Source organism: Morchella importuna (genome assembly GCF_003444635.1).
Source record: "Morchella importuna strain M04M26 chromosome Unknown Morimp01GS022, whole genome shotgun sequence".
In the NCBI taxonomy this organism is placed as follows: Eukaryota; Fungi; Ascomycota; class Pezizomycetes; order Pezizales; family Morchellaceae; genus Morchella; species Morchella importuna.
The window spans coordinates 537220-800569 of record NW_025763419.1 but is presented as its reverse complement, the minus strand read 5'-3'; the positions used below and the strand labels follow the sequence as shown (position 1 = coordinate 800569).

The window sequence follows — 263350 nt, the reverse complement described above, 5'->3', positions numbered from 1 at the left end:
TCTTTCGGAGCGTGATAGCGGTGGACAACTTATGAAAGTTTATCATGCTAAATAACCATAACTCCCAGTAAGATTCCTCGAATGCATGCTGATCGCCAACGAACATACGCTCGAAAGATTGTCGTACAGTTAGTTTTGGTGGGACCGGCTAAGAGTTTCATCGGGCCGGCCACTGCCTCGAGGTATTTCAGATCCTGAAAGAGCGAGTGCAGTGTGGGAATTCTTGTCGTTGGCCCCTTCGGATATTCTCGTATATCGCGTCCTTGCCACCATTGTGAGGTACATCGCACAAACGAGTGAGAACGTCCCGGTCGACATCGGAGATGGCAGGGGCACGTAATTCCATCGTGTCCGCCAACTCGCGATCGACCAGTAGGTGATTGGCACCGGCCAATTCACCCAAGCTACAGACACCCAATCGAGATAACGGGCTACTTCCTGGCATAAGAGACGAATTAGATAACGCAAGACATATGGCCGGATAGAATAAAAATCCCGAGAACCCACCTCGTCACATTTCAGCGGGAGGAGTTTGTGCAAAGCACCAAGCTGCACCGCAGGCCACAACCCAGGTATGTCCAGCAGTTTGTCGAAGCCGACACGGAATCTCGCACTGCGCAAAAGCTGTTTTAAGTCCCGGGATTTCGAGCGACTAAGCCTTGACCACCAGAATTGTTGTTTAAATAGATCGTTTTCTCCTGGAACTCAAACGTATATTTCGAAATATCTCCCCATCAGTGATATTGGCCGAATTGGCATATTGGTGCTGTAGATAGTATAAATCTTCGTCCGAAGCAAACTCTGCGCGCGGTTAGACTATGGGCTAAGGGTGGTCTGCGCGTTCAATTTTTCACTACCTTCAATATAGATGTCAACTCCCCACAACGATCCATTTGTGGGATGATGTCTTTGGCGGCCATCAGGCGATGATGACCATGAAGATACTGGGACCGACCCCTTGGGCATGGGGAGTTGATGATACGGAGGATCGCCGTTAATGTCATCCTTCCCAATGCCCGCTTTCTCGAGTGCAGATGTCAAAGCCGTTGCAGTGAGTAAGATGGGGATACGATTGAGAGGGTTTTCCCTAGAAAGTACACCATCTGTTCGAAAGATCGTCTTTAATCTCTCGATATTTTTAATGCTTAATTCCCGTGCCAAATATTTTGGAGAAGCTGCAAACGATTCAAACCGAAGCCGTACGACACCCGCGTAGAAGGATTTCCCGCCTTGTTGGGCAGCCTCGTGCGCCGAAAACCTATGTGCCATTGTCGTTGTGGTGTCTGAATGTGTAGGTAGATGATAATCCCCTGGGGGCTATTTAACCGTAGGGGGCAGAGCGTTTAGTCATTATTTCGGCAATCTTCAATTGTCTCGGCAACCAAGCTAACCGGCCAAGCACGCTTTCATCACCTGGTCCCGGGTTCCTGGTTCCTGGTTTCCTGGTTTCCTGGGTTCCTGGTTCCTGGTTCCTGGTTCCTGGGTTAAGCGAGTCAGGATCCTTGCTAATCGGAACCGGGCCCACACACGCTAGTGGATACCGCGCCTATAATTAAAACGGTGGTGTTCTCTCTCCTCAACACAGATAACCAAACTCATCATGGCGTGTGACCATCACTCGTGGTTTGATCTTTCGGCAGGCCCGCATAACACACACACCCTCATCCATTCACATCGCATCACAGACCTCATAAATACGAAACAATTACCACACCCTAACAACATTCAGTTACCAGACATGATCATCTTTGTTGGAGGCGTTGCTAAAGAACGCCTCCTGCGAGGTATCGTCGGGAAATCATTCAAACCCCGAAGGACTGAGTTGTCATCCATGTGCAAGCTACATGCTGACCCCCGCACAGCCGGAGACCCACATCCGTTACTAATAGCCGATTGTATTGTACCTGGGAAATATTATCCGGGCGCGGTTAATGCGACTGCCTCTAAGTGTCATGAAACCACCATCATGACTATGATATCTCACGAAGAGATTGGAAGACTTAGAACAAGCCTATTTGCGCGCGTATTGGGACCATTCTCCAGTATCCTATGCGTTTTCTCGGCCGACTTCGGCGGGCTCACCGGGGTGTGCCGGTTTATTGAGTCCTGGATGCTTGCAGCAAACAAATCATCAACTCACTCAGATATATGCAGGCCAAGGTTACTTATTATAGAGCAAAGAGATGAGAGAGGATTTTTAAAGCCTCGATGGGATCAATCAGCGGTGCAACGCCTCCGCCAAGGTCTGTCACTCGATAGTTGTAGCTTGGAGTCAATGTTTTTGTCTATCAACATTCTATGTATACCTTTCGCATACAGTCAAGTCTCTATCCTCCAATATATTAGCCCCCTGTTGCAAGAGACTAGGAAAATACGGGAGGTCGGTCGTTGCCAGTTTAGTTTGCTCCATTTAGACGCTTACCTGAACGCCGCGTGCCGGCATTGGGTTCATCACCGAGACATTCCCTTTAACTTTGTCAAGGCAACACATCACATGAACCCTGTCTCGGTTCACCCCTCCGAACATCTCGAGAGGTTCCTGATATCTTCGGGCGATCAAGGTGGTGGTGTTGATGTTGTAACCGTCGCAGCTACATGGCCCGACAGTTGGTCCCTACACCTCTTCACCAACTATACGAGATCTCATCCCAGTCACTTAGCGGGTGGTTCAGATACCGGGATGAGGGAAGCGTATGTCTTCCCCCGCCTTCCAAACTCGAACTCGAACGGCAAGCGTTGCATTATTTGGGGCCCTGTGCGTGACAACCACCCCAACGTCAGTCTTCCCCCCCCCCCCCACGCTAATCTAATCTAATTCATTGAACCTAGATCAGTTACATGGCCACTTATGTGTACGATCGCCTGAGAGCTCCAACTTGGGCGATAATTATCGCCTAAGGATATGCCGCAGGTAGGCGAACATCATTTCGTGCGATATCGCTGTGTCGATAGTACCCACACTAATAAAAATCATAGAGACAATAACAGATAGTGTTTCGACCGGGGGGAACTAGGGACGACGGCGATCGATTCGGCCTGGTTCATAACGGAGGACAAAACACCTGCGACGAGATCAGGGCACGTGTTGTGGGCATGAAGCGAAGAACATGGCGGTTTGGAAGTCACAAGAGTAAGATATCAATGTAGGCTGGCATAACGAATATTTATTTCATAGCCTGATTGCAAATATAAATCGAAATTGTTGCTATTAAACGAGTGATGGTCAAAAACACAAGGCAAGAGAGATAGAGACAGTAGGACAAACAGAAAACTGATGAAGAATACAGGAAGAGACTGGTAAAGATAAGTGACATAGCAATGGGACACTAAACAATATGGAAAGCAACGACAGTTAATGAACGTGAAGATAAAAAAATACAGATTTGATGAATGACGGCCATGCGCGGCAAATGTTAACATAAGAAACTATGATTCCAATATGCCCGGCGGGAAATGTGACGAACGCACAACCGTGGATTTCACATGGCGCCTTCTTCCTCAAGTTGGATATCACTGAGGACGAACAAACCAGAATATCAGTACTATAAATATAAGGCAAAGTAATTTACATACCATTGAGAAAAATTCTGCAAAACGGCGTCGAGATCTGCAGGGGTTGCCACCGCATGACGGAGGTGGGTGGGCTCATGGGCCGTAGCGGAAGGAGTGTGGGGTCTGCTACAGGTAGGCGTAGAATGGGGGACATTGGAGCCCATTTCGTCGCGGTGCGAACTGTAATAATTAGGAAAGAACAAATAGACAGATGTTTTGAGGAACCAACGAGATATTCACGGCATTCACCGGGTTGACAGACGTGGGTGCCCCATTGGCATTTGGCGGAGCCTTGTGAGCAACCATATCCTTGATCAAGAGCATTTGGGTTTCCCTATGTTCACCTAAGATGAATAAATGTGCAAAACGGTGAACTTGAAGAGGCTTACAATGAGAATAGACGATCAGACATCGCGATACAGGTGGTAGCCAACGAGTGCATGTTATCATGGAACTCGCCTCCAGGGCACGGAGACAGACCACCGAGAGAAACGGTGGGACTTTGCGTGGCTTGGGGCTTTGCTTGTTGGGCTTCAAGCGCCGCAGTGCTGTTACAAGAACATATATAGTATTAGCTATATATCTAGGATTAAATCGAACATCTCATGGAGGACGTGACTTACAGGGCATCAATGCGACCAGAGAATCGATCAAGAGAGGTCGTCAAAAGGGCAGTAATTCGCAGAATGCCTGTGTGTGTTTCTGCTGGCGGCGCAACACGATACTCCAACGATTCAAAAGCAACAGGTTCTCTAACATGATCACGACATTCTGCCGCAATCATCCGACTCAGCTTTGCTTCATCGTGGCTGGCAGGGACGTTAGTTAACGATATCTTTATAAAAATATTAAAGAAGGTAAACTAACGTTTTTTGAAGGGTTGCGTCGTGTTCCGCGAGTTCAGACTTCAAATCAGTAGTACGTTTGAGAATGTCGCCGATGAGGACTGAGTTCCCAATGATGGCGTCATTTGTTGCTTTGAATGTTGAAAGCAAACCATTGACATCGGCGGAGACAGACTGAAGAAGGTTGAAGGTGGTTTCGGTGTTTGCTAAAACTGACGTGTTTTCCGAGTTATGTGGGACATCCATTTGGTCGGCAACGGATATGTGGTTATGATGGCTAAACATTTTGTCTATTAGCGATGCGAGCCGTGTTATAAGTGCCACAAGAAAGAGAGAGAAACATACAAGTCAGGACTTTGTTGGTTGAGGGAGACAGCGTATTCCTGAAGACAAGAGATAATTCTTTCAGTGTTCATACGAGCAACCAGAATGTCGTCTTTATAGGTTTGGTCCAAGAGTGTGTCCCCACAACAGCTGCCCTTGCTTTCGGCTAGACATCTCTCCTTGTAGTCGGTGAAAAACTCCGCCCTATCACCGGTTAATGCCGCCTTCGCTGAAATGTGATAAGACATACATACAAGTCGAAATTTTGCTTCAATGCTTGGTCCGAGGTTTCCTTATACTTCCTGAGTTGGGGTCCCAAATGTTCCTTGAGAAGCTCAATCATTTCTTCAATACCGATATATGTGTTGGGTGCGGGTTGGCTAAACATGCTGTTGGAGAAAGACATCAGTGCAATATAAATGGAGATGTGTAAAGGGTACTAATATGAATATACTTTGAAGGCGAATGTCGTAGCCAGAAAGCTGGATAACGGGTTCTTTGTAAAGGCTTATATGACATCTCGATAGTCAAATCACAACACATTGAAGCCTCAGCATAATCGTGCTCACTGGGTCTCTCAATGTGGAGTGTGTAATATCACCAACAGCCAGGCTCATGACGCATGACACAAGGCGCAAGGCGCATGAAGAACCGCTTCCCGTGCCGTGCTGACGGACGATCCATCCCCTTTCGAGCGCATGATACAGGTTTCCAGGCGCATGAAGAGACGGCCTGATGTTACGCCGTGCCGTGTTGTCCGTCGAAAGTGTAATGGCGCATGACACAAGACGCAAGGCGCATGAAGAACCGCTTCCCGTGCCGTGCTGACGGACGATCGACCCCTTTCGAGCGCATGATACAGATGCCCAGGCGCATGAAGAGACGGCTTGATGTTACGCCGTGCCGTGTTGTCCGTCGAAAGCGTAATAGCGCATGACACAGGACGCAAGGCGCATGAAGAACCGCTCCCCCGTGCCGTGCTGACGGACGATCGACCTCTTTCGAGCGCATGATACAGATGCCCAGGCGCATGAGAGACGGCCTGATGTTACGCCGTGCCGTGTTGTCCGTCGAAAGCGTAATAGCGCATGACACAGGACGCAAGGCGCATGAAGAACCGCTTCCCGTGCCGTGCTGACGGACGATCGATCCCCTTTCGAGCGCATGATACAGATGCCCAGGCGCATGAAGAGGCGGCCTAATGTTACGCCGTGCCGTGTTGTCCGTCGAAAGTGTAATGGCGCATGACACAGGATGCAAGGCGCATGAAGTACACCAATCATGGCAAAGCACTCGATCCACTCCCACGCCACGTTTTAATTTTTTTCTTTTGGAGAGACTGGGCTTCCGCAATCTAATTTTCTTTAGTGTCATAATTCTGCTGGTAGGGTCGGTAGCCAGGAACGACGTAATTAGAAAACTTTCGACCAATCATCATCTATCACTCGGGATGTATCGTCTAGCGCCCACTCGCCCGCCGTACCCAACCCCGGGTCGGGCGTTATTCTCTATGCGTTCTATATCGAGTAAACATAGTGTTAACATTTCAATTCATTATTTTGTATTGCATGTTAAGTCAAAATTCAGATGCCAAGGTACGCGCCAAGTTTATCCTGTTCAAGCAAGTTGCAAGGGTGACATGGATTTGCCACGACATACTTTACTCTACATGCTAGCTAGCTGCCTTCGACAGGGTTTGTTTTTAAGGATTTGAATCTCACGATTGTTGATGTATCCTTTTTCCTGGTGTTTTTTTTTTTTTTTTTTTCCCTTTCTTTTTTCCCGACCGTTCCGTTCCTAACTTCCTACGTACGTCAGAACCCGAAGTTTGTTTTTTCTGGCGCCGTTTGTTTCACTTATCCTGAGACAGCTGTAAAGCCACTATAGAGCCGAAGAGCCTCCTCCTGTTCCTCCTTAAGGCCTCCTCATCCACGTCCTCCTCCTTCAGATCCTCCTCTTCAGGCTCTTCCTCATCCTCCCTTCCTCGGCTTGGCTGCCACATACTCCTAGCGCATCCATAGACAAGTTACACATTGCACTTAGATATCACTATCGTGAACGGACAGGTAACAGCACTTATGAACACACCCGCTACAAGACACTCTTCCGCTTCTGCCCTTCTCCCTTCTCCCGCCGGCTGTTGTGTTCAAGACCTGCCAATCCAGCCCCGCTATGGACACCACCACACCCACCCATGGGCCATCAATCCATCCCCCCCCCCCCCCCACCCCCGCCATTCCCTGCTTTCTGACCGCATGTATCCACTCTTAGTTATGAGATACATACCTACATGCTTTTGTACATAACTTGAACACACCACCCCTGGTTCATACAGAGAGGGGCTGTGGGTATCATTAATGCTAGGGAGGGGTAGACCCAACATGGAAATCATCATCATTATAAACGTGGTTGAAGTTATCGCCGTGCAGATGGAGTCAGCATAGAAAGCTTCTTAGACATAGAATAAATAACTTCAATTCCCCCCACCCCTGGGCCGCCTCTTTCCTTTTCTCTAGTAATCGTATCCCTTGGTTGCAGTTCTCCATCGTTTCTCCTCTTTGGTCCTAGAGCTCCCTTCCTCGTACTCTATCCTTTAAACTTCAACCTCCACAAGCTTCAGGTCCCATCAGACCAGGCATCCCAGCTCAGATAAGCTGCATAGTCGCTAGTTAACATTCCCTGACTCTCATCATCCAAACAGCCACAATGCCCCCAAAAGCAACTGCCAAAATCAACGGAAAGGTCATCGCCGAGTCGGACGAATACGAGACTGTCGAGGGAAATATCTACGTAAGAGACCTCCTACAGCTTCCTAGGGCTGTCACTTCTCTTATTTCCAAAATATCTTCTTATAGCTAACAATGGTTTGAAATTTACAGTTCCCGCCATCGTAAGTGAAGCTACATTCACTGCAATTCTATGAGCATTGCGGTCGAGGATTTACTGACCAATACCACAGTGCTATCACCCGGAGCTTTCTCACTCCTTCAGACACCCAAACCACCTGTAAATGGAAGGGAACTGCCTCATATTACAATGTAGAAGTTGATGGTACGCATCTTGCCTCCTCCTCCTCTCATCTAGGCTTCTATTGCCACCGTTCGTTTCTTAATTGTGTCTGCTATGAATAGGTGTATACATTAAGGACGCCGCGTGGTATTATCCGGACCCCCAAGACAAGTTCAAGCCGTTCAGGAATTATGTGGCGTTCTGTATGTATGCCCCGCTGATGCTCCACCTGAAGAGGGTCCCCTTTCGTTTGCGTTAGTATCCTCCTCCGTCACTTTTTTTCTTTCTTTTGTTTCCTATTCTCCCTTCTGTCATCCTAATTTTGGTTTCACAACGAATCTCCGCTCCTGTCGAGCGGGGGACTTCTCGAAGAGAGGTTTCTTCCTCCCCACTATATACACCTCATTTACTCCTTTCATGGTCGCGTTAGTTGACTTTTACCCGCCGCGCACTTTGATGCTTGGGGTGACCTATTACAGGAGCTGATAAATCGCACTGGGGCCTGGGGAGGACAGATAAAACCAAGGCTGTCATCGAGTCGATACCGGAGTAATCCGAGGGCAACAACGCCCCATGATTCCTTGCGTTTGGAGTAATGTTTCCGAAAGCGTCCAGGATAGAATTAAGGGGGTTCGGCGGAAAAATAAAAATAAAAATGGATTGTTTGGGAAATAGTAACGGATGGGAAAAGAAAGCTCGGTCGATGTTTTCATGGCGATAACCAGTGACAGCTGGTATCAGGGGTTATGTATTTTTCCTATTGGGTTTGGGTTTCATGGCTGGGGTTAATTCTTGTTTTGCTTCCGCAACTACTCCTTGTTTAGGGCGGTTTTGTTTGGCTATATTATTTCTCGTTGAGCTTTGTGATACCGGCTGATGATCTCAAGCTCTAAAAAATTTGAAAGGAATCGTTTCGAATAAGTCTTAACACTGGTACTGAAGTTCCGTGATTTTATGTTCATGGCGTCATTGACAGCAACCTCGCACAAGAGATGAGTGCATAGTGGTAAGACATGCAGTGCACAATGCCAGCTGAATTCTCTGTAGTACTCTTCTAGAAAGCTTGAAACGGGGGTAGAAACTACCCCGGTGTGGTGTGAATCATGCTGTGTAGCGGCCTAGGCGGGAAGCTTATGCAGTGTATGTACTCGCGACCAGCAACAAGAACCCGAATATGCAGCTGCAAGTCTTTGGTGTATTTTTGACTTCTACTCCAATGGAAATTGCAGATTAGGACGTGCATTTTCGGGTTCTTGTTGCTGGTCGCGAGTATGTATGCCCGGCCAAGAACAGCTGTTATTAGTTACCACGCACCTTGGCATCCACACCCTAGGACAAGTTCGGTATCAGTATTAGTTGATTATTAGGACACGGATAACTCGAAACCGAATTTAGAGCCTAACACGCGTGCACCATGCTACTAGATTATGAACAACGGACAAACGTATGACTCTGTTAAAGCAATACGTTTTGGGGAAAAACACAAGAGATCCTCAGATATAAGATTAATACCTGCATACTCACAGAGGTTGCTACACAGCATAGCATGAACCAGAACCCCTACGAAAATAGAATGCGTGCGAATGGCTAATTATAATTAATAAGGATTCGGTTGAGATCTAAATCCTGCCCTCAAGGAAATAGATAACGTTGATACAATATTTGATAGCATTGAAGATAGGCTTAGAAGACAATAGGATCAGATAGCAAAAGACTATCGATCACTGTCCCCATAGCTATCCCGGGGTCAAAGATAACATGGAGGAATCTGGCGAAATTATAAATTATGTTTATAAAGTTAATTTTGAGCCAAATAATTCACAATAAGATTCAACGGTGCATTCAGGGAGAGGTTATTCCGATGAGATATGACTTTCTAATCCCACACCTTTAAAGTCTTGTTATATTTGTTGGGGGAATAAGATTTGAAGTCCACGTTGTGTTACACCTGTTGTTAAATCTAGGAACCGCACAAAAGCTTAATTACTCTCGTAATAAGTGCAAAAGGCACTAATATAGAAGCTTAATATACGTGACACGAGACACAATTGCAAACAATGTACATTTATGTACTGGAATCTAGGACAAAATTAGTAGACTGGGGCCTGGAGCTAGGGGAATTGTCGTGACTTGTGAGCGAGCAACCCTTGTCCCGTTATACTTTAATTAGATTTATCAAACATATAATAGTCTTTGTGCAACCACCCTATTTAATATTGCTAAAGTACTCTTTCAGGATAAATACCTGATCGCTTTGTCATTAGGAATATTGCCATAGTCATATGAAATCTGCCAAGGCCGAGTGACATCTCATGAGTAAGCATCTACTCATGACACGTCCCATCAAAGTAGGATCTTGGACAACAGAAAGACATAATAAAAAAGTTATAATTATAGGATTTTGCGGAATTGTCCTATATATTGTCTTTGTTTTCGTCTTCGTTCTTGCAATAAATATATGTGGACATACATGCGCCGAAACCTCCAAAACACTGTCCTCGCTCTCTAAAGTCTAGTGACATATAAAGGCTACGCAATAGACTTTTCTAGTCTTCTTGAACGTATAGCTATCATATAGCTTAATATTCACCGTCACTCTGATCATCTTCATCCTTGAAGAATCCGCCCCTAACGATAAACTTCTCAAAATCCCTCCACCCTGGCTCATCGTCTTCTTCTGATCTCTCTTTCACCCTAGATCTTCTCTCATCGAAGTAGACAAAATCGCTCAGCTCAAATCCGTCCATCTCATCCTCGAAAATCTCGGCCATACATTTTAGAAGATCATTATCTAGGCGACTTCCAAGTTGGTCCTCCGCTAATACTGGAAATAATGCAAGGTACAATACCGTATCCTGCCATTTACCGTGTGCATCTAGTGGATGTGCTTGTGAGATGGGATGTTCCAAGGTTCCTTCGTATACCTTTCGGAATAACCCGTTGAAAAACCACAATATGAGGAGAAAGTTGAGGCCACTAAAGGGAACAGGACCAGTGAGATCAGACTCGAGGTCTTTCTTAATTGCAGAGAGAAACGAAGTGTTTGTTTCGCGAAGGTGCCGTTTTCCCTTATATCCTGACACCAACTGTTGCTGGGCAATGAGGGCTGGGAATTTTGTACGGTCTACTTTATCGGGTATCCAGTCTGCATCCCCGAGTAAAGCGAGCTTAGATAATTCGTCAAAAGTACGGACATGGCGGCGCCACATGCTGGTTTCAACACCATCATTGACCACGCCCCCGCCCTTACGGAGACGCTTTGTCGATGGAGGAGCGAAGTATTGGGCTTTCACGCCAGAGGCGGCGTTCCAGTACTTAAAGAAGTTGTTACGAGGGCGACGACCGCCGCGAAAGACCTGATTACTGAAGATCTCAAGAAGACCCTCGAATAAAGGCATAGGTTCTTTGAGGTGTTTATTTGCTAGGAGGATGTTATAGAAGTGGAACATTGCTAATGAGATACCTGAATTATCCCATAGGATTCTACCCCAATCAAAAACAACATTGAGTGCCTGCGCAAGACCTACCCCACAAATCCATGGACAATACACCCATAACCCATTCCTATTTGTGTCAAGGAACCGGGATTGAAATGCACGGTGGGTCAATCGAGAGAGAAGAGAATCGCCAAGGACAATCCCAATCTCAGAAACCAATGGAGGCACATTCCTAATCGGGAATTCCCAACGTTCTGGGTCGGTTTTCTTGAATTCTTTCATGAGCAACTCAGATCCGGGGATGAAGTCCTCTTTAAAAGCCTCCATATCCTCCATGTGCCGACCTAGCTCGAATGGAACATCAGGGCCAAAAATGGTACGCTGTGATGCGATCGAAGAGGGGAGGTGGAAGTGCCACTGTTTGAAAGTCGTCATGGAGTCCATCATTACCTGAACTTGGAAGACCATATGTGGCTGGATCTCCTCGATGAGAGGGCTATGTTTAAGTGACATTGCTAACTGCGTCACCTCTCCTGAGAATTCGCTGGGACCAAACAAAACTCGCCGGCCAAACTTTGCAGATTTCCAATCCACTGTTTCAAGTGGTTGCACTTGTTTATCTGCTGTCAACCGCGAAGATGCAAACTGGTTCACCATGTCGTAGAGCCACATGATAGCGAAATCGGATCTCCATTTTCTTCGTTCATCATCAGTGCATTGATGAAGATCTAAGTTGGGGTCCCACTTGAGAGCAGCAATAGGTGGTGTTGGTTTGCAATTGCGACCTTTACGATAGTCGATGATGAACGTGACAAGATCTCGATACGCATTTATCAGGCAACCTTCAGTGATATCAAGGCCGTTGAAGGCCGGCATATGCTTTGCAGTCCCACCACCAGCCTTGTTCGTTTTATCACCATTTGCCCGTGTTTCCTCTGAACAGCCGGCCGCAGTCTTGCCGGTCAGAGACTTATACTCTGCATTCCCAGGAATGAGTAAATCAATGATGGACTGGAAATTTTTACACTGTGGGAAGTCTGCAGCGATATCAAACTGCAGCTGTTTGACCATCCCTGCTGCCAGGTTGCTGAGAGCACCTGCAACGGCAGTGTTCAATGTATCATTGGCAACTTCCTGCCATACACCGGCAATGTAGCTGTTTGTATCAGTCTACAGGCCAATATCAACCATGATGTTAGATTACGATTTGATTCGCATCCAAGATCATTTCATCACAGTCACAGAGATCACACACCTCCGAAGATCAAAAAGGTCCTTCATAAAACAAAACGCAGCGAACAAAGCCTCAGAATCACTCTTAATCTTGTAATTCTCCAACCTCCGAGCCTGCGAATCCGCAGCCTTCTGTGCAGAAGACTTCCGAGCCTTTGATGCGCCTTTCTTCTGACCATTGTTCTGCTTCGGGACAATGTTCTTAAGCCACTCATTCTGGTTCCCCCCGGGATCCTCGTTTTCGCCGCCAGAAGTTATGTCGTCGATCTCGAGGCCGCCGAACATGTTATCCAGCTCGAGCTCCTTTGATTTCGGTACGGGGCCTATCTTGTTAGTTGCGGTTTCCTTGAGCTTCTGCTCCCGCTCGGCGTTGCATTTGAGCTTCCATTCTAGCCCGCCGAGGGTTTCGAATGCCGCCTGGAGCGCATCGATAAATGCTTTATGGCCCTTGTTAGAGTTCTGGGTTTCTTTAGACGGATTTGCAAAGTCTATATCAAGCCAGAAATTATATGCGTCGGTTCTAGACCGAATGACAGATTCAAAAAGGCTGTAAACTGTCGATGGCACAGCTTTCATAGACGAGGAAGAAATAAATTTCGATAGAGATACAAGCTTGTTCGCAGTGATTTCTGGACTCGCACTAGAAGTGAGGTCATCGGTGACCGTGGGGGAAGGAGACTGAGGCTGAGATTTTCTTCTGTGTTTGCCCTTTCCATTATTTCCATTGACTCTTTTTGTAGCTACTGGAGAAACTGGAGGAGTAGGTGGAAGAGTAGGATCTACAACTACTGAGGATGAATCTAGTCCGAGATTCTTTGAAACATTAGTTGCTGTCGTGACGACCCAGCAGATAAGCCTAGCGGTGTTTCGCTTGTATTCAAGATATGTGTTTCGATTTGGAGGACCCATGCCGGCAGATTATACTTCTCGTAAAGAGTATGAGATGTTCAATTAGAGTAGATAGTATGAAGCTTTTCTAAAAGAAGATAAAGATGATTCGCAAACAAAGAAAGCTGCTTGAGGTTTCCTAGATGAGGAGCTAGATGAGTTGTATTAGGCTTGGTGCAAATCTAGATTCACGTGCACGAGGGTCAATGTTCTTTTTCTGGCTTGGCAGGAATTCTGGTTGCTGATCAAGGATGAAGCTTCGAAACCTCTACATACCCAATTCATTAAAACCCAATTTTTCACAAAACCCACAAACAACGCGTCTCATAAACTCCACACAATCCATCACAATCAAGAAGATGGCACCCCAGCAAGCTTCACAAACAAACACCGTCCTCGACGCTCTCGACGTAATCACCTCGCACCCCCGTCCCTTCAAGTCTCCCTCCTGGAAGCCCGCTGCCCGCCGTACCAAGACCCTCAAGCAGATCCTCACCGACGCGACACGCTCTCAAACGGCTACGCAGAATAACTCCGGGACCTCCACGCCTTTGCCGCCCGCTGCGATGCCCCAGCCTATCGGGGCTACTTACTCCAACATTGAGAGTGCGCCGTCGCTCCATCCGGCCCACACAAAGAAGTGGTGCGACATTACGGGGCTCCCGGCCAATTACACGGATCCGAAGACGAAGCTGAGGTACACGAATAAGGAGGTCTACTCGGCGATCAGGCAGCTGCCGCCCGGCGCCGCGGATCGCTATTTGGAGCTGAGAGGTGCGAATGTCGTGCTGAAGTAAGGGTTCGGGTGAGAGAGTGGATGGGGGCGTTATGGGTTAGCGTTGATTTACTTTGCTTGTAAGATAGGGCGGGAGGAGTGGAAGCCCGTGTATAATATGTATCGCCTTCTAGAGGATTTCTGGCTTTGGACGGATACAATTGAAGGTTCTTAATGAACATTCTTAAACTGCATTTTACTCTAGCTCTACTGCAAACATGATACCTAAAGTTACTTGCTAAGTGACCGTTCTGTGAATATATCCTATACTATATCATTAAACTATTCATATACTCAGGGTATTCCTAATTTCTATGCAGAAATAGAGTAAATTGACTGGGTAATTGTCTGAATTGTAAGCCCATTGACCGACAGGTTGGTGGTGGTGGTGGTGGTGGCGCGAAGTAACGTCCCTGACTAACAACCAATTCATCCAACAGCTCATCACATCATGAACTTCTTTCCTGATGCTTCTAATATTCAAATATTTCTTATAGAAAATACCACGTATCTAGGGTTTCTTTGGACAGTGAATCGAATATCAACAAATGGTTAAATCAGAGTGCGCATAAAAGGACTCAAAGGCACCCAAGCTTGTTTCTGGAATTTAAGCGTGGGGGTTTAGCGCCAAGCGATCTAATCAATCTTAACAGGGTCTAGATACCAAACAAACCACCTCTATCAACACCACCAGAACCAGAGATACCACCACAATACAATATGGAGAGTCCTCACGAGCATCAGCAAGGTGTGCGGCTCATCCAGAAGCTCCATATAGTACTGGCTAACTAGACCGTTCTTATATAGGCCTTTTGTTGTCCCGTATCATCACCAATGTCGTGAGCTGTCCCCCTGCAATGGAGGTTTGACATGGGCCATTGACGTTCGGATTTCTATGTAGGAGAAACTAAACGAGGCCGTTATGGTCTTGAACACAGCTCTTCATGTAGGGTCAGGCTTGTAGCGCGGAGATTGAGAACTGTGGGTTAACTTGTAGTCTAGGAAATCAACACCAAAAACATGAATACTGAGCTCGTTGCTCAGATGTGGAAGAATTATCAGTCGAACGTGCTCTTCCATCTTGAAGGTATTGTTTATTGGGCTTTGCCAGTTTTGGGCCCTTACTAACTTAACAACAATGCTAGCGACGGATAGTCTTAAGGAGCCTGTTTAAGGGAAATGATTTTAGAGGAAGCTGTAGATCACAGGTAGCAGGTAAAATGATACAATTGTTTGTCTACCTATACCCGTAGAATTCAACTTCACTTCGTCAAATATCATCAAGTCTATACAATTATTTTACTATCATCAGTATGAGTGAGCTACCTATCATATTCATGCATGCTGTTGGCAGGGGTTGCCCGTTGTGGGTATGAGGCGACTCGTGATGTTTTGAGGCTCCCGGAATTCAGATTCACCACCCTCAGAGCCAGCAATCAAGCATCCACGCAACCACTATTCGCCCAATCCCTTTCATAACCCCCATCGCCTCTCCTCTCCGCCTCCTCCAAAAAAAAGCCCATGAGATAGGCCCACCAACTCTGCACAATGCCCACCACCGCCTCCTCCTCGCGTCTCCCATCCCCCAAGCCTCCCCCGAAGCTCTACACAGTCCGCGATACACCCTCGTACACCCCCGGTGCCAGCTCCACAGCAGCCTTCGACCAGAACCACAAGCACAATGGCGAGATCGCAATCGTAATAGACAACGGTACGCGCCCCCAGCCCCATCCCGCCACTTCCCCGAGCCCCAAACCCCAAACCCACTTCCGCTAACGACCTCCCCAGGCTCATGGCAGACCCGCGCCGGCTTCTCGCACGACCCCTCGCCGCGAATTTTATGCCCGCCCCTCGTGTCGCGGTACCGCGACCGTAAAGCTCTCAAGACGTACACCGTCTGCGGGTACGATGTGTTTGCGGACCCGAACTCGCGCGCGCAGGCAAAGACGCCGTTTGATGCGAATGTAGTGAGCAATTTCGACCAGATGGAGACGCTGCTGGATTACTGCTTCATCAAGCTTGGGATTGAGGGTGGCGCTTCAGGCGGTATAGGGCATCCGCTGGTCATGACGGAGGCGGTTTGTAATCCGGGGTATAATAGGAGGAGTAAGATTTGCCCCCTTCTTTGTTGTGGGGGACGGTGGTTAACGCGTGCGTGCGATATATAGTGATGACAGAGCTGGTGTTTGAGTGCTATAACGCGCCCTCTCTAGTCTATGGGATTGATTCCCTCTTCTCCTACTCCTATAATGGCGGCCAGAACGGATTGGTGGTGTCCTCGTCGAATACTGCGACCCATCTCATACCGGTTCTCAACGGCAAGGGTATTGTATCTATGGCCACAAGGCTTAATTGGGGAGGTTCCCAGTCCGCGGATTATATGCAGAAACTGCTGCAGTTGAAATACCCAACTTTTCCGGCGAAGCTCCAGACATGGCAGGCAGAGAGCTTGATGATGGAGCATTGTTACATCAGCGGTGGCTACAAGGAAGAAGTGAGGACCTATCTAGATCCAGAAGTATTGGAGGAGAAAGACAGGGTCATCCAATTCCCATTTGTAGAGACAATCAAGATAGAGAAGAGCCAGGAAGAACTAGACAGGATCGCAGAGAGGAGAAAAGAAAGTGGGCGGAAACTACAAGAACAAGCTGCAAAGGCGAGGTTGGAAAAGGTAATTTATTCTTGATCACAGAATCATACTCGGCCCCATTTGCTAACAGAACTTTCTCTAGCTCATCAAAAAGGAGCAAGAACTTGAATACTACAAAACCATCCAAGCCCGGGCAAACACAGACACAAAACGGGACTTCAAACGCCTTCTGGAATCTAATGACTTCCCCTCAGAAGCCCACCTTGCCAAGAAGATTAAAGAACTTGATCTGACTATCCGCCGCGCCCGGAAACAAGATATCGGTCCCGAGGAAGAGGAGGAAGGCCCGAAAGAATTTCCCCTCCTCGAAGTTCCAGATGAAGACCTCGATGAAGAAGGCCGTAAGCAAAAACGGCACCAAAAACTCATGAAGTCCAACCACGATGCCCGCCAGCGTGCTAAAGCCGAGAAGGAGGCCGAGAAGGCCCGGATCGCGGAGGAAGCCCAGAAAGATGTAGAAAGCCGAGAAAGAGATTTAGAAGCATGGGTTGGCCAGCGCCGAGCAGCCCGTGAGGCCCTTCTTGCCAAAGTCAAGGACCGCCAACGTCTCAAGGCAGAGCTGTCAGACCGCAAATCACTCGCCTCCCAGATGCGGATGAAGTCAATCGCCAACCTCGCATCCGACACCCCCGCCTCTAAGAAACGCCGTCGTGGTGTACCACCACCTACGGGCGAGGGTGGGGACGACGATTTCGGCCGTAACGACGACGACTGGGCTGTTTACCGCAATATTGGTACTGGTGGTGACGAAGAGGACGAGGAAGAGGAGGAGCTCAATACCGCTCTCAAGAGCATTGAAGCTCAGTTACTCCAATTCGATCCCGAATTCGACGAGAATGATACCCAAGATGCTCAATCCGACTGGAGCAAGAGCATGCTCCACGCATTCTTGCGGGGAACTCGCCCATTCGACGTCGATAACCAGGCAGAGGCCAATCAGTTCCATCTTAATATCGAGAGGATCCGAGTTCCGGAGGTTGTATTCCAGCCCGCAATGGCAGGAGTGGACCAGGCAGGTATCATCGAGATTGCGAGCGATATATTACTGCACCGGATATCAAATCCCGAAGACAGAGACAAGGCGCTAAAGGATATCTTCCTGACCGGCGGTAACTGCATGTTCCAAGGCTTCCAAGAGCGCCTTGAGAAGGAATTAATGGCCGTCCTACCCTACGATTGTGGGTTAGGGGTGCGAAAAGCCAAGGACCCGATCGGGGATGCCTGGCGGGGCGCGGCACAGTGGTGCAGCAAGACCGAGAAAGACGCTGAGTGGAAGAAGGCTATCGTCACGAGGGAGGAATACCTGGAGAAAGGTGTGGAATATCTCAAGGTCAGTTCATTATCATTCCTCCACGTGCTCTAGATTAAACTGTTGCACTACAGTGGTTGATGTTATTAATATCCCTGTCGCTTTCCTCGGAAGAATATCATATTGAAAGTGTGCTTTTGCTGACTGTATCATGACTGTGTTTTGTAGGAGCACCGGCTCGGGAATGCATTTGCGTAGAGCAATCCCCCGCCCCCCAAAGACCTTCGAACCGGCTCTCGATGTATTCCACCAATCCATTCACATAATCTAATGGGACCGATGGTCTTTTGGGGAATGAAAAAAAGACCAAAAGTAGAGAGAGGTTGCATGTATTGATCATCAATGGGCAGGAGGTTTGGATTTGTAATGTGTACTATTAGTTGTTTTTTTCTTTTTTTCTAACCTTTTCTTTCCTTTTTTAAATTATGATACTTTACGGTAGGTATGCAGGTTATGGAAAAGTGGGAAGTGGGGAGGTGGAGGATATGGGGGGTGATAAATGGTGGGATTCAGGGTCTCCAGTATGCAATTTATGGTCCACTCATTTACTATCCGGGCGCTCGCGCGCGCGCAACGGAGACTCGATTCCCGGATTCCGGGGGGGCGGAGGATCATGATTTGCCCGCCCGTAAGCGAAAGCGAGAGAAGGAATGCTTGCCTTCTGTCTGTTCCAGAAATACTTCATCAAACGCATGCTGTATCATCTGTTCACAGTGTTTCTAGTGCCCAATGTTATATATGCTTACTCATCCTATTGCATATCCCTCAATTAGTTTGAGCCTAGGCATGTAGATAGAGTACCTACAAGTGATAAGTGTAGATATAATTATATAAGTGTAGATAGGTAGAGTAGCTATGCAGAGTATAGTTAATACTATCATCCTCATTCCAGCCATCACTCATTCCAGCTCATCATCACTACATGTACTACAAGTGCTACATGTACTCATCCCTCTAGCCTTAGCCCTGCATGACTCAGTAGCCATACCTCAGTCACACATGATGTAATCCTAACTCACTTTACCCACTGACCGCCTTCTTCCGCACCTTATGTAAGTAATGTAACAATTCAAACCACAACCACATCACGAGCCCTCACTCGCCCCGATCCCAGCCCCCCAGCGCCCCCAACCTCCCAAAAAAAACCTAACTATGATCACCGCGCTCTCGTTTTAATTTATTTCCATACTGCCACCCACGTACCCACGCGCACCCACACACTCACACCCTAGGGGACTTACCCCCCGCGATCCTGAGGCACCTTGGCGAGATCGAATGATTCAGATGGCAGCAGATCTGGGGACTGGGTCTTTCCTCCCGAGGTGTTGTTACGTAACCGTGTTTTTCCGGGGGGGGGGGGGTGTGTGTGTGTGTGTGCTGTGTGTGTGTGCGTGTGTTGAACTCAGCTCAAACACCGCTCAGTTTAGGAGTAGATAGCCTTGGGGTGGGTGCCAGTAGTGGTGGTGAATGGAGGAGGGGCCACAAGAGTGTAACTACATATCTGGGCGGCGAAAGGGCAATATTTCTATCTATGTGTACGTACATGCAGAACTCTACGAGCTGGATGAAGCCTTCTTTCTGTCAAAGGAAAATAGCGACTGCACGACTGACAGGAGATATAAATAGCTCGGAAAAGAAAGAAAAAACAAAAAACAAATGGGACGATAAGGTTCCAAAACGGTAACGGACCGTCTCCATCTATCGCAATTGTTGGTTCGTTCGTTAAATGACAGATGTAGTTTGGAGAGAAAGATCAGAACACAAAAAGATAAAAAACAAAAACCAGAAAGCAGGAAAACAAAAAACAAAAAAACAAAAAGCTGTTCAATTTACTCAGCGCCGAATAACCCCCCCAAAAGAAATTATGGATAGGAAAAAAAAAAAAAAAAAAGGAAAAGGAAAAAAAAAAAGTCAGGTTTCCTCTAAGGAAGGAAAGACTAACTAAAGGTCGTCCTCACTATGTATATATATTGATCCCCAGGATGATTTTCCTCCATAAACATAAACGTTCCTTAAGACTCGTTTCTTTCATCAATATATTCATCGATTGATACGCGCGGATGAAGTCTCCCGCTCCTATGGTGGAACTACCTCATCTAGCCTGTGCTCGACTATGAAAAGATGAGAGCCGAGTTAAGGGACGAGTAATTAGGGTGTAAAGACCAAGAAAGAAAGGAAAAATGCTATAAAATACGGAAAACGTTTCGTACACTACTGCCCTTAACACTCCATTTCTGAACAAGCAAAAAAGTGCAGAAGCACTGCAGGTCCTCAGCTTTGTTTTTCGCTCGGTTCTCTATCTCGAGAAACTTAGTTGGCATTCCCATTAGTAGTTGGCTTCGGAGCTTCCTCCTGAACAACGCCCTCCATCCCACCATTAATGTTTTTCGCCCTCTTCGCCTGTACCGGGCTTGCGTTTCCCGCTTGCTGTTGTTGCTGCTGTTGGTTGAAAAGGCCACTGCCCTGTACTTGTACAGCAACATTCTGCAGGAACGCATTGTTAGGGTCTTCATCGTGTTGCCTCTTCCCGTTCATATTGTTCAAGTCCGGGACACCCGCAACACCCCCCATATTCGCTGTTGGTGCACCCGCTGCTGCCTGTGGTGGCGCATCATGGTTCAAATAAAGTGCCAAAGATGGCGACATTTGAAGCAACTGTATAGGTGGCGGGGGACAGCCTCCTCGCCTTGAGATTCGATAAGGCGCGATTGAAGGTTGATAATGTAATCGCGAAGCTGGTAGTTCTCAGACTGAATCAACTTGTAGGATTCCTGCATTTGGTTTGCTTCGCGGACCTGCTCCTCGAGCTTTTTGATGTAACCCTCTTTACGTTGGCGGAATGCGCGCTGCGGATTAAGCAAAAAAAAGAAGGGAAAATTGCGGGTTAGTCAAATGTTCAAGGTGGATTATTCACATTAAGGTTATTTTGACAGTGAATAGTGGGATGGGTAGCGGCATACCTGTGCAGCGCGATTCTGTGCAGCGCGCTTGGAGGTTGAAAGTTCCCTTTTCCCACCGCGTTTCTGTCCGGAGCCTTCCGCGCCCGCTTCTTCTGCGCCGCTCTGTTGATCTCCGCCGCTGCATACACCAGGAGAGGTTCCGGCGTTGTTATTCAATGGTGGACTCTGTGACTGCACCATCATTTGCTGCTGTTGCTGCTGCTGCTGCTGTTGTTGCTGCTGCTGTTGCTGTTGTTGTTGCGCTTGCGGAGCGCCCACCCCCGAGATTGCCGGGTCAATGTTCATGTCGTGAGAAGCCATCTCGTGAGGACTCGAACTACCGGGAGCGTTAGATTCTGGAAGAAGTGTGAGGATCGAAGGTTGTTCTGACTGTTGCCGCGGGGGCGGGACCTCTTCTCCCAAAAGGAGATGGGCTCGTAAAGCTGCCACAGATCGCTTGGTTAGCACTTTGTCGTGGATGCAGGACAGGTTGTACAGGGAGAGCTATTTCTTGAGCTCTTTGATTGTGGGGGTGCAATTGTATTCAAGGGATACCAACTCTGCTCGGTTGTCACTTCCTGGTGGGGTGTCAGCAACGATAACGAAGCGGGTCCACGAGATGGTTGTGCGGGTTACGTGTAGACACGGTGGTTGGTGTGGAGGAAGGAAAAGGGAAGAGAGAGGGGGGTGGGGGTGTAACTGTACCTGCGCAGTAGGAGACTGGAGATTGTTAGAATGATGCGGGGCTGGGGCGAGTGTCTGTGGCTGCGGTTGCATGATTTGGTTCCTCTGTAATATTTACGAATGAACTGGTCGGTCGGTGTGATATTTCTTTACACTTTCCCTTCCTGTTGTGATAGTGGATGCTGTTTGGTGAGCCTTCCTTCTTGTCTTCAATTCACTTTCCAACTACTACGGCCCTTCTTTCGTGAACCCAAGGGCGAATTACTTTTAAACTTTGCGATTATTTTGTACCTTTTATTTTTATTTGTTGCTGTAGGAATACGCGACTCGAAGAAGGCGGACGTCGACGTTATCTGGTGATCGATAGATTATAAGCAGATGGATGACTAGATGGGTGGGTTAGGTAGGTGTGTGGGTGAGATGGGATAGGATGGAAAGACAGGATCTTTTGAGTACCTAGATGGAATGGGTCCGCGTATGGATCTATCGAGTCAAACGGTGCAAGACTGATTCGCCAGGCAAGTTCCGGTTGGGGGTGGGCCGGGGTGGCTGCTCGTTTAGAGGTGTCTTGTTGACTAAGTAGAGATTTAGTGTAAGCAAGAGTAGTAGTTGAACAGGTACCAGTAATAAGTACATAAATAGCAGTGATAGCGACAGGAGTATCAGCAATAAGATATACTTTTTTAAAGAGTGGGTATTTTGTTTAGGAGAGAGTATAGGCGAGGTTTCTAAGAGAAAAATAGTGGTATCTAACGAAGAAGAATAGAAGAAAGAGATGTAGATGGACGTATGGTAGAGCCTTGACTAAGTAGCGACGTCGTGGGAATAGATGAGGAAGGGAAAGGGAAAGAGATAGTCTACGTAACCATAGCGCAATATAGAGAAGGAGATGTAGCTAATATGAATAGGTATGATGCAATAAATGCGGGCATATTAGAAAAGTTTAGGAGGAGGGGAATTACCCACCTAGAAACGGTTTCTAATAATTTCTGCTGACTATTGTTTTCGACTGAAACTGGAATTCTGATTAGCCTTACTCTTTTTTTCCTTCTAGCTAGAAAGAAAAAAAATAAAGCGATGAGAAAGCGTTGTGAGATGAGTATGAAGGGATTCTGGGTTGGAAGGATGATGTAGGGAAAAGAGATATTTTAGGGGAGCCTAGGTAAGGCTGGATGGGCTGAGATGTTTGGTTTGGTTCGCCTCTTGTTTCGCTCTGTGCCTGTACTTTATGTCTGAGTCTGATCTTCCCTAAGCCTTCGCTCTTTTTTCTATAAGTGGATCTTCTCTCTGCTTAGTTACCAACGATTCCCTCATTCTTGGTTACTGGTAGGTACATACATACGGTCTGTTGTTGTTGCTGGCAGGCAGTAGGAAGGATGATGTGGTAAGTTGTGAGTAAGACGGCTTCGATGCTGGATAATGTAAGACGAGAAGGAATGACCCGACAACCCCAAAGAAAAAAAAAAAAAAAAAGTGAGATGGTGTGGAAGCGAAGGGAAGGGGGCCCCGTTTTTCTGATTGGCCCGGTGCTGTGATTTTTTTAGCCGGATTGGGCAATCCACTGTTTAGTCAATTACGCGTCATTTGTCAGCAGTTTCGGGTAACAAAGCCTCGGCGGCCAAGCCACCACCAAAGGCTCCCTGCACTGGCAGCCTGTTCACTCAATCTTGATGCCTGACCTCCAAATATGTGCAGTTGCAGTCTTTGAATCAAGAGTGGTGTGGGTCTGTACATAGCTGCCACCGGAAGAAAATTACCCAGTAATCCTTGAAGGACAGCTAAGAAGGAACCTGTCATGTACCTACAGGCTTAAAACTACTCACAAATTGCAAAGCTTGAGGGATACGGAACAGCCAATTCCCATAAGATATTTTGACGACCTTGCCAGGCTGTTATTACGATAATAATATGAGCTCTCTAGCTATTCTTCTTCGAAAGCCAGATACCCTGTGGTTCTATCAAAGCTCGACGTATAATTATTGATATCAGTACTCTACTTGTAACTATTAATTCAACGTAATAGATTTGAGGAAATTACCAAATCGAGTATCTGCTCAGCAAATTCCAGGCTCCCGGTGGCTTCATAACCTGGTATCGGTCTCAATATGCCATAGATTTTCGCAGACTGTTCTCCAGCCACTGCAGCTGTCCATGTTAAGAGGTTAGATAGACGTATTTTTCTGACTCGACTCAAGAGAAAGACAGTTCATTCTGACGATGGGTACGTGCGCGATGTGTTGTTGTGCATACTACTACTAGCGATCCTACCTGAAACATCGCTCTCGAGTCACATAAGGTACACAGGTCGATAGTAGAATCGAAGCTTTCCCCATCCTTCACTACGCCACGTGGAATATTCCAGGTAAAATTGCTAGTACATATAGGTACATGTAGTCAATATGTTTACAGTATACATCCGAGCGCCTTATAAGTATCCAAATTCATCACATAAGCCAGAATTATAAATTTAGCCGTACATGACCAAGCATGGATCAATTAGGTTCGTCATCATCCGCCATCACTCGGCTACGCTCAAAGCAACTTGATATTAACTACATGCAACTAAATCAGGGTTAATACAGAGTTTTTCTTTTCTTTTCTTTCTTTCACCGAATGAGTAATTTGAAGCAGTCTTACTCAGCTGTCGCACCAAGCTTACACACATATATGCAAGCAGCTCACCCTGGGGCATGAGAATAATCAAAAGGCAAATTTCATCATTATGAACTCTAGTAGGAAGTACCACCTATCTCTCATATTATTACCTAATCCTGTAACCGGACTAGTACTTCTATGATCTGGGACTAGACACTCAAATCACTCACTTCAGGTCAAACACTGTTCAAGAGATAGACCAGATATCTATGGACCAATTATTATGGCTTATTCAGGACTGACACACTGGATATATTGGGCTTCTTGCACAATGTATTATGATGATGACTTTCTAAAAGTATAATATATATGGCCGACTTCAAATTAATTCTCAGCAATTGTAAGTCCCTAAGGATCTCATGCGTACGGTGAAGTGACTTTGTGGTGAACAGAACCCTACGGTACAATGCTTTTGGTGTAAACGGGATAGGTTATCACCCGTGGGGAGGATAAACAGGGATCAGGACTTCCTCTTTGCCAGTGGGACGCAAAAGATAAGTTACAGCCATATCTGGATATTGTATACCATATGGGGGTTATTTAGGCCCCGATCAAGTGGTCTAGCTCAATGCTGTTTATATTCGAAATTATATATCCTGTCTAGCAGGATAAAGTCAGATCATGATACTGAACTTCATCATGAGGTTTCTCCTCCCCACCGAATTATCCCTAAATTCATCAACCAGCATCCAATTCCAGCAACAGCGTGTTCAAATCATCTCCTTCATTGATGGGCCTGTAATAGTTAGGAAATACATTTGTTCAAAGAATAACATGCACATGAGTCTGGCGAAAGCGGGCATGGGTGACCTATACCACGCCCATACCTGCCTCCATATGACATGATACATCGAGAGTGGTGATGATATGTTGATGATATTGATGATGAAGCTTACTATAGGCAGAGGTCCGGGACTTAGAGGTTTTCTTCCTGCCGCCTGTGTCACGCAGGTATGCCTACATACTAGTGCTGCTGTCACGGTGTGCCTACTAGTACTAATGCTGCTGTCACGCAGGTACGTGTGCCTACTACATGGCCTGTCTCCTTACTACATGGTCTGTCACACAGGTGTGCCGTACCTCTTTCCCGCTAGCAGATATCTTTCCTCAGTGATTAGGGTCCAGTTACCCCGGTTCTGAGGATAACACCTCCTTTCTCAGAGGATACGGTAATATGGCAGGTGATATCCCTCTCTCGTGGTAAGTTATCTTTTTAAAATTGTACCATAGGGAGAATATAATACGCGCGCCGAATCTTCACACTGACCTTCAAGATTCTACAGAAAGAGATGTGGTGTCAAGTTTGATTAGGAAGTGTTTTGCAACCAAGTGGTTAACGCTTGGATATTGGGAGGTTAATTCGATTCGATATAGCAAGGCAGGGTGAGAAATCGCATATACCATGCAAACCATAAGCTCACCGCATTTACAAACCGAGATATTATAATATTTTTACGCGGGGACATCTGGTTGCAATACGATTTTGAAGACTTTAGTCAGCCGAATTTGGAAATCTGCGATATTGGGGGACCTGACAATACAATGTATGTCCGAAATGTTGCCTCAAAACCTAGACACTTACAACGCTCGATTGAATATCGTGAGATTTGGTCGTATAAGCATGTTAACATACATAATATATCCGGAATAGAACACCATGCGAAGGATGTATTCTGAGGGTGTCAATGATTATTCTGCCGAAATATTTGATTGCCCCAACGATAAGCCTACATCACCACCCTTACGTTGCAACTCATATGCATCGCCATACCCATTCAATTTTGCAAGTCGAAGCGAAAATTGAATGACAGAACCACACGCATTCTCTATTAACGGCACTATTTTCTAGCTTATGCAAGTAGCATTCAACAAACATTATTTGACGCCACCTGTGGGGCTTGGCGTAGTACACATGGCAGATAGTATACCGCCAAGGCATAATAATGGCACACATAGTATTCTAGGCAGGGACTCCCCCCGGCAACTGAGGTCAATCATCTTGCATGGCGGATTCGCTTGACTCCTTCATCAGCATACCCTGGCATTATTCATCCATATGAAGATAATTTTCAGGTTAGTGGCCTAATGGTAGGCAGCTTATATCACTAAAGCTTACCGTAAACCTGAATTATCTAGATTGATTCGTGAGGCCTTTTGGAAACTCGGGATTTGAGGGTAAATTCTTACCATCTCATAGTAGCCTCGGTATAAAAAGTTACATTTCTAGAACTCATATAGCATACATACTTCGTCCTATCATACTAGCACAATGGGTTCGAGCGAATTGTGCTTCAATTGTGTCGAGTGATATCTCTATGAAGCAGAAATTAATTAAGTCTTTTTCATTCCGAACTAGTGTATATACATGCAATTCAAGTATATTTTAAAAGGGCACGGTATTCTTGATGCGCAGCCGCGGCTACCCTGGGAATCTTCAATATTAATGCCGATAGTCTTTTATAATACTTCGATGCACTTATACGTCAATATAAATGTTTATGCAGTTATAATTTATCACGTAAGTAACGTTATACAATAGATCGGATCTATTCATGTATGTACATTTAGTAGTTTTCAAACCCGATACGATAGCTATAGGAAATACATGTACATGTAGTTTAGGTACAAGTAATTGTTAATTATAAGCTTGAATGATCATAAGATCAGGTACTCTAACTCAGATTTTAGTTTTCAAGGATACACTGAGCTAAGGGAAGCCATATTAAATATCTTATTTTATTTGAGATAACTTGATTTCAAGCTGCTTACTGCAGTTGTCTCGGGCCGGGTCGGCTTATGGTTGTGATCACTAGTGCATCCCGATATGTGGACACATCGGATACGACTAGCCCCGTGGACGTCAATTGCCGGACCAGAGCTGCCCTGGCCGGGCGTCGCCCTGGCCAGTTAGTTGTTCAATAGAAATCATATTACCCCATCCCAGCAGCTTCAATCCGCGGATCTGTCAGGACAAGTACACTGGTCAACAAACCAAAAATCTTTTCCAATGCCATCACTAATATTTAATGTACATTTGCTTTGCATTTTCAAATACCGGTTTGGCTCTTATAATCATACAATGATCGTCGCCTTCGTCGCCGCCACCGCTGTAATACGATTCATTCCATGCTAAGAATCATGTGTGGATCTAGATCCATGACTCATGGGGTTATCGTCTTTCCTCCTGACTGCTGAAAACGGGCAGCTCAAATAATTTCAAGCTCATCAGTAGAAATTAATACGAACAGGATATCTCCACCAAATCTCAATCAACATCTGTCATGAAGGGGGGGTGGAATAGTGTCCGGAATTACAAGCAAGGAGTGCTCGAGGTCCCCATGAATCCCATCTGAAAGGGACGAGATAATATATATGACGATTGGATATTCTCGGGTAATTCAATTTACCCCAATTGCTGAACTAAGAAGCTTCGTGGACGAGACTGGTGCACTTCGGTAAAGAGGGTATGGTAAGTTGACCAATTGGTTAGTAGCGCTGCCAACCTTTATTCTCCCACCGTGCGCTCCACAAACTTATTTCAAACTAATATTTTCTATTCGAGGTCTTTCATTTCTCATCTTTGGGATAGTTTCTTGACGGGACCTGCTGTTCACTTACTCATAGATTATCACTCGTACAAAGTTTTTAAGGCCAGAGAAAATATACAGGATTGATTAATCTGATTGATCTTTATCTGTGTACTTGCAACCCCTCCAACTTTCAAACCGCTAGTACTATGATTATGAGAGAGGTTACCGGAGGGTGTATGAGATTTTGAGGGCAAGGCTCCTAGCCCTGCAATCACCTGCCTCAATCCTACTAGCCAGCTTTCCATATTGATTGTCACCACATGTAGGTACATGTAGGTCGATATTAGCTGGAACGAATTTGAATGATTACTTACATATGTTTACGTATAGTGACGGGGCTAAACACGGTTGACCTGCCTTATTACAATTGGCATTCGCTGCACACGCGCGTGTGCAACACTCGAACAAATGCAAAATCAATGCAAGAACTTCGTCACTCAACGATCGATGAGTACAGCAGATTGCATAATGATAATATCAAAAGACATGGGGGTCCCGGCTCCGTGGTATCATTTTATCACCCCTCGCGTGGGCTTTTCCTAGCTGCTGCACTGGTCCGGCCAAGATTCTCCGGTCACTTTTCACAAATTTGATAATCTTATGCTGTGCTATTGGGCCCGTAGGTGCGGTTGCTGCCAAAGAAAGCTGTCAAAACAACAAGATATCATGCAAGACACACAAATGAGCCTTTGAATTTCAAAAATTCTCACAAGTCACAGATTATGAAACCAGCCCGCGCACAATCGAGATTGAAATGTTGAACCTTTGCCAAGCGTTTAGTCAACAGGGCAGAGACGTTTACAGAAGTAATGCCCATCGGCTCGTTATTACCTATCTAGAGATATCAGAGAGCGATTTTTTTGACGCTTAGTCGGGTTTAAGGAGCCATAATAATAAGTGATTAACGGGAACAAGACCCGATCCCCTAAGAACCGGATTCCGAGGTCATAGGATGAAATAACAGCTAAAGTGCGTATCAGAAGCATTAGCGATAAAAATCCTCTAATTATTTAGATAAATGGATCCAAGCAGACTTTTTGAGTACTAAAACTGACGGGCATAAAATGTTCGACCTGTCTGGTAAGAACCATTGTGATAGTATTATGATGTATGCCACGAATCCTACATTTGTTCGCTGGATGCAGAGGATTTATATTAACTGCAATAATGTTTTTCGAAAGTCATATCACAGGCGATTTTGGAATGCTCGTCCAATGATGCATGCAATCGAGTGATCTTTTATGATTAAGTAGTAATTTAGGCATGCAGCACGAGTATAGCAATGACACAAACACATAATGCAGGAGAGCTATTCACGCACGTTTACTTAGGCTTCTGATCTAAGAAGTCAAGACTTCGGAAATGAGCTGTATATGCCACCGTATCATCTCTCATAACTCAGCGTCCTGAGACATCACTCGAACGCGCTGGGGAAGTTTCAAACCATAAATTTAACTTAATACTGGGCATCTATTTGCTGAGGACGGTACGCCGAGGTTTCCGCCTTGCTCCTCGGCCATATCTTGGCGCTGTTACTAGCTGCTTTTTATTGGCTACTTATAGTTGACTTTATTCAAAGCTTACGTTATTGCATTGGAATTTATACGGTTTCAGGGAGTTCACAGGCATATTGATCAAACTTAATCTAATCATACAATGGTACAATCACTCCCTCCTTATAGCTCGCGGTCCGTTAGGTCTTCAATCTCGGAGAACAGCCCTCCCCACAGTAACTACTGATAGTTATATGAAAATAAACAAATGTATTGGTCTTCATTCATATGCATTTCCTTATATCATGCATCGATACAATGCGTGATTGGACTCGTTTATTTAAGGGCTTGTAGGGGCCAGTCCAGGGCGTACCATTTCCAATGAGGAAGATGGTATTATTAATGGAATACCTATTGTTCTCGCGCGCGTGGGGCGCAAGGCATACAAGCCGCCCAAACTAGTGGTTAACGGTGGTAATGATTGAAGCCCACCAGATCTTCAGGGTGGGGGTTTAAAAGTCTGGGAATATTCGAATGAATAAGCAAGCTGCATGGTGAAACCTATCGTAAACGCATTTAGAGATCCCACGGTAGTTCTGCTAAAATTGCAGAAGATGATAGGATAAAATTTGTTTCAGAGAACCAAATGACTACTTTATTAGCACAACTCTGATATGCCTAAAAAAAAAACACCTGCAGTAAAGTGAAGGTATTAGGGATGCAATTTACGTAGAGCATATGATGCATAGGAATGGGCGAGATAGACAACCCTGCAGCATGGAATTTTCGAAAACAGATTGTGGAACCACGATGTACCGACGCTGCAGAGAAGGATACAGTGATTAGTTCATCATACCAAGAATAGCCAAAGGCAGTGGCAGTCCCCGCTTCTCTTCTTCATCATCGCGCGGCAGTTGGTCACGCCCGATCCCGAGTATCCGGAACGTTTTATGTAGCCTTGATATAAATCAGAAGCGAGATCAGCGTGTTTCAAGTGGTATATCAAACATGTCTCGAGACCCGACAGCAGCCCGAGCCTTAGGACGGCTTGAAATCTACACCAACTCCGAACTCAGGCGGGAATTCGGAGCCTGACTCTGAATACTGCACACATGTATTCACACATGTAACTTGCAATTTGTTTGTACCTTCGATAAACTAGAGACCACGCAGAGCCGCCTGTTTTCAAATCTGATATATCAACTTCTTGTCCCGTGGTGCTATATTTGGGGTCAATAGTTCATATGAGCGGGATTTCGGAATTTCAAAAGCCCACTGCCCTGAAACGACAACTAGGTGTTTGTTGCATATAAAGAATCGCGCTAAGACTTTGAAATAAATCATTGGCGTACGATCACTCGATATTGAGGAGTCAAGTAGGCTGGGTGCCTGTTTTAAATACAACTTCCCCAGATATTTGGATTTTATTTTGCCAAGGGGCCTGGACCAAACCCCAAGGAAAATCGCCAACAGGGCTGATTGACGTAAGGCCACTCTAGAATTTTCTTAGACTTTGGTCTGATACACAATATTTATTTCAACGTCTTAGCGTGGCTTTCTTGCATACAAGTCAGAATGCGTTGCTTTGCGGAGTGGCCTCCGTCCATTTATTTTTTCAAGATAGGATGAATCACGAAGTAATGCAGAAGTATCGATCGTGGCGAAAAGATCTCGATAAAACTTTATCCGGATCCATCATTTCCATTCTTGTTCAGCACAAGACAACGCCCAAGAGATCTTCTTGGCAGTCAGGCTGTCGGCTTAATCGGTTTCCTCATTGCCCATTCAGCCTTGTAGCTATGGCGATTTAGCATCGCTTTGATCGGTAATCGACCAATAGGAATAGAGGCAGGATTGTCGTAAGCTTCTATGGTCAAGATAAGATAGATGGTGATGGATGGTCTGTTGCGAATCGATAAACTTTACCGCCAAGAGTGTGGAAACACCCTTTAAACCCCATTGTCTCTTGAGCGTGGCCAGTGAAAGATATGGTAACAACATCCTTCTTTTGTTGAATCTCATCTGAAAGAAGACGCTAATAGATCATTTCCGCGTGAAATTTCCCACCACCTTCCCGGAACTCTTTCTTGTGCCAGTTCCTCACAACCCTATGCGCTTCCGCCGCGTCTCTACACCTAACTATCCACTTTGCTTCCGCCCCATTTTCTGATCCGTCAAATCTGTCGACGACCACCGTCCCATCCGGCAAAACTCTCTCAAAGAGTACTCTTTCTAAACCTGCGTCACCCTGTGTTTCGTCTCCCCTGCAGAATTTTACGTTGTCGTTTTCGAGCAATTCCCTCATTTCCGCAGTTCTGGGAAGTTTTCCCCTTTCACGAGTATTCCCGCCAATGTCGGAGAGTGTAAGAAGTACACATCCCAACCGGTCCTGACCAACCCTCCCACGAGAAAGAACACTAGAAAGGAGCCGGTAGTCGTCGAATATCTTCTTGGTGTTTAGGGAGGGTAAAGTTATAGTAGGTGTCTGTCCTGGAGGTATTGTAGACTTTGGCCCAAATAACCAGAAGTCGCCCTGAGCGTAAACAAAATCTCTCGCAGCTTCGGGAGACTCAAATAATAGGTTGTAAAAAGGTTTACGTGCGAGACTTTTCGGGAATCGATAGGGTACCACTGTTTCATGTAAGAAAATGCCAGAGTACGTGTGGGAAATTAGATGAGTTTACCGCTGAAGCCTTCTGATGGGCCTTGGAATTCGGGAATGTGCGCTTTCGTAGGCGCCATTCGCCGAATATCGCTCTCGAGTAGTGTACTACCGACTCCGCTTAATATCACGATTCTTCCGAACGCTGATAAGAAAAAGAAAATATTAGCCGCAATCAAAATAAAAACGGCAGTTGAACGTGAATATGCTGGCTAAGTATTCATGTGCTATATCAATTGCAAATAAAGAGAGTAGATTTGAACAACTTCAGTTATAACAGAAACAACAAATGAGCTGCCATTTTGATTTCCGGGAGTTTGGGAAAACAATTGTAGGGAGAAGGTGGGAGAGAAAAAGCAAACTCATACTAGAAGGTCCGTGTTTTGTCGTCTTGTTTGAATTCATGCGCTGGGCATTCTCGCGGCGGTCCTTGCTTGTGGTTATGCCGCTATTTTCAGCTGGTTCCTGTGGCGTGTACGTGGTTTCATCGGTGATATCAAGTCTACCAATTGGCCTCCTGGTGTTGTTACTGCCATTTTTACCAGTTCCGCCTTCTGCGGGATTATTTCCAGCTAAAGAGTTAGGAGAGTTGGTATATGAGCGAGATTGTGAGATTGTGTATAATTTAGGGAAATTGGAGGAGTAAGAGTATGAGGAGTAGGAGTGGGGGGAGGAAGAAGGAGTGGATGAGCAAGATCGTAAAGGTAAAGTTTGTAGGCAACGAAAAAGCCGTCGAGAAGGAGAGCATGGGGCAGGTGAGCGGAAGAGCTGCATCATGTGGTTGTGGTGGGTGGTGGATGGTGAATGACGTGCTCGCCGATCTATAGATATTGATGAGAACCAGGGGAAAGTGAGGCGGATAGATGGATGGCTTGATCGATGGGATGGGGGGTGGTGAATGGTGATTGTGGTTCAGCAGTCGCAGCTACATGGATGGTTGGTTGTGGGGAGGGTTCAATTAAGAAATTTTACCCCTAACCCTGTCCCGAATACCTACAACCAACTTGGGAAAACACCCAGCTTTTTTTTACATGTGTGTGCGGCTCTGCGAAAGTGTGCTGTCTCAGCATGCCTTCCATACATGCTCCTGCTTCCGATCCGCCGATTGACTTCCGCGCCCGCCAACCGAAGCTACGGCCGCGGCTCCAGCCGACGCAAGTCGACCAATAAACTACTAGTCGACTTGACAGGCCAGAACCCAAACCCGTAACCAGACAACCACCACCACAACCACCACAACCAACAAAGTCCCAGGCAATCCAACCCCAAGACTGACTTGAGTCCCTGGCTGCCTTGTTCCTATTGCTAAGTTCCTTACTGGAAATGGTTAGGTGACCGTTACTTGAAACACTCTACTAAACTCAAAGAATTGATTCTGCCTGCTTCTCTGCCCTGACCTGACACTATTCTGCCTGTCACTCGTCACTTGTCACTAGAACTTGTCACCTGTCATGTCACTGATGTTCGTTCTTCTGCCCTCACTCGGCCCTGTATCCTACTGTAGAATGTAGAGTGAGTGGGAAAGGAAGGAATGGGAAGAAGAAAAAAAAAAAACTCAACCCCCTCCATGCCAGGCCCTAATTCCCACTATGCCGTTTCTACTAGACACTTTTTCTCACTTATCACTTTTCTCGTGCGCTTTACTCCCTGACAACGCACATTCTTCCATCACCCTTCTTGGTTTGTGGACCTGCACAAATATCGAATGGAACGTAGAGAAATATATGGATAAGAATTGAATGAAAAAAAATTGGATGGAGCAAGGAACGGGGGCAAAGAACTTGCAGATCTGCCGTACCCGAGACTCTGGGTGTACCGCAGGTAATCCTGTCACTTTTTCCAGCGCTTACCTCCCTCTCGTTACTGCGATGTATGTACAGCAAGATAAACCAATAGAATAAAAACAAACAGAAATACCTGAGGAATTTCTAATATAAAAACTCCCCTGTTCCTCTTTCTCTCTCTTCATTATCCTCATCATTCCTCAACAGCATGGGCGTTGGTGATAGTCTCTGATAACTCTCTCTAGCTGGAACGCTCCATTTCTTACGACTTGGACTCGGGGGCATTTGTCTGTCACGTAAGATGGGATCGAAGGGTAGGCAACTGCTCATTCGATGCCATCTTCACGTGAAGACAACAGCCTGCCGTATTGATTCCTTCAGAAGGCATATTCTGCAAATGCTAGAGAGATTGAGATTAGCATTGAATATAAGTGGTATGTTATCTTCAACTATTGGCCGTTGTGGACACCAATATCCCATTAACCTGAAAGCTTCAAGATCCTCACTTGAAGAGTTTTAATTTTGCTAAAGAAGTGAACAGGAAACTGCAGTTCACAGCATACATAAACTAACAATTTCTAGCAAGTATACTATCAGTATACGTATAGGGATATATCCATTAATTAGCGTTTATTTTAGCTTCACATGGTCATTTTGACGTGACGGGTATTTTGAGCCGATTTAAGATCGACTTCCACCTTTAGACAAGGTCCGGGCCTTCCTTCACCGCCAGCTTGGCAACTGTCTTCTTATTTGTCCCCGGGCTTTAGTTCCCCGTTGGTTTCCTGATTTTCGAATCTATCACCCCTGCTATTCGTCCAGCTGTTGTTGCAGGGTTTCAGTGGCGCAGGTGCATTAACGGTTAAGCCTCGAATTCTGTTGGTTGCTAGCACATCTACCTGTTCAACTCCAAAACTATCTCGAACCTGAAGATACCACTTGCTTTAGGATATCTTCTAGAAGTCATAATATCATGCGGGTATACGTGTGGCTCCAGGAACTCATTATTAGTTTGAAGGGGGCTTTTATTTCTTTAGCTACCAAATTACAAACGGTTAGTAAGTACCGTACCGTACATATTCCGAAACGTCTGAAGGCTGATATTCGGAATTCGAAACTTGGGGGATACGTGGAGGATATTTGAACTTAGCTAGATACATCTATATGTAGTATATCTAGAAATATTATAATATCCAATTCCAAGATTTGTAAAAAGCATTTAAGATACTTAGTTGATAAAAGGCTTGCCCGTATAAACATGTACCTTTTGGTACTAGCTAGGACTTTGGTTTTCAAAACCCGGAGGTGTTATATGCGATGCCTAGGACCAACCTATCGGCTTCTGCCCCACACAAAAGATCGGGTAGATTCTCGGTTGTTCAAGAATTTGAATACGGACTGCAGATGGAACAGCCTCGGGTCATCAACCGAACCAGGACCCTCAAAGTTGCCACATTTAGGTACATACTGTAACATAGGTGAAGCCATTTTGCCCCTGATCAGAATTCAGACTAGCAAATGTAAACAATTTTTTTTCTTTTCTTTCTAGCTCCTCGTAATATGAGCTCCCCTGACACGTACCTTGTTGATTTTATAATGGATATGTACTCCTCTAATCATCATATATTCTCGGGTTAATTGACCCACAAAGCCCTCTCGCCATTGTGATATATGCCTCTTTGGTAGTAGTGATATATATTTGGAGATTCTCAAATGTCTGTATATTCAACGGTAGTGGTGCTTGTGGTAGTTGTCGGCTCCTAACAAATTGGCCCTCTCAATGCACGCGTGGCGTCATATCCTCACATATATGTGCAGCACATCATATATTCCACCCCATGATGTGCTGTCTTCGCCTTCCCGCACTTGCATTGTAATGCAGATTATCGGCAAAACGATGAATCTTGGTATCCTGGTATATCGCTCGGTTGGTCCCGGAGAACCCGCAAATGTGCATTCCCGCTCTTGCACCGGAAGCTACCAATGTGTTGGTAGATGAAAAAGTACCGGCGGTGTGTCTCTGTGTATATCATAGCCACTGCGGTACCTGCGCTTCCGCAATTACATCTGCGGGCACTCCCGCCGCAGGCGACCCAGAAATTCAAAATCGACAGCGAAGAAATCTGAATGGACGTTAGAGTAGAACTTAACATCTATAAGAGTGCTTTGTTTCTTGAATGGTGTGGTCACGCATTATAATATAAACGCTTACATAAGAGTGGTTGCCAACCGTATGAATGATCCCCTTTAAGCCTTTTTATTTTAATTTCGGGCCATGGGACCGCCATGATATCTCTCGTTGCTTTCTAGTACTAGATTTTTTCTAAATTAGCTAGAGCTTCAACATGAGAAAAACCGTAGGACCGAGTTAGAAAATAATATGACGCAGTGGCGGCTGCAGTTGTAACGAATTCCGGCCGCCGCGGCAAAGAACCTCACCTGGTACGAACGATGTACACCCTTGCGGCCGATTCTGCGACCCCCCCCACTGAGATTCTATGCAGATATTTTGGATTTTGCTGTATCTATCATCTTTAGATAACTGCTAATAGTATCACCGCATTCTGAGAGCCAAGGGACGGTAAGGCTGGTGCCGAGTGATCGGGTGTGATTCTACCTCTCTACAGCAGACCTCCCAAGGATGACCCTTATCTAGGCCAGAAAAAGTGATATAGGCTCAACAAGTGTCCGTTCATGTCTTCAATAGAGATTTGGATGTCTGTCTCAGATTTGCCGCTAACCGTAAAGCCAATTCGAATTGATGTTTAGGACTAACGTCATATGGTCATATATGGTTAATCCCTTGTTGATCCACGGAAAGAATAAGGGACTAACTAGTTACTGAGACCATCGTGAATCAGTCGTGTTCGTGCATAGAAACATGGCGTCCCCGTAGCTGACCCCCCGTAGTAAGGAGAACTGAGAAAAGGACAAGGAAGAGATCTAGAAGGCTACTCTTGGATAATTATATAAGAAAGAAAAGTGAGTTAGAATATGTGTTACACAGTTTGCGGGTTACTTTACTAGTGCCAACGAGACGTTGGCTTTATTTCCCCTACTTTACTCAACTGTATCTAGCCTCCGTAAATATACCCTGATCAAAGCATATATCAGTATCGTAGTTTTTTGTACTATTCCATCAAGAACTACATGTAGCTTGCCGCCTTTGCATGAACCACAAGAAAAAAGAAGTGCGTGTGTGCAGCATATTGATCGGGGTTAGGGTTAGATATTGATCAATTACTGGGATTTCGGCTTCCTCTTTACCCAAATTCTAGTTCAGAAATGTTGCCATTACTATCGAATGACTACATGTAGAATGATCAATAATTAAAAAAATACGTGTGCTCTCTCTCTTTCTCAATACTCACTTCATAATGTAATATATTAGGTTTGAATATGTACTCACTTATAATCGTGATAACTATGAGTCTGCAGCAGCTTAGTAAATGAGGGGGGTAGCCAGTTGTTAATCGAGATCATGAGAAGAATATTAAGAGACTTCGGCTATAGGTAATGTAGATTGTGTGGTGTATATGACCAGCTATCCCTTTATCGGGACATAAAAATTGTCTCATGCGAGGTACGTATCCCAAAGCGGCTTTCCCGGTTAGAATGCAGCCGGGAGCAGCAGAGCCACGATAATGGATCGATGCTTGGGTGAGGAGCCCAGGCTTACTTTGAGGCCTCCACTGTTGCCACACGTTCCAATTGGACAAAGTTCGTTGCCTTTTTTCTGCCAGGGTCTTGGAAACTTTTCGGTCATCTTATCTCTGCGCGAAAATCGATTGACAGTTTTCACCGTGGGAAACCTAGCTAGTACTCGTCAGTTTACTAATGAGCTGAGCTGAAGGAATCTTCACGCACAAGTCAATGATTGTTTGTGTCATCTCTAACCACATTCCTTACTGATATAGCTATCTTCAATTGCCAAAGTAGATGAAGATACCAACAATTCCCTAGCCGCCGACTGTGGAAAAAGAAATGCCACCTGGAGGGCAGTTGGCAAATCATGCCAGTGTGTGCATGTGCGCATATGTGTGTATGTGTATGTGCGTGAATAGGGTTCTCCCAGCTTAGCCCGTGAATCACGACATATCCTCAATAGCCTATATCAGCCATTGTTATAGGTTATTATTCTTTAGAATTTGCAAATATGGCTTAAATTCGCGAAGCTTCTGACACAGTGATTGGTGAGATACATGATTAAGATATTTTGGCACATTACCGCGGAGGAGAACCCCCGTTGCCGACTTTTGATAGGTTTAGACTTTCTTCTAATAACCGCATACTTATTCTACAATGCACTATAAATGCATAACATACACATAGAACGGTGAGTCATGAGAACTAATAAAGATACGCATCATCAGTCTACAATGTGACGTGGAGAAGGTCAGAGTTGAAACGCCAAACCCCTTCAACGACGCTTACATAAAACAGATTTGAATCTTACAAGTCTGGGGGGTAAATATTGGAGTTTACAAGCAGTTCTAAATCCAACTATTTGATACATACGTATCGATATGCTGTTTGCTAATTGTTTTGCCCTTCATGTGCAAAGGAATCACCAAGAGACTTGACTAACGTACTCAGGACGCATGGCCCGCAGATCGATTATAACTATTCGACTAGTTAGCGTATTCCCCAAGAGCCGATTTTAAAACTCTATCGTTCTAAAGAATTCTGAGTTCCTAATGGCTTGATTTTCGCTCTAAGTACCAAGGATAGCCCGCATAGGCTCTAAAAAACCTTACAGGAACATATATAGGGCGGCAAGAGTTAACCTAAATTGTCCATTAACAGTTTCTAATTTTAATTCTCTTCAAGCCATTGGTCACTTACATCCAACTTACCGTCATTGAGGAGGTTTGTATCGTTGCAATCGGAGGCTCCGTCTCGATAATAGACCACTCCCTGCCCTTAATTAACAAAGTTGAAGAGTTTATGATGCAAGGAAGTGCGTTTCAATTGCAGCACGAACAACTATGCCTCCATCTGGTGCGGAATAGCTGGGCGCTGCACTTGATATTGGATAATAATGTTATGCACCCAGATACATTTATCGATGCAAAGTTCTCCCAATGTTTAATGAGCCCTTATTCATGAAGCACTAGATCTGCCGTGACTGCTACTTGGGCCCCGCATTGGAACAGCTGCAGGTGTTCCCGTTTCCAGTTAGCATTTTATTAAAAAATTTAAGAGATCTTCCTACTCTGAGTTTGAAAAGACGGGGAACTTTCCAAATCTGGGATGTAAATTATCGTTGGAAGGACTGGTAACACATACGTATACACTAGGTAACAGAACAACCCTCTCAACGCCTTTATAGCCTACAAATCCATTAGTTCCATAAGGACGACAGTCTATCCGAAGCATGAGATATGGGCCTAAAATGAAGATGCAGCAATAATCATTGGCCTTTTTCCAGGCCAAGATAGCTCCAATGTAAGTAGATCGAGAACGGGGATCGTACATTCATAGATAGCCACATATCTCCTCCCATGATTATGATTCTCCTTTCCTGTTGCTATGGGTGGCTCCGGAAATCAACCCGTCCGACCACCGGCCAGCACACGTGGTTCAAGCCATGTGAACACGGCGTGGGTACGAGGATACCAGCTATTCCTTAATTTTCGCCGACTGCATATTGCTAGAATCATGGTAAGCTAGAGCTGTTCCAGTAACTGGTATTCGTACTGGCCTTTGACCGACAATAACACTGTGAACCTCCTTCCACTCCACGTAGTCCGTGAGCTACCTCCTGGTGAGAAAAAACGCGCTCCTTTCAGGAGAACTTTGTCGGTAACTTCTTCCCATGAGCTACAACACCCCCGAACTCACTCCCTCCGACGGACGATCAAACTTACTTCAGAATACACACCGGCTAGAGAGCCATGGCGTCCACAACGCCTACGACACTCATCAATAGCTGCCGAGAACCACGGATCGAAGAACAGTACTTGGAAGAGCAACGTGTAAAGGGAGAACTGGGTCTACTGTGCATATTTTCGGTCACGGAGAAAGCTTCGCTTGTGAGGCCGGCTTTGGCAGAACTTGAGTTGACCCCCTCCCTCCCCTAGCGCAGCCCCATCCCCCCCGTTTCCCCTCTCCTCTTTCCCCCTCTCTTACTGCAGCACCAGCACAGAGCGACCCACAACGGAGTAAGAAACCTTCAACCCGACATGATTTGTATCGATGTGCTAATGTAGGGTCCGCCGTCTCGTCTCGTCCGTCGCATACTCGCTGATCACCTATTGGCCCTTCTCTCAACTACAGCTTTGTTGTTGACTTTGAGACTGATGGAGAGATATTCAGTGTCAAACTCACTAAGAACTGACGGTCAACTTACAAAATTCAGGCGATAGAGCTAATCCTTTAGGAACAGTTTGTTTGTGTTCCTCCCGCTTCATACGATCTCACTCGATCTTTGCGGCACTTTACCCGTTTTCGTCCGGACAAGAAAAATACAAGCAAACAAGGATTCTCAAAGCACATACGCCTAAAATCTATCATTTCATCTCAACTTCGGTTCAATTCACACCAAGAAGTTATTTTCGATCCTCATTTTCAACCATTTTGCCGTGAATCTTCGTTTTCCCCTCTAGTCCTGCGTCTGTATAAGGATGTAGAAATCTAATAGACCTAAGCAAAAGACTAAGATTAGCCTTAGATAAATTAAAATATGTCTACCATTGGAATTAATTATTATATGAAGATTTGTTCCATACCTATAGCTAAGCGCAAAACCATAGTGCATGTAGGTTTATAGTACGCCCAATAAAAATGTTACTCGGCATTAATGTTATTTAGTTTTGAATTAAGATGAAAGATTGAAGCTCGCACAGCGCTCGAAATTATGGTGGTTCTTGATATAGTAGTACCTCCTGGGACAAGACCATCCCGTGGACTACTATCAATGGATGTTGCGACCCAATTGCAAGATGTGCCCAATAAAGATCACCTCATCTCCCTCTAAGATTTCTCTCAATCTGGAACAGGCTGACAGATCAGAACAAATGATGGTTCTCACCTTCCCTTTCCCGAAGTGAAAAGGCGGTCCAGCTGTAGCTGTGAGTTTCGACCAAACACCACTTAGGCGTTAACGCCCAGTAAAATGTAGTGAAAGCCGCCCCGTTGCAACGCCTGTTTCCACGACCTTTTACTAAACGCCTAAGGATCATCTCCTTTTATAATAATCTTTATCAAAAAAAAGCCCATCCAACCCCGTATTAGAAACATGGTTTCTCCAAATTTCACTTGGCCATTGGCCAGAGTATTATTCGAATTTTCCGTTTGGGAGGACACCGTCTTGTGTGCAGATTAATATATACCACTGTATATACGAAACCAGCCATTGTATGGCGGATGATAATTGGAACGGCACGTTTGTCGCATGCTAAGGTGGCGAGTCTCTAGTGCTGTTTGGTTTTATTGATAGCGGGGCTGGTTCTCCCTGTAATTTGTGGCAGCAAGTTGTTAAAGAGAGTACCATTCATCTGTAATCCGCCATAGACACTATCCTGGCCATTCAGGGATGGAGGTAGAATGTTTAGGAACCAGTCTGAAGCCTCATGTATGGTAAGCTGAGAATTCTAATTGAAGGACAGTTGTTATGGAAAATCCCCTCTTACTCGCTTAGTCACTTATTATGGCGTTGTTATGTGAGTCTCGAGGCCAACAGTCTCAAATGCCGCTATTGCTGTAACTATATCGCCAGGATGCAATGAGATCTTTATGATGCCCATGAGATTTGATGGTAGTATCGCCAGCTGGATTTGTAAGAATTTCTAGCTAATCTTTCGCGGATTAAAGTAATGGGGTAAGGGACAAAGAGCGGGGTTTTACTTTGTGATTCGCGGGACAGAGGTTTATGGGTCCAGCCATTCGTTCTCTATTAATTAGAGAGTTATATATATCCTTGCGTAATTGGTGGAAGCGCCCCAAGCGCGTAAAGAACACAACTAGATCATGCAACTATCCATACATATAATATCACTCGCCGTGTCATGTGACAGCGCGGATACGCGGGTCTGAGAAAACTTGACTTATGGTCGGCGAAGGGGCCGGGACGCAACACAACAACCAGTGAAAAGGAAACCTAACAAACATCAAATGTAGTGAATCGAATTTTTTAGTATTCGCTAACAACGACCGGTATATAGTTAAAAAGAGTAAACACCCTTCCATCAAGCCATCAAGGACTAGTACTAACTTGAATAACTAGAAAATCTTTGATTCTTTATGAAAACCTACACTGAGAGGTACGCACACGTGTCATCGCTACACCCCAAGGGAAGATCTTGAGATTTTTTAAGCTAGGTTATTTTGATATAACTTTTTTGGTATATGTTCATTAAATCCTTCTTTCTAGAACTTCATATAATTTAGCGTACAGTGTTGGAATTTTACGCTGTTTAAGATCTAGATCTAATAAAACCATAGTCTTTGCAAAGTTTCGATTCCTTACAGAGCTTCCGCCTTATCCACAGCCCAAGTCGAGGATATCATTCCAGGCCTGGCTGGGATCGATAGTTCTAGCTACAGTGTGACTATAGATAGGATACAGTTATCCCGGTTATTACACCAGCCTATGCCCCCTCCTCCTGTTCCCGGAGAAACTCGAAATAGTGTACTCTCACAAGGCCCCCACTTTTACTCGTCTCGAGTAGCCCCATAGACCACCACACGGCTACGGGGTACGCTGAGTACACCAAACTCATTTTTGACCACATGCAACAAGTCTAAGCATGGAAATTCCCGAGCGTAACGCGTGTGTTTATCATGCATGGAGATTCGGCGTACAAATATACATAAGTCTCGATTTCTCTTATATCCTGAGTCAAGATGAGTAAAATCCTCCTATAACAAAGCAACGCCTTGTTGTGGTGATAAGAGTCACGATGGCTCGAGTTGACATACGGATTAAACCATTTAAACTAGTCTAAGTCGATTTGGGTCTGATTTGGGTCCGATTTGGGTCCGATTTGGGAGTTTTGATCTAGCTACCTTTGCAAGAATACCGGGAAACTTCTTCTGTATTCTGAATCTCATACAGGGACTATGCTAGCAAGATGCGTGGTATCTCTCGACCCCTGGCTTCCGTGTATAGGCGAAGGAGCGCAGCAGTCAAAACCTCAAATCGGGAAGCATTTATTTGGTATGAGCCTTCAATCCCTAGAGACTCTCTATATATAGGCCTTCAATGTCGTCGTCTAGCGGGATTATATTCTCATATAAACGTAAATACATACAGGAATTGGCCCAGGAGCAAATTAATGAAGTACATGTAGTCAATCAATCAAAAAGTAAAATTCTGAATTAAACAAAAAGAAAGGAGCAAAATTTTCAGACGAGTGATAGCTTGTGATTAAAATTGTTAAGTGGCGTAGTACCATTTCCAAACAGACCAATGGTGGTGATCTAAATAATTCCACAGGAATTTAATGCTGGTGATGTCCCATGACTCTAGGCGTTCGTCCATAATCTTGGAAATGGGTCTAGAAGGGTAGGCCGAAGCTTAGTGGCTCTGGTAGTTAATTTCCAATTGTTTTCCATAGGGGCGGCAGAGGTGGCTATATGATTTATGCCTCCGTCTAGACAAATAGGCCGTGGATAAATTTATTTGGCTGAACGTATTTGCTGTGGGGAGGTACATTAGACGCCTACTAATCTTCGCAGCATCTAAACTAGAATAAATGAGATACCAGTTTAAATTTAATATCACAGTAAGTGGGCCTCCCATGTATCAGTATTGTATCCAATATAAGCTGTGCAGGGAAACAAATGGCCAATACAAATTCGAAGTCTGAATATTGACATGGCCCACGGAATTGGTCAACCAAAAACCGGCAGTCTTCAATTTTTGGGGACCGTTTTAGCCTCCTGCCTCCTAAGGTTGCTGTGATAAAATATGAGTGAACATAAGAGCTGCTAAAGCTTGAGTACCAGGCCAGGATAATCTATCCGAGTATGAATAGGGGCATCCAATATGGAAACCACATCTCAAACACCAACATAATCACACCTAGGATGTCATACTTATCGCAAAGCATGGTCAATTACAGAAAAGCAGGAACGGGGAAAAACTGGCATGAATTGAATCGCCGCTCATGCACTAGGAGAGCTACACCAAACCAAACCCGATTCTAAATCGGCAAACAAAAAGAAACTTCTTTTGCTCCTTTCACTCCAGCACCAAATCTACAGGCCCCCATGTCTAAGGGATACATCGCCTATTCTTCCTGAACATAGCGGTGTCGGATGTCCTTCCATTGTCTACCCTTGTTCATGTTGTCCCACAATTTGTCGGTGGCCTGGTCGAAGAGACTATAGAGCGAGAATATGTCAGTAAAATCTCCCTAAGGTCCTATCCGCCTGTATCGTTTCTTCACCCTAGAAGGATATCACAGAACAGCGGGTGGGGCAGTCGTTCAGCTAACGCCCACATAGGCAGAACGCAGGCATGGCAGACAGTAGATACAGGGGCGGAAAACGGAGGAGTCGGAGAGCTTACATCTCAAAAGCAAAAGCGCCGGCGAAAACACTTCCGACAAAGACGTAGTTTCGTCGGAAGAGGGCGTTGTAGATGGAGGTTGAGATCTGTCTCCCAGCTGTCAGTCCCAGATCGCAAAGCCAAATTCTACCCCCGGCCGGTAAAATCCCGACCAAGGGTGCAATCTCTGCCCGTCGGAGCGTTAAAGAGGGGAGTTGGTGGGAATACGTACAGGCATCGTGTGATTTCGAAGTGGAATGTACAGTTTGCGGATGGAGGTTGGTGTTTGTGAATTGTTTGGTGGGGGTTGATGGCTTGTTACCCGGGAAGGTTGTGCAAATGTTCACGATTCGGGTAGTGGTGTTTAGTCAGCGGCCACTGTGATTGGTTGGTAGACACCGAGTTTTCCCGCTTCCCCGAGTGTGAAGCTGTGATGCAAACTGAAATATATAATAATATTGGCAATCATATAAAAGAAAAGGATCTAGGAATTTTTTTTATATGATATCTCTCGTCCATGAGCTAGAATAATACAAGAAAGAAAGATAACAACCATACCAAATTGAACCATTGAACCTCCCATCACTAGTAACTTTTAAGAAGAAAGGAAGCCCGCCTGATACCAGACACAGATCCGGGCAAAAAAATAATCCCAATCACTCAACAAATTCAACAAGTTCATCTTTTACTCCTCCAGACCAACCCCAGCTCCAATCCCGACCGAACAAAAGAGAAACAATAAAGTATTACCCTCCAGTATCCTCGTACCTCGCAAACCGGGAAAAAAACAAAATCTATATATTAAGAAAAATAAAGAGCTCTGGCTCTCAAGCCTTCTTGCTGCCTCTAGTTACTCTGCCTTTTGGCTTTGGGGCTTCTTCAACCTCTTCAGCCTCTTCATCTTCTATTTGATCGCTCCCGGTTGCTGCTGAGCTATCTTCCTCGGACAATTCAAGCTCGGGCTCCGGCTCGGGCTCTGGCGACGCTTTCTTTGTCCTGCTCCTGGTTGATCTGACACTAACGCTCTCGCTGGGTGTAGGACTCGATGACTTGCTAATCCTTGATCCCCTAACCCCGAGACCATGGATCATGTCCATTTCTTCTTCGTCCCCTTTCCTGCTTAAAGGACGGCTTGGCGGCTTCCCGTTCATCATCCCGCATCTAGCACACCCCCATCCCTCCACGTCTTCCAGGCTTTTTGTTCCAGGAGGTGCTAGTCCATTGACCATCCTGCAGTTCTTGCAGATCAGCGCGAAGCGATTCTTCGCGCTAGTCTCGTCTTCTCCTACGAGAACGTCAAGGACGCGGTCATACCAACGTGGAGAATGTATCTCCTCCGGTGCAATTTGACGAGCTGGTGTCTGTACCGTAGTTTGTGGGAAACTGAGAACGGGGATGGGGGATGGCCGGTTGAATTTTTTGACTGGGTTTGGATTATTAACTCCGGAAGGAGGCGCCAGATGCTGTTGTCCTCGTTCCTGTTGTTGCTGCTGTAGCTGCTGTTGAACAAATTGTTGTTGTATTTGCTGGGGTGAAGGTGGAACCGAGCCGGATGTTCCACTAGGCTGTCCCTGGGAACGCTGTCTAAGCTGTTGATTGTTATTCGGATGTCCGGGTGGACCTTGCTGCTGTGCATGTTGCATCTTGTTCCTCTCAATCTCAGAGATTGAGGGTGAGATGGGCCCACCACCATATTTTTCAATGATAGATTGTGTGGTTGAGAACTTTGTGGCTGCCTTCAACTTTTCGACGGTATCCCTTTGTTTGGTCTGGAGATCCTCCAGCTTCGTCTCAGTGGTTGAGATCCTGCCGTTATAGTAGAGCACCAACAAACTCCTTACGCCCCAGATTCTGTTCGCGAAACAAAAGCCATCAGCATATGGCCTTCGAAAGTTATAGTACAGAGGAATCATACCCAATAGGTCCACCGACCAAGCCCGCTATCTGTGGGGGACCCACTTCCTTCCATCCTACGACAAGGAATATGACGAGTACGTAGAAGATGTAGGCAAATGAGGTGTAGATAGTCCATAGCCCCTTGTAACGGCGGAGCTGTAGACGAAGGAGAGCAAGTTTCGAAGTCTCTGCTTGGATCTGCGATGCGAGCTTTGAAAGAATGCGCTCGAAGGAGTCTGGTGAGTTATCGTCGCCCTGTCATATTGCTTCCCGTTAGCTTTCCTGCATCAAAGGGGAGGTGTCCAGTAGGACAAAACACAGGGAACCATAAGAGGCGGGATGGGTTGGGATAGGATAGGCATATTAACTTACTTTGAAGGGCCAGAAGGAAACCATTTTGTGTGTGTGTGTGTGTGTGTCTCTTTCTACCAGCGATGAGAAGGGGATGAAGTATTTGGTGGACAAGACTAGCACGACCTTTGGCAGATGGAAGCTACCAGGGCCTGCTGAGAAGAGAGATGAGTTCAATAAATACAACAAAAGGGAAAAAAAGAGAATGTGGCGGTGAAGTCTGGGGGTTGCGCGCTGAACCTGTCAAGGCGAGAAGGTTGAGAGAAGGCCACGGCGGCAATCCGCACGTGTGTCATTACGCATTTTGAGGTCACGTGTTAAGGAGCCAGTCCCCTGCAGCCCATCAGTCAGGCTTTCAATTTGTTGGTCAATCAAGTTGTCACTAAGTTGTCACTATGTACCTTTTCTTGTCTTATCAGTTGGGATCCGACATACGATGAGCATCTCTATGCGAATGAGTGAGAGCAACCACCATCCTCACTCTAATTTTCTTTCCTCTCTCTCCGCTACAATCGAGTAGCTACACAAATCAATCAAGCACATGTACAGCAACGTATTAGGGAAAGAGCAATTCATCTCACACACCCGCGGCTACTATTTCTGGCATCTTATTGCAGTCCCCTATTTCTTCGACTTTTGCGCGCATGGTCCACACTCCTGCACTCCCTGACCCAAAAGGTTATCCAGAACGTTACCTCCCGTTTCGTCTGCGGGGGCCCGTTCCACTTTTCCCGTGTCAACATCTCCAAGTTCTGCTCCCCTCTCATCACAGAACTTGGCCATCTCAATATCCTTGTGCGAGAGGCCTAGTGGGTTGTGTGTGGTCCAGCGAATTACTACTTTATTGTAGACCTGTTTAAACCCATAACGAGGGGGATCAGTGCCATGTTCCCCGGAAGAATATATACTGCCTTTTGCCAACGATGTTACGCAATAAAGGGAAAAAGAGCCTAAGTACGCACGTTCGCCCATTCAGGATGATGTCGCGCAACTTTACACTGGTCCGCAACTTGGTTGATGAATACCTACACCGTACCACACCCCATGTTAAATAGCCCTGTCATACCCAGCATCTGCTAAGAACAGCCATCATCTCAAGAAAAGCACAAACCATAGTAGTTTTGAACGTCTTGAACTCAAACTTCCTTTCGAGGCCCATCCGCGTCGCGCTCAACGCCCATCTTCCATCTCCCAGAAGCTTCCTAGCTTCCTCCTTCTGGCCCTCCTCAATCCCAGCTGACCACAGCGGTTCCACGGGCGTTGAAGACATATTAACGCTTCTTATTCCTCTTGCAGCGAACAAGGACCTGGATATCGGGCTGGAACAAAGACGCCGGTGGAGAAGTGCCATTTACGTTTCTTTGTTTCTTTGCTTTTAGAGCTCTGGGATCCTGCTCAAGGGTGTGAGATTTCAAGGGTTGCGGCTCAACGGTTTGTATGACGTTGGATGCTGCAGATCGGGTGCCCTGTGCCCTGAACCCTGGTGACACTAATGTTTTTTGTTTATCAACGGTTTTTTTTTTTCTTTTCCTTCTTCTCGGAAATCCAACCACTCACGCACGACACCAGTATCATCAACAACAACAGCAGCGCCAAATTCAGCATCTCAGCATTTCAGAATACTTAGGAGCTATTGAACATATACACAATTGTCTCCAGCTCCAATGAACTAATTTCCAACCTTACAATCCCTCCATTCCCCATCACGCTCACGCTTGCTGGTCTACTTTGATCTCCCCTGCCAGCAAAGGGAGGGCAGGTTCTAAAGGAAAAGCAGCAAGTCCCGTTGCCTTACCAACAGTCTCTCCGTCAGGAAGAGACTGTAACTGTGTTATTCCCCACCATAATAACTCGGTACCCGGTCAGGCACAGAACAATTGGCTCCCCCTCTGGGGGGAGCCCCGGGAGACGAGGATTAGTCCCCTTGTTCTCCATGGAAGATCGCTATTAAGCCGGAGTCCCATTTGCCAGAACAGTGGTTGGGATTTGACTATGATGGTCTTACACTTATATTTTTTTGCTAGTTTAGGATTTGGGAAGTGAATATATATTTATATGGAGAATGCGGTGTGGAAAGAAGAAAAAAAAACGTATCTGTGGATGGTGTCTTTCAATTGTGCCCCACGCATGTGTGACTCTCGTGACATGCCGCCAGAAACAGTTGATGGGCGGCATAAAACAATCGACACAAGGATTCCGACATCATGTAATCATACAGCTACCTACAGGCTACAGCAGCGCCGAGATAAGCAGGCTATCAGTAGTAGGTACATGGACCAGCATCAATAACATTGCATTCGTATAGCTTCTAATACATCTCCCAAACCTCGTAAAACTGACATGGTAGTCATAAAACGTCGATTAGAAGGATATATATACCTATATCAAATCCCCCAGACACATCATATAAGAAGAAAAGGAAACACATAAAGCATAACTATAACGTACAACAAGAAAAATAAAAGAGAAAAACACAAGACGCACGTAACAAGAACAGAGCACTCTAACCCCCACGGTAAAATCGCAAAGGTAGTGGCAGGAAAACATAGTACAGATGCATACACTGAGAAGATCTTGAAAGATGGGGTAATGACAGCTGTAGTAAGGGAGAGACTAAGAGAAGGAAAGGGTAAACATTTCGCCCCTATCCCTCCCCATTACGAAGAAACGAGAATTTCCTTTAAAAAAAAAAACCAGTGTAACCAACGCAAAAAAAACAAGACCGACCAGACTCAAACATAAAGACAGAACGTAAAAGAGACGGAAACCCCCCCCCCCCCCCCCCCGTGAGGAACGCTCGATCTTCTCCATAACCTCTACGTAGTCCAATCGATCGATCCAGCCTTCGGGTGTATTTAGTCTACTTCCTCTAGACGTTGCAAGTACAATTTGACCCCCGAAAATAGTTTGCGCTTTGTGTTAGATTATTTTAACAGCACTTTCCGCCCATTCCGCCGTTGTTCTCCCTCCCTGGATCCACGGTATTACCCGCACCACCCGCCCTCTCTTCCGCGCGTGTAGTGTCCATGATGCGCTTTTTGATATCGGCAGCTAGCTCAAAGAAAGCCTTCTCGACGTTGATGTTGCTTTTTGCCGACACTTCCATGAATGGTATTCCGAGCTCGTCGGCTAATTGCTGGCCGCGCTCGGTAGAAACCACACGCTTCTCTTCCCAGTCACATTTGTTGCCAATGAGGATCTTGTTGACGCCTTCGGTCGCGTGCTGCTCGACGTTTGAAAACCAAGTTCGGATGTCTTTGCGAAAGGTTAGTTAAAAGGATACAATGCGATACGGAACATCACAAAGAGTGTTTTTGGATAAGGGAAACAAACTATCGAAAGATCTCTCGTCGGTAACGTCATAAACTAGCAGGATCCCCATAGCCCCACGATAGTAAGCCGTAGTGATTGTCCGGAATCGTTCCTGGCCTGTAGATTAGGGTAAGACCCCACGTCAGCAACAGCCCATCCAACACCCGCGTGAAACACCCCTGTAACATGCGCCAAACAACTATGTAACGGGGAAACAAAAGTAAGGGGACCTTCGGCCGGACCATACACATACCAGCAGTATCCCAGATTTGCAGCTTGACTCTCTTTCCATCTAGCTCGATCGTTCGGATCTTAAAGTCAATACCGATGGTGGTGATGAAACTCGGGGTGAATGAGTCCTCGCTGAATCTCAAGAGACAGCACGATTTGCCGACGCCTGAGTCGCCAATCAAGAGGAGCTTTATCTATACGTGAGAGATACCCATGTCAGAGGCCCAGTTCAAGTTTTTTTTTATACCGGGGCGAAGAGGGGGTGTGTGTATATATGTGTGAGGGGGGAGGGGGGGTTGGAGGTTATTGAGGGGATATGGGAAGCTTACCAGAAAGTCATAGTTTCTAGAGCCAGCCATAGTTTATGATTTCGGTGGTAATAACGGTGAGAGGTGTAAGAGGGATGGAGCAGAGGTGAGGAGGAGGGAGTGAGTTAGTAGGAGTAGGAAGGATAAGGGAAGGTCAGGGTTTGTAAGGTATAGCTTTAGATGATGGGTGAAAGGCTATTTGATGGTAGGGGTTGTTGTGGAGAGGTGGGTTGGGTTGTGAGTGACAGTAGACGGGTGGGTCTCTAAGTTTGTGAGGTTGCACGTCGTGTCTTTGGTCTTTCTTTGGGGTTGTCTCTGTGATGGCAGGAAGAAGGAAACCGTGGAAAGTTTCGGACCCGGGCAAAGGTGAAGGGGGACGCAACTTGTGGCTGATAGTGAACCAGAGGGTCACAAAGGTCTACTATGTTACCCGGCTGGCGCATAGAAGCGGGTCATGGTGCTATCTGGTCAAAGACCAACGTGCGATTCCCATTCACTGTTGGGGGTGTCAAAAAAAAAAGTATGTAGCCAGCGGACCAGCCAGCAAACCAGTCCTGTACCTAGCCAATGCCCCATGCTTTTCAACGCAGGTGGTGCTTTCCCTGTCTACTTCATGGACACAGTACACTACTCTACTCTACCTGTGTCCAGTACTGTAGAATAGACTCAATGTAGGTCTGGTAGAAATATTGGACTCAAGCATCAAACTCACTCATATATGCTGTTGTGTCTTGATTACATATGAGATCTAGCAGACTTCAACCCTTTGCCAGCTTATTGATGGCGGCGCTAGAACCCAAAAAGCTCCACACTCCGCGCGGCCACTTGTACGAGCTAGCTAACTAACGACCTCTTCGGCTATTTTTGGTGACCTAAGCAAACACCACACGGTCCACACACCCCCCAACAGTTCATTTGTTGTCACTCGTTCTGGAGAAATAACGCACATCACCAGGCTAGTGGGGTCAGGCAGGGCCTGGGTGGGGTCAAGGGCGAGCAAATTTAAAGGGATTCACGAAAAATCTAGATTTTCAAAAATGACGTTTCTTTGAACAGGGCACGTTGATGTGCTGTGCTTCTACTAGCTACTAAGCTCGAAACAAGATAGACCAGTTGACGGCTACTTGGGTAGCACGGCGCTTCGTTCTTGGCATTCGAGTGATATAGCATGAGGGGCCCTGCGCGCCATGTCGTACGATTAGGTAGAAAGCAGATAGGGATATATAATATTCTCTCAGCGACTATAGTAGCTCCATACATTCCTACCGCATCTTCAATGCGATATCTGCCGCTTGCCTAATGTCGGAGCACTTTTGAACGTGATGTACCCATCTCACTTGTTACAATGGCTCTTCTAAAGCCCTACAATTTAGCAATAAGGCCTACTCCTATTGTAGAGATAGCAAGAACTCCTCCCACACCCCTAATATAAACGTTTCGGAAAGATACAACCTTCTATTTCCAGTTATTTCCCCACAGAAGAGGCCGTACCACCTCGGGTACATGTCAATGATCAGCACGTACCACCCTCACCTCACCCATATACACGCAACCAGCATAATACATGCCTACCCCCGAGCCCACATCGACCCCGAGCCCACACCCCTCCAAGGCAGGCCGGCCACGCAACCCAGCGAGTGACAGACCGTGAATACACCACCGAAAACGCGACCCCCAAGGCTAAGGTCCTCTCACCGGGAAATGGCGAATGCGCTCTCCAAGGCCAATGATACCGAGCGCATCATATTTGCGTGGAGGTTAGGAACAGTACTATCATCATGCACCGCCAACATTTCCCGCCCACATAGGGCTCTCATACAATACAGGCACCGCGTCAACATCAACACGCACATCCAACGAAAGTCTATTTCGAATGCACGCTTGGGACTAGAATTTGGCATCTCTATCGATATCTTATGACCCGTCGACCCCCCCCCCCCGCCCAAACCCCGGGTAGAGGCCGAAAGACTAGCCAGCCATAACATCGGAACCAGGTTTTACTATAGCCTTTGGCCCCCCCCCCACGGGAGAAGGGACCATATGGTAGGGAGATCTATTACAGAGACACTAATACCAGTTGTGAAAACCTAGGGCAAAGTGGTACTCTTATAGAGAGACTGCCCTGTATGATAGCAAGCTTTCGCTATAATCATACCCATCGATGCCACGACATGCAATCAAGCTCGAACTCGCGCATACTCTCGTCCTCTTGGCCACCATCGGCAAATACAACAACGCATATTAGATATATGTATCATTTAAGGCAGCACGGTCACGATATCGAACAGTAAAGGACCCGCTGTCGAATAGCAAAGCACCCGCGGGCAAGAGAAACGGTGCCCTTCCCGGGCTCCTATAAAATAGCTTAGATTACATGTAGCTTTAGACATCGACACCCATTGGACAACTTTTAAGACCCGCCCTACCTTCAACAACGCAGCCCCCTTAATGAACGCAGCCACTAACCACGCGAGTGACAGCCCATGACACAAACCAACCACATCATTTCACCAACCACCCCAACCACCCCTCAACACCAGCTATTCACAATTGATCTTCAGGTCAATGGGTTTATAGCTATTTATTTTCATGTTTGTTTCTAATTTACAAATGGGGTATTGGGACAGAAATTCCACCGCTAAAACTGGGCTATGGCCTCTATATTCAAGGCGATTGCATTGCATACAAGCCCTCAGTATCCTACGGCATCTGGGCCTGTCTATTTGATCCATTTTGCGTACGCCCTACAACAACCAGTCAGTCAAGTCAATCAACCACCACTCCCAAAAACACCACCCAAAAACACCACCCAAAACCACAAAATGAAAAAGAAGAAACTCACCACCTAACCCTCTCCACAACCCTCAACTGTCCCCTCACCCCCCGCCTCACATCCACCATCTCCTCCACATCCTCCACAAACTCCGCCCTCACGCCCCGCGGCAACACTCCCCGCGCAAACTCCCTCAGCACATGCACCTCACACAGCAGCAGCCCATGCTCCTTATACGACAGCATCCCGCCATTCTCCCCGCGCACCCCCCGACTCCCGCCCAATATGCGATCCACGTTCCTCAAAACCCTCACCATCTCGCCCGCCCGCGCCCACGACCTCCTCCCGCGCCGCCCGCCCATCGCCCCGCGAACCCACTGCACAACCCCCACGCACACCAGCACCCCCGGCGTGACCCCCACCATCCCAAACACCAGCTCCTGGCTCTTCAGCAGCCGGTCAATCCCGCTGATGGCAACCTCGACGTCCACCTTTGTCTTCTGCACCTGGATCAGCAGCGCACGCACCAGCTCCCCGCCCAGCGCGCCGCGCAACGGCCGCCGCATGTCGCGCTCGTACGCGCGCAGCACGGGCGTGAGATCGCCCTCCTTGACGCGGGCGCGGAGCGCATCGAGCACGGCGTCGGACAGCGGCGCGTCCGGAGAGGCCATGGCAGGGTTGTCGATGGCAAAGTCGACGACCATGCGCTCGAGGCTGTGCATGTCTGCGGCGAGGGAGTCGCGCGACATGAGTGCGACCTCTGAGTCGGCGCTGTGGCGGATTGTGCCGATGAGGCTGCGGAGAGGGTCGATGACCCAGTTGTTCCAGAAGTCGATTGTTGTTGCGCCGAGGTCGCGCAGCCAGGTTTTGAGCGCGGCGCGGCGGGCGGAGAGGAAGCGGAGGAGGGTGGTGGAGGAGAGGAGCAGCGCCGTGGCGGGGATCCAGTAGCGGGTGAGCAGGGAGGGCGGCCGTGGGTGCTGATTAGGGCGCGGGACTTGGCGGTCTGCGCGGGGAGGTGGACGTTGAGGATGTCGATGAGCTGTTTTGCGAGCGCCGCTGTGGGGCGCGGGGCGCCGGCGCCGGCGGCGGTGGGCGCGAGGGAGGAGATGGAGGACGAGGGCTTGTCCAGCGCAAAGACCGTCTCCTCGAACTCGTCGAGCGTGGTGTCCACGCTGCTCACATTGCACACCACATTCTCCATCAGCGTCACCGCGCGCTCCACAATCCCCTTCCACTCATCGCCATCCTCGCCCTCGCCGCTCGCAGCAGCGGCGTCCTCAAACCCGAACGACAGCCCCTCCCCGATCAGCACCCCCAGCGCGGAAGCCTTCATCTCCCGCAGCCTCCGCACCGCCGCTCTCTTCCGGCCAATCTCGTGCCGCGCCAGCGCCAGCGGCGACACGGCACCCACGCGCCACGACCGCTCATGCAGCGCGTTGCGCACGAGCGCATAGAACTTTCGTGCCGTCAGCGACAGCGAGTCGCCCGCCGACGGCGCCTCCAGCAGCCACTCGGGCTGCGGCAGCTCGAGGCTGCTGCTGCCGTCGTCGTCCTGGTCGATGGTGTAGGGGCCCGGCAGCACGGGGATGCGCTCCATGTCGCGCAGCTCCTGCAGGCGGCGCATGGCGTCGGAGAGGATCTCGGCGGTGAAGGCTGTGAAGCGGGCGGGCGCCGTCTGCAGCGTGTAGAGGGCCGTGTGGAAGGGCGAGGAGACGACAGAGTCCCAGTAGAACATGTCCTGCGTGAGCGGGAGGGTCTGGGCGAGGAGGGAGTTGAGCACGATGCCGTAGGTCTGGATGGTGGCTTTGCTGAGCAGGACCCATTCGAGCTCGAGGTCGTGCGGGGTGTGGTCGCTTGCTGTGAGGGCGGTGGAGGGGTCGAGGGAGGCGGATTGGAGGAGGGTGACGATGCGGTGGGGGGTTAGGAGTGGGCGGTTGGGGAGGGCGCTGAGTGATTTGATGAGCTTTTGGAGGTGCTGGGCGTGGGTGCTGGGGTGAGGGCGGCGTGGGAGTGGGAGTGGGAGTGGTGTGAGAAGGTTCTGGTGAAGGGGGAGGTGAGGTCGTGATCGTGGTCGTGGTCGGCGGCGGGGAGACGGTCGAGTTGCAGACGGTCGAGTTGGGCGTCGAGGTGGACGAGTTGGCTGGTGGGGTGGGTATGATGTCAGTGGCTGGTACAGACAGTGGCAGAGGGAGAGACTTACTCGGTGATGAAGGTCATCCTGGGCACCGCTCCAACGGGGAGTCTGTTGTGTTTTTAGAGAGCCAGATCTATCTCACGAGGGTTCGTAAAAGTTCGTGATGATGGGTTTGGTGGAGTGGAGGGGTTGGGCGTGGGCGTGGTGGGGGGGGGGGGGATTTCTTGTGGTGGGGCTCTGTTCTCGGGGGGGGGGGGGTCTGCAAGGTGCATACTCTACTCTCTACCCCCCGTACCATACCATAGCATCACGAGTGCGAGTGCGGGGCGAGAGACCCTTGCTTCTGTTTACATATAGTAGGCTCTGTAGAATATCGCCTGGCGCTCTAGACGCAGTGCTGTGGATGTGGGATTTTTGTGCAGTGTAGCGCGGGTGTGAGGCGACATCTCACGGGTCAGTACAGTACTAGAGGGAAGCAGACAGACATGGGAAAGATGAGATGAGGGTCTCCCCTTTGTGTACTACAGACGCGTTGGGGTCACTTCACTCAGAGGGGGAACAGTGTCGGGCCCACAACGTGTATTTTCATTACTCTAGTCTAGCCTACGCAACAGTGACAAGAGATTCTTTTCCTCTCCATCTCGGACGCGCCCAGATGGAAATGAAAACCGCCTCTCTCTACGGCCAGCTCTCGCCAGCACCAGCACCCACAAACCCCACAAGAAAAACAACACTCTTTCGTCCAGGCCTCGGCAGCGCCCAAGCAGCCGAACGAAAGAGTCCACATAAAGCGGTTATGTTTGAAAGCAAAAATTAAACAACCCAGGAGGCCCGAAGACCTCTGGCAAAGTCCCTACCCTCGACGTGCAATGAGGGTCTGGAAGGCTTTGAGGAACTGGTCTTTGTGAGCACCAATCTCTGTCGCTAGGTAAGTATGAGGAGGGGAAGAAGGTGTGGAGGAGGGGGGATTATATAGTGGTTGCCAAGGGGGGGGTTTGGCCGCTGGGGGGTGGGAGGGGGGGGAGGTGAGGGTTTGGGGTTTGGGATGGAGGAGGGACTGTGCTGGGGACTGTGCTGGGGACTGTGCTGGGGACTGTGCTGGGGACTGGCTGGGGACTGGGCGTTGGACTGGGGAGGACTTGGCGGTGGTGTTTGACTGTGCAGTGAGGACAGAGTGTGCTGGGGGTGCGGCTGTGCTACATAGAAATACCACCGATACCCACGAAGCTATCCCCCCCCATATCTCCACTCCCAATCCCATCCCATCCCATCCCGACTACACCCATAGACGATAGTAAAGACGCATAAGTCCCCGAGATTACCCCCGACCGGGCTGTCCATTTCCGCCTGGACGCGACTCCCAAGAAAGGCTCCGGCTTGCCGAGACGAGTGATGCTTTGTGATTCCCGCAGCTACAGTTACATGTAGGGAATGTGTAGATGTAGAGAACAACCTTTCCAGAGACGTGAAGACTCGTCGCAGACACACACAGTAAGCAGAGCTGCGAAAGACTACCTACACTCCACTCTCGCATCGTCAATACCCCGAGCATCGATGGTCCTGTCTGTAAAAGAAACAAGAAAAAGAACAAACAAGCTCTCAACGTGCATACCTCCCATTCGCAGTCCTGCCTAGGTACGCCTGCGCATGGAAAACAAACATCAACACTGGCAATGAACATCGACGATTCGAATCACATCACAATTCATGCGCCGCATCGGAACACGTGTCTGTTTGGGTCGGCGGGTAAAAATAGCTACATGTCACTGCATCTGAGTGAAGGAAGGGGAATGAATGAATCCTTTCTTTCTACCCCACAGATTGTGATTGATTCAGAGTGTGGAGAAAGAGAGACACCGCCGAGTGATATCCAATGACCAGCCCAGCAGAAGGGCAGCCTGACTCTTCCGTGAAGTGAATCCCTGCCCCCCCCCCGTACACTACCCCATACCTCCCCCCATCCCCAAACACCTTTCTCTCTCTCTCTCTCTCTCTTCCCCCCCCCCCCCTCTCACACAAAACAACCGAAACACAAACACAAACCCCCAAAAATGTTCTCCCGACTAAAAGGCGTCCTCGAATCCCACATCGGCGAGATCGACTCGCAGCTCGCCGCCGAATCGCGCTCCCGCAGCACCCCCTCCCACTCCCCCGCCCCCTCCTCCTCCTCCTCCTCCCGCCGCCCAGCGTCCACCACCCGTGGCCCGCGCGCCGCGTCCGTGTCTGCCCCCGCCGACTTTGAGAGCGACGGCGCGACGCCGCCGCGCGCGGGGACGCCCGTGGGGGAGGTTGTGGGTGAGGATCCGCTTGGTGCCCTCGGCGGTGGTGGGGAGAAGAGTACCGGTGGGGGGAGTGGCAGGGCGACGCCGCGGCTGGAGAGGAATGGGCTGGGTACGGGGGAAAGCAGGCCGGGGACGCCGAGTAATGGTGCTGGAGGCGGTGGTGGTAATAGCGGTGGCGGAGGAGGAGGAGGAGGTGGAGGCAGCAGCATAGCAAACGCCGATCTCCCCACCGACGTGCGCGTAAAGCTGCGGAAGCTGGAAAAGATTGAAGCAAAGCACAACGGTCTCTCCCCTCCCCCCCCCCCCAAAATTCCCCTCTCCCCCATTCTAGCAACATACTAACGCGGAAAGTGTGAAACAGAGCTCCTCCGCTCCTACAAGATCGTCCACGCGCGCAACGCCCTCATCGAGCCCTTCGAGAAGGCGCTGCGCGAAAACACGCCCTTCGAGGGCCTCGCCGACGGAAAGGCGCTCATCGACTGGATCGGCAGCTTCAGTCTGCGCGCAGACCTAGCGCGCGAGGAGCTCATCCGCGTGTGCAAGGAGCGGGACGAGCAGAAGGCGCTCGTCACAAAACTACAGGACGCCGCCAAAACCACACCTCCACCAGAGGAGAAGAAGGAGACAGACGACATTTTCAATTTCGACGACGAGCACGCGCAGCTGACGGGGCAGGTTGCGGCGCAGGCGGCGGAGATTGCGGCGCTGAAGACGCGGCTGGAGGAGGTGGGGGGTGCGGGGGAGGCGCTGGAGGGGATGAGGAGGGGGTGGAGGAGGCGCAGGGGCTGCTGGAGGGGGCGAGGGAGGAGGCGGCGGCGAAGGGGAGGGAGCTCGAGGAGGTCAAGGCGAAGGAGGAGGCGCTGGCGAAGGAGATGGCGGAGCTGCGCAAGAGCGTTGAGGACAAGACGAAGGCGGCGGAGGAACAGACCAAAGCCGCCGAAGAAAAGACCAAGGCCGCCGAAGAGAAAACCAAAGCCGCCGAAGAAAAGACCAAGGCCGCCGAAGAAAAGACCAAGGCCGCCGAAACGCAACTCAAGACGGCCACCGAAAAGCTCGCGGCCGCCACCGCCTCCGAAAAATCCGCGACGCAAAAACTCGCCTCCGCATCCGCCGCCGCCGCCTCCGTCGACACGCGCACCGCCGAGCTGACCAGCAAGCTGCAGCAGCTCTCCACGCTCACGGCAAGCCTCAACGCCAAGTCCGAGCAACTCGCCGCAACAGAGAAGGCCGCACAGGGCGGCAACGCGCGCGTCGAGCAGATCCAGCGCGACCTCGCGCACAAGCAGACGTACATCGAGGGGCTAGAGCGCAAGCTCGCGGAGCACGCCGAGAAGATGCGCAACATGGTGACGTACAGCAAGGACGTGCGGGAGCTGCGCGAGGCCAAGACGGCGCTGGAGCGCACGGTGGGGGTGCTGGAGGGGCGGCTGGAGGAGGCGCTGCGGAAGCAGGTGGTGCCGGCGGCGGAGGAGGCGATGCCCGAGACGCCGACGACGCCTGTGCCCGGGGCAGCAGCAGGGGCGGCGGGGGCGGCGGGGAAGAAGAAGAATAAGAAGAGGAAGAAGGGCAAGGGCGCGGGGGCGGCGTCGGTCGAGGGCTCGGTGAAGGGCGAGGAGTCCGTCAAGGAGAGTGAGATGGTCGAGGACGAGCCTGAGCCTGCCGCTACCGCCGCGGCGGGCAGCACGTATACTGCCGGCGCCATCATCGAGGGCCTCCAGAAGGAGGTCGCGGCGCTGGAGAAGAAGCTGCACGAGACCGAGTCCCGGGCTGATGCACTCCAGGCGCAAGCAGCAGACACCACCGAACTCGCATCGCTGCGCGCGGAGGTGGCAGAGGCGAAGCAGAAGCTGTCCGAGACGGAGGAGAAGCTGTCAGAGAAGGAGACGGCGCTGTCAGCGACGAGCGAGAAGCTCTCCGAGAAAGAGGCCGACCTCGAGAAACGCGACACCTACATCGAACAGCTCAAGAAGAAGTCCGCCGCCGCCGACGAAATGCGCGAGGAGCTCGAGAGCCTGCGCGACGACCTGGTCAATCTCGGCGGCGACCTGACGGACGCCAAAGACGCGCTCAAGGAGAAGAGTCTTGCGCTGCAGGCCGCCCAGAAGCTCGTCGACGAGCTCGAGCCCAAGGTCTCGAGCCTCGAGGCGGAGATCACGGCGCTGAAAGAGGCCTCCGCCAGCACCTCTGCGGGCCTCGAGGCCGCACACAAGGCCCTCCAGACCGCGCACGAAGCGCTACAGGCCGAGACCGAGTCTCTCCGGGCCGCCGCAGAAACACTCACCGCGGACCTCACCGCCGCGCAGCAGCTCGCCGCCACGCGCGCCACAGAGCTCACCGACGCCCGCAGCGCGCTCGAGAAGGCGCAGTCAGAGCTCATCCCACTGCGCACCGAGGTCGCAACACTCAGCGCGGCCAAAAACGAGGCGAACCAAAAACTCGTCGAGCTGCGGCGCCTCGAGCGCGTCGAGCGCGACCTCAAGTCCGAGGTGGCAACACTCACAAAGAAGCTCACCGAGAAAGACGGCGAGCTCGAGAAGCAGCGGCAGAAGGTGCGCGAGGAGGCTTCGCGGCGCGTCACGGCCGAGGAGGCCACGCGGGCCGTGCAAAAGTCGCTCCGCGGCGCCGAGGACGAGCGGACGAAGGCGCAGGCGGCCATAGAGAAGGGCGGGAAGGAGCTGCGGGGCGTGCAGGAGGAGCTGGGCGCGGCGAGGGCGCGGCTGGCGGCGCTGGACGGGGATGTGAAGGTGCTGCGGGACGAGCGTGCGGCGCTGCGGGAGGAGCTGGAGGCGAAGAATTCGCAGTATGCCGGTGCGCAGGAGATGGTTAGTGCGCTGCGGAGCCAGACGGGGGAGCTGGCGCAGCAGATGCGGGAGGCGGCGGAGAAGTGTGAGGGTGTTGAGGAGGAGCTTGTGGAGACGCAGAGGCTGCTGGGCGAGCGGACGAGGGAGGCAGAGACGATGCGGAGGCTGCTGGGCGATGTGGAGGCGCGGCATGAGGCGCGGGCGAGAGAGATGAAGGAGCGGCTTGAGGCGGCGGTGGAGGAGCGGGATCGCGCGGAGGAGGAGGCGGCGACGGTGGGGAGGCGCAGGGGGAGGGAGGTGGAGGAGCTGCGGGAGAGGGTAAGGGAGGCCGAGAGGGCGGGGAGGGGGGCGGAGGAGGCGCGGGAGGGGTGGAGAGGGAGTTGACGGGCATGAGGGAGGCGAGGACGAAGGTGGAGGCGGAGCTGGAGAGGGTCACTAGGGAGTATGGCGAGACGAAGTCGGCGCTGGACAGCATGAGAGACACACTCGACCAGACAGACGGACAGGTCCGCGAGATTGAGCGCCAGAAGGCGGAGACGCGCAAGGAGCTCGAGGAGCTACAGAGCAAGTACGACAAGCTATTAAAGACACACAAGGTCCTTCCCCCTCTCCCTCTCCCCCACCGTCACCAACAACATACTAACACCCCCCCGCAGGCCCTCCAAGACGACCACCGCACCACGCGCAGCAAGGGCATCACCAGCCCAGCGTCGCCCCCGCCGCCATCGACGCGGGGGCAGCAGAACCGCACCTCGGTGGACTCGTCGCGGTCGTCGCTGGCGGGCGACCAGGCGGTCAACACGGACTATCTGAAGAACGTGTTTCTGCAGCTGCTGGAGCAGAAGGAGAAGCGCACGCAGATGCAGCTGGTGCCGGTGCTGGGCATGCTGCTGAAGTTTGATCGCAGGGATGAGCAGAAGTGGACGGCGGCGGTGGCGGCGCTGAGGAATTCGTAGTGCCCATGGGGGATGAGGGATGGGGGATGGGGGATTTTGTGTGGTTTTGTGATTGTTTGCTCTTGCGTGGAAAAGGTTTTTTTTTTTTGCTGGTGTTTTTAACTTGTTTTTGTGTTTTTGTCTTTCCTTTTCTTCTGTTTTTCCTTCTTCTCCTCTGTTCTCCTCTCCTCTGCTCTGTTAATTCACGCGGCCAGTCGGTCAGGGATCGAACTGGGTCCCGTAATAATGTAGAGTACAATACTTTTTTTATTGACTAGCTCTTACTCTTAAATTATAGTTAGTTAGTGCTTGAGATCTAGAGAGCTTCCCTTAAGCTTGCTTCGTTACAGCAGGAGAAGGGGCGAGAGCTGTAACTAACGGATAGGGGCGTAATTATATATGTGTTGCTTGCGGTTGTTCGATCATTGGCTTTTTGGATAGGTAGGCGTAGTATCACTGTGGGTTAGGGTTCACCAGTTTCATACGATAGATGAGCCCGGGCTCACCTATTGAATCCGAGCTCTCTGATTGGTTGCTTTACGTTTCTCCACTGTTATTCGCCCTATATTTTTGGTTTAGGCCCAGGCCCACCGGCCTATCGAGTCTTTACGGTATTTATTCACTCGAGCTATGTGGCCAGCGCGCAGGAGTGTATATGTATCTATGGATGGGCCTTAATGGTTGTAGCAGTTAGTGGCATGGGGCAGAGAATATACAAGTAGCTCTCCTGTCACTTTTTGGCTTTTAAAAGGGCTGCTGTGTTGCGTTAAGTGGTGCTGTGGGGCCTCGGGATAACTAGCTGGGTTCAAACAGTAATCGCCAGGTACCATACTGTGCATCTCTGGGGTAATGTGTAGATGGCGGGGTCCCTGGTTTGGTTGTGTTCTTCACTAGGGATTTGCTGGGTGGTAGATCACAGGAAGGCTCTATGGAGGGCTTGAGAGGATACTTAATTGGCGCCTCTGGACCCTACATATTGTAGAACTGGTCACATATACACCGTGTACGTTTAATTGTCGCTGCCGGCTTCCTCGAAATCTAGTTAAATTTAGTGACGGTGCTTGTCGATACTGTCATTCGCGGCCAGGATCTCATTGAGCTCACAAATCTCAATGGCTTGAATGGGCTGCTTGGGACCAATTCTCTCCAAAAATTCCCGCGTTGTGCAATTAACGTATTTTCACAGCAACTATTATGTTGGCAGTTTAATAGCCAAGTCAACCATCCTGCATATCTACGGCGGAATATGCACGGAATAGTCTCTATGCATGCAGTCACCAAACCCATACCAGGCGCGCGTTTATGTGAAGTGGAGTGTACTTCTACCACGGGTGTTTTTATGGCAGCCCTTCTCACGCTTGTAATATAGGTCGTGTGGCAGTAGTTTGGAGCACATGTGTGTATTCCAGTCCCAAGCTTCCAGTCTAGGCTGCAGAAGCCACACATGCACTCCTTTGCGTTCCGGTTATAGGTTACACTGCACTCGTGCAATTGTCTTAGCTGGTCCACGATTGGCATTGTCGATAATTCTGGAGATCTGGCCAGAGTTACGATAGTGGATCCCCATTGCATGCATGTACGCCTTGAGTGCTTAGGCTTGAAGGAGCTTTACGATTCCTCTGGAACTAAGATATAATTCACTGAGTGTGAACTAAGCATGCAAGTATTTAACCTGTGGTTCAGTACACGTCTAACTATAGCCGGCGAACCTAAACGTCAAGTGTATATCCACAGTCACACAGAGAAGGAAGCTGAAACTTCACACCGGGAATTGCTCGATCTGGATCGTATGGGTTCCAAAAGCTCCTAAACCCGGTCCAGAGACTGACGTTAATAGCAACCCAAAGCCTTAAGTAAAGAGACCAGGGTTAGGTTCTGGAAAACGATCTCTTGATATCCGCCGGGATATATATGTATACACGCGCGTTAATTAAGTCCTGAGAAATTTTGTGAGGTCGTTGCTAACAAGAATTCTCTGGACTTAATTAACATGTGAGTATATGTACAGCACCGTATGTATAAGGTTACTAGTACTTTGAACGGCCGCCCAGCAATGACGAACCAGGTTGAGTTCCAGATCCAAGGCAAATTAACCATTTTTAAGGTACGGGAGAGCTGCAGTATTTCCTTCCAGATACGTACCGGGGGGGGGGGCCTAATGCGGGACTTGCCGCCATATGTAATGGCTGCAGAGCGAATTTACCCCGTTTTGTTTCTGCAACCCCCAACTACCGAGGCTGTTAATCATGAACGTCACGTCTCCGATCTTGACATCTCACGATCTCAGGATCTGAAAATCATGCTGGGGGAGCGGTTTTTGGAATTATACCCCCGAGTGAGAATCCATGATCGACAATCGGGCGATAACAAACAAGGGTCTGTTATCCTTTTGAGGGTTTAGGGATGACGCATGTTGAAGCGCTTCTGTGTTAGCTTGCAGAGTCATCAAGATGTCTAATTTCCTCACATCGTGAGAGAAAATATGATGTGAGGTTTCCCCGCGGTTGTAAAACTGCAGATTAAACCTCAACTCAACTCGTGATATCCAATCAAGCTGGTTAGTTTGTTTGCTTTCCGGACCAAGGCCGGAGACGAGACCCGTTTCCCTATGTAACTCCACGCGGGGTCTTCTATTTTCTTGATATCTTTTGAGACCTTGGGTTTGTTTTCATGGTTCTTCGTGTAACCCACCCATTCCTCACATGATTTAGCTCCTCGAATCCTCTAGAAGCCCGAATTTGCTGAGGCTGGGTTTCAAGAACAGTAGGTTGCAGGGATCCTCAAGCCACAAGCACCAGCCTGAGCAGCTGTATCAGGTGTTTCAGCGCTGCTCGATGATGCAATCGAGCTTTTGCTTGTAGTCATATAACCGGCTTGGCAGGGCATTCTTAAGTGAGCATGACAAGCGAAGCCTCAAATCCCAAGAATCCGAACATCAGGCGCGATATTAATAACATTCCCCCATGTTCTGGGATCGATATGTTTATATTCGAAAAGCCTGCTTACTTCTTTCCTCCATGGACCCCGCCGCCTAAACTACATAGGAGGATGTAGGTAGGTAGATAGGTAAAATGTCATTTCTGATTTCCGAATAGTAGGGCCCAGGGCGGCTATTGGAAGCCCGTGATTCAACGATTGGAGGAAGGATGAGGAGAAAGGGAAGAGGCGAAGGAGAGGGGTTTTTCCTTTTGTTTCTGGGTCCGTGATGCGCCGTGTGTGGTGATGGGGACCTTTATTCGATACCTAGTTCGACTCTTCTTGCTGAGGGGTTGCATGCGTCTTCATATGTAGAGATTCCCCCTCTCTCTTGACCGGGTCACCTTGTGGGTTTATGTATGTGCAAGCGCTTTCAAAGTTCCATGGGTACAGAGACGAATAGAACAACCCAGGCCCCAGGGCAGTTAGTTAATCGCCCCACCAGGTTGCCGGTGCGCGTTGCATGATAAACTCTATCGTGCCCTTTTTTGCTATCATGTATATTGTATCTGCCTTCGTTGAGAAAAATGCTTAAAACAACATGTATGTGATCTCCATAGGCGCTGTGCCACTTATGCGGTGAGATGTGAATATTAACATTAACACTGCGGTTAATATGCCCCCCTTTAAACGACTGAGGTTTCTCGCATATCGTGCATCCGCAAAGTGTGGCCAACCCTGAGTCTTCGATTGATAGGAGGGTTTTGAGGTAAAAAAAAAAAAAACCCCCATACCAAACCAGACTGCTCGTTCGCTGTACAACCGACCATTTTTTTGTTTGTCGAATTATAATATTTATATTTGGCCCCCTTCAGTGAGAATTCTCCTTTTTTCACTTCTTTTCAGGTGCGAAAGGGTTCCTCTGATCTTAACCTTGTGTTTCCAACTCTGGCTGAGCACCTATCTACCAGCGATTTGCCTCTGCCGAATTCGGAAGAGATAGACGCAGTGTCCAACGATCGACGACAGTCTTGGTGGGAACGAGTAAGCGGGAGACGACAACGGAACATACGAGGGGAAGAGTGTCCGCCGAAGAGGCAGCGCAGAGGAGGGGGGTACAAGAGTAACCCGCCCAAACTCCAGACGATTGAAGAGAGCGAGAGCGTTTAAAAAAAAGGGGGGGCGTCCAAAAAATAAAATAAAAAAATTAAAATCAAGAAGGACGCTGTTGGAAGAGATATGAAAAACCTGCTCTGCTGTTGGTCCAGTAGATATTAATGCATGGTAGTCTAGAAAGAACTCACAGGCGTTCTTGTAGGTAGACCTCTTGTCTTGTCTTGTCAACAACAACATCCGTCCATTCATCCATCATCCATCCTTCTCTCTCTCTCTGCTTTTTCCCCCATCCCTCCTACCTTAGCTATCCGTTCTGGCTGTTGTTTGTACCCCCCCTTCTATCATCCCCAATCAACCAAGTCTCAGACCTGCTTGTGGGCGTTCAACTATTCTTCCTTTTTTCTACGAACCTGTTGCTTCCCAGAATACCTAATACGTTGTGTTCTTGCTCTGGTGCCTCCTTCGCCTGCAAGATACATAACTCGCATCCGCGCATTCACGCATCCACACAATCCGAAATACATTTTTCATACATTCGTACATTCAGTTAATCCTCTCACCTGCTGCTGCTGTTGCTGTAGTTCAGCAACACAGGCATAGAACAGCATATCGTCCATTTACCTACACTAGCTCCATATCGCCAAGGTCCATTTCTCGCCTTGCCCCGTTCCCACAACCACGCTTTCCAACCCCCACCTCTAAAACCCCTCGCAACCACTCAACTCGATTAACCATACCACGGTCTCCCTTCCAAGAAAGATATCCTTCGGCCATCCTCCGAGAAAGATCCTCGAGAAAAGGAATAAAAATTTAAAAAAAGAACTTATCCACCCTCATCTGTTCCCCAGGGATTAAAAAGTAAAAAAGAAAAAGAAAAAAAAGGTCGAAAAAATCGCATTAACAAAGTTGACAGCATGAACGGCGACGTCGGTGTTAAGAAGGCGGCTATGAACAAGGTCAAGCAAGTCGCGACGGCGGCGGCGACAGCAGCTGCAACAAACCCCATTACGAACGGAAACAAGAAACGGAGAAAGGGGCAAGATTTGAAGCCCATAATGACTGGCGAGAAGGAGAATGGCAGTACAAATGGTAGCGCGCCGCAAACACCCGCAACCACCGATGCTGCAGCGGGCCAGAAATCTGCACAAAGGTATTTTTGATCATCCCCCCTCCCAATTTTCTTGAATCAAAAGTCTTTCCCCCACCACCATCTTTACCACAAAACCCCCCCTCCAAGCTCATCTGATTCCCCCGCCCTTGTTCCCCCTCCATCTCTCCCTATCCGTCATCACACTCTATAAACACATTTCCTTTGACCACTTTCCCGCTACTTGCGACTCTTTGCGTGCAACAGCTCGCACAACATAATTTATGGTTCTTCCCGCTTTCCTCATGCACATCACTGACAAAGCTTCTGCCTTCTCGGCACCTTTTTTCTATACTAGTGATGTAACAGCCTCACTATCGCACCAAAAATCCACACCACCTGCGTATACCGTACCACCTTCCGGAAATTCTGCCAGCTCGCGGGTGTCATCAGGGTCGCGAACAGGCGACGAGGACGAGGGAAACACCGCCGACGAGGAAGACTATGAGGACTACTGTAAGGGCGGCTACCACCCAGTCGAGGTTGGCGAAATCTTCAAGGAGGGACGTTATGAAGTAATCAGGAAGCTTGGCTGGGGTCACTTTTCAACTGTGTGGCTTTCACGGGATAACGAGACTGGTCAACATGTGGCGCTGAAGGTCGTCCGCAGCGCTTCGCATTACACCGAGACCGCGCTGGACGAGATCAAGTTGTTGCAGCGAATAGTCGCGGCGAACCCAAATCACCCGGGAAAGGCACATGTCGTTCAACTGCTGGATTCATTTGAACACAAGGGACCTAACGGACTGCATGTTTGCATGGTTTTCGAGGTTCTCGGAGAGAATCTGTTGGGCTTGATCAAGAGGTATAACCACCGAGGAATCCCCATGGCCCTCGTCAAGCAGATCACGAAGCAGGTGTTGTTGGGTCTGGACTACCTCCACCGGGAATGCGGAATCATCCACACCGACTTGAAACCAGAAAACGTCCTGATCGAGATTGGTGATGTTGAGCAAATCGTTAGGACCTACGTCAACGGAGAGGAAGGGAAAAAGCTTGGAGTAAATGGGGACAAGGGAGATAGGAATGGGCGGAGGCGAAGAAGGACGCTCATCACTGGGAGTCAACCCTTACCTAGTCCGATCAGCACTACATTTGCGCATAGACATGACGATCACCCGCACGGTGCAGGTGCCTCGAAACTGAGTAACCAGAGCTCCCTGAGCAAGCTAGTTGCAAGCTCAACGACAACATCCAATGGCAGCTCCGAGTCTTCATTTAATGGAAATAACGGCATGGACATGGATGACCCTGCATACAAGGTTCGGGAGAAGACAGCGTAAGCAACCGTTTCCCCTGTAGTTCACAAAATCAAGAAGCTAATTTGCTTGGTATCGCAGCGACGTCATAACTAGAGAGGTTTCTGGTATATCACTCAACAAGCCGCCAACTGTAAATTTTGATTTGGACAAGAATGAGGTCATTCCTGGATTGGAGAAGATTTCTGTAAAGATTGCGGATCTTGGGAATGCCTGCTGGGTAAATCATCATTTCACAAACGATATCCAAACCAGACAGTACAGGTCACCAGAGGTTATTTTGGGAGCCAAGTGGGGAGCTAGCACAGATATTTGGAGCATGGCTTGCATGGTACGTTTTCCTTGAAAATTTATAGAGCACAGACGCTATCAGTCTTGCATTTACTGATTTTATGTTCACCAGGTTTTTGAGCTCATCACTGGCGACTACCTCTTCGACCCCCAATCCGGCACTAAATATGGCAAGGATGATGATCACATCGCGCAGATAATCGAGCTTCTTGGCAATTTCCCGCGCCATCTCTGCATGACAGGAAAGTGGTCCATGGAGATCTTTAATCGCAAGGGCGAGCTTCGCAATATCCATCGTCTGCGACACTGGGCACTTCCCGATGTCTTACGGGAGAAATACCATTTCTCTGACGAAGAGGCCAACCAAATTAGCGAAATATTAACACCGATGCTGGAGTTGAACCCCGAGAAGCGAGCTAATGCCGGCGGAATGAGCGGACACGATTTCGTCAAAGACACATTAGGCATGGAAGGCGTAGGGGTCGACGTGCCGGTAGGAAGTCGGGGTGGCATTGAAGGATGGGCCTGTGAGGTGAAGAAAAAATAGATGTTTAGTGTTTTGCATTCATATCGCATTTCGGTGTTGTTTGTTTTTCCATCTGTTGGGGTTCCTTCCTCCTAGTCTTTTCTTTAGTGTGGTGGGAGAAGGTTGGATCTGATTTTCCCTTTGTTCGGGGGCTATGGAGATTTCTTTCTTTCTTTTAACTATTCTCATTCCTCCATTCCATCCAGTTTTGACTTCTCTCTCTCTGACTCCTGGAAATCTAATTTTCTTATTCATATTTCATTTCTTTTTCTTACCAGGTTTTATGTGTTAAGCAAGGCTATGCTGGTAAGATTTGGTAGTTGGTTGATTGGATTAAGGAATGTATTGATGTCGAGTGACATATGAAAATGAAGAGAAGGAGATGGGCGGATGGTTTGTGATATTTGATTAGTGGAGTAGGTTATTAGGCTACAAGAGCTACTGCTATCAATGCTGTTACTATTATTACTGTTGTATGTTGGTGTTGGGGCTGGGTTGGTATGGAGGGCGTGCTTTCTACGTACGGGTGGTCTATCTAGAGGTAGAGATCAAAAAAAATCTTCTTATTGGTTTATGTTTTAGCATTCAGTACCTGGACTGAAATATACATAAACGTGTGTCGATTTTATGTGCAGGATTTCTCGGGATATAGTTGGATAACGGCAGATGTTGCTTGGTAGTAATATCAAAAAATTGAAAGCGGTAAGTGGGGGGCGCTTGAAAGCGGATGACTGCATCTACTAACACATTTAACGCAAACACAGTTAACTCAAAACGCGGTTTACCTCATTTGATAATTTAAGGCTTTGCGTCTTGGAAGAAAGAACGAATTATAAGGTTGTGCAAAACGGAGTGAAAAATCTTAAACTACCGCTTGGGTTTGAATTTGAACTCCCGGATCAGGTACTGCACATAGAGTACGAGTATACAAATGATAGAGCGGTTATGTAAAAGACATCGAGTTTTAAAGGCTTCTAGAAATAGAAGTCACTTGAGCAGGTACGTGCAGTTAAAGATTTGTCCAAGAGACCGCCATGGTGGGTTGGTAAAAGAGGCACTGTATGTATCCATAAAAAGCAAAGTCTAGGCATTAAACCGTTAGAGTTTTTCCGCAGTAAAAAAAAGCGAAAAAGCAAAAAACACGAAGAAAGGTCGAATTTGCTGCAAATGGATCCAAATGCGGTATTGATCTTGAGACGAGACATTGAAAAAAGACAGCCTTAATTCTAGACGACCATCGTCAGTCAGATCTGAGTTCACGATGGTTACTCACGACACTCCTTTGCCTCCTCCTCACGCACAATGCAGGGAGCACCTGCTGGTACCTATTGAATCCCAACAATACTGCGATATTGACTCTCCCTTTGTCCTATATCTTCCATGCGAGTCGCAACGGCTTACTTTTATCGGCGGGCAGCGGGCCAGAGCGACGACTAGGAGTATCGAATTATGCATATTTTTACCTCACGACACCACTATTTTCCCACCTAGACTGGTAGCAATGCTACTAGCACTTTGTCAACACCTTCGTAGAAGCATTGTGCTTCCACCAAGAACGGGTGCATGGCAAAAATTAATCTCAGGGACTATCCACGATGCAGCTGCAGGGTTCAAACCGGGTGTGCGTGCTCCAGGATACAGAATGTCGGTGCTTGAGTACATAGGCCAGCACGCTCGTGATAAGGAACGACCCCAAAGGAGGATTATATCTGGAAGATAAGCTGTCAGAAGACGACATACGTGTATGGTAGCATTTGATATGTCGTGAAAAGAAAGGAGAAGACATTTGGGGGCGAAAGGGGAGGTTGGAAGGGTGAAAGGTTGTTGATATATCCGATTCTACTGACTCCTTAAAGCTGGTATATTCCCATCACAAGCTATCTACGAGCTCGAGAGTACAATCATAATAATAATAATTCCGAGAAAGAAAGTAAATAAGGAAAACCTGAGCTTCCTTTCTTGTCTTCCATTCTACCGATTAGCCCCAGGGCCGAGCAGTACCGCATTACCGGCTTCCCTTTATCGCAAACTGGGACTGCTATCGCTGGAGTCATCACGTCCGCTAGCACTACGCCGTCGCCTCCGTACAATTAAAGTTTACTCTTGCATTCCACTTCTATTTCCCCTCATCCTCCCCTCCTTTCCCTCCTTCCTCTCCATCGTCCCCTCTTCTTCTCCTTATCATCTTTCTCATATATCTCCTAAGTTCGTGGCAAATTTCTCACCGCTTTATTCGCCAGTTTTTTACTGGTTGAGTGGTTTTCCTCTTTGAGCCTTAACCCGATAGTGTCCGCATCGTTGTGACGTTCAGGGACGTTACCATCTCGCATCTCATCGCGCCCTGACTGGTTTGTCTCTCTGCCTCGGCTACTCGCGGCCTGTCGCAGGCAGTATTTGTTACATCACTGACAGCTTTTAGAATTGCCTGTTCTTACTGTTTTCTTGCTTTAAAGCAACTCAGTAAATCTGTAATTTCTGGGTTCTTATCTCTATATCCACAGCCTTTTCAAAAAAGCATAAGAAAAATTCTGCATCGAGGTTTGTGGTGGCTTTTTTTTCTGCTTTCTTAGCCCTTATCCAAATAATCTCCCAATCGAGCTTAAGCTTATTTCTTTATCGTAGGTCGTCTCACGATAAGAAAACCAACACACAAAAAAAATTTCTCCCAATTGACCGCATTTGAAGACAACAACAGCAACAATGTCTTCGTCGGCAATGCGTCGTTTGGTGGTCTCAAGGAGACTGTTCTCTTCGCCTACTTTGGCCAGAGTTCCAAGCGCAAAATCTCATTTTCGCCCTGCTTCAATCCCCCATACCCGTTTTGTCGCCACTGCTGCCCTTACAATTCCCAAAACTCAAAAGCGTACTTACTCTAGTACAACTATTACTGAGACCGAAAGGCCAGTCAATGTTTCGATATTTGAGCCACTCGATACCTTCCAGAGGCGCCACATTGGTCCCAATGTAGCAGAAACAAACAAAATGCTTGCAGCGCTTGGATATGATTCTCTGGATGCATTCGTTAGGGATGTAGTCCCTGATAATATCCTTTCTGAAAGAGCACTTAAGGTCGAGCCCGAGAATGGGTTGAGTGAAAGTCAGCTTTTGGAGAGGCTGCGAGGAATTGCGAATAAGAACAAGATGAGGAGGACGTACATTGGTTGTGGTTATTATGGGGCTAAGACCCCAGCAGTTATTCAGAGAAATGTGTTGGAAAGCCCAGAGTGGTACACTAGTTATACCCCATACCAACCCGAGATTTCCCAAGGTAAGCTTCATCCAATTCTAAGGATCCTTAGTTTCGAAATGCTTGGCAGGGGAACAGCTTGCTGACTCATTCTATTTTTGAAGGACGTCTTGAATCTCTCATCAATTTCCAGACTGTCGTAACTGATCTCACCGGTCTTGCAATTGCCAATGCCTCCGTTCTCGATGAGGCCACAGCCGCTTCTGAGGCTATGACCATGTCTTTGGGTCTTCTTCCACTCTCCCGCCAAAAGCGCCCCAACAAGACTTTCTTTGTTGATAGCAAAGTACACCCACAAACTATTACGGCCCTGTACTCTCGTGCTGAGGGCTTTGGGATTAATGTTCAAGTTGGCGATGCCCTCGACCTTGCCGCTGTGGAAACCGTCGGCGAAGATCTCATTGGTGTTCTTGTTCAATACCCGGCAACTGATGGGTCAATCAATGACTACTCAAAAGTTGCTGATACTGCGCACAAGTTCGGGGCTACCTTGTCAGCAGCCACAGATTTGCTTGCTTTGACTATGTTGAAACCCCCTGGCGAATTCGGCGCTGACATTGCATTTGGAAATGCTCAGAGGTTTGGTGTTCCTCTTGGTTACGGCGGTCCTCATGCTGCGTTTTTCGCAACTTCAGACAAGGGAAAGCGAAAGATGCCAGGTAGATTGATTGGTGTCTCGAGGGACCGTTTGGGCGACCCAGCGTACCGTCTTTCACTGCAAACCAGAGAACAACACATTCGTCGTGAAAAGGCCACCAGCAATATCTGTACTGCGCAAGCCTTATTGGCAAACATGAGTGCCATGTATGCTGTGTATCACGGGCCGGCAGGATTGAAGGCTATTGCAGAGAGAGTGTATGGAATGGCTAGGATTTTGGAGGAGGGTCTTTCAAGGTTGGGATTTGAGGTCAATGGTGGATCAAAAGCCGAGGGTGGCTACTTTGATACCGTTGTTGTAAAGGTCAAGGATGCTGCCGATACTGTGGCCAAAATTGAGGAGTGGTATGGTATCAACTTGAGAATACTGGACAAAGAGAAGGTCGCGATCTCTATGGACGAGACCGTCTCATCTCAGGACCTTGAGGATATCTTTGCTGCCATGTCTGCTTTTGCAGAGAGAATCCCTGGAAGACTCAAGTGGAACGAGATGTTAACTGAGATTGCTGAGGACCTGGAGATCGTACCTGGTGCCCCCACTGCTGTCCCGGAGGCATTTGCCAGAACCTCCAAGTACCTTCAACATCCGGTCTTCAACAGCCATCACTCGGAGACCGAGATGTTGAGATACCTCCACCACCTTCAATCCAAGGATTTGTCGTTGGCCAACTCCATGATTCCTCTCGGGTCTTGCACAATGAAATTGAACGCAACAACAGAAATGATCCCAATTTCATGGCCCGAATTTAACTCTCTTCATCCTTTCGCCCCTGTAGAGCAGGCCCAAGGCTACAAGCAGATGCTTGATGAACTTGAGACAGACTTGGCTGATATTACTGGTTTCGATGCGGTTTCTCTACAGCCCAACTCGGGAGCCCAGGGTGAATTCGCTGGTCTCCGTGTTATCCGTGAGTACCTCAAGTCAACTGGTCAGGCACATCGTGATATTTGCATCATCCCGCAATCTGCCCATGGAACCAACCCTGCTTCAGCGTCTATGGCTGGAATGAAGGTTGTTACTGTCAAGTGTGACCCCAAAACCGGTAACTTGGATATGGAGGATCTTGAGGCCAAGTCTGAGAAATACAAGGACTCTCTTGGTGCATTCATGGTCACATACCCTAGCACTTACGGTGTATTTGAGCCTGGTGTCAAGAAGGCATGTGAGATTATCCACTCCCATGGCGGACAGGTTTACATGGACGGAGCAAACATGAACGCTCAGGTTGGTCTCTGCAGTCCTGGAGAGATTGGTGCGGACGTTTGCCATTTGAACCTGCACAAAACATTCTGCATTCCTCACGGAGGTGGAGGACCTGGTGTCGGACCAATTGGTGTCAAGTCTCACCTTGCACCATTTTTGCCAGGGCATCCACTTATCAAAACCGGTGGAGAGAAGGCCATTGCTCCAATTTCAGCGGCGCCTTGGGGATCTGCGAGCATTTTGCCCATTACTTGGTCATACATCAAGATGATGGGAGCTCGTGGTCTCACTCACGCTACTAAAATTACTATGCTCAACGCTAACTACATGGCTGCCCGCCTCGCCCCCCACTACAAAATTCTCTACACAAACTCTAAGGACAGATGCGCCCATGAGTTCATTCTTGACGTTCGTAACTTCAAAGATACCTGTGGAATTGAAGTCATCGATATCGCCAAGCGCCTTCAGGATTATGGTTTCCACGCACCGACCATGTCATGGCCAGTATCTGGGACCCTTATGATCGAGCCCACCGAGTCTGAGAATCTTCAGGAACTTGACAGATTCTGTGATGCATTGATCAAAATCAGGGGAGAGATTTCTGCTGTTGAGAAGGGCGAGATGCCTAAGGAGGGTAATGTTCTCAAGAACTCTCCTCACACACAGAGGGATCTGTTGGTGAGTGAGTGGGACAGGCCTTACACCAGGGAGATGGCAGCATACCCGTTGCCATACTTGAAGGATAGAAAGTTCTGGGCCACCGTTACTCGAGTGGATGATTGTAAGTTTCTTTAACCCCTGGGGCTGTTTTTTTCTCTTTTTCTCTCTTCGTGAATGCTGACCAATGACCTAGCATACGGTGATCTCAACTTGTTCTGTTCATGTGTTCCCGTCGAGGAGCATGAATAAGCAAGATAATACAAAAGTTAGAATGTTGGCAAAGGTGATACTCAGCATTCGGATTTGTTTGCTTGTAATAATGGTTAGATGCATGGATTAGATTTCTACACATCCTGTTTTATTGTTTTTCTTCTTTTTTCTCTTTTGTTTTAGACCCACTCGGTATTCATCTATTCGGTGTTCGGTCTTTTTTTGCAGGGATTTTACTTTTTACACGCGTATGGGGGTCTGTGGGTTTTATATTGTATACCTAGGTTTGGGATGTTTGGGTGGCATTTGGACGGTTTCTGGGTTCGGGGATGAAAGGAGTACGGACTTTCAACATAGTCTGGTTTTGTTATTAGGGTTGCTATAAAATACCGCAGTTTAGCTAGAGCTTTTATATTCTGAATTCAGGAATGAAATTGGACATTGATAATTAACTAGATGTGTTTGTGAGATCGTTGATCTGATACCTCAAAGGCTTGGCCACTCCACAAAAGTGTTTATAACTTGGAATACAAATTCTAGACCTTTGATATCTAGATTATCATGCATAGATCTTATTTTGATGGTGTCATCCTGTCAAATTAGTTGGTTGCATATAATGTAGATACTGCACGAGGCCAGCCGCGGCCGGGCATTCGCCGTTTCTATTGGTAATGATCAACAATGCTAGTTTTTGCAATATCAGGAAGAAGACTTCCAAACCTAAGAATTAACTATCCAGATCGAGTGTTATTAAGAGAAATGGTGATGTGTTGCTCATGGTGACCGATAGGCCTCTTGGTAGGTTTTGTTCGGTGTGGAACTTAAGTTGGCCTCGGAAATAGGGTTAGGTCTGTGTATTGAGGTGTATATGTATGAATCAGGACATCACTTTGTTTTTTTTGATCAGACCCGACCCAATCCCGACAAGCTTGTCTAAAATGATGGGGAATTTTAGAGCGGAGAACTTCTTTATCTATCTCAACTCCGTTAAAATAGACCAATGGAAAGGCTTTCTGATGACGACGAGGAAAACTATGCTATCTCGATACTGTTTCGCTCACTGAACCCCAGCTATGCCGGATCTATGACACTTGGCCAAAGCACTGCTTATCTAGGAGGCACGCAAGTGTTTTACTTCAGAGAACTACTCATTGTTTTTTCTAAAACATATTCCTAGTAGTTTTGGACGGCTCCTCCCCTTATCCATCGGGGCAAGCATTAGGTGACCACTAAATTACTAAGAGTTTTGCGAAGTACCTTTTTATCGTAAGATAATATGAGTTGGGCTACTTTGTTCTTCAAGGTAAGGCGCAAAATAATTCGACCTCTTAAATCACACTGACAGACAGAAGAATTTCGTGTAAATACGACCACGACAAGGCCCGTATCACTGAACAAGGGATTGCGCTCCTACTCAGAGCGGTTATCGAAATCTTTGATGAGGAATATTACTTATCACGGCCTCAAAGCCTGTATTACCTACATGAATGAATGCCCCCAAAGTATTTAGGAGATTGATATGTATTTAAGATATATCTATATTCCAAACCTTTCGTCATCTTATTCTCTTCTATTCGATCGGTTAGGCTATCTACTGAGCTACATTACTCTGGTTTTGCACCTATATTCTTAAACCGGTTTATACTGATATATGGCCATATATCAGAGACTCGACTCCATAACTGGTATTGAACATATACCAACGAAGCCCTCGGAGCGGAAAGAGTCCCATATAAGAGAATGACCCCAGTATATGCTAATATATGCGTCGGCTCAACAAAAATAACAAAGCTGAAAAGCCAAGTTTAAATGGGCTGAGTTTTGTTGGGAGGTAGAACAAAATAATCATTTGAACCGGGGGTTTGAAGACTTTGAGTGGTTGGGTGATCACCACTGGTACATCTATGTACCTGGTAGGGATTTCTTATCAGTGGCAACTGCAAGATCTAAGGGGTAAAAGTACTAATCACGAAAGCAAAAGCACGTACCAACCGAAGTATTGGATAAGAAAAAAAGTTATATTAAGACTTTATATTGATTCTGTTTGGAAAATATTTTTGAGGGCCGAGTGACTCCAAACGAACACGGGCCCTTTTTTTTTTTGTTATCATCATGGATTATCACTCGCACATAGTATTGGCTGTTTTCTGGTCGCTAAATTATAAACCACGTTCATGTTTCCACGGCATTATTCTCCGCGGCCATGAAGGCAGGGACCATGCTCGAAAGAGGCTGATGTCAAGCTGTCAGAAGAAAATCCCCAGGAGCATCCATGCCTGGAATGTTACAACGTACTTTTCAGGGTTGCTTAGTTGGACAAAGCACTAGTATCTTGCGTCTGAAACATTGGGGGCCAAAACAGGCCCAGTAGATCATCTCTACTCCATGAAGACCGAGAACCCTTAGCTCGTCATATTCATATCGCCAGAGCATTAGTATAGGTATTTGCATGAGATATCACTCAACTCCAAAACATCTGGGCGTGTTATCAGGAAGGCGACAGGAGAATGCGTATCAACTTCCTAACAAACTCTCGGGACTCACTCTATCAGAGCTTTTTATCTTCAATTCCAATCTCTTTCGGAGGTGCTTTTATGATTCAAGGGCTTAGCAGCTCGTGTAGGCGAAATTTCCGGCTCATTCCAAAATCTCGTGAGATAATGTCCACGAGGTTGGAGACTCGGAACTCCTGTGCGACACGCACACGATGTCTAAGTCACTTCTTCCCGTAATTCGGTAGTTACTTACCGGCGCACTGGAGAAGCACTGCCTTTAGCTTAATGTCAGGGGGAAATAAACAAAGAAAAAGAAAAAACTTCGTGTGGGGTTTATTCATGGTTTAGTGCTTGGTACTAGCTGGTACCCATCGATTTCAAGTGTGCTGGTCGATTTCCCCGCGCCGCATCACCCCAAGACTTGCGAAGAAAAACCCCCAAAGCATCGGCCGGGCGACGGGTATCTAGCGCACGATGAGCTTAAATTTTATCGATAAAGAAGCGCGGGCGCCTAGTGGGAGCGCCGTCTCACGTTAAGTGTGTGCCCCCACGTGTCTGTCACCCCCACGAAACGTCAATGCTTCTTGCTGCCGTGTGTGTTAGTTGGAGCAGCTTCGATCATTTCCCACTCCTCCTCCAGCTCCTCCTCCATTGAAGACTCTCCACACTCGCTCCAGGTTTGGGGTTCATTTCCGGCTACGCAAAGCCTCAATTGATCTGTTAAAAGTATCAAAGCTGCAATACATACCCCGCATCGAAGGATCATGCGAGCGGACACGGCCGGTAGGCCATTCGCATAATGAAAACACTTAGCTGTGAGTAGGAAGTGCCTGTATGCAGCACGATATGCTACGTGTATTGTTTGTGTGCTTTTGCTCCTGTCTCATGAGGAAAAAAGGACTAATTGGGTTTTGTGTATGTTATAGCTATTGCCATAAAGAAATATCTGAACCCAATACTTGGGATTTCACCATTCGTCCCCAACAATAAATTAAAGTATTGGGCGGAGCAGTGTGATACAGCCGATTATCAAAGACCCACGAGCACGAGGGCACGATTGTCTGAAGGAAAGAAGAAAAATCATCACCGGGGTACATAGGACAAATCGTAAGCAACGGGTACCGAGTCCCAGGATACCGATTTGCTTTATTAGCTTTGGCCTATGTTTCTCCCTTCCGCCGACAGCCGTTTTGCTTGCTATTTATCGCTTCTTGCGGGATTTGGAGACATAAATTCGGGTTTCACCTAGATTTTTTTTTCACCTTCCTTTCCTTTCTTTTATTTCTGGGCGCGGGGTGCACATATTGCTATGCATACGACCTTATATGAACGTGTACACGGCTAGAGGGTACTCTACTTTCGATTCAGCCGAATCAAGCGTCCTTACATATGTAACATGTGAGAAGTTGCTTCTTTCCAGTCGAAATCCGGGTTGCCGGAAGAAAAACAAAACTGTCCCTGTCCTTGCCCGGCCGGTTGATCCCCAAGAAAGAATATTTTCCCAAGGAGAGCTGTACCTGAGAAGTAGCCAGGACTTGAGTGAGGTATCATGAACTTGCCTGACTAATGAATTATTTGAGGTCCTTGCGGCCTTAGACTGGTTTACGCGTTCCTTCAGAACTAGAATATATGTGGATTAGGTAAGTAGGCCAGCGCAGGAAACTAATCTTGGATCGACCAATTAATTAATGTAGATCAGGATTCTAAATGATATGTGGTTGTGCCAATGCTGAGGGCCGGAGAGAAAGCCATGTATGAGATGTATGTACGAGAACTCTGTTCATTTGAGTCTCCACTTGAGGTACTTCTTAGGTACTTGGATTGTACTCTGGGTATGGATGTACAAAGGAACTACTACGAGTATTTATTAATTGCAAACATATCCAGTTAGACATGTGCTTACTGTAGGCTCTCCAGCAGTAGCGAATTCCTTAGCATCCGCATCCTCGTTCGTTGTTGTCGACGTCCCCGTTCTGGGCTGACTGAGAATACTCTACTCGTAGCTTTATAGCGTTTCCGAACACGACCAATATTGCATGACATACGAAAAAGCGCCAAATCCACCTTTTTGTATGTCATGCAATATTGGTCGTGTTCGGAAACGCTATAAAGCTACGAGTACCTACATCTACCTGCAGAGTAAAGTACTGCATACAGTACATATAGGGGAGACTCGCACAAACCCGATCCGTCGGGTAGCGCTCTCGATATAGAACGCTAACAAGCTAGACATTCCGGATAATTATTAGTGATTTTTATTTGGCAAGTTGATCACTCTGCCCAACCCCCCCGGCCCGAAAGAGGGTCGAAAAAGATAACAGGACCCGAAGGCGTGGTTTGCGGTTTAGTGCAGGGTCCCTCCCTGCGAATGGGAAGGGTCTGTGATTCAGTGACGGCGGGCCCCCCACAGCTTTCTTTGAAAAAGGTTCGCCATCGATGAGATGCATCGATATGTAGGCTGCTCATCATGTCAGTGTTCTTCTCCAGAGTTACTGTGGTGTCACAGGGTTCCGTAAGAGGAAGCAAAAGCAAACGCCATTGCCGCGAGTGCAAATTCAACAGAAAAACAACAACGAACGCCTCATGAAAAAATCTGTCCACGGATAGTGCGATTCTCAACTATGTATGTATGGGCGGGACACGATTGCACCGCTGGATAGAAGCCAAAACATAAATTAGAGAGTAAATTTCCGAGAGGGTTCTGGTTATATAGCTCAGGGATTTTCCGTTAAGGATTTATTGAGCAAGCACTGGTAAAGTGCGTGGAGGGGTTCTTCTTCGTATTGAAAGGTGAACTAGAGTAACTAGATATGCGTTAAGTTTTCCATTTAGGCTGGTACACCTCATCCCATATGGCTACTAGAACAGTACCCATAATTGCTCATTTAGGTACCCGTCTAAGCGCTTTGTAGAGCTAGTTTATATAGCTGGGTACCGGTACCGATGTTTTCTACTGGAGAATACCGGAACATCATTAACAGGGGAAAGATTAGATTTGGTGCTTAGCTTGCTGGGTAGGGTTTGGTATGCCTGTTTATACTTACTACTGCTAGGGTCAAGTAAAGCAGTAGCCAGCTGGGTACAAAATTATCCCTCAAACTGGGCCGAACGAGCGAAGGAAGGAACGGAAAAAAGTTGATCGGCTGGGGTTGTGGAGATTGATTGGGTACTTCGTGGGGGGTCGCATCGAACCCCCCCTACCGTAGAACGACTATCACATGAAGAGGGAAGGCGGCTCGTTGTGGTGGAACAGCCAACGGTAACCACCACTCCAGAGATGAAAACTCTAGGCAGCAAGCCACAGCATCCTATCGTTGACCCTAGATACCGTCCAATTCTCTTTGTTTGTACTACACTGACTCGACGGTCATCCTCGCATCTCGTTTACCAACTCGGGGCCGAGTCCGTTTGGTAGATATGCGGCGGCGGCGAGGGAACGCTAGGAATTGAGCGATATCTATGTGGGATGAAGAAGGTGGCTCTTTGTCTTGTCCCTTCGTTTCTGTTTCTTTTCTTATCGCGATGATGATGAATCTTAAGCGAGAGAATGGGGAAGAGAATCGAATGATAGAAGGGAAAAGCATGGCGCACTAGAGAATTAGTATGTAGCCCATCCCATTAACCATGAACACCCCTCCTTCTCGGTTGGTTGTTCCTGGGAACATGCGTAGCTCGCGTGGCATGATGCTCTAATTTTGATAGACGTGATTTGATAGGTTGTGAGTAACTGGCATAGCTACACCCTTTTTCATGCCTTCCAATTTCGATATCAGAGATGATGGTGTATGTATGACATATATCTATAGGTTACAGATATCCTATCAATTACATGTAGGTATCCCAGATATCAATCTATCTTGGAGCGCGCGAGAAACAGCCCCATGATATTTTAGAAGTACGACATTTACCAGATTATCAGTTCCTATTCTTCCTTACATCCTCTCAGAGAGGCCAAGCAAGCTATGGCATCAAGACACGCGACAAGGTTGCCGACGGCAAAGGTTACTCATGTCATCGGAGCAAGGCTTGGAAGCAAGCCCTAGTCTCAAGGCTAGATTTGTTACTCTTACCATTTCTTTCAAACTGCCTGCCCGCCTGCCACCAACCCCCCCCCCCCCCCTTCACCCCCGGCACAACGTTCTTACTGCATGTACGTACTTTCAACCTCCATTGGGACAACCTCGGGCCACTGGGGGAGGCTATTCTTTTCGGGGACCTAAAATGTTTCACGGGCCCCACATGTGGTCACTTTCCCAAGCGCAAAAAAATCCCACACTTTTCCTAGCCTGGTGGCAACTAAACCGATCCCCATAGCGTCCCTAGTGATCATTGCAAACTACTCTAGAGAGAGCAGAGAATCATCTTTAGTATAAGGTCCGCCCTGCACCGCTCCTCCCATGGCTGCCCTCACGATGGCCGACCCAGCAAGAGCAGACTTTTTCCACAGCATGTACGGATACGGAGGCCACGGCGCTAGCCTTCCACCACCAGTAGTCCTCACCTCGACCTGGTGGGATGAGCAGAAGATTGAGGAAACCGTCTGCCCCAGATACATACGAGAACGCATCACCGACAGTGCGCTGAGGCGTAAGCTAGAGGAACCTTTGAAGTTTGGAGAAGGCCTCACAGAGGCAACCTATTCTGAGTGGATTGTGGAGCACACACGCAAGTTTTTCCTGATATTGTGTGATCTGGGATGCCCAGAGTATATTTTCAACATCATTGATGGATCGTGGGACGACGAGGATCTGCCGCTGTCGATGGCAACGATTGAGAGGTTGGAGCTTCCGGCAGTGTCACAGGATAAGAAGTTTGCAAAGAAGCAGTATGCGTATCTGGTTAGGGAGCTAGCGGAGGGACAGCATACGGACTTTGAGGATGAGGAGTTGGTACCATTGGAGGTTATGTCGAGACGGACGCAACCTGGGTCGGCGAAGCAGACAGTGGAGAAGGTTTACTTCCCAAGATCACGGGAAGTGTATTATTCTCGAAGACGGGTGCCATTAGGATACGGAAGCCATCAGTTACCAGTCGAATCCTTCCTTGAAGAGCTCGAAACCCTTAACTCAATCACACACGACCATATAGTGAAGCTGCATCTTTCATACACACATGAGAATGTGGGATTTCTTGTTTTGTCGCCGGCACTCGAACTCAATATCAAGTCTTTTATTCAGTACCCACCCACAACATGGAAGTCGAATACCAAAGAAGAACGGCGACGGATAATCTTCAATTGGGTGCTCTGTCTCAGCGATGCTCTAGCATACCTGTATGACAGAGGAATTGCACATGGCGATATAAAGCCATCCTCAATTATAATCGAGCAAAAAACAAACCGAATCTTCCTCTCGGACATTAGCAACTCGAAACGCCTAGATCCTACCCAAAACATCCCGCAATCACCCAACTGTGGTGGAATCCAGGACATGGAGGCCTACGAATACGGCGCCCCAGAGCTCTGGCAGCGAACGCTCGTATCCCAAGAATCCTCCAGCCCCCCTACAAACACTATATTCTCCGGACGCACCTACCGCAAATCATCAACCCATTCGGAGGACAGTATCTCAATCACCAACAGCACCCAAATCGGGCAATGGACAGCCTTCGCTTCCAACCCTTCCAAATCCGACGTCTTCTCACTCGCATGTATCTTCCTGGAGATCTTCACCTTCCACGCAAAACGCAAGACTACCGCATTTGCCTCGCACCGATCCCATAAGAACCGTCGCTCCCGTGAATCCGCACCCCCGGATTCATCTTTCCACTCAAATCTCGGCCAGGTCGAGACGTGGATCACCGATAGCCTCATGAAAGATGCAAGGAAGAAGATGGACATTCCATTCTCTGATGGACTCGGCCTGTGTCGAGAGATGCTGCAGCGAGATCCAGAGAACCGGCCGGACCCGCGCGGCGTTGTTGGGCGGCTGTACCATACGGTTGTGGCGCCGGCGGTAGCACCAGAGTTGCCGCATTGTGGGTCCAGCGAAGTAGATGTACCGATGGGCTTATTTACGGGATGGAAGGACGAGAGCGGACGATCGCTATCAACGGCGAGTAGTCTAGGGAGGGCATCAAAGAGGTCGACGATCTCGACGATTAATAGTTCGGACAAGAGGTGGATGGCGATCTAGAGTTTAGAGGTCTCGCTGGCCTGGCGTTTATGTTTTGGGAAACATTTTGTTTTTGTTTTTGGGAGGTTTATTTTTGATCTTGTGGTATCGATATAGGGTATGGTGCGGGTGTTTGTGGTTTCTTTTGGGAGGCAGCAAATTTTTTTGTATATTTTTTTATGTTTTAGATGGGCCGGATTTTTGATATAAATATTTTGTTGATTCTGGTCGGGCTTACTTTCCTATTTCTCTTGTGTTAGCCTTAGCTCTGTCTTTGCTCTAGTCTTCGTACTACCTTGTTTTTTCTTTGTATTATTATCATTGCAACCTTCTGGGTACATATTCTTTTATTTTTAACGATAGTCACTGGAATGTCAATCATTCTTCATACAACTCGTCTTTTCTTTTGTTGTAAGTAGTTGATTAGAATCAATTAGATTCAACCACAGCTCCATCAGTTCGTACTTTCATGTGTGGAGTCGTTATTTCTCTGTCCAATTATGCTTTAGGCCCGCTTCGAAGTTACATGTAGATTTGCACGGCATCAACATCGGAAACCGGGACCGCACCCACACCAAAATCTCTATCTGTGGAACCGAGAGGCTTATTTAGTTAAACTTTCTCGATCACGAACGACGACTCGCCCGCCCATGACGTGGAAAGACACGGCTGAGAGTGTGAGATCCCGCCTGTAGCGTGAGGGAATATTATACGACACCTTTCCTCTTCTGTCTTCGTTTATTAACACGGGGAGGGACTGCAGGATTATTAGGAAGTACGTTTGGGGTTAGACGCGGTAGACCTACTATTTGACGACATCCTATTGTTTGGTGGGTTTTATGGTGATATTCGACGGTTTTTGATGTAATTAGGGGTTTTGAGAGATGAATTTTGACGGGTCGTTTAAACTGGGGCACAGAGAGGTCCCTGCATCGCTCAAGTTAAAGAGTTATTGCTTTTCCTGATTGCTACTGCCTCGTGGTGATTTGCAATGTGGTGTTGAGGCGAAAGGCTTGTGGTTGATCGAGTGGTGATGTTAGAAACCTATGACGGTAATGTAAATTCATTCAGGAATACATATCCCCCCTCCCCGCTGCCACCTTCAGCAAGAAACACAAGGAACGCTTGACCCGACTTTCCCTAATCCTAGATCTAAGCAGTCCACCAAATAAATCTATAACATTTCTCTCCGCCTCAATTGAAAAGATCTAATGGCAAAGACAAAAGGCTAAATTCGACAGAGCGGTGAACATAGGCGGGAGCTAAGCTAAGACCAAAGATCGGACCAATAGTCAAATCATAGTAGCTACCCACCGCATTTGGATTCTGTTATTTATGTTCGTTCTCGTGGGCTGTACAAAGGCGGGAGCAACATGTGGGTACTTCGTTGAAGACGAATCTACAGGCAGTATCAACTCGAGACGATTGAGATACAAAAAGGGCCTGAAAACTATATGCATGATGACTTGCTGTTGATTTAACCCACCTTCTCTAGCTACCCACTTGGATCGCCCATAGGTGCTTCATGGTATAGCTACTTTTCATGTAGCATCATTTGCGTTCTTTGGTTCTCAAGCATAAGTGAAACTTGTTCACGATGCAATGCTGCTAAAAATCCATGTATTTACTGTGTAGTTCCTGATGTGACCTCGTAGCAGTCAACTCAGCGAGTGGGTACATGTGTTCATCAATGCTGCCTACATGTAGGCTTGCCTTTCCCTTCCACCCCGCCAGGTACTGCTACTCTCTATCACACTAGCCTACACCAACACTTGCCTGTTGGGTCAGACCCAAGCCCAACGCACTCGCTCGTCGTCTCTTCTGTTGTCACTTCACTTCATTACCTCCATTCTCCTCCCTTCCACCTCCTCTTCCCTTACCATCCTCACTCATTCCCATCATCCATCCTTTGGATTCTTTCATCAGTACTTTCTTCAATTCATCCTCTCTTTTTGCTACTCAAATCTTTCATTCAAATTAAGCCAAACACAATCACTGAATTCCCATTGCACAGGATTCAACCCGGTGTTGGATCTTGTCACAACACCAACCTAGTTATCTAGCCCCACATTCGCGGTGTATGTTTTCTCTCCATTTTGTGCTTGATAAGAAATTACGCCTAACTTTTCTCTGGATATTTCTACCTAGCCTATTTTTTTTCCTTTCCTTTTTTCCCCCATCTCTACCTACCATTAACTGGGATTGTCCACATTTGTTTCGGTCATCACTCATCACTCACAATTCGTTTGGATTCCAAACTTTCCCAACCGGTAATTTCCTACACGTTTTAATTTAAATATCGCCATGGCTGCGGATCTAAATACAATCACTCTTTTCCTCCTCCCCGAGAGGATCACTCAGGCACAATTTTTTGCCTCCCTTACCGCGTTCACACTTGGCAACTGGTACCCCAATCCCGCCATCAAATCACCATGGGTCCCCAGTGCCATCCATCCAGCCTTCGATCCCATGGATGCTGGCCTGGGTTTCGATCTTCAGAGTCTCTACATTGCCGTTCTTTCCATGGGCGGTTTTGAATCCGTCGATCAATCCCAAAGGTGGGTTCTCGTGGCCATCAACATGGGCCTTTGGCCCGAACAATTCCACCAGCCCCGCCACTTTTATGTTCGCTATCTCTATCAATATGAGATGTATGCCCGTAGAGTGCGCCGTCTCTTCACGGCCCGTAAGCGTCGTGGTAGGGAGCCCAGAGAGTACTCGCAGCAAAAATACATCCTTGGGTTGGAGGACAACGACCGTGAGGATTACCATGTTGCCTGTAGGCCATGGAGCTCAGTCGATATCCGCCTTGAGATCAAGAGGCAGGGCGTCCTTGATGGTAAGTTGGTCTTAACTGACTACTACACAATATCACCGGCAATTCAGTTATATGTCACACAGAAGACGTATCTCGAGGCGACAGAGATTTTTGAGAATTATGCTCACGTTGGCTTGGTACATTTCCCACGTCCAGAGTCAATTGGCCCGCTTTCATCCATCTCTAAGGACGAGGAACAGCACGCTCCGAATCCCAGGAGCGACAGCCACCTCTCCAGTGAATGCAAAAAAATAAAATTCGACATTATTAGTCGCAACCGTACCCACATCTTTGAGACACATGTTAAAAACGCCCAAGAACCGCTACCAATCGTAACATCCGAAGAACTTGCACCATTTATGTGTGACGATGTTGATTCCGATGCTAGTGATAATGATGAGGACTCAGACTGCGGTGAAGAAGCACTTTTCATGAATGGCATGGACTGTGACCAAGTCCAATTGGTTGAAAAGTTTGGGTTTGGTAGTCGTCCACAAAGAAGGAGGAGAAGGAAGACCAAGGCTAAGAAACAGAGGAAACCCACCAAGATTGAAACCGAAGTTACTGATGGGCTGACCTTGGCAGAATGCCTTGATCGTAACCCTTTGGCCACCCCAGTTGAAAATCCGGCCTGGAAAACCGAGCTCGTGGTAAAGTTCGGCTTCAAGCAACATGCCCAGGACTCGGAATCACCCAACGCGGTCGTTACAAAAGGCAAAAACTATGAAGAATATATGCACAAAAACGATCATAACTCACCTGAAATCAAACGCTTCTTCGATGAGAGACTCAAGCTTGAAGGCGGATTCTGGCAAATGGAACTCGATAGACTAGAGGCCTTGGAAAGTAGGGTCCGAGGTGATGAGGAGCGCAAACGCCAAAGGTATTCTAATACTCCTTCCCAGCCATGGGACCAAGTCAGTACCGGTTCCAGAGTAACTCCCGAAAACTGCCACTCCGGCGAGACGTACAACAGCTCCGACAGCGAACCAGAACTTTTCCGGGTCATTGCTCCTCCACCGGGCTTCGGAGATATGCCGATGTCGATGCATGCGTATGCTCAAAGAGTTGCTAAGCACGAACAAATGACCATGGTCAAAAAGTCGAACCATTTCCTTCCCCAAAATAAGCCTTGCGAGGAGACTTCAATCTACAGAGAGCTTGAAGAAAAAGATGAGATCAAGTTGTCTATGCTGCCGCCTTCTCACCAGGAACAAAGACAACAGCTGGAGTCTTACTCAAGTGGTGAATTCGCGCGTCTCCGTGAGGAGTATGTCCAGCACGAGAAAGCCGTTTCAGATCTTTTAGGCTCGGATACCTACGATGAACCCTACCCTTCTGCTGATAACCGCTCCTATCGCCGCTCTGGTCCAGGATTACGCAAAAAGGCGAGTGATTCCCGGAAGATCCTCAGTCTCCCCAATGGCCAGAGACTTGACATCACCAAGGTCAACCCGCAGAACCCACCTTCCTACAATTACGCACAGCAGTGGCTCCAGGAGCGTGCCACTCCCGAAGATGATTCATACATCGGGATTCCGCGGATGAACCAGATGAACCTGCAGCATCACGAGAATACTGCAATCAACCACGGGACTCAGCAGATAGTTGGCAAGTATCATTCCGGCGAGGCTCTCGGTACCCCAAAGCGTTCCAACGTCTACCCGACACGCAGCCCCGGGACCCCGGTGTCCTATACCGCCCAGGGCCAACGTAGTGGCTACAGCTCTCCTGCAGTCAACCAACAATATACTGGCGTTGGGGCCAGGGACAATAGTCCCACTGCAGTCAACCAGCAGTACATTGGCACCAGGAGCATGAACTCCAACCCCACCGTTAACCAACAGTACGGCATTAGGTCCAGAAATACCAGCCCCCCTGAATTCAACCAGCAGTATACTCGCTCCATGAACATGAATACCAACCCCACTGTCGTTATTCAGCAGTTTACCGGTATTGGAAACATGAACACCAAGGATACCAAGCTCAAGCTCACTCCTTCTGAGGATCTGCTCCTCTCGAATGCCTTCTACAAGTACCAAGTTGAAGTCGACGATGATGGTTTGAGGGATTACTAAAGTTTTCATTTAGTAATCCGGGACCGGAAACGACGATAGTCTTCACAGTGGTAGGGAAGGAGAATTTGAAGACATGGGGTATTTTTTTCAAATCTTTTTCTTTCTCTTCTAAATTTCGCTCGTTTGGGGAAATAACTGGCCCGACTATTTTCCGCACGATTCTTTTTTCATGGTGTAATTTGATACGAGAGTAGCTAATTCATTAATTTAAATTCAATTCTTGCTGGCTATAAAAAACAAGTACTTTAAAGCTTAAAAAGATTTCTCAGTATTAGAAACCGTAGTAAGCAACGAGATACACTTTTTAGGCTATAGTGGTAGTGCTTGTGAAATTTAGCGCCCTAACGCTTACCACATACAAAAACTATTGACTTTTCAGTCATTTCCACTTCTAATCCATGACCATGTAGTTAGCTCGCTGCGCCACAAATGAGGCTACATAGGCAAAAATAAACTCCATAGGGCTGATATTTTCTTTAAGCAGCAAGCATTCCAACCCTGGAGATCCTCCCGTTTAGAGCAAAATTAAAAGCCACATTCCCATTCCGACAACACACAACAGCCGTCCTGGACCTGTTGCGGCAAGAGCTCTTGTGCCGTAGCTATGAATATGTATGTAGCTGATACGATGTTGATATATTTGGCCATGGCGAGCATGGTTAATTGTTCTCAATTACCTGGCAGCCAGTCGTCTAGCCAAGTGTTCCAGCTTCAAGCTTCCGGACCTCCCTCTTGAATAGGGAAAACTAAGTCAACTATCCCCTCAGTTTTGAAGCTGAGAGAACAAGCTGCATGCTTGATGAAATAAGCGTTTTAGAAATCGGCTCACAGCCTTAAAACCGCAGGGATGGGTGCGGGGCGGCGCGGGCAGTGGGTCAGCACTAACGCTATTTTAAGAGGGACCCGATTCGGAGGAGGTGCTTTCTGTGGCTTCAACCCATCACAATTGGGTAAAAGTGTGTCCCTCAGCCTTTCAACGTGGTCGAGCTTTGAAGGGTTTCTGTTTCTCGCAAAGCTTACATGCATTGGCTTGATGTCTCAGTTCACAATCAGCCCCAGCCAGCTGCTACTGCAGACATGATAACCCACGATCTGGACAGACAATGGGATTTATATAAACTGTGAGTTGTGCGCGTCCTGCCCGCATTCTTTTTTTTTGCCTTGCTTTAGGGTTTTTGGATCAAACCCCCCTCCTCCCCCCGGTTTCTGGTAGCTAGTTTGTTTATTCTCACGAGCTCCGCTATTGAGTGTGTGAATTCAGACAGCAGAGATATTATCGTCTTTCCACCTATTCTCCACATCCCATATAATAATATTAATCACGGATTGGCATCGAGAACAAGATGGCTTCAGGTGGCTTCCGAGACATCTCAACCCTCTCCACGGGTCGACGGCCGAGGAGCCAGACGATGAGCACTGATGAAGGAGACCTACGAGATGTTGAGGGGTCTGGTCTTCTCGACGGTATTTACACCCCCGCATTCTATAATTGCAAATAGCTAACCCCCCAACCAGAAGAAGGTGGTTACTTCGATGAAGAAGATAACGACGATAACGACGACAACGACAACGACAACGACAACGACAACGAGAGCACCCTTAAAAAGACCGAAAAGGGTTACACAGGCGTGAACAGCCGCTCGCCCTCCCCCCCGCCAATCGAAGTACGGCCTCTCACTGGCGTAAAGACAATCAAGCTCCTCTCCAAGGCTACTCAGCCGCCACGCAAGTCGATCCTCAAGACCTTCAAGACCGACCGTGCAAAGCTGCTTTCGCGACCGCGGGTGGTGTTGCGTATGTTTTCGCTGGTGACGGCAGGCGCGGTGCTAGGGTCGGCGGGGCACATATTGTTCCATTATGTCGATACAAAGGATAAAGAGAACAGTGAGGGGGGCCCGTTGTGGAATTCGGAGCTGTCATTGACACCGACAATATTGTTGCTGAGCATTAGTTCTTATATATTTTTACTTGATGCGATATTTTTGGTAGTGAGCTTTTGGCCGAATGTTTGTAGTCCCCTCTCCTGGTTGTGTGGATTTGGCGCGGACGCAGGGCTGACGGGGAGTGATGCTGTAGGGGAGGTATTTGACGAATAGGCTCCTTGCTTCTGGGGCATTGCTGCATTCGATGATTAGTTTTATCTGCGGGCTGGTGGCTCTGACTCTATCGGAGGAGAAGAGGAATCCAAAGTCGATGTACGTGCCAATTGCTCCTGTTAAATCCTCCTGGTGGTTGTAGTTCACCGCTGACTGTCCCCCAAAGGTTCTGGGTTTGCAACACCGGCTTTCAAAAGAAGGAAGACATCGAAATCATGGACTTTGCCGAACATTGTAGCGAACAGGTAAATTAAAGCCATCCTGCCATTCATCCATCTACCCCGAGATTACTCCACTAACACTGCACACAGAGAGGAGCTTGGGTAGCTGCCTGTATGTGCACAATTGCACACGGCCTAATAATCCCCACCATAGTCCTCGGCTTCTGGAACGGCCGAACAAAGCGGCAAAAGTTCCAAGACGCAGTAATAGTACGGGATCCCGGATACTCAAAGGGCAATGTCTTTCAGCGACTGGGTAACTTTAAGGATAAATTTACATTTAATAAGTGAAAAAAAGACATAAAGTCGATTATATGAAATAGGCGTTTATGGTAGATTCTCTATTTTCTTTTTTTTTCTTTTTTTTGTAGTTACGCATGTGGTTGGCTGTATATATTACCCCGCTTTTTTCTTTTTCTTTTTGTTATGATGATAAGAGGTTCGAAAGACACAAGGCAAGCCAGTGCGCAACAATGCATGGTGTTTAGGGTTTTTGGTTGATTGGCTTGGAGGTATTGTGGTCGATGGTGTACTTTTACCTTCAGCGAACTGCGTGATGATTACCCCACCAGCTCCGATCAAGCCGAGTGACCTCCGATGACGGAAACTAAAATCCAAAATTTCCCAAAGAACGTTCGAGCACGGTCGCAACAAAAGAGGTAATAAAAAATCGCAATACCTAAGTACCCAACCTTTAAGTTTTTATTTATGTAATACATAGCTGTCACCAAGCTATCGCGCATCAGTATCTCAAATAACAACATTCAGCTGCTACAATATATTGGCGCTAACCGCTTAAGAGATCGGTCAACCAGTGCACGCATGCGGCGATCAGATCTACAATCTCCACCAATTGAATCCCCAGGATCTAGTCCGGAGTTCGTGTCCAGGTGGAGAGACAATGATTCGCTGGGATGAGGATTCACCAGACTCAAGTTCCACATGAGCCCTTTTGGTGATATATGCTTGTATGTAAAATGGCTTCTTTACGCGCGCGACAATAGGTTATTATGTTTAAGCAGTTATATTGATATTGTTTTAATCTACAGGGACTGTCTTACTTACATATCCTGCCCCGGACTCTAGATCTCGGGCTATGGGAAAGTGTGCGATTCGATCCAAAATCCTTCTTGCACTTTGCACTTTACGCTTTTCTACTGCGGCTGCAGCAGTCATGACAAATAGAAAACAAGAAATCTTTTGATCCCAAAAGTGCAGGTAGAGGTGTATTATTCTACGGTCACTGCCTCGTAATCGGTGCTGAAATCTGCTGCTGGATTTCTAACCAACATCATATTATCATTAGCACGGCCGGATGAAAGCCGCGACGTCGACGTATACGGACTGATGAGATGGTTATTTTACTCGGGGAAAAGAAAAAAGGGCAAGAATAGCCTCCGCTTTGATTTTTGTGCTTGCTCTAGAGTAGAATAGGGCTCCTTCCTGATCATGAGGCTAACATGGTGCAATTGAGACCACCACCGGATACGGAAATTGTCTATCTTCATGCCATGGTCACCGGCTGAAGATTCGTACGGGTGTTCAGTTACGCCCGAAAAGAGCATCATTCAAAACCTACACAACTCTCTCCCTCTAGATCTCTCCAGGGGGATACGAAGCGAAAAACAACACCGATTCTAGAAAAGTAGCAAGCGATTCGGAGTTGGAAATATCTATCCAATCCCTGGGAAATAATTTACAGCTGTCACTGTCACTGTCACTGTCACTCCATTGCCACTGAATCCTTAATTCTCTCGCTCGGTTAACACTAGCTCAGTAGCTGGTGGACATTCCACCACGTAAGTAGAGCATATATAGGTGAGCTATATATAGCGCTTGAATTGCGGCCATCGGACGAAACTGGAACTGTCGGCCTCGAATTGTGTACCTGCACAACGGGAAGCGACATAGTGCTGCACTCTACTCTAGGCGGGGGAGAAAGGAGGAGCTGAAGATTCAATTTTCTGATCCGAGAGGAACATCGATGTAGAGTAGGAGTATAGAGACCATTGGAATGAAGTGGATGTCGGCATGATCAATTGCAATTGACATGATTCGCCCAGGTCGAAGTAACAGCTATTACTCTACAATACTTCGAGGCCATGCATCGCGATCGGTCAGGGGCAGTAATTTAAAGCAAAAGAAAAAAACAGCATCATTTCCGACGTCCATCTCCCCTCCTACAGTTCAGTTCAGGGCGGGAAATGCCATCAATTTGCGCCAGAGAGTAAGTATGTAGGTAATTGTCTGAGTACGCTAGACACGTAGAATACGTACATCCATTGCGCGACAGAAACAAGCTTTCCGCCGAACCAACCACACAGCACAATCAACAGGAGGCAACAAGCAAGGGACACACACACACACGCACACGCACACTCACACACAGAGCCCGGTATGCAGGTACAGCACCTACTGTCGCAACCTCCCCTTACATACGAGAAAAGACAAGACGAGACGAGACGAGACGAGAGACAACATGCACACTGATAGAAGTAGGTACACTCGCAGATCACAGATTATCACTCATCATACCCGTGGTATACTAAGGGTTAGGGTTCATGCAATGCCACCTAACAGTTTTGTCCCTCGGACGGAGCTAGTTTCATGATGTTCCTAATTCCGGTGACTCTGCTTGCAACTGTGCGACTCTAACGGTCAATTACTCCTCCCTTGACGGGATGGGGTTCTATATACCGATTCTCGAAAGTTCGCAGCTCTTGGGTTTGGCTGTGCGGAACAATTGGTAATCCAGATTCATGGCCGAGATATCCAGCTTCCCTGAAAATGTCGGACATGGACTATCAGATCAGACCGACTTTCTCGGTCGAGAAAGAGGGAAGCTATGCAGAGTCGGGGATAACGATGCCGAAAGCTTAAATCCCTATCCGACATCCCCGACGTCACTGTCGCCCCCCCTCCCCGCATCTATATAAAAAGCTTGTATCATACCTACATACAGGTCTTTTCAGCAATTACCCACATCAACAAGTTATTCAGAAAAGAAAAAGCAAAATGTCCACTACCAACTTCCCATACCAGACCATCCTGCTGCTCGGCGCCACCAGCGGCATCGGCTACGCCATGGCAGAGAGGTTCCTCGCCGAAGGCAGGACGGTGATCCTGGTGGGGCGGAGGCAGGCTCGATTGGAGCAGATTGCGCAGAAGTATAGCGACAAGTGCAAGGAGGGGAAGCTGTTTTGGTATACGTTCGACATCACGAAGCTGGATGAGATTGCAAGCTGGGCTGCAAAGTATGCACCCCACCTCCCCGCGTTTTGTTTGCTTGTTTGCCCCCAACCAACTCACCACTAACACCCCCCGGGACAGGATCACCGCCTCACACCCAACCCTCGACACCCTCTTCCTCAACTCCGGCATCCAGCGCGGCTTCAACTTCTCCAAGCCCGCCGGCGTCGACCTCGCCATGCTACAGACGGAGCTCACAACAAACTACACGGCGCACATCCACCTCACGCACGCCTTCCTCCCCTTCCTCCTCGCAAAGTCGTCGGAGCAGCAGAAGACGGCGCTGATATATGTCACCTCGGGCCTGGCGCTCGTGCCGCTGTCGCGCTGCCCAAACTACTGCGCGTCAAAGGCCGCGCTGCACCATTTTGCGGTGGCGCTGAGAGTCCACTTGGAGGGGACGGGGGTGCAGGTGCTGGAGGTGATGCCGCCGGCGGTGCAGACCGAGTTGCATGATAAGGAGTTTCAGCCGGGTATGTTTTGCGTAGTTCTTTCTATTGTGTTTTTCTGTTTGTTCGGGGTTTGCTAATGCTGGTGATGATAGATATTGAGAACGGAAGTGAGATAGGAATGCCGTTGGCGGACTTTGTGGATGAGACTTGGGCCGGGCTGGTGCAGGGAAGTGAGGATGGGGAGTTCCCGATTGGGATGGCGAAGGCGTGGCATCAGGCCATAGAGCCAGCGAGGAGGAATCTTATGAAGAAGCTCCCGCAGGCACCAGCAGCGGTGTAAGCTGACTACCTAAGTAGTTACGGCCAGATGGAGTTTGTCATTCCTGTTGCTTGATCATTGGCATGCTGGGATCACGGGATGGGCAGAGTGTAATTATTAGTCTATCGGAAACTCTAGCTAGAGTTTCGATCGAACAAGAATCTAACTACCCAAGACTCTACTCTACTCTATTTACCTAGCTTCCATTCCATTGAAATCCGAGTTTCCGATGTTTGTAAAAACCGCCCGCCAACTGCAGAAAGCTTATGCATACATACACATTCTTGATCGTGATCACCAACACAAAAAATAAAGAGACAAAGCCAAGTACCTACGTGGGCTGCGCTGCGCCAAAAGATTCAGGATGATGATGATGGATTTTCTCAGTAAGCTTTAAGCGTCTTGGTTGTCTTCTACCAAGAGAGTAAGAAGGTGTGAGAGATATGTAGTCATCATGTGGGTTGGCGGATGGCTGAAATTCAATAGCTACTCTAGCTAGAGTACATAGTGCCCAGAGTAGAAAAGTCGCGAATGTAGTTCCAAACCCAAATATGCACGTACTCTACTCTATCTAGCGAACCATGCTGTACGTCATCTAATTCGCCGCCAGTCTGCTGGCTGCAGGACGCCGGCCGGGACAGTTGAAACGTGAGGACTCTCAACCCAAAAGAGATCAGTAGGTTGTGTATATTTAGATACATCCACATCGATACCCTGCTCTATGTACTCGTAGCTTTATAGCGTTTCCGAACACGACCAATATTGCATGACATACAAAAAGGTTGATTTGGCGCTTTTTCGTATGTCATGCAATATTGGTCGTGTTCGGAAACGCTATAAAGCTACGAGTACTCACCAGTGATGCCTTATTCTAAAAAATTGCCTTACAGGACGGGAAGCTCAAGGAAACATTCCTATCCACGTTCCCAATTGTAAGAAAAAAGAGGCCAGTCGCAAGACACAAACAAAGGCCCAAGAGGAAAATGGCGAATCTTGTCTGGCGTGATCTGATCCAATCTTTAGTCAAAACCCCAGGTCATGATCAGGCTACGATTCTGTCATTGTAATTAATCCAATATAATTCCCCAGATAGCTATCCTACCCCCCCCCCCCCCCCCCACAAGCGAGCTCCGACCTCCTTTCATCGCGGAATGCATGCCTTTTTCTTATGTTAGTAAGCTGGTCAGCACTTATCTACGTCCTACCCTATCGTGCTCTGAATTCACGAAAGATACTTATGCATGTGAGATCAATCGTGTCAAGTAAGATCGACCAGTATATTTCCCTCCCGAGCTAGTTAAAGACGAAGCAGTTGCTTGCTTCTGTTGCTGCATACCATAGGAGGAAGGAGTTAGGCTGGCAACAACCACCATCTAACTAACCTACCTACTAAACATACGAGAATCACCAGTTGAATACGGGCACCCGCGGAAAACACCGGTATCGGCACTTTAGTGTCGCGCCGAAATACACTCTTTTTGCTTTTCAACGCCCCGGAACCTCTTTCCCAAAGCTCCCTTTTTTAAAGGGGTCGAGCTACTCTCTTACTTCGATACGTGATCTCCAAGTCGAGTAGGTAGAAGTAAGTCATGTGTATTTTGGTATGGGCGTTCGGTGATCAATGAGGTGCCCTTTCCGCTCTGCAACATCAACAACGCACATGTTCCAGGTCGCCGAAATAAGCTATGAGTACCTGTTGTGTGTGCTTATTACGCGATTGGAGGGTGTGACGGCTGCAGTCACGCTCATGTCACGTTATGGACGTTAACCAAAGGCTAGAGCTATATTTTAAGCGCTCGATGATCCATTGCACGGTCCTTCGACTGCTGATGTTTCAAAGGACTGGGATTGGATGGATGGATCTGGTGTGAATCGGTCCCATTCCCAAGCCAAGATACATACATAAACGTATGTATGTAACGGCGTGCACACGTAAGCCTCGAGCTCCCAAGGAAAACAGGCAATTGCATATGCTGATGTGTGTGGATAGGGAAACTCGGGATAATTGCACTTGGAGTGGTAATCGTCATTTTGCGATTGCAGATTTGTTTATCCAAGCCACCACCGTGCTCTTTCTATAAATCCCTTTTTCTTTCGTTTTTTTAAACTCAGCTTTCGGATGCGGGTTGCCTGCATTTGTGCTTTTCTCTTTTCCCACTTCCCGCCCCAAATTTGGGATGAAAGCCCCGAAAGGAAAGAATCTTGAATTTCTCCTGACTTGTGTACCCATCCGTCAATATGGGAGCGAAGGTACCAGCCAGCCATATTAACATGTCATATTAATACCGAAGTTCCTATTGGTGACGACATGGAAAAGTACCAGTAAGGAAGTCGGTTGATGCCGTTACTTGGCAGAGGAAGATCTTTCAAGGTGGTTGGTGGTTGGTGAATTTGATGTTTATAACCAAGTGTTCCAGACTGTTCAGGATTAGTAACCGGTGGTGTCGGTTGAGTTGGTTAGTTTTCCCGGGTACCTTGCCATAAGAAGGCCGATCAACAATAGGAGTGGAGTACATGTAGGTAGGTACCTACATGGTCACAACGGTATCCAGGGTGCTTGAAGAAAGTTGTGGGCTAGGAACGTCACTCGGCAAGCCAGCACGGATGACACCGAGGAGAAGAGTAAAGTACAATATAGGTGCTTACCCCGGGGGTTATTCCATGTCACCGCGGTGGCTCCGTCCGATGTCCTCTACTCTAGATTAGGTATCTGTAGCTCCCTACGTTGTGCATGTTGTACAACAGTTTTTGAATTGAAGTTTAAAAAGATTAAGGGATATGGACAGGTAGAAAGGGGGTCACCAGTACCACGGTACCCACGTAGGTAGACATACTCTAAAACAGAGTATAAATAACAAAGAGCAATGATTGTCCATCAATTGGTGGGGTTGTACTCTACCTACTCTACACATGGAGAGAATTCCGTCCGCTCTGTGCCACTCGATCGGGGTGCATGTACAGATTTGTGCTTGCAGAATTAAAACCTTATCATCACTTGTTATAAATGCCTCTTGGCGCGAATAGTAGTTTCAGTGAATACATCATGTTCCTGGCAGGTTAATTTGACATCGATTTTCCCGGGTTGCAGTAAAGCACTCTGGTTAGAGTAGAAGGTCGATGCCAAGCCCTAGGTAATGTCAGTAAACATCTCGCCAAGACCCTTATTTTTTTTTAGTACCAGTACGTGGAGACGACTTTTATACCGGATTATGAACAACTCACTCAACGTAAGCTAGAGTCTAGAATATGGGTGCTTTCTCATCCACACATCTTTTATAACTTATGGAAATTATTCAAGTGGGTATCCACTTTAATTTTCATCTTTTAGTCGGCTCTTCTGTGTCAGGCCTCCTATGGTATTACAAACCTCGATAGCTGGAGATCTGTACTAAAGTCTTGGAAGGTATATAATTATCTTACCTACATTCTTTTTTCCCCTTACGCATAGAACAGGGAACAAGTTAGTTCAGTAGCAAATCAGGTACCAGGGCTTAGAAAATGCCAAGCGGATGATTACAGCACCTGGAATTCTAGACAAGTGCATACCTCATACATCCTATCAATCGATGTTTTCGGTTCAGGCCATGGCCGCTAGAATAATCTGTAGTAAAAAAAACATCTCAGAAGTAAGCCCATAAGCCTGGGCTGTATTAATCCCGCCTAAGCTGAGAAATGCATTTGCACTCATTAGTTGACTCAATCTAAGAAAGTAATTCTGTACACACGAGTCAGTAGAGTATGGCCCACCTGCTGGCGGGAAGTACCAACCTACGCTAGGTGCACTGAACCCCACTGGACCAGAACTAGTCTCCCCATTGTCTCACTCACCCAACCAGGTGCAAGGTGAATTAAGGTAACAAGATATATAAACCCACGGCTCACCTCTCCTCTGCTCCCCACCTTTCTTGCTTCACAGCAGTTTGATTTTGCACATCAATTCACAATGAAGCATTCGATCATTACCTACACCTTGCTCAATGCGCTGCTTGCCCATGCGGCTTGCCCCTTCATGGACGGCGGGGCAGACTTGAAGAAGCGCGACTATGAAGGAGATCGTCTTCCAGGTGACGATGGCTTCCTCGATCAATTCGTGGTCGACGATACGGATGTCTACACCACCACCGATTTTGGTACTCCCGTTTCGGACCGACGCTCATTGAAGGCCGGCGAGAGAGGGCCGACTCTCTTGGAAGATTTTGTTCTAAGGACCAAGATCACAAGATTCGACCATGAGCGTGTGCCTGAGCGTGCAGGTAATGACGATCTAGCCTACTGATCATTCAATCCCTTATTTTTAGTTGTCTTACTCACACTATGGTTTAGTCCACGCTCGTGGTGCTGCTGCACACGGATACTTCGAGTCCTATGCGGACTGGTCCAACATCACTGCCGCGTCGTTCTTAGGAAAAGAGGGAAAGCAAACCCCGGTTTTCTTGAGGTTTTCAACAGTTGCCGGATCTCGCGGTAGTGCGGACACTGTTAGAGGTATGTGTAATCATGGCGTCTTGGCCTCCTTGCGTCCAGATACTAATTGTACAAACAGATGTCCATGGATTTGCGCTGCGTTTCTACACTGACGCAGGGAATTATGGTTTGTACCCCATGTGTTCCCTTACCTTCCCTCCTTGAACCCTATCCATCAAAGATTGTTTTTCCTGGGTGATCGCCAGTAACTAATGTATATCCCTCCCAGATATTGTCGGCAACAATATCCCTGTCTTCTTCCTTCAGGATGCCATGCAATTCCCCGATCTTATCCACGCTGTGAAGCCGCAGCCCAACAACGAGATTCCACAGGCAGCTACAGCTCACGACACTGCATGGGATTTCTTCAGTCAGAATCCGTCCACTATGCATACTCTCATGTGGTAAGTTTACTCGAAAAATCTATTATGTCTCATCGGGTGACTAACAATTTGTTATTCAGGGCACTCTCCGGCCACGGTATCCCGCGCTCCTTCCGCCATATGGATGGGTTCGGAATTCACACCTTCCGTTTCGTCAATGATGACGGTGAATCCAAGCTCGTCAAATACCACTTCAAGACCAAGCAAGGTCTCGCATCCCTAGTGTGGTCGGAAGCTTTAGTTCTTAACGGCCAGAACCCCGACTATCACCGTGAAGATCTCTTCAAGGCCATTGAGTCCGGGAACTTCCCGGAATGGGAAGTTGGTGTGCAGATCATGGATGAGAGCGACGCTTTGAGATGGGGTTTTGATTTATTGGATCCGACTAAGATCGTGCCAGTCGAGCTGGTGCCGATTACGCCAATTGGAAAGTTTGTCTTGAACAGGAACACAATGAACTACTTTGCGGAGACTGAACAGGCTATGGTAAACTTTCCGCCCTTCTATTCTCTCTTGAAGAGTTAACAGCTAACCGGTATCAGTTCTGTCCTGGTCATGTCGTCCGTGGTATTGATTTCAGCGATGACCCACTCCTTCAAGGACGTCTCTTCTCGTATGTTGATACTCAAATCAACCGCCACGGCGGTCCCAACTTTGAGCAGCTCCCGATTGTAAGTACTTAAATTACTGTTATTGGTGGAGATTAGTACTAACTTTCAACCTACAGAACCGCCCCCATGTCCCTGTCCACAACAACAACCGCGACGGCGCCGGGCAGATGATGATCCCCTTCAACAAGATTGCATACAGCGTAAACAGCCTTAACAACGGCTCCCCCAAGGAGGCCAACCAGACCCACGGTAACGGCTTTTTCTCCGCCCCCGCTCGCCGCATTGTTGATGCCGCCTATGTCCGTGACATCTCCCCCACCTTCCTTGACTACTGGACCCAGCCCCGTCTCCTCTTTAACTCCCTTTTGCCCGCCGAGCAGCAGCAAGTTGTCAACGCCGCCCGATTTGAGCTCTCAAAGATCTCATCCGTGGCAGTCCGTGAAGCTTCAATTGCTCAATTTAACAAGATTTCAAACGACCTCGCCAAGCGTGTCGCCATGGCCATTGGAGTTGCTGCTCCGGAGCCCGACTCAAAGTACTACCACGACAACACGACATCCGGCGTCTCTGTATTCTCTGAGCCCCTTCCTACCATTGCTACCCTTGTAGTCGGTATCCTTGTTAGCACATCCAGCTCTAGCTCGATCGCTCAAGCTGAGGCTATCGCTGCGGCATTCAAGGAGAAGGGCGCAAACCCGGTTATCATCGGAGAGGTCATTCAGGAGGGCATCGACCAGACTTACTCGGCATCTGATGCTGTACTCTTCGATGGTATCATTGTCGTTGATGGAACCCAAAATCTATTTGCACCTTCCTCCAAGGCGTCAAGTTTATACCCGGCACAGCGCCCAGCTTCCATCGTCCGTGATGCGTTCCTGTACGGAAAACCGGTTGGTGTGATTGGTACTGCTATCGAGGCCTTTGATGTGAATTCGATTGAGGAGCAGGATGGTGTATATGTGAGAGATGCGAACACCTCTGCGCAGGATATTGCAGATGAGTTCGAGGAGGGTCTCAAGACTTTCAAGTTCTTGGGAAGGTTCGCTATGGACTAAGTTCCAGTGTAGGCCGAATTTTCTTTTCTTGTAATCATAATGTTTTTTTTGTGCATGAGTAGATGATGGATTTCGCTCCTTTTCTTTTCTTGTTCTGTAGAATAATTAATTCTTAACGATAACTTATCTAATTTATTCATACATGTACTCGATGAATAAAATCAATTATCAATCAATCAGCCGAATTTGTCACCAGAAGGTTGCATGCATAGAATGAACAAACTAGAAATAAACCATCAATCAATCAATCAATCAAATTTGTTCATGAATGATCACTCGATTTAGAATTGTACAGCTTGGAGCCAAGCCCTGTCAGGGTGGCCACGGATAACAAAGTGTGGCTAAACCTGGCCCGTCATGCAGGGATTCAATTCATTCCGGAACTACGAAATGGAATCAACACCAGTGGGGAGTAAGAAACAACTTAAATTCGAACGGGCCCTACCTCTGAGATTCACCCTTCAATGCGGTTATTCTCTGATACATGCAGCCATGTTGTGTCAATGTCTCGACTTGCGGTAGTAGCCCACATATCAGGAACAGCGAACTCAATTCCAGAAAATGCCCCTAGGTCGATTCTGCTGCTTTGGGGGGGGGGGGGGGGGCAAGTCTATATTCTATTCAAGAATTGAGAATATGGATGAATTAGACTGTGTATCTGGGGCGCCCCGTTGAATCTCTAGCTCATCTATAAGGATGTCGATAGACGCTGAAACATGCCTTAGTCAACAGTCTCATGCTCAATCAACCTGCTACACATCTTACACCGAAAGTAAACAGGCGGGCATGGGGACGTACGGGCCGGTCCATTTTCACGATGGCGAGATGCCTGGAGGCTCTGCTGCTGCTGTCAGAATACCTTTGTTTGATAGATGATGGGTTTTCATCCTCTCGATGCTGAGAGTCGACGTCGTGATGGATGGATTCACGTACCAAATCAGCATCAAGCTCGAGGTGGAATATAAAACATAATTTGGTTGGTGTAGGAGAACGAGGCTGAAACTGTTCTAGAGCAGGTACATGTAGATGCCACCGGGGGAGTGTCGTTTCGATTCAGACTACGTACTCCAGGCATCCTTTTGTGAACTCTAGCCTGGCCACCTCTCTTTTCCGCTAGCGCCGTTCTTGGGCCATAACATTTCCGGTACGGAAAGAAGAGCAATTCACGACAAAGGTAGCACAGGTGGAAGGCAGCCATGGACACTTTTCATTCTTGGCCGTTTATTACGGCGACTGAGAAGCTACAATTCTATGGTGTTATGAACGCATTTCGCACTGAGTGAGCAGATACATGTATGCATATATCCCTTTTTGTAGAATATGATCAGGCTACATATATACAACATGCTACAATAGACAGTCTTGAATCTGTGAATTAGATGTCACCCCACCATATACAATCAAGGGTCTCACAAAGTGGGATGTGTGCGTTATTTTGGTAGCCTGATGAAGCTATCCACGGGTACGCTATTAATGATCCGGTTTTGATCTACAGAATACCAAAGCTTCTAGTGATGCCGAATGCACCCGAGGTCGGAGTTTTAGAGTGGTCCCGTCCATGGTAAAGAAGCTAGAATTGCATAGAAATCTTTTCACTTTCATCCCGGGCGTCATATCATCATGCAATCCTTTGAATCTGGGTTTCTTGCTCGGAAGGAAGGTTTAGATAGAGGCTGAATACCATGGTTACCCGCTGCTGCAATTCTACCGTTATATCGGGTTTTTAGGGACGCACGCAGAAAGATGAAGCTGCGTAAATAAAACCCGGGCCCATGCCAGGTCCCATTGGAAACAAAATACCTACATATTTTAACCGCTGCCAGGAAACCGTTGCGTTTCGGAAGGGGGGAGGGGGAAAGACGGAGTTGGGGTATGTGAAACAAGACTGACAGACATGACAGCGAGATGATGGAAGCTAGAATTTAGATGATATAATGTAATGAGCTTTGATGTCATAGCATGAAATTGTTTCCAGATCTAGATATATTTGTTGCGTTGAAGTAGAGAAAGAGATAGAGAGAAAGAGAGAGCTAGATTGAGGTTAGGTGAAGCATGTAGCCACGCGACGCGGCTCTCTTCCCTCATTTTTTTGCTTGACTTGACCACCTCACTTGAGTTCCAACGGTGCAGGGGGGTTTCTGGTTTTCACCACCTCATCTCTATCAGCTTCACCCGTTTCGTTGAATAACGCGTACGTAGAAGCAGAGAAAAAAAAGAGAGAAGCAGCAGCAAAATAATCTGCAGCATCTATCACCCCTATCCCTTATTCTTATTTGATCAACCTCTTCTTCTTCCACCGTTCGAAGTTGAACCGCATACCTACATACCAACCAGATACCAAGTAACTGTAAGTCTTTCAGACTGAAATCCTTGCACACAGCAGACAACTCACTGCAAAGAAATCAAGAAGAACACGCAGCCTTAGCAGAGCATAGCAAACGCTGCAGGAACCACTTTTTTTTTTTTTCATCTCCAGCTCCCCGAGATTTCCCTACTGGGCTTTATAAGAAAAGAAAAAAAACCCTTCCACAAACTCAACCCTTGGCCACACGCTATTGTTACTTGAAATTACTTACATACACACCACCCCTCCATTATTTCTTCCTCTACACACAACAACCCCACAACCAAACACTTACTTCACTTCTATCCTATCCCCAGTCCTCCACTCTTAAAGCACCACACATTTCTGTTTACCTGTCTGTACTGTACTGTCTTCCCGCGTACGTACATACTTACATACACTCACATATACTCCCCACGTAACATACATCATCTCTTCCCATAAGATCTTTCTTTCTACGATCGATCGATCTTAATACGTCCACCCCCTCATAGCATAAAAATGTCTTCAAACCCCATCTCCGCTCATACTTCCCCTGCACCTACCCCTGCCCCAACCTACCGTTCAAAGAAGAAGCTCCGCATGGAGTCTCATTACTTCAACACTACCCTCCTCCATAAGAAATCATCCTCCACTCCCGCCACTGATAGAAAAACCACTATCACACCTGCTATTACTACTTCCATCGAGGAAGATGAAATTAAGTATCCTACAACCAAATACAAAACAAACAGCAAGAACTGGTTCGTTTATGCCTTCGGTATCGGGTCTGATACCGGCCCCTCTCAACTTTCTGATGGTGGCCGTCCAGCCCATTATGGCATCACTTCATCCATCACTTCCGAATCGGAGGTGCCTAGGACTTGGCAAGGTCTTTTAGATATTTCCAGCCATTATCATAACGATAATAAAGTCTCGCATCAGGCCAGATCAGGCTTGATTTATGCACCTGCTCCTGAACCGCAAAATATCGCTTTATCAATCTCAAAAAAGAGATTAATCCCCGATGATTTCGTCACCGATTACGACCAGCGCCGTGAAAAGGCCCGGGCCCGTATCGACGCTGACTGGGAGTTTGGAAGAGCTGTGGCTAGAAAACAGCTTATTCCAAAGTCAAAAAACAAGCCTGCCATTCCGAAAAAGGTCGTGGAGACCAGGAAGAGCGGGAGAATTATGGGAAGAGCGGAGTCGACTGCCACTACTACTACTACAACTACAACAACTTCAAAGCCTTCCGGAAAGGAAATGTTTGGATCCACTGGAATGGTCATCTTGAGGATGAACGTTGTCACTGTCGGAGAGGCTAGCGACTCGGATTGATTCACCCTGAATTTCGGAATATTTCCTTCTTATTCAAATAATAGGTGCAGGAGTGGTGTATAGATATATACGTCCATTTGCTGAGTACACCTAGGTTTTACTTCTTTTTTCAAAAGTACCACAAGCTAAGAACCCTTGTTTATAAGGTGATTCTAGTTTTGTATCCTACCTTCTTTTTTATATTACACGATTTTGGAAATCTGCATCTTTAAGGCACTTTGTAATCCTTTTTTCTTCTTTTAACTTTTCCGCTTTTCCTATATTATTGGTTTTTTCTTTATCAATTGGGTTTCTTTTTCTTTTTCTTTAGTTTTTCTTTTCATTATTTTCATTGATTGCATGCATGGCTACTACCATCTACCTCCCCTCATAGCTGGGGTTTCTTAGGGTTTCCTACTACTCTTGTCACGCTATCTGGGGGCATAAATTTCACAACTAGAAGGGGAGCACAACAACATCGGGGTCGGAAGGCCGGGGGTATCTATAAAAGGAGTTTTGTTTTTATTCGTTATCGATTGGGAGAAGGAACGGGTTAGGAGTTATTGTTTTTCTTTTCTTTTCCTTTTCGTTTTCTTTTGAGAATCGAGATGGTATATTTTTATTGGAGTGAAATTAAGGTCTATCCTCAAAGTTATTAGAAGTACGAGTGGACGATTTTCGTATAACCATCCTACTGAACTGCTGAATCTCCAAATACAGGTGGGGGAATGTAGTGTAGTCGCCGTCACAACTACCTAATTACTCACTTAGCTGGCCTAGGTAATCAATATTTTTTTTCGAGACAAGACGTCACCAATGTGAGGATCCAGATAGGGCAAATTATAACGCCCATCACGATGAATCATCACATGGCAGGAGTCTATGGTAGGCCTTGTTACTAAGCTGCCTGGACATGAGCATGCAAAAAGGCCACCACTGAGGTGATCCAACCACGATGCAAGAACCACGATCCGCCCCAATCCGTCATAGCTTCGCACTAAGCAAGGCTAACTACACTACCGCAACATGGAGGCCCTAACCCAATCACCGATCACCCCTTGCATGCGCTAGTTAGGAGGGAAAAAAGGCGCGGCCGGCCTCGGGATGTTCCGCAGCATGGCGGCTCGTTCGGCGGGGACTCATGGGGTGTCACTCGATGGGAATGGTACTAACAAGTTTTTCTGTCGAGGTATATGTACTTGAGGGCGGGGAGAGGGGGGGTTATATATGCTTTTGAGTCTTGATGGGAGTGAAGTTGATGTGGAAGTAGGAGTGGAAGAGGAAGTGGAAGAGGAAGTGCAGATGTTCGGTGACCTCTGGATGAGAGGTGCAGGCGTGAATATATAACAGAAAGCTACACACTTACGGCGGCCCAGCGAAGCCAGCTGCGTTGCTGCACATCATACTTACTTCTTGGCCAGATGGATGGCGCAACAGTGGTGGTGGTGGCATTCTAGAACACAACACCCATTGATCTCCCTCCGTACTGTCAGGGGTACTGGGGATCCGGCACAAGGTTGTCCGCGTATCCGGGCTAAGGCCGAAAATCTCTGTTCCAAAGCGACCACTCATCCTCACTTCTCCTTGAAAAATAAACTATCGCGTTCCTCACCGCCGAATTAAAGTATATCTATTGGCGGCCGACAAGGCAGCAGCAGCAGCGAGAGAGGGGTATTATAAATATTTTTTTGCTATTGGAGGGGGTTCTTGCTCGATTACGTGTTTATGCCCCGCAAGCTGTGGAGCTTTTGGTCATGCATGCGCGCCCAATAACGTGCGAAGTGTAAAATATCGAGGGGGACGACGATGATACTAAATACGACGGTAGTTGGTTTTTGCGTTTCGATGGTATTGACTTGGATCCGGGAGTTGCTAGTAGTCGGGCAAATAGGTCGTGAGAAGGCGTCGAGGACTCGGAGTAAAAAAGTGTTCAGGGAATTCGATCTAAACCTCATCTGTTTATGCCCTATAAATAAACACGACAGTTTTCTTGCACAATAGTGGTACGATTGAGAACACAAAGAATCACTCGGATTTTTTGCAAAATATACCTTGTAGTTGTGATGGATTGTGTTTTTTTCAGCCGGGTTAGCTACCTAGCTAGCTAGAAGAGGGTTCGTTTGTGTCTCGTATTTTAAGACTCCTCGTATCGATTCGATAAGTGCATATTGCAGAGGAATTTGAGGGTGTAGGAATGCTACATATATGTACAGCAACCCTTACACGCATGAGGCATTATTAGCTACTGGCTATGTTTATAAACTTTTTCTTGTCAGATAGCCCAAATAAGGCGTGAAATAGTAGATTTCAGGCTTGTAATAATCTGTCGATGCGATGTTTTTAGATCTGGAGAGACAGACCATGTAATGTAGCTAGCATTCCATGTAACCATGGCAGAGCAAGCTACTCACTCTACAACGACGTCCCAGAGATAAGGAAACAAACTTAGTGATCACTCATCAAATGCCCTTTAATCCTTGGCATTTTCAACCACACAGGCCATGACGGAACCTACCGCGGTCATTGGCCCCGAATTACTAAACCTAATCGACAACAGACATCACATCAATCATATTGGATATCAGATCTTCACCACAGTAAGCATTAATCATGCCTGCCTCTGCTGCACCCCTCTTTTCCCTTTTCCTTTCTTTTTCTCCAGAGAGGAAGAGAAAAGTTTAAAAGGCAAGCTTCATAGCTACCTGGGATACTAAGAGATCCAAGCATTTCGAAAAACTGAACCAGACAAGACAAAGTCAAAGCAAAGCCCAAGCAACGTCCAAGCAAAGACCAAGTAAAAACACCAAGCAATATGACACCTCCAAGCGCTACCGTTCCCACAGAGACACAATTACCAGCAGGAGTGCCAGCGACCGCGTCTGTGCCTCCTGCCGGACCGCTCACGGTGCTCGTCATCGGCGCTGGAATCGGCGGACTGTCGGCTGCTATCGCATTGAGGAAGGCGGGGCATATTGTCCATGTACGATTGATTGAACTTACTCTTTTTCCGGGATTCATACGTAGCGGCCTGAAAGCTAATTTAGTTGGGTTGAATAGTTGTATGAGAAGTCGGCATTTGCGAACGAGGTCGGCGCGGCGATCCATGTGGGGCCGAATGCATCTAGAGTTCTAGGGTCGTTTGGATACTCGGAGGAAAGGATGAGTGGGGTGGAGTGCTCGTTTGTATGGAGTCTCGAGACCTGACTTTCATTGATGAATTAAAGCTGATATGAGGGCATCGTAGTCGGTGATGCTTGACGGAACCGGGAAAACAGTATTCACGACCGACAACACCGATGCGAAGAAAAACCATGGATCTGTGAGAAGCCCTTCCTCAATAAAATCACTATAACTAAATGTATGCTATCGAATATTTACTGATACTATCTCTATAGCCATGGTATCTGTCCCACCGTGTGGACCTGCACAGCGAGCTGAAGCACCTTGCGCTCTCCCCCGACACCTCCCCGCACCCGCCCTGCATCCTGCATCTCTCCACCCTCGTCACCGGCGTCGATGCCGAAGCCGGCACAATCACCCACACCGGCCCCTCCACCATCCCGTCCAAAGGAGACCTTATTGTTGGCGCCGACGGAATCAACGTACTGCCCCCCTCATCCTCACCTACCATTTAGATAACTAATGTCTTGTAGTCCAAAATCCGCCAACTAGCCTTCCCCGACACCACCCCCGCAGTGCCAACCGGCTTCTCCGCCTTCCGCTTCGTGATCCCAACCGCGAAGCTCCGGACCGACCCGGAAACAGCACAATTCGGTACGCCCGATCGTGACGGCGGGAAGTTGTGGGCGATGAAGATTGCGTTCGAGAAGGAACGCAGGATCGTCATGTACCCGTGCCGTAATGGGGAGCTGATGAACTTTGTGTGCATCCACCCCGACGAGTTCAGGGAGGGAGGAAAGGCGGATCAGGCGGAGGGATGTGAGTGGCTTCTTTTATCCCGCTTACTTGCTTTATTGTCATACTGAAGCGCATGTATTGACTGACTGGCCGTGGTAGACTGGAACACCCCCACTAACATCCTCTCACTTACGTCCGTCTACACGGACTATGCAAAGTGCTTCCAGCGCATTTTCACCCACCTCTCAGAGGGTGACGTGACACTGTGGCAGCTCCGAACACTCCCGCCGCTGCAAGCATGGGTTAAGGGCCGTCTCGCGCTGCTCGGCGACGCATGCCACCCCATGATGCCGCATCTCGGCCAGGGAGGTGGGCAGTCTATTGAGGATGGCGCAGCCCTCGGTGTCTTGTTCCCGCTTGGGGCCAGGCCGGAGAGCGTCGAGGCGAGGTTAAAGGTCTATCAGCATGTTAGGAAGGAGAGGGCGGAGACGGTACAGGACTTTTCGAGGAAGTTGGGGATGGCAAAGAAAGGAATGGGGTATTCTGGTAAGTCTCCCGAGCTTTTGGGTTGCTGTCCGTGTGGGTCGGGACTGATTGTGAGGATGCAGCGGCGGAGGTGCACCAGTATATCTTCTCCCATAGGGTGGAGGAGTATGCGAAGCAGAGCATGTCAGCGATCTTTATCCCGCCGAATGGCGCGGCGGATTTCGGCGTTTTGTAGGTTTTGCATTAGTGGAAATGGGAATGGGAATGGGAATGGGTAGGGTGTTTAGGTGCTGGTTATATGGGATTTTTGTGTGGACTGGGACTATCTTTTTTGAACGGGGTTTTTTATGTTGATTATTGTTTTTCGAAAGGAATGTTTATTATGACCCATTATCAATGATTTAAAAGGATCTAGAGGATTGGGGGGTTGCCGCGAGGTGGTTCGTTGTGACCAAAGTAGTACTGGTGATATATATTATTTCCAGCTCTATAATATGAGGACATGGTTCTTTTCACTATGTTTCACAAAGATCTTCGAAAACAACCAAGAACGTAGGGAATGCATTGATGAACTGATACGTAGAAATAAGAAGAAGAGAAAGAGAGAGTAAAGACCCTCTCTTTATAGTTATAGTTTAGAGGCCAAACCACCTCCAGTGCAAAAGTACAGATACATGTAGTTTGGAACAACGTACCCGCTCAAACTAGATAATAAAACATTAACGTTTAACAATGCAACTGTTAGCAACATCTACTGTCGCAATGGTTTCCCACGACTGACAATACATGTACTTAGCTCCAGTATCGCTTCCATCTTTCTTTTCGTAGGTCATTGCCATCTCTGATAGATGTCCCTAGTAGGCCCTAGGACGAATTGCATCCTACTTCCCCAACTACGAAAGAGAACAAGTGACCCCAACATCATATCCTGGGTTTGGCAGCCTTCACGATCACTAGAGGACCTGTGGGCCTTCCATAGAGCTTTTATTTAACTGTCTGAGCTTATGACTAATTCAGAGTAAAGCTGCGTAAGAAGCTGTCCATCGAGGTGGGAATCTATAACTCTCTAAGGCCACCATAGACCGTTACGCTCTCGACCCTGACGTCTTGGGGCGCACTGGCTGGACATACGTGGTGGACTTTCTAATGCGGGTAAATGGAAGATGAGAGACTCTTGATGCTTCAGCCCAACGGAAACAATCAACTGTCTTTGCTCTGCTCTGCTCATGAGTCGGGAAAAGCTCCCACGCTGACCCAAGGTTACTAATATCACCCAGACCAAAAGGTTTTCCTTAATGGATAGCTTTCCGTAAGAGACCAAAAACCACCAAAATCCTCTCAATAAATCTAGAGGGAACTCTCGCCCTAGCCGGCGCACCATAGTAGACCATCTAGTTGGCCACTGTCAGATCATCAGAAAACCGTTTATCCTGCTATTTCTCACTGTTTCTATCTCGTGGAAGGGCTTCACATAAATACCCATAACCAAGAACTCCCTAACGAAGGTATACCAAACTCAAGAAACGCTGATATAAACTAACCACGTGTAACAGAGGACAACATACAGCCACAATCTCATAAAGCTTACTTGGTGATCGATCCAGATCTGCAACACATGCACAACAATCACTACATTTACGTATCCCTAACCCTCACATGCAAGATCGATATCCTGCAGCACAGTTGTTTCTCGCAGCGTCGTTTCCCATTGGCGCGGACAATTCTGGCGGGGTTGCAGAAACGTTTTTTTTTTGCGTTGCGCAGGACCGGAGAGGGCTTTTTTTGGTACCCGGTAAATAGAAAAAAAATAAAAAATGCCATGCGGTATGAGATATGCCAAGCTGGCTGGCCAAGACTAAGGAAGGGGGGGAGATTGTCAGATTGATCATTGACACCTAACACCCCATTACCGGATCCGGATGGTCTTTTTTGCAACCCCGTGACGAAATATATTTATTTGGTATATATACTTGGAATGGGGAGGGTTAAGGTATGTACATATCCCTCTATGGCTTGGTTTGGAGGCCACACTATAGAGCAAAACTATCGGTACGCATGGACTTGACCCTCTTTACTTTCGTGCACGTGGGGATGTGAATCAAAAAGCACGGTACATGTACAAACCCTCGATCGTAGGGGGGTATGTTATTTAATGGTACTTTCGGTCGGGTCCCTCATTTATCTACACTGCTAATTGGGTGATATAGGTACCCTGAAACAAACGTGATCGATACGAATCATGATTATATTCAAAAAAAAAAAAAAAAAAAAGACCAAAGGGGTGGCACAAAACACAATCCCAAAAGCCAAATCTATGTGGGGAATATCGAGCTCCCCTTCTATGGGGAGCTCGAGCCACGTACTCACCCGGACAACCGGCGGCTGGGTAGCTTTTTGTACCCCGTGTAATTTGACAGTTTGAGCTTGGCAGGGTTAGGGGTGTGTTGCGAGGTGAGGTTAAAAGGTTGTAGGGCTATGGGGGTTGCAAGATCTTGATAAGGAGGACTACATGTATATTTGTGATTGATGGCTCTAAAATTCGAGTGCTGTCGGATTCAAGGGTCAAAGCTATCACTTCATCTACATATGGATGTGTTTTTTTATCATACATGTATTTCTCTATTGATACAACTTGGACATTACAAGTATTTGTACATACGTACATATATCCGTACGTACACATCTCCTGCTTCGTTCCCTAGCTCTAGCATAAAAGGTCTACCTAACCACTACTACATGTATATACGTACATGTAGCTAGGTTCATCTCAGACCCCCCAAGCCATATTTGGAGCATGAGGGATCACTCGCATTTTCGTCACCCGTCATCACCCGTCACCTGCATAGCAACAAGCACCAAAGACTGCAGCTAGCGGATTTAGTGCAGTAGCTGAGAAATATCTAGCTGGCTCTACAAATTAACTACATAAGCCACTCGGTAGGTATTGATATTAATATCAACCGTGCCCCCCCTCCCCCCCCGGACTCCCCCCCCGACTCCCCCTTCCATTCCGTGTGAATAAGCAAACAGGCCTAGCTATAAAGACACCCATCTACATATATAGCTAGCTCGCTACATAGTGTAATAACCGCAGCTGGCACCAACCGTAAGACTGTAGTGTAGTGTAAACCCCCTAAAAACACATAAAAAAAACGAAACCCTTAAAAACACCCTATAACACACCAGAAAGCAAGAAAACCCATTATAAGCTAAAAAAAAAACACACAAAAAAACACCCCACTATCTACCCCCCCTTCCCCTCCCCCCTCTGCCCTCTCTCCCTCCAATCCCACCCCCAAGCTCCCCCCTCAACCGCCTCCGCACCCCCGCAACCTTCAACGCACCAACCTTCCCAGCAACAACCTCCACCCCCCACCCCCTCTCCACAGCCCCGCCCTCATCCTCCATCCGCTGCACAAATCGCCGCACCGCGGCAACCTCGCGTCCCGTCAGCACGAGCGCCCGCTCACCGCCGTCCAGCGTCACAATGTTGAGCGCGGGATCGCAAAGCACTGCCTCGCCGAGAAGCGATGGGTCGTCGATTGACACGTGGTAGGTTAGTCGTGCGATGTCGGGTGTGAGGGGCGTGTGGGAGTGTAGGTAGCGCTCGAGGAGCTTCCAGTGGCGCTTTTCCCAGGTGGGGGCGAGGGCGGGTGGGGGAGGTGCGGTGGTGGTGGTAGTGGTGGTGGTACGGCTGGGACGGTGGATTCGGCGGGGTGGGGGCGCGGGGGCGGTAGGGGCAGGGGCAGGGACGGTGGTGACGGGGACGGTCTCCTGCGCGCTGTTGAACGAAGTAGATGCCGACGCGCGCTGACTCCGTGCTGCAGACTCCCTATTGTTGCTGTTGTTGTTATTGAACGACGCACCCGCCGACACCGACGCCGACGCCGAGTTCCTCCCACGGCGCGCCGCAGGCTCATGTGCAGTATTAAACGACGCCGACGCCGACGCCGACGCAGATGTAGACGCCGACTCCCTCGCACCACCACCACCACCACCGCCGCCGCCGTTGCCGAAAGACGCACCCCCCCACCTCCGCCTCACAACGCTCACAGGCTCCACCGGCGTGATATACGCCTTCCTCTCCGGGGGCACCACCGGCACCACCGCAGCCTCCTCGGCGGGCGCCGCCGCCGGCACGACCATGGGCGGCGCAAGTTTCTGGAAATTGTCGAATATGGCGTTTGGCGGTGGGGGGTCGGGGGTGGCGCTGAATGAGGTTGGGGGGGTTAGTTGCTCTCTGTTGCTGCCGACGGCTTGTGTCTGCACTTCTGGCACTGGCACTGGCACTGGCACTGGTTCTGGTTCTGGTTCTGGGACTGGTTCCAGCGCAGGTGCAGGTACAGGCACAGGTACAGGCACAACCTGCCCCGCTGGCGTCTGCCCTCGCCTCCCGGGCGTCTTCGGCCCCCCACCCCCCGCAGCGGCAGCAGCAGCCTTCCTAGCCCTAATCCTCGCCAGCCGCGCATTCGCCTTCTCAACCCTCGATTTCGCCGGCGACGCCACCATCTTCCGCGGCGACGGCGCCTTTTTCGGCGACGGCGGGTTCTCTGCTGCTACCCTTGGTGTCGCCTCCCTCGTGCCCCGGCGGCGCAAAGGCGTCGGCGCCATCTTCACTGGCGACGCCTTCCTCGGCGACGGCGGGTTCTCCCCGCCCCCGCCCCCGCCCCCCACCACCACCCGCGGCGTCGCCTCCCGGGTGCCCCGGCGCAAAGGCGTCGGCACCATCTTCACCGGCGACGCCTTCTTTGGCGACGGCGGGTTCTCGGCGAGGACTTGTGGGGTGGCTGCGCGCGTGGGCTGCCGCCGCCGCCGCCGCTGCGTTGGTGTAGGGAGGGGCTTCGTGGGGGAGACTTTCTTGGGCGATGGCGGGTTCTCGGTTGTTATGCGGGGGGTCGCGGTGGTTGTGGGTCGTGTGGTTTTTGGGGTGGTTGTTTGTGTTGCTCGCGGGGTGCTCCGCCGTAGTGGGGCGGGCTTCGTGGGGGAGGCCTTTTTCGGCGACGGCGGGTTCTCGGTCAGTATTTTTGGTGTTGCTGCGAGCGCGCGCCGCGGTGTGGCGTCACGGATGGGTCTGGGTGTTGCGGACGCCTCGCGGGTGGTGCGGCGGAGGCGGTCTTTCATTGGCGGTGTTTGCATGCCTCCTTCTTCAGCCCCTTCTTCTTCCTCTTCATATTCCTCTTCGTCCTCCTCTTCCTGCTCGTCCTCGTCCTCGTCCTCGGAATCAGCAGCAGCGGCAAACACATCCCCCCCCTCCCCTTCTCCCCCCATCTCCCGCTGCCGCCGCACCATCGACGCCTCAAACGCACTCGTACTCATCCCCACCGGCGTCCCCCCCACTGGCTCCGCACCGAACCCCGCCACAACAATCGTATCACCTTCCTCCTCCTCCTCTTCTTCCCCATCATCCCCCTCTTCCTCCTCTTCCTCCTCCTCCTCCTCCTCCTCAGGCGTCCGCTCAACCACCCGCCCCCCCCTCCTCACCACCGGCGTCGCCTCGCTCCGCGGCCCCGCCTCCACCTCCCACATATCCCGCACGATCCGCTCCGCCTCCAGCGTGTCCTCCTCAATCTCATCCGACGCAATCGTGACCCGCGCCGCGCCCGCGCCCGCCGCAGCCGCAATCACGCCTGCGCGCTGCGCGGCCCACGTCCGCTGTAGCGCGGGCGGCGTCAGCTCGAGCGGCGGCGCGTCGGACCATGCTGGTTCGACGTCGGGGTGGGCGGGGTAGTTGGCGTCTTCCTCGTCTTCGTCGTCGTCGTCGTCGTCCATGATATCCTCCTCCTCGGTGGCGTCCGGATCGTCGTCGGAGCTCAGCGCCATCATCTCTTCCAGCTTCGCGCGGTCCAGCGCCTCTTGCGCGTCCTGATCGAGGGGTTGTGCGGTGTGGCGCTTCCGTGGCGTGGTGGACGCGGCGCGGCGCCGCTTGAGTGATAGGACTGCTACTGCTGGCGGGGAGCTGCGGAAGATTTGGCTTTGTGGGTGGGATTGGGATTGGCCGCGGAGGTGGTCGGCGCCGTAGAAGCTCTCGGCGCCGACGGGGTCGTCTTCCCACATCCCCTCTGGCGCCTCTTCCGCTGCGGCATCGTCGTCGTTGTCGTCTTCGGCGAAGGTGAAATCTGGTAGCTCTTCTTCTGTGTCTGAGGAGGAGGCGAGCATGTTGCCCACGTGCACCTCCTCTTCCTCCTCTTCCTCCTCGTCGTCGTCGTCGTCCTCCTCGGCGTCCTCAGCAATGGCAGCGGGAATCTTGGACGACGCAAAGTCCGGCAACAAGCTGTTCGTGTCAATGATGCTAAACCCCTCCATGTCATCATCGTTGCTCGTCGGCGTGCTGTTCCACAGCTGCAGCGGGCGTACCTTCCTTGGCGACGGCGACGGCGAGGAGTGTACTTTCTTTCTCGGCGAGGGCGTTTTGCGCGGGGAGCGCGGCGTCTCGAGGGTTTGTGGTCCGCGCGGGGGGGATTGCGGTGTGGCTTTCGGCCCATTGCCCCACGCGGTGGTGGTGGTGGCGGTGGTGGTGGGCCGCGCAGCAGCAGCGGGCGTCAAAGTGCGTCGCCGGCGCGCGGGCGTGGGCCGCCGCTTCTTCAGTGATGGTGTCTGCGTGTGTGCGTCGCGGGGCGTGGAGTGCGGGAGCGGCAGCTCGCTGGGGCTGCTGAGGCCGCGGAGGGGGATCTTTGTTGTCTTTGTCGTTGTGCTGAGCGCCATTTGTGCTGGGTGTTGTAGTAGTAGTGGTGGTTTAATCTGTGGCTTGATGTCCCTCTCTTCTTCTTCTTCTTCTACTTCGAATTCTGCGTCGTCGTCGTCGTCGTCGGGGGTGGAGGCGCGTGAGGCTTCGACGACGACCTTGATGCGCCACGGGGAGCGTGATGGGGAGCTTGTGTGTGTGTGGGTGGTGGTTGTGTGCGTGTGGTGGGTGAGTGTCTTGCGCAGCGGGGTGCTGGGTTTGGGCTTGTGCTTGTGTGTTCTGCTGTGGTGGGAGTGCGAGTGCGGGTGCGGGTGGGGGTGCACGGGGAAGGTGTAGATGCTGGGGCCGTCGAGGGACTGCAGGGGGTCGGGGGAGGAGGTTGTGGTTGTTGTGAGCGGTGGTGGTGGTGGTGGAGGTGGAGGAGGTGCGGTGAGGGGCGGTGGCATTGAAAGGTCGTGATGCAGGTCGTGGTGTTGAGACTTGTGGTTTGTGGTTGCTAGGGCGGCAATGGTTAGAGACGGACGGGGGCGTCAGGGTGCAGTGGGAGAGGTGTTGTTTTGTTGGGCCGGGTAGCTGCGTTGCTGTGGTGATGGCAATATCCCCCCAGACAAAGATTAGATTAGATCCGTCTACATACTCTACCAAACCTTATCCCAAGACCGGTTGCGAGCGAGTGCAGCACAGGATATCACTCGTTTTGCACATCCACAATCTTGGGGTGTCGAACCCTACAAGTGAAATTGTCACTGTGGATATCTGTCATTGCCATGTCGACACTGTTGTTTCTTTTAATTCGACTGTATCAAGATAAGGAACGGGTTTAGTTGTCGGCTCTTAACGAAAATGTGTTATATACGATCTCTTTAGTCTTATAAACTGCGCTCTCAATAAAAGACACCTGCGATCCCCCCCACAGAGCCTCCGTGTGACATCGATTCCAGGCTGCACTGTCAACCACGGCATATGATTAGGGCGCCGATATTTCCCCGGTACTTACCTTAGCACCTCTGAATAACTATTACCTGCTTACCAACCATCAACCACCGACCACCAACCACCAAATAATCACCCAAGCACCCAACTTCAACCCAAGACATAGTTCTCTCGCACGAGAGATACCTCCAACCGGGAGGTTCCGTATATAAATATACTACAGGGTCATCCGAGTAAAACAACATCGGATTACTAATACCAAACCCGGAACTCCGTCGTCTTTATTATCAAGCGTCGCGCATCGATCGCATCGCATATTGGAGCTGGAAGATGAGCTCGGGTGAATTCTGGCCTATTGAAATGTCCCGAGGGTTGGTTAATTAGTTGGATGATGATGATGACGGTGGCGGTAGTTGTGGTGAGGGTGAGGATGAGGGTGAAGGTGAGAGTGGTACGAAGGTAGTGGTGGCTACATATATAAACTCCACAAGCACAGCTGTTTAATTATCAGAACTCCACAAATTACTCAAACCACCACCCTCTCCACCCCGCCAACCAACCAAACCGAAAGAAAAAAAAAAGTCAAAATGGCCGCCCACAACAAGCAATTCACGCTCTACAGCGTCACCGCGGGCCCCAACCCGTGGAAAGTCAACATAATCCTCGAAGAGCTCAACCTCCCCTACGAGACCGTCTACATCAGCATGTTCTCCGGCACGCTCCCCTCTCTCCTATACTCTTTTCTCCAATACTAACCACATCTTCCCACTACAGGCGAACATAAAAAGGCGCCCTACCTCGCCATCAATCCCAACGGGCGCATGCCGGCACTGGTCGACCACTCCAACAACGACTTTACCGTCTGGGAGTCCGGCGCCATCATCCTCTACCTCGTGAAGAAATACGACACCGCGCACACCATCTCGTTCCCCGACCTTGAGAGCGACGCCCTCGCCACACAATGGCTGATGTTCCAGATGTCCGGTTCGTGCCCCCCTCCCCCCCTCTCTCCCACAACACTAACACCACCCCAACACACAGGTCAAGGCCCCTACTTCGGCCAATACGTCCACTTCGCACACAACCACGCCGAAAAGATCCCGAGCGCCATCGCGCGCTACCGCGCCGAGATCGACCGCATCCTCGGTGTTCTCGAGGGCGTTCTGCAGGGGAAGGAGTATCTGGTTGGCGACAAGTACAGCTATGCCGATCTGGCGTTTGTGCCGTGGCACTGGGTGCTCGAGTATTTTGAGGAGCTGCGGGGGTGGAGGGAGGGCTTTCCGGCGGTGGCGGCGTGGCAGGGACGCATTGCGGAGAGGGCGGCGGTGGTGACGGCGAGGGAGACGAGGGAGGGGGTGTTGGAGAGGAAGAAGTAGATGTAGATGTGGATGTAGAGGTAAATACCGTCAATTCTCGAATAATCCACTATCCCCGTATATATTTGTATGTGTCAAGTCCGAACCAAGGCGAAATTGGCGTATCAAACTTCACGGATTTCGTGCAGATACATACTTTTCCTCACCCAGAATTAAGATAAATTTAGCGAAGCGGGGATAAGTGGGTTTCTCGAGAATTAACGGTAGAGAGTTGTCAATGGAAATATGGATGAGAGTTGCGATTTCGATGCTGTTGAGACGAGTACTATGTGCGATGGGATTGACGTTGGGCCGAGTGACGGGCGTATGGTTCTTCCGTGCCGAGTGATATTTTGTGATTAGTAGCCCGGCCCCCCCCCCCCCCCCATGACCTCATGCTCACCGCACCAAAAATATTAATACACGGAGATCTATAGAATTAACTCAAAAAAAAACACCGCCTACAATCAATTCGTCCCATCCCATGCTCACCGCGCGCGCGCGCCGATCAGCAAGATTCCGTGCTCGCCCTCGCAACTGACGTCGTATGATTACAAATCATCCGCTTTTTTTTTCTTTTTTTTTTTTTTTTTTTCATGTTATGGGTGCGCCCACCCACTCTTGAAGGTTGGCCAAAAGTGGGGCGGAAAGTCAATCGCTGATATGTAACTTTATAGATATCAAAAATGGAACCCATAAAGTTATATCAGCGATTGAAAATGGCTGTTTTTGTATGTATGTATGTATGTATGTATGTATGTATGTATGCAAAAAGCGCCAAGCTTAAGTGGAACAGTATTATACCCCCCCCCCCCCCGGAATTCAAGCAAACCTGATCGATTGAGTTGTGGCATTGGTGCAGGAAAAATAGCTAGAAATGAGCCCCTCTGGTTGGCCGCCTATGAGTCCATATCTATTGCAGCCACATCTAGAGTATTTGCCGTCGTGTTACTTTTAAGAGTGCGCGCACCATACTAATACACACCCAACCCTAACCCACCGTCAAAATCCTAGCTAGCTAGTTAGTGCTTAACTCCGGATTCCAATCTGCAGGCTGTCACAAGAATTACTCTGTGCTCCCCGGTCATGCAAGAAAGAAAGCTTAGCAGCGGGGTGACGGGGTGATACATCTGCCCGGCGGGATGATTTAGGTAAAACGGGTACCGTTAATTCTCGAGAAAACCCATTATCCCCGCTTCGCTAAATATCTTAATTCCGGGTAAGGAAAATTAAAAGTATGTACCTACAAGGCTCTGGCAGTTAAGTGAGTGAACTAAAATTTTTTTTTTTTTTTTTTGGGGGGGGGGGGGGGGTGTTGACTGGTGAGGATATTCCGTTCACTCACTCACTAAATCCCAGAGCACGAAATCCGTGACGTTTTGATACGCCAATTTCGCCCCTTGGGTTCGATCGGACTTAGCACCATACAAAATACGGGGATAGGAGAATTAACGGTGAGAGTAGCTAGGAAGGGGCAGGGCGGAGAACTGAGGGACGTTGGGTTGGCGGATTGATTGATTAGTAAACAGGGCTCGAGCTCGGATTGCGTAATTTGGGTGGTGATTTCTAATTGAATTGCGTGCTGGTGCATGGGGGAAGAAGCTTCGAGGAATGGGCTGAGATATCATGGATCAGGTGTGAATTGGGATGCGATTAGAGTACTACGTATGAAGGAGGGAGGGAGTGGGTGGGTATATAGAGAGCTGTGGGAGTCGCCGTTGGGAGGTATCGATTCCAGCTATATAGCTTGTAAGGCAGTATTTGGGTATCTATATCTACTACTACTATTTGCACTACGATTTTCACAACAATTAGCAACTTTACTACTACAAAAGCAAAAACAAGATGAGCACTGTAACCCAAACCCAAACCTCCACCTCCACCTCTACGCCTACCCCTACTGTCGCAACAGAACCCACCTACCCTCCCTACGGCGACGTCCCCGCAGCCCTCAACTACCAGGGCCCCATCACCACCGACGGCGCGCCCCCCTTCTTATTCGTCGAACCCCGCGCCACCGGCCCCCAAAAAAACTACATCGACATCCCACACACCGTCACCATCCACGACCTCCGCGGCCTCGAGGCCGACTTCAACCTCGACAAGCAGGCCTTCCAGCCCGTCCTTGACGTCCCCTCCACCGAAAAGGAGTTCACCGATGACGCCAAGATCGAGCGCGAGTACTACCCAGAGATCAAGGACATCCTGAAGAAGCATGTCCCCGGCCTCGAGGAGGTCGTCATCTTCGACCACACCATCCGGCGCAAGGGGCCCACGGCCACGCGGCCGCCCGTCATGAGGGTCCACATTGACCAGAGCGTGCCCGCGTCGTACCAGCGCATCCGGCAGCATCTGCCCGCCGAGCGCGCAGAGGAGATCATTTCCGCGGGCACCCGCGTGCGCATCATCAATGTGTGGCGCCCGATTGGCGGGCCGGTCGTCGATACGCCGCTTGCGTTTGCCGACAGCAGGAGCGTGGAGGAGGAGGATGTGGTGCCGGTGAGACACATCCTTCCAAACCGCGAGGGCAGCACGCTGGGGGTGAAGTTCAGGGAGGGGCAGAAGTGGTGGTATTGGAGCGGCATGAGGGATGAGGAGGTGGTGCTGCTCAAGTGTTTTGATACCGATACGGTTGTGGGTGGCGGGGTGGAGGGGCGGAGGGGCAGGACGCCGCATACGGCGTTTGTGCATCCGGGGACGCCGGTGGAGAAGAAGGGGACTAGAGAGAGCATTGAGGTGAGATGTTTGGTGATTGGATAGAGTGGCCGGCGGTGGGTTTGTTGGTGTAGAGGGGGATTTTATTATGAGTAGTTTCCGAGTAGATCATGGGTAGATCTATAGATCGAGAGGTGTGTCGATGGTTGTGTTTGTAGTTTGTGGTCTGTATTTGTGTTTGTGCTTGATTTTGCTCGACAGCATCTGTATCTTTACCATAGCTACTGTTCCTTTTGTTATCAATCATTATACCTACATGTATACTTGCTATCGGACTAGCGTGCTTTTGTGACCACGAGTGATATCTCATGTTCCAACCCATCCCGTCCACGCCGCCTTGGCTGCGGACCCATAATGCCATATATCCCCTCGGCGGTCAGGAATTATTTTTGAGTACTTATTAGGGGTAAATACATGCCTTATAATTATAAGGATATTTATAAATTATCATAGAAAAAAACCAGTATCCAGCCTCCACATCATGTGGTATTAATAGTAAGCTCAAAGGAACAGGCAAAAAACCTTCCTGTTAGCTTGAGTCTCCACCTGTAAGTGTGACTAAGCCAACGTTAATTGTAAACGTCATCCATTCCGTGCTATCCGCCGTGCATACATCTTCCTCTTAAACAAATCCACAATCTTCTCCCCAATACCTCAGCAAAAAACAAAGTACATATTCCCCGCATCTCTTTATCATAATCCATCTACAATGCTGCCCCTATATACGTCCTGTTCGGCTTTTGGCAGTGGTCATGTAGCAGCAATCTATTGTCATAGTGGGCAGACGCATATTTTCGTATTTCCTTTTTTGTGCTGTCTTTGTTGGCGGGTATCTTCTTCATCCATCAATAACGCACTTTGCTCTTAATTTTGGTTCTGGAAAAATGACACAAATGTACTGACATACATGTATAGACTACTACAGCCAGCTATGAACGAAAAATGAGTGCTCTTTCCGGAACTCCTTCCTTGTGCCACTTAGGAGCTGTGACTAGCACATCTCATTCAGTCGGACGAGGCTAAACCTTTGGTACGATACCAGGAGCGTGTTGACCTGCGTTGACGACTGACCGAGCATAGGGCCGGCAGCCTGGGTAGCTAAATTTAAATGTAACGTTAACTGCTTGGTAGTGGACCTGAAAGTTACGTATTTGTGAACTTTACACGGGCTCACGATGTGGCAAACATATTCGGGACGATATGGGCCAACGTTAGCTATAGGAGGAAAGACGGTGTCGTATATGGAATTAAAAGATCCCCAAATTCAAGAGGAGGCTGGCTAAATGCGCACGATAATATGAATCTCATGGTTTTATTTTTTCATATGTACGATCGAGCTAATTACGTGCATAGGTGATAGAAGAATAAACTACTGGTATTGTTGCGGTTAGACAAAGGCAGGCCACCACCCAATAAACTACTTACAATATATAGTTGGGAGAAGGCTCGGATGAGATAACCCCCACAAAAACAAAGGAAAAAGAAAAAAAAGAGAAAGAAGGAAAGAGGGGAAAGAAACGAAAACACCGCAGCACAGGACCGGGGAATCCTCCCAGTCCTCCTCACAATCGTCCGTCGTAGGACCAAAGAATCCTCCGTCTTCCAAAAGCGGCGCCAGCCGGAGATAATACAGTCTCGGCAGATACTATTTATGAAAAAAGGATGTTAGAAAAGTAACCATGAAATAGTATTAGAGGATCAGAGGGATAACATACCCTTGCTGCGGTTTCCTCTAGTTGAGGGTGGAACCGGAGACAAGGGGTTGGGATATCCCACCAGGCCATTCTCGAGGGGCCAAGGCCAGGCAGGAAGGAAAGGATACCCAACCAAACCCTTCTCTTGCTGTCAGAGAAGGGCTGCGAGGATACCCAACCAAACCCTCCTTTTGCAAGAAGCTATTAAAAAGAATGATGTTAGCAAAAGATCACGGTAGGAGGGTATTAGTAAGTCACTTACAACTCTGGAGGTAGCGACAGATATACGCATGAGGCGTGGCTGGCAGTCCTTCTGGAGGGAGAAACTATCACCAAGAAAGATACAAAGTTAGCACAATCAACTAAGAAAGAGAGAGAGAGATAGAAGAGATACGAACCTGGAAACTCCCAATAAGCGACAACTGGGGTTCGGATTTACCCCAGTTGATGTCGAGCCTCACCCCAGAACCCGGAGGATCAAGTCTCATAGGAGTAGCTGATGGCTGGCAGCCATCAGCTACTCCGGGTGAGGGGAGGGAGGGGGGAGTGGTTGAGGAGAAGAAGAGGGAGAGGAGGGAGAGGAGGAGAAGGAGGAAGAGGGAGAAGAGAGGCTCCCAAGGCAAGAAACCAAGGGAAAAACGAGGCTTGAATCCCGAGAGCCTTAGGATTTTGAGGTTCCTCCAGGAAGCGGAGATGAACCCCTCAATTCCCCCAGAGATACTGGATGATGACAATGAAGAAGAAGGAGAGAGGTAGGGAAAAGGGCTTATATAGAAATCCAGATTTTAGCCAAGGCTGCTGTCGGCGAACTTGTGCATTCGGCCTTGGCTATTACGACCGAGGCGGCCAAATAGAGTGCATACATCGGATGGCCGTTTAGAATCAACCTAGTTGTTCATTATGGTATCCGAAAAGAGCTCGTGGGGACGGGGTTTTACCTTATGGAGGTGGTCTGAGAATACACGTAATACCATGCTCTTCTACGGCAACAAACAGCCCGGCCAAAACAATATAAAAGAATACCCAAGGAAAGATCGATAGCAAAACGCGGAGATCATTACAAAACAGCGGATAACTTTTGTATCCCAGTCACAAATACTCACAGAAACCGATATCACATGTACGCATTACATGTATATAGATGGATGTAATTTGGTATCAAGCTGCGTGTAGTGTTCGGTCGACCGACTCATAGACACGCAAGCGGCAAAGATACATGTAGTTTTAGTACAGGAACCCTAATGGAAATAAGACTGCTAGCTCAGAAATCCTACTGTAGCTATCGGCAGCAACAATCGGGTGGAACAAGTGATTTTCATCGGTAACCCCTAATGCCATTACTCGGGCTGCTGAGAGCTAAGGCGAGATCAGGATCTTTAAAAAGTTCCAAATTTCATTACAGATGCAGCATAAAAATGACATGGACCGCAGTAAGCCAATGAAAAATCATTTTCTGCGCTTTACAGAGTCTTGGTTTGCTCACTAACTGGATTCTAAACGGTCACTTAGGTTTGTTTATTGGCGATCCTATCAGAAATTTTGTTTTGGAGACGAGCGGCAAAAAAAAATTCAAAATTCGGGGGTACCGCTGAAGATTTGACAAAACCAAGTGTAGAGCTCAAACCCCCCGAAGGCGGAAGGGTGTAGGTTCACAGCTCATCACTCGTCAACCGAAATATCGTATTCTTTAGATTTCTGAATAACTGGGAGAGTAAGATTATACTGAGATCATGCATAGGTTTGACTTTGAGGGATATGCTGTAACACCCGGCCAGGTGCGGTAAGTGCTAAAACCCTGCCAAGGATATGGCTAGCACTGGGCGACCACCCTTCCTTCAATGCATAGCCTACCAGCCATCAATCCTCATGGCCCTTATTCACAGTTTATATCAAATCCCCAACGAATAAATATTTTCACCCTTTACAGAATAGGCATTCTACTTTTTTACAGGGCTATTCTTGGTTTTTGGCCAACGCACCATTTAGGAATCTCATTCGATAATCGAAGCGGTTACTCACGACTGTCCCCCTCGAAGATTTCATCTACGGCTAGGTTGAATCAAATAACAGAGGGGGGGGGGGGGTATTTTAGCAATGGCGAGTGGTAGCAAGGGGGCTGAATGGACAGTACTGATATAGGGTGTAAACCTAGGTCTGATGATATTTCTTTAACTAAGGCCAAGGAGTTCCTTATAGCCTCATTGACGCCTCAATTCCATTAACATTATGTGTAAACTTTGGGTCGAGTTGAGTTGGTTTCATGGTGAGGAATCACAAATCTATCTTAAACCGGGATTAATAATGCTAACTATGAGTAGTAACCAGATCACATACAGAGTTTTGGATTTGGCCTTCCAAGGAGGGGACGATCATCCAGAGTGGAGGAGATATATTTATTGGAGTAGAGAGGCACCCAGGTGGAGCTCAAAGAACTCACTAGAATCAAGCTTTCCTAGACTTGTCGGGCCTTTAGTTTGAAAATTGAAGCTGGCCCATGACTGTTATAACGGACCATTTCTCCGAGATAAAATACCAGAGGCAGTGATGAATGGTAACGAGTCGGATAACATAGTTTGATAACTTTTGGCTTAACTGACATTATTCTCTCGTTTTTATGCATCAACAAAGCTCCACCTGAGGTTATGGACGAAAGATCAATCTGGCTCATTGTTCCTTTGACACTGCGATGTTTGATAATTGAGATCAAATCGGGCCCCCGAAAGAATTTGAAATAATTGTTAGGTAACTACGAATCAATTCTAGAAATAGTGGTAGCTACATAATTGATCAGGTCAGGTATGCGGTCATCCCTGCGGTTTTTGGACCAAGGAGCTGAACTCTGAGGTATTCAGCTTGTTGTTAAAGGAATTGATCGATCAATTCTATTCTGTTACTATTCTTCCTTCTTTTTTAATAATGGGCTGACTCGTGTCATTAAATCTATAAATCCTCCTGGAACGGCGAAGGGGGATCATGGTAATTAGAAAAAGTACAAAACTTTTTAGTAAGCATATAATTTTCTTCCTTTAAAGTTTACAAAAAGAAACCTCTATGTATTTTATCGGTGGTTATACTATAGGTTTCGTATCCATTACATTTCCATCGGTTACACCCCTCGGCTGGTCGAACACCACTCCAACTTCAGCATGTACCAAATCCCACACCCGACTTTTTGTCCTCTCTTCCACTGCCTTTTTTGCCGCCCTCGTATCTATTCTTTTTGGTTTAAGTGGCATTTCATCCCACAGCGAAAACACTATCCTCTCAGGTTCTCCCAACCATTCTACAATCCTCGTCACCATCTCCGCTGAAGACCCTTCAAAAGGCCTACCATCTAAATTGCCCCTCCCTGCAACCCCAAGTATAACTACGTCTGGCTTTGGACACATACTCTTCACCACACCCTCATACGCCCCCAAATGCCCAGACCACAGCAGTACCCCCTGATATGGTATGACAAAATTATACATAATTTGGCCACCGTCAAAATACGAGAATCGATTCGCTTCCCGATCCTTCAACCACTCTCGGAACACCTTGAATTCCTCGGGTGCGTTGGCGAATGCTTCGTCGGGCGCGCTACAGATGTGAGTGAACCCCTTCGTCATACCCCTTGTTACGTCAAGTGTGCACCCGTCTTGACCACCAAGATACACCGTCGCTGTATCCAGCGTCTCTGGCATACTCAAATGATCTCCAGGAGGCATAAGGCAATGGAGGGAAGGGTATGCATGAGCGACAACACCTGAGGTACCCAACGGGATACGCTCACCTCCGGCGATTGCGAGAAGCTGCGAAGGGGGCACGCCGGCAGCACGCATAACATTTATGACCTCTCCGTTCCCGACGATTGTAGCACCCGTGCGGAGGGCAATCTTGTCGGCTCCGGGGAGGTGGTCGAAGTGTGCGTGCGAGATGAAGATATAGTCACATTCCGTAACATCGGACGTAGATAGGTACTGTGGTAAAGTGGAGGGGCGGTCAAGCCATGTATCGAGGAAGATTGTAAGGCCTCTTGTTTTTAGGCGGTAGGTTGTTGCGCCTGTCGGGAAGGGGGAGATTAGTTATTGATGGTAGGTGAGTGAGAATCTGTGAATGAGTGGATTACTAACCAAACCACTCGATAATTGTCTGTTCAGATCCTGTCATAGTTGCGTATCTAGAGTATATAGCGGGTAAATGTAGAAAATAATTCTACTACTACTACTACTACTACTAGCCGTATACAAAGAACATATTTATATGGGCGAACGGAGGGTCTAAAACCATTGGGACTTGTCAAGATGTCGGTGTGTCGGCGTTTCGCTTTCCCCGTGCGCCGATACCCTGTTTCCCGCCTCTCGCACCCATGCAAGCCACACAGGCAGTAGTAGTACCAGGTGCTCGTCCACCTATCACCTATCGTCTATGCTCTAGTGTGTTCAGACAGCCATGATCTAGACTACAGGACTACCTGCATAACCACAGGGATCCGGAATACCTTACCTGCTCTACGGTACAGTGCCTACCCCCAGAAACTGGTTGGCGGTACCAAGCAAACACCAAGCAAACACCACAGACAACAATTCCACGCGTCCCAATATATCCATCCCGAAAAATGCCCTTTAAGGTGCTAATAATCGGCTCCGGCCTCTCCGGCAGTCTCCTTGCCAACGGCCTCAAGAAGTACAACATTTCCTACACACTCTACGAACGCTCCCCCGACCCCTCTTCCTCCTCCTCCCCCCAACGCACCGGTTACCAGATCCGCCTCGGCACGCCAGCGCTCGACGCCTTCCGCCGCTGCCTCACACCCAATGTCAAGGCCACTATCTGTGCCCGGTTCGGGCGTGGTAATGCGAGCGCCCCGATATTATATAGCAAGGGCATGGACGTGTTCGTCGACCTGACGAGACTACCGACATATCCGAAGAGTGCGCCCGTGAATAGGGTTGTTCTGAGAGATGCGCTGGCAGAGGAAGTGGATGTTGTATATGGGAAGGCGTTTATAAGGTATGAGGTTGTGAGCGGGGAGAACGGAGGAAAGAGGATTAAGGTTTTCTTTGAGGACGGAACGGAGGATGTGGGAGATTTGTTGGTGGCGGCGGATGGTAGTGGGTCTAAGGTGGGTTTTGTTGATCTTGTTGTTACCGTTTCCTGCGTTTGGTATTAGCACTGTTGGTGGTACGTGGTGGTAATGATCGTGCTACTACTAATTTTACTACTACTAATAATTCCTACTACTACTACTACTACTACTACTACTACTACTAATTAATACCCACGAATACTTATTATTATTTACTACAGTCTATCGCTGCCTAATCTAGCTTGATACTACTGCAAATTACAATTGAACCCTCACTAACGCTCGATTAACAGATCAACGTTCAAGCCGGGCTCTGTAATATAATAACCCTCACCAAGATCCAAAGCTTCCTGATCAAAGGCCCTCTCACACCCGAAACTTTCGCCCTTCTACCGCCTGAGATCAAGCGCGCCCCCGTCGCCGTCCCCTCCGGCCGCAACCTTCTTTTCGCCTCCTGCTACCTCCCCACCCCAGCCACCAATACCACCACCTCCCATAAATACGACCCTACCCTGGCCTCCCTAATGCTCTCCTACGTCACACCCACCTCCAACCTCCCCACCAACTTCGATACCCTCACCACAGCCGAGATCTCCACCTTCCTGAAAACCCTCTATGCCGACGCCGACCCCCGCCTCAACACCATCATCTCCGCAATCCCACACACCGACATCTACACCTTCAATCCACGGACATCACGGAAGCCACCTGCTAGCTGGCGTCACGATGTGGCAACACCCGACGCCCCGGAGCGTGGGCATCCGCGCGTGTGGTTTCTGGGTGATGCGGTGCATCCAATGTTACCTGGGCGCGGCATGGGCGGGAACCAGGCCATGCATGATGCGGGAAAGATGTTAGAGGTATTAGTGGCTATGCTAGAAGGGGGAGAGGAGATAGATGATGAGGCGGTGAGGACCGCTGGGGAGAGGTATGAGAAGGAGATGATGAAGAGGGCGTTTGGCTGGGTGAAGGCGAGCGGGCATGGATTGGGGAGGATGGGGAGCTTGGAGAGTTAGGGTTTAACGGGTGGGGCGGGTGGATGTTGAAGTGGATTATTTGGGGGGTTGTCAACGTTATGACGGGTGCGGGGTGGGTGTTGGTATTGGTAGGATGGAAGATTGGGGAGGTTTTAGAGGAGTTTGAGTAGATAGATGGTTTGGGTATTTATCTAGTTTATCTAGTCTATGTAGTTTATTCGGCTTCTTAACGATGTGATATTGGACTCAGGTAGTGATGGCCACGGGTTCTTTTGTCAAGCAAGGCGAGACCTAGGGGCTGATACATGGGACGAGACAAAACCAGGTCTGGAGGATGTCTCGAGGCCTCTTGACTTTCCTTTCCCATCTAAATATATCCAGCGAAAGTAAAAAAAGAAAGCGGGGAAAAGAATGTAGCCTCATCCGGCCGGGGGTCGAGTCCGGATCACTCGCCGTCGTACTCGGTTTCTATACGAGGGCATTACCGTTGTGCTAATGAGACCTGAAAGGAAAATTACCGAGTGAGACCTTTAATATACTCTTAAGCTTCAATTCAAAAAGATAATATATCATCAGACCTTTCCCAGCTCGAAGCGCCTCACATGGCGGAAAGTCTCGAGAATTTTGACGGGGCTAGACCATTATCTCGACTCGCTTTTATGGGTATATACAAGACGAGAAGAAGGTTTCTCAAGTCTCGTCTCCTTGTGTCGCGCGCGCCCATCGCTATGGATATATTCCGTAAACCCTCGAGGCCGAGTACAAGCTCACCATCATGAACTCTGACTCGGGACTATTTGTAGCTAGGGTCTGCTAAAAGACTTCTAAAGTAGCTCTCCGGTGTGGTTCTAATTTATTAGTGTCGAGAATTGACGAACGCAACCACACTGACCAACCGACGTGGGACCGAGTGAGAGGAAGTGAACCATCTCATTACAACACCACCAAAACCCTACAAGCTAACCACCAAGCAAGTAGCAGTCCACTCCACGACCAATTAAACACTTAGAATACGCCAACCCACCCAGTTGAACTCGGGTGATTGCCCATGATCCACCCAACGTAATAAATCCCCGTGATCCAAACACTCACAGTACAGGTAGCTGGAGACTGAGCATAAACTTTTTACCCCCAGGTATTTCTAGCAGAAGTCTGTATATAATTAATGAGTTAAAAGAAAAAATCGCCTCCCGGGTGAGTGCAATATAGGGTTAGGTGTATGGTTTAGGGTTAGGGCTAGTCATGGATTATGCTTGTGAATTCATCAATGACATGGGTGCGAATTCTTGAGGTATTGGGCCGAAAGGGGCCTATAGATTCTCCGTAAAATAAACGTGGAAAGGCTTCCTGATGACAAGCAGGAGGTTTCTACACATACTACTCAGAAGTAGCTGAATATATCTTATGAGTATTGATGACCGATGCTGTACGCTTCGATATGTTTTTACCCTCGAGCTTTCAGAAGTCCGCGGTAATTGCGATTTATAAAGCAGAGACCCGGTTTAGCAGTGGCGAAGCTCTGGATTCTGACGTGGATTTATTTTGGGGTGAGATCCGATATACGTGGATATATGCAATAGATAATATACATAGTTCTACACGATTACGAATAATGATGATAATGACGACAACAAATTGGCTACATTTAGTCACATACAGTGCTTTGCAGCAAATGTATTCCTAACTTGTACGTGTTGAAATTAAATACACGATATCTCACAGACCGATGATAGAGGGAAAAGAAGCTTCACAACGAACGAGAAACCATTTTTATTTTATTTATCTATATAAATCGAACTACCTACTATCCATGTTGGAACAACCACATAGAAGTGGTTCAATCCCTATTAATCACTACCAGCAGCCCACGCCCACGTCCCTAAGCCCAGAGGAACCAAAATCCTCTACACCAGGTCTAAGGCCAGTAGAAAATAAAATAAAAAACCCTCCCATCTCACTCCAACCACCAGCCTATGGCGATACAAAACTGAAGATAAGCATGCACACGAAGCTCTAGGCACACCCCGGCGGTTACATCATGGGCATACAAGAGGGAATACCTGGGTGCGGGTAGTTAGAGAGAAGATGAGAGATGGTGATGGTGATGAGTTAATAGGAAGAAGAGAGGGGGGGGGATGGATCAGATTCTTTATAAACTACGTGGTCTGAAGCCGAGCATTGGCACGCTAGATTTTCGCCGACGGCCTGGAATCGTACGTTTATTTTGGCCGCTCGTCTTGGAGGGTGTTACGTACAGGTACATATATATGTATTTTGGTCGCTTGCTTGGGGGGGGGGGGGGGGGGGGAGAGAGATGGCATGGCGTACGTACGTATGTGTGACATTCTGTACATGAGTGCGCATTTCTGTCATCACAGACACCCTGTCATGTTCGTGCGGTAAGTTTAATCTTTGTGACTTTCTTTAGGCTCTCCATATGACCTTTATAAAATTAAAACCAATAAACGAAACTTCTGAATTTGAGAGCGCATCATTATGATGCCTAGACCAATAAATTTGGTGATACGGATATATCATTACAGACAAGCATAAGCCATGTCATAACTACATGTACATGTAGTGCAAACACCAAGGTACTCACAAAAATATTTTTCAGAAAATGTGCTGCTCGACGAGGAGTTATAACGTTCACCCCGGCGATATTGGCGAACTTTGTTTCTGTCCCAGGTATATATATAATACGGTCATATATCCGACAAACCTCCTAGTAAAGATTTTTTTCGCAGAGTTTTTTTTCTCCCACTAGTTGTGATAACATATATCAGACGTCATACCTGTACAGAAAGTTTGTGTTCCCAAAAATAGTCTGCGTCATGACATCTCACCAGCAGAATTTCTTGGCGCTAATCCTGATTGGGAATCCATATTAACCTTCGAAACGACTAGTCAACCTTCCGTGAATAATTTTTCAAGACATCATCATTGGTAGCATAAGTGTCTAACTGATTTTCTAGGTTTTATGTGACTACATTTATACTGGCGGCGGGAAGATAGACCCATTATAATCCCCCGGCACGCAAATGATACCGCTGTATGGCATATCAAGACGTCATGCGTAAATTATAGATCAGCCACAGATCCTCAAAATACGGTCTGTGGAATTAATGAGTCACAGCTATTTCTCGCCGCTAGCAAGAATCAAATAAATAGAAGCCCCTGCCCACCGCCGAATCGCCCATTTCGCACGAAAAAAGGTGAATCTCGCTTCACACCCAAACCCACCGTGCACCATGAAGTTCGGAACCATTCCGATCGCAGCTCCGCTGCTCCTCTTCTTAACATCTAAAACCCTTGTAGAAGCGTCGCACATTATCGGAAGCTACCCCATCTCAGAGCCAGCTCCCGCTGCCTCTACTGCTACTGCTGATAATATTGGCAATGGAGGTAACAAGACTGATATCTCCATTCATTTTCCGCGTCGTTTAATTTCGCGTGCGTACCCCCCTCCCCTCGAGGATCTTCTCCTCCCCCCAATTTCCCCTTCCCGCACCACCCCGCTCTCCGTCTCGGAGGCGTCGGTGATCTGCCAGAATCAGTTCTTCGGCCTCAACCCCGAGAACTGGATCATGTCTGGTGCGACCGATTTCCTCGAGACATACACTGCAGCCACGAAAGGTGATTTCCTCAGGCAGTCGCATGGTCTCTTGGGCTCTATGGCGTATCGTTATCTCGGTGAAGAGGGCTGGAGTTGCAGCGTCGAAAACACTCAGGGCTGTACGGTCTCTTGCAAGGAGATCGTTATGGCGATCGAGGACATTGAGGAGGCGAGGAACGTCTATTTTGTCCTCAGCTCTGTCGCTCATTTCACTGCTGTTACTGATCTTATCCATGTAAGTTAAATATCCCTAACCCACCGACGGTCATTCCGGGTGTTTTAATTTTCCTGCAAGCCCGATCATTTCCAATTTCTTGGCAACTCCCCCAAAATAAAAGATCGATACTGACAAAATTTGCCTCGTTACCAGTCCGGACTTTCTCACGCCCAGAGCAATGTCGGCATGATGGCTCCCAAAATGGCCTTCGACTTCTTCTGGGCCAAGCGTCACACCCACGCCGATGACGTGAAGCTGATGCTCCACCTCGTCATCACCGGCATGGGCCAGCTCATGGAGCTTCTCACGCCCTTCGTGCCCTTCGTGCAAGTGATCGAGAACCTGCACAAGCAGCTCGAGAACTTCGACACCGACATGGCGCGCCGCGTCGAGATGGAACACATCTCGTGGCTCTTCCTCCGCACGGCCGTCATGTTCGATACCATCTACGCCCACGAGTGGCCCGGGAGCCTTAAGGGGGTGCTCGAAGCGCAGCAGCAGATTGGGTTCTATGCCCACATAACCGGCATGCGCGGGAGCCGCGAGAATGAGTATTTCGGGCGGAAATACAATTGGGATGATACTTATTGGTGGCTGTATAAAGGTAAGGAGCGCGAGACGGAGAGGCAGCCTGATGGGAGTGCCTGGAAGGGTGGTTATAATAACATCTTCGACCGCTTGACCCGCTGTGGATGGAAGCGCCGTGAAGGGGAGTTGTGTGAAAGGGAGGGTGGACCGGCCCACCCTCCATCTCATAATGAGTACACATGGAAGGGTATCTATCAAGAGGAGAATGATAGGATCAAGGCAATGAGGGAGTTTAAGGAAGAGGCGGGTAAGAAGATGTGGAAGATGAAGAATGACGCGAAGAGGATTGGTATCAAGGCTTTTGTAGGATGGCTGCCGACTGTCCTGCTCGAAATTAACGATTGGCTGGCCGCCGAAGATGAAGCCCCGAGACAGGATATAAATTTGGCATGGTTGTCCCTTAAGATTCAGGAGAGCACAAGACAAGCGAGGACTCACTTGAGGAGGGCGCACGATGAAATGATGGATCCTGCTGAGTGTGGTTCTTCAGGTTGGTTTTCCATGAATAGCGGCCTTGGTGATGTGTTGATAAGGTGTACGTGTGCTAATAACAGCGTAATATTAACAGGTGAAACAATGCTTTCGCTCGTCCTCTCAACCGGACTTTACTTGCCGTCCAACAGCCATATGCTGAAGGAATTCACCCACCACGACATTGAAAAGTAAGTTTCTCCCCCTTCCTAATACACGTTTCTCCCCCTTCCTAATACACGTTTCTCGCACTAACAACCTCCAGTAAAATCACCAAGAACATTTTCCACAAAGCCTTGAACTCCGCATTGAAGGCTCAAAAGGTCTATATCACCTGTACCGCCGACCTCCAAAGCCGCAAGAAGCCACACCACAACTCCGGAGATTCCACTAGTAGCTGCAGCAAAGACAATACAGGTCCCGCAGACCTCAAGTCCTGCATTACTCTAACCTCAGAGCAGAGCCGTGCCCGAGGACTTGGAGATGAACCCGTAGAGCTTGTTTGCTACATGTACAAATGGGCCACCCGTGGTGACAAGACCAGACACTACAATGAGAGGCCTGCCGGAAGTGATAACTGGGAAGATGATTGGGGCGTCATGCCCAAGGTAGGCTTTTCCACCTCCTCTCTATTTATATCGCACTAGCACTAACCCTACAAACCTTCAGGACGTCATAACCTCCTCAGTTCTCAGCCACCTCGGCCAACTAGACGACTCCTCCATTCTCGTCAGCGTCGACAAGCGCCCCTCCGCCGAGACCATCGCAGACCCCTCCGCCTCTGGCGTGTTCACCATCCCCGTTTGCATCTCGCGCCACAACTGGAACAACGGCCTCCGTGACTTTGGTCACTTTGACAAACTCAGCTCGCACACATCCAAAAAGAACCTCCCCTGCTCCTGTGGCTTTTGGGGTGACGAGACGGAGCAGGTTTGGCGCTCCATGGGTATTTGGGACACACATCGGTCGTACTATCGCACGGATCTCTGCGCGAACCAGAGGAAGAAGCACATGCGTGATCCGCTGGAGATCTATGTCAATGACTGCCACCTTGAATGCAAAAAGGGTGCCTTCAAGCCCAAGCTCGGAAAAGACGGACTATGTGACGTCGTCTTGAATGTCCTTGATGAGCTCCGCAAGAGGGGCTATGAGGAGGACTTGGACCCCGAGATCAGGGATTTCATTTATTGTCGTATCAACAACGACAAGAAGTGCAAGAAGCTGAGGCTGAAGCTCAACGAGCCGTTTGATACCATATTTGACCAGCTCAGCGATAAACCCTATGCCAAGGAGACTCCGGTGCCGGACTCAGTCGTGCATGCTGATGAGGCAGTGAACATCGCCGATGGTCTCTACGGGATGAGTTTGAAGCTGGCATTGACGGCTGAGCATGAGGATAGAATGGTGAAATACAATAAGGGAACAGACGAGAAGAACGAAGCAGTCGCAGAAAAGACTTTTGTACATGGGGCAACAAGGAAAATATAATCACGTTCAACCCTCAATGCTGGTTGGGTTTGTTTATTTTCTCCCGTGTTGTCTTTTGGCGTTAGGTGTTAGTAAATCGCGATAAAAACATTGGATCGATTAAAGACCATCTGGAGATGATTTAGATTGGTATGATGTATCATTTAATATAATTATATAATACAAAAATGAATTGAACCAACTTATTGGATGGCAACTGGTATCTTGATCAATTGCGGCTACCATACGAGTGAGATGAGAGTGAAATACATGTATACACATATTCCATAGTCTCTGGCGGGCCAAATGACCAGGTTACACCTCGGGTATAGTACATGGAAGTAAACCTTTTACCTAACCCTGATGTCTACTTGTCCTCAAACCTACTGTGATAGATCTGTATCTTTATTAGAATCTGATGGTAAAAATGGTGTAAATAGCATGGCGGCTAGAATACCAGCATGCATATATTGGCATTAAAAGGCATAGGATCAAACACCCAAGGCCAAGTGGGGTGAAGAATTTAAAACACCTGGTTTTAATTTGTGCTCACCAGCTTAAGTAAGTGGAAGACCCGCGTGGCCTCTCATACACGGTCGAAGACTAGGCCGTAACCACGAGGTTCCATGAGCAATCCTCCAGTTAATACGAAACTAGGAGGTGCAATTATTCAATTATACCCATATCCACATGTACGTGCAAGTGCTTACTAGATATACAAATGATATTACTCCAAAGGTTTCCCACAACCTCAACCTCAACCTGCTGTTTTGGTACTTGTAATATATCGCTGACACTAGCTGGATGGATAACGAATAGGAGACTTTCGCTCAGTAATTGAAAAATCTAGCTACCCTATTCGGAAATATATTCCAGGAGCTAAATCAGGCTATGTAATGCTCTGGGGTGTGAGAGGGTCTGCAATTATGTAGCTCCATGCGTATCTGGTATTCCTTTTGCTTTCACCATTCTCAGAAACTCTCAATAGTTTCACGGGAGAAACTTTGTACCATGACTTTCAATTGATTATATCACAGTAATACTATCTCTTTCATGGCTACACATCGTTTTATAATTTAGTCTCACTATAATTCACCATCTCAAGAGAGGAGCAAGCATATATTTCTTCACTTGGTCAAACCTCGATCTAACATACCGTATATCCCAGTAATATAATCCTCAGAACCTAGACACCATATACCTAGGTGCTTATATATTGGCGACACCGGAAGTCTCTGGGCCCCTGCAGCTGGTTTGTCTTTCGTGGGAGAATTTAATATATACTTTATATAATTTACGCCATTATTAAGCCATAAATATAGATTAATAGGAGGCTCGGGGATTTCTCGGAGATAAGATACATGTATATACATGTACGTACGTACATGAAATACATGTAGTACCATGGGTATTACATACTACTAGCTGTCAGCAAGATGCGTGGCCGCAAATCAGCTCAGAGCCCAGTACTAGTATACAGCGACACCTCGCTATAAGAAACGCCAAGGTGGCGGCGGATTTTGTTTCTTATAGCAAAATATTTCTTATAGCAAATTAAATAAATTAAATGGCCCGCCAAGCCTGTGGTTTTGGCTCCGCTGTCATCACCCATGATCACTCACTTTTGCGCTTATATTAACACATCTAGCAGGACAGAACTTGCACCCTGAGGGGACTGGACAGCGCCATATTGATGGAGGCAGCCACTCCAGAATCCAACAATATGATGTAGGTAGCTAGTCTGTAAGTGGGTGCTGAGCGTGGAGGCAGCAAAGTTCATATTTTGCATGATTGTCAGACCAGCCTGTTGCCGAACCATATTTTTTTGATTTCCTGGGGCTGTAACTTGTTAAGAGTAATGTCTGATGAGCATATAAAAAAAAGGGGGGGATTTCTTATAGCAAAATATTTTATTATAGGGACAGGGGTTACATGCCGGTCACTTTTCATTCACTACACTAAAGCTATTTATATCGGGGTAGTTTTCACCCAATTTTGGTGGGAACCGAAAGTTGCGGAAGAAAGCCCTTTCTTACAGCAAAAATTTCTTTCAACGAGGTTTCCTATAGCGAGGTGTCGCTGTAGTGCACTTCGGGTTTTAGTTAACTCCATATCCTCTTCCCCCACAATTAACTACATCTACTTAGATTCTATCGTATTTGATTAATTAATAGAGCATCTAATCATGATCAAATAAAACAAGCTTCTATGTAGGTACATACAAGGTTGCGGCTACAAATCGATCTTGCTTAATTAGGGTAGGCCCTATGTGGTGCTGCGGCGAGTGCCGATGTATCTGTACCTGGGCTACTATACTTTGGATTAGATATCCACTCATATCGATACCTATCGCAATCCGAATCCTGCCTGCTGTTTCAAACTGTAGCTGAGCATGTTGTAATCAGTCTGAGCCTCAATATCCGACAGCCTTTCATTGATTGTATACTATCCACGTGATGAGCAGGATTCTCTATCGGCCGAATTCGAAGAGCAGGGATATGCATCGATTTGTCAACCAACAGAGTTACAGCGCTTATGTGGTACTGTTCGATTCTTCACGATTCTTTACGGATGGTTCTGACAAAGCTTTGGAAATGCAACCTCTGTCTCACTGACTGTTTCCCCTCTCCGCTAATGCGGGCCGTCTAACTGTTTCTCGTAGGCCAAAACAACCTCGCAGAGGTGTGCGGGGAACCTTGGCACAGTAGCTGGAAAAGGATCTACATGTAGCTCTTATCAATGGAATTATATAGATACATCCAAGTTAATGGGAAAAGGTATATAAAGTCTTGCCTCCGCTGTACTTGATTGCGAGTATCCAGAATATCACACTCATCAATTCATCAATCCATCAATCCATCAATCCATCAATCCATCAATCCATCAATCCATCAATCCATCAATCCATCAATCCATCTCCACTTCTTGACTTAATCCTAAAATCATCATGCCTGCCGACCACGGAAAACAATTCACCCTCTACTGTCACGGCGGCCCCAACCCATGGAAGGTTGCCATTGTACTAGAGGCGTTATGTCTCCCTTACAAGCTCATCAACGTCGATTCTAGCACCCGTAATTACCACCATCCCTAGGCCTGGTCTTCCCCATTAACAATTGACTAACGCATTTTCAGAGGAACATAAGAAGAAACCATACACCGACCTGAATCCCAATGGACGCATGCCTACTCTCATAGATCATTCTAACAACGACTTTGTGATCTGGGAGTCCGGTGCTATCATACTATACCTCGTTGGCAAGTATGATAAGGAACATAAGATTTCATTTGAAGAATTTGAGCAGACTTCGACTGCAAACCAGTACTTGATGTTTCAGATGTCCGGTTCGTCCCCACCATTTCCATGCAACGTATATCGTAGGTGTTGACATAATATTCCAGGTCAGGGCCCATACTTCGGGCAAGCAGTGTGGTTCAACAGATACCACGGTGAGAAGATCCCCAGCGCTATCGACAGATATAACAACGAGGTACTGCGAGTTCTTAGTGTCCTAGAGGACATTCTCAAAGACAAGGAATGGCTCGTGGGCGGCAAATGTTCCTATGCTGATATCTCGTTCCTTCCATGGAACGGGTTGCTGGGATGGATGTCAGGATTTGACGGATGGCAGGAGAAGTTCCCCAAGGTTGCCGCTTGGGATGCGAGGATGAATGAATTAGATAGTGTGAAGAAGATGAAGGCGGCCAAGGAAGCACTTGCAAATCACTAGAGAAATTATAGGTCGAATTTAGCACGCCAAAAAGGCTTAGAAAATATACAAATTTACAACATATCATTCTGAATATTGCCAATTGGTGTGTGCAACGGTGATAGTGATATTGTTACGTTTGTGTGCATCTTATCGTCTGGATCCAACCAACTGAGAGTCATCTCTGCCAAAGTCTCTGATGAGCGCTTTCTAGTTGATTCACCGCTGAAGATTTCTTTTTTTTTTCTCTCTTTTTTTTTACCCCCAAACAGGTTGCGCCAAATCCCCACCAGCTCTTGGAGCTAGATCTAGAAGTGTTAACCCAAATCATTCCCGGTTTAGGTGTTAGTTTCATTTGACAGCTAGCCTCCCCGCCCTCAACGTCCTAAGGCCCATTCAACACCTAATTGATATTTTCTTAACTACTTTGTACAACTATGAGAGGAGCTGATATTGCGAGTGACATACCATGACATTAAGTCTATGTGGTACAATCAACCCCTGCCAAATATTTATCCGGGGCTAATCCTGAACCAATCGTTATAGATATATGACTCAAGCCTCGAATTCATTGGAGCTAGGTAGTTGAGAGCAACGGGCGTGCATTTAAATTCCAATCCCTTTTGTTTTTATTTTCGCCGACCCGAGGTTGCGAGAGTGATTACTTTAGAAACCACTTGAGAGCTCGTGATTATAATATGACCCTAATAAAATTCGTAACTCAAAGATCTGTTGTGACTACGGGTATCAGTGGTGACTAACAGTAATCTAATATTATGCATATTCTTTGAAAAGTTTATTAGTATTAAGTTCAATATAGTAATCAAGGCTTTCGGCTTTAGAGCTGTCAAGCTATTACTCTCCGGGGACTTGAATTCCAGGCCGGTGTATGAGATATTCGGAATATTAACCCAACCCTGCTATGTCTGACGCATGTTAACAATGTCGAGCTTGAGTGCAATAAGTTCTTCCGCTGCTGCTGCACAGTTATATGTAAATTGACAATACTCGGACCACTAAACTGCAGTTTCCCGCGAATCAGTATGTTCAAAAAAAAATTGATGTTGCTAATGTGCCTTCTCTGATATTACGCTCGTAACCATGTTGCAGATCCCCTTGATCAACTGAGCTTGATCGTTGCATGAGGGGCCAAATTGAGCATAGCACGAGCTAACCTTTGACAGCAAGAACCAAAGCACCACAGCTACCAGGGGCCGGGATTTCAAATGTTGATGCCAAATCATAAACTCTGCGGTGTAAAAGTTCCGCCGCTGCCAATATCGGGGGTTAATGCTTTGTAATACATAAGCGGAGGAACCTGCCCCGTGTTCCGAATCACGTGGTGACTATCCTTGCGCAACTGCACTCGCCCGAGACGAACCACGATTGTAAATCGGCATAGCTGGTTATTTTGGGGAATGTAAAAGAAGATGAAAGCCGGTGTAGACGATGAATATAAGAACTGTTCTACGCCAGAGCTGAGAAAAAAGTTATACTCAGTCGACACACAACGAAGCATCAATATCAATCCTAAAGATCTATATTTCATCAGTGCAGCTAGCATCCTCCAGAAATCAACTATCAAAATGTCATCCTCAACAACTAGCCACGGAAAGCAATTCACCCTCTATGTCTCCGCGGGTCCTAACCCATGGAAAGTTGTCATTATTCTCGAAGAACTCTGTCTCGCATATAAAACGGTTGTTGTCGATGTGAATAATGGTATATATACTTGTACCTACTTGGAAGTTTAGTTTTTTTTATTAACTCATCGAATCGGACTTTTAGGTGAGAACAAGGCGCCAGAATTCACCAAACTCAACCCCAACGGCCGTCTCCCCGCCCTTGTGGACCATTCCAACAATGACTTCACCATCTGGGAGTCCGGCGCCATTATGCTCTATCTAGTTGGTAAATACGATACAGAACACAAGATCTCGTTCCCAGATTTCGACTCGACCGCTACCGCAAATCAGTACTTGATGTTTCAGATGTCCGGTTAGTCTTTTAATCCAAATCCCTTCCTATATGCCAATACACCTTGTTAGGTTTAACTGACCCACGGAATTCACAGGCCAGGGACCGTATATGGGCCAGCTAGGATGGTTCCTGAGATACCACCATGAGAAGATTCCTAGTGCAATCGAACGTTACCGTGCCGAAACCATGCGTATCATGGGTGTCCTTGAGAAAGTCCTTGAAGGGAAGCACTATATGGTAAACGACAAGCCATCGTATGCAGACCTTGCATTTGTGCCTTATCAATGGGCCGCCGATTGGATCAAGCCAGAGCTCGATGGTTGGAGAGATGAGTTCCCAACCGTTGCGGCCTGGAGCGACAGGCTGGAGGCGAGAGATAGCGTTAAAAAATGCAAGGCAGTCAGGGCAGAATGTGGATTTTAGATTTGGATCTTTTTGATCTACTAGAGTTATTGTCGTTTGAGCTGGAAGGCCGGTAGAGGTAATTTTTTGAACTGAATAGTTGGTTAGCTTTAGCCCTCTTGTATTTTGGTTTCGCAATTTCATTAGTTGAAATTCATATGTCTCCTGTTATCTATTTAAAAAAAAAAGGAGAGATTTTACCCGTACCGAGCAAGAATTACATGTCGTTTTTTCCACGTAGCGAACTCTTCGTTCTCCTTACCTTATGGATGAGAAGGACACTAGATATGTGGCCATTTGAGAGCTTTAAACACGATGTGTGGTGAGTGAAGAGATGCTGTGCACGGGAGTTAAATTTTATATATACGCACATATTTCGTTATTAACGCACATTATGGCGTTATATGGCGTACTATGACAAATTTCGTACTGAGCTAGGCTTAGTCTCTAGGCATAGGTACATGTGGGAGTATACGTACACGCTTACCAGCGTAAGAACCAGTTGCTCAGGGCAAGGATAGTTTGTATGGAGAGGCGTCGTTTTCTCATACAAATAATCCCTGTTTCCGTTACTTGGTAAGCTGTACATCGAACCGGACACTACATGTAGGTACATGTATTAACTGTATGGTCGCGTACCCACCCCCTACGAGCAGCTCGCTGCTCTACAGAACTCGGGTATCATAGATGGTATCCTTAGAGCATACATGTAGGTACATGTATGGTTCCCCCAGTCTTAAAGGTAACATGAGAAAAACGCTAAGTCTCGAATAACTTTTCAACCACGATTGATATTAAAAATCTGGAAAGACAAACTCTTCTTCATCATGGTATCCAGCTTTTCTCTTTCCAGATTTTTAATATCAATCGTGGTTGAAAAGTTATTCGAGACTTGGCGTTTTTCTCATGTTACCTTTAAGACTGGGGGAACCATATTTGTAATAAGTACATGCATACTACCGTAAATCTACATCAACCAATTGATCGACACACGGTAGCTATGAAACATACAGCAATCCGAGGGAAAACAAAGCAAAACAAGGTTAACATGATTAAGAGTATTATATATTAACGTCGTCTACATACCAAAAGAACCAGAAAATGCAAGTGACGGAAACAGGGATTATTTGTATGAGAAAACGGCGCCACTCCATACAAACTACATGTATCCTTGCCCTGAGCAACTGGTTCTTTTGCTGGTAAGCAAGTACTCTATTCCATTTGATTATATCGAATTAGTGATTAGTTGTTCATGATCAATTGAGACACGCCTTGTCATTGTATGAAGACGGTGGAAGATCATTGCCATCAATATATGTGTGTGTGCATGACATATATGTATATTCAATAAAACATCACGCGCAGTACATGTTTAATTCTTACATGTAAGTTTAGGTGAAGTGTACTTCGGTATCAAGGGTAAGTGAGTAGAACGTGGCAGCGTGGCTAAAGCTGTAGTTTTCCTGTTTTGCTCACGAATATGGACCGCCGCGTTCTACTCACTTACCCCTGATACCGAAGTACTATGCATGCGCACCTAATAATCTTTTTTGAGGCATGGAGAACATTGATCGAACATGACATGAATGTGGTGTGGACGATGAACCCTGTCTAAAGATGAACTATTGATTGCTTCTCAAACTTGTAGAGCATTGATCGTACACTACAAATGGTCCGAACTGCACGTATGTACTGTATGTGGCTCACGTGCAATAAACCTAGAAGAGGGTCATGTGTCGAAGAGTCGACGGATCGCCCTTCACGTTAAAAACATCAACCACCCTTACATATAAGTGCATGTAGCCTCTAATAATACATGTATGTAAACATTCATGTACATCTGCTCTCCGCGTCTACTTTAAAATACCCCGCTCCCTCCTCATTCTTTCTACCTCTCCTTCCCTCCATCCATTCCTCGTTTTGCATCAACCCTCAAACATATACATACGTACTTCTCTAAACCAAGTCTTCTTTTAAAACACCTATCATGCCCAAAGTCTATTTTGATATTTCATACACACCGCCCTCAGGTCCACGTAAGCACCTATTCTTTTCTTATTCTCAACATAATTCATCCACGATCACAGATCAGGCGTGTCTTAAATGAGAAGTCATATATTAGACTATCATAATAGCTGTTATAAAAACCTCAGAAAGACGTCCATTCTTCAATTGATAGTTTGGAGCCATCATGTTTTTGCTTGAGTGCTTGCCTCAACTCTTGATAAGAAAAATTGACTAACTTTAATCCTAGAGGAGAATTGGGGCAGGATTGTGTTCGATCTCTATGATAATGTCGTTTCCGTCACCGCCAGGAACTTCCGCACCGGCGAGCATGGATACGGCTACAAAGGATCCAAATTCCACCGTGTGATCGCCGGCTTCATGGCTCAAGGTGGTGACTTTACCCGAGGAAATGTGAAAACACTTTCTTCCCCCATATGATGTAGCAGGTACTCATCAATATTTGTGCATAGGGTACTGGTGGAAAGTCCATCTATGGCGAGAAGTTCAATGACGAGAACTTCGTAAAAAAGCATGACAAGCCATACCTCCTCTCTATGGCCAATGCAGGAAAAAATACGAACGGTAAATCCCTTTGCTACCCTTTATGAGTCTTAGGATCGGCGCTAACAAAATAATAGGATCCCAATTTTTCATCACCTTTGAGGAAACACCTCATCTCGACGGCATGCATGTTGTTTTTGGTGAAGTTGTGTCAGGGGTAGAATGCATTAAAAAGATGGAGGAGAAGTCTCTTGACGACGATGGTAGAACTGACGGCACTATCACAATCTCTGATTGTGGCTAGGCCGTCCGATGACTTAATACCCACCGCTGTACATATGTCAACTTTAGATATCCACTCACGTCTTTATTGTATCCACGCTATGTACCATCTTAGTGACACGTACACCGCTTTAATATTTGGTATTAATGAAGTAATCAATCAAATTAATCTTCGGTCATACAATATCACTCGCATGGTTCATGAGAAGTGGGCAGTCGTCTCCGACGAGATGAACATGAGTTCTATAAAGGGAGTCTAAAGTAGCCCTTGACTATAAGGATATACGCCCTATCAGGATAGGATCGCTCGGCCCCATCAATCTTTTTACCAATTACTCCTTAGCCTTAGGATTGTCCCTCGGACATTCGTTTGGGATCTTAGGCTGCAGGCCCCCAGTAGGGAAATATGTAGAAGATCCACTAGATGCCTTCCGCCTGTTAACGACTAAAACGATAGCCCAGTTGCACCATGTTTTGCTCGGGGATTACTCCTTAGTGCTCAGCGTCAGAAAGAGAAAGAAGCTAAGGCCAACCTAAAGACTATCTTCAAGGGAGAGTCTAGCAACGCCGGAAATGGCGGGAACAAAATCAAGAAGACCAAGGCTAAATCTAAGGCTACTGCTGCTAAGGGGGCTAAAGGGCCTAAGAACGCGGGCCCTGCTAACTTAAAGGATTGATTATGGTATGTGCTCCTGTTTCCTTTTATGTTTCTTTTTCTTTATGGTCCTTTACTAAGCTGTATGATTTCTACCCAGACATTGAATCAATTAATCATGATAGAACGCCTAGTCGAATTAAGGATGGAGTTAAAGGATCTCTGGGCAAAATATGAGTCGTGGCCGTGTGCAAAACTTCTTTTCGTCTGTTCTATTGGCTTGTGGTGTGCATCATTCATGTTCTCTTGGGGTTTCTTTCTGCTTTCTTTCTTTTTTTCTTTTAGAGATAACGGGGTTGTATTGTACGTACGGCTGTACAAGTCATCTCTTATCTGGATTTTCCCTTCTCACCCTCTCTTCTTTCTTCGTTGGAAAACCTTGACAAATAAACACTCTGCCCGCACGCTTATGGGATCAAACCTTTTGCCCCGACCCTTGTGTAGATGACTTGAAATCGCGTGATCGTAGTTGCCCATATCCATGGATATAACCATCGTATCATCCCCCAGAATGAACGTAAAAAGGCTCGCATAACACAATATACTCACTCCACACCGTCCTTTATGTTATTTCCACTCAATCTCATCCTGTTCATTGATATACAATCAATGAATTATCCCTATCTATCCTGTTTATCAATAGCTCGCCATCTTGGCTCCCGAGTGATATATCATGTCGCCGAGTAAACTCCTGCAACTGCTCTCCTCTTCTTAAAACTTTTCCCGGGAAAATCACCACATCCGTGGGCACATCCCCACCACGAAAAGCTTCAAATATTATTTAACTACTTTTTGCTTAGCCAAACACCAACGTTCCCCGATCCCACTAAGGTCACCATTGTGGCGGCTTAGCGCCTCAATGTTCATAACACTTACATAATATCAAAGACGATAAAACAGTCGATACCTTTGGGCCCGGGCTTGGGATATTTGCTAGTACGTTACTCTTCCATTGGTGCAACGGTGCTGGGAATCCAGGTCTAATGACCGCCAAAGACTAAGAAGGATACTCGGTGCTCTATGTGACATCAAACTTACTGTATACTATTTCGTCTATTCTTGTTAGAAAGGCCACATGCTCTCATCATAATCAGATTAGCAGGCCCTAATCCATAATACTCAATCTCTGAACACGTCCTCCTAGCTGTTAAATATGTATGAACACCTAAGTCTTCTTGGATAGACTTCAAAATGGTGGATCCGAGCTAAACGACGGGTACTCAACGCTGTTGTGAGGCTTTATACTTCTTTTTCTTTCCTCCAAGCAGTTTCATGGCGTACCTTTCGTTGTTGTTGTACTTACTTCATTAATTGTATGCAAACGGCGTAATTTTTCATATATTCATGTGGATTATATCATGATACTAAATTCGGCTTTCACGTGTGTGCTAAAAACTTCGTCGGGCTAGATTTCTATTCGCAGGAGAAATTAAATGTGCGCGTAAAGATGGAATGGTAGACATCCATATATATAATCTGGGAATGGTCTCTCAAAAGTCGGTCGTGACAGAGTAGGATCCCATATGGTCAATCGCCTTCTCCTCTTGGTAGCATTTATATATTCAAATAAGGGTAAATTTTAAGGCAAAAAATAAGTCTCCAGGCCTTCGAAAGCGAGAAAAGAAACTCGCGATCGAGATACCTACAAGTAGTCAGCCGAGATCCTTACACGCTTATAGGTTTATGGCTGTCTGGTTTCCTCTTGCTGCAAAGCGAGAGGTTACGGGTTCGAATCGAACCGTGTCCTTCACCCCCGATATATATATACCCATCCTACCGGTCGGGCTGGGTTTTGAAGGGTTTCCCCAGTCACTTGCTCCAATGAGGACAGCGGTAATCCCTTGAACGTCGCGGTTGCATGCGATTATGAGAGATTGTTATACATGTAGTCATTACACATTTACAAGTTGATATGATCGATCTAGATCTAGAAGTCTTAACCTCATTCATATACATCTAGTATCTCCAGAAATTAGCTTTCAATACACGCCAGTGATCTGTCTCCTCATGAGCTCACCATACTGCATACATGTACATATATACAGATATAATAGATACTATACCAATGTGGAATTGTGCAAAACTCCCGGATTAAATCGGAATCCTAATTATTATACCGTAGCAATACCGTAGCCTTGCAGTATTCTGCTAGGTGTGGTACTAGATCCACCCGCTTTTTTTGTACTGTACTTATCGATATCTAATCCGAAGACTCGTACACAAGATCTACGCTTTTTGTTGTTTTGATATATGTACAGTACGATGCCAGTCGTGAGCGTCAGGCGCGCCGACCGAACCATCACGGGTACCAGCACAGCAACCACAATTGATCCTTTGGAGAGCTGAATTTTTGTTTAGTTGTTAAATAGTAGATAAATAACAATAATTTGACATTTAATATCTTGTGTACCAACCCGCCGTGAAAAGGTTGTTGCGCGCGCTCACGACTGGCATCGTACTGTACGTACATGTACAGCAGTGGGTAATAAGTGATCAGACAGAACGCCACCAAAATACGCGTTTGCAGGCTAGGCCGTCCGATGACTTAATACCCACCGCTGTACATGTAGCTATAGTGTATATTGTAGATTACATTCTGAAATTTACCATCATGCATCCGAACTCTATAACCAGGAAGCTGCATTTACATATAAATGTGCTTGATGACCAAGACAATCAATCAAATCAGCCATTACAACCCCCCACTTGCATATTTGGATTTTACTCACAAACCATCACTCGCCGTATGTCTTGGCATGCATGTATGGGAAACATATTCTCATCAGTATGCATGTGGGTTTACACAACCCGGACAAGTATATTCGATATACCCAACGTGTCACAGATATTTCTTGGCTCTTATAACCATAGCACAAGTTAAACAGATCGTTCATATTGGTAAAGCCAGCTCAGCTGCGCGCGGCAAGGCTATAGCTAGCGTGTCCTTCTTTTTTAAACTTTATTATATACATTTCTCCAATTCGGGTCTTCTCATTCGGTTCACATCGGCCAAATGTATCAGGAAACATGTAACAATTCCAGTACAGCCGATAAATTTGTTCCTGGGCTAGGCCTGGTAACATTCATTCAAGTCTGCAGCTCACGAGTATGAACTGACATCATTGCTGTTTAGTTTGCAACTGAATGGTCATTTTCTGGAAAATCTATCGATACTCCTGCAACATCCCTTGATCACATCGATATCACCTCCATAGCAAAGAAAGTGCATATCAATAATGATTTTTTGTTTTGTTTTTTTCTACCACGTATTATCCTGTCATGGGTTGTCGAAGTTTCTTCTGGTCTTTTTCATCAATGTAACCTACAGAAATGCAGGGAAATTTCTGCTCACTAGTACGTACGTAAGTAATCGTTTTTGAATCTTCAAAAAACTCCTATGAACGCAGACTGCAGGCACTGATACCAAGTGTAGAAAGGTGAGGATTATTATGCATAAAACACTTACTTTATCGAATAGAGCTGGTAACTGCGCTGTACGCCAAAGAATTACGCTCAAAACTCACCCGACTGGCTTATGCATGTTTCCTATTAGTCGGAATACTATATAAAAGATACATACCTTTGAGCTTATCATCCAGGCATTTTGCAGACTATCTATTATACTGGGCTGCTTGTGCATTCTGATAAGAGGGCAGGTTGGAGGTCAATCCAAGACCCGAGGATTGTGCCGTTACGCATGCCACCAGTTTAAAATCTGGTTATAAGCATGGCCAATGATCTAAGGGCAACAAAAGTACTCAAGAAACAAGCAATTGCCCGACAGGACACGAGACCCTTCACGCCAGACTCCGACCGAGAAGTTTGGAAAGTAAATTAGTTCTGGATCCTCTAAGCGTGACTTCCAATAGGACTAGAATGAATGTATCACCGGAAAATTAATGGTTTCATCAACCTCATAAAGAAACATGACTATGAAGTGCAAAAATGTAGGGCCGGGTTGCTGGGAGGCTGATAATCAAGTATTGATTGAAGCCCATAAACACCTATTTAGATTTCTATGTCGATAATAAAATTCTTGGATTGAATATATATCTACTTGCATTTGGCACGCTAAGACCCATGGATAGATGAATGAATCTCTGCAGCTCGGAAACAGAGGAATAAAGTTCAGCCGCGGCGGTTACCAACAGATAATAGATTAATGATATGACATAAGAAGCTGGAATGGAGGTACTACGAGAAACTGCATATGGAACGATCTGCGGGGAGAACCCTCCCTAGGATGATGATTAATCCCGGGATACCCTCTCTATCATCAATTGTCAACCGACAGATCTCCAGTATTCGGCCGATCCGCGGACCATGCGAATAGCCCCGGGAATCGAGATTTTTTCAAGTGCAATGATATCCTCAGATAGCTTTCCTGGGCATCCTTCATTAACAATCAATTCAAAGTCCATACTTGCGTGGAGAGAGAAATCGTGCAGGATTCTGGTCATTGTCACAAGACCAGTCTCGGGCTTTCAATGTCCATAAGTACATGCATACATGGCTCGTTAATTATTTGTATGTGGCTGAAGATGCACGCACGGACACACAACATTTACCAACGCGACCTACATCTGCGTCTGCATATTAAGGGGGTATTGATATATATAAGCATTGATTTTTGAGACATCCAGTCAAATAAATATGCAAGATCTGTTTAACTCCGAATCTTACTCAACACGTTTCCTGGAGATGCTCTCAATTGGCTCTGTTAAACTGAGTCACGAAGTATCTTTGTAGGCCAATATATACTAATTATCAAAATATGTGTACTGCATCGTTCACAACATCCGGGATAGTTGCCAAGTCATACAGCAGTCTAGATTGTTCATTTACAGGCCAGAACCACCCATGAGAGGACTGAATGAGTAGAAGTAACTCTACATCAGCCCAGCCCGATCTGGACACAAAATTCATATCGAGTGATATATCATGATCGAAGTCTTTTACTTCCAGGGACCAACTTCCAGGGCTATAAAAATCTCTCGTACACGTCCTTCTCGGGTTTTATATCTACCTAAGGAGTGTTGGAATGTACACAGAGTTTTTTTAATTTTCTGTCCCCACCCGGAGCTCGAGATGCCTTGAGGAATCTGCGACTGCATTTCAAACGCATCACTGTACTCTAGCTCTCAAATGAATATATATTATTATATTATATTACATGTGAATATTAGTATCAAACTCTGCCATCAAGGTTCTTGCAGCAAGACGGTGAACGGAGTCGCTGCCCCGAGTGTGCGGGCTCGTTGTCTTTAATATTATATGGTTGCTGGGCCTTAATTCGAGGAGCCACAACTAAGAGAAACTGTAGATCACGATCTGCAACTAGGCTGGCGCACTAGAATTAATGGAACCAAAGGTAATTTCTGGTTGGATAATTTCCTTGAGTCATGAGTCGTCACTCATTTACTAACTACCCAAGAGTGGCGAGCTTAGCCATTGGTATCGATGGCATAACTTTCATTATAAAATAAGCACTAGATTCGAATTAATTAATTTCTCGTTCCGGTAGGAAGTTCTCGCAACTTCGTGCATAAGACCAACGCCATGGAGTGGAAGAAGCTTCGAAGGCTTACAGGGTACGGTACAAAGATTCTTTAGGTGGTGCAGAGAAGAGGTTTCAATATATGTTCGGTTGGCTACCATGCGATTTGCTGTTCCTCCAACCGCCTATTCTTGCGATTTAGATCGACTTCTGATCAAGCAGCTGCAGCAAGGTTTTTGATAGGGCCACCGCTCTAAGATAAGTACCCGAGAGACCTTAGAGAGGGAGGGCACTCAAGGGTTCAGAGTGGCGCTATTTCCTTCCCACCTAGGAGCCTGGAAATGCCCTCCACACCCCTACTAGTGTCTTGTCCAGCCTAGAATCTCCATCAAAGCTGTCGAGATACGACGATGCCATATCTCCAACACTTGCTGCTCAGGTCTGCAATTGGACGTCCACACGACACTCGTGCTTAATATGCAGATGGATCGGTCCGAATAGCGAGATCGAAATTTCCTCGCTCGGCGTGGCGGCCTTGAACAACAACGGGGATCGTGCAACCGTTGACTTTTTTTTCTTTTCACTTTTACTTTTACTTTCCTATGAAACGCCAGTCTAAGCGGCCAACGAGCTGCAGACACCCACCCACCCACCCATACATACATACATACATGTACATACATCTCCATCACCCCCCTTTCCCCCTCCTCCCCAAATGCAAACTGGGAGGGATCTCACTTTTTTCAGCTCCAAGAGCAACACATCTCTCTATAATATGCATGATGGGCAGCTTGAGTAAAAGAAACGTGGTTTATGTATGGAGATACATTCTAGCTAGGCAAGGGGAGAGAGGGGGAGTAGAAAATAATTCAAAACCCACTTGCTTTTCTCGATGGACATCGAACTTTTCGATTCCCCGTAATCTAGCGCGTATCTACGGCAGAGCACAGACGGTTTAGCAAGCAGATGTCTCTTAGCTTGATGTGATGAGTTTTTGAGTAGGTAGGGTGCGATACGCATTCTCGGGTCCCCCGCGTGTGTGTGGGTCAGCCGGTAAAGTAGTCAGTCACCCCACCAAGGTCTGAGTGGCAGCACAGGGTAAGCTGTTAGTAAATGGAATAGGTCCAATACAACATGCGCCCTTGAGATCCGAGCCACTGCTGATTATATTCAATTATTCAAAGGAGCTCGAGAAAGATTCTACCCCCAAGTTGAACCGCCAAACTTGGGAAAAGAATGCGCAAGATCGAGATCATTGATATTATATTGGTCCCTATTCACTATCTACCTGCTCACCAAGGTTCCGGAGGGTCTATTTTTTGCGTAAGCTAGAACGCGTGACTTGTGATTGTGATGAGTTTCCACTTTTGGAAAGAATGCCGAGAAGAGCAGCCCAGTGTCAGAAGTTGTGCATGCCCTGCGCCAATTCAACTCAACGACATTGTTCCAGTCAATATTTCTTGCAGCTGGTTGGTGGCTTAGTAACGGCTTCTGCTGAAACAAAAGGCAGATACGGAGTAAGACATCATTATTCATGAATATCATGATCCTTCTTTACAGCGTCTAGGACAGCAAAGATATCGATCCAAGTACAGGAAGGTCCTACTTATCAGTCTAAGGCCCGTATATCCGCAAATGGATATACATAGCAGCCTTTTGTCCGTGAATAGACACCTAACGGATGCTCTGTCCCTGCCTGTAAGATAAACAGCAAACAATCGAGCTCGTAATCTCGACTATGTGTTCGGACGTATTCCTTATGGTGGTATCGTGAGTACATAAGGACTTGTGGGGGGTAGTTGTAAGTGAATATGGGGTGGTACCGTTACAGCAACTGTGTCTAAGGTAAGAAGACATATATGGATGTACATGTGTATATTTTCTTTCATGTATGTACTCCAGGTCTGTGCTCTGTTCCCAGAGTAGGCAGGCAGACAAAGCAAACCTGCAGCGTGCCTAGGTATAACATCTGTGCATCCTCATGACAGTTCGACGGGACAAGCTAGGGCATTTCTATAAATGGAAACATAAGTAAGATCGGAACGTTAACTGGTAACCAGGCTTGGATACCCTGGATGATCTTGGGTGCAGAACAGAGCACTTCTGGCCAATTAGGGGTTTTATATAAAAAAAAATCTACGAGAGAATTAGTATGCATGGCTCCAGAGCGTAGAGTACATAGTAGCGTGCATTTCTTAAGGGAAGTATGGATTGCCTTAGAAAAAGTATGTATTACCTCTTCTTTCCCTTTTTTGATGCTGAAATTTGAGAACATAGCACCGTAGACGTGGTATCGGGTCTGAATCCCACTTCATATCTCTGCAGACTACCTCGAGAAAATAGTGGTGGTGGTTTGTGCTTAATTTTACCTACTTGGTAACGCGTTTAGGTCAGAAAAAAAATTCCAACGGAGTGGTTCGGCCAGTTTGGGACAATTTCATAAAGGGCTTAGTAGGTGAAAGAAAAAGAAATGGCTGGAGAAACCGGTGGTTGCAAAGGGAGCTTGGGGGAGTGGATATTTACCCGCCCACATACACATCTTGACCAGAGTGAGTTACCTACTCCTCCCCTCCTACCTAGCTAGGCCATGACCAGGTCACATTTTGATATGATATCCCATGGGCTAGCTTCCCATCCACCACCACCATCGGCTCACAAAGGAATAAATTCCAAGCTTTAGCTGCCCCTTCCCTCCTTGACTAAAAAAAAGTTTGCCCAACTCGAGCCTCGCATTTGATGGGCGATTCGAACAGGGTCTTGGTTTCAATCCCCATTGGTCCAGAGGAGAATTCCAGTGTCGACTGAGGTCTTAGATTGACTGCAACAAAAAAATCACAAAAAGAGACAGCTCACTTCTGCAACCATGGCCAGCTAGCTAGCAGGGTGAGGAAGAGATATGGGAATAACTAAAAATGACCGCGAGTGAGATCGAGGTTCAAGCCGTAGGATCGATTGTTTTAATGCATACCTGGAGAGGTAACATAAACGCATATGTTTGACCCTCTCGTTAATTGTGTTGCTCTCAATTCGCCAACCTACCTACCATAAAATAGAGGTTAATGTTTAATTACTGGCTACCAACCGGCGAGTGCTTGGAAGACGATTACCTTTTACGTGTGAGTACACATGCGTTATCGGAACGGAAAAACACCAAGACTGAAACCATCACTACCGCAAGCACAACGAGTACGACAAGCACTGTGAACCCCATTACCTAGGTACTGGCAGGTATGTATGACAAGCCTTGAGGGGGGGGGGGGGGTGCTTTAATTAACTTTTTAGTCGTCCAGAGGAGGTTTGTGAAAGGTTCTGCCGGCCACTCAAAGAACTCTATCGGAATCGCATCCCGGGATCGGGATTCACGCGGGGGTCGGAACTGGTTGTTACCTCCATCCCGAAACCGGCCTGACAAGGGCTTGTTTTGCTGATCTCTTCATTACACGCCCCCCCCCCCCCCCCAAAAAAAAAAAAAAAAAAAAAAAAAAAAGAGGATGAGTGATTGGTGGTTCTGGGTGCGCTGAACATCCAGGTTTCGCGTAAGTATTGCGCTCCCCTTAACTCCTTTAGAAACGAAATCCAGCTGGCTAACTAGAGTCTGGACATTTTGATCAACATTGTTAATTCAACGACCATATCGAGTAAGGCACTGTTACTCAACGTACCATACTCCATAATCTCTAGTGAAAACACCCAAAAAGTACTCGCCCCGGACGGATATGCTGCAGCGGGAGGCCCGGATGCAGGGGGTTTGTTTCACGCCCAGGGGAGGGGGACGCCCGCATAACATTGCGCGACGGGCTCCTGCTCGCTTGATGAGGTGGGCTCTGCTCTCGTTTAAGTTGAGTTGGACAGAACATCCGGCGATAACCTTTGAGAGATATATACAAAGTAGGTACCGATACTCCTCCTGCGGGGTTTATCTTTGCAGAAACGAAAGAGAGAGAGGGAGAGAGATAAACCCCGTTTAGCCAATTCAACCTTGTACGATTAAGGATTTGATCCCGATCGCAGCAGCGCCACAAAATTACATCTCGACCTGCGTAGAACTGCGGGAGAACAGGGGGAGACTTCCCTCTGTGCCAAAGTGATCAAACCCAGCACCGGTCGCCAAGTATTTGCGCAGGCCATTTTGTCAATGCGTCTACCTACTCCATGAAAGGTAAGCTGATGGGGCATTCTGATAACTGACTAGTACTGGATCGATTTGCCAACTATAGTTATCAAGTGTGCAGTGGTATCGTGTATCATGGGAAATGTTGTCTTCATATTCTCTCCAAGATTCAGGCACGCCCTCTGTCCACTGTCTAAGACTAAATTCCTTCGGCCCGGCCCGCTAAATCCGTCCGTATGAAAAAACCAGGGTGCAAGGCCGGGCCGTAATGCTATCGGATAAACCCCATCGATCCCGAAGTAGTCAAGGCCGATAATCATAATCGGCGCGCGGGGACCCGAGGGTCGAGGAAGTTTCGTGATAACTAAGTAGCAAACAGGACCAGTGTGCAAAAGAAATTGGAGGAGACGTTTGTTTGTTGGGTATCTCGCTCTCTCCACTCTCTCCCCCCTTCTTCTTTTTTTTTTTTTGGACAGCTGTTCCTGCATAGTTCGTTGCCCTAAGAATAATTCTCGGTGGTGTGACTGGTAGTTGGGTGTTACAACCCGTCCAGGTCGACAATTCGTCGAATTTTGTTTCGACGTTCCTTTTGCAATTATCTGTTACCAATTTGCATCACAGCATCTCATTCAAATCCTAACCCACGTCAATCCACGCAACGAACAGCGGAGTGCCAACCTGCAATATTATAGGTAGAATAATCCATTTTATGTGATGTTGAAGTGTCTCATTTTTATGCAGAACATTCTAACAAAGATAACCGACTTTGCATGAAGCGGAGTTGATCACTAGCGGACCCAGTTACGAGTACAATCTGGTAGAGAGTTAGCGCCTATATTAAAATGTCCTAGGTGATTGGATCAACTCAACCCCCGTGGAGTTGTATGTATTCTACTTTGAACCACCATCTTCACAGAATCACTGCTGGAGTGTGCCTGAGGCCTAATCATATCTAGCTGGAACTGGTGCTCTAGAGTAGGACTCTACTCTGGAGGTAGAGTACCTACCTACATACTCTAGTACTCTACCAGCCAGCACAGTACATTTCCGGGTTTTGTTGCCTTATTGATCTTAGCCTTGGCAAGTATGTATGTCTTATATCCTACATGTAGAATACCTAGGTGCTACATGTATGTACGGCCGTATGCTGGAGTACTCTGGCATAGAGCAAAGAAAGTACGTTGAAGTTTATGAAGTAAGTGCCTATGAGCTTTCTCTTAGATAATTGAGGTTGATTGGATGTCATTCTCCAGTAGAGCATGACCTCCAGCGCTACCTCAAATTTGGGTCTTTCCTAAACCTAGTCGCATGTAACTGTACACAATCGGGCACCAGCTATCACTCACGGCATGCCCATTCGAGTCACCCGCACATTAAATTCTCGGATAAGTAGTGATAATTGTCTTATAAATATATTCGGATAGATATCCGAGAGGCTCTTTCGATTTCCACTGCATCAATTGGTACGGGGATATCCATCTAGTTGAATAGTTGTAGGTACATAATACATATATATGTCTCTTCTCTGGTATGTACTCTAGGAAAGTACCTACATGTACTCGTATGTTTAAAACACGCCATGTAAAAGACATTGATTGATATCCTCTAGATACCACGTGCCTGGATTAAAAGAAAGTGGTGGCTAGTTTTTTTCTTCCCTTTTCTTTTTTGGAAACGAGTAGAACAGGTTCTACTTTGTACGCATAGATTATGTATATGTATGCTCACGTGCGACATTATTCAGTTTTGCCTTGCATTGCATTTGAGGAGGACAAGCCTCCAAACACCGAGGCAGCTGGATTATTCGGATCACGACTGAAGGGGGGCAAAGAGCACCTCAGCCCGTCCATGGAGTGTAAAAAGCGCCACACTTCATTGACTCAATGCCGTGGCACATAAAGGCTCAAAATTCAAGAATAGCCGGGCCTAGAGCCATCCCTTTGGCCGAAATCAAAACGGCATGCATCCTCGTGCCAGGGATTTTCGCGGCTGGGAGATTGAAAATCTAGCATTTTCCCATGTGGAAGGATATCGAGAAAATTCTCTTCGGACCAATATTCTTAAATGCCATTTCTCCAACCCAGGTGTCACTATCCGGTGGCGTAGTACCTACTCTAGACGTTAATAGGCAATAGCCCTTGAGATCACATCTGCAAGCTTGTAAGGATGTGCAGACAATGGGGTTAGTATGAGAAGCCGGGGAAGTCCCGGAAATCACTGGTACATACCGTCGATCACATCCCTCATGATCACTACATACATAGTAATAAAGGGTGAAGTACTCCATCCAGAACTTTAATGAACCATCTTTTATCTCAAACAGACGGGGTGTTCAAATGAGCACTTTCTTTCTTTTTTTTCTTCCTTTTTTTTCTTCATTTTTATTTTATTTTTTGGGTTTCTAGCATAACTACATACGGTACTGTAACCTTGGTCCTAGATTAGGTGGTAGGCCGGTGGTTCGATGTTATCGTTGCAACAACGGTAGGTTTCTAGACAGTACTGATAAAAACCTAGCTAGGCAATAGGCGGCGAAGCTCTACCCTATGTATGAACCAGTACACGTATGACCAACCGAGTGATAGTAAGAGATTGCGGACTTAATCCCTCTAACCTCCAGTACATACAGTACTGCGTAGATCGAGTGCAATACACTTGGCCCAATTTTTCCTAATAATTAAACATATCGTGCTTGTTATCACCATAAGATCTCACGTTGTTGCAACGGTTTCCCTGAAATACATACGAGGGTATGGGATTTGAGCTGCGGCAGATGACCTTGTACCAACCAATAATTGTCCCAACGGGAGTTTGTCCGGGTACGTGACTTGAGGCGACGGCGCTGTCTAATAATTTCTAAACAATGATCAACATAACAGTTGACTTTGGCAAGCATGCTGATATCTATAAAATGCCGTGAGAGAAAAAGTGCCGTAAAGTGCGAACCGGGGCGCATGGGAAGCCCCGAATAACTTATGCTATGCCAGTGCATAAGAGGCATCCCGTACATGACTGCCTGCTTTGCTCTACTCTAGTCGTAATGCTTCCTGACTGGGCAGGGCCTGCATGCCGCAAAATTTGCTATTTACATATGCAGGACCTTAACCTAAATGTATACTCGCGACCAGCAACAAGAACCCGAAAATGCACGTTCTAATATGCAATTTCCATTGGAGTAGAAGTCAAAAATACACCAAAGACTTGCAGCTGCATATTCGGGTTCTTGTTGCTGGTCGCGGGTACCATTCTGCAGCAACGATGTTTTTCCCGCATACATTGCTTATCACGGGATAGGAACGGAAAAAGAAAGTAAAGAAATCCGCGTTTGGGAAGACCATTTTTCGGTATCGCCAGGGCTCTCTTTCTACACGTGGGGGAGAGAAAACGGTCGGAAAAATTAGAAAAAAACTACTAGGATTTAATGGTAGATCGCCGCTGGTCCTTGCACTTCGGACAAGGATAGTCCCCCAAGGCTGAAGGGCTGAGGGATCGGCATGAGTTTCGGCAGGGTGATTTGCCTGTCAAATTTGTGTCTCCGGGGTACTGGTAAGCATGTTCGTGCCTCTAGATTCGGGGGAGAAGGGCTATCCTGAACCTTTAAGATTCTTCGATAGTGCTTAGAGGAGAGGCGTGAAGTGTTTTGGAGCGGCATTTGTACCGGAATGCAGGATATGGAGGTGCATGCTGGGGTGTTCCCCTTCTCAACTCAGATGAACTGAGACCAGCGATAATATTGACTATTGAGATAATTCAGCGATAACGTAAACTGCATACCGCGCCGGCCTAAAAGTATAACTGTAGAGCATATTGCGGCTCCGGATAGGCCATCCCAGCGCGCTTGAGCAAAAAGCAATATGGAACCAAAACAGAGTGCACGATGCGCGGCTAAAAGGACACAACCCCAGAGCGATGTCACAGTCCGTAATTGGAATGTTGTGCATTATTTAGGGTGAGCAGCGAGAGGATTTTCGGCGCGATCTCTGTTTGTTCAACTAGCTACAGTACCTGTAGCGAGGTGGTATGCAATATGCAAGCGACATGTCGATGCATACATAGATAGGTACTCATCCCATAGAGATTTCCAAACCCGACTCGGGCCTGCTTGAGGCCTGATCCGTGAAGTAAGCTGTATCCATAGAGTTAATTAAGTTAAGGTTATAGTAGAGTAGTATATTTAGGAGAGGTATTTTGAAAGCCTACCTGATAAATTCATAACTCATACTTTCAATGTTTATGTGGTCAATTGCGTAGAGCTTTTTACTGCCACATTATTGTGAGGTCTACTTATCTCAGGACCCTGGGACCCTGGTCCTGGACACAGGCCCCTCTTTGCTTCCCCGTCGACGACTGCGACCGAGCAAAGTTAGAGGGGTACTTACTCTATGTAGAGTGCTTTGGATGTAGGAGGCACTTTTGTTGGCTTCATTTGCTTTTTCTATTATTATTATTATCGTTATTTTTTGCTGCCGTCCACGGAGGGCATCTGGTCTACTTACTCCGTTCAGTCACTCCATCTTCATCACCAGCCGTACATCCGTGCAGCATCCGCAGCATAGAGCAGCGTTAAGCAGCATACAGTAGTAGAAGCAGCACTGACAATATTATCAATCCAATCCAGTAACCGAATAGTAAGGTAGAGACATCACTTACCAGGTACTCTGGTCAGGAGGAGCAGAGGTCCTTGCATATGTCCGTTTCTTTGTAGCATAGGCCATCACTCCCTCAGTCATCTGCCTGGCCTGTCGTTTTGGGGCTTTACCCTTCTTCTCTATCCTCGTACATTCTACCACGAGCGGGATTCTGCAGCCAGTATTCAAACCCTACCAAAGAGCTGATTGGTGGCGTTTGGTTCATCCCATGCTCCAAGCTCTGTCGTCTACGCTGCTGCTGCTGCTGCTGCTGCTTCTGCCTCAACTTCTCATCCGCCGCACACACACATCGCATCCCACCAAAAATTCCTTCGCAGCTACCCAGCACCAGTAACAGCTAGGCGGATACGCAAGTGAGCAGTCAGTGCACCCTCAGAGATCAGCACCTCCGCCGCTTTAGCCATTGCCAATCACAGTCTCCCTCCAAGAAAAGCCTACACATTTTTTTCTTGTCGGGTCTCATCATCAACGTGGGCGTGTAGAGTAAGAGAGACCAAAAACGAAAGGTAGAAGCCAAATTTGTGGAAAGAGGAGATAACAAGGGCACCCGGAGCTAGAAATCGAAGGTTCAACCACGATCAGATTCGTGCGTGTTCACTTGTGGAACTCCGCTAACTACTTGGGCAGATTGCCAGCTCCTTCACCCCCCCTCCAAATCCATACCTAGGTACTGTAGGTACCTCTGTCTACCCACTCCAGTTTCCATTTTTATTCCCAAAAGTTAATTCAGGGTCAGGAATTGGGCGAACCGAGCCGTTTTTATTTCCTACTTTCAACTATTACTAGCGAAAAAATAAAAGTTCCAACCGGCCCAAGAACTTACCGAGATCTAGAGAACGAACAGCTGGCACTTTGTTAACTACTTCTATTATTGCCCTTGGTTTGATCTTCTCCACTCGAGAGAGAGAGAGAGAAAACGTCGGTTCCCGAGAGAGCAAACGCAACGCAGCTTCATTCCATAGGATCCGAATTTCACGGGCTGTCCAACACGCAGAAATCAACACCCTCTAGAGAGTCTACCATCTCGATCCTGCGATAACGGTGGACGAGGAATCTCTAATTGTTTAAAAAAGTGCACGAGGTTGGAAAGAAGGCGGTTGCTTGGAATATATCTATTAAAACACGATAAATCTCAACACATCATCTGTCTGGTATTTGACTACTAGTTCATTTGGTTTTTACACTTCAACAAAGAGTTGCCAGCCCTATTGCTGTCATTTTCAAGACACATACCGAAGATCCACCGATCTTTCAAATAGAAAGGAACCATATATCAGGTTTCTTGATCTCCCTAAATACATTCGCTGTGGTGTTCGGGGTGACGGCTGGCGGTAAGACTTTTGCATTTGTCCTTGTCAACGTGTTCCCTTGACGGCTGGCAGCCAGTCCTATTCAACCGCCCAGACGAGGGGTTCCCTCCAATCCAAACGACTCATCACTTTAATTCAACCACATACAACCATTTCCCTCACTTGCCTACTTACTTCTCGCCGCTCATGCCTGCCTCCTCCCTTTTCCTCCTCATATATTCACAGACCTTATTTCCTGCCCTTACCTTTTGTGAGAGACGAAGCGCGGAATAGACTAACAGCAATATCAGAAAAAATCGTTTCTCTGGAAAGCTCTCCGGATTATAAGTTTCTGGCTCTTGAAATTCAATAGGTAATATCGCCCCCACGATCCCTCTCCTTACAAACGTAACCGCAACGTAAAAAAGAAAAAAGGAAACAGAAAACAGAAAAAGAAAAAAAAGCCTCAATCTCGTTCAGTACATATGTACAGCAGTACTTACATACTCCTTAGAGTCAGGCCCTATCACATCTTTGTTGTACTACCAGCCTTCACTTTCTTGTGGTGGGAGTGAAGAGGAGGGGTTATCAAGAATCATCACGAACCACAACTATCTGTTTTTTTCCGGACGACAGTCACCCTTAATTACCAATGGCTGAATCGTGTCGACCTCGCCCTCAATCTTCCTCCGGCCCGAGACGGAAAACTACCCCACCTTCACCGATAAGACTGACTTCCTCCGCTTCTTCATCGTGTATCCCACTATTGGCGAGCAGGCCTTCTGGCTCAAGCCCTCCGGCGGTGACTTCAGCGGTCGCATTTGGGTCTACTAGTACAACCCCTTCGCCCGGCGCATTTTCTATAGGATTAGGCAGCACAATGAGCCAAAGGAATCGTCGTGGAAGTGAGGTGGTGAGTGAAGACGGGGGCTCTTTAACACCTGGCGAAAGATTGCAATCAAACTCCCCTTGGGGATATTTCTACGAACAGCCAGATTCTAGCTCGGGGGCTTTTGAGAATTCAGTGAATTCCGCTTCCTCTTCGGCTGCTGAAATAGCTGGGGCTCGTCTTAGTTCTCGACATACAGTATCAGCACCGCATCCCCAGCTTCCTCATATACGCCCAGAAACATCAAACGTAACTAGACATGTCAGAAACTCCTCGAGATCTTCCCACAGATTACGGTTAACTCTTCCACCTCCTCAGATTATTGATATGTTTGGCGTTGCTATCCCAACAACATTACTTGAGAGAAAAACAGAAAATGAGGGGAATGGCGTAGGTGGTGTACTTCATGATCAGCAGCGCTTCAGACAGTCTTTACTTGGGATCGCATTCCCTACCACTCCTGATACTGGCCTCAACAACATGCCCGTTTTATGCGGAGGTAATGGAAGGGATGGAAGGGGTCTGGATTCTGCTGAGGGTGGTATTGGAATTGCTCATGAAATCATGATGGGAGGTGCTGCAGCTGCGCTTTTAGCTGCGAACCCACATTTGGCCCCAGGAAGTTTGGCTCTTCTAACACCGCCGGATGATAGTGGAGTCATAGAGTGGAGAAGAGAAGAAGCCTCCAGTGACGTGATTGTTCCAGTCGGCATACAATCGGTCCGGAAGCCACCACCAATTCACGAAAGGTTCGATTCGGAGGTCATCACAAGTGGTGATAACTCAAGAAAGCGAGTTGCGGGGATAAAAAAAACTGTTGATAACTTAGACACCGCCACGCCTTCCACGAAAAAAAACGAGAATGATGGCGAGGAAGCTGGAGAAAAGAGTCGGTCCGTCAAACGAGATGCAGTTAGCGAGAAAGATGATCCTGCTGTTGACAAGCCAGCAAAGGATGACAAGGATAGTCCAGGTCTCCCAGGTTTTGCGGAAGATGGGTGGTTAGGAAATGCTATGGCAGCTCTATGTTTGTCGTCCCCCCCCCCCCCCCCCCCCTCTCTCTCTATTATTCCTCTCGGCTTACCAGTGTCTTACAAATGTCGCCTCCGTAATAGTCGACACTCCTCTTTCTGTAAAAATAGATTCTTCTACTGTTCGGATGCTCTCCTATTCGCTCCCTTGTCCACTACCCAGTACAAGTTCTACGGACCAGAGTACTGTCACATCCACATCAACAAATTCGAACATGCTACCGGCATCAGCTGCTTCAGCACCCGCAGTCGCAGCCGCAGCTGGACAGCAATTATCGCCAGCAATCGCTGCGAGATGCTACTCCAAAGTCAAAGAACACAGTGGATCTTCCACACCAACTGGATTAATTGGAGTAGATGACGGGGTAACCACCGCTTTGCATACCCTTACTAATGGCATCCAAAGACGCCACTCAAAGGAGGAGTCAAAAAGGGTATTCATACATGTTCATCACGCAATATCACCACATATTCCATTGAACAGGCTCCCGTCGACCCCCAGCATAGGAAGTGCGTTCGATCGTCCATCTGGGGGTGCAGGAGGCTATTTTTCGCCCAGTGTCTTCAACAGTATTGTTGTTGCTCCTGGGAGTAATACTTCCACACCTGGGGCAGGTATTTTATCAGTTTCAACGCCGTTACCGAACCCCATCATGCCACCATCAAGTCTACATCTTACGCTTCTGGAAAGGTACATTCCGCCGACATCACTTGAGGAGGACAAAGACATGTTTTCTCTGGCCTCATCAATTCTTCTTGACAGACTATTTGAGTTATCGCCAAAGGGAGGAAGCTTATTGTTTATCTACCCAACAAAGAAAGGAGCAAAAGACTTTGATAGACAATATTTGGGCCCTGTGTTAGACCCATTATTGAGAAAATTGATGGTTCTATACATGCTCCGAGAAGACTTGTTATGGGGTATTAGAAACATGTCCGCAATAAATGGAATGAGGGATTTCGAGGGTTTGAAGACGGCACTCAAAATGATTTGTAGGAAGGTTTCTTCTTCCCAAAAACAGAAATCAAGGGACTTTTCAGGTCAACCAAATACCGTTTTTAAGTTAGTACATGCTAGCAAGGAGAACATTCCTTTGAACGACAACAGCTGGAGGGAATGGTGGACTCAGCAGGAACAACTGAGGATTAGGGAGGCGGTAAAAAGCCACATGTCGAACCTTCAACCACCAGGAGAATCATCACCTAATTCGAGCCCTAAGAAGACATCACGAGGGCCACCTTCGACTCAGTCGGCAAAGGGACCACCCCCATCACCAACATCTTCAACTTCGCCCACATCTTCCGGAATGCAATATTCCTTTGGATATGGTGCGCCAGGAGATTTGGCAAGGGAAGTTCTTGACGGCGTTCGCGCGCCCACCGTTCGGCCTTCTTCCAGGGGAATGAGTGAGGCTGTAGTGGCAAGCGCAATGTCAGGTACCTCTGCACTAGGAGTTGGGGGCGTTGTCGGGGATTTTGATGTTGTCAGTGGGGGCATTATTGGTGAGAGGAGAGTTAAGGAAAGGGGAATTGAAATGGGTGTATTTGTGTTGAGGAGGGAATATGTGAATTGAGGGCAAAACTCCAATACACGATGGGGCTGAGTAGGGGGTGGTTTGAGGTTTATTTTGGGACTATTTTTCCTTAGATTGTTTATTGCGGCGGAGTTTTATTTCTTTCGATATTTCCCCGAGATGGTACAATATCTATCAATTAGTGGACAGGGCTGTGGGATGTGTTTACTTTCTTTTGTATTGGGTATAAAAAACATTTGCATTTTTCTTTGACATGATTTTTCATTTTATTGCCCCATTATTGATTATTGTCGGTTTTTATCATTAGTAATCTCAGACCCTTTTCTTTCTACCTTTGACCATTTATTCTTGTCTTACTAGTTTCGGGATTCTCGTACGATCTTCAAGATTTCATTTTTACACTTTGATAGCCAAGGAGAAAAGAGGGCAAAAACATTGGTCTGTTCATAAGGCGTGGGAAGGGCAGGGTTGTGCGTTCTATGGTTTCTCTTCCCAATGGTATTCAATGCTTGTAGGTGGCAGCAAGGCTGGGTATTTTTCCATGGTCCAGTTGTTAACTTTTGTGATTTTAACTAATCATCTTCTAAGAGGATGAGTAATATTTGGGAAAGTAGACACTCAAGTAAAGTACATACCTTGTTGCAAGGCGTGATAACTCCCGCCGCCGGCCGGGTACCTAACTAGGGGATCAAGCTAGGATTCGCAAATTTCCTCCCTTCAAGCTTTGTTTTACCTTTAGATCGGTCAAAATTAAACAGAGACATGAAAAGGATACATATCAATATGTGTGTGCTGCCGGTGCACGGTGAAAAGAAAAATAACGCAGGAGAAATTAGTTTATCGGTAATTGTATCCACCAATTACAACCCCTCCAGGATGCAAGATTTGAGACAAGTACATGTAAGCAAGATGTCGAGTGATCTATCATGATGTGTTACATCAGCTATCTAACTTACAGTAGTATCTTTTATTTTTTACTTTTGGATTAGTAACTTAGACTACGCAAATATTTGAATTGAATCAAGTTAGTCTAGTGATTGTGGTTGCACTTCACGTTCACGATGTGGAACCGCCAAGTTTATCGTGCATTAGCACTTTAAGGGGGAATAGTACAAGTAATTGGCAGATGGCCCATAAATTTAGCGCTTTTCGAAATTTCTGTAGACCGGATACCCGCATGGCCGATATATAGGGGAGGGTTGTTGGTGAATTTCGAGACGTGGTGTAAGCGGCATAATATTCGCTGAATTACATGTAGCTAGCATGCATTTTGATTCGCCGCCCGTGTCTATCTACCTGGAGTACATGTAGGTACCTATAAACTCGGATCCTACTGATTGGGTGTCCTATCCAGCATCTCTTTCTTGGTGTCTACATTCTCAACCCGAGTGATGACTAGTGACGCAAAACCCTTTGAGCTGCATCCGAAGAGTCTATAAATAGCCGTATCAAGAGTGGGCTTATATATTGGCTCACTAAGACGGAACAAGTGGCATATTTAAGTGAAGCTCCCCCGCAAATACATCGTTTGTCGATCGCGATTGTGCCTCCAGAGCTGATAATGCTGAAATACTATAGATGGTATCCGTTTTGGGGGCGTGGTGCCTTGTGTGGTGTGCTGCCCCTCTGAGATAACTGTTCCCACTAAGGTGTTCCTGTAGAGGGGAAAGATAGATGCATGTTGAGACTGTTTATAATGATATTACTCGAGGCACATCTGGGAGTAGGTTTACTACATAACATAACTCTAAGAACATTGCCTAGCCGATTTGTAGAGGCCCCAAGACCTAACGCCTAAAAATAATTTAGTACGAGTAAGGTCAAGGTTGCTAAATTTAAAGTACATACCTGTTTCCATATACAATCTGTTTTCGAGAGTTGACGTAGCCTCTACTCAAGGTGTCTTGGGCCATAATTTATATTTCAGCAAGCGTGCCATGCGCAATATCGTTAAATTCGATCATATAACCCTTAGATACATATCCTTGTCATCGAAAAGAGCCAATGGGCCTACTTGGGGATGGAAATCCTCGTTTTCTAAAGTGTTCCACGCTTGAGAGTCTGACTAAACCCATTAGCTTCATCTCTAAACATTGCGTCTGTACTCTAAAGAAAACTTTTTATAGTGCGGATTAATTGAAGGTCGGTCAAGGGACCGGGAAGATACACGGTGGCGAGTGATGAGATACACGCATAGCCGTTCGCCGCGGGTTGATAGATACATGTACTTCCTGTTAAGGAAAAAAGGTTACCAATATGATAAGAAGCAGCTAACCACTAGATCTTCTCGTTTGTATTGATTTAGATTGGACCAATACCCCCGACGCTGTTCGTCGAGTGACAGCGAATCCTGTATGAGTAGACATCTTTCTCTAGCCATTCGATCCCGCTCGCTACTCGAGCAGATTCATGGTTGGCCGAATACTGTATGGTAGGTTGATTGATGGTTGTATATACGTATTCTGGTTTTACTTGTTCGAGTGAGAGGGTGCGTTCTCGAGTAGGTAGCTAGGCTAGAGACATAGAGGATGACCGAACGGAAGCGAGAAAACCAACAGAAAAATTCGAACAGAACATTAGAAAGATTATGGGTTTTATACTAATGAGTAAAAGAGATTTCCCTAGGATGGGAAAAAATACTTGCATGGCGAGATCTTCAATATTTGCTCCCGCTTCTAGTTCTAAGTCAATTAACTATCTCGAAGATTCGCCATGTAGGTGTACTAGCGCCCATACCGACCTCGCGGTTTACACTCGGGCTTGGAGTACCTAATTCAAAAACTGACTATTCGAGTGGATATCCAATTTTTCTAGCTTCCCCATAGTCTGTAGGACAGAGGCTCACTTCGAACTCATCTCAAGGCTACATATGAAATTTCTTGATCCTGATCTACATCATCACCATGCAACTTATCACTACCTACTCTATCTCCCTACGCCTAAAGAGCTACATGTAATCTAGGTACGAGGTCATTTGGGTAGATAGTGGCCATGGTCTTGTTTGGTTCCTCCATGATTAATATTGGCGATCTTCCCTCTCTAAGTCCAAGGGTGTTGATCCTGCTGCTGGACAAAATGATAGGTAGATATAATTACCCTCTCAACGTTCAACGGAAAATAATTGGCTGATAGAATATATCGACTGAATCTAATACCTACCCATAAATTTTGCAGTAGGTCATCTCTAGGGCGGGACTGAACTAAATAATTATCATACTACCTGATATTTCTATAGCTAGTTATATTCCCCGTTGGAGGTAACGGCAATGCTGATTTGGCGGCAGCCGCACAGTACCGTTATAGTTATAACTTAAACCAACGTAGATCAAATAGGGTGTAGATCCCTCAAAACCAGATACCAGAGAGATCAACCTAGTGTAGATATATCCATAGGTAAGTTTACTCCAACGGGAGCGCTTGTGGTCGGAATTGATAACTCACATAATAAATTGAACAGATTATGTAGCGCTATTTCATTTCAAGTGTAGAGTAGAGCAGAGCTTGAGCATCCTGAAATAAACCTAAACTTGACCACGGGTTGTTTGTTAACAAACCAGGCGCCAGGGTGGCTTGGAGCATGCCTTTCAAAGTGCCTCATCAGTCGAAGTGCAAGTCATGACTGAGTTTTTGCATCAACTGCACTTTGTGGCACCCTACTGCATAACTGTTGAGTTATGCACTTGCGGAGATTCCCAGTCCGAAAAAGACCTCCCGATGTGCAATGTCACGCAATGTCCTCATCGAATAAATCATCTGGTTGGAGGTGTTGCCAAGAGACTGCACCGGATACTATTTGGAGCACGGATATTGATATCGGAGGACTCCGTTGCTACCATGAGGGAATAATCGTACTTTTTACGAGTGAACTAGGTACTCTAGAGTCTTAGGGCGACATCTCGTGGCTGAGACCACATACTCTAGGTACCTACTCGGGGTAGGTAAAAAGTACCGGACAATGTAGGTTTTTGGTTTACCAATGGCGCGCGTGCTAGGCGTGAACTACTGCAAAAAAAAGCCCAGAGACAAAACTTGCATTGTCCGGTACTTTTTGCCTGCCCCGAGTACCTACTGTGTCCAGTCTAGAGTAGGTATCAGTATGCACATGCCTCGAGGCATAACCATTTCATCGGGGCCGGGGGGATGAACCACAGGGTACTAGTGGCGCAGTTTGTTCGACGTCGTGCGGATATAGACCAGCTTGCCCATCAGCGAGCACTGCCCATCAGCGAGCGAGCGTTGCCCCGCTACCCCCAGGATGCAACGGTTGCCACCCACCAAAGTTTGGTGGACGCTCGCTGATGGGCAGCGCTCGTTGATGGGCAAGCTCTACCGTCTGTACTCTGGTGGATATATGCAAGCCAAGGCGTCTAATCGATGCCCCCGTCCCTAAATACGGGGCTTTAATAAATTCTATGCCGGTAGGTGAGATGCCGATTTGTTTCGGAGGATATAAGGATCCACGTATATCAAATTAAGAAGCAGGACAGAACAAATAACATAATGATTTTGCTGATTGATTAGTAGTGGTCATTCTTTAGGTACCGATATTTCTGCCTATGGGCTTAAAGCAAAGTACTGGTAGAAAAGTGCTTGCTGATTGGCTTAAATCACGGGAATATGCATACACCACCAGTTTTCCTCCCATCACTTTGCTTTAAGCCCATGGGCGTATATCCCAGAAATATCGGTAGTCCAACCCACTCCACAAGGCTATGATCACTCTAGCTAGTAGAGTGAGAGGATAGATAAGAAACCCCGATTCTAACAGGTTACGCAATCCTACATGTGTTACCTCTATCCTCCCATCCCCAGATCTAGAATTCACATGCTTTAAGCCTCACCTTCGATTCTCTTTCTAGAAGGCCTGGAGAAGAGATGAGACGGCACGATTTCCATATCCATATCGACCAATCATATCCCCTGCACCCCAGATGATGCAAGGTTTCAAGTCCCCCGCACACAGCCCAGTTGGTGACCATTCAAGTTCAGCCTCTTAATTCTTGATCGATCGCCTTCCCCCGAATTTGTCTTGCTTGTTGGCTTGTTTCGTTGACCATACCAGACTACCTACTACGAAAACACGGGCTTACTCACAGATTTTTAAGCCTTTAAGTTCAGTATTACCAGACTGCTAACAATTACAACTCACGATTTTCCCAGTCAGCGCATTAAAAACTCCGACGTTATTACCATACTATTAGCGACTTGATGCAAAAAGAAAGGTATACACCAACCAACCAGTACCATGAGTGAGGTCTTTATGCTGTTTATTTTGCCCGTGCAATGTGACGATGCGCAAGGGGAAAGGGAAGGCAAGGCTGACATTTTTCTCTTGGGTCTATTACCTCACAGTAGACAGACGACGACGTGGAGACCGCCCTAGAAGCCCTGGATCATTTATCAAGCGTTATCGCGCTCGCAATAGTTAGAAACAAGCTTTATTTCCCAAGCCGTCAACTATTCGGATCTCTTGGCTTCAGCTAGTCAAGAAGCTTAGACTCGACAGCTAGCCAGCAGCACCACGCACGGCCGGGAACAAAACCATACGGGAGAGAATACAAAGCACCTCATTTATCGTCGTAAAATCCGTCTGATTGCTATTGGTTGTACTTAGAATTCAAAAAAATATTTCACTGGTCGCATACATATGCCCCAAGAGCCATTGCGACTCTCACCCCAGGCTAGATAAAGTACTACCTACTTGCACATTGCAATGGAGTGCTTATCCGATGATCAGATGCGACTAGTGAGGACTCCAGCGATATCCATATGTCCTCCATCATCGTGGGAGGGCGGGGAAGCATTGTCCATGGATAATTGCAGTTCCTCGCGGCTTTCTGTTGGCTTGGTAGAGCCGCCAGTGTCACCTTCAGCCCCGTTCTCCATGATGAGGTTGGATAGTCCGATTACACCGAGCTCAAGTCTCGAGGACGTGGAATATGAGGGTGAGGCTTTTAAGGAGGGTTGGATACGCGGGTCCTCTGATAGGTAATGGGCACCGTCACGGACAGTAAGTTTAAAGACAGGCTGACAGGAGAGTTGTAGTACTGAGGGTCTGAATAATTTGGGTTTTAATACTGATCTATCGTTTGACGAGAGTCTCCTTACTCTAATTGATTCAGTTCCCTTTCCAGGCCTGTCACCCAAATTAGGGAACGAGGATAATGAGCTGGGTAGCCAGGGCACAACTTATTCACATCTCTCTCCAAGCCCGGATTTTCACCTTGCACGTCGCTACACTGACGGCTGGATCATGAATAAACTCAAACCAATCTGGAACTTCACAAGAACCCCAGATCCCAAAACAAACCAAATGCCTCTCGAAACTACACAGTCAGACCACGCAAGGCTTTGCGCTACAGTGGCAACCTCGGATCGGACAACTGCTTCACCAACAGCTGGGTCACAGGCTCCAGCTCCATATACTACCGGAATCAATACCGATAAACATATTTATGGAAGTTCACCGCAGAAACGGCCACGAGAGGAGCAACCAAGGAGACCTTCTCTGTCTTCACGGTGTAGCTCCTGTGTTTCACTATATCATCACCCGACGACGACTAGGCAGAAAATTTTCTTGAACCACTTACCTGTTGAAATCCTGCTCTTGATATTCGAATATGCCTACCTGTACGAGTTGCCCAGATGCGAGCACAAAAAACATTTCGGGGAGATTACTCGCCGGTCAACTACAGATTTTTTGCCCTCTCACCCTCCTACTCTGGCATCTGAGTCGGCAGCCGCCTCAGCACCCAGCATAGATGAACTGCCGAGACTTCCGGAAACTCTGCGGATATACCGTGCCAAGACATTGTTATACATTGCGCTTACGTGCCGCCAATTCAACGATATTCTGTGGGATCCCTATATCGACCACACTTTTTGGCGAGATGCGGCGAGATGGTGTTGGAGTTGGTTACCGGAAGAACTGGCAGATGTACAGGGGTTACAAGTGGTACATCAGTCAAATTGGAGGAACCTGGTAGGGGTATTCATGAGGTCTGAGAATGGGCTATTCAAGCAACAAGGGGGAGGGAAAGGCGGGGTAGAGAGCTTTGGGGGTAGCAAAACATGTACTCAGGCGTGGTTGTGGAAGGATGAAGAGACGAAGAAGATGCTACAAATGAAGACTATACAGAAGAGGAGGCTTTTGATGGCCTGCGTACAACCAGGACCAGATCTGTTTCATGTATCGCATGATGCGGAAAAAGGACAACATACTATTAGTCTGAATTTGAGAGGAGGCGCCGATTACTTCATAACCATCGACGAATATGGCCGTTTCAGCAAAAAACCAGCCAGACTCCCGGGCGGTCTCAAGCGTAACGAGAGAAGCATGGGATACTTCCCACCTGACGTATTTGAAGTCGAGGGCGACCGTTTCCAGTTGGTAAAAGTTCTAAAACGTCGGGATCGCTCCACCGCAGTACCTCCAAACACCAATCCTAAAGCCAAACATCATCCTAAGCCTACAGTGGAGGAGATCGTGACTTGGGATCTTAGTTGTGTTCCGGAATACGAGTCTGACCCTACTGCCACGGTTGCTAGATGTACGAGTAAAGATGGGTGGCTGGCATTCAATCTCTTCTCTCATCGTGACCGCGATGATTCCAGTATCGACCTTCTACTAGACCCACCCCTCGATCCCCCAGAGGATCAGAGGCTGTTCTGCGTGCAGGCTTTTGGTTATCCAGGCTGCCAGACTCAAAAGGGGACAACCACCAGTAAAGAAAACATGAGCGAGAAACGTCGAGGCAAAATGAGAGCAACAGACTACACGCCTATGGATCTCGACACTGAGGAGCCCCAAACCATTTTCCGCTGGCGCCGTGAGTTTGAGTACGAGCGAGCGGGCGACTTTGACGCCGCCCGCCGTCTACACTATGTCATTTGCAATCTTCAATTGAACTCCAGTAAAGCGGTTGTTCTCATTCGATGGAATATACGGACACAGTCCTCAAACGAAGAACTCGTTGACCGACAATTCCAAGTCCTAGACCTAAAAACTGGTGCTACAATTCGTGTCTTGCAATTCCCAAATCTCTACTGGGATCACCGACATCACGATATGTGTGTAGCGTATAATGAACTCAGACATAAAAAAATGAGTAGATTGTTTAATCACATGGGCCCCGACGAAGTAATGGGTGCTGGAAATAGGTGTACACGCATTCACGAGGATAACTTTATCCTTACGGAGGACAAAATCATTTCGGGCAGTCACGATTACTGTAACTGGGTATGGGATCTCAACGCTGAACCAGTATCAGATACTAAGACGCTCGTCTTTAACGCTGAGCGGAATGATGCTGGTGTAGAAGACCCATTCACGGTGCTAGATGACTTCTATTGGGATGAATGTCAAAGCGAGACAGCGACTAATGTCCCGAAGAAGGAAAACTGGAATACTAAAAATGAGCGCGCGGGGTGGTGGGTGAGAACTCCGAATCAGGTGATGTGTTATTGGCACGGTATCGCAAATAGCATCGACGGCCGTTACTTCGCGGCCTGCAGGCCTGGAAAAATGTTTGTGTGGGATCTGGAAGCAGAACGGAAGACGATTTTGGGGTTTCAGAACTTCAGTAATCCTAGTAATACCCGTTGGCTGGGAAGACTGGCAGCACACGCGCAGAATTTGAAACACCGATTACGGAATTGGTTCGTGTGGGAAGATGTCCTGCCTGAGCAGGGGCTGTGGCTGCTGTTTGATGACCTAGAGGTCATTTATCTAGACAGGGACGATATATTCAGCGCGTGTGGCCTCAGCAGCGGCAAACGAACCTGGCAATTTCAGAAAGACGATTTTACGTTTTCTGATCGCGACAAAGAAATCGAGGGGCGAAGAAGGGAGGACCAGCTGGACGAGGACGAGGACGAAGATGACGATTATTACGAGTCAGATGAGGGGAGTTTACATGGGATTAAAAGAAGGAGGACGAATTCGTTTGGACTTGAATCATACACGGAGGAAGATTGTGGGTTTATGTTCGATAATGAGAAAGAGATGGATGAATTTGGACGGTAGTCTTTGATTTAATTATCATGATAGTGTCTTATGTCTTATGGATTGGCTTTGGAGTTAGTTGTGATTGGAGTTTGAGGCATCTTGGATTTTTCTTTCGTCTTATCTTCGAGCGTTAGGTTTTGGACAATGGTTTTTTGTTTTTTTGTTTAATTCATTAATTGCATGCAACCTTACAGTTATGGCAATGACCCCTGAACTACCCGATCTCTTCCACCTCCTCTCGCGTTTTGGCTGACATAGGAAATATATGAAAATACAACGTGTTGGGCTATTCCTCGTCTCCGGCGTCCTTTAACGTCCCCCACCCATGTCCCAGTTCTCTCCTTTCTTTTTGGACAATGGTAAATATGATTGCATGCACATTAATCTCTTAGAACGTTAGACTACATGTACTATTAATTTTCTTTAAATCTTATGAAACTTGGTATGGAGCGGTAAATGTGTCAAAAGTAATTTTACCAACGGTTGGTAAATTATTTACCACCGGTGGTATAAGTACTGAATTTCAGTCCTGTGCCAGTATAAACACTGAATTTCAATCTTTATGCTGCGCTATACTTCATTAGTAGATGTTCAATCATGAATGCCAACACTTATGAAAGTTTCCCACCGGTGGTGAAATACCTGCCACTGGTGGTAAAATACCTGTCACCAATGGTGAAATTCCCCACCGGTGGACAATAGGACTCATAAATTGGCATTATATAGCCCCTTTTGGCCAAAAGGTCTGTGCTTTTATCCACTATAAGGTATAAACGACGGTATTATTTTCACCACCGGTGGTAAAACGATTTACTACCGTTGGTAAAATTACTTTTGACACATTTACCGCTCCATATGTTTTTGGCTATGGTGCGTTCATTTATTATGGATGCTGTTGCTGTTTTTTTCTTTCATTTTTTGTGGTATGCACTCACCCATTACAGCAGGTTTCAGAATACTAGGCTCAAATTAATTTCACACACATACAGTGTGATTCTTCGAACCTTAAAAAAATAGCCTACTTAGGAAGCCCGAGCCCGATATTTTCCCGAAAAAGTAATTTCAACTAGACGCCTTCACGGGGGTATGGGGCGCACTGGGGTGTGGTGCAACAACTAATAACGTCAAAAGATGAGAACAGAATATATGAAGAATGTCACCAAATAAAAACATATAGATACATTTCTCTGTATCAAGTAAAGAATTCTACTATCTTAATTTTCTTGATTTCGTCGATTGCCTCTCGTAATTCAGGAAAGCACCACACCCCAGTGCGCCCCATACCCCCGTGAAGGCGTCTACCCAGATAGCCTATATAGGCTATCTTTCGAGAATTGTACACCCGCAGGAAAAAAGTGAGGAAACAGCGGGTGCAACCCGTCCGAACCCCAATATAAAATTGGGGATAAAAATGAAAAGAAGTAATATAACTAAACAATAAAATACAGAATAGATACTATGGCCTCTAAACTATATTCACCACCCCCTATGATCTCCCTAGTCCTTTACTACTGCTGCAATTCTCTTTGGCATGCTGTCAATGGTTTTTATATACATTTCCCCCAATCCGGCCTTTCCTACTCTTCCCTAGCTTGGGCTTCAATAACTTTTATGTTTTCATTCGGAGTAGCCTCTATCCACTTTCCAGACTTGTCAAAAGGCATGGCCACGGAATACTCGTGGGGTTGTATTGCGGGTGTGGGGATGTCAAGTTGGAGGCACCCGTTGTCACGCTACTCGCTGTTTCCTCACTTTTTTCCTGCGGGTGTACTATGAGTTGAGAATGCTTTCTCAGCCTAGTATTATGAAACCCGCTGTAATTGAGTCCTGAGAGTTCTTAGTAGTAGTGACCTCACAAAATTTCTCAGGACCTAATTAGCGCGCAAGTAGTGATCATCATGATGGTTCGGTGCATGTACATACATACATATGTACTATTCGATGGCTGAGATCATGAGATATCACTCGTGATAAACGCATTCTCCGAGGTGATATTTTTCTTTCTTTTTTTTGTTTAACTCATTACTTCCGAGGCTATATAAAAGATATTGTATGGGACTAAATTTTCTCAACCTATAGGCCCTTCCACTGCGGGGTCCCCGGGAAACGGGTTTGTTTTTGGTTGTTTGTGTGGGGGGTATGGCTAGGTGCTTCATATAGACTAGATAGATTGTAGTCCACCAAATTAATGTTCAACACATTCTGTATTGGGAGGGGTGATCAGTTCGGTAACTACGGACAGCTATTAAGGAGGACAAGGCTGAATATCCCCCCGGGGTCCCGGGTGGTACTATCGGGATGATCCCTCGTATAGGATAAAAGAAATATTACGCAGATTGAGGGTGCTGATTGGCTAATAGAACAGAGTATAAAAGGAAAGGTGCCTATTGGAACTTTCAAAAACTAAGAATATATGTGATCGATCAATCATACATATCTATATCAGGACAAACTGGAATATATAGCTGTATTTCAATCGTTTTGGTGGAAAGATATATTTTCTATTAGAACTGTTGGCACCAGGATTTTTTAGGGGTAAAAAAGTCGGCGGTGGGGGAAGCTTAATTATATGGAAGACCGGGTTGATATCAGTTGATACATCTACGTCGTGTATGTATGTACATACATAGCTAGTGCCATGAACTGAAATAGGATACCCGGGCCCGTCTGCGACAGGACATCCTGCATTTCGGACGGACCGCAGGGACGTATTTGGCATCTTTTTCGAGATGGACTATCTCGACTTTTTGGATGTTTTCTGTAAGGACTTTCTCATCGGAGGATGACATCGTTATGAAAGTAGGGAGTTTTGAAATGATTATTGGAGGAATTTAGGATGAGTGTGATGATTATTGGGGGAAGGGAGAGGAAGGGGAAGAAGGTGGATTGATGGGCTTTTATAGTAAAAGATCTCATAGATGATCCGGATAACATAGATAACAATATAGGGATGGTCTGTGGACTTTAGGGCAGGGCAGGGTTTGGGACGTTTATTCCTGCCCACCCCCCACCCCCCCCCCCCCCTCCCCTCCCTCTAACTCGTAAGATCTGGATACGTACTACAGCATTTAATGTAACTACCAGGATTCGTTGTGATGTTCGAGCCGACTTTTGCCTGCTTTGTAGATATGTAAGATATTATGATGTATCTCTGAGCTCTGTGAATATAATACATGTATGTATATATATAGTAGATGAAGGAGTGAGGTGTGAGATTATGTTCAATTGTATCTCATAATATGTATTATTAAAACGTGGACGTTTCGTAAAATGTTTACGAAAACAGGGCACTGGGAGGCCCGTGCACAATGTCTACCATGATACATATTTCCGTCAAGAATCTTTAGAGTTTAGAGATATGTGGGATTTTTACATTTACGTATACGGAGTCTGTAGCAGAATTTAGATGAGACGAACTCATGTATCATGCATCACAACTATAGAGAACCATGCATTCGTGGTGATGAAACTCCCAGAGAAGATTTACAAAAAAGTTAAAAGTATCCATCTACAACTACAAGTAACCCACAAACATAAATACATGTACATTTGATGAAATGTCTCGCCATTGTGGACGAAAGATTATAACTCAGGATCCGTCACATGACATCACTCGGAAGGCTTGGCAAACATTTTGTAATACGTCCGAGCTAGTGCTCTTGCAACATTGTCATTATTGGCTCCCAACTAGCTGCTAACAACACAACGAGAAACATCCAAATATTACTCGACACTTCGTATCTCCCCCTCATTATGGTAAATGACGAGGGCGGATCCCTTACGAGCTTGGCTTTGCTATCTAAATACAATGAGTACCACATGTATAGTCAGGTATCCGGGTTTGTGGACTAGTATCCTAGCACTAGATAAGCCGAATCCTTCATTGCATGCTTCACGTGCCAACACATCGTTCATGCCAACAGACAGTACTGCTACTAGACTCGAGGCATCGAACGGGCTCTCAGGGCGGATCTACACAAGAAGAGTTAACGCGGGCCTCGAACCCAGTACGCGGCACAAACCTGTGGCTTCACGCGAGATCTGACGGCACTAACACTCGAAATATCTTGAGGAACTCATGGCGCAAGTTTAACAATCTCCCTTGGGAGAATTACAGGTTGACTAATCCCCCGAGTGATATTATGTGACGCACCCCATCAAGAACATGGAACTTCAAATCTGTATAGGGTGGAGGTTTTGAAGATGTATATACAGGAATAATAATAAAACATGTATTTTTAAGAATAAGGTATATCTATAGTCCAGGGGGCCAGGCCAGACCAAACCGTCATCACAGGACAACGGCTGACTCCTCCCCCTACTCGCCATCATCACAAAAAAATGCCACAAAAAACAATACAAACACCGTTCCAATCTATATACACTCCATCATAAGTGCACTACCCAAAACAAAAGAACTCCTCTAACTAAATACCCAACCCAATAACTAATATCCAAGCGCCCACCGGCACTACTACATTATCATTAACACCAGTGACTACTGCCTCCACCATACTACCCCACGCCCCCACCGCAACAATCTTTGCGCAAACCTCCCACTCCCATTGCAACTGCAGTGGCCCACAGCGCCCACAACCTGATGCTCCTGCACCAATCCACCATCGTCCTACCGCTATTCCTGCCGCGACGACAGTCATAAACGCCAGGCTCCCTTCGATACTCTTGCCGCCTCTCCATCCCCACTTGGTACGTCCGAACCTACGTCCTATCAGCGATGCCGCTGCATCGCCAAGCCCCACCGACACAACACCAGAGACAAATGCCAAGCTGGTGGTTCTGTTGTTCCAGTCCCACGGATCTCCTTCGGGAGTTGCAGCGAGGGTCAACCACCATCCTGCGCCGCAGCCTAGGAGGAGGAAAACATGGGAGACAACGACGGGCCCTTTGAGATCGCGTCCGTCGACAAAAGGCTGCAGGAACCTTGCAATGAATCTAGAGGCAGGAGGGAGCTGGCCAGCGCGGACAATGTCCAGGATGATAAAGGCGCCAAGGGCAAGAGAGAGACATAGGTGCGTGAATTGCGGGTCGAGAACTCCCGGAATGAGGAACATGACGACAACCATCCCATGAAAGACCTTACGGCGGGTGTCGACTTGGACATAAGGAGATAGCGCTGTGACTAGTGTGATTCCAATGGCAATGATGAGTGCCCAGAGGGCTATAATTGACAGGCGGAGATTTGCAGCGGCGGCGGAGCCAGTGGTGACACAGTAGCCAGTACCCGGTGAGAAAGTATCAATGAAGGATTGATAGAAGGGCTGCCCACAGAGAAGGTAGCTGGGTCCCCAGAGGAACGGATCAAGACCGTCAAGAGCGTGTAGTGCGATATAAGGCCGTAGGCCTAGCATTATTGTGGCGAATATGCTGGTATATACGAAAATTGGATAGCCCCATTTTCTAAGGCGGTATTGAGAAGGTGTTAATGTGGTGTAATAGGAGATATTAGATTTGCTTTTGGCGCGAGGTCGGCCTGGAGTTTTGGGGGCAAGAAGGGGTTCGATTTCAGTTTCGCTATCGGAGGCCTGGCCCTTGGGTCTGAGAGCTGAGGCAAGCTTCCGGAGGCGGGCGATAGTAATGACGGTGTTGCCGGCGCGCCGAAAAAGACGGTTGGTAGGTACGCGGGCGAGGTCGATATTGAATTTAATGATGTCGGAGCAGCTTACTAGAGTAGCAAGACCTCCACCCCAAAGAATAGCTTTGAGAATTATGGCTTGAGGGGTAGATGCATAAAGGAGTAGATTGATGAGCGCCACTGAAATGAGACGGATTTCCGTTTGTGTGAGGGACGGTTCTAAAAGGTGGTTTAATACTGCAACAAGTGTGTGCTGTAGTGGAGGGAGAAATGGGTATGTATCGCTGGGGGTGAACTCAGAAGAAAGATATTGACGAAGAACGAGTGGAACGAGAGAAAGCACCCAGTGAAGATCGGGAAATGATAGGAAGCTCGGAGGAATGGAAGAAAGAGAAAGTATGATATTTGTGAGGATATACTGATTCCGCCCGGGAGCGCCGACTTCAGTGAGAGAAAGTGAGACAAAAATCGGAAATAGTATAGGATAAAGAAGTGGTGCTGGATCAAGAGATCGAGGAAGCTCGAAAGGAAGACTTCTTAGGAGAATCTGTAGTGGAAATAGACCTAGAATTGAAGCAAAAACAAGAAACCAGGATGAAAACTCTGGGCACCAAGTTAGCTATTTGTGTAAAAACTGGAATGCAAAAACGCACCTATCTTCCACGCCAAAATCTCCTTCCACACCTTTCCTCTACCACCATTATAGACAACCACCCCCGCCAACATTCCCATGAGCGCAACTTCAATTCCTCTCCTCACAAACACAATTCTTTTTCTTTTTCTCTTGCGCTCTCCATTCTCTTCATCTACCCTTCTTTTTCTCCTTCTACCTCTTCCGTCTAGATCGTCCGCTTCCTCCTCCACCTCGCCATAGTACGTATCCTCCTCCGAGAGAGTTCGTTTTCGCTTCCCCGGCGGCGCCGGCAATCTCCTCGTCAACTCATCGTCCGCTTCAGTTCCCGACTCTGATCCGCCTGCGCTCAACCTTTCCTTTCGTCTCCATCGTACTCCAGGCAGTGGCGACGGCGCGCGCGAGATATCCGGCGTTGGAAGTGGAGAAGGTAGGTATGTGGCCCTTCGCGAGCTCGATGCGGCTGAGGGACGTGGTGTACTCGAGGGGAGAGTTTTGCGGCGATACGGACGCGGAGAGCGGGAGAGCGGGAGAGCAGGATCTGGCGACGAGGACCGTGTAGGTGTCGGGGGTGTAAGAATCGTAGGCACGTCCATGATATGGTGAGGGGGATGAAATCGGAGGGTAAAGGGGGGTGGGGGAGTTTGCGGGAATGAGTAGGTGTAGCTTTCTTGCCGAAATAGTTTGTTCAGGTATTTGAGAGCTTCAAGGCCATATTGGAAGAGTGTGAAGAGTGAATTGTAGAATTTTCAGAGTAAGGAGAAAGTGGGTAGAAGGTTTTTTTGGTGGTTTCTGGTTTAATAGGGTAGGCTAATTAGAGAACAGCTTGTTGTTTGGTGGTGTTGTGTCGTACGTAAGTTAACCATGCTACATGCACAATGGCTCTTGTCCTTGCCTTGGCTGATGTAGTTTACAGTCTTCACAGCCCTGTGTAAACAGTGGATCGATAGGGTCGAGGATTTGCACTGCATGTTTACATGATTATTTGGAACATTATTATTTCTTCCCCGCAGACAAACTCATCCCTCTCCCTTTTTTTCTTTTTTGAGCCGTTTTCGTGGTTATTTTGGGTTTTTGATTCTGCAAGCAGCTCCCTCTATCGCTTTCGTCCTGTGAATATCGTGGAATGGGATGGCTTCGGCCGCGTAAGTCGGCACACACACTTTACAGGTTGTGTAGGCCTATCAGCCATTTCTTTCATCGCAGGAAGGTGCTCGGGTGGGATACCTAGCACTGATTGGTAGACATCTGGCTTGGCGGGAAATTGGCAGCCAGGTTCCTTCTGGAGATAATAGTCTGCATACATGTATGTATCATGTAGCTAGAGTACCCCAATTTTAGTAGAGATGTATTGATCCAATCACCGCGTGATTTGGTGTGAATCAAACGATGGCTGGTGATGCGGCTGTAGTGGGATGTGGTCCACGCTTGGCCAGGAAATTGTAGTCACGAGGTTAGACGTTACACAATCGTAGCAGTTCATAGAACACTGGATTCCAAATGCTTTGTTAGGTGTTTTAGTTTAACCTTTTCTTCGCTACCATGTGTGTGCCAGCTGCTGCCGAAACTGGGGTAGGTGCCGCGGGACTGATGTTGTTCTCGTGGTAGAGAGATGGGATGAAGTCAGACAGCTTGCACTGTAACTGGACGCTAATGCTGTACTGGACATACATAAGTAAATGATCGAATCGATGAAACAAAAACTAAGGTGACAGAGATGGCCGTATATAAAGCACATGTCCTGGGCGGCGCCTGCTGTAAATTGTCGATCACACACGAATGTCGACTCCCTTGCCTTGTTTAAATTAAATTTTAGGCTGTAGCTTCGTCTAACTCATAAAAAGCCTACGCATAGAAAGCGTTAAACTATCGACCTTAAAAGCGAAATAAGATAATATGTGTACGTATATACATAAATATACACTTTTCAGTGCTGTACCTAAGGTTTGCAACTTGAGTGGAAAAGAGAGGGGTTTCCATATGATTAATATGTCGTCTCCGGAGCCCAATCATAACCTGCAACCGGAAGTCTACCACGACCAAACTCCTCCCAAATATGAGTATGTGCCTATATATATAGTATTGTCAACTTTCGTGTCCTCGCATTGCATAATGTGTATGTAGTACATGCTTGGATTTCAGGCCAGGCCGGGGAAGGTGATTCAACAATTTGGCTGATGTGTCAAGGCCAGGCTGTTATCATTCCTTTCAATGTCGATGAGTCGAATCATTGTTCCTGTACTCGTTTTAATTTTTTCCGACTGATAAGGTCACTGGGACTCATCCTTTTCTTGTATGTATCAGATCGCAGAGTGCTCCGGGTGTAGGTGCTGGTGTTGCAAAGCAGTGAGGCGTCTCTCTGATCGAAGACCTAGATATCCATAAGTACCTATCATAGTTTGATATTTTCTGAACGATAGGCACATCACTATGCAGTAGCTATGTGTTTCAAACTAGAACCAATTACGATCCAACTTAGAGGATTAATAGTTAGATGCCAAGAAATTACCCACCTGGGAATCTAGTAGTTCGGCTGTTCCCGGCGCGATACCAAATCCAGTAACCCAGACGTCAAACGCACGACTCGCGCCAAAGTGTCCTGTAAATATCTCAAAAGCTCACAATTCCACAAGCGCTATGCGAATAACCATACTAAACTCACCTCAATCAATCACCAAAATGTTCACCAAGCCTCCCAAGCTCCGAATACGTACTCCCTCGTCTACAACCGTGGAGTTTACACTCTCCAACGCGCCGCCGCCGACGCTCCCACACACGCTCCTGACGCACTTCACTTCGCTCCTGCGCTTGATTCTGGCCGCCACCACCCTTCTCCTCTTACTGACAAAGTTCCAGCCGCCGCCATACTCAAGTAGTATCCACCCGCTTATCCACCCGATCCTCGCGACCTTCTCGCCCTTCTCCACCTCGCTCCAATGGCGTCACCTGCTCCCTGCTTCGGCGGTGCTGTTGTATGTGCTTCTTTTTATAGGAGGCTACACTGAGGAGTCGCTGGTTGTGATTAGAGACTTGGGTGTCCAAATCACGACGAAGACGGGGTGGAGCACGAGAAGTAGGTTTATACCAACGGAGCGGGTCAGTGATATGTGGATCTGTGAGGGGTTTAGGGGGTTTGAGGTGAGGTTTTACTTGGCGGTTGTGGTAGAAGGAGAGGAGGGTTTGGTTGTTGTATTCCCGGTTGGTCTCATTGTTCTTTGGGAGTATTGTGGAGATCGGAGGAAAGTACTGACAGAGTATAGACATTATTACCGGGACGGAGGGTGCTAGAGCTGGTGTGGCGGGGTGCAAGAAGGTGTTTGCACGAGCCCAAACATATAGGGGACGGAGTTGAGAGATGACTTGAGGTGTAGCTAGGTCAGTTAGTTTGTGCTCCTCTGGGTGCGGTCAGATTATCTGACGATAGAAGCCTTTATGTAGATACCATATAGTTAGAGAAAATGAATTAATGCGTAATTAGAATGGGATTCTTTCCAATCTCAAGATTCCAAGCCTGAACGCTCTTGAATGCGTATTTGTCCGCCGATTTCTCAGCCATGGTAGTGTCGGCCAGCCAACCGTAATAACGACTGGTAAGGCCGCGGTGCGTCGTGGGGGAAAGTGTAATATACTTATGCATTGCCTATATTTGAGTTCGGTAAATACCCTCATGTTTATGAGTGAAGTATTGCAGTGGATTTCGTGTGTGTGTAGGATCCCCATATGCATGCTGACATTATAATGATCAAAATTCTTGGTTTAAAACCTATCTCGTTGTCAGTGCCTGGTCTAATATCTTTTCGTTTGCAAATGTCAGAACGTGAGTAAATGACAAAGTAATATTCACTGAGATTCAGTTGCAGCAAATTTTTCGAAGACAATGTTGCAAATTAAAGGATGCATGTTCTTTGTGGGAAGGGACCCGGCAGCACCTTTTGCTACCTCACCTATTCCGCAAACCTCCGTCAATGCACTTAGGACAGCTTACACTGGCAAGTACGTCCAATTGAAGGCTATCGAAACTTGGCTGCTCATAAACATTATTACCACACTCAACTTAAGTTTATTCGGGTACGTGGACCAATGCAGAGCCGCTTCTTTATTTTGCCTTATTGATCAACGACCTCCAGATTAATTTTTCCAACCCCGCCAAAACATACCAGCAGTTACAACCACCACTCTCACCTCCAATTCCACCCCACCTCCATCACTTCTTCTTCTTTTCAACCTACCATCTCATCTAACTCTATCCAACCAAAACCTTCCAGTTCTCCTGGTATTTCAGAGAATTTCTTTCTGGCTCTTCAATCTACCTGGCCGGCCGCGTTTATTGAAGTTTTCTTGGTAAGTTCACAGATGTGTATCCCATCATTTTCAACCTAAATTTTTTAACTGATTTTTCCTCTCAGCTATTCGGTTTCTCTTCAACAGAAGGTCGTCCTGTGGATCCTCCTCTTTCGGTATCTTTGCCTTGTTGTTTGAAGCGGCGAACGAGGGTAAGCCTTTCATTCACATAAACTTTTCAAAAAAAAAGTACACACTAACCTTCCTATTCTGATTCCCAGTTGTCTTGTTTCTCTAAACTTCATTGCACTGCAAGCACCCGGGCCTCTGTTTGAGAATGTAAGCCACTCCTCCTTGCTGCTGACGAGATAGAATTCACACTAAATATTTGCTAGTTTTTTTCTTCATTTTTTCATCTCTCTAAATCTTTCGTTACAGAAAGTTTTTCTATAAACAATGTAAGTTAACAAAAAAAATCGCTCTATTTTTTCTTGATTTTTCATTTTTCATTCACGGTGCTAATTCCCATCAAGGCCGGCCCCCGAGTATCGTACTGGTGGTGGATATCTTTTTGGTGATCTCCACTTGCCTGTCACTGTCGGGAATGAAGCTGCCAAACTCCATTCTTCTGCGCTTAGGATGCAAAAAGAGGCTAAAGGCGTACCGGTGGCCCCCCAAGTGCCTATTGCTACTCAGGAATCAACCGCTGCTCCCGAAGCTAAAAATCTTACACACTCGAGGTGGGCGAAAAAAGAGCCTATTTCTCTTCCTCTCGGGCATGCTGTAGCCACACCCTCTGCGGAGTGTACCTCTGCCACTCCAGAGCCTCAAGCAGGGTTACTTAAGTCTGTTTCCAATACTGCTGTTAGCTCTGGTATCTCTCCTCTTGCCCCATCTGCAAACGTAAAGAAGAGTTCAAATACCCACAAAAAGAAAAACAAAAAGAAAAACAACGCATGCCAAAATTCCAACCAGGAAAAGCCTCCCACACATGTTCATACCGAGAATGTCAAGGACAACAAAGACATTGTGACCAATGCTCAACCACACTTGGACTGGTCTGAAGAGCCAGAGGTCCAAGGACCTGCTACCCAGACTAATTTCGTGGGCCTTGGTCCAAATACCCTTGGGGGCAGGGCTTTCCCAGCTCAAGGTAATCAGACCAATCAACAGAAGCTAACTGTTCTCGAACGCTTACAATCAATGGCTCATGTTGGGCCTGGCGCGTTCCTGAGACCAAGACCAAGGTTTTATGGTTTTCAATGCTTTCGTACCTTGGGCACTATAGGATTGTATGGCTGTATGCATGGGCCAAATTGCTTCTATGGCCACGAGGGAGATGTTTACACCGATTCCACTTACAAATCTAATCATTATGTTAACCGATGGCACACTGAGATCACCGAGGCCGAAAAAACCAAACTAAAGAGTATGATGACATGGAGAGACAACAAAATTAAAGCGAGGAACCTTTTACAAAATCCTACTTTCAGGGCGGAACCTCGTGTTCGTGCTAGTGACCTCGCGGTCCCTTCACATCAGACCCACCACAACCCTCAGGAGTTTTCTATCAAGTCCAAAAAGCAGAAGAAACGCCCTCAGAACCACGATGGTGCCCTCGAGGCTAACGAGCACACTCCACCCCATCATCAGAATTCCGATTTCCAGCCTAATGACCAGACTCAACACCATCAGAATCCCCCCCTCCAGAAAAGTGAGCATATCCACAACACTGAGCAGTCTCACTATCCCCAGGACTTTTCACTCCAGAAAAATCAAATCTCTCACCATGGTCAAGTGTTTGTGCCCCAGTTCCAGAATTATAATCAGATTTACCCTCGCCACCATTTTGATTTCCAACATTGGCACTCTCGCCCTCAGAATGTTTCTTTCTACAATGGAGCGCATCAGATGGATCCGATGGCGAATGGCTTCACCCCATTTGCAATGCAGTTTAACATTGCACAGGATTACAACGTCCATCAGAACTTCCAGACGCAGCCTCAACTCACTTACAATCAGGGGTATTACGATGGCGATATTGGGTCCCAATACCAACCTTCTGATACAGGTGCATACGATATACCACAGTCCCAAGGTTGTATCCCCGTACCGGGAGATATGAATACCAAGAACATGGAGCGGGTCCCCCGAATCAACACAGAGGATCTTGTGTATAACTGGCAGCAAAATATCCCAAGCGCACTTATACCCGCAGATGATCCAAAATCCTCTCCTACCGACGGTGTGAGGCCGGTCAACTCTTTCACCCTTCGACCGGAAGTTTCCGCATTTGTGCCAGAAGCAAAGAAGCAGTGGCCAGGACTTGATAAGGGGCAGTACCCAGGTCACCCATTTGATTCTACTGGCACCTTGATTCCTGGCGTCACCAGCCCAGGGTTCTTGATCTGGACCAGTGCTGGATACGGATACTACGGCAACAATGGCGTTTGGTACCCCTACCGCGAACCCACCGATGATGGTAGCGAGGACCAGAAAGATGTCCGTCGCAACAAAAACCAGGACAGCTCGGAGAGGTCTTCAGCTGGTCAATCTCGTGAAGTTTAGTTTCTTAGAAACTATAGCCGGGGTCTAAAATTCGTCAAGTCTGTTAAGGGTGTGCATTTGGTTGTCTGCTAATGGGATATAATGTCGATTTTCTTTGGCTTTCTCATCATAATTTCCTCCGATCCCTTTTCATTTTTTTTTTTGATGTACAGGAAATAAGGCTCGGGTGTTTGAGCCGCCTGTACTATCATTTTTTTTTTTGCAGTGTCTCCTCTTCCAGCCTAAACTTCACTTGCTCGTTTTTTTCTCCCTTGTACTTGTTATTTCTACACTCGACAGGATGGAACGCGCGATTGCACATCTCTTTTGGTTGGTTTTGGTCGAACGCTATGGTGCCCTAGATATTCCCTTAAAGAAAAGAGGGAAGTTTGGAATAATATAAAGAGGTTTAGGGGGACTTCTTGATTTTTCTCATGTGACCATGGACAAAACCTGCTCGAGGCGTATCCAAAAGCCCATTTATATCTATCTTCCCATCTTCTATCTCATATGGTAGCAGTCATTTAATGGCAAGCTTTGAGTGAAAAATCATGGGCGATATAGTCCTCGCCTTTAAAGCATGCAGTGGGGGTGGGCTATGTTTTAATATTATGTCAAAATTAAACGTCACTGTCACGCATGAGTGCAGCCTACAAGCTTTGAGTTGATGCGATAAGAATACCCTCAGAAACGTGGCCTTAGCTGGGCATTTTTTTCCGGGCGATTGGCTGGTACCTCAGATTCGCGAATAGACTTCTGACTCAATACACCTGTGACGAGGCTGGCCCGCCGACGAATGGATTGGTGTTTAGTTTTGAAACCTATCCGCCAATGGTTTGCGCGGTAATTGAAGTTGCAGAACCCTACCGAAGGTCGTATGGGGACCCAGATCAAGTCCTTGAGGTCGCTAGCATTTACAAATTTTCCTAAGCATCGCAGAGGTACCAATTATTAATATAGGTTCGCTTCTTGAGCTATTTGAATTGTTTGAGGTCGTTGGAGGCCGAAGAGGTCCCACGAGGCTCCAGAGATTATTGGATGTTGACCTAAATCGTTCTTATTATGCACTATTTATTTTACTTAAACTAAATTTTGTCCAGGCTGTCCGCGAATAGACTGGCCTAGCCATAGATATATGGGATCGAAAGTAGTCCATTCGCGATCGACACCTAGGCCTCAATTAGTCTATTCGCAAATCTGAGGTATTCGCCGGTCGCTCAGGACACATTCGCCACGTTTTTAAATCGAGTAGCTAGCTTTTATCAAGGTACTGAAACTAAGTGTCTCCATAACCCCACACATGATAGGAATCTATGAGTTATTAAATTATAAATATGAAAGTATTTGCAAACCAAAGTTGCCAAGCATTCGACTCTATCATTACCTCTGCTTACTAAACCCTAGATTTTCCCGAGAAGAGCATTTTTTGTATTGAGTAGAACTTATTTACTACAGGAACTATGCCCCTCATTCAGTACCGATTATCCCAATTTTAAAGCTCTATCTTCAGTATGTATTATGTGCCAATGGTACATAAAGCCACTCGAAACTGCCTGCAGCCAATAAGTGAACTCTAAACCTTCTTCAGGTAACCACCAATGTTAGTGATATTTTTACAATACGGGGGTAGTCCACTGTATAGGATGAGGCATAATTGTCCGAGGCCGTTTACAAATGGTTTCCAAGGGTAGGAAAACGTCAATCTGAAGACCAGAGCGAGGCCTGTGTTCCTGTTTCTCGGTAAGACTTTTAAGGAACGCAGGAAAGAAATGATAAAAAAACAAACCCCCACTGAACTGCGTGTTTACCAGTAGCTATAAGAATACCCATGATCCCGCTAAAATACCAAGTACGGTGAGTAAAGCATTGCAGCAGTCGGACTTGCCCTAGTTTCCTCACTCGTACTACCGGGGGGTACAGCGTCATAGCAAGTCACTCATTCGTTCCCTCGAATAGAACCATTAACAAACTTTCCTCAACTCCGCTACACCTAAATTCCCTATAATTCATCTAGCATCTCTGCCCGCTATATACTCACGCTCAAGCATAAAAAATGGCTACCCCCTACTCTTTTGGACCTCCCATTGAAACAAAGTCTATCCACTCTTCCTCCAAAGATCTTACCCGCATTAAAAAGATTATGAATGAGGAATTTCCCCAGCGTCCAGCTCTCAACGTCACTAAATCGCTCACTCCCCAGAAGAAGAACAGAAATAAGGGGGTGCTGTTCTTTCAGATAATCCCAGATGACTTTTCTGAATCTATCGCCCCACCGCCTATCTCTAAGAAGCAGGCGATCAAGGAGGCAGACTTACCTGAGCGTCCTGCCGAAAACTTCAAAGTTACAATTAAGAATCATTATGGCTTACCCATTAATTCGCTCAAGAAGACGGAAGATGAACATAACTCCCTTCAGCTCCCTACCGATGATAGTACCAAAGACACCGCCGGCCTTATCAAACCATTCACTGCAAAGAAAAAAAACAAGAAATGGCAGCCACTACCTCTTGATATACCAACCACCCTCAACACCCATATAGTTGGTAGACAATTTTATCGCAGGAACCAAGACCCAACATTAAACAGTGCCCAGGCCCCTCCACAAAACGCCCACCTCACCTTTAAAAGAAACCTTCCTAACGACAATTCTTCTCCCCATAAACCTACCAACATCACCTCCAAAATGTCTACCAATAACCAACCCACTACCCACTACCCCACTACCCCAACCTCTCCCTCCAGGAAAGCCACAAGAATGAGCCCTATCAACAACCCCTCCGAAGAAATGCATCAAACAAACAAAAAGCCGCACTCCGCTGTTAGAGTCAATAACAGAAGATACCAAAGGCGTGGAAGTATTTACCAAAACGCACTCCGCGATCGTCCTTACTATGCCATGATCCAATGTGGATTGTCACGTCCCGGCTCCACCTCCTCCACCACCTCCTCCTGTAGTAGTGACGGGATACAATCTTGCAACCAACCAAAAAATTGCTCTTTCGGTCATGAAGGAGATCGCTACCATGATTCCCCATGGCATATTCAGCGCTTTGTTTTGGGATTTAATGTCGACCTCTGGGAAAGCAAGGTCGGCCCCGAAGGAAAACTTGATCTGTTTAATAGAAGGAACGAGCTCATGGCTATTGGGGATATTATCAACAGGGAGGGCATGAAGGTTGGCCATCGCAAGCTTGTTGAAATGGAGAGGGCCAAAAGGGGTCTTCCGCCCCAAACAGACGAGTGGTGCTGGGCCGGACGGGCCTACAAGGCTAAGACTGGTAGCTTCTCTAAATATGGTAATGGGAACTGGGAAGATCAAACTGATACCAGCACTTGCGAGGAAGACAACTGGGAGGATCACACTCTTGCTGGCACCTCTGTTTCTTATCAGAGGGACGGTGACACCGGCGACGATGAGGAATTTATCGACGAGAACAAGATGCGATTTGAGGAGCATCTTCGGGCGGAAACAGCGCTCTATGAGGTCGAGCAGGCTCAGGCTAAGAATGCGAGAGAGGAGGAGGAGCTCACGTTGCAGCAGAATAATGCAATCCTCGACAGGGAGCTTTGGGAGCAGCAGCAGGAGTATGAGCGGGATATGCATGCGAGGAACACCAGGGAAGAGTACGATGAGCTTTTCTGGTATGTGAATCTTCAGGTCGAGCAGCAACAACTTCGAGACCAAGAGGAACACCGGCGCTGCTATCAAGAGCAGCAGCGTCAGTATGAAGCCCAGAGACATGCTACCCGCGCATACAACATTCCGAGGCCGTCACCATATTCTATTACTACAAGCACTGTCGCCCCGATGGAGACAGTTAGATACAACAAGCCAATTGCGAGACCGACAACTACACGCACTAGCACCATTAGCCAGGCAGTCCAGTCTTCATTTTTTGTCGCTAGCGCGGTTTCGGAGATCCCTCATAAATTGTCTCCTCAGTGGATTCAGACTCCCAGAAGCCACATGCATGGGATTACTGGAGACAGATGGTGCCTCTTTGAGCATTTCGGGCCAGTCACTTTGTCTGAGGATTAGAACTACACTGGTAACGATAAAAAGAATGGTTTGTCTTTCCTGTGGGCGTTGAGATGGATGGAGGAATATTCAAAACAGACTCAGTGTCTGGAATAGCGGGGCATGGAATTCTAGAGGTCTAGAAGAGCCCCAAGGCAATGGGAAATCTTATGAGAAGATAGAAAACTGGGAGGAACAAGGAAATAAAGGGACAAGTCAATTGGCAGTAGGAATCGAAGAAATCAAAGGAAGTAGTACATGTAACAACAACAGATACATGTGTATTTGGTTGGGCAATCTTTGTAACTCTGCATAATTGCACTCTTTTGTATCTCCTATAAATTGTAGTCATTCCTAACAAATCAATAAATTGTAGTCATTCCTAACAAATCAATCAATTAACCAGTCATTCGTAACTATGTCACTCTACATATAGTTTTTTCAATAATGTTCTAGAGTGACATATGCATAGCTTACAGACTGCATACACGAATGAATTATCAATCACTAAGGTTGTGGTCACGAATTATCACTCGCATTATCCGGCCTCACGTAATGGGCACTGAGATATGACGATCAAGCCCAGGTGATAAACCACACGTAAAACCAGTACAAGGCGAGACAGGCCTATGCCCCAGTCTTGTCTCAAAGATGTTCGTGGAGAGTAGTGCCTAGCTATATTTGAGTGATGATGTTGGATGGTAGTGTAACTGATTATAGACCGGGGAAGAGGTCTTCGTAGATGAACAATAACAAATATGTAACCGAGTGTTCGATAAATATCAACCTCTTGTATCTTCTTCATCTAGGAAGACCGTGCATACATAACACGTAACCTCGCCCATACATTGCTCCAATAAACGTCACAAGGCCGCCTTTTCGCGATAGCTACAACCAGCTGACAGACACTCTCCTTTATTCCGTCTACATCTCTGATTTCTCCCCAGAATCTTGGAATGCCGCACACTCTTTCTCTATGGAATAGAGGAATATCTCTCCCATAATTGTAAGGTTGCATGCAATTAATGAATTAAACAAAAAAAAAGAAAAACATCTCTCCCCGATTTAGATGACCTACCGAGTGATAACTCATGATCCACATCTTGGTGTGGATCCACTCTACTTTCAACTACATTCACAGGGGCTGCGTACGTCTTAAAAAGTTTGGTACTAGGGAGAAAGTAGATTAAGTGTTGTATTGACAGTATTGTGTGCTGGCCACTTTGGCTATCTAGATAACCACTACAGAGTACCCCTAGCTCCAACTGCTTTTTACCGAGTTCTGCAAGAACTACTAGCGTGGTCCCTCTGCAGTTCCCCACCACATCATTCCAAGAACATACTCTACAGATATAGATACTATACATACATGTATCCTCCACTTGCTGTCAATAAAGCTCCACTGCGACTACATACGGGCTAGATCTAAGCTTAGGTCTAAGAAACGACGGCCTCGAGTTAGGGGGCAATCCCCCTACGACTAGTGATCGTTCCCAGCTGCAGTCCAGACCCTCACCATCTCATCTCATTTTGTCGGTTATCCTTGGGCCCGGTGCTTCTTATATGGTTTGAGAGCATCGAGATACCGGCTACGGAAGTAAAGACTGAGGTCCATGGCTCACTGCTACCGAGCTGCTGCTGTCCGGCTTTTTGGGGGCTTGACAGCGGGTGGCTGCATATAGCAGGAACGATACAGCCCAATCAAAGCTACTCGGAGATTTCACCATCGCTCTATGTTCTCGCGAAATACGCGAAAGAAGAACTGACATAAGGGGAACTCCCCCCAGGCTATTTAACCTGCCCCCGCAGTAAAGGCAGGCCTACGTGACGGTTGCGGCTCAAGGTTTCAAACGGCGATGGAAAACTCGGTCTTTCTGGCACTACTTTTCGAGTTCAGCACCACGATATGGATTTCAGGGACAGCAAGGAATGTGATTTATCAGTGCAGGGCACCTCTTGGCAACGGTCGCCAAGCACAGCCGGCCCAAGGTCCCCGACGCAGCATTTCCTTGACAGCGCTGATCCCTACTCCTCCTCCTGGGGCAATTGCGTCACACATACCCCACCTCGCCATCCAAAACCGTCTGAGAGGGGAAATGATCGTGGAGTCGCCAGCCAAATACCTGGTCATGAAATTTTAGTGTTGATAGGTCTCTAAGTTGCGAACGGGGAGACATCTAGAGTGCTGGCTTCAAGTCACCAAGTTCGCGAGCCTCTCCAGCCTCTCCAGCCTCTCCAGCTATAAATAGATATCAACGAAATGGAAATCTCTAATTCTTTGCTATTACATATACACGTTGCGCATAGTCATCCACTCTCATTAACCAAACCTTCGGGGGGGCGAAAGGAAAAGGGTTGTCGATATTCTATAGAACCCCTAGATAAAGAAATCAAGGCCTCACAAGAAGAAAGAAAAGGACAAAAGGGCCTCCCAGAAAAAAAGGACAATAAACACAAAAAAATAATCCAAATAAACCAGAAGAAAAAGGAAAAGTAGGATATAGAGAAGGAAAGAGGGGGGGGGGGGGTGTCTAAACCGCAAAACCCATCCCCCCTTCAGCGAGGGATGCCGCCCCCTCTCCGTTCTTCTCAATAATGAGTCCTCGCAACAACTCATTCTCCATCTCCAACTTCCTCACCCTCTCCTCCAGCTTCAGTGCATGCTCCGTCAGCTCCTTCGTCTTATCCTTCAACTGCTGCTCGTGCTGCTTCTTCTTGACTCTGAAGCGCGCCGATGCAGCAGTATTACGCCGGCGCTTATCTTCATCAGCCGCACTCACAGCCTCCGGATTCGTCGCCGCCTTCTTCCTCCCTTTTGGCGCCGGAGTAGCCGGAGACGCATCCGTCATAGGCGTAGAGGCCGCCGTGAACTGCGCTGGGGGCGACATCGGGAACTGCGAAGCGCCGAACGCATTATTCTGGACCGAGGGGCTGGGAGGCATCGCCATAATATCATACCCACCCACAAACGGGCCGGGGACCACATCGGCCAGATCGCCAAACATGTCCTCTGCCGCGAACAGGTCCATCACCTTCTTCTCCGCCGTACCACCAACATCCTCCGTTCCCGCGGCGGGAGCAGTGGTAGTAGTCGTGTCGAACCCAAAGTCGGCATCCAGGAAGTCGAAGGTCGAGTTTGTGTACATGTCCAGGCTGTCGCCCAGGCCGTCGTCGGAGCTCGCAGCGGAGGGTGTCTGTTCGGGCTTGACCTGGTTTAGGCCGAGGTCCTGCACGTAGGAACGTGACATTCTGACGGTGGTTTTGTGTGTGTGTTTGGTGCTTGTGGATATGGGGTGGGGGACTCGGCGATGGGTTGTGTTTCGAGGAGGTTTGGTTTGTCGGGAGGTGTTCCGAGCCGATACAAATGCACTAGATCAATGGCCTTGTTGTAACCCTAACCCTACGCACTAACGTTGTCTGGAACTTTACAGTCACAGTGCCAAGGAGGATCCTGGCTAGAAAACAAAGGAAACACCAAGAAAATAAAAGCAGCAAAGAGTGTACAGCTATCGGTAGAATTATTGCGGAAACAGGGACCGACGATCACGCCGAGAGCAGGGCGATTTTCCAACGCCACATTTCCGCAATAATTCTACCGATAGCTGCACATATATGGGCATTCTGACGGAGCATGTTTTGATGGAGAGGTATTGTACCTCAGTTGCAAGATGGTGCAACCGACAGCTGCGATAGATGATCACCGAGCTGCTGCTGCTACCTAGAGCTATGCTTTGCTTCTGCCGCCAAGAGTCTCAACGCTAGGACCCAAATTCCATGCAAGATTTGTTCTTAGGCAACGTCAACCGCGGATGCTTCCGAGTGACAGTTTGTGATAGAAGGACATGCCGGTTCAGTAACCCAAAACTATTGCATATAGGTTATTTTTTTCAATACCAATGTACTTAGGAAACCCTAAATATTCAATTTCTTAGGACTATTCTCCATGTATATCTGTATTCCTTGGCCTATTCAGGACTCAGTAAAGTCGTCGGTAAAGAAAACCTACTGCAGAACCAAAATATATAATAGAAATGCCTTGCCGAATTTCAGAAAGTAATATCGACATGTGGATAGTTGGCATGAAACTATAAAGAAAGGAAGAGTACGATGAGCTCGAATAACAGACAGATACTTGCTTAAAAGAAGACGCCTTAATCCGTTCCTATGCCAAAGGCCAACAATGACTTTCAAGAATGAATAGGTCCATTATGCGATCAAAAAGAAAATGCCCCGCTAATGCCATCCCCTGGAAGAAAATATTTAAGGAAAAGGACTACAGTATATTGGTTTATTCCTGTTTGCCCAATAAAATAATTCAATCCTCATATTCTAGACAATGCTTGCAAAATCTGCTGGCACGGTCCATCCGTGCGTTCTACAAGCTCGAAGATATGCGTCTCTCGCCTCAGACGGTGCATAAAACTGTACTGGACCAGCCGCCAATCTAGCTGGCGGTGATTCCTCTGCAATCATCATCCTCTAGTAAAAAAAAAGAAAAAGAAATGTTAGTCGCAACACTAGTGTCATCCCTGTGGATAGAGAGAGGGATGTGTTAAACTTACCACTTGTAGGAGGACGCTCTCTAAACTACTCACTGCACTCCACCCAGAGTTTGTGAGTAACTCCATACAAAGCGCACCACCAACAGTCACATGCCCACCACCACCTTGACCAAATCCCCTAAACCGGGGCCTGACTACCCTAATAAATGGGGGGCTCATAGGATATTGGCTTCCAAATCGCATTTCAAGCACAATACTCTTGACGTTCTTCTCCTTCATATCTTTGTACAATGGCAAGTGCTCAGGGAAGCTGTGGAGCTCCACAATCCACTGATATATATTATCAGTGCGGCTTGTATCAACATACCACCCGAGCTCTTCAATTGACTGTGTCTGCTGAAGCCTCACGATACTCCTAAGATCACTCTGGATTCGTTTGCTCGCCCCTCCAGTGGCATAGGAGGGCAATGGAAGCATTGGAAGATCAGACGTGTCGAGGCTTCCTGGTATGAATGCCCCCTCCTTCGGTATAGATGATCCATCCGTTTTGCGGTTTGTGGAACCTGTATCTTCGTGAGAAAAAAGATCGTCGTCATCGTCCTCATCATCTGAAATCAATGCCAAGATGTCAGAGCTTTCAGTCGCGATGCTAGCATCATCAGTAAGATCATCATCTAATACTATTGGAGTATTAGATGAAGATCCAAGGTTGGGAATTATATGTGATATTCTTTTCTTCATTTTCGCAATCTTCGTTGGAGACAAGGATGGGGTGGGGGGCGGTGGGCCGCCGGGAAATAGCACGTTTCTGGTTCGATAGCCAGAGACTGTGGCAGGGATGATGAGGTTCCCAAGAAGCCCCCTGGGAGTGTACGCATCATCCTGAGGGTGGATAAGAGTCGGCCTTGATGAGGCCGCATCATCGAAGGGTACGCTCTTGTTGCCCCCAATCTTGATGAATAGATATCTCGTTTGAATCCAATCCAGTTGGGACACGACGAGATGTGGTGCCTACACTGAGGTTAGGAATATTTTTTTTTAAAAAAAAAACGAATGCCTTGAGATAGATATTTACCTTCGAAACAAACTCATTAGGAGCGTTTACAATTTCGTTCAAGCTGATGGCTGCCTTAATATTAAGTGAACTCTGGGACCAGGATGGAGCGCTCGTATGCACACTCGACCCAGCAGCCGTGCCGGAGTATCCCATAGATACATTTAGATCCAAGCTATGGTAGCAACCGTTACCAAAAGCTCTCCCATGCTGTGTTTTCTTGAAGTGAAGGCCTTCGCGGATGATTGAATGCCAATTTGATAAAGGGGAGCCGTGGAAAGCAAATAGGGAAGAATCTAAAGACTATTAGAATAATAATAATAATGATGGTACAAGGATTAGGATCTCATACGAGGTTGGTTGAGTCTTTTCTGGGCATCTTGAACAGCTTCCAAAAATCGCTGCTCCTTGTCAGGTGCACCCATAGCAAACCTGAACTGTAGCCAATCACCCATTCCCCAAACACGTTGTTCTGACCACTTTTTGCTCCCGGGGCCATTGATAATGCCCCCGAGGCTATCCATCTCGTGATCAACTGGAACAATACAGCTTCTGTTACTTGCAATAATCCATCTTAATATACCAAGGGCTGGGGGCGAAATTCGATTCTTCCACATTTTCAAACTTGCTTCTTCGCCGACCTTTGTATTTCGTTGCAACCACATTCTCATCTCTGCCACTGAGGGGAGAGTTTCGAGTATTTGGAGAATATTCTGTGTTTTTTGGCTCTCAGGCAACGAATCAAAATTTACATTGTAAATCGAAAACGTGACTGGTAATACTGTTGGGAGATTATCCACAGGCTGGTAAAGCTGCTGTGGAATTGCCTGGGGATTGGAAGCTTTGTAAGCGTTTTGGGGGTTCGGAAGTACGGGGTTCGATGGCGGCGTGTATCCTATAGGGGTAGCAAGCTTAACTTTGGGAAAGTATTCCGTCTCGATAACCCTCGCGTGAAATGTTTCTGAAGTGGCTACACCATTTGCTTTGGTATGTATTGTGATCCAGTCACCCACTTTCAGTGGTGGCCTCAATGTATCCGGGTCTTGGTTGAACGAAAGTTCGTGCCTCACCCGATGATAGTCAGCTTGAAAGGCCTCAAAGAGCGCACCAGGAACTGTAAGATTCATTCCAGAAGGAAACTCGACCAATTTGTCGAACTTTGCTGAAACATGACAGAAGCTGATCAGGAGGTCGACAACTGTGGGCTGGGAGATTATCTCATGTTCGATACTAGGTCCGAACCCAAGAGACATGTATTGGTAAAGGCATAGTGGACTTGAGCACACATAGGGCTTGAGAGCTTCGAAATCGTTTTGGACTTTTGTGTGACACACAAGGCAGAATTCAGTACACCGAACCAAGTGACGAAGAGTTAATTGCATTGCAAGTAAGGGGAACGATGCATCCTTAGGTGACGAGGTTGCAAGGGAGTCATCGGTTACGATCCCCGCGAGAGCCCTCTTCGGTTCTTGATGATCATAGTATCTACTGTCAATTTGGCCCAAACTATTGGATTCGCGACCTTGACTATCTGTGCTCACGGAAGGCGTTAGTAACTGTACTTGGTAGAATAATTGACCTTTCTCACCGATATAATATCTTTCTGCCCCGTCCCATCCAAACCCATGGTGAATTCGATATTTCACCAACTGTATCAGTCTCGAATTTAACAATTCATTAAGAGGTCTACTAATGAACACTCCACGAAAGGCGTTGTCATCTGACAATTCAATTGTTCCATCCAGACCGCCAACTTCCTTGCTAGTAGTACCATTAGACAGAGGGTGAGTGTTATCGAAAGCGCTTATTTTGCTGAAGGCCCCAATTGCCTCGATTAATGTTGGCTTGTATTTGGTAGCAGTGCCAACGCATAGCTCCACGCTCTTCTTAGCATGATAACCCCCAACGTCCCCAGTGAGCCTTTCCAAGGTCTGATAGTACGATGAGTAGTGGATGAGCATGATGAGATATTTCTGCTTATCCAACTTCCAAGCATCAATTGCTTCATCCGAAATTCCTAATTTTGACACCCTGATACCAAGAGAAACATAAAGATCCACTCCACCTTGATAATCCCCAAGCACGCCAATCTTGAATCCGGCAATTTTTGCTAGCCGAAGATCATGCCTTAGCGCCTTTCTTAACTCCCGTACCTCTGCTGGAGCCAGAGTATCTTGTGAAAACTCATCTTTCTCGGCCGAGCTATGCTGACGAGTCCTCGTAATTGGGTCCTGGTAATCTTCTTCCCAGCCTCCTACAGATATATCATCGTCTTCATCGTCGTCGTCCTCTCCGTTTTGAAAATCCTCATCGCTATTTTCGAATTCGTTGTCCTCCATAAGAACGTCAGAATCTGTGGGCCCTATGCTGCCCATCGCTTTATTGAGAGAGTATGAGACTGCAGCTAGAAGCGCTGATAGTGGCTGCGAGACTTCTGGAGAGAACTTTGCAAGAGCACCAGTGATAGCACCTGGGGCATCAGCTGAGCTTGTGTACAGATATGTCTGGTGCGAATCCGGATAATCGCTTAGTTCTACAGAGAATATGCTTAGCTTTAAGGACTTTGGGGATCATTCTCATATGGCCGTCCTAAGATCGAGAGAACAAAGTAGGAAGGAGTTTGCTCAGTATCATGTATTAATGATTGCGATAATGGGAGGCACAAAGCATCATTGATAAAGCTTCCCAGAGTTTGCCGCACACATCCCTCAATGACTACAACGAACGGCATCTGCGCAAAGAGTGGAAACAGTAATATTAGGTAGACGAACCTGGAATCATGGCAGTAATTCCAATACCTCTGTTCCCCGAACCAGTGCCATGTGGTGTGAAGGTGAAGTTGAAGCATCCATCATCGTCCCCTCGGTGGACATCTGCAATTCTCATTAATTAGTAGTGGTTCAAAACGAAACACGCTGTTTCAATCCAATTGAAGACGGAATCCCCCAATCAATCCCTTTCCCTAGCTAATCTGTGTTCGCTTGTATCTACCGCCTAAGTCAAACAAGATAGTTTCTTTTAATAGAGCTGCCAGAGCTCTAGATATCAAGTAAAGAGCTGCTGTCATCACTAAACATAGCAGGGAAGCTGAAATCCATACCAGAAATACAACTGTCGACACCACCCGGCCTCTGTACTCGCTCCAGATCGGCGAAGAACGATTTCCTAGGCATCCTTCCCCTTGCTTTAGCAGACAATTAATCGGCAACGGTTTAAAGAAACGGTATGGAAATGGAGGATAGTCGGTGGAGAAATTCCAGAGGGGTGAGGAAAGAATGGAAAGAAGTTAAATTGGGGAAGAATAACTGATGAGTGATGCGTGCGGCGTGCGGCGTCGCTGGGAGCTCCTTGCCAGGCAACCACCATCATGCTGCCCCGCGTGTGCGTACAACATGCCAAGCATCTATTGTAGTGTACATGTACCTGTCTCCCCTCAGCCGCAGTGTGTAAAGGTGATAGAATACGTCAGTATCTGGAGGTCTATGTGAACATCTACATTACTACATGTAGTAAGTACTAGGTATTGTAGGTACTTATATACCTTGTCAACAGGCGATTGAACGAAGCTCATAAAGCTCCCAATAACTTTTTATTCAGATACATCTACATAACTATAGTACGTATCATAGTAAAGCAGATTCATGGTAGTCACATTTAAATTTGGCAACTCATTGCTACTACACCTCAATGATGCACAGTAGGAAATAGTCGTCGCCTAGCATTGTTACACAAAGTGGTAGGATTGACGCTTTAGGTTAGTCTACACCAACTTTGGATATTCCCACTTCACCTCAACTTCAAGCTCAAGCACCAGCCATCACTCACACAAGGAGCTCTCACTTGCAGCTCTTTCCGACAAGCCAATTGGAACGGAATGGCTTCACAAGCTCCGATCGCTTCCTCGGGGGCATCCACTACAGCCTCGTCGTCATCATCTCTCCTAGCAGACCCCGCTTTAGCACCTTTCCTCTCGCCAAACTTTTCAGCCAAGGCGTACCTCAACTCGACCCTCCCACCTCTCCTCCCACCTTCTGTTCTTTCTTCAGCATCGGTATCCAAGTCTAGAAATCCCGAATCTTTGTCTAGCCTATCAGCCAAAACCACAACTCTTCTTTCTACTCTGGACCTTCAAACACAGCGTCTCTTGACGACACTACAAACTCTTACCGACGAGATCTTACGTCTGACACCTCGCCTTGGCTATGAGGTTGAACTTCTTCGTAGCGATGTTCTCTCATTGTCAACGACGTTAAATACAGATCTGCGACAGGACATCGAGCACTTCCAACCCCCAGTAACCGAGGGCTCCGAAGAGCCCACCGAGACTACAGGGACCACCACTACAGACGCACCCCCTGGAAGTAACAAGCCAGATGTCCTCTCGAAACTTGAAATGCTAGCAACGGTTCGAGCGCGCCTCGAAGATGTAATCCGCATATTTGGCGATGCAATGGCTTGGCCTCTGAACGATTCTCCGGAAGAGCCCAAGCTAGAATCCAACAACCTGAACCCTCCTCTCGAAAACGCCTATGGCGTTCCTGTACCTCCCAGAACCCCCTCCCCGATTCGTGCGCTTGAATCAAGTAATAAAACTCAAAAGAAAAAATCAAGCGCAAACCCTATAGAAGAGATTCTGTATCTTTTATCATGCGACGACCTTCCGGCTGCTTCCACAAAAATAAAGGAGTTAAAGGAGCTTGCTAAGATCTTTGAAGGGACTGTTGAGGGGCCTGCTAGGATCGCAGTTGTTGAGGCGCTAGAAGCGAAGGTTGCAGAGGAGGAGGAGAAGAAGATGGCCTCAAAACGACAGCAAGAAAGAAGACAAGAAGCAGTGCTGGGCAAGGAAGAAGAGAGAAGGAAGGCTGACGAAGAGGCTGAAAAGGCAGATTCCCATGGTTGGTCAGGTGGCAGAGATGGTTATTACGGGCTAATTAATCAGTTGTCAAGGATGAGGGGAGGCATGACATAGAGAATGATCATGGATCTACAATATCAACATTAGCTTTCGATCCGGACCATTTAGATAATTGGCAGGAATCCATCCTTGTGATAGCGATAGCTCGGGCTTTCGAAAAATACATGATTTGAGAATTGGTGAATATCCTAGTACAGCCACATTCAAATACATAATTTTAGACTCTTGCATTACTACCACTGGCAGCTTACCACAGCGCGGCAGAAACGTAATGATTTAAATGTCCCAAGACATTATCCAAGGTGCTATAGTCTTGCGATGGCCTGCATTGTGCTTCTTGAGCGGATACTCGCGTTGCCTTGTAATAAATGAGGTTAAGGTATAAGCACAAGAGCGATTTTGCAGAATCACGTCGTTGGTGTTATGTAGTTTGATCTCTTTTCAATAGTAAAAGACGAGGTGTCCTAGCTTCCCTATTTGCGTGTACTCTGCTCCGTACAAAGGTTTTTACTTCCTGTAAGTAGTTCCGTATGATTGGGGTGCGGCGGCTGGTGACCGATCTGCTACTAGAACCTACGAGCTAATCCACTACCAATCTCCTTAATACAAACTCTTAGCCGCCCCAATATAACTAGTTTATGCTTCCGTTGCTAGTCCAGTTTATATGGATGTACAAGTAATTTTAGAAAGTGGCTTCTGGAAACTTACTAGTGGGGCTAAAACAAACCCAATTAGTAAGGGTCTGGATCATGATATATCACTCGTTTAGTAATGTATTCTCTAAATTGGCCTCGTTGTAGGGCCTTTCTTTCAATGTTGGGTACACCAAGTTGAATCAGGCCCTGTGATCTGTCTGTGTAATGTTACACTACATCTATGTATGTACCTATGTGCGACGCTGGCGTTGGGGCTGTGGTGGAGTGAGTAGTTTGTAGGTATTTAGCTTGGCTACATATGTACGTTTCCTATATCACAACGGCATCCAATCGCATGATATCCACAAAATAAAAACTCATTTTTACAAGCATCATATCGTTAGCCATCAATAAACTATACAGATCCATTATACATCGTCCTACATATATATGTTCAACACCTTAAACAGTACTGAACTTGTACGTTGCCTCCAAGACATACGGTCCATCCTCTGGGCCCCAGATTTGCCCTCCACGCATCCACTCCGGATGGTTAATTCCGTCAATCCAGTCCTCAACTTCTAGCACTATACATCCATACTGCTGTGTAAGGCGACGACCCGGAAGACCCTGTGTCGACTTCAATGGTTTATCTCCTAAACAATAGTCAGCTACGAAAGGTGAGTAAAAGAGAGCGAATGGGATGTAAACCTTTCATGCCGTTGCAGGAGTACATTTGGAATGCCTCCTGGGCGGTGAATATGTCAATTTTGATACCAGACCAGTCTGACCAGATGGACGCAACGGGCTAGGGGTTTGTTAGATTGGATTGTATAAGAGTGTACGGCAAGAGGCACCTCATTGTCTATATCATGCTTTCCGACGAGCCAAGCATTATCCCACCCTGTGCAGCCCTCTCCGCAGTTCCCAACTGCATCTGGTGAGTCCAAGTCACGACCAATCTTCTTGGGCTCGCTCCAAAAGTCGTTCACAGAGCCCTTGGCATTGGGTAGAATTTCGCCTGTGGGAATGAGAATAGAGTCGACTCCAATTCTGAGCCCAGAGTAAGGGAGATGCCTATCATGAGTTATAAGTACAGCTGTCTTTCTTTGGGAGAGATTTTGGGGGATTACAGCGTGTGATCAGTAGCCAATTCAGTTTCAGGGTTCTGGAACCCGTCAAGGTTCCAGTAAACGTGCGAGCTCAGCATTATAGGTGTCTTTTTGGTTAGAGCGGTAGCCGTCATGCTGATATGCCACGTGTATGGTGAGAGTGTGTAAGTGATGTATGAGATAACATCGCCAGGATAGCCCATTTCGCCATCGGGGTCAAAGATTGAGAATGTTATTGAGGTCTTTGTAACTGAGACAACGGTGAAATTGCGGTAGTCCCATCCATTGCTTCCGCCATGGAGTTGGTTTACTAATTGGCAGGCATTAGCATAATTGTTCTCGAAGATAATAACATCGAAGTTGCACTTACACCCATCGTGTTCATTGGCGTCGACTTTAAACGTCTCTCCATCGATCTCAAATGATGCGTTCTTGATCCTGTTGGCATATCTTCCCGGAACACTACCGTAATGGTCATGCCATGGATCCTCTACTTTTATTAGTTTTTAAAACCCTTCAAATCCTGACGATGAGAAAGAGCATCCAGACTTACGTGTATAATACGAAGCATTATCCCAACCGAGCACAATGTCCCTCTCGGTACCATTCTTGTCCTTGATAAATAAGTTGCTTATACCAGCACCATAAGGGACAAATTGGGCCCTGATACCCTCTGCCTCAAGCGTATATTTGCCATCAGCACCAGGGCTCGGGACGTCGCTTGTTTCATTGTGCGCGTGATGTTTCGACTCTGATCTGGGATTTGGGAATCCTAAGGCCGTGGAGGTGAGACAGCATATGCCCACAAGAGTAGTGATGAGTGAGTTGACCATCTTGAAATAACTGCACCTTACGAGTGATATGAGTAGATGTATGGTGGAGAAGGTTAAGAAAAGGCCAATGGCTGGGAGGATGAACCTCCTTATTATAAGGCCTCAGCATTTCATAGAAGTAAGGGATACCTAGCTATACACGACGTATCTATAGCACCTCTATATTCCTGTTATTATTATATCCAACCGGATAAAGTTCTTCCCCCGCAAATTAGGCCGGAGAGTGACTTTTCTGGGGGGAGAAATATGCACATATACCGTTTTGCAGGGCCAAAATCGTGGAACGCTGGACTTGGGCCGCTTGACGTCAAGGGAAACTGTGGGGTAGCCTATGAATGCACGTTTACCCCGGGAAAATAAATGCTTGTCTACGCCACCCCGGGGTTGAGTTTAGGCGAGAAGGATGTGATGGGGGGAGGGGAATGATGAGCAACTTTTGTGTGCTTGGCATGGGTACATACTGCTTTGCCAGTTCGTAGAAATAGGAGAGAATTGTGACCCCCGAGTAATTTAGACAGCAGATGCATATTATAGAATCGTATCATAACTACATATACATAGTACAATACAGAAACAGTCGTTAAGAAGACAGAGTTTTATTCGTATATCACGTACTAGAGTTGAGTGATATAGGTAAAGTATAAATTACATGTACTTAAGTCCATGTAAGGTACATGTATGTATCGTGTGGCCGTTTCCATTGTACGAGCACCAACTTACGAATTCCCGGTGGCGCAGAATTCTGAGCTCGGCAAAGCGAAAATATGGAAGATTCTCTGTAGGTACATCAAGTAGGGTAGCCTGATCCATACCATGCATGGCTCGCCTCGGGTAGACGCCGAAATGTGCACCGAGCTCCGCAGAGCTGGGAGTTTCTAGCTGATATTAGCCAAACACAGATTCGGTATACGCGCGTGTAGCTACATGTATGTAGGTACATGTATGGTACATAAATTGGAGATTTTTAGGTTTCATGCAAAATCTGAGAAACGTAGATATATGAGTATGTGTATTGTTGTTTAGATAGATTGACTGTAGACTTGTAGAGTATGCATACATGTACTACATGTACATAGGAAGGACAGTGCATGTAAGTTAAACAATTGCACCCTACGGCTTTGTAGCTAGAGAAAGCTATTGGATGAAATAACCATGATATCTGGCCCACCACGATCAACCTGCGAGTGATTAGGGCTTTCTTTTAACTGTGTTAGATCACGGCGTAGCTTGCAAAAAAGATTCAATTTCTTTTATTTACATTTTTTCTTTCTTCGCGAAGCTAGTTCTGTCTAGAGCAGTGTTTTTATAATGGTAGCAACCTAACCCCTTTCCACGAAGGAAATCTTCATGTATACACGCAAGTATACTCTCTAAACGATACTAGAACAATCGAATCAGAGAATGGCGTTTTTGATCCTCCAGGTACCAATACCATGTCGTCTAAAAAGAAGTTTTTTTGTTTTCAATAGCTATAGTGCGTAAGTAATTAAAGAAATAATCTCTTTTCTCAGGGGCAAATTCCACAGCAGAATGAGAATTTTCCTTAGTATCATAGCTTTTATGTTTGTATGATCCTTTTAGAACGTCCTGTGCAGTTCTTATCTGAGATGCGTGATTCACATAAACTAGTTTCGAATAGATAGAAGATAAGGGCATGCTACTAGTTGTTTTTGTTGGCTGCCACGATGGAGATTTTGGACCATGAACTGTTTGGGAAATACCACTTTGTGCAGCACCCGGTGGGACTGCAGGTGTACCACAGCTATTGCACACCGTTCTCTGTCTGAAGTTATGGAAAGCACAGTGTGGACAGTTCCAGTTTTTGCGCGGTTTCCACCGGCCGCTTGGTTGTTTATTTCCATGCTGTTGGGTGTCAATACTGCAGTGTTGAGGAGCTTTCTGTGTATGACAACCTGGACATGCCGACCCACGTTGGTAACCTATATATCCACACACTGTACACTGCCCCAACTGACTATGGGATTTTAATGTGATTTTGTTGGAGTTTATAGGGGACGTGCATCGGAGACATGTTGTTCTTTCTTTGTAATCCAAGAAACCACAAGATAGACAAGAAAATAGAACATGGGAAACGGGCGCAAGTCCTGGAAGTGTAGCCCACGAGCTTTGCTTCTCATCACCTACCGCTTTGTAATTCTTTGGCTCTGATTCCAGTATGCCATGGACATATGAAGTTGGGAATACATATTCGCTTTTTTGTGGATAGTCCTTATATTCAGACACTTTTTGAAGTGATGTAAAGGCCGATGTCGAACATGGTATTGTTTGTGATGTAGATTTCTGCTCCTGCTTTTCCGTGCAGTTCTGTGCTTCTCTAAAAATTCCAAAAATATACCGTCCTGTATCATATTTCCCCTTAGGTGACTTTGATGAGAGGTTTGGTTTTTGTGTCAAATTTTTATTAGTTGCACTTGGTGAATAAAGTCCCTGTTTCTCTATACTCAACAACTTCGTTTGATGTCCCTCCAAGGCTTGGTGCGTGGATACTGGCTCAAGCATGTATTCACAGTTTAGGATATGATGTCCCCATGTTTTGGAATTGTTTGAAGATGAAAGCGAAGTTTTTCCATCGTTCTCTCGCGGCGGTGAATCAGTATTAGAGTTGCCACGCTCCTGATTGTCTTGATGGTCCGAGGTGGTGTGTCCAGTCATAATTTCAGCGCCTCCACTCGACGGACCGTGATCGCTATTTTGATCATCATCTGTACTAGATCTATCACCGTCTTTGCTCCTTGGTTCATCACTTTCTTCACTTTCGTTTTCACTCAACTCCTTTTGTGCCTTTTCCCTTTCTCCCCCCCCGTCCTCTTCTATCCTGTCCTCTTCAATATGACTAGCCATCTCTGAGCTACACAATGCATTACTTGATGAGAAGTGTGTCTTCGCTCTTTGGGATGTTGAATTTGAGTCCACAATTATTTGGGATTTGTCGACGGCAGTGGAGATTTCTAATTCAGACATTGATATAGGCCTTTCAAGTGTATTAATCACACCTTGAAGTATATTAATCATATCTGAATAGCCTTTGCGATCTTTAGAACCAAGGTCCCGTTTGAATACCATCCTAGGACCGGATAAATTATCTCTAGAATTATTAGATAATTTTAGGCTGCTGGACCTGTTCATATCATCTTCTGGCTTTTGGTCAGGTTTCCGAGATTCTAGGAGCCCATGAAAAGTCCTTATGGAACGATGCCTTGGAAGTTCTTCCTTCCCATCCCTTTAATTATCTAGCGGTTCTATACATGTAGAAGCGAAGTGGGGAGTAGAAGGACTTACTGTTATCGAAGGCGTGTCATTGGATGGAATTGGGACGGAGGTGAGTTTATTAACGCTTAAATCGTATGGTTCAGCCTGGCTCCCCCCAATACTCAGAGGCTGTAGCGGTATATTCCCTACATGCTGGGTTTTAGAAATTCTTGGATGGGGCTCCAATCTAAATGTCTCCCTGTATTCCTTTCTAGGTGGCTTTCGGAAAATGAGCGGGCCGTTTTCATTGTAATCTGGACGAGTAGTCGTAGCGTCTAGATGTTGATGCTCCTGACTTGGCAGGTGTTTTCCCTCATATTCGTTGGAACCCACCTCAGTAGTTGTGTTGATTGGCTCCTTTCTCAATGAAAAAGATCTAGATGCCTTGGTCTCAGCAATAAGCCTATCCAAAACATCTAGTCGTGAAGAGGCCGTATCATATAAATCATCTTCGTTATTAGGGTCAAAAGCATCCTCATCCTCATCATCATCGTCATCAGAGTCACTATCACTGTCGCTTTCGCTATCACTCCCATCAAATGGATCCTTTAGAAGGACTCCAGGATCATTTGTAAGACCCATACTTTCTTCATAACTTGGAGGTGGCTCTTGCGGGATTGATGACACAGGTGGTAATTTCAGCGATGGAGGTGGTAATATTCCTCGCCTTCTAGTCACAAGACCATACTCGAGGCTTTCCATTTTCACAGGCCCAGGTTTTCTTAGCGATGTTGGATCATACACGTCTCTTTTCGGTGAGGTTGGAAGGCGAGTGCTGTCTTCAGAACCGGAAGGGATAGAAATAGTGAGCTAAAATTGTGGTCAATTCTATTTCTCGGAAAGTTACTCAAACTATAGGATGGGTCGCTGGTGGGAACCTTTAAGGCGGTACCCTTAGGAATAACTTTCCGCGCCATGGGCACTGAAAACAACATGTCCTCATCCTCATTCTCATCCTCATCCTTATCCTCAGCTTCAGCTGATTTATGGTTTTCCCCGGCAGCTTTAATATCTAAAGATGCAACGGTGGAATTCTCGGCCAGCTTATAGATAGCAAGATAAAGGTATATTAGTCTAGAATAATACGTAACCTTTTTATCAATTAAAAACTTTAGGAAACCGGAACTAACCATCGACTCGAGACTTAATGAACCTGAGCCTACTCTCGTAGTACTCTGGGGGGATTCATTCCTGTCCGTTTTGAAAGCATGGTGGAGCGAATTCTCGGGGTTTGCGGGGGATTCATCTTCAATATTTTCGATGAATTGCACACTTAGCTATCACAAATACAATAGGTCAGATATAGTACCATTCAGGCGTCCGGAAATTAAAATTAGTATAAGAAGAAACTTACTTCGTTCTCGTCTGACTCGATTTCTTCTTCATCTTCATTTAGTATGGCAGTAAATGATGTCGACCTGGGGGTTTCTTTTTGCAGTCGGGGCTCTTCATCCATGGTATTTACGCCAGAAGCCGTTGTCCCCTAATTGATACGATTAGCAAGATAGTCTCGGTATGTGTTCGTTAGGAGCGCCAGTTCGGGAGTAAGCTGCTGCTTACCTCCACCGGTTCCTCCTCTATAGTTTCGAGCTGGAATGGCTCAAACTGCGATTCAATACTGACTGCCGGGGTTTCTTGTATGTAAGGCACATGAGGCGGAAGACCCACTGCTGATGAGAGGTTTTGGGAAGTGGCATCATTTTCATATATTGACTCTGTCTCTTCTGAGTCAAAGGAATCCAGAGACTCCTCCAATTCTGTATGTCTACATGGGGTTCCATAAGAGAAAGATGACTCTGAAAGTGTCTGCGGAGTATTAGGCGGATTGATGGGTCTCTCTTCCTCTAGATCCTCCGTAGGCAACGATCCTGGATATTCTATTAAGAGCTGGCCAGGAAGAGCTCCCGGGAAACTATCTGTTGAACTGACATCCATTCGAGACGGGCCATGGAAAGAGGTTGGCTCGCTTTCATATTGAACATCTTTGCTCTCAGCATCTTCAATATACGGGTGTGGCGGGTACCGTAGCAATGGTGATGAGTGGTCGGTGCCTTCTTCTCTACCACTATTAAGTAGAGGAGGATTTGGTTCCATCTTAAAACGAGCAATGGTTTGGTTAAGTTAAGAGGTGGAGGTTAACGAAACGATTTCCGTATACACGGTGAAATAGATGTGGTTCTTTAGCGGTAGTCGGAGATATTCAAAGGAGATGGAGCTCTATGTCCCTGTTTTAATTCAACATACGTGTGGGCGAGTGATATATCATGACACATTGCCCTCACAGGGCTTCATATGACCACTACGCCGAATACAAAAGGAAGTTGACACATAGTTAGTATTATGAGCTAGGGACACTGGATTTTATCTGAATACAGCGCACTTATAACAGAGCGAAAGTGGATTAAATTTACACTCTTACATGTACATGTAGTTCTTCCTAATCCACAATACTCCATAATCTGAAGAAACCAGAAACACCAGGTTGATATAATATTACATAAAAGTCTATGGGCACCAATCCGGATCCAAGTAAGAAATAAAATGACAAATGAAACATAAACTGTCATTATTGAAGAGAAAGGGATTTAGTGAAAACACAAAACGAGCCGCACAGAAATATAGATTTAAGGGGAAGAAGTTTGTAATGCCTCCTGTTCCTCCTCCTTTCCACCTCTCACGCCATCAACTCCATGACTCCATGACCCGAGCGTAGAGGTTCCGAATAAGCTATTTAGTAAGATTTAGTTCTGCCTCGAGTCGCTTTTATACCGTAATAATTTTTTGATTGACTAGAAGTGAGTATCTTGGGCTCCTTCTAAAATACTCAATCGGACTCATCGTGAATAATAAGTCCATTCCCTTCTTTGTACTCCACGGGGGGCGAAGATCTCTCTTGCGCCTTCATCTCGCTAGCATTTATTCCGTTCGTGTTTTCTTTTATGGCAGTACCATTCGAATTTTCGTTTGGCTTCCCATTGGCGGTGCCGCCATTTGTATCCTTCGGTTCATCTTTCATCTCAACATCAGCCTTGCCGCCCTTTCCTTTCTGCTTCTTCTTCATCCTCCTCTTCCGGTTTTTCTCCGTCCGCTCGTCATCCTTCTTCTTAAGTTCTTCGGTTTTTTCTAAGAACTCCTTTTCATCGTTCTCCCTCTTAACCTCCTCCTCCATCAACCGGATTCTCTCATATTCTCTCCTCCGCGCAGCTTTATAAACATGAAACTCGCCAGAACCTGCACCGGCAGATGAGCCTTGAACGTTTGCAACGATTTCCGGAGGTGGCGGGAGAGTTTTGGCTTTGGGACCGCGTGGAAGAATAATTTCGCGATCAGGTTTAGCGAATAGGGAGGTTACTGCCGAAGCTTGAAAGGAGACTGGAGAGAGAGCGCGGCGCTTCGTCGGTCGTTTTGAACGACGATCGTGGGACGTGGGAATCGACTCGGGGATGGGTTCTGACATTGTGATGATGTATGGAAGTGGTGTTTTTTTCCGTCTCGAAATTTCGGACTCAAATGAAGGTAGTAGAAAACGAAACGAAACAAGGCGTGACAGCATATTAAGATGCTTGGCACAGGTTGGCATAATAGTATTTATTACCCGGCCGATGGGTGCTACTTGATCCCTAGGCCTGAACATCTACATACATGCAAGTGCCTATTTGGGATAGGAAACAACGTTTTGCTTAACCTCCGATAGCGAGAAATTTTGAAACGGAGTTCCAAAGTCGTGTGCTGTTTGGAAGTGCTAATCCAATGTGTTAATGATGTTAAGGATGGTCGGGTTAGTACTGGTTGTATTGGTACACGTAGATACAATACATGTAGTCAGTGAAAAGTGAGTAGGAGACGTTGCCGTTGTTTTCTGGACCCGCAAAATGATATGCCAAACACTATTTTATTTTCTCAGAACGGAGCCCCAGCCAGAACTCCATTCTTACCCCCCCACATACCTCCTGACCCCCCCTCATAACTCCGGTTTGGGCCGCTCCTAAACGGGCCCTAACTATATCATAATATATGAAGAACGGATTACCTAGGAACTGACCAATCATCGGGGAGTACTATACTGTAGATACGCATTGCTTACATGTACTACAAAAGAACATTGTTTTGACTAGAAACTACATGTAGAATCAATACAAAACGAGTATGTACCTGTACCGCCAGAATTATTTTGATTAATAAGCCGAATTGAGATACTGTACCCAATCAGGTCATTTCTAGCTCCAGTTTAAGGGTTTCCATGTGTCTGCTTAGTCATTGAACCCCTCCACATGTCTTCGAGCTTTGACGTCGACTACAAGTGTTTCACCCGCAACTGCAGGAGATCCTCAAAAGAAGCAGGAACAAACTCGACATCCTAGGCTCGTACCCTCCGCATCCCTACCGTCAACGCCCCCTATCCTCTGAGGCCACACAGTAACCACTATTGAATACACGGACAAAACGGTAAATGTCACTTCCCACCGCCTCTGAGCAAATCCCTCCCACGAGACCGCCTCCAAATGTGTCAAGAGATCCCGGGTCACGCCTAAAGATCCCCAAGGGCGAAGTATGGGATACAGTATGTATACCTGCACAGAGAATGACAGAATTTGACAAGTAGTGACTGAGCTGACGGACTTGTGGCGGGAATTAGTTTTTTGTAGAAGATACCTGTGCGCTGAAGGATTCGCCAGACACCATCGGCGTTGTGGCAGTACGTTATTGTCTCGTATGCTTTCTAGCAGAACAAGTCTAATTTTTTTTTTAATCTATAGAAAACATGGCATGACATAGACGATTTGGACAATTGGGAAGAAATAGATGAGTGTGTTCCAGGAAAATACGCCTCCGATGAAGACGTGATAGAATTTCGGTCAACTGGACAGGTTTGTGCCCCCGGTTAGAATATGATTTTATAATACCTAACATCGTCGCTCCCAGCCACCCCGGAATTATCTCCTCCTTACGCCTTCGTCTCCGGCTATGCCCTCCATGCTCCTCCACGAATCAGAATTGGTCCTTCTTGATCGCGCTCTTGCCTTTGGCGATGTTGTTAAAAAGAATTTAACATCTCCCCTTTCCGGCACAGTTGTCTCTGTGTCCACTTCGGTTGGCCTTCGTCACTCTTTTGTCGACCCGCACGAACCGACGGAAAACTATGGTCTTATTCCAGACGTTGGGGAGCAGGAGCTGGTGCTTTCAAGGCAATGGACCAATGGTGATTTTGTTATATATAAGAATTGCTGGATGGGTGTAGTAGAAGAGGTTTTTGATGAGGTTGCCGTGCGACTTCAGAACGGAAGTGTTGTCGTTGTTGAAAACGCCTGGCAGCTTGAGATTCCGGTATTAAGTGCGGAGGAGGAGGCACAACATCAGAATATCAACTCTCTAATAAATGGAATTGGAGAAGGAAAGGCAGAAGGGAAACCTACCGGCACATCTGGGAGGAGACCGTCCAGACCAAAAACCATTCCCTCACCGTATCACCTTTCCGCGGGTCAGACTGTATCAACGAACAAAGCGAACCTCCGAAGAGGTCGTTGGTTGTATGGTGCATATAATGCAAGTATCCCTCCTATTGGCGTCGTTGTGGATGTCACTACTTCAAAACTCCATGTGACCTGGCTATGTCAAAACATAATCGTTCCTGGTCGTTTTGTGCCCGTCCAAAGACCAGATATGGTTATCGAAACAGAAGCCGAGATTTCAAAGCTCAAGAAGTTTACAAAATCCGTGGGGGTTACGTTGATCTTGAGGGCAAGCTTTTTGCGAGCATGGATGCTACTCAAACAGGGGGCTCACTGGAGGTGGGGGATAGAGTCCGTTTTAGAGATCTTGAGGCGGCCTTAAAAAAATACCAAGGTCGTGTCAGGAAAATCTCAAGAAGCGAATCTCTAGGCTTTGAGATCAACACTTTCGTTGTGGTTGAAACGAAGACTCGTGTAAGAGTGATGTGGCAGGACTTGACCGAGACCCTCGAGGAAGCTCGTGGGATAGTGCCATACCTGAATGTCGATGAGCACGATGTTTGGCCAGGTGAAATGGTCGTCATCAAAGAGGAGCCAGTTGAAGATAAGGCCAAGCCAAGTGAAATCGACCATGATGGAAGACAACAATTCCAAGGGGCCTGGCAATATTTCAATGAAAATCTTCTTGGGCCGTCTTCAGAAGCAGTCCCTGTGCCGGATTTTATTAAGCCTGAGAAGGTTGGTGTCGTTCAGACTGTAAACCCAGCAGAAAGGGTTGCAAAGGTAATCTGGTTTGCAGATCCAAAAGTAGAGATCGCAGGAAACATTATGATTCCTGGATCAAAGACTGGAACATTAGGAAATAAAGTGGAGGACGCCAGTCTCTATGAGGTCAATGCCCACCAAGCTATGGGCGTAAGGAGGGGTGATTTCGTCCTTATTGCACCTGAAAAGGACGTATCTGAAGAGCAAGGAGAATCAACTACGACTAGCGCCGGCGATACCACTCCTGTTGATCCAACAAATCAGCAGTCTTCCGGGGGTCAATTGCAGCAGATGGCAGATGGCCTGCGAGGGATGATCGATGGCGGATTATTAGCAAATCTGAGCGCAGCTTTAGGGACTAGTAACCATCCGCAGTTTCAAGCCGTCAGTAGGATGCTGAGTCAATTCCCGTTGATAAATCATTCCGAAAATACAAATCCCCCAGTTGTAGCTCCTCGGAACATGAACAACGAAGATTTCTATCTAAATCAACCTCTGGAATGGATTGGCGAAGTTGTTGATCTGGGCTTAGATGGACTAATCACTGTACGTCTCGGTGCCTTAGACGAGCCAAAGGATATTAAAGCTTCAATCGAACGGCTACATATTATCTTCACTGGTGAGATGGACTTTGATTCACCTGGTGATGAGGATGATGAAGACGATGAGTACGATAGCGAAGAGAGTGGATCGGATGAAGATGACGAATTTGATGACGATGACGACGAAATATGGAGGGGAGATGATATAGTTATTGACGAACAGGTATACTATCAAGGCGGTGAAAGGATAGAAAATGATGGTGGCGAAGAAGCATGGTCAACAGACGATGAGGCGGATGATATGGATTTCGAAGATGATTCTGTTGTTTCGAAACAACCGATCAGTCTAGATTATGATGGCGATACTATGATGGGTAATCCTAGTGCTGGAAAGGATGCAGAGCCGGTAAACGAAGATAAAAAAGAGCCCACGGATGATAAAATATTAGTTCCTCCACCAATCCCAGAAGGCATACCAGCGCCGCAGGCCTTTTCTGTTCCCACTTCTTCAAAACAACTGGAGAGATTTGCGATATTGGAAAGCGCCGTTCCTGCAGATCATGCATTTGGTGGACAGCCCGAAACTCCTGTAGATCCCAAGTTCCTTAGACGAATCAATAAGGAACATGCAATCCTCTCATCGTCTCTTCCTGATGGGATCCTCGTGCGCACATGGGACCGCCGAATTGACTTGATGAGAGTCTTAATCATTGGCCCTCTCAACACGCCGTATGAACTTGCCCCGTTCGTGTTCGATTTTCATTTCTCGGCAAATTTCCCTCATTCGCCACCACTGGCGCACTTTCATAGCTGGACTGGAGGAATAGGAAGGGTCAATCCAAATTTATACGAGGATGGTAAAATATGCCTAAGTCTCTTAGGAACGTGGCATGCGGAGAAAAGGAATGAAGGGTGGAGCCCCAACGGAAGTTCTGTTTTGCAGGTGCTTGTCAGTTTGATGGGTCTCGTACTCGTCCGGGAGCCATATTACAGTGAGTTTTCCTTCAAGATGTGTTTTTTCTCCTTTTCTGGAGCCCGAGTGCTGGGAAAATCGAATGCGTGAATTGCCGCTGACATGGGCCCCTCCATGCAGATGAGGCTGGCTTTAACGTCTACGTTGGTTCCAAAGACGCAACACTTAACTCGGCCCTTTACTCTGAGAAGGCATTTATTCTAGCACGTGGCTTTGTCAAGCACGTTTTGCAGAGACCTGTCCTGGGTTTCGAGGATGAGATTAAGTGGCTGTACATGCCTGGACAGTCTGAGGGGCCGGAGCTGTTGAAGGAGGTTATCAAACGGGCTAAAGAGGTCGTGGCGAGGAGTTCGGCTCCAAGGAAAACTGAGGGCGTCGAAGTATCTGCTGAAGTCGGGAGCGAGGGTGTGGGTAGGGTTTCTGCGGGAGCTCTTGTGTTGCTGGAGAAGCATCTGGAGGCATTGGAGGGAATCCTGGAAGAAGGGGCGGGAAAAACAGAAGTCGTCTCGGAGTCTGCGTAAAGTGTAGAAAACGTGGGGGGCGCGCGGTTGAAGGAATATTATTATTATTCTGGTGTTACAAAAAGAGGTTTTTCTTGGGAGGCACTGTCTTGTATTTTTTATCTATTCTCTTTTTTTCCCGTTCACTTTGAGGATAGAATTGGGATCCGTGAGTTACTGGGAGCTTGTGGGTCTGAATAGGCCTTTTTTTCTTATATCTTTGGTAGTATGGCGTTATCAAGATGTGGTTGGTACCGATATCGTGTTGAAGACTTGTGAGTGTTTGAATATGATTACCACTGTGGATGTCATGAGAAAATAGCGAATTCATTAAGGAAGAGCCGCTGGCCTTCTTATAACTTTTGCAGGTCTTGTAGATTCGATAGCACTAAGTGATTCTCTACCATTAAGAGCACAGAGTACTACATGCCACCCTCCATTATCCCATCCTTTTTGACTCTGTTCTTCTATTCCTCTCGGTACTAGATGTATTTCGTACCCGATTATTATCTAATCCGCGCCCAAATTACGAAACAAGTGATCTATTACGATTGATGTCATTGTGTAACTATTCTCACATGGGCAGCGGGACAGTATTGTATCCTTCGTATTGTTTTCTCCTGGCTTCTAGTCTAAGAATACGAACAGCGAAGCCTTTTCCAACATGCAACCACCAGAAATGGTACTTCCTACCCCTCCCGAGCAATTCGAGAACGAGAAAAACCGAGTGAGATCCCCTGAGTCTTGGCAATGACCCAGACAATATTTTACCTGGGTCCTGCACCGGGGTCCTACTAGACCCCCACTCATGCGCTTCGACTCCTCGTAATCGTACCAAAACTTCCATTAGAGTTTGGTTTCACCGATGAATTTGGCCTCATAGTCCTGACTAATGGCCGTGTGTCTTGTCTCGGTGACCGAGATACTAGCTATGAACCGTTGCCTGTGGCCTCCCGATCCCGGGATTTAGACCACATGGAATTGGTCCGCCATCTAGCTAACTGATTTAACGTTGCGACGAAAGTAACGATCTACAACTCTAGATTCTGCAGTAAAGTGGGCCGGGGGTACGGGGTCGGAGGCTGCGAAAGAGCGAGACCTTTCTCTTACCGTTATATTACCTCCCATCACATAGAGCATACAAGAACCGCTCCCTTACAGCTTTCAGTACAGCTACCTTTATAACGATAGCGAAAATTTCCGGAGCTTTCTTGTCCTATAGTTATCCTTCCGGATTCCATGGCCAGCCCATGAACCCGTGGTGAGAACCGGCCAGGAGGCTCTTAGCATTCAACCACGGTTACGTAGTTTCCGTCCGCGTATAGGAAAGCCGCCCAGACGGAAAGGGTTATGCTGAGTTTGTGCGGTACTCGGGGTGTAGAACTATGTTCGTTGACTTAGGAGGAGCCTGGGGCGGGCGAGGTTGATCCCTGTGTTTCGGCATCCGGCCATGAGATGAGGTATGCATGTCGGTGCGCAGGAGCCGATGCCGAGGCCAAGGAACACATGCAAATCAATCTATCGGCTGATTATCGATCTCAGGCACAGGCACAGGCACAAGTAATATATAGGTAGGAGGTAATCACAGTCACACAGTCAGCTAATCTTAGTATGCGGATGTTATATGAACCTCCCTTTGAGACACTCGTGCTCGATCCGATACTGACGAGTAGAGGTGAACCCTCTTCCACTTCGATGTCTGCTTCCTCAGTTTGGTTGAATCATTTGCCTACATTACAGATTGTGGTATGCTCTTCTAGCTATTCGGGTGAGGTTTGTACTGAAGTTAGGATTCAAAAGCTGGACGCCGTCACCTTCCGTATCGGCACGAATTGTGAGTTGAAAAGGTAGAGCACTCATGCATGGAGTACATATTTCTATCCAAGCGCCTGTCTAGTAATGTATTTAGGTACTTTCCAAGTACGGAAAGTGAGGGGGGCTATATGTGACCAGGCAATTTATATAACCAGATCCTGGGCCAGAGGGGCGAATTGGTTGGTTGGTTTTATTTCTGGAGATGCAGAGCGGTAGAGAGTTAGACCAGTGGTAGTACCAGATTATGTGGCAAGTGAGGAGTAATCGCCTGCCGTTTGATGTCGAGATGTACCAATATTGTCGCCAGGAGAGGGTTTTTCTTGTCGGGTTCCTAGCGGCGCCTGCAGGAGCGAGTATTTGAAATACATGTAGATATGTGTCACTTTTTTATCCCATTGCGGCGGTTACCCGAAATCAAAACTCCGCATTGTAGATGGCGACACCCTTACTTCTGCGAAATCCGAGTGATACACCATGATCGAAACCCCGCGATACCAACCACCTTCAACGCTCAGACACTCTATCCCAATGCCCTTAGAACACTCTAGAACAGAATCCAGCGGGAAGGGAGAAATGCTTAAGATTAAGCGCATGCACATTGTACTATATTGTATCTCACCGAGAAGCCAATGCAAATTACGTGATTCTTCCAAAGCAAGCGGCTTCTTCTCTGGGAAGTTAGGTAGCCCTAAGTAATATATTTTTATAGTGGGGAGTATAGAATTTCGAACGTGCCCGTGGTACTGAAGAGGGGGAAGCGGTGAAAACGATGGCACCAGCGTATGTGTTCTTACCTAATATTGCGGCTCAGTTGTGCCCAGGAAGGGGTAGGACATCTCTCGTACCGTTCGAATCCTACAAGATAGATACCGCAATGACCGCTCGCTCGATGGGAGGGGGCCGGAATAACTTTATACATAGCTAGTTATGATGGGCCGTTAAGCTTGTTATGCCTCCCACTTGTTTTATCCGATATTCAAGGATCCGGAACATACAGATTATCCGTTGCGAGCTGGGGTTGTGGTCGTGGAGGTCCGTGCTGCTGGCTAGCTACCCAGTTTACGATCGTTAGGAAACCTGGGTATGAAAAGTGGCACTTCTGCCAAAATTCGGGTATATGTGTGGTATAGGTACGTAGCTCTTCCTGGTAAAATATTAGAGTGGCAGCATCCCCCCTGAATCGCAATACGGAGATGGAATGTGGCGGCTGGGTGAGTCGAGTGATGATTGCTAGCTTAGTAGCTCTCGTATTTTCGCCCGAATGGATGTGCGTGGAAGCGGATCGGAGTTTCACCAGTATTTTAACTCCTTCCTTCGCGTAGATATTGTCGTGAGATTTCTCTCCTAGCGCGGTTTTTGGATTGACAGGACAGGACGGGTCAGTGTTTCGACTGTGGCAGGGGTTCGGCGCTCTGCAATACGTGTGACACAATGCTAGTTGGCAATCGAAGGATTGAGTTGTTCCAGAAGATGCTGTAATTTCTTAACTGGACTTTTATGATATCCTTCTTCGAGGACGTGATGTAAAGAACAAAATGTACTTGTCGGGCTTCGTAGATGTGCATTTAGACACGGGGTACGGTTCCTAATAACATCTGCATAGTTATTTTCTACCAAATGTCAACTCTTGCATCTAACCCGCCAAACTTTACCATTGAAACAAAAAAAAAAAAAGCTAAGCGAGTTTTACGTTTTGCAAAAGCCCCTTTCGCCGATATTAAGTTATGCCAGGAGCTTCGTTTATAGTGCGGGCTGTCGGATTTGTGAGGTGGAGCTGAATAGGGAAGTAATAACTAACGCTCGGCATAGGCCGACACCGATAAGCAGGGACATGGGGGTTAAAATCCTTAATAGCCTACTATATATCTGATACTGACTTAAACGCTTCGAGCCTCCTCTCAAAGCAACAGTACGCGCGCAAACCCGTTTTTGTCACTGAAGATGCGAGAGTATAGAGATTGGATAGGCCACCCGTGACCAGTCAGCGACAGAGGCAAGAATTCAGTAGAACGACAAAAACTAGTAGGTACATACATGTAGAAAAAAAAGCAGGAGAAAGGAAATACATTGTGCCTTACTCTAAAAGTTGATATGTGGTACCAATCTATAAGGATTCCTATGGTATGCCGTCTACTAACAGTTCTAGTTAGTCGCTATATCTTCTTGTTGTTGCTGTGATTATTAGGCGCATGTAAACACTTTGGAGTGATGACAGGACAGGGGTGTATTCTAATCCCACACATACTAACTACTACTACTGCAGTACTATATGCCTTTCCGCCACATAGGTACTTGGTCTCAGACCCCGCAATCTATGGCCGACAACAAGTACTATCCATGGCCATGTCGAACCACCAAGCCGTTAGATATCATCATATGTTGGAATTATTACTGCGGCTCGGATAATTCTTTTTTTCGTTAGTTGGGAATCTTGGGATGAGTTTTGTTGGTATATAAGGTAAACTTCTTGCCCGCATTATTCTCCTCCTCACCACACTCACATTCACTGTTCATTACTATTGCTTGAGGCTTTACTCTCCTTCTTCACTTTCTTTCATCCGCAGCTCACTCTTTTTGTTGCCGATTTCAATTCAAACCCGGGTACTGGTATCCTAAACGTCTTCCACTCTTTGATCAATTACAAAAGTCGTTTTTCACTCCCTTTCAAACCAAAAAAACCAATACTATTCAAAATGGTTAAAGCATTTGCTCTCCTCCCGGTCTTTGCCGCTCTCCTCGGTGCTGCTGAGGCACACACCCGCGTTTGGAGTCTTTGGGTCAATGATGTCGACCAAGGTGATGGTCGTAGCACTTACATTCGCAGCCCTCCTAGCAACAGCCCTGTTAAGGTAAGTTTTAGTTGCTCAATTTTGATCCAGGTCCTTTAGATATCTAACAACTCTATTAGAACGTAGCGAGTAGCGATATCATCTGTAACGTTGCCAACACTAAGGGCTCTGCCAGCGTCCCAGTTGCTCCTGGTGACAAGGTTACCTTCGAATGGTACCACGACAACCGTGGCGACGATATCATTGATGGCAGCCACAAGGGGCCTATCACAGTCTACATTGCGCCTGCCGCCTCCAACGGAGCTGGCGCTGTCTGGACCAAGCTCGCCGAGTCTGGTCTCTCCGGTGGAACATGGGCCGTCGATACTCTCATTGCCAACAAGGGCAAGCACAGTCTTACCCTTCCTTCAGGTCTTGCCTCTGGCGACTACCTCTTGAGGGCTGAGATCATTGCTCTCCACGAGGCCGACACTGATTACACCGTCAACAGTGCTCGTGGTGCGCAGTTCTACCCTTCGTGCTCCCAGGTCACCGTTTCTGGAAGTGGCACTGTTTCTCCTCCAGGAACATTCAACTTCATCGGTGGTTACAGCCCCACTGACCCCGGCATTCTGTTCAACCTTTACGGTGGATCGACCACCTATACAATCCCCGGTCCTGCTGTCTGGGACGGAACCTCAAGCGGTAGCGGGAGTGCTTCTACCAGCACTGCCGTCGCTGCTGTCCCTACTAGCAAGTCTACTACTGCCGCTGTCCCCACCACTACTTCTGCTGCCGTTGTTGTCCCTACTACTACCTCTGCCGCCGTTGTTGTCCCTACTACCACCGCAGCTGTTGTCGTCCCAACCACCACCAAGGTTGCTGTCCCAACCACCACCAAGGCGGCTGTCAAGACCTCCACCGCTCCTGCTGCCGCTACTTCTGCTCCCGCTTCTGGTTCTGGCACTATTGCCAAGTACTACCAGTGCGGTGGAAAGCTCTGGACTGGTGCCACTGCTTGCGTCTCTGGATGCAGCTGTGTCCAACAGAACGACTACTACTCCCAGTGCTTGTAAGCGTTTCTGCACGATCAGCATCTCCTTCTTGGTTTTTTCGTTCCCTTTTTAAAGTTAGTGTTATAAAACGACGACGACATTAGAGAAGACGGGTGTTTTTTTATTAAATCTTTTGTAAAGCCGGAATGGTGGATTGTGGGGCTTGCTGGCATAGTTACTATTTATATTTCTTCTTATGTATTTTATTTTCAGGGGATGAAAAGTTGAAGTGATTATTATAAAATTTAGTATAGGCGGGATGCCTAAGTCATTCCGTTAATCAATTGCGTTGTTCCATCAGTGCCTGAGTGAAGTTTAAGGGTGAAGTCTGTTCTTGCATCTTTGATCAGTGCTATTGTAGCTGATTGTTATCTGATAAGATAAGGATGAGGCTCTGGTTCTCAGGCTATCACTCGACACCCGTATCAGATCTTACATCACCACTTCATCTGCGATAAACTGCTTTCTCTATGAAATAAATAGACCTACCAAGAGGCCTCAGACGGTAATTATTGAGGACTGCGGATGCCATGATACGTTACCCCCCCCCCCCCAAACGGGCTTTTATAGTTAGCTGTCCTTGAGCTGTCGTCGTACCACCTGTCCACATTCCCGGATTTCTAAGCCAGACCCAGACTGCAGCCAAGCCACTACCTAAACTCTAAACCTCGGATTATCAAGTTAGATTCACTTACATCATCAGATTTTAAAGTTCTATCTGATTCCTTGATCGTTCCCTTCTGGCCCTTCTTTAGGGAGGCGTTCTGCTCGAAGCGGTATATCCCGGAGATTGGCAGGCTTTATCTCCGTACCCCACCAAATGACAAATGACGTAGGAGAGGTATAAAGAATCGAGCTCTCCCCCGAGCTTTGTTGATTATATCATTAGCTACAATTACTACTACACACTAAACAATAATATTCAACTCAAAAGAATCAATTGAATTAATAATATCCAACAATGGCCACCTCATCCAAGCCAAAAGTTCTCTTCGTTCTCACCTCCCACAACAAGCTCGGTGATACCGGCAAGCCAACTGGATGGTACCTGGTAGGTTTCCCCTTAACAGGTGTGTCGTGGAGATGGATGCTAACAACCTTTGGGCCGCAACAGCCTGAGATGGCACACCCATACCACTTGTTGAAGCCTTATGTCTCCATCACTGTCGCCTCGCCGGCCGGAGGAGAGGCTCCCCTTGATCAGAACTCAGTTGAGGCCTTCAAGAACGACGAGATCTCTACCGACTTCCTAAAGAACGAGGAGGCCGCCTACAAGGATACCCAGAAGTTGTCTGCCTTCGTCGGCCACGCATCCGAGTTTGACGCTATTTTCTTCGTTGGTGGTCACGGACGTAAGTTCCTTACGTGAGTTGGTATACTGAGAAACTCAATTGCTGACGGAATAAAAAGCAATGTTTGATCTTGTCAATGATGAGATATCAAAGGCCCTCACTACGGAGTTTTATGAAGCCGGCAAGGTTGTCGCTGCAGTCTGCCACGGGCCTGCGGCCCTCCTTAATGTCAAGTTGTCGAACGGGGAGTACTTGCTGCAGGACCAGCCAGTGACCGCATTCTCGAACGCTGAAGAGGACTCGGTAGACCTGTCGAAGCACATGCCGTTCATGCTGGAGACGGAGTTGATCAACAGAGGTGCCAAATACGAGAAGGCTGCGGAGCCTTGGGGTGAGAAGGTGTGCATTGGACGCGGTGGAAGGTTGATTACGGGGCAAAACCCTGCGAGCGCTGGACCTTTGGGAGAAGAAATCAAGAAGGCACTGAAATTGTAGGCAGATTTTACGCTTTGTTTTGTTTAGTAACATTACTTTAGCGTGCGCCAATTGAAAATAAGTGTTTCAAGCTCGTTAGCTACAGTTTTTTTTCCTTATATATCAACGCACTTTGGTCAACTTATGTCTATTAACTACCACACCAGAGCTTTAAGAGGAAGTTACGTTCTTGAAGGCCACGATAATATAGCCTCAAACCTTTGTTTCATAACATTTATACCGTTTTACGTTCTGCACAGGTTTGGCGGACAAAGAGTGTGATCGTTGAAATGATCAAGGTAGTTATATGTATGCGCAAAGAAGAGAATCTTCAAATAATCGCAACAAAGGGCCTTTAAGCTACAAACACCTTTATAATTCATCTACTTTTGACCACTGATCTCTACAGAATTCTACCAACTATATGTATCTATTTGGTATTTGGACCACTGCGACAGCCAAAAAACACCTCATTCCAGATATTTCCTAAGCATAGCCTTCTATTCAGACATCCTAAACTAGAACCTCTCAATCCATCGCAAGAGTCGTTACTCTTCTTCCTTCCAGCTTGGCAATATAGAAATATCTCTACACGGCTAGCTAGTACCTTACCGGATCGATCAAAAGACCATGTGTTTTTACCAACGCCTCACTTTCCCCTGCAGTCATGGGGTAGTTGAATGGCTCAAGGTAGAACTATGCAAAAACGCCCTTCAACATTCAAATTCAAACCATCAGTACAATTGCCCGCTCCGCGTCCCCGTGGGAGGCTTTATTATTCAGCACGAACAGATATGTTACATATGTGAAAGTGAAGAGCGCAATAAGGGCACTATGGGGCATGGGTCTTCCCCCGCCGGCCCGGTGATGGTGGGGACCCCTGTACTGAGAGGTAGTGAGCGGTCAGATGTGAGTTTTGCTGCTACTACCCATCATATATCTATCTTGAATCGTTGGGAGAAGGTGGAATGGCTAATCCCCAGAGTGGCCCGACACATGGCGAAGGACAGTTAACTCAACGTACCTCTGAGGCCACTATGCAGATGGGATCGACACCAGGCTTACAGGATCGACAGACCTTTGTGCAGCCGACCCCAGGACCACAAATTCAGTATCGTCGCTCGCCTCTTAACCCGAATCGCCCACAGGAACAGCCACCACAGGTTTCAGTGAAACGGAAAGCAATATATATTCCAGACCAAGAAGGCCGCTCGACTAAACGGAAGTCTGCATCCTCCAGTAACCTAGACATATTACAAGAAGGAGATGAAGAAGGAGGGAGGAGAGGAGCAGCAGCAGCAGCAGCAGCAGTAGGAGGTGGGAGAGAAGGAGGTGGGAGAGAAGGAGGTGGGAGAGAAGGAGGTGGGAGAGAAGGAGGTGGGGGAGAAGGAGGTGAGGGAGAAGGAGGTGGAAGAGGAGGAGGGGGTAGAGGGGAGGGGGGAGGGGGGAGGGGGGGGGGAGAGGGAGGCGGAGGAGGTAGAGCAACTAAGAGTGCTATCAATCAACGACAGCAGCAGCAGCAGCAGGCGCCCTCCATCTCAAAGGAAACTCCTCCCCTGGTGGTGAATATCCCCTGGCCTAAATCACCCTCGCCATCACAATCTCCTCCTCCCCCACTTCCAACCTGCAGACAGAATTTCTCATATCTTCCGGGATATAAACACCCCGAGCCAGGGCCACGCTCAAAAATTGAAATTTTTCAGGATGAGATACTGGAGCGCATGACTAAATGGAACACTAATCCTGGTGGGCTGCAGACGCTAGATATGGAGCGTGCTAGGCTACTATCCCAGAATACGCTGGAACATGAGGTTACTGTGTATAATCGGGATATTAGTGAGTTACAGTCCAGGTCGAGAGCTAATCTTCATGCTATGACTATGCAGCGCGAGGAAGATAAAGGGCCCTGGGCGGTTTATGATTACCACATGAGCGTGGTGAGAATGGAAGCCGGGAATATGGAGTGCTTAGAAGCAACAATATAGATACTCACTGATTCCTCCTTGTCAGTGGATACCGCATTTTACCATCATTGAAAATCTTAGAATCAAGCGTTCATATCTTACTTCCACTAAGTTAATCAATACCATGGGAACACATATAACTATAAGCGATTACCAAGTGCAACCCGTGGTCATCCACACTAACGTTAATGAACGAAACAACGATTAATGAGCTAAAAATAGAACGAAACAGCTGCATCATAATGTCTCACTCGCTCAAGACGAGGGGACATCCCAATCATCATTGATTGCTTTATTCATTGATTGAGAATATACATGTGTGCATCACACTATTACGTTATCATGTCGCTATGAAAGAGGTGTAAGTAGCATTTATTTATTTGCAAGACCATAAAAGGAGTACATGTACTTGTCTTGAAATGACAAGGGAAATGTCCCGAATATCACTCGGATGAAAGAAGTGCAGCTGCCAATATTATCCATCAAACACAACGACCTTCAATCCCCCTTGCAGTACATTCCAGTCCTTGGATGTACTCTGCTCAAATGAAAGAGAAAAAAGGGTAAAAAGGAAATAGCTCGACGCAAACTCGTAAAACTTCAACAAAGATAACATAACTTTTCTTGGCTTAGTCAGAATATGTAAGCCCCATCCGTCCATTCAATACCGATATTTTTACTCCACGGACTCCTCAGAAATCCTGTGAGCAAATAAATATGATTTAATCTTCAAATCGCTTTCTCCCCTGGTGCATCCTCCTTCCCCGTGTGAACCCTTTCGACATTCATGCAGCCGATAGACAGATTCCTTTCAATTTGCTCAGAAATCTTTTCGATTTCCGGTCCCATTTTCTGGAGCTCCTGAGTTTGCGAAATATGTTGAAATCTATCGTCCTTTATGTTGTGAACTGCTCGTGTGCTGATAATTTCCTCCTCCTTCAGCTGGTTTTCCAAGCTCCCAATATCTTCCACTGACCCATTGGAAGCATTGGAAAGGTTTTGGGTTCTTTTATAACCAACGTACCCATTCCCTTGATTTCCAATCCAGCTGTTTACATTTGTAGCACCACCAACCCATGAAAAGTCCGGGCTATCCTCGTATTTCTGAGAACCATCATCGGATTGCTGTTTCGATAAAGCTTTAAAAGGAGACCTGGAGTGCACAGAGTAGCTACTGTTATTCTGTTTGGGGGGTTGACTAGCCTCCTCCGACGCTTGGCCGCTCGAGTTCGCAAATGAGTGTTTGATGCCTGGTTCATCGATGTATTCATCGCCTTCATGGCCCCAATTACATGTAGATCCGTAGCGACAATCATTCACATGGTTGAAGGTCCATCTACATTGGATGTTCCATTTGGCCGGGCGGACACGAGCCGCGGCCGGCATTGACGGCTGAAACACAGGAGCTGTAGCATCAAGTTGATGAAAGCTTGATTTCTTATGTTCACCCAGGTTGTCTGAATAGATACCTTCAGGCCAGTTGCTGTATGGATTTGTACGCGGTAGGTTATCTTCTTCGTTTACAGCAACGGCATACTGGTAGTCCTTATCACCGGAAAACCTTGACAGATGTTGGGCACTGGGGGTCTTTCTCATACACCTTTCTGGGATGGATCTGTTGTAAAGAGTGGGTGTATGTTGTATAGGCTCCCTCGGGTTGGATCCAAAAGTTGTAACCTGTTGAGAGTATGTCCTTGGGGGAGATGTTGTAGGAAAGGTTAATGGCGGTGGTCTATCCGTATTCCAAGTGTAACTTTGTCAGATGATATAAATGAGATAATGATTTCATTATGAGGCTCAACTCAACTCACCGATTCGAATCGATTTTTCTTGTTCCAAAAAGAATACCCTCTCCAATCCTAGCGTCCCCTTGACCAAGCTTAGGCATCGGCTCTCGAGCGTCGCTCGAGCGTCTACCAAAAGGCTTAAACCTATGATTATAGTCTTGGGGTTCTTCACGGTCGAATAAGTTTAGATCGGAAATTTGACGGGCATTGTTTGGGAGCGGATGATATGATGTTGGGGTTGAAATGGACAAAGGACCATAACTAGGTGTCTTCGAGAACAAGTATCTTTGCTGTACATTCTCACTCATGATCCCGTGGGCATTGGTGCTGAATCTGTTGAGAAATCGAGGCTCCGTGATTTTCTCCAAGAGAGTGGTAGGCGTACTCATCATACTTTGAACCTGCCCTAGGGAACGTTCGGTGTAGATATTATCATCGTCTTGGTCCGGTGTCTCTTTTCGAGATTGGATCTGTGCAGCACGGATTCTGGGTTCTGGGATAAATGTCGGGACATGGCCATTCATCCCAGATGTATTGGTGTTATTGAATCGAAAGCCCATCACAGGATCTGAAACAAATACGGTGCTTCTGGTTTGTCCGGGAACATCATCTTTTGGGTGTTGGTGATAGTTTTTATGACGGGTGCTCTTAGGTTCGGTCCTATTACTCATTCAATCAGCCAAATACGAAGCGGAAAATGAAGTGTGGCTCCATCAATCGGAAGATTGATTATTGTCGGTGATGAGATGACTTACATTTTAATTTAGAGATACTGCGCTCTATCCAGCCCCTTCTGTTGATAGAGTAATTCTAGACAGGGCGATTGGTTGATGGAAGGGATAGCAGGTATGTGGTCGTTCTGTGTTTACAAAAACAGAGGATAACCTTAAGAGGTTGAACTTTGATGGATGCGTGGGGAGCTAAGACAAACCTCCGAATGATAAGGTGTGACGCGGCTTGCCGAGCCGCCAAAGGTACATTATTGTAGTACGTATCCTATTAATCCAGTACATAATAGACTCCACCAGCAAATATCCGCTGTCTTCACGCTTTTACAATCAAATGATTGCTATAATGTTTATATTTTCATATATAAATCATTGAGTTTGTATATCTCAATACGATGATTGTGGGCAGTTACATGTATGTATATACTACAGGTATCTGTCTTCCCTAATAACTACATGTTCACGTACAATAGGGCTCAAACGCAAATATATGTATAGATGTAAGTACATGTATATTATCTACATATATCTTGTACCTAGGTATAGATACGTGTGTTTTATAAACCCCAATACGTAAAAAGGACAACATTCTGTGTACTACGTATTAAAGTTTCAATCAAAATTAAAACTCTATATATACATGTATATGGCAGGGTCTCCCACTCATACATCCACCCATGGCCAGTTAGCTCCTATATCTCTTTTAATTTTTTACGTCAATAAATCTTCTATTCAAATTCTCTAGCTGAAAATTATCAAGTTACTCATTACCTCGCCGTGCTCCGACGTGGACATTCATCAAATAGGGATCCTCACTACATTATGGACGAAAATACTCTGAAAATAAATATACCGCAGATGGAAAGGACAATACGCGAGGTTACAGAAAAAATCAGACTGAAGACAAAATGGATTAATGTTCCCAAAGTGCCTGAGATCGAACCTCTAGAGGAGATGAAGGCAAAAGAGGAAGAAGTTATGGAGATAAAGAGAGAGGAGCAGGAGAGGATGGACAGAATAAAATCAGTATGGGAATTTAAAGAATATTGTGCAGACTTATTGGCCCAAAAATTGCGGGAAAGAGATGACACAAACGCAAAGCTCATAGAATCAATAGAGAAGGACCTCAAGAATCTGGAAGGGGAAGATGCCCAAGATTATATAAATCACGCTCTGGACTCTGGTGTACCAAAAGAATACATCAAAGAAAACATTTATCGGCCTATCGGATTAGGTGCAGTAACACCTGAGAGCGGAAGATCTGAAGGCCATCATACCGCATCCACAAGAAAGCTTTTCGATACTTCTAGCTCTGTTATTAAAGAGCCTGAACAGTTACCATCCTCAAAAAAAATCGAAATCGTTGTGGCTCACCATCGCGAAGCGCTCGAGTGGCTTGGTCCATTTCTCAGTCACCCGGGGGTTAAGATTTCTATCTATTCGAAAGGTGGCAAGAAACTTCCTCCAATGTTTCACGCTCATACCAAATATCTCCGTGATGACGTCGGTGTGGGGCACACCTATCTCTATCATATAGTGACCAGATATGACACCCTCCAAGATGTTACAGTATTTTGTAAGGTAAATCGTGACTTCTATCTTCTAGACTCATAATATTATATAACTAGCTAATCGTCAAGAAATCATTGTAGGGGGATGTATCCGAACGTTTCGACTATAAGCCCGAACGATTTCTGATAGAGGCTTTAAATACCAGAGACCAAGCACCAATATTCCCCCAAAGCCAAGAAGCAGAGGGAACCCATTTAGCCGATAGGAAAGACCCTGACGAGTCTGAAAAGCTCACTGACCGGCCTAACCACAGCCACAGATCATTTGATCAACTCGAGGTGAAAACGGAGGCAAAAAAACTAACTACATGTAGCCAGTTCACACGCGTTGATTATTATTACATACTCATAATGCAAATACTAGGCTACAAACCTCCGGGTTTATTGACAAAGTACATATACTTACATGTATGTTCACAAAACAAATAAATAGGCTAACGTACGTACACAAACCAGGTTCGCATTAGGAGCTCGTTTTTCTGTGACGAGCAATAAGGTTAAGCAACACCCAAAGGTAAGTCTAATGTTTTGATAATCTCTTAAATTTCAGGCCAACATTTCCTTAGTCATTGTGGGCGCGAATGCTCAATCAGCCCTCCCTCGCAGTGGGGGCGCCTGTGGAAGGTTTAGATCCAACGACCAGCACGACATGTACCTCTAAGAAGTATACCCATTCAATATCACCTTTTACTACCAATATATACTAAGCTGCATGTAGGGAATAGATTATCGCCTAAAATGATCGAACCCATGACGATGACAGACCTTCCGGACGCGGTGGATCCATCAAATATGATGCATCTCAAGATATATTCTGTTCACACACCGTCTTTGATCATTGTTTTTTCTAGTTGAAATATCTTTCTGGGTTTTTAGTACTTGAGACTAGACCTAGAGCGTGTGGGCATAAAGCACATGCATATTTATTTGTGGGGCTTGATATTACCGTCGCGCGCAAGAAGATCGAAATTGGTACATGAATTCCAAATCTGTATAAATTTCTAGATCTCGAGTCTCGAGATGTACGAATAATAAACGAAGGGAGCGATGCTGGTATAAACACCATGGCAGAAGAGCTCATATAAAATAATGAATTTAAAAAGATTGGAGTTATTGATTGCGAATCGTTTGTCAGTAATAGGATTTGAGTAAAAACATGATTTCTATCAAAGTACGATAATATAAATTTATAAAAGCACTAAAAAGTACTGGCTACATACCTTTATATTGGGAGGCCGCTAGCCAGGGTTAGGTTTTCATACGCACTGGCTCAACCCAGAGCACGTCAATTATTAGTAAATTCTTCGTCCGAAGGTGTCCGCCCTAGTTCAATTGAACATATGTACCTACATCCCACTCTCCTCACGATCGGAACCAGCCTTGACTATGTAGGTACATGTACTTACAAAGTAAGAAATCAAGTCTTCCACAAAACTCTGCTGCGGCACCCACTTAATAAAGCCACGAACCTTGGCACTAGGGCGAGAGGCTGGGCACGACGCATGACCTGAACTCGACCAGAATTAATGACATCCGATGACTCCCTGCTGCTAAGTTCAGGCACAGATTCGCAAAAAACATTCTAAGGCTGTGTATCTACGTACAAGAACGTCAAAGGTAAACCTGGATAAAGTCTTGACTCGTTGATGAAACGATACATGACTCGAGCCGCGAGACGTGGGACACCGCAAGGTCAGATTTCCATTATTATCTGCGCTAACTCGTACTCAAAAGCGTGTATGAAAACATATATACATGTTAATTAAGCGCTGTCGTTAATTAATGATCTGAACTAAAGTCGCCATTAATTCTTTTTGCTTTGTTTACTACACATGTATATCCCCATGTATACATGTATATACATTGCACTCTGCTCTAGAGGCACCTGTAGGGCAACAGATACAGCATGCATGTTATGATGGCTCATTGCCATTACCAAGACTTTTTATGCCATTCCATGTGCTTTTGTGTAGCGAAATGTATATAGACAAAGAAAAGAAGAAAAAAAGGGAGAAAGAGAAAAAATTGTCGCAAACTCTGAGTTAAACAATGCACCTGGCCCAGTAGCCCTAGTACATAGGTAACTGTCTTCAAAACATGTATTGCTATACCTGCTTTAAATGAGCTAAAATCCTATCAGTTGATATATATATTCATGGGAATCAAGTGTAGGGTTTGAATCGCACAAGTATAAAGGTATCTATTGAAATCTCAATATATGTTGTCAGGAATCGGTATCTAGGGAAATTCAGCTGGATGAAGACTTTTGTGGCGTTCATATCGTGAACCCTAGATGTATAACGACAGTAAGTGGACTTCTCAGTCTGGTAAAGCTTCCCATAACACTAATCAGGGCTGAATAAACTTTGTATACGTACATGTAGCTAAATCCAAAGGGTACCATCATCCAGACCTTCACCTTTCCCTTTTCTTTTGTGGGCTGAGTCTTTACGGCCACCATCTCAGTCTTGACCCCCACCCGTGAATCCCTCATATATAGGGTATGGAAATGGTTTAAAAGGAAGCCCATATTCCATATCTCAATCCCAAATCATTCCAAGATACTACCCGCAAAGCAATACTACCTCTATATCCTCATACAATCTCTTTCACGCCCATCATGCTCAACTTCAACCTCCTCCAAGTGGCAGCGATTTTCACATTCTCCCTCAGTGCAGCAGCACTTTCAGAGCCAAAATGTGGGGTTAATGGATATGTATCTCCTTGGGGCTACAATTCCGGAAATGGTCCTATTGCATGGTCGAGCTTTACAAAAATCCCGGAGATTGGAAACGCCGTTGAGAAATGTAACATAGCTCGGACTTCAACTCACCAATCACCAGTGGTCATCCGTCCGAGTGTCATGGATAAAACCGATAAAGAGACAAAGCTTGACTGGAAACTCGGTCATGAGGGCCGTGAACTCGAGTTCGAGTTCAACGGACATACAGTTGAGGCGATGCTAGAGAATAAGACCATTCCTCTTACATCAACACTCAATGGGGACCCATGGAAATTCGAACAGGTATGTGTTGGTTAAATTAAACATGCGCATGCAAGATTTCTATGCGCATAGGAGAATAAATTGAATTAACCTCACTTGCATAATCTAGTTCCACTTCCACACTCCTTCTGAACATACACATGGTGCTGGGGATGAAGACAAACCGGTTCGATTCCCTCTAGAGGTTCATTTCGTCCACTCTTCAGGGAGTAGAAATGCAGTCCTCGGAATCTGGTTTAAACTCGATGACTCCACGCTCAACCCTTTTCTTGAAGAAGTCACCAAGAATATCGGAGATCTCAAGAATTGTGGTGACACGACAAAGGAACTCCTAGTCCTATCAGAGAAAACGTATGTGAACCTGAACTAGCTAGCTAGTACGTTGAACTAGACCAATCTAACAATCGATCCATACAGGTTCGGTGGAGTGAAAGAATTTGTTGAAGCCCATGCCACTGTTGGCAATAGTAACATCACCACATACGAGGGCTCACTTACCACACCACCGTGTTCAGAGGGTGTCAATTGGTTTGTCGTGCAGCAACCTATGGCCATCTCTACTACCCAGCTTAAGAAGTTTCAAGCTGTCCTCGGCCACAACTCTCGTTGCACAAAGAGTGAGTGGAGGAAGGCAGGTTGGTCGATCGATGTCGACAGTCGCTCGAACGACTGTAAGGCATGATTTAGGAGGAAAGTTGTTTAGCTATTTCTTTATTTGGAGCTAGGTTGCATACACACATTATGTGCCGGGATAATGTATCATTTCAGTATTGTCGTCGAAGGGGATTTCTCGACGGGCGTCATTCATTTCTTGTTTCTTTTGCTTATGTACTTGCTTGTACGCGTTGGGGGGAGTTCTGTTTTTTCTTTTCTGTATCTACACGATTTTCCATATGTATACATGTATTTTATTTAGCAAATTGCAAAACTTTGCGTTTACCAATATTCTCAAAAACAATGTCAATGATCACGTACATACTGCATCTGGTTTAGCGACCCTATCACGCCCTCGATCCCTCTCTGCTCAACAGCATCTTGCTTGATCCTGCAGTATCGACCATGAGGCTAGGCGCAGAAAAAATCAATTGAACCTGCAAGATGCTCCTCCAGTACTGCAGTCTGGATCTTAGTCGCATACAACCGGACCAGTATTGGACGAAACCTCGCCCACGAGGTGTCATTCCTGTACGTACGTACATGTCTCTACACGCTTCACCGCAGAAAAATGCACCCAGCAATTAAAGTTGGCTCGATATCCCACAACCGTATGTAAAAACCCCCATATAAAAACCCAATAGGGCGGCTTGCGCTTAGCTTGGCCGGGGGCTGAACCGCAGCAACGCCACAAAACCACCACCAGCCAACCATGATCGACGCCCTATATTCTTTTTTCAGGGCAACCTTATATTTTCGCGAGATCGGCTGGATAGAGTGTTGACAGCAGGTTAGGTACATTAGGGCAATACATTGAAGCGATGCCATTGATATGACATAGAAGGACTTGATTCGCTTGGTCGACTGAGCCCCACTGACAGAGTATCGCGTGGTTGACGTGAGCTTAGAGTTAACGTTTGACAGATAAGAGCTGAGCTGCACTGCACTGCACTGCACTGCACTAGTCGCTTGTCTAGCCAATTAGGTCGTGTCGGAGGCGTCTGCGAGATCTAGGATCAGGCTAGTTGGAGTTTCAGCTCTTGGTACTTGCAAGTGCTAGTTAAGGCGACCAGCGACTCTAGTACGTTGGTGGAGATATGTTTCTGTGTCTAAGGAGTCAGATGGGTGTAGATTATATTGCCTTATGTAGATATACTTCATCATGATGCACTTGCGATTAATTGCGGCTCTGTAGCTTCAGCCCTGTTTAGAGTATGCGGTTCGATTTAGTGAAAAGAAATCCGAGAAAAGAAAAAGAAATATCAGATTTGGAGCACTGTTTTACATAAGAATTGTGACAAAGGAAATATTTGCTGCATGGTCTATCACTCGTTCCGTTCCAACCCTCCCTCCCTTCTTTTCCTCCTCCTCTTCCTCCTGGCCGGTTGGATATCGTCATTCATGATCTACAAAGAAAAAATATGTGTTTCCATGATGTCTGATGCCCCATAGTCATTCACCCAATGCACCGCCTCCTCCATCTCTCTTCATCCATCCACCAAATTATCCACTTATGACGACATCGGAACGATCAGCAGCCTACGAATTGAGGCTGCACACCGGACTCGTAGACTCACGCAAACGGTAAAAGAAGCTGGAACTCGATTTCGGAACTGCTCAGAGGGTCGCTCAGAGGTCTAGTCTGTCACTATCGTCTTTATCTCGAAGAGTGAGGAGTAATATTCGTGAGGTAAAGAGGATAGTTTGAATCTCTAGTGACTGATTCTGGTGAGGAGGCCTTGAGCACACGAAGTAGAGCCTTATGTACTTATGCGACCAATTCAACCCACCCAACCCAGCGTGGGTGGGATCATGGGTTGTCTCACTTAAGCTTTCGGCGATAGAGTAGAGTAGCTAGGCTTACTCGGGGTTCTGCGCATCGGACCAAACAGCGGTGTCGGCCTCGAAAAGACAATCGCTATGTTAAGATAAGAAATACTCTGTTCCGGATGCTAATTCGTGTTTGTGTTCCATTTCCACTCGGTCCCCGGGGTGCACGTGCAGGGGGTGCCAAGGACCGAGTGATAGGTTGTGAAGTCTTTTTTCGGGGGGGAATTTGGGGCTTTGGGGTCTTGGTCGGAGATGCGTATTGGTCGGAGATGTGCATTGGAATTGGTATAGATAAGTACCCGACGACCATGATTAATTGAATGATTGTGCCTCCCCTGGAGTCAGTGTTGGCTACTCCATATATCGGGTATTTGTACTCCACGGCGTTCGATCCTAGCTAGGAGTGAATATCTTTGCTTTAATTCCTGCCATGGTAGGTCTCGTGGCTTGCTGAGATATTGACTTGTTGTTTGACGGGGGACCGGAGGAGGGGGTTGGGAATGGTGAACGTGCGTTGCCGGCTCCCTGGTATTCCAGCAGAACCAGAAACATCTTCGTGGCCAGAGGACACACGAAAAGTCATGTAGCTACATTGAGTGATAGAGAACAACATGGCAGATCCAGGACATCAGTATTTATAGCGAGGGAATAGGCGAATCACTTGAACAGAACCATCATCACCCTCCTCTCGCTGCAGAATCATCCCTCATTTTGATCCACTCTTAATTGAAGAACTCGGGCCGCAGTATGCAAAGATCTCGTGCTCGTGCTACTCTTGAGTGCGTTGGTTATAAATTATAAACGTCGAGTACGCCTGGTATGATTGAGGTTTGATTGGCGCAGCTGTCATACAATTTTAGGGCTCACCATGCAGTATAAGTTGTCTAAATGTGGGCTTGGCACGGTAATCTAATCTGGTGCAATAAGCCAGCTGCAGTCGAAATCGTTTCGATCCGAGTGATCGGTCATGAGTATACCAATCATATGCAGTCACTCGGTAGAATACCCACTTTTGACGCGGAACGAACATCGACTAATCAATTGAGAACCACACACAGCAGCCATCAATTCCCATTCTCTACAAATAACACTATATCTAACCGCACCAACCCCTCAGACTTCCCCTCGCAATCTTTATTTCGCCGGCGCCCCCGCCGCAATCGCCGCCTCCCGCCTCTCTTTGTTGACCTTCACCGCCGGCCTCTCCATCAACCTACTATGCCACGCCGCCGCATAGGGAAGCTCCTCGCGCCACCCATCCACCGCCGTGCCCTCGAAATACGTTTCCGTGTACAAGTTCCACGGCACAAAGCTCAGGTCCGCATACGAGCACTTCCCGCCCACCAACCACTCCTTGTTGCCCCTCCGCAGCTCGAGATCAATCACGCCAAGCACGCGGCGGATCTCCTTTGTGTAGCGCTCGATCGCGCTGGGGATTTTGTCGCCCGGGTGGTACCGGCTGAACCAGACCGCTTGCCCCCAGTATGGCCCTTGGCCTAATACATACCGCATATCCGTTAGCACCGCAACTTGGGAACGGGGGGGAATGAGAGGGGGGGAGGGAGAGGGGACAACATACCGCTCATTTGAAACATCAACCACTGCAGTGCCTGCCCCGTCAACTCGTCGTCCATCTCTTTAGAGAATGAGATCTTGTGCTCCGTGTCGTACTTGGACACGATGTACAGGATGATGGCGCCCGATTCCCAGATGGTGTAGTCGTTGTTTGAGTGGTCGACGAGCGCGGGCATGCGGCCGTTGGGGCAGAGGTCGATGTACGGCGAGGCCTTTTGCGAGCCGTCCATTTCGACGAAGACGGTGTTGTAGGGGAGGGAGAGCTCATCGAGGATGATGGCCACTTTATAGGGGTTGGGACCCGAGCGGTGGGAGTAGAGGGTTAGGCTGGGGGTGGTCATTGTGGGTGGTGGAAGTGCTGGTGCTAGGCTGATGGGTGGATGGGAATTGGGGCGATATTGGCCGGCTGTGATGGAGGAATTGAGATGATGCTGAATGATTGAATTAGAGAATTGATGGATAGGTGAGTGGGTGCCGGTTTATATATCCTAATATATCCACCCCCTGCATGCGTCACCACTCCACATCCCGCAGCAACCCCGCCGCGAAATGTTCATCCGACGGAGATCATGCTTTGAAATCAACATTTTTGCAACTGGGTTAGGTGTTGACAAAAGAAAAAAAAGAAAAAAAGGCTTGGTTGGGATACGATACGAGACGATGCCAATGATTATGTTACCGGGGTGTTGGTAGGCAGTCTACAGGGATCAGTCTAGAGTTCACCAACTAGGAAGCTGACTGGGGATGGGGATGGTGCTGGCTCATGTGATAATTATTACATGTAGTAATGATTTTTGGAGCTGGATTAGATACGGAGTTCGGCGGCGGTCAGTGCTTGCTGGTTTGGATTCGGGTCTGGGGTTGGGGTGGTGTCTGCCTGTTTTAGGTGACTGACTCATTGTCTTTTTGGGAAAGGGAAGTCTTTCTACTGTAGAAGGAAATACGGTGTATGTACAGGACCAAAACACTACCGTATGAAACAAGACACCATAGCTAGCTACATGTACCCCCGAGTCACCAGCCATCACTCACGCTGTGGGACAGGTTGGCGGAATAGGCGTGGTTGTAACCGGTGTTATGCAGTTTTGAGATCCTACATCATCACTCTCATCCGGGGCACGTATCTCCGGGGGATTTGATTGTTCTTCACTAAACACTATCAAAATATATTGCATTCCTCCCCCTTCCCCAGGTATTTGTGTTTGTGCCGCCGACTGGGGGCGAGGGTTAGGGGTGGAAGGGACGCACAAAGGGATTGTGTAATCACCACTGCCGACGTTAGACTTGGACAATCGATCAGTCGGTCAATTCCCCCAACTACACACAGCTACACACAACTACACACAACAGGAAACACTCCGGAACTGCACGACGTTAACCCCCACCACGGACAGACCGACGGGCAAGAGAGAGAGTGTGTGAGAGTGAGTGAGTGCGAGTGAGTGCGTGCGAGTGAAAGGGAGAGACGGCCAGCACGCAGTCTACAGAGAGCTCGATTTACGGACGGGAAGGAGGAGTGAGAGAAATCAACTCCAGAGACAGAGCGAGAAAGAAAGAAAGCATACCCGCCAGCAGGCAGAAGCAGCAGGAGGAGAGAACTGATCAAGAACCTCAAAGAAACACCCCCCCTCCCACCACATCCAAACCATGGCCTCCCCCTCCCCCACGCCCCCCTCCCTCTCCCCCACCCCGCACCCACACGCCCCGCAAAGCAAACGCGACAAGCGCCGCCACGCGCTCAGCGAGAAGCTTACCACGCTCACCACCTCCTTCCACAACCCGGCGAACCCGCGGGCGCGCGACGCCCACTACCGCGCCCAGCTCGCCGCCCTCACCGCCGACATCCAGCTCATCACGCGATGCGACGCCTCGGGCCGCGACATGCGCCCGCTCGACGACAGCAGCGACGCCATACATCGGGAGGTCGAGGACGCGCTGGCGGGCATGGGCTTTGCGGACCAGGGTGTCGTGAGTGGGGCGGGCAGGTGGTATGGCGACTTTTTGGAGAAGGTGAATCAGGGCATGGAGGAGAGGGATGCGCAGTTGACGCTGCTGTATGTATGTTGAACCCTCCTGACTCCCGGGTGTGAGCGGTGTGCGGTGAGGTGCGGAAAAGGTGAAGACTAACAGACCCACCCGGTGCGGGTGCTGCTGCAGAACCAATACAACCACAAATCCCTCTCCCTCGTCGCGCACCACACCCGCAGCATCATCCACGCGCGCGAAGAACACAAGTCCCTCAGCGCCACCATCCAGCAACGCCTCATGGCCCGCCTCAAAACACAGCTCAAGAAGCTCGCGGCCGAGAAGGAGTCCAACAGCAGCACGACCCTCTCCTCGCTCTCGTCCCTCTCCACATCCGCCTACACAGACCTCACCGAGACCAACGCGCTGCTCCTGCACCCCTCGCAGTTTGGCCTCGCACCATCAATCATCGGCTCGCCGCGCCGCAGCACACAGGCAAACCACCACCACCACCACCACCAGCCCTCGCAGCAGCAGCACACGCCCGACGACGCGCCGCCGCGGAAGCCACGCCGCCGTGCGGGCGAGGTGGAGGAGCTCCTGTCGTTCGGGGTGGGGATTAACTTTGACCCGCCGAGCACGGCGTCGAAGCGGAAGCGCACGACGCGCACGCTGCCGCCGGCGGACGACCTGCCGATGTTGGCGGCGATGTCGCCGCCGCCGCCGATGGCGGAGAGCTTGGAGCTTTCTGTGTCTGCGTCGGTGGGAGCAGGAGCAGGAGCAGGAGCAGGAGCAGGAGCAGGAGCGGCGGCGGCGGCAGCGGCGGCGAGTACGGATAATCGTAGGAGGAGGGAGGATCTGATGCGGCAGGTGTATACGCCCGTGTACAGCTTTGACAAGCTGTTTACGGAGAAGGAGCTGCAGCTTGCCGGAAACCAGGCGTCGCTCGCGACGGTGCGGTACTTTACGGAGCGGCAGCACACGAGCTATGGGGATGCCGAGGACAGCGATGAGGGTGGTGGTGGGAGTGCGGCCGCGGGAGCGACGGGAGGGGTGGAGGGCGATGAGGAAGATGGAGGGGCGGCGGGAGGGTATCAGGGCGTTGCGACGAGGAGTCGGGAGATGGAGAGTTTGGTGCTGGGCGGGGTCCCGGGGATTGGAATGACGTATGTTAATAAGGCGGGGATTGCGCCGCCGCCGCCGGGGCTGAGGAGTGAGGATGCGGAGATGGATTTGGCGGCGATGCGGAGGGGGGTGGAGGAGTGGGGAGGGTGGGAGGGGGGGGAGAAGAGGAGTGCGGGGGTGGCGGGCATGGCGGGGGGCGATGGGGGGAAGAAGGCAAGGAGGGGGTAGGTGCTGTGAGGGGGGGGGGGTAATGTGGACGGTGGAGTGGGCGGGGGTTGGTTTTTGTGGTTGTGTAGTTTCTTGTGCTTTCTTTCTTTCGTTCTTTCTTCCTTTCTTTTTCTCTGTCTTTTATGTAGTTTCTGCGGTTTGCATAGTTTCTGTAATTTCCTTTTCTTCTTTGCTTTTTTCTTTCCTTCTTTCCTTCTTTCTCTCTATAGCCCTCTCTCTCTCTCTCTCTCTCTCTCTCTCTCTCTCTCTCTCTCTCTCCATACCATCATCATCTCTCCGGCTTCCTCCACCTCCACTGCATTATAGGACCCTGGACTCTACTTTCTTGCTCCTCTTCTTCTTTTTCTGCATTTCGTTCTTCTCGTTCTTCTTCTTGTGATTTGTAGGTCTATAGCTACTTTTAGAAAATACAACTTTTTCATTCTCTCTTGCCAATCAAACACTCACCCTACACGTAGGGTGCAGAAGCTACATGAAGTCACGGGCTATCACTCGCTCCAGGCTCTGAACCGCTGACATGGAGGTAGGTGGAACGAGTGATGGCCTGTGATTGGCTCATTTATGGAGTTGTGGGTCATGGGGTGTCACTCGGTTTTGGTTGTAGTGGGTGGGTTTCTTTTTTTGTTTAATTCATTAATTGCATAGTGGGCGAGAGGGGTGGTTGCTGCCGTGTGGGTTTGGGTAATGTACAACCCCGTCTGTGTGCGAAGAGGTGTGTAGCCAGGCATGTATCATAGCTAACGAACAGAACATGAAGCTCAGAGGGGTCCACGGCGTGGAGGAGGAACCTGCGCCACTGGGGGGATAACGGGTAGATTTGGATTTTTGCAGGTGTTGTTGCTGTCGGCTCTATGTCGTGCTTGGTGTGTCCTCCCACCCACACGCACGAGGGAGGCGGGTTCGTGTTGGCGTCTATGTACTGGGGGGGGGGGGGGCGGCGTATCGGTGAGTCGGTAAATTTCTCTTCCCATGTAGATATCCTCAAGTATCTATTCCGCGGGTTGATAGTCTTTTTTCCTCTTTTTTCTAATTTTTTAGTTAAGTTTTTTGTTAGTATTCATAAGATATTTATATTCGGGGATAGATATCTTTTGTATAGTGGACACATGTAGTTTCAGCATCTTGATATGGCCCACGTTGGTTGATACTCCCCCCGCCATGGTGCGGCTGGGTTATGTACTGTGTGCTCGTTGTCCCTCCTCATCTGACTATCTCCCACCCCATCGATTAGATAACCACCTAGATTCTTACAGCCACGTACCCCCCCTCTCCATACCCCAGTTCACACTCGTTACCCGCCCCTCCTCCCCTCCCACCCCCAGCCCTAACGTCGGCCAAAACGCAATCTTGGCAATTCCCACCCCCTTTCTTTATAAACCGCTGTTCCCCCGCTCCCCTTCTTCTCTCCCCATACTTACCTGACGACGGGGACTGGTGCACATGTATATCAGTTCCCCTGGGCTCCCTTCCTCATTGCACATCGAGGTCTGTGGAGTCCAGCCAGAGGCCTTAGGGCCTCCTGGGTTGTTTAATTTTTGATTTTTTGCAATGGGTTCTCTTCTGCGCTCTTGTTTTCGTTGCTGTCTGGGCGTGGCCGAGATGGTGAGGAAAGTGGTTGTGTGGGGAGGGATTCCTTTTTTTCTTTTTTTTTTCTTTTTTGTGGGGTGGGAGCTTTGGCTTTGGGCGGGTTTTGCTTTGTGGGTTGGTTGGTTGGCTTTCTGGGGGTTCTTTTTTTCTTCTTTTTTTTTTTTTTTTTGCTCGGGCTCTGGCCTGGGTTTTTGGTTTCTGGGGGCTTTTTTTTTCGGTTTTCATCATTTGATGAAAACCAAGTTTTTTTTTGACCTGAGCCTTTTGGTTTGGGGGGTTTTTTTTTAAGAAAAAAAAAGAGAGAGATTGGATGGGTTCCGGGGGATTTTTTTTGTTTTTGTTTTCCTCTCTGTCTGGGTGTGGCCGCGGCAGCGAAGAAAATAAAGCAAAATGAGATTTTTTTTTGGGAGAGGCTTTCGTCCGATCTTTTTCTTGAGCAGAGGAAATTGGTTCCTTTTGCCCGTATCCTCTCCGGCTCTTTTGGTTTTCATTGATGGGAACCGTTTTTTTTTTTTTTTTTTTTTTTTTTTTGCCTGAGCATTTTTTGCAAAGTCTCAGGTTTAAAAATCAGTTCCTTAGGCTTTTTTTTGTCCTCCTCCTCTGTGCCTAAGGTTCAGAGACTTTGTTTCCTTGGAGGGTGTTTTTGTTTTGTTTTTCATCTCTGTCCGGTCGTGGCCAAGGCAGCGATGAAAACAAACAAAAGAGATTTCGATATATGGAAGAGCTTTGGCAAAACGTACTACATGTATATATTAAATTGGCTTATCAAATTCACTTCACAAAAAAAATAAAGAGCAAAAAGTACTGCAACTGGGGACTTAATCCAGTTACTACTCCCACCCCTGGCTTGAACCCCGGACCCTTGGCGTCCTGAGAACAAACACTCGGTGTCTGGCCTGACGAGCAGTCTAACCACTAGACCACTCGCCCATGGTGGATGCTGCGCTGGAAGTGATACTTGAGCCTTGGCAGTGTGCCAAGATGGGGCAGAACCCCTAACCCTTCGATATCAATACATTCATGGAACGGTGTCATTTTAGACTACAACGTTTTCTCCTTCTTTCTATATTCTACTACCAATCAAACAATCTCTTTACACCAGTCGAAGGCATGAGCGGGTATTTATCAGGTGCTAAACAAAATAATACGTAAATTCAAAATAGCGGAGATACATCCATTCATTCATTCAAACTAAACAGAAATCACAAACACAAAATCTCAATCCCAATATCTACGCAATCCAAGTCTCAACCGCCCTCTTCGCAACAATCTTCCCTCCCTTAATCACAATCCTGCCATACCCGGGCTCCACAAACAATTCATGAACCCCCATGTCCCTACTCCGCTGACCCACAATCACCAGGTCCGCCTTATCGCCCACTGAGATCGCCATTCGATCATCGTCCTTGTACTGATTCTGCATGATACCAATTGCTTCTTTAGCGCGGGTGGTGATACATTCCTACCGCAACACCATTAGCATACATACATACTACCCACACGGGGGAAAGAGTGGAACTTACCAAGAGCACCCTACAATCCGCCTGACTTCCACCCTGATACACAGTTCCCAACCACGCCGCCATCCCCAACGGATCCACACCACCCATCGGCGTAAACGCATTCCCGACATTGCCCACACCCAGCGCAACATCAAAATCATAGTTCCTAATCCAGTCAATCACCGGTAGCGTGCCTCTCTCTGTCGCACCACCACCCGTAGCAGGCCCGTCCGTGGGGCCGCGGCCCATGAAATACAGATCGACCGCCGGAACACCGACAAAGTGGATAGGCAGGTTGTCGGTCGATATGAGCTCGTGGAGCTGGCGTAGCTCGTAGGGCGGGAAGAGGGAGAGGCGGGTGCAGTGGCCGAGTGTGATGCGCAGATGGGAGGGCATGCTGGTAGACCAGGAGCGGGATTTGAGTGTGTGGATGAGGTGGTATATAAGGGGTTCATTACGGAGGGAGAGGTTATGGTCGAGGTGGAGGTCGAGATGCTTTTTGTTGAGCATGGCTGGGGGGATATTTGTTAGATTTGGGTATAAATAAAGATGAGGGTCGGTGTTATTACCAATATCAATGATCCAGTCGATGTTTTTCTTTGCCAGCGCAACTGTCGTTTCTACATACGGCGTACTTCCAATCGCATCCACGCCTTCTCTCTCGCACGCTTCGAAAAACAGCTTCCGCATGGCCACGCCATTGTCTTCGCCGATGAACACGGCTTCCTGTGCAAAAACTACTCAAATTCAGCCCCGAAACACCCAATATTTAAAAGCAATATTATATGAAAGGAAGTACAAACCTGCAATCTGAATGTCACAGATACCCCTACCCTCATCCCCAAACTCCTTCTTTAGTTTCAATCCCGCCTCCAAGCACTTCAACCCCACCATCTCATCCACCTCGACATGGCACCTCATGCTCGTCACGCCAACCTGGACATTCTCCATAATGAGCCGTCGTCCCCGCTCTATCAAGTCCTCCTCTATGTACTCCTGCCTAGAGAAATTTGTCAATTCCAGCGCCTCGCAGAAAGATCCGCAGACCATAGGTGGCCCGCGGTGGATGAGGTATGGATTGTCGAGGTGGATGTGGGGCTGGCAGAAGGAAGGTAGAACGGTCCCGTGGTTGCCATTGATATTGGTAGCATAGGGGACGTGGGCAGGGGGTGGTGGGGTGGGGTAGATGGCGCTGATGAGGCCGTTCTCAATGGTAATTGTGTATGGCGTATTGAGGTCGTCCCAGATAAAGTGGACGTTGTGAATCACGAGAGGAGGGGAATCAATTTCCATTTGTGAGTGTTGGGTTTTGGTTTTTTTGTTAGATCTTCCAGTCTCGTCGTTTCTTGAGAACTAAGAATTATGGTTTTTGAAATTTTCTCAATGCAAATGATAATTGTAGCTAACGGATGATACTGTAGTATTTTCTCAATTGATGCTTTTTTCTCGGCCATTGGGTTCAACTTTTATATCAAGATAATTCTATACTCGCTGTCAGTGTCTTGTATGAGATGAGTAGAAGTTCAACGATTACCTCCTTCAACATTCTTCAACATTCGATATTCTTCAACTTTTAACGACCTCCTCGTCATATTACAGAAGCTGAGTAGAATATCATTGTCTAGAATACTACCGGAGGCCAAGATTCCCCCGACACCCGGTGCGGAAATCATGTCGTGATTTGGGATTTTTTGTACTTGCCTTAGCTACATGTAGTGAAAATATCATATCCAGACACATGCACAAGGAGAGGTGTTACACAAGACAGTAACTAAACCACCCCCCTGTCCAATAGTAGCCGCAGCAACACAGGAAATCACTCGTCGCTTACTGACAAATCGGTTAAGTAATAATTAGTGTTGCATGCCAAACCATTAGTTGGCCCGACCGTTTGCGAAATGTTACAAATCTCGAGGAACCCGCGGTGCAATTAGATGTACATTTCTGCGCGAAATGCGATCATATCCTTCCCGTCGAAAAGCACTGTTGAAATTGTCGTGTGTGCGTAGGTGCTGTCTTTGCAGTAACATGCACCACTAGAGGCGGGACATCCGAGTAGCGGTAGAAGCTTCTCTGCTCAGAAAGGGGGGCTGAGGATGGATCTGCCAGCCGGAAAAAGAGCCTCACTCTAGATCTGCGCCAATTCGTTTTTATTTGGAAACTTCCTATTTTGATACTCCAGTTCGTGTAACGTCAGGTCCACATCCTGGGGGCGATCATTGAGGCACGACCAATCAGATAACTCGGCGCTAAGTGGCTAGAACCCTGAGGTTATCAGGCGATACCCTCCTTCTCTCCCTCTCTCCCCCCACCCCCACCCCACCCCATCCAACCCCAAATCCGTGGTACCCGTCGATGAGAGCGGGCACAAGCCACGTTAAAACTAATGATCTGGCCTGGCTAGTATACGGCTTTCAGCCTCGCTGCAACACTTTAAATCAACTTCACACACCGGACATTTTATTTCCAGAACTCTCGAAAGTCAATCAAGGTCTCGTACCTGAAAGAAAGTACCTTTATTGCCCTCGGTTTATTAATGTAAACGACGAAAGACCTTATTTCTCCATGGATATCCGTATTCTACTACTAACTGTCAGGCCAGGTATTTAGGGCAATGTTATGTATATCTCATATAAGAAATCCACAAGATGAGGTTGCCTTATCTAAGCGTGTCTGTGTTAATTTAATCCAGGCTTCCCAGCTAGGGCGTTAAATTGCTCTTTCCAATCCAGTCTGACGGTTCGTGGGGTACTACTGCGAGAGTTGAGATTGCCAAAGGCAACTCTTTCTGATATGAGCCCTCCCAAAATGGTGGTAGAGATCTTCTAAAGCTTTAGAACCTGAGACCTTTCAAGTCCCTATTAGGGTCTCCTCTCAAAGTTGATATAACGATCTTAGCTATATTTATGTATCGTTACCAATGGATTGTTTCACTAACCTTTTTCACCCCGCTCTGCCCACTCTTCTTAGAGCCTTCTCCAATCATTAGCTCCCCAGGCCCTAGCAGATGATAGGCAGTCTTGTAAGGACAAGAGCGCTAATCCGGAGTCTGAATCCGAGGAGAGTGGCTCCCAATATCTATCTCGGGAGTCTAATCCCAAGGTCTGGGTCTCTGGGGCGATCGTACTTGAGGTGAGATCTCCTACTCACCCCGAGTTGCGCTATTATCCGAGATCTATGTGATCTTCCTATTATTAGCATCATATTTGCTCAGGAAAATCTACCACAGGAGAACTTCGGAGGTATCAAAAATGCCCGTGAAATTGCCCAACATTGAATACTTTGCTATCCAGCCCAAAAGATTATTCATGCCCGTCAGCAGTGTGGCCCACGAGAACGGCGAGGTTTGAGAATATCCTTGAGGTACCTCGTCCTCATTGACCTCTGCCCCCGGGGCCCTCGAGGTCCGGCACGCTGTCCGTCCTAGAGGCAAGGGCACAAGGCCGCCCGCCTTTGTAGGCCATCAGGTATATATATTCTCATCTACTGGTACAAGATTAGAAACTCGTGGCCTCTAGAGGTTAGATACATATATAGTCTATATTTGCCTCAATATCTCAAACAACTCAACTATTTCTCCTCACTTAAGTAGAGTAACAGTTAAACCTATTAGATACGTTCCCTAGTCGTTCTAAATTACTCATGGTTCATGATACATCGCGAGATCCGGCGATAGCCTCATTTCCAGGATCCGGGCCAGGCCTCAAAACTTCAATACCTAGTATAGCATATCCCTCCGGTTTTCTTGGAATACATAGAAACCCTGCGCTTGGAGTCTACCTTCTTAAATTGGCAATCTTTTGGATTTTTATTGCTATTCCCGTGAAACCTTGATCGGATGGAGATCGTTGGCACCTACTCACATACCTATGTATTTATAAGACGAACCTCACTTCTGGCTAAATAAAAGAGCATTTTATGATAATTGTGAATTTTAGGCTTACATACATGTAAGCATGCAAGTAGTTTGATCATTACTTCCCATAAGGCATCGCCTTCCTGCGCTTTTCGCAAAAACAAATGATTCAAGGCCCACTGACCACCGTTCCCCACGAGAATAACAATAATATACTTTCGAATCCCTCTTTTTCATTTGGGATCTTTCAGATCTCCAGATCACCAGACAGACTCCCATGCTCCATTATCTTCCACCGCCAATTTTGGGTGTTTCTGCGAGCAGCAGGAAGACTTTTGTGTATTGATAATTCCCCACTGTTCTGTATAACCTGCTTCGCCGGTGAACTTAGGCGGTGGTGACCTTTTAAGTCGACCTCGTTCTAAGAATTTGTGGAGAGGATGATCTAGTTCCTTAGGGGACGTTAAAGGCAGACCGCACTCGCATTGGATGCTCCCACTGGCTCCTCTACATAGGCATGCCCCCTCCTCTGTTCTACACCCACAATCAATATGGCATAATAATTTCGAGCTATCAACTGCTTCCACCATCTTGTTGGGCCCAGTTTTCCATAACTCAAGCACCTTACTGAGATCCACTACTTCCTCTCCCCCCAACTTCGAATAGGCCTTAGCATTTCGATATTCCCTCCGTATTGACTCTATCCACTCTTTTTTTAAGCAATCGGGAGATTTCCCTCTCATTGGGTGATCCTTATTCGCTCTTTTCTGCGACTGCTCCATATTTATCTTGCTCGGTCTCTGGCCCATTTCGCAATCCCACTCTGCAGCGGAAACTTTTGTCCGAGTGTACCAATCACTTTCAAAACCCGAGAGATCAATAGGAGAGATTGTGTCTGTTAGCAGGCTACCAGGGTTTCTAGAAAGATCGTGAATATCCTTCTTCAAATCTTGCCCCGAAATTACCTGACTTTTTCCATCAGGTATTACATGTAGTCTCGAACCTGCTTGATCCGCCAAATCCATTACCATATGGGTCCTCTCCCGTTGAATATAATAGAAGCCGTCAAATCCAAAAGATAGGTATATTGAACTATCTCTGATACCGGGATGGCTTATCAATGGAACTGCATTCTGCGAACTTGGCCATCTTTTCTTGGGATAACCTCGCAATCCTTCACAATCGAGCCCTATAGACCCGGATTCAATATAAAACTCTTCCATCTCAGAGCCTGCAATAGCTAAAAGCTTTGCAGAGAGTGCTCCGCCGAGATTATCGGGTTTATTGACATGTTGATGTTTGATTTTAAATCCCGGGTTCCGCTTGACAAAATTATCGTGGTAGTACAGAGCAACATCTCGAATTGCCAGAGGGAATTCTCTTTGAGGAGATCTATCACTCACCGTAAAATCTCCTTCCCATAAGCACTGCGGGCGATTTTGTGATGAAGCTTTAACAGGGGAAAGAATACTTTCGATGTCTGCGTTCGAGGTTCTGATAACCACCGATGCGGGCTTCAAATTACTCCCGGCTGAGAAGGTCTCCACAATTTGCAGAGCCTTGAGGATACCTACCAACAAACCACGTTCTTTCCGGTAGTAATTAAGCTCTGTGCCCAACATATCAGATTTGCTTACCCCGCAGAAGGAGTTGAAGACAGATCCAGTCTTAAAAAATATTCCGCATCCAATGTTTTCTGTATTTTCGTTGTGATGATCTTCCACGCTGACAATAACCTCGTTCTGATTATTAACTGGGATTTCGTGGTTTCTATGCCGAGAAAGTACTTTGGCCAATCTAAAAGAAAGTTCTTTCCTCTTATCCAATCTTGTCTCAAATAATAAGTGCGGATGTTTGACCATGAAATCCATGCCAATCAAGCAAATTGGATTAGGAAGACTTAAGAGTGTGTGGGTCAAATCCAGGATTAAGGCACCGTCAAGGTGATATTTACGTGCCTCGTCTTTCCCATGCCTGAGCACAAAGCCAAAGTTTACTTTGGCACTGTAACCAGATAATTCTCCCCCCAACTTTTGATATTTTTTCTCGCAGCCTTGTTTCTGTAGAGAACATTTGGTCTCCTTGACATTCAATCTATCAATTTCTCCAAGAAGACCTCCAATTTCAATTGGAATAATAGTTGTCGGAATCTCTGGGCAAAAGCAAAAGCGAATTTCCGTGCCATTTAGAGGCAATTGGCTCTTGGTGAACGGACTTGAGTAAGAGAGATTGTCTAAATTTTCAACGTCGCGGGGAGATAAAAACATCCCCAAACATTTATAGCCGCGGAATGCGAGGGACTTGAGCGGCAGAATGACCTCGGTCTTGTCTATATCGCCAGACGTTGATGGAGAAACGATCTTTTGTATAAAAAAATCCATATCAGCTTTTCTATTGTTACGTTGGTGAATTCGGCTTCCCATCTAAACAACCGAAAATGTGAAAGACCATTAGTTTAGATCCCTAACTAAGTGATAAAAGCGATGGAATCGTAGTTTACCAACACAGTCAAGTCTTATTTTTGGTTCTGACAGGCTCTCTTGATACTTGCCAGAAACTACGCAAACTGTATAGTAAGGAGACAGATCACAGGTGAGGTGTCTAATGATGGAATGAAGATAAAGAAGTCGATGGCCGGTCGTTGGGTGAAGGAGAAAGAGAAGGGAAAATGGAAGGGAAACACGAAGATACTAATGAAGCGGGATACAGAACACGTAAAAAAAAAAAAAAAAAAAAAAAAAGAACTAGGAGTGGACAATACGTCTTCAAAGATGATAATGGCACGTGTTCTCTAGCTTACCTTGACCTCATACCACGCGGAGAATTAAATCCCCGAAAGACAGTTTTATTACTCGCCATTTAAATTTGCTTGCATATAATCAGAAGTACCTACATACATATCACTAGACCTAACGTTTGATTTCCAAATCATCAGTGTCATTCATTCGCAAACCGTGATCTATTTCAATCTGCCCGATTCAGAACGTAAGTTCTAATGGTTGTGAAAAGTCGCCCCCGTTGCAACGCTTATTTACGACCTTTTACTGAACACCTTAATATCCATGCTTTCTTTCAGCTACTGATGATATGCACCCAGATCCTCAGAGCCCCAAACTTAATACTGTTAATGGCATGAAAACCCAAGACAAGAGCCCCAGCCAGAGCGCATTGCAGCGAAACCTGCACTCTGGGTTCCGACGTCCTGAATCGCCTGAGAAATCGATTGGGATTTATATATGTACTTAGTACTTTACGTCCAAGTACGAGCTTAGACCAAGCTGTATCCCATGCACGTGTCGCCGAAATGTGGGGTTCGCGATGAGCCGCGGCCGGGCCCAAGCGATCTACAGCACTTTCCTGACCTGGGGTCGTAAGAATAATAATAACCGGTAACCTGGCCAATATTACAATGGCTACCTCTATCTCCTCTCATATACCCCCCACGAGAAACACAAGAAAAAAGATGCCTACCAACTTAGAAACCGCGCGCTCAAGCTCAAGCCTCGATACATGGCAAATCGGTAGTCTCCTCTACGACGACGGGCACCGCGAAGCCCGTGCCAGAATTGCGGCGATACTAGAGAAGGAACCGCTTTGTATCAAGTCTAAAAGGTACTTAGAAGTTATAACAGCTCCCCTGAAGCTCGGGATACAGTCGTTGATTGGCATTTGTAGACCGTTCCTCAACACCTCTCAGCTCCTGCACCTCTCGCTCAAAATATCCAAGCGCCTCCTAGTGCTCCGCGACATCCACTCCTGGACCCCGCAAGAGTTTTTAATCGCCTGCCTCCTCCAAGATGAAGGGCTCGTCATATCGCTCCACAATGCTGCCTTCACTCCCGTGATCCTCGCACAGGGCTCTGACGAGCAGCAGGCGCAATGGATTCCCAGATGCCAGAGCCTCGAGGTTGTTGGCTGCTACGCGCAGACCGAGCTGTCGCATGGGAACAATGTGCAGGGCCTCCAAACAACCGCACAGTATGACCCTGCAACAAAGGAATTTGTCATCGACTCTCCAGGGGTGGAAAGCACAAAGTGGTGGATGGGCGGGCTCGGGATTCTGGTGAGATATCGGTCACTCGGTGTCTTTTACTGGCTGGAGAAAAACTAACGATATGATCATTGCAGGCAAATCATGCCGCAGTTATAGCTCAGCTGGAGTTACCCGATCCCGAAAGCCCGGGCGGATATAAATCATACGGGACACACCTATTCATTGTTCCGATTCGGTCACCTACAACCCACAAGCCCCTCCCGGGAATCACCGTCGGTCTCATCGGGCCAAAAGCATTCGGCGGGTTTGGCATGACTGATAATGGTTATGTCCGCTTCGATGCTGTCCGCATTCCTCTCGAGAATATGCTAAACCGCTACTCGAAAGTGACCCCGGCGGGCGAATACATCCCCGCAAAGCACTCCAAGCTCTCCTATGGGTCCATGGTCGCCCTGCGTGCACAAATCCCACTAAGTGTATCCTGGTTGCAAGCACGCGCCGTCACAATCGCAATCCGGTACTGCGTGCACCGGCGGCAATTTTCAGATGGCACGACGGAGCAGGAGCGGCAGGTCATATCGTATGCCTCCGTCCAGCACCGGCTGTATCCACTACTTGCGCAAGCGTATGCAAACATCATTGCAAGTAGAGAGTTGTTTGAATTGTACTATGAAATGAATGAGGCTATCGTGAAGCGTGGCGATGTTAGCATGCTGGCGGAGATGCATAGTCTCTCCACAGCCATAAAGTGTAAAGTCAGCTCCGAGTCTTCACGCGGTATTGAGGAGGCCCGTCTATGTCTCGGTGGGCATGGGTTCAGTTACATGTCTGGAATTGGACCTCTGTTTGCCAATGCTGTTCCCTCGCAAACTTACGAAGGTATGCCCAACCCGAAATCTTCAATCCGAGTGATAGCTGATGATTCAAACATCAGGTGACAATTACCTCATTGCACAACAAACTGCCCGCGCCCTGCTCAAACATGCAGCAAAGCTACGGATCGATAGCAATTATAGTCTTCCGTCTAGCAGCCAATACCTACGTAGTACCCTATTACCACCTATAACTTTCACGCTCCTCCGCGCCGCCGCAACCACAAAACAGGACTGGTTTACACCCTCCGTCCAAATTGCAGCACTCGAGCATCGCGCTGCCTTCCTAGTTCTCGATCTCGGCCTCAAGGTTGCCAGCGGTGAAAAAGACTGGTCCAGCTACAGCTGGGACTGCCGGCGCGTGACCGACGCCCACGCTGACGTCTTCATCACCTCCGCCTTCCAACGGGCCGTGTCCTCACTACCCTCCTCAGCCGAGAAAACGGCAATAACCCTCCTCGCAGATATCAATGCACTCTCCCGGCTCGTCTCAGGGTTGTCAGAGCTGCTGGAGAGCGGGTTTGTGGACTCTGCACAGAGCAGGCTGCTACGTTCTGCACTTGACGATGCCGTGACGGCACGCATGGACGTTGGCACTGCCGTTGCCTTGAGCGATGCGTTTGCGTTCACGCGGTTTGATATGAGCGGGAGTGTGTTGGGGCAGGATAGGGGCGATGTATATGAAGAGATGTGGAAGGATGTGCAGGGGACGGGTAGTGATGAGGAGTACAGGATGGGGGCGCTGGAGATTGTCAACCACCACCGACAACAAGGGAAATGGGATGGTCACAAGCCCGCGGCGAAGCTGTAAAATCTCTCGATTCCCTTTGCTTTCCTGGGACGAGACGAACGGTTTTTGATATGGGAGTCTGTGCACTGCTGAAGGACCCTGGTTTGGTGTTCAGCTGGTTTCGTCGCTGTCCCACGAATCGTTAATAATTGGAGTATACAGTTAGTTGGGTTATATGTATCTCGCACGTTATTAGTAGTTTATTTGTATGAGTCTATGTAGTTAAGAATGCAATACATATCTAGTTAGTTATGGTCCAATATAGCAGCGCTCACGGCTCTTAGTAGATTAGTTACATCTTAAGTTGTTGGTTATTAGCCCCCCCCAATCGGCCGGCCGGCAGTTAACGACCCAGGAGAAGCTCTGATACCCGCAACGTACGCACGGTGCCTGAGCTGCGTACATAGTCTGCCTAGAGTATTCCATCTGCCTGACTGCGTACTTATGTACCGTCGTTCACGGGGTATTGGCGGATACTGGGTGATGGCGAACAGGGCAAAAAAGAGACAGCCAAGCCAACTTTTACCTGCAATTCGCCAATACCCAGTATCCACCAATACCCCGTGAACGACAGTAGCTACATCTAAATATCATATCATTGTCACATCGGCATCGCATTTGGCCAGCAGACACAAATACTCTAACATCCTGCCTGCCCTCCCGTCCCGGCCGGAAGAATTCTGCGAAGGACGGAGTTTCACCTCACCGCTGGGCTTACTGTATTACATGTAATTACATAGTTACACCAATCTGTACCACCATGTACCATGAAAGGAGATTCCTACTCCTCTACACCGGCCGGCCAGATGCGAGACCTCCCCTCGATCACGGCATCAATATCTCCGTTGTCTCACGCGGAACTGCGATACCGTCTGCCTAAATATGTGCCTAGGTAGATGGACGCGTACTATCTAATCTACTCTACATAGGCACATCTAGAGTTGAAGAAGAAGCGAAATGGGATAAGGAGGGCAGTTAATTGGGATTGTCTACATCTACATGTAGTAAGTACAGTACAGTAGGTTATGTAACTGTAGCAGAGGTATGTATGCATTGTCACTGCGCTGCTCGTATCGTAGAGTAACGTAGGCTGGCTGTCACACAATACTCGCTTGAATGTCGCTTATGTGCGTGAAGACAGGCAGGTTTTTTTATTGTCACGCACATCCGTTATGTAGGGGAGAAAGAAGGGCTGGTGTGGCTGGCTGGATGGGGGATTGGGGGTAGGGAACGTGAATTGTAAATCCCCCCATCCCCGTGTGGGGGCCACCAGGTAATTGCAACTACATGCCAAATTCTACAACTACATACATGTATGTACCAAGTTTTTTTGAGTATTTATTCCTATTAACACATGCACATGCTAGAACAAAGGAAACGAAGTATGTAGCTTGAGCTGAAGCTATGTACGATTGTTGTGAAAAAGTATTTATGTATAGTTTAGAAGTTACCGGTCCATTTCCAATCCTATGCATCCACCCATCCTGTAATCTAAATAAAAAAGAATAGAAAACCAAATAACCAAATTCAAAGAGAGAAAGAAACGAAAGAAGAAATGTAAAAATGAAAGAAGGAAAAAAAAGGACAAATGAAAGAATCTCATGTTCACTCCGCGGCCCAGTCCGCGTAAGTACGTTTCATCTAAACTTGTCTCTTCTTGATGTTTAGCCACAGGTCCTTGTGGAAGGACACACCGCCAGCAACGACGTATGTACTCGGCTTCTCCTTGTTAACGAGCTCCGGGGTAAAAAGACGGAAAAACTGCAAGCGACAGTAACCTCATTAGCATAAATCCCCCAAATAATGCGTGTGTCCGTGTATTAAGCGCATAATGTAGTGGGTAAGGGGGGTGTAGGGATTAACGCTTAGCTTACCTGCACAGGCGCCTTATGGAGCTCCATCAACGCAATATTCTTCCCCAAGCAGACGCGGGTGCCGAATCCCCATGTGAAGTCGTACTTATCCATTTCCTGTGCCTTCTTCGGGTCCTCGAGCCATCTCTCGGGCCTGAAAATCTCGGAGTCCTCGCCGTATACGGTCTTGTCTCTCTGCGAAATCCACGGGTTCTCAGTAACCTCGAAACCGGCTGGCACGTGCTTTCCATAAAGGTTGAGACCACCCTGGGATACGACTCTGGGGAAGATGTTTGGTGCGGCAGGGGTCATCCTCATGGCCTCACGGAGACAGGCGCAATAGTAGGGTAGGTGCTCGAGGACTTCGTCGTATTTTGGGACAGGTGAAAGCAGGCCAGCGGCGTCCTTCTCGGAAATCTCGGCGATGAGCTTCTCGAGGCAGCGGGGGTTGCTGAGGAGGTCGACCATGAGGGCTTGGACGGAAGTTGCGGTGGTGTCAGAGCCAGCGAGGAGCACAAGGAGGGTCTCGGCTTTGATGTCTTCAATGGGCATTGGGCTACCATCGTTGTTCTTTGCAGCGAGGAAGCTATGGAGTGTCAGTGGATTGTGGTGATGATGGTGGTGTGGGGCAGGAGACTTACTTCTGGAGGAGATCCTTGTACTCAACCTTGTGGTCAGGGTCGTTGTTATTCTTGATACGCTCTTCGAGGAGATTGTCACGGAAGGTCATGATGTTTCCGATACCGGTGTTGTCACCGGGCTTGGGAATCATGTAGGCATCTGCTACCCAGGTCTCTTTGATCCATTTTGTGAACGGGTGGAGACGACACAGGAAACCGAATGCAGGAAGACCATCGTGGAAGGACTGGATGAGACCGTCGATATCAATACCCTTAGTAACGAAACCAAGAGACTTTCCAAAGGCAACTTCAGAAATAACGTCGTATGCAAAGTAGCTACAAACCAAGTCAATAAACAAGCTCAACAAACAAGTCAAGGGTCACATTAAATCAAACAGGACTAGGTGGACGAGACATACGTAACCCAAGGAGCAAAGTCAAACTTCTTCCCTGTCTTGACAAAGTCGTTCTCCAGCTTGTCGGTCCACTCGACGATGCGGGCATCAATGAGACCTTCCATGGGCTTAACTGCAGTCATGCTATACTATTCCCGGGTTAGAAGTGATTCACGTCATATTTTATTTTATTTTTTCTTTAATGACTATTCTGAACACTTTCGGATCACTTACCGGTTGCGCAATTCTCTTTCTCGCAGCAGCATGGACCTCATGAGGTTGGATGTTGAAGACGCTAGGGGTTTTTCCAAAGGACCCTGTTACGTAGTGATCGGCCTTGTCTGCCCTTCGGTGATAGATCTCAGGAAGCATCTTGGGGTCGCTGACGAGTAACATCGTGGGTGTGATTCTGATAACGGGGCCTAGCGGGAAAAAGAATTATGAATATTACGCCCAACCCTCCTTTGGACAACGGGGGAACGGTTTTTCCTCACCATATTTCTTATGCAGATCATATTCCTTAAGATATTCCACACCAAGAAGATTCCAGTAGACAATCCAGAGTCTAGAGAAACTGGCAATAAAGGGGCCAGGGAATTGTGATAGAGGGTGAAAGTATCGGGAAGTAATAATGCTCTTTGCAATGGAAAGAATGATGATCACCACAACACTGGTAAACACCCCCTCCTTAGTGGAATATAACATGCTCAACGGAGAGCTCGCCATTATTCACCGTTTTTCCAAAATAATGACTGATATAATGCGCGAGGGATTAAAGCAAGGGTTCTTCTGATGGTGAAACTCTGCAGGAAAAAGAATGGGAAATAGCAACAACGACCCCGGATTTAAACAGGAGAAGGAGTGAGGAGGTCCGAGATCTTATTTCTCCTAAGAACTGGGCGGGGAAAGTTCTAATACTTATAGCTATACCGTACCCTAACAATCTCGGATTGGTAATGGGGGTTGTAGATAGGTACCTCTAGGTAGACTGAAATGTGGGCTACCTACCTACTACTCTCTCCCTACTGCTACTACGATCGATATGCTGCAACCTTTGCTTTACTGCAAGTAGTTTCCCCAGCCCGATTTGAAACCAGCGAATTATCTGTAACCGAATCCACTGTCCTTCAGCACTTAGTGCCTGACAAGCCATGGCCTAAGTCGTGCCTCTCAAGTGAGAGTGCAAGACGTTACAGCTCCGAGATCCGGACATTAAGAACTGCGCTTTTATGGTGGGCTATCCTGGTTTCCGTTTCTCAAGCAGCACGGTCATGGCCTTTGCCAACTCGCTCTAGGTAAAGAGTGTGGTGCTATACAAGCTACAGACTTGTGCAGCTAAAATAACTACACTTGTAGATCGAGACATAGGACTCAGGAGTAACTAGTCGCCTTGCTATAAGGAAACCTCGATGTAAGGGAATATGTAATCTTGTTGTGAGGAGATATTTAGGCATCTCATCCATCTGTCATATATTCCTTTTTGTCTTCCCCCGAGATTCTGGTGGATGTGAGGAGAGATGGGAAGTAAAATTATTGTCCGGGTTATGCACGCTCCTTATAGAAAGGTGTGATTCTGTCGACTGGCGAACAAAAAGTGCAGACTCGAATGTGCTGCCAGTTCGCTCGGACCTCTTATGTAGAGAAACTCCAATCCCTGAGCCCCCGTGGTGGGACTGACGTACTCAAAATTACTACGAAATGGAAAACTGAATTCAAATGTTATGTAAAAGGATCCTCAACTAATCTAGCGCGTCTAGATGTCGGATATGGCCTGCATTGCCTATCCCAGTCGGGTAATGGTATTTGCCAAGGCCATGCTCATAACTGTACGAGTTTCGAAAAAGGGAAAACCCAGGGGAAATTTATTAGGAGGAGTGTGAGCAAATTCCAAGCATCGAGAAGCATGCCTTCTCACAGGTGGGCGGGACACCTTGAGAGTGCCCAGATTTCGGAATCTCCGTTTAAATACCCACTCGGAAAAAACTTTAATATATTGACTCCCGGTTGTGTTAACCCGTGGTAAACACGGGGAGTCGGGAGTTTGTGAGGCCTATAAGTTGAAATGCTTGTCTATAATACTGAATGATAGACATTCACTCAAACATGCATACTGCCAATTAACTACCAAATCAATGGTTCGTCCGAAAGATAAAAACCCAACCGAGCTTCCTCGGCTATCAATGAAGATTCGATTCGATTCGAGAATTACAGTACCTACAGCTAACGGAGCACCATCAACCGAAGATGGTAGGTACTCCCCGCAGTAAACACCGAGAACATCTGAATAGACCCTTTGCGCTGATGGATCCGGGGTCTTTTTTGACAGACTTAGCATTAATTAGCCAAGGAATTATAGATCCAGCCTTACATTTGACTCCCAGAGAGTTGGTAAATCGCCTAATTAGACTTCCACTCCTTCTATTCTTTGTAGAATGACCAAATGATGACCTTTTTTAAGAGGATTCTTTCATGATAAAATTCAGATGTAACTACACCTTCTATCAAATTCTCAATGATTTAGCTAAGGTGTTGGTGGTAGAAGAAAATTATTTACTTTGGGGTTGAATTTCCTCTCTCACCAAAAGGTGGATAATGCTGATCGGTGGCAAGCAACATCTGGCTCTATTTCTTATCTTCGAAAATCAACGAAAATCCATATAACGCTAAGAGACAAGGAAGCTGGATGCATCCAGCGCAAAGGGTCTAATATCGGGCCTTCGTTTTTTAATTAGCGCGTAAGTCCAGCGTGACGTGTCACGTTCAATCCTTGCGGGGTCGTTCAAAAACGGGTCGATCCGCTCCCGTTAGATCCTAGTGTGCGCCAAACGAGCAAAAAACCCAGTCTAGAGGAAACACCCCTTTTTCTCTAGCAAATTTGCCAGGTTAAGATGTTTTGGAGGAGATGTTCCTTCTTCTCCTCAGAGCGATGCCCGAATTTTTGGCGTACATGAGACAAGATTATTTAGGGCTTCGGATCTTTCGCTTCCTATGATGCACTTGTCATTATGTGAAAATACAGAGTAGAACATATCAGATACTTGAGCTTGGGCTTGGGCTTACAATTGAATCTCCGAAGCTCTGTAAGCCCTGACAGCATGTTGATAAGCACTAGAAATCCGCCAGATCCGCCAGATCCAGAGACCGAAGAAGCTGTCTTCGTATTAGATCCAATTGTCGATTATAATCGCATCTGGAGTCCATATGACGCCTTTCCTTTTCCCTCCGGAGATTATTAGTTGTGCGAATCGCCATCTCTCGAGTTGGACAACGGGACTCGACCGTACCTATCATTGCGTGACTAGATCTTGAACGCGCCCGCAAGACAATCACCAACTATCACACGTTGTATGAAGTACTCCAAAACCATTGGCAAACCCTCATTTTCTAGCAAGACAGGAGGTTATATCGCCCGATGTTAATTGCTAGACTAAGTGCGTCTTTAAGTAATTCGCACTCCGGTCTGCTTCCGATTTGGAACAAACACCGTGCGTGCCAAACACTTACATCTGATTACCTAGCAGGAAGGAAGTTCGTGGGAGGTTAACTCTACAGGTTAGGATCTAGATCTTATGTTACTTGTGTCTGCAAGGCGTTGCGGCACCACCGCCGATTGACAGCGGTTCGGAGCGGGCGTTTGTCATGTGTGCTCTCAGGGAAACTAGAGAGAGAGAGGATCACTAATTCACAACGCCTCCTACTCTTATCATGACATCAATTGCGACTCCAAAAAGTCATTTGCAGAAAATTTGTTTCTGACGTTGTTTGCCAACAACAAGCAACAAGACAAGATACAACAAAAACATTAGAGTTTCTCGGGAAACCTTTATTTTTTTTGCGGGGGTGAATCCAGAGGTTATAGTCGATCTTTTAGACGCCAAGTGAACAAGCTTCTTTTCTCTAGCTAGCTCTCCAATTATCTGTCGACGCGACGCGCTCGCTTCCCCTCTAGCTAGCTCGTCTAGATCTGTTGGGCGTGTAAAGTTGACCCTTTTGAATTATCGTCCGATAAATGATGTTGTGAGCAGATTGATATGTCGATCACCGAGAACTGGGGATGGGTTATCTGATGAGATTGTTTCGGCGTAGTTAACTAGGCCTATCACAACACACACCGCATCTGTGTCTGCACAGGCCAGTAAACCATATATCTGCCCTCTCCTATGTAGGTATGTGCGGCCATAGTTATCTAGATCTATGATTAGAAATTCGCAACACCATATTACGACACCTGAACATCGGGGATTCAACTCGAGAGAAAAAACGCATTCTTCGAGGTCCGTAGAAAAAGAAAAGAGAACTAACAATCAAGAGTCCGAGAGCCTGCCGCCCCGACATATGGCGGCTTTGTGGATGATCTTTATTTTCCACCCTAACCACCAACAGCCAGTCATGCACTCTAGCTGCAGCAAGCTTGAGCAGTAGAGCCAGTGATTTTGTTGATCTCTCCATCAAATCAACCCCCCCAGTCTTCGGCAAACTCTAGCACGTGCTGTCCCATTGCTTTGCGAGCTTCTGTTTTGATGATATCCTCCGGGGAAGACATCTACCGGGGGTGGGGGGGGTTGACTGTCGTCTAGATCTAGCATTGTTAATAAGGGGGAGTGCAGTGAGTTAAGTGCAAGGATAGCTATAGGATAGTTACTGCGGTAGTTATTCTAACAGCGTGGGGCAGACGACACTCGTAGATGGACTGGAATTCGTTTTTTCTAAATCAGAATCGGACACGGGGGGAGAGCCAAGACCATATTCAATCTTCCGATGAGACGGCCGAGGAGGAGGGAGGGGGTGATGCTCTTCCTCGAAGTTGAACCTGCATCATGCTTATGCAGGTGCAAGGCAGGCGGAAGAAAGTTCTTCAGGACCCAGAATAGTTGTCACACTGCCTGTTAACGAAGTGTAGGCACAAGCCAGGACCATCCCTGGGGCAACCTAGAAGTTGTTATTCCCAATGCCCAACGGCTGAAGAATACTGGTGTCAAGGAAAACACAAATCTGGGGTTACGGGCTGTCCCTCTCATAAGGTACCCAAAGTATTCAATTGGTCCTATTGCCTGAGCATAGAGGAGGAAGGATAGGGGTCCATCAAGGCGTTTCCTCTCCTTGCATTGCATAATTATAGCTATAGAAGTAAAGAGCGCGATACTTGTAAACGTCGGATACTCAGGTTATGAAACCTAGATAGAAGGAAAGAAATCCATCTCGTTTTCTTTTATTTATTTTTTGCCTTGACTTGCGTAACCAACTAATCCCCGAGGAAGAAATGAAATATTCTCCTTTGTGTTTGACTTTGGCAACCTAGGCTATGCAATGTCTGGCTGAACGGATAGATGGACGTTGCCTATTTGCTTGCTTGACTATTCTCAAACAGCTTGAACACATACTATTCTATAAACCGGAACACGGGTCTACCAGGTACATGCCCTCATACTTGCACGTACGGAAATTTCATCATGATTCAAATATAGCAAGTCTGCCTAAGCATGTACTAAGTCCGTATCTACTCTACCATCGTGAAATCCTCGGTTCCTAGGATACCACGCGAGGAAGTGAGGCAATGACCGAGATAGCTAGCGCAATTGCACAAATTTAAACTTCACGGAGAGCAATCAAGACCAGTCTCGTCTCTAGAACTAACAACAAGCAACATAGAGTCGAGCACCTGCGGTAGCCCCGTCGTCGTTACTCGGTGGGGGGTTTCGCGTGACAGGAAGGAGTTTAGGATCGGCCCTCACGAATCAAAACGTACTGGTTGCAGGTTGGGATACTTGAAGCGAGTGTTTTTTTTCGAACGCCGGGGAAGGGGGAGGTGGAGAGGTGTGTGGGTATGCATGCGTGCATGTACATACGTGTGTGAGTGAGCGAGTGAGCGAGCGAGTGAGGAGTGTGGGTGTGTGGTTTACGAACACCGGACGGGCATAGTGTGGGCACGGGTAAATATTACGGCACGATCTGCTTTTGCAAACCATGGTAGACGAAAAGAGACAAGCACGGCTGCCAAAATTTGGGTGCGTATCTCCTCGCAAAACCTGATACACAGGGAGAAAAAAAGAGTGGCAAGGCATTTCAGGGCAGGCCAGACCAGGCAGATACTTAATTAAGAGAACTGAAAGGCTGGGAATTAGAATAAAGAAAAAATAAAGAATGATATACATAATGTTATTGAATTAGTTAGTTGCAAAACAATGTTAGTTCGAAATATGGGTAAGGCAGGTTAGTACTCCAGGTAGGTATGGGACAAGACATGTCCAGGCTAGGGGACTACCTACAATAGACGCCTGTCTATCAATTCGGCGTGTGTGTGGGGGGGGGGGGGGGGGGGGTGGACTCGAGGGCCGCCGGGAAAGAGTCGAGGGTCCCAAAATTGCATACATATAGAATCTCCCCTCCATGTAGGAACAAGATCAAACGAGCTAGATAGCGCAGACACATTTTTCTTCAAGAGCCCCGGCAGCCCCAACCTCATCCAAGAGAAAGGGTATTAGAAAAAGCAGGCAGCCCGGCAGTTAAGTCAAGTCAAGCACAGCCAATCTCTAGAATTCAAGTGTGTGGATACCACCCAGTGCTGGCTTGAAATATATTCCAAAGAAAGAGAGGATCTAGGAGGCATCGACAACACCATCAGCGTGCATTGCATCCAACCAACCAGCCAGTCAGCCAGCAATCCAGAGAGAGAGAGACAGTAATCAACAATTGAGATCGGTGCCTGAGATATCACATATTTTAGACATCAAGATGACAAACGAAGCTGAGGTTGTCGACTTCAACTACAGTAGTGAATCGAAAGGGCCAATAGTCAATACAGTATGCACAATATTTATGGTTCTCACTGCCATTGTGATTGGGCTACGCCTGTTTTCGAGATTATGGGTTGTTCGTGCCATGGGACTGGATGATAGTAAGCTTCACCTTTGATTTTTTCTACGTGCCAAAAATCCTTACAAAAAATCTCCGAACATTCAATATCATATCTATCCAACACAAGAATTAAAGCTAACTAATGTTTTTACAGTTCTTATTTGCTTTGCCGCAGTGAGTTCTCTCCCACCACACAAAAGACCCGTGCTCTTTAAAGATGTCAATGACTGATAAACCCACCTCCAGTTATGTTCCTGGGGCTTCTCAATATGCGTCATCCTCACTGTCAACAAAGGCCTAGGAAAGCACTTCACCGCCGTCCCCGTTGAGAATCTGCCCTCATACACTAGAGTAAGCTCCCCTAAAACTCCCCCTCCCCCAAAAGAAATCGCTACTAACGCCACCCACAGCGAGTCTGGGCCTCCTCCATGTTCTACAACTCCTGTCTCGGCTTCATCAAGACCTCCGCGCTGGCGCTCTACCTGCGCCTTACACCCTCGCTGACGTTCCGCCGGATTGCCATCTTCATGATGTTCATCGTGGCCTCGCAGGCGACCTCCAACGTCTGCGCCTGCATCTTCCAATGCACACCCATCAAGTTCCTGTGGGACCGCACGCTTCCCGGCGGCCGCTGCATCAACATCAACGCCTTCTACCTCGCCAACGCCGCGCTCAACATCTTTACCGACTTCCTCACCTACGCACTCCCCATGCCCATGCTGTGGAAGTTGCAGCTGCCGAAGCGCCAGAAGATTGGTTTGATCACTATCCTGGGGTTGGGTGGATTGTGAGTATACCTGGAGATAGATATATGGTTTTTTTTTTCCTCCGGAGGTGGCGGTGGCTAACAAGCTTTTTCTGCTCAGTGCCTGCATCTCGTCCATCATCCGCATCACATACGTCGCCCCCATGCTAACAGACGCCGACCCCAGCTGGGTGATCGCCGAGCCCATGTACTGGTCCGTGATTGAGATCAACATCGGTATCCTCGCGGCCTCCATCCCGTCGTTCAAGATCCTCGTCAAGGAGTACTTCCCACGCATGCTGGGCAGCGGGTACAGCGGGCACGACCAGAGCGGCGGAATCAGCGGCGCCGTCAACGCACGGTACAAGAAGGGATACAGCGAGCACTCGTACTCGATGGACCGCATGAAGAACGGGGCGATGAACACCACTGTGACTGGGGGACACACGCAGCTGGGGTCAATGAGTGGAAGTCAGGAGCATATCATTATTCCGGATGGAATGATTGTGAGGACGACGGCGGTGGTGGTGGATGAGAGTCATAGTACGCATAGTGGGGTGGATAAGGATCTGGAAAGTCAGGTGTCGAAGTCGTCGAAGTCGTCGTCGTAGTTGGGTTGGTTGCGGAGGAATGCAGAGGGGGGATTGATGGCGGGGATTACGCTTCTCCTCCTTCTTGCTGGCTGGGTTTTGGGTTGTGGATTGTGTGGGATTTTGGGGTTTTCTTTGGGTTGTTTGATTATTTCATTTGTTTGGATGTAACTCTATTTTTTATGTTTATTTTAACAGGATCGGTTTTTTTATCTTTCTTTTGTCTCCTCTTTCTTTTTTATACACATAAACTAACTATTGATGGTGATATTGGGGTTTACGATTATCACTGATATTGGATTGATTGGATTGGGTTGCCGGTGGGGGGATTTCTTTTGTTTCTTTTCCTTTTTTTTCCTTTTCTTTCAGCCAGCCTTTCTATACTATTTATGAGAGCGCAGCAAACCACTTGCTGCCCAGATTAATGTTTCCAACGCTCTTAACTTGACCACTTCACTATACATTATTCGACTACCAATTCATCCTTCCTCTATACATACCTCCCCATCTTCCTTGATCTGATCTCTATCTACCCAATGTGATCACCATCTTCCTTGATCTGATCTCTATCTACACTACGTGATCACCATCTACATCTAATAAGTATATAATTATAACCTGCATATGTAATGTGCTTTTATAGTCTTCTGATTGGTTCATTGAGAGATGTTTTTGTTTCACTTGAAACATGTTGTGTTGGATATTAACAGAGGGTATTGTGCTGAGTGGTATTAGAGTGTTAATAGGGTTGCTACTGGTTCTGGGAATTGATAGTGGTTCGATTTTAGCGGTTTGGTAGCTGTTAAAGGGATATACGTGTAGTTTTAACTAGAGAAATTGTCTGACTTATCCGTTGATATATATATATGGGGATAATATATCAGAAAAGTCACATATTGACCAGATTAGATCTAGATATAGTGATGGACTTTGCCTGTCAATCGGGGCTCTCAGGCCGCTGTGCGGCCCTCGACCCCTCCTGGCAGGCAAATAAGCCGCAAAGCGGCTTGCCTGTATATTGGACTGATTGATATACATATAGTACCAGCCGAAGGCCGGAAACTACTTGTACATATATACATACATACTCGTATTTCTCTGATGTTTGTGGACGCGACTGGTATTGCATGCCATACAAAAATACGCCAAGCTCATGGTTTTGGGTGTATGCAATAATGGCCCAGTTCAAAAACGTCAGCGAAATACTAGTATATACACAATCCTAACGACATCACCCGTGCGCCCTCGTGGTCGCCCAGCCAGCCCGATCCCATCCTACATACATCATCCGACCCAATCTAACCAAGCACTCCCCAATCCAGTCCTCCCAATCCAATCCGTCGCTACATATGGCGCACTGAAACCCTATACCCACCCTCTCACTATATTAACCCCTCCATCGGGGCAGCCCGGGTATAAAAAATGCACATAAGCATTTTCCACAATCCCTCCGCACAGGCCGCGCCGCCGGCAATCGCCGCTTCCAAGACAGAGACTCAGAACCTCGCTACCATGTTGAAGAGAAAGAAAAAAAAGAAAGGAAGGAAGAAATGGAAGCGAGGGATGCGTATCCGGGGTAGAATATCGCGAAAAAGTGATACACATGATCCCGGTTGGGTGGACTGGCCGGCCGGGTGAGAGTTGATGCTGAGGGCCAGGGCTGAGGGTTCAAGGTTGAGCTGAGGTCGTGATGGATGGGGGCCGAGTGACCACCCATGACCCCGACCCCAACCCGACCTGTTTTGGGGAACTAGAGGAGCGAAAAAAACGCCACCATAACGAGGTGCGACTGTACTGTACGCCTCAGACTTGAGTCTCGCCCGAGTTTTAAGTCAGGGGATGCGGAGTCTCCCGTGAATACTGCAAGTTCTTTTTTCCTTCTTATTCCTCTTCTCTACATGTATGAACACAGATGGATGGATGGACTGTGGGTACAGGCTACAGATAGACGGACAGACATTCGTATCTACCCCAACTGTAGAATCGCGCACTGTCAGCGTCCAGGGTGCCACATGGCAAACTGACCGTGTTTGCTCTCCTTCCTTC

General features: G+C 47.1%; 68 protein-coding genes across 68 annotated transcripts; 41 read left to right on the top strand and 27 right to left on the bottom strand.

Moving 5' to 3' along the window:
- Window positions 1-816: 816 nt before the first annotated feature.
- LAJ45_07233 (uncharacterized protein) lies at window positions 817-1269 on the bottom strand (the record flags this gene model as incomplete). The annotated part of the gene is made up of 1 exon (XM_046116791.1): window positions 817-1269. The coding sequence occupies one exon, from the start codon at window positions 1267-1269 to the stop codon at window positions 817-819; it is 453 nt and encodes a 150-aa protein (XP_045970193.1).
- A 1225-nt stretch (window positions 1270-2494) lies between these two features.
- LAJ45_07232 (uncharacterized protein) lies at window positions 2495-2992 on the top strand (the record flags this gene model as incomplete). The annotated part of the gene is made up of 4 exons (XM_046116790.1): window positions 2495-2776; window positions 2830-2852; window positions 2900-2911; window positions 2977-2992. The coding sequence occupies 4 exons, from the start codon at window positions 2495-2497 to the stop codon at window positions 2990-2992; spliced, it is 333 nt and encodes a 110-aa protein (XP_045970192.1).
- Window positions 2993-3479: 487 nt separating this feature from the next.
- On the bottom strand, window positions 3480-5064 carry LAJ45_07231 (uncharacterized protein; the record flags this gene model as incomplete). The annotated part of the gene is made up of 8 exons (XM_046116789.1): window positions 3480-3513; window positions 3574-3732; window positions 3782-3886; window positions 3942-4100; window positions 4176-4361; window positions 4420-4674; window positions 4743-4925; window positions 4976-5064. The coding sequence occupies 8 exons, from the start codon at window positions 5062-5064 to the stop codon at window positions 3480-3482; spliced, it is 1170 nt and encodes a 389-aa protein (XP_045970191.1).
- Window positions 5065-5614: 550 nt separating this feature from the next.
- On the bottom strand, window positions 5615-6004 carry LAJ45_07230 (uncharacterized protein; the record flags this gene model as incomplete). Its single annotated transcript, XM_046116788.1, has 1 exon — window positions 5615-6004. One exon carries the CDS (start codon window positions 6002-6004, stop codon window positions 5615-5617), a length of 390 nt encoding a protein of 129 aa, XP_045970190.1.
- A 1423-nt stretch (window positions 6005-7427) lies between these two features.
- On the top strand, window positions 7428-8283 carry LAJ45_07229 (uncharacterized protein; the record flags this gene model as incomplete). Its single annotated transcript, XM_046116787.1, has 5 exons — window positions 7428-7511; window positions 7601-7611; window positions 7681-7772; window positions 7853-7984; window positions 8210-8283. The coding sequence occupies 5 exons, from the start codon at window positions 7428-7430 to the stop codon at window positions 8281-8283; spliced, it is 393 nt and encodes a 130-aa protein (XP_045970189.1).
- A 2026-nt stretch (window positions 8284-10309) lies between these two features.
- On the bottom strand, window positions 10310-13309 carry LAJ45_07228 (uncharacterized protein; the record flags this gene model as incomplete). The annotated part of the gene is made up of 2 exons (XM_046116786.1): window positions 10310-12323; window positions 12423-13309. The coding sequence occupies 2 exons, from the start codon at window positions 13307-13309 to the stop codon at window positions 10310-10312; spliced, it is 2901 nt and encodes a 966-aa protein (XP_045970188.1).
- Window positions 13310-13647: 338 nt separating this feature from the next.
- Window positions 13648-14085, top strand: LAJ45_07227 (uncharacterized protein; the record flags this gene model as incomplete). The annotated part of the gene is made up of 1 exon (XM_046116785.1): window positions 13648-14085. The coding sequence occupies one exon, from the start codon at window positions 13648-13650 to the stop codon at window positions 14083-14085; it is 438 nt and encodes a 145-aa protein (XP_045970187.1).
- Window positions 14086-14783: 698 nt separating this feature from the next.
- LAJ45_07226 (uncharacterized protein) lies at window positions 14784-15237 on the top strand (the record flags this gene model as incomplete). The annotated part of the gene is made up of 5 exons (XM_046116784.1): window positions 14784-14811; window positions 14871-14902; window positions 14965-15009; window positions 15066-15150; window positions 15209-15237. 5 exons carry the CDS (start codon window positions 14784-14786, stop codon window positions 15235-15237), a joined length of 219 nt encoding a protein of 72 aa, XP_045970186.1.
- A 374-nt stretch (window positions 15238-15611) lies between these two features.
- On the top strand, window positions 15612-18220 carry LAJ45_07225 (uncharacterized protein; the record flags this gene model as incomplete). Its single annotated transcript, XM_046116783.1, has 5 exons — window positions 15612-15774; window positions 15852-16169; window positions 16232-16734; window positions 16796-18043; window positions 18191-18220. 5 exons carry the CDS (start codon window positions 15612-15614, stop codon window positions 18218-18220), a joined length of 2262 nt encoding a protein of 753 aa, XP_045970185.1.
- Window positions 18221-20332: 2112 nt separating this feature from the next.
- LAJ45_07224 (uncharacterized protein) lies at window positions 20333-23229 on the bottom strand (the record flags this gene model as incomplete). The annotated part of the gene is made up of 13 exons (XM_046116782.1): window positions 20333-20620; window positions 20698-20868; window positions 20983-21298; window positions 21353-21404; window positions 21521-21539; window positions 21667-21726; window positions 21799-21827; window positions 21911-21955; window positions 22102-22220; window positions 22612-22637; window positions 22871-22925; window positions 22984-23002; window positions 23223-23229. 13 exons carry the CDS (start codon window positions 23227-23229, stop codon window positions 20333-20335), a joined length of 1206 nt encoding a protein of 401 aa, XP_045970184.1.
- An 8189-nt stretch (window positions 23230-31418) lies between these two features.
- Window positions 31419-32819, bottom strand: LAJ45_07223 (uncharacterized protein; the record flags this gene model as incomplete). The annotated part of the gene is made up of 3 exons (XM_046116781.1): window positions 31419-32014; window positions 32068-32190; window positions 32414-32819. The coding sequence occupies 3 exons, from the start codon at window positions 32817-32819 to the stop codon at window positions 31419-31421; spliced, it is 1125 nt and encodes a 374-aa protein (XP_045970183.1).
- Window positions 32820-45151: 12332 nt separating this feature from the next.
- On the bottom strand, window positions 45152-46616 carry LAJ45_07222 (uncharacterized protein; the record flags this gene model as incomplete). The annotated part of the gene is made up of 3 exons (XM_046116780.1): window positions 45152-46175; window positions 46240-46475; window positions 46593-46616. 3 exons carry the CDS (start codon window positions 46614-46616, stop codon window positions 45152-45154), a joined length of 1284 nt encoding a protein of 427 aa, XP_045970182.1.
- A 576-nt stretch (window positions 46617-47192) lies between these two features.
- LAJ45_07221 (uncharacterized protein) lies at window positions 47193-47841 on the bottom strand (the record flags this gene model as incomplete). Its single annotated transcript, XM_046116779.1, has 3 exons — window positions 47193-47423; window positions 47534-47596; window positions 47683-47841. 3 exons carry the CDS (start codon window positions 47839-47841, stop codon window positions 47193-47195), a joined length of 453 nt encoding a protein of 150 aa, XP_045970181.1.
- A 1659-nt stretch (window positions 47842-49500) lies between these two features.
- On the bottom strand, window positions 49501-50473 carry LAJ45_07220 (uncharacterized protein; the record flags this gene model as incomplete). Its single annotated transcript, XM_046116778.1, has 4 exons — window positions 49501-49826; window positions 49905-50000; window positions 50137-50308; window positions 50444-50473. The coding sequence occupies 4 exons, from the start codon at window positions 50471-50473 to the stop codon at window positions 49501-49503; spliced, it is 624 nt and encodes a 207-aa protein (XP_045970180.1).
- A 2668-nt stretch (window positions 50474-53141) lies between these two features.
- LAJ45_07219 (uncharacterized protein) lies at window positions 53142-55627 on the bottom strand (the record flags this gene model as incomplete). The annotated part of the gene is made up of 5 exons (XM_046116777.1): window positions 53142-53166; window positions 53265-54172; window positions 54217-55335; window positions 55396-55437; window positions 55604-55627. 5 exons carry the CDS (start codon window positions 55625-55627, stop codon window positions 53142-53144), a joined length of 2118 nt encoding a protein of 705 aa, XP_045970179.1.
- Window positions 55628-57380: 1753 nt separating this feature from the next.
- LAJ45_07218 (uncharacterized protein) lies at window positions 57381-61368 on the top strand (the record flags this gene model as incomplete). The annotated part of the gene is made up of 5 exons (XM_046116776.1): window positions 57381-57894; window positions 57973-58337; window positions 58394-60730; window positions 60787-61008; window positions 61069-61368. The coding sequence occupies 5 exons, from the start codon at window positions 57381-57383 to the stop codon at window positions 61366-61368; spliced, it is 3738 nt and encodes a 1245-aa protein (XP_045970178.1).
- Window positions 61369-64864: 3496 nt separating this feature from the next.
- LAJ45_07217 (uncharacterized protein) lies at window positions 64865-68623 on the top strand (the record flags this gene model as incomplete). The annotated part of the gene is made up of 7 exons (XM_046116775.1): window positions 65541-65577; window positions 65961-65990; window positions 66228-66237; window positions 66293-66529; window positions 66825-67805; window positions 67867-68116; window positions 68189-68623. The coding sequence occupies 7 exons, from the start codon at window positions 65541-65543 to the stop codon at window positions 68621-68623; spliced, it is 1980 nt and encodes a 659-aa protein (XP_045970177.1).
- Window positions 68624-70197: 1574 nt separating this feature from the next.
- LAJ45_07216 (uncharacterized protein) lies at window positions 70198-74619 on the top strand (the record flags this gene model as incomplete). The annotated part of the gene is made up of 10 exons (XM_046116774.1): window positions 70198-70221; window positions 70459-70461; window positions 70530-70697; window positions 70914-70950; window positions 71022-71038; window positions 71104-71140; window positions 71225-71420; window positions 71479-71870; window positions 71954-74491; window positions 74564-74619. 10 exons carry the CDS (start codon window positions 70198-70200, stop codon window positions 74617-74619), a joined length of 3468 nt encoding a protein of 1155 aa, XP_045970176.1.
- Window positions 74620-81472: 6853 nt separating this feature from the next.
- LAJ45_07214 (uncharacterized protein) lies at window positions 81473-83209 on the top strand (the record flags this gene model as incomplete). Its single annotated transcript, XM_046116773.1, has 1 exon — window positions 81473-83209. One exon carries the CDS (start codon window positions 81473-81475, stop codon window positions 83207-83209), a length of 1737 nt encoding a protein of 578 aa, XP_045970175.1.
- A 2283-nt stretch (window positions 83210-85492) lies between these two features.
- LAJ45_07213 (uncharacterized protein) lies at window positions 85493-88084 on the top strand (the record flags this gene model as incomplete). Its single annotated transcript, XM_046116772.1, has 1 exon — window positions 86822-88084. One exon carries the CDS (start codon window positions 86822-86824, stop codon window positions 88082-88084), a length of 1263 nt encoding a protein of 420 aa, XP_045970174.1.
- A 1343-nt stretch (window positions 88085-89427) lies between these two features.
- Window positions 89428-90692, top strand: LAJ45_07212 (uncharacterized protein; the record flags this gene model as incomplete). The annotated part of the gene is made up of 5 exons (XM_046116771.1): window positions 89428-89548; window positions 89600-90090; window positions 90161-90279; window positions 90347-90425; window positions 90492-90692. The coding sequence occupies 5 exons, from the start codon at window positions 89428-89430 to the stop codon at window positions 90690-90692; spliced, it is 1011 nt and encodes a 336-aa protein (XP_045970173.1).
- Window positions 90693-93416: 2724 nt separating this feature from the next.
- LAJ45_07211 (uncharacterized protein) lies at window positions 93417-94382 on the top strand (the record flags this gene model as incomplete). Its single annotated transcript, XM_046116770.1, has 3 exons — window positions 93417-93655; window positions 93732-94123; window positions 94195-94382. 3 exons carry the CDS (start codon window positions 93417-93419, stop codon window positions 94380-94382), a joined length of 819 nt encoding a protein of 272 aa, XP_045970172.1.
- Window positions 94383-98304: 3922 nt separating this feature from the next.
- Window positions 98305-100874, top strand: LAJ45_07210 (uncharacterized protein; the record flags this gene model as incomplete). The annotated part of the gene is made up of 7 exons (XM_046116769.1): window positions 98305-98614; window positions 98685-98846; window positions 98905-98952; window positions 99055-99229; window positions 99289-99694; window positions 99751-99879; window positions 99936-100874. 7 exons carry the CDS (start codon window positions 98305-98307, stop codon window positions 100872-100874), a joined length of 2169 nt encoding a protein of 722 aa, XP_045970171.1.
- A 2845-nt stretch (window positions 100875-103719) lies between these two features.
- LAJ45_07209 (uncharacterized protein) lies at window positions 103720-104538 on the top strand (the record flags this gene model as incomplete). The annotated part of the gene is made up of 1 exon (XM_046116768.1): window positions 103720-104538. One exon carries the CDS (start codon window positions 103720-103722, stop codon window positions 104536-104538), a length of 819 nt encoding a protein of 272 aa, XP_045970170.1.
- Window positions 104539-107329: 2791 nt separating this feature from the next.
- On the top strand, window positions 107330-109096 carry LAJ45_07208 (uncharacterized protein; the record flags this gene model as incomplete). Its single annotated transcript, XM_046116767.1, has 7 exons — window positions 107330-107497; window positions 107575-107700; window positions 107762-107836; window positions 107913-108119; window positions 108171-108456; window positions 108535-108921; window positions 108984-109096. 7 exons carry the CDS (start codon window positions 107330-107332, stop codon window positions 109094-109096), a joined length of 1362 nt encoding a protein of 453 aa, XP_045970169.1.
- A 3005-nt stretch (window positions 109097-112101) lies between these two features.
- LAJ45_07207 (uncharacterized protein) lies at window positions 112102-115989 on the bottom strand (the record flags this gene model as incomplete). Its single annotated transcript, XM_046116766.1, has 1 exon — window positions 112102-115989. One exon carries the CDS (start codon window positions 115987-115989, stop codon window positions 112102-112104), a length of 3888 nt encoding a protein of 1295 aa, XP_045970168.1.
- Window positions 115990-117063: 1074 nt separating this feature from the next.
- On the top strand, window positions 117064-117852 carry LAJ45_07206 (uncharacterized protein; the record flags this gene model as incomplete). Its single annotated transcript, XM_046116765.1, has 3 exons — window positions 117064-117190; window positions 117251-117460; window positions 117518-117852. 3 exons carry the CDS (start codon window positions 117064-117066, stop codon window positions 117850-117852), a joined length of 672 nt encoding a protein of 223 aa, XP_045970167.1.
- Window positions 117853-119676: 1824 nt separating this feature from the next.
- On the top strand, window positions 119677-120591 carry LAJ45_07204 (uncharacterized protein; the record flags this gene model as incomplete). Its single annotated transcript, XM_046116763.1, has 1 exon — window positions 119677-120591. The coding sequence occupies one exon, from the start codon at window positions 119677-119679 to the stop codon at window positions 120589-120591; it is 915 nt and encodes a 304-aa protein (XP_045970165.1).
- On the bottom strand, window positions 119827-120183 carry LAJ45_07205 (uncharacterized protein; the record flags this gene model as incomplete). Its single annotated transcript, XM_046116764.1, has 1 exon — window positions 119827-120183. One exon carries the CDS (start codon window positions 120181-120183, stop codon window positions 119827-119829), a length of 357 nt encoding a protein of 118 aa, XP_045970166.1.
- A 946-nt stretch (window positions 120592-121537) lies between the features above and the next one.
- On the bottom strand, window positions 121538-122532 carry LAJ45_07203 (uncharacterized protein; the record flags this gene model as incomplete). Its single annotated transcript, XM_046116762.1, has 4 exons — window positions 121538-121644; window positions 122074-122191; window positions 122262-122441; window positions 122503-122532. 4 exons carry the CDS (start codon window positions 122530-122532, stop codon window positions 121538-121540), a joined length of 435 nt encoding a protein of 144 aa, XP_045970164.1.
- A 155-nt stretch (window positions 122533-122687) lies between these two features.
- Window positions 122688-122996, top strand: LAJ45_07202 (uncharacterized protein; the record flags this gene model as incomplete). Its single annotated transcript, XM_046116761.1, has 1 exon — window positions 122688-122996. One exon carries the CDS (start codon window positions 122688-122690, stop codon window positions 122994-122996), a length of 309 nt encoding a protein of 102 aa, XP_045970163.1.
- Window positions 122997-125308: 2312 nt separating this feature from the next.
- Window positions 125309-126389, bottom strand: LAJ45_07201 (uncharacterized protein; the record flags this gene model as incomplete). The annotated part of the gene is made up of 2 exons (XM_046116760.1): window positions 125309-126282; window positions 126353-126389. 2 exons carry the CDS (start codon window positions 126387-126389, stop codon window positions 125309-125311), a joined length of 1011 nt encoding a protein of 336 aa, XP_045970162.1.
- Window positions 126390-126837: 448 nt separating this feature from the next.
- LAJ45_07200 (uncharacterized protein) lies at window positions 126838-128324 on the top strand (the record flags this gene model as incomplete). Its single annotated transcript, XM_046116759.1, has 2 exons — window positions 126838-127344; window positions 127602-128324. The coding sequence occupies 2 exons, from the start codon at window positions 126838-126840 to the stop codon at window positions 128322-128324; spliced, it is 1230 nt and encodes a 409-aa protein (XP_045970161.1).
- A 3212-nt stretch (window positions 128325-131536) lies between these two features.
- On the top strand, window positions 131537-134665 carry LAJ45_07199 (uncharacterized protein; the record flags this gene model as incomplete). Its single annotated transcript, XM_046116758.1, has 5 exons — window positions 131537-132136; window positions 132272-133196; window positions 133275-133368; window positions 133443-133785; window positions 133847-134665. The coding sequence occupies 5 exons, from the start codon at window positions 131537-131539 to the stop codon at window positions 134663-134665; spliced, it is 2781 nt and encodes a 926-aa protein (XP_045970160.1).
- A 2926-nt stretch (window positions 134666-137591) lies between these two features.
- Window positions 137592-138375, top strand: LAJ45_07198 (uncharacterized protein; the record flags this gene model as incomplete). Its single annotated transcript, XM_046116757.1, has 3 exons — window positions 137592-137718; window positions 137780-137989; window positions 138047-138375. 3 exons carry the CDS (start codon window positions 137592-137594, stop codon window positions 138373-138375), a joined length of 666 nt encoding a protein of 221 aa, XP_045970159.1.
- A 1565-nt stretch (window positions 138376-139940) lies between these two features.
- Window positions 139941-140757, top strand: LAJ45_07197 (uncharacterized protein; the record flags this gene model as incomplete). The annotated part of the gene is made up of 3 exons (XM_046116756.1): window positions 139941-140076; window positions 140143-140352; window positions 140429-140757. The coding sequence occupies 3 exons, from the start codon at window positions 139941-139943 to the stop codon at window positions 140755-140757; spliced, it is 675 nt and encodes a 224-aa protein (XP_045970158.1).
- A 1966-nt stretch (window positions 140758-142723) lies between these two features.
- LAJ45_07196 (uncharacterized protein) lies at window positions 142724-144203 on the top strand (the record flags this gene model as incomplete). The annotated part of the gene is made up of 5 exons (XM_046116755.1): window positions 142724-142772; window positions 142991-143154; window positions 143214-143325; window positions 143382-143507; window positions 143989-144203. The coding sequence occupies 5 exons, from the start codon at window positions 142724-142726 to the stop codon at window positions 144201-144203; spliced, it is 666 nt and encodes a 221-aa protein (XP_045970157.1).
- A 7477-nt stretch (window positions 144204-151680) lies between these two features.
- LAJ45_07195 (uncharacterized protein) lies at window positions 151681-152661 on the bottom strand (the record flags this gene model as incomplete). The annotated part of the gene is made up of 7 exons (XM_046116754.1): window positions 151681-151691; window positions 151749-151814; window positions 151915-152047; window positions 152202-152258; window positions 152335-152479; window positions 152532-152584; window positions 152647-152661. The coding sequence occupies 7 exons, from the start codon at window positions 152659-152661 to the stop codon at window positions 151681-151683; spliced, it is 480 nt and encodes a 159-aa protein (XP_045970156.1).
- A 76-nt stretch (window positions 152662-152737) lies between these two features.
- LAJ45_07194 (uncharacterized protein) lies at window positions 152738-153087 on the top strand (the record flags this gene model as incomplete). The annotated part of the gene is made up of 3 exons (XM_046116753.1): window positions 152738-152794; window positions 152857-152906; window positions 152961-153087. 3 exons carry the CDS (start codon window positions 152738-152740, stop codon window positions 153085-153087), a joined length of 234 nt encoding a protein of 77 aa, XP_045970155.1.
- Window positions 153088-153394: 307 nt separating this feature from the next.
- Window positions 153395-154768, top strand: LAJ45_07193 (uncharacterized protein; the record flags this gene model as incomplete). The annotated part of the gene is made up of 9 exons (XM_046116752.1): window positions 153395-153495; window positions 153571-153592; window positions 153777-153837; window positions 153904-153962; window positions 154039-154054; window positions 154343-154481; window positions 154566-154569; window positions 154641-154671; window positions 154746-154768. 9 exons carry the CDS (start codon window positions 153395-153397, stop codon window positions 154766-154768), a joined length of 456 nt encoding a protein of 151 aa, XP_045970154.1.
- Window positions 154769-157386: 2618 nt separating this feature from the next.
- On the bottom strand, window positions 157387-158343 carry LAJ45_07192 (uncharacterized protein; the record flags this gene model as incomplete). The annotated part of the gene is made up of 5 exons (XM_046116751.1): window positions 157387-157526; window positions 157854-157915; window positions 157990-158042; window positions 158169-158224; window positions 158286-158343. The coding sequence occupies 5 exons, from the start codon at window positions 158341-158343 to the stop codon at window positions 157387-157389; spliced, it is 369 nt and encodes a 122-aa protein (XP_045970153.1).
- Window positions 158344-158646: 303 nt separating this feature from the next.
- On the top strand, window positions 158647-160100 carry LAJ45_07191 (uncharacterized protein; the record flags this gene model as incomplete). Its single annotated transcript, XM_046116750.1, has 7 exons — window positions 158647-158768; window positions 158822-158921; window positions 158996-159004; window positions 159066-159110; window positions 159175-159193; window positions 159605-159769; window positions 160039-160100. The coding sequence occupies 7 exons, from the start codon at window positions 158647-158649 to the stop codon at window positions 160098-160100; spliced, it is 522 nt and encodes a 173-aa protein (XP_045970152.1).
- Window positions 160101-160379: 279 nt separating this feature from the next.
- LAJ45_07190 (uncharacterized protein) lies at window positions 160380-163221 on the top strand (the record flags this gene model as incomplete). The annotated part of the gene is made up of 4 exons (XM_046116749.1): window positions 160380-160865; window positions 160935-161643; window positions 161732-162338; window positions 162411-163221. The coding sequence occupies 4 exons, from the start codon at window positions 160380-160382 to the stop codon at window positions 163219-163221; spliced, it is 2613 nt and encodes an 870-aa protein (XP_045970151.1).
- Window positions 163222-168895: 5674 nt separating this feature from the next.
- On the top strand, window positions 168896-172207 carry LAJ45_07189 (uncharacterized protein; the record flags this gene model as incomplete). The annotated part of the gene is made up of 2 exons (XM_046116748.1): window positions 168896-169170; window positions 169228-172207. The coding sequence occupies 2 exons, from the start codon at window positions 168896-168898 to the stop codon at window positions 172205-172207; spliced, it is 3255 nt and encodes a 1084-aa protein (XP_045970150.1).
- A 4409-nt stretch (window positions 172208-176616) lies between these two features.
- On the bottom strand, window positions 176617-179009 carry LAJ45_07188 (uncharacterized protein; the record flags this gene model as incomplete). The annotated part of the gene is made up of 2 exons (XM_046116747.1): window positions 176617-178385; window positions 178436-179009. 2 exons carry the CDS (start codon window positions 179007-179009, stop codon window positions 176617-176619), a joined length of 2343 nt encoding a protein of 780 aa, XP_045970149.1.
- A 2083-nt stretch (window positions 179010-181092) lies between these two features.
- Window positions 181093-181772, top strand: LAJ45_07187 (uncharacterized protein; the record flags this gene model as incomplete). The annotated part of the gene is made up of 2 exons (XM_046116746.1): window positions 181093-181611; window positions 181674-181772. The coding sequence occupies 2 exons, from the start codon at window positions 181093-181095 to the stop codon at window positions 181770-181772; spliced, it is 618 nt and encodes a 205-aa protein (XP_045970148.1).
- Window positions 181773-182290: 518 nt separating this feature from the next.
- On the top strand, window positions 182291-185262 carry LAJ45_07186 (uncharacterized protein; the record flags this gene model as incomplete). The annotated part of the gene is made up of 8 exons (XM_046116745.1): window positions 182291-182481; window positions 182747-182754; window positions 182820-182826; window positions 182895-182906; window positions 182976-183033; window positions 183090-183152; window positions 183228-183268; window positions 183333-185262. 8 exons carry the CDS (start codon window positions 182291-182293, stop codon window positions 185260-185262), a joined length of 2310 nt encoding a protein of 769 aa, XP_045970147.1.
- A 2032-nt stretch (window positions 185263-187294) lies between these two features.
- LAJ45_07185 (uncharacterized protein) lies at window positions 187295-189280 on the top strand (the record flags this gene model as incomplete). The annotated part of the gene is made up of 1 exon (XM_046116744.1): window positions 187295-189280. The coding sequence occupies one exon, from the start codon at window positions 187295-187297 to the stop codon at window positions 189278-189280; it is 1986 nt and encodes a 661-aa protein (XP_045970146.1).
- A 2510-nt stretch (window positions 189281-191790) lies between these two features.
- LAJ45_07184 (uncharacterized protein) lies at window positions 191791-192507 on the bottom strand (the record flags this gene model as incomplete). The annotated part of the gene is made up of 1 exon (XM_046116743.1): window positions 191791-192507. The coding sequence occupies one exon, from the start codon at window positions 192505-192507 to the stop codon at window positions 191791-191793; it is 717 nt and encodes a 238-aa protein (XP_045970145.1).
- Window positions 192508-193588: 1081 nt separating this feature from the next.
- Window positions 193589-197988, bottom strand: LAJ45_07183 (uncharacterized protein; the record flags this gene model as incomplete). The annotated part of the gene is made up of 7 exons (XM_046116742.1): window positions 193589-193738; window positions 193822-194772; window positions 194837-195111; window positions 195168-196346; window positions 196404-197348; window positions 197587-197688; window positions 197916-197988. The coding sequence occupies 7 exons, from the start codon at window positions 197986-197988 to the stop codon at window positions 193589-193591; spliced, it is 3675 nt and encodes a 1224-aa protein (XP_045970144.1).
- A 701-nt stretch (window positions 197989-198689) lies between these two features.
- Window positions 198690-199784, top strand: LAJ45_07182 (uncharacterized protein; the record flags this gene model as incomplete). Its single annotated transcript, XM_046116741.1, has 1 exon — window positions 198690-199784. The coding sequence occupies one exon, from the start codon at window positions 198690-198692 to the stop codon at window positions 199782-199784; it is 1095 nt and encodes a 364-aa protein (XP_045970143.1).
- Window positions 199785-200827: 1043 nt separating this feature from the next.
- LAJ45_07181 (uncharacterized protein) lies at window positions 200828-202310 on the bottom strand (the record flags this gene model as incomplete). Its single annotated transcript, XM_046116740.1, has 6 exons — window positions 200828-201021; window positions 201077-201173; window positions 201223-201442; window positions 201499-201787; window positions 201848-201967; window positions 202031-202310. 6 exons carry the CDS (start codon window positions 202308-202310, stop codon window positions 200828-200830), a joined length of 1200 nt encoding a protein of 399 aa, XP_045970142.1.
- Window positions 202311-204546: 2236 nt separating this feature from the next.
- LAJ45_07180 (uncharacterized protein) lies at window positions 204547-207674 on the bottom strand (the record flags this gene model as incomplete). The annotated part of the gene is made up of 6 exons (XM_046116739.1): window positions 204547-204645; window positions 204819-205469; window positions 205611-206390; window positions 206459-206857; window positions 206935-207063; window positions 207141-207674. 6 exons carry the CDS (start codon window positions 207672-207674, stop codon window positions 204547-204549), a joined length of 2592 nt encoding a protein of 863 aa, XP_045970141.1.
- Window positions 207675-208404: 730 nt separating this feature from the next.
- On the bottom strand, window positions 208405-209037 carry LAJ45_07179 (uncharacterized protein; the record flags this gene model as incomplete). The annotated part of the gene is made up of 1 exon (XM_046116738.1): window positions 208405-209037. One exon carries the CDS (start codon window positions 209035-209037, stop codon window positions 208405-208407), a length of 633 nt encoding a protein of 210 aa, XP_045970140.1.
- Window positions 209038-210030: 993 nt separating this feature from the next.
- On the top strand, window positions 210031-213831 carry LAJ45_07178 (uncharacterized protein; the record flags this gene model as incomplete). Its single annotated transcript, XM_046116737.1, has 6 exons — window positions 210031-210141; window positions 210217-210276; window positions 210338-210448; window positions 210504-211381; window positions 211435-213329; window positions 213431-213831. 6 exons carry the CDS (start codon window positions 210031-210033, stop codon window positions 213829-213831), a joined length of 3456 nt encoding a protein of 1151 aa, XP_045970139.1.
- Window positions 213832-218318: 4487 nt separating this feature from the next.
- LAJ45_07177 (uncharacterized protein) lies at window positions 218319-219469 on the top strand (the record flags this gene model as incomplete). Its single annotated transcript, XM_046116736.1, has 2 exons — window positions 218319-218474; window positions 218534-219469. The coding sequence occupies 2 exons, from the start codon at window positions 218319-218321 to the stop codon at window positions 219467-219469; spliced, it is 1092 nt and encodes a 363-aa protein (XP_045970138.1).
- A 940-nt stretch (window positions 219470-220409) lies between these two features.
- LAJ45_07176 (uncharacterized protein) lies at window positions 220410-221496 on the top strand (the record flags this gene model as incomplete). Its single annotated transcript, XM_046116735.1, has 4 exons — window positions 220410-220499; window positions 220563-220800; window positions 220859-221231; window positions 221382-221496. The coding sequence occupies 4 exons, from the start codon at window positions 220410-220412 to the stop codon at window positions 221494-221496; spliced, it is 816 nt and encodes a 271-aa protein (XP_045970137.1).
- Window positions 221497-222251: 755 nt separating this feature from the next.
- LAJ45_07175 (uncharacterized protein) lies at window positions 222252-223199 on the top strand (the record flags this gene model as incomplete). The annotated part of the gene is made up of 1 exon (XM_046116734.1): window positions 222252-223199. The coding sequence occupies one exon, from the start codon at window positions 222252-222254 to the stop codon at window positions 223197-223199; it is 948 nt and encodes a 315-aa protein (XP_045970136.1).
- A 708-nt stretch (window positions 223200-223907) lies between these two features.
- Window positions 223908-225489, bottom strand: LAJ45_07174 (uncharacterized protein; the record flags this gene model as incomplete). Its single annotated transcript, XM_046116733.1, has 2 exons — window positions 223908-224910; window positions 224990-225489. 2 exons carry the CDS (start codon window positions 225487-225489, stop codon window positions 223908-223910), a joined length of 1503 nt encoding a protein of 500 aa, XP_045970135.1.
- Window positions 225490-226515: 1026 nt separating this feature from the next.
- LAJ45_07173 (uncharacterized protein) lies at window positions 226516-227307 on the top strand (the record flags this gene model as incomplete). The annotated part of the gene is made up of 1 exon (XM_046116732.1): window positions 226516-227307. One exon carries the CDS (start codon window positions 226516-226518, stop codon window positions 227305-227307), a length of 792 nt encoding a protein of 263 aa, XP_045970134.1.
- A 2577-nt stretch (window positions 227308-229884) lies between these two features.
- Window positions 229885-230950, top strand: LAJ45_07172 (uncharacterized protein; the record flags this gene model as incomplete). Its single annotated transcript, XM_046116731.1, has 3 exons — window positions 229885-230289; window positions 230378-230619; window positions 230686-230950. 3 exons carry the CDS (start codon window positions 229885-229887, stop codon window positions 230948-230950), a joined length of 912 nt encoding a protein of 303 aa, XP_045970133.1.
- Window positions 230951-233886: 2936 nt separating this feature from the next.
- LAJ45_07171 (uncharacterized protein) lies at window positions 233887-234668 on the bottom strand (the record flags this gene model as incomplete). The annotated part of the gene is made up of 2 exons (XM_046116730.1): window positions 233887-234248; window positions 234332-234668. The coding sequence occupies 2 exons, from the start codon at window positions 234666-234668 to the stop codon at window positions 233887-233889; spliced, it is 699 nt and encodes a 232-aa protein (XP_045970132.1).
- A 1306-nt stretch (window positions 234669-235974) lies between these two features.
- LAJ45_07170 (uncharacterized protein) lies at window positions 235975-237645 on the top strand (the record flags this gene model as incomplete). Its single annotated transcript, XM_046116729.1, has 2 exons — window positions 235975-236385; window positions 236485-237645. The coding sequence occupies 2 exons, from the start codon at window positions 235975-235977 to the stop codon at window positions 237643-237645; spliced, it is 1572 nt and encodes a 523-aa protein (XP_045970131.1).
- A 2818-nt stretch (window positions 237646-240463) lies between these two features.
- Window positions 240464-242027, bottom strand: LAJ45_07169 (uncharacterized protein; the record flags this gene model as incomplete). Its single annotated transcript, XM_046116728.1, has 4 exons — window positions 240464-240694; window positions 240756-241246; window positions 241304-241471; window positions 241538-242027. 4 exons carry the CDS (start codon window positions 242025-242027, stop codon window positions 240464-240466), a joined length of 1380 nt encoding a protein of 459 aa, XP_045970130.1.
- Window positions 242028-244850: 2823 nt separating this feature from the next.
- On the bottom strand, window positions 244851-246971 carry LAJ45_07168 (uncharacterized protein; the record flags this gene model as incomplete). The annotated part of the gene is made up of 1 exon (XM_046116727.1): window positions 244851-246971. One exon carries the CDS (start codon window positions 246969-246971, stop codon window positions 244851-244853), a length of 2121 nt encoding a protein of 706 aa, XP_045970129.1.
- Window positions 246972-248053: 1082 nt separating this feature from the next.
- Window positions 248054-250267, top strand: LAJ45_07167 (uncharacterized protein; the record flags this gene model as incomplete). The annotated part of the gene is made up of 4 exons (XM_046116726.1): window positions 248054-248202; window positions 248266-248653; window positions 248719-249463; window positions 249519-250267. The coding sequence occupies 4 exons, from the start codon at window positions 248054-248056 to the stop codon at window positions 250265-250267; spliced, it is 2031 nt and encodes a 676-aa protein (XP_045970128.1).
- Window positions 250268-251887: 1620 nt separating this feature from the next.
- On the bottom strand, window positions 251888-253840 carry LAJ45_07166 (uncharacterized protein; the record flags this gene model as incomplete). Its single annotated transcript, XM_046116725.1, has 6 exons — window positions 251888-252007; window positions 252121-252685; window positions 252741-253055; window positions 253139-253263; window positions 253349-253536; window positions 253609-253840. 6 exons carry the CDS (start codon window positions 253838-253840, stop codon window positions 251888-251890), a joined length of 1545 nt encoding a protein of 514 aa, XP_045970127.1.
- A 6006-nt stretch (window positions 253841-259846) lies between these two features.
- LAJ45_07165 (uncharacterized protein) lies at window positions 259847-261325 on the top strand (the record flags this gene model as incomplete). The annotated part of the gene is made up of 5 exons (XM_046116724.1): window positions 259847-260009; window positions 260124-260143; window positions 260216-260320; window positions 260380-260756; window positions 260836-261325. The coding sequence occupies 5 exons, from the start codon at window positions 259847-259849 to the stop codon at window positions 261323-261325; spliced, it is 1155 nt and encodes a 384-aa protein (XP_045970126.1).
- Between the last annotated feature and the right edge of the window lie 2025 nt (window positions 261326-263350).